Source organism: Cervus canadensis, chromosome 32 (assembly GCF_019320065.1).
Source record: "Cervus canadensis isolate Bull #8, Minnesota chromosome 32, ASM1932006v1, whole genome shotgun sequence".
Classification (NCBI taxonomy): Eukaryota; Metazoa; Chordata; class Mammalia; order Artiodactyla; family Cervidae; genus Cervus; species Cervus canadensis.
Window position 1 is genome coordinate 6,926,781 of NC_057417.1, and position 288,358 is coordinate 7,215,138.

Genomic DNA, 288,358 nt, shown 5'->3' on the forward strand with positions numbered 1-288,358 from the left:
TTTCAAGCACCTCTCTTCAGCCTTCAGGGAAGGAAATGGATCCTGGGAAGAAAGGCTGATGGAAATTGTCCTCACTCAAGGGCAGAAACCTTGCCATATAAATCCCGAGACCGGTTAGTCCTCTAGCTACACACTCTGGGTCCAAGTACATTGGCTGGACCCAGATTTTGCTGGTTGATTTTGATTTCTGGCCTGATTATCCAAGAGGGGGAAGAATGTATCTCACAGGGCTTGGAGAAGTTAGCACGACCAAGCTTTTCCTGGGAAAGGTCTGTTTTCTTGGTGTAGAGACACAAGTGTCTTGACCTGACACAATATCTTCTTCCAACCTGTCCTTCCATCCAGGTGTCAATCAACATGTAGTCTGTACCAGGAAACATGCTTTTAAAATCAAGGGAGGTGGGAATGGGGATTGGGATGGGGAACACATGTAAATCCATGGCTGATTCATGTCAATGTATGGCAAAAACCACTACAATATTGTAAAGTAATTAGCCTCCAACTAATAAAAATAAATGAAAAAAGAAAGCCTTAGAATTGAAGAAAAATAAAATGAAATCAACTGCCTCTGTGTCAGACTATAATCTCTGCAAGGACAGGCTCTCTGTTATTTACACATTGTTTCCCCAGGGTCCATCACCACCCCTGGTATATGGGGATCAGTCAGTTCTCCCCAGCCCCAAGCCACAGTCCTATAGTAATAGCTCAGAAATTCTTAAAAGGATGAAAAAATAAATAAGTAAAAATGTAAAAGGGCTTCCTTGGTGGCCCAGTGGTAAAGAATCCTCCTGCCAATGCAGGGGACGTGGGTTCGACCCTTGATCCAGGAAGATTCCACATTCAGCAGGGCCACTAAGTCCATGCGTCACAACTGCTGAAGCTCACACGCCCTAGAGCTTGGGCTCTGCAACAAGAGAAGCCCCTGCTCGCCATAACTAGAGAAAGCCTGTGTGCAGCAATGAAGTAAGTCTCAGCACAAAACTAAAAATAAATAAAAATTTTAAAAGGATGCATTTAGTTATTCCCGGCTCCCCCTCTCCCATCCCGCCCACCCATTTCCCAATCACTCTCCTCCAAAAGTTTTGCAAGCTACATTCACCAGCATTCTGGCAGTCTCCCTGGTCTGAAAGGCTGTGATTGTCCCATCAGTTGAGTTCTATTAAATAGGGGACCCCAATACATTCAGAAGCACCAACCTCTGCTCCACGCACCATGTCCATTTGACAAGAGTGAAGTGGATTAATTAACGTGGTGGGTCTATCTTCTCCCCAGCTGTCTCGTGTTGCAATGGAGACCAAGAAAAATCCATTAGATTATACTGAGAGATAGCTGAAAGAAAGTTTAGATTAAGTTTATCTCCCGAGGCAATTTTATTAGATAGATTAAGTTTCTGTTCATCTCTCCAAAGACCGTAGTAATAACCAGTGTCATGACTTTCAAATCCTTTGGACTTCAGAGGGTAATCAAACATGGTTGTCTTTTTATCCCCCTCTTTCACTTCTTAGTATTCGACAATCCTGCTTCGTTCATCTGTCAAAGCGATAGTATTAAGGGGATCAATGTTGACAAGTGATAGTACAAATTATGTAATGTTGATGACATTTCACTGTCTCCTTTTGATCTGCAATTCCCACTTTCAATCACTCCTTATTTTAGAAAAAGCACTGAAAGAGCAACACAGCTATGGAAGCTGTGGGCTCAACTCCCAGCGCCCCAGGGGCAAAACAGGGTGAATTTGTAGTGCACGGAATTAGACATGGGGCCTGGGAAGATGGCTTGACTGACAGAAGGGGAAATTGAGGTCATCTTCTTACAACACGCCTTTGGCAGCTGCCACTTGGGACCACGTCATAGCTTTTGGTTGTGCTGTCGTCCCATGAAATATTTGATGTGTCTGGTCTGCAATGGGAAAGGGCTTTCTATTCCCAGGATATGCCCTTTGATTTCTCCTCCACTGGGAATTGATGGAGGATAATTTAAAAGGGAGAACTGAGCTGGTTTTGTTTAAAAGAAAAAAAAAAAAGGAGACTAGGACAGGTCCAGACAGAAGAAGGGCTGTTTTTTTCTGGGGTAGGGGATGGGTATTAAGTTTTGAACTGGGTGATAAAAGATCAAATAAGGAGAAATAGGTTCAATCGCTTCTTGGCCTTTTGGCTAACATCAAGTGTAGTATCTGTTCTTATCAGTTTAATAACTGATACCTCCTCTTTCCAAGACAATCTATTAAATGAAATGATACAAACGAACTTACTTACAAAACAGAAAGAGACCCACAGACTTAGAGAACGAACTTAGAGTTGCCAGGAGGGAAGGATGGGGGAAGGGGTAGTTAGGGAGTTGGGTAATGACAGGTACACACTGCTATATTTAAAATGGATTACAAGCAAGGACCTGCTGTCTAGCACAGGGAACTCTCCTCAATGTTATGTGGCAGTCTGGATGGGAGGCGGGCTTAGGGGGGAATGGATACATGTATATGTGTGGTTGCTTCCCTTCACTGATGACCTGAAGCTATCACAACACTGTTAATTGGCTATACTCCAATATAAAATAAAAGGTTTAAAAAAAGAAGAAATAGGTTCAAAATATAGCAGAAGGGGGCTTCCCTGATGGCTCAGTAAAGAATCTGCCTATAATGCAGGAGACCCAGGTTTGATCCCTGGATTGGGAAGATTCCCTTGGACAAGGGCATGGAAATCCACTCCAGTATTCTTGCCTGGAGAATCCCATGGACAAAGGAGCCTGTGGTGCTAAAGTCCATGGGGTCACAAAGAGTCAGATACAGCCTGGTGACTAGACAACAACAACAAATAGCAGAAGAGACTCTTTTTGGGAAGACAGCATCTTGCATCCTTGTAATGTTTCCATCCACATGGAGAAATCTCTGTTAAAATAATATGTCTGGACTTCCTTCTTTCTCTCTCTCTATTCCCTTAAACACACCTCAAGAAAAAGGGCTCTTGACAAACATGGGCTCCAGTTTAAGACAGACATGCCACTCTCTATTTGTGACCTTAGAAGGTTGTTCAACTTCCATGAATCGTGATATTTCTCATTTGCAAATAAAAACCACAGCATCAGTTTTCCAGGGATGCTGTAGTACTTAGGAGAGTTCAGAAATCTTGAAGAAAACCTCTTTTGGTCAGATTGGGTATGGGTTTTACCTAATTCCCTGACACATGTTGTGTGACTAATACAAGATTTTATGATTCTTTCAGCCAAATGGAGTTTGCCTTCCTTCCAAAAGCCCTAGAGCAATGGACAAATGGGATGATGATGGATAGCCTCAGCATGATTTATTGCCTGATATTTCCAGTTGCTGCTGTTTAGTCGCCCAGTTGTGTCCGACTCTTTGCATCCCCATGTACTGCAGCACACTAGCCCCTCTGTCCCTCACCCTCTCCCGGAGCTTGCCCAAGTTCAAGTCCATCGCATTGGTGATGCCATTCAGCCATCTCATCCTCCAACACCCTGTTTTACAGTTCAGTTCAGTCGCTCAATCATGTCCGACTCTTTGCGACCCTATGGACTGCAGCACACCAGGCCTCCCTGTCCATCACCAACTCCCAGAGCTTACTCAAACTCATGTTCATCAAGTTGGTGATGCCATCCAACCATCTCATCATCTGTCATCCCCTTCTCCTCCCACCTTCAATCTTTCCCAGCATCAGGGTCTTTTCAAAAGAGTCAGTTCTTTGCGTCAGGTGGCCAAAGTATTGGAGTTTCAGCTTCAGCCTCAGTCCTTCCAATGAACACTCAGGACTGATCTCCTTTAGGATGGACTGGTTAGATCTCTTTGCAGTCCAAGGGACTCTCAACAGTCTTCTCCAACACCACAGTTCAAAAGCATCAATTCTTCGGCACTCAGCTTTCTTTACAGTCCAACTCTCATATCCATACATGACTACTGGAAAAACCATAGCTTTGACTAGATGGATCTTTGGCGGTAAAGTAACGTCTCTGCTTTTTAACATGCTGTCTAGGTTGGTCATAGCTTTTCTTCCAAGGAGCAAGCGTCTTTTAATTTCACGGCTGCAGTCACTATCTGCAGTGATTTTGGAGCCCCCCAAAATAAAGTCTCTCATGGTTTCCATTGTTTCCCCATCTATTTGCCATGAAGTGATGGGACTGGATGCCATGATCTTAGTTTTCTGAATGTTGATTTATTTATTCCACAAACCTTTATTGGTCATGTAACTAGGTACTGGGTATTTTCCTAGACAGCAAGGACCTAATGGCAAACAATACATACAAAGTCTTGATTGTCAGCAGTTTGCCAATTAATGATGGAATAGCCCTGGTTCGGTCCCAATGATATTTCATGACTTGTCATGGTATCTGCAACACAGTGGATACCCAAATAGTGTTTCCTGAGGAGATGAGTAGATGCATACGTGCAAACCACTCATCCTTCCAACCACTAACACGAAGTTGCTGAGGAGTTGAGCCCTTATTAGAAAAGTTTTTTAAGACATGAGAAAACCCTATCACCCAAGACCAGCAGTCAAGGCTAGGAAGAAGAAATAGGATTCAAGACCACATTTCACATGAAGTATTCTTTAGAATGTAAAATCAAAACAGAATTTCATTAATCTATTTTCGCCTACAGCCTGGAAAAGCCCTTATGTCAAAAATGCCTGCCTCTAAATTATGCTTTGTCTTCCCATTATAAATTTTATTAACCACTCTTTTATTAGCAATCTTATTACAGTTGATCTGCACATGAATAGAAACAATTTACAAATGATCAGGGTTGGATTAGAGAAACCATAAACTCAATGCAAATTGTTACAAATTATTTACTGGCTTAGCACAAATCTGCATATAGATTGAGGAAGTCAATCAGAGAGGTACCTTCAGGTATTCTTCACAAGATATGATTGGGAAGATACTTGCAGGCCGGTACGCATCGTGCAGAATAGAAATGAAAATAAATAGATTCATTTGTCAAATACATTTAGGTGTGGGTCTCTTCATTTAATCAGAACTTTGGAGCACTGGATATTGGGGAATATCGAAAAAGGTAATAGCGGGTGCTGAATGTGGGCTTACTCTAAGGTCAAGAATCAGATCTAAAGGGATTTTGGAAAAACAAAAATGAACATTGATCCAGCACATCAGAGGCTGACAGAATATTTCTCACGTTGCATCTCATGAATCTTCTAAAAATTCTAGGAAATAAGGAGGACTGTTACTGCTATTTCTCAGCTGAAGGAATTGAGGTTTCATAATGAGGCTAAGTGCCTTCCTGGTGGCTCAGGGGTAAAGAACCTTCCTGCTAATGCAGGAGACATGTGTTTGATCCCTGGAGTCAGGAAGATTCCCTGGAGAAGGAAATGGCAACCGACTTCAGTATTTTTGCCTGGGAAATTGCACGGACAGAGGAGCCTGGGAGGCTACAGTCAAAAGAGTCAGGCATGACGGGTGAATAAACAGCAACAACACTGAGGCTAAGATCACATAGCCATCAGGACTTGAATTTGCAATCTCCACCTTCATGTCATAGGATCCATCGATGGAAGCGTTGCCTATGTCCTTGGAACTGTTTTTACAGGGTTGGGGGCTCTTGGGAATGACTCTGAAGTCCAAACTCTCTGCCAACACCAGAGGACTTGAACTATCTATCTTGTCCCCTTGCTTCTTTATGAGAAGGATGATGTTAGGGGATGGCCTGATTTAGTGCAGAGAACCCAGGATTGAGCATTAGGAGGGGTAAGTCTTCTGTCTAACTTGCTATGTGACCTCAGACTGTTTTTTTACTCATTCTATGACTTGGCTTATTCAGGCAGATAGGATTAGGTTTCTCTAAACTCTTGGAAAATTTACTGAATTTCAACTCAAGACCAAAAAAAAAAAAAATGCTAATATGTGTTCTCTTCAAACCTGTACCAAGCTTCCCTGATGGCTCAGTTAGTAAAGAATCCATCTGGAATGCAGGAGACCCCATTCAATTCCTGGGTCAAAAAGATCTGCTGGAGAAGGGATAGGCTACCCACTCCAGTATTCTTGGGCTTCTCTAGTGACTCAGCAGGTAAAGAATACACCTGCAATGTGGGAGACCTGGGATTGATCCCTGGGTTGAGAAGATCCCCTGGAGAAGAGAAAGGCTACCCACTCCAGTATTCTGGCCTGGAGAATCCCATGGACTGGGTAGTTCATGGGGTGGCAAAAGTCAGACACGGCTGAACAACTTTCACTTTTCAACCCTGTATCGATCCTTAGCAAAGGGGAAATTGGGCAAAGCTGAAATTCCTACCTCTTACTCTCACCTTTTGGTGATGTGTTACTTATTTCCTGTCTCTAATATTTCACAGTTTTCCTTCTTCAATCAAAATCTGCTCTTTGGTTGTTTTTCATTCCTAGTAACTCAACTCTTCTCTCATGGATATCTGGCTTTTCATTGAGATCAGAGTCTTTACCCAGATGGTGGAACTCCTCATGGTGACATTTCAGATCTTTCCTTTCAATGGGAAAAGTTTCTGAGGACCCAGGGAATTCTCAGAGCCCTGCAAATTCAGCTATATATTCTGAATTTATTCTTTTAGGTCCCAAGGCCAGCACTGTGGAGCTGCAGGGGTGAGGATGGAGATGAAGGCAGTGCCATTTCACCTCTTCCATAGAAGACATTTTATTTCCCTTCTTGTTTGCCATTGCTCTATGACAATGATGAGCATAAGAAACGCTAAAGTGGGAGACATTCTCCCCCTTCTATTTCCTGACCAGCTGGGGGACCCATATCACTTCCTATGAAAGATGAGTGTACTCATGGTCACAACAGCCACATTTAAAAAATGCTAATCATGGGCCTGCAGTGAGCTCACAGCTTTATGTGCTTTATTTTATGAAATGTTCACAATAGCTCTATGATCTGGGATTCTATTATCACCCCACTTTACAGACAAGGAAATACAAATGGATGGTTCATTTAATTACCTAGAGCTAGGGACTGAAAGAGATGCGACCCTATCTCAGTTCTGTCTGACACCAAAGTCTACATCCTTAACCAATGAACTACACTAATCTTGAGAGCATGAAAACATGAGAGTAGACCAGATGACCTTTATAGATCTTTCCCGTCTCAAAGATATAATGGACAAGTTCTTGGAGTTAGAGAATTCTTTAGATGGTTTCTGGTCCAACACCCTGTTACAGATGAAGACACTGGGGCAATGAGACAGGGATTTTTTACAAGCACATATAAGGAGGGAATTCCCTGGTGGTCCATCTGTTGAAGACTCTGTGCTTCCACTGCAGGGGGTGTGGGTTTGATCCCTGGTCAGGGAACTAAGATCTGGCATGCCATGTGGTGTGGCCAAAAAGTAAAAGAAAACAAACAAACAAAAAAAACACAGGAGGAAAGGGGCATTGGGAATAACATTGGGAGCAACTGTGTAATGGACAAACAGAGCATCTTGACTCTTCTCTTGCCCAGACCCTCCACACACAGCCTGGCCCAACTCCACTGGGTGCCATTTGCATTGATGGCTGGTGACACACCAACTCTTCTCCAGTTCCCCTGTGCTGTCATTTATGACTAGCACATTTTCTTATCTCCCTATCATTTTATGCCATAACCATTTCAAAGACAAAGGAGAGCTAGCACTCCTCTGTCTTTCCTTTCTTCTTTTTCCTGAAAGAGAAGCTGAGAGCTTTCAGAAACTAGGGTTGCTGGCATCACTGGCTTTGGAGGTTGCTAGCTAATCAATCAGAGCTGCATTGTGGATGCTTGCCATGGAGTTTCTTTTTCCTTTTCATTCTTTGTGGGGTGTGTGTGTGTGTGTGTGTGTGTGTGTGTGTGTGTGTGTGTACTTATGTGCATGTGTATGTGTGAGTGCATGCTAGTTTGGTGCCTTTCCATCAGCAAAGGATTCAGGCACTGGATGTAATTAAATAGCAGCAATAGACTGCATTCAGCCTTGCTTTGTACCCTCGTCTTCTCCCTCCTTCCATTCACAGCTGCCCCTCTAGCTCCCTGCTCTGCATTCATTAAACACCCTGGCTCCTGGAATGTTTCAGAGCCTGCTGACTGGTGCCCCCAAGACCTGGATCCAGAGTCTGGGCCCCATAAGGAATTCTAAGCGAAGGCTGGCAATCTTCTAGGCCGCTCTGAGGTTATTCAGAATGAACGAAGCAAAGTCAATAGGATGTCTGCGGGGACTTTCGGCGGTGCCATCGGTGGTTGAGACTTTACTCCTCTCAGAATAATCAAAGTCCTCAGGAGGTGAATTCGGATAAAACTGGAAGGTAAACTAGTTATAGTGGGGCTATTTGTGCTTTTGTGATTCAGCTTATGTCAGCATTTCCAGGCTAAACTGAGTTCTTTGGGGATTTCAGCGTCTGCTTTAAATATTTTTTCCCCCTCCGCCCTTATTACTATTCTCCTTGGGTTCTGAATCTAGTTCCACTATTGGTTCTGATATTTAGACAAATGGGCTTTATCACCACTCGTGTGTGTGACTCTGCCGCAGATCTGTTGCACACACACACACGGGTGCATGCACACACACACACAAAATGTGTGTGACTACTACAGCTGCTATAGTCACTAAAGACAGTTACAGTTGTAAGTGACAGAAGCCCAAATCAAACTGGCCAAAAAGCAATGTATAGATTTGTGTAAGCGAGAAGTCCAAGGGTGAACGTGGTTCAAATATGTTGTTGGGACTCTCTCTCTGACTCCGTATTTCTCATATCTCCTTGTTTCAGCCTGACATCATTCTTCCCCGAGGAATTACTCCATGGGAGGAAAGATGGCTGCAGCAGCCACTGAATAGGAAGTGCCTTTCCCTTATTATCCCTGACAAAGATAATGATTGGCCTTGCCTGGGATCATGTGCCCAACCCTGAGCCAATCACAGCAGCTGTGGGAGGGATTAAGGATTGACTGGCCTGTGTTACAAACCAGGGGAATATGATTGACAGCATAGGTCATGTGCCCATCCCTGAACCAATAACAGTACTATGGGAAGGATTAAGGGTTGGCCAGCCTGTGTTACACACTCAGGAAGTGTGATTGGCAGTTCTGCCCGGACCGCAGGAGATGGAGAAATTAGGGCTCTGTTACTTCCAGGTGATGTGGCTGGGCAATGATCTTAACTTTCCTTCTTTTTAGTTTTTCCAACTGTGGCAGGGCTGGCCTACCATTCATCTTACAGGTACCATTAAGGATGAAATGAAATAATGATATATATAACAGTCACTTACAGGGAGATTACTAATGGTAGACACTAGACACTTAAGCATTTTATTGTTGGGCTAGTCATCTCTTGAGTGTGCAGCATGGGATGTAAATAAAAAAGGCCTAGTACTTATATATGTGTGTGTATGTGTGTTCCCTGCTAGCTCAGTTGGTGAAGAATCCGCCTGCAACGCAGGAGACCTGGGTTCAATCCCCGGGTTGGGAAGCTCCCCTGGAGGAGGGCATGGCAACCAATTCAAGTATTCTTTGCTGGAGAATCCCCATGGACAGAGGAGCCTGGTGGGCTACAGCCCATGGGGTCGCAAAGAGTAGGACATGACCAAGCAACTAAACACAATGTGCAAAATAAGCAGGTATCCTTAGTAGAGGACTAGTCAGCGTCTGTGGCATGAATATCCTAGGTCAATAGCCAAACGAGTCTTAACCTGGATGGAGTCTCTGAATAGCGTTTTGCATGACCCAGTTTTAGAAGCTTGCTTTCTATATTGTAAAGTCTAAATTCTAACTAAAGGTAGACCAGGGAGCTTTGTGTTTGGCATGTCTTTCTTTGGCCCCTCAGGGTAGCGCAATGGTAAAGAATCTGCTTGCTAACACAGGAGACACAAGAGGCGAGAGTTCAATCCCTGGGTTGGGAAGATCCCATGGAGAAGTGAATGGCTAATCATGTCAGTATTCTTGTCTGGAAAATTCCATGGACAGAAGGCTAGAGTCCCAAGGGATTGGACTGAGTGAATGAGCACACATGCACTGCTTGTGCTGAATTTCTATTTGACAGAAACCTCACCGTAAGATGTGAAAGCTAGAATTAAACCAGTTTGTGTATTTATTATGGGATGTGGCTGAGGTCCTAAAACAGAGCTCCCATCAGGCCAAACTGCTCTCAGGATTCAGTAATCAGGGAAATGTGCACCTCACCCAAGCAGCCACATTTTCATTTCCTGAAAACTTTCTATTTTTGCTTTGGCTGCCAGGAAGCTCAAAGTCCAACAAAAACTCCACTTCTAGCAAGTGCACAGAATTTCTGCTGGACATCTTGTATATAACTCTGTCCTTGACTGTTTCCTGCTTTCCTGCTCCTTCTGTGATATTTACCCCGATTTTAAAAAATTTGCATTTGTCTGTGTTATTGCTCTAAGGGATTCAGATTTTTGTGGGGTTGAGATAGGGCTAACTAAATAAACAAGTGAAATAAATGCAGGTGGGATCTCAGAGCCTTTTTCTGCAAAGATAATGTTGGCTGTGCTAATGCCCTTTCTCCTTCACTGCTAATGTCTTGGCTCTGCTTGGAGCCACTTGTTCAATTACAGCGCCAAGCTCCTGTTTTACAAGGCTTCCTTTGAGCACATCTAATCAGGAACAGCTCCTCACTGCAGTCTTTTTGTTCACTGACTGGAACCTTGAATGCCTTGCTTTGCCTAATAAATAACCCAGGGGCTCAAACTTGGCCTTAGCCTTTATTTAGAGAATAGAACTGGCAAAGCTCAGAAGCACACTCAAAGCCAAGGCCTTTGGAAGGTCAGGGATCTCTGAGGCACTTTGGAAAGACTATACTGCTCCGTTTCCCCCACATTTATTGGACAATTTTTTTTTTCATGGAGCACTCTGTGCTTGCTCCTGTGTTGGCACAGACATCACTGGATAAATCCCCCTCAGTGCACAGATTACTTGGTGACTTGTTATTTCTACTCCTGGGTATGGACTCAAAAGGTAATGCTGGCATGTGCAAGCCTGGGTTAAGTCTAAGAAACCATCTGTGAAGACTTGGTTGCTTTCTTCCTTCTGTTTGTTTGTTTTTACTTTGAACATCAAATGACAGCTATCAAAGGGACCCCAAAGAGAAAGCAATATCCATCAGAAAGAGCCCACAACCTGAAACTGACCCCTTGCTGTCTCCAGACCTGAGGTTGGATCTTAGCTTCCTTGTTACATGCTGTGTGATCTTGGACAAATGACCTGAAATCTCCAAGCTTTAATTTCTGCATCTCTTCCCTTATAGCATGGTGAAAGTAACTGATGTGTACCTTCTTCCGCCCTTGGTGACCCCGTTAACCTCTCTCTGCTCTCTGGAACTCTTGCTTTAGGAAATGCTGTCTGGTGATTCCCTGATGGCTCAAGAGGTAAAGAGTCCTCCTGCAATGCAGGAGATGCGGTTTCTATTCTTGGTTTGGGAAGATCCCCTGGAGGAAGAAATGGCAACCCACTCCAGTATTCTTGCCTGGGAAATTCCATGGACAGAGGAGCCTGGTGGGTTACAGTCAGGGGGGTCACAAAAAGTCAGAAAGGACTGAGTACACTCACATGCACACATACAAGTCTCATGAAAAGGCTTCCCTGATCTTTCTGGCTGGGGCATATCTGCTTCCTACAGGTCCCCACCCTACTGAGTATCCTTCTTCTTGGTACCTGACACAATGGCAGGTGTACATGTGTTTATGCAATTATTCAACACCTCTCTTGACAGCCTGGAGGCCCCACAAAGGCAGGCCTGGGAGTGGCCCCCGCTCACCACTGTGTCCCTCGTGTCTGCCTCTAGGATGGGCACGTGAAGGGCTCAGTGAAGACTGCAGGGACTTCCTTGCTTCAGTTCAGTTCAGTCGCTCAGTTGTGTCTGACTCTTTGCAACCGCATGGACTGCAGCATGCCAGGCCTCCCTGTCCATCACCAACTCCTGGAGTTTACTCAAACTCATGCCCATTGAGTCGGTGATGCCATCCAACCATCTCATCCTCTGTCGTCCCCTTCTCCTCCTGCCTTCAGTCTTTCCCAGCATCAGGATCTTTTCCAGTGAGTCGGTTCTTTGCTTCAGGTGGCCAAAGTATTGGAGTTTCAGCTTCAACATCAGCTTCCCTGGTAGTCCAGTGGTTAATACTCCGCACTTCCACTGCAGGGGGCATGGGTTTGATCCCTGATTGGGGAGCTAAGATTCCACATGCTGCACAGCAGGTCTAAAAACAAAGATTGTGTAGTGAATGAATGAATGAATGAAGATGGTGTGCTGAAGCATCAATCAGGACCTGCAGGAAGAAGAGATGTTGTTTAGTTGCTAAGTCGTGTCCAGCTGTTTGTGACCCCATGGATTGTAGCCCGCCAGACTCCCCTGTCCATGGGATTTTCCAGGCAAGAATGCTGGAGTGCATTGCTGTTCCCTTCTTCAGGGGATCTTTCTGTTCCAGGAATGGAACCCACGTCTCCTGCATTGGCAGGTGGGTTCTTTACCCCTGGGCCACCAGAGAAGCCCTGCAAGAGGGAGAGAAGATGGGGTTAATTAGGGCATCCATGACTGTAAACCAGGCCTGGAACTACATGCCCCAGGCTGACACGTGTGAAATCCAACACAACCCCAGGGGGCAGGGATTGTGTGCATCTCAGATCCCCAGAACCATACTGAACACAAAGGAAAGGACCAATGAAAGGGTTCTGAATCTAAACATTAAACAATTAACCAAACACCTCTCCGTGACACGTATGGAGCTGGAAAGTCACCCCAAAAATATTTCAGCATTGCTAGGAAGGAGATGTGAGTGCTCCCGACAACCCATTTCTTGGAGGTCCCAGGCTAAAAATCAACAGATCCTACCTGGAAATGCTGCCACCCCACTGCCTGCCTAACCCAGGCTCACGTGAGATGCTAGCATTGGTGTGTTCTTCACTGATTATACATGTCTGTGTATTGAGATAATTGGGTTGTATAATATGGCACACAGACTAATCGGAGAATGATTTCTGCTGAATAGAAATTACTTATTTTGATTCCTCAGGGGTTTGTTTTGTCAAAACTCATGTAGTATTTAGCAAAGTAATCATTGTTCAATTGCCGAGCACAGGAAGTGTAAAATTATCCTAATAAGAATGAAAAGAATGAAGGGGAGGAGTGTGGCTGACCTCGTCAACTTGATTAGTGATGGTGTTTCATCATATTCGCAAGGCCTAACCTCAGACGCTGCCTGCAAAGATCACCATGTACCTCTTTATCTCACCGGCCCTAATTAGATATGCAATTTGTCATATGGTTGTTCAACCAGAATAGAAACCAAAAAAAGGAAAAAAAAAGAGAGAGAGAGAGAAGAAGGAGGAGGTTATAACTGAAAATTCTGAAGAAAACTGCTCAACAGCAATTTGATACCCCAACTGGAAGGGGAGTTTTGAAAGCAAGGAGATTGGGTTTTCCAAATATAGATTCATACTGTGTGATCTTGAATTAGTCACTTAACCTCTCTGAACCCAAATTCCTTATCTGTCAGATGGGATCAGTAATACTACACATGTGCATGCTCAGTGTTGGACTCAAGCTCCTCTGTCGGTGGGATTTCCCAGCCAAGAATACGGAGTGGGTAGCCTTTCCCTTCTCCAGGGGATCTTCCCAACCAAAGGATCGAACCCAGGTTTCCTGCATTGCAGGTGTATTCTTTACCATCTGAGCCACCAGGAAACACCATGCTTCATCTCTACATCCTGGGAAATAATGTGACCTCAACAAATGCCCAGAGTAAGCAAAACCAGAGTATTTATTATGATTTCAAAAGTTTCCCAAGGAGGCAACCTGGTTCATTCACAAACCACACCATCCTGAATGATCACTAACATGGTAGTGAATGAAGGTATTTCATTTCTCTGAATTTTACCCTAAGGGCCATGCTAACAAACTCTAGCAGGTTGTCATATGTATTCCTGGCTGCAGGAAAGTCAGCAGGAATTTTCACAGCTCTTCTCTGTCCCTCTGCAGACTTCCTCAGCCTCCGGATGGATTCTCCTGGTGCTTCTCAGCTTCAGCGCTGGGACTCAGGATTTTTTTTTTTTTTTGCCTATCCAGGCCAGCTGTCCCTTGGTGTGTCCAACAGTTCTCTGAGGTCTCATTTTAGAACCCAGAACTTTCCACCTTCGGTTCAGGCAGTGTTTCTTGTCATCTCTTTGCAGTGGAGGTTTTGGCCATCTTTGAAACTCCCAGCATTTCACTAGGTTACATCACCTACTTTTTCCTCCTTACATGGACACTTTGATTATGGTCAGGCTGTGACTGGACCAATATTTCTCCTCCTGAAACTGCGTGCAGGCTTGAGAATGAGATTTGGCGTGACATCCTTCGAACTGAGCCCTGGCCACCTCTCATTACCAGCGTTCAATCCTGAGATGCACAATGCTGTTTCCCACGCAGTTGTGCTTGGTCAACTTGCAGTTATCATTCTCAGTTTTCTTCCTGTGGTGACAGTGTCTAAGACGTGATAAATGTTGGTCAGAAAAAAATCAATCATCCTATTTATTTGTAACAAGGATACCAAGGCACCCTTCTTTTAAGAGATAGAACCAAAGAGCCTAAAGGTTTTCCTCCCTCCCCCAAGCTAATGCTTCTTAAATGTATCAGATGCTGTTCTGAGCTGTTGAATTTTCTCAACAATCCATACTTTCAACACCCATTTTAAAGACGGGAAAACTGAGGCTTTGAGAGGAAAAGTAATTTCCCGAAGCTACGAGTGGTGACCCAGTGGCCTAATGGATAAGGCATCAGTCTCTGGAGCTGGGGATTGTGGGTTCGAGTCCCATCTAGGTCACACCAAGATTAGTTTTGGGCTTCCCAGGTGGCGCTAGTGGTAAAGAATTCACCTTTCAATGCAGGAGGCATAAGAGACGCGGGCTCGATCCCTGGGTCAGGAAGATCCCCTGGAGAAGGGCACAGCAACCCATTCCCAGTATTCTTGCCTGAAGAATCCCATGGACAGAGGAGTCTGGCAGGCTATAGTCCATGGGGTCGCAGAGTTGGACATGACTGAGCAACTTAGCATGCACACACGCACACACACAACCAAGCTATAGATTAGAATTGTCTTCTACTTTATATGCAGTCTCATGGTCCCAGATACTTAAGCTTGCTCTCACCCCATGTCCCCGGTGAGGGTGACTTCAGGTCTGATAATGGGTGTTATTCATCTCTGCATTGTTGTTGATGTTCAGTTAGTCGTGTCCGACTCTGCGACCCCATGGACTGCAGCACTCCAGGCTTCCCTGTCCTTCACCATCTCCCAGAGCTTGCTCAGACTCATGTCCATTGAGTTAGTGATGCCATCCAACCATCTCATCTTCTGTCGTTCCCTTCTTCTCCAGCCTGATTCAAGACAGGCTGACAGAAAGCATTGGACAAGTGTTTGTTGGATGAATAGGTGACTGTGGAGGGACTATGCAGCGATATGGCTGAAGAGGGGCTCCTAGCGGAAGACTTCAGTTATTCACAGGGCTCAGGGCGTCGGAGGAGTCATCTTAACTGCTGGTACAATCCCACTGGAACTGGAATAAGAAAACAAAAGGTGATGGGAGGCAGGATAATTGAAAGATAATCAGAGCCTTTTAGCAAGAATCAAGAACCAGCAAAACTCACTGGTCTCTTTTCTGTGATTCTGTGTATCTGATCAATTTTTCTCTCTCTGCAGGAGGGAAAAAAAAGTTTTTTGCTACTTTCCTGAGTATGACCTCCAGAGTTCTGTCTTAGTTCAAGTTCCAATTCCAAATTCCCAGGAGAGAAAATCCAATTTCTCCAGATTTGTTGAGATCTTCACATTAGATACCTGGGGGATGGGGTGGGGAGGGTGATGTCCAGTACAGATTGTCCGGTAAGAGCCAGAAACCTCGTTCCTGAGTCTGAATGGATCACTTGGGAGAGGGAAGATACACCCGAATATCAAGACTGAAGACTGTGCATCAATTTCAAAGTATATGTGATTTGGGATGGCTGAGTCAGAGAGTAAGGAAATGTTTAGCTCGAGTTAGTCTTTCTTTGCAATAGAAATATGCCAATGCCTCTTGGGAAATGTGGTACCCAAGAGAGGAGGGACTTCAGAACATGCCAAGATTGGCTGAGAAACTGGGAGATTTGGGGACTATCTTTATTTTTTTATTTATGACTATGTTGGATCTTTGTTGCTGTGTGAACTTTTCCCTAGTTGTGGCAAGTGGGGGCTACTCTCTAGTTGCAGTGTGCGGCTTCTCACTGGGGTGGCTTCTCTTGTGAAGCATGGACTCTAGGGTGTGCCGGCTTCAGTGGTTGTGGCTCCCAGGCCCTAGAGCTCAGGCTCAATAGTTGTGGTGCTTGGCATTAGTTGGGGCTTCCCTGGTGGCTCAGATGGTAAAGAATCTGCCTGCAGTGTAGGAGGCCCAGGTTCGAACCCTGGGTCGGGAAGATGCCCTGGAGAAGGGAATGGCTACCCACTCCAGTATTCTGGCCTGGAGAATCCCATGGACAGAGGAGGCTGACAGCAACAGTCCATGGGGCCGCAAAGAGTCAGACACCACTGAGCGACTAACCTGCATGGGCTTAGTTGCTCCCCGGCACGTGGGATCTTCCTGGATCAGGGACTAAACCCACATCTCCTGCATTGGCAGGTGGATTCTTTACCACTGAGCCACCAGGGAAGCCCCAGGGACCATCTTTAAAATTAGTTTCTCACCCCAGGGATACATGGTGATGTGTGAACAGTCTCCAATAGTTATTCTTAGGGAGCGCTCTTGGAGACAAAGCCTTTGATGACAGGGACCATATTCACCACTGTAATCTCAGTGTAACCCCATGCCTGGAGTACAGTAGGTATGCACTTTTGATGAATAGGAATTTATTTGTGAGGCCCGATTGCATTTCAGGCTCTAATACCAGGCATATTTTAACTTAACCCCTTCATCAGAGGGTCTTATGATACCTAGCTAGTATTTTCTTTTCACTCTGTTGATGAGGAATTGGAAGCTCAGAGAAGTCAAGCAACTTGACCAAGCTTAGATGCTGTATATTACAGGGTTTAAATCTGTCTGAATGTGTATCCCAGCCTCTTTCTGAAATGGAGCAGGACCCTCTGGTTCTTCCCACCATGTTCTTTGTCTACCTTTTGTCTGTAGAGAAACTTTAGCCCAAGAGTAAGTTTAATTAGAGAAGTGAGAAAGTGCAGAAGCAAAGGTGAATAGTCAAATAGGACAAAATAATAATAGTTTAGTCATTAAGCAGTCAAGGACTTTTAGTTCCTCCTCTTGGGCTGTAGATAATATTCTGAGCCATATCCTTTGAGCTGTCTTATAGATGCTGTTAAACCCACACCAGGTGGAAGAATTTAACTGCGCGATGACCAGACTGTAGCCATGACATAGACTGCCACAGTTCCAAGAACTGGCCTCAAAGAAATGGGAACCAATCGACCCTGGAACTGAAGATTAACTATACTGAAAATAATCAAGACAATGTTGATCAGACCATTGCAGGGTGAACAATCCAATGCTCGGTGAATTCAGCTTCACAGTGATAGGAAAAGCTGACCCCTTTAAGATGACTATCAGAGCTGACTGTGCTGTTTCTGCTTGTAACCCCCTCCCTCCACCCACACACCCCTGATATTCCCCTTTAAAGGTTCTTGCCCACCGATTGTTGTCCGGGGGATCATCCACCTTTGGACACTGCCCTCTCCCCTCCAATGTAAAGCAGACTTTCCTTTTCACCAACTTTGTCTCTCCAGTATTGGCTTCAGAGCAGTGAGCAATCGAACCCCACTTTCAGTAACATTCTCACTACTCCACAAAGTCTCTCTCATCCAAAACGAGTGTCTTGCAGGGGAAGAAAAAAGAAAGTAATTTATCTTCCATGAGAGTTGCTGGAGGAAGTGAGGGGCCTGCAGGTACTTGAGCACCAAGCATATGGGAGGAGATGCTGATAGAGATCTGGTCTAATTAAGCTCAGCTCTAATCACTGGTGCTTTGGCTCTGGGAGTGAAAAGCCATGCATATCTAAAAACTCAGGGTAAACAGAGTGGATGCCAGGGCTGGCTCGGCTGTCAGCAGGAAGTCTGAAAAGGCAAGTTTAATTCTGATGAAGGTAAAACACCCAGAGGACAGAGAGAGAGAGCTGATCTGCAAATGATCAGTACTGTGTCAGAGGAAGGAAGCATGGTAAGAAAGGATGCCAGAAACTGGATGGGAAGACGATGTGTTCATCGGCAGTGCCTAGATTCCAGGCAAAGCTGGACTGCAGTAGATGTGATGAGAAGTAAAACCATGAGCCTGCATCTTTGGAAGCATCTTCAAGGAGCTGGTGCTGCCATTCAACTCTGGCGTTCCTTTCCCCATTTCATTAAAGCATCCTTTGAAATGCAGGAGACATGGGTTCAGTCCTTGGGTCAAGAAGATCCTAGAGGAGGAAGTGACAACCCACTCCTGTTCTTGCCTGGAAAAGTCCATGGACAGAGGAGCCCGGCAGGCTACAGTCCAGGGGGCCACAAAGAGTCAGACGCGACTGAACACGCACGCGCATGAGACACAAGGCTAGTTCCTAGAGAAGGACTCAATTCCTCAATGGATTTCAGGATGACTCTTAGAAGTTATTATCAAACCTATTCATCATTCAGAGAATCAGCTTTATACAATTATTCTGGTTGACTGAGGAATTATTGATAAACTTAACATGGTGCAGGAATGATTGGGGAAGTACTATTTAATTGGCTTCTTATAAAACTAGTTGTTTGCATAAGTGCTGTGTTTGGTATGCTGGGGACTTAGTTGCTTGAATAAGGCAGAGTATGTGGCTTTTGTGAGTCAGTCACCATGCATGAAAAATCATAACTGTCAGTTTTAGCTCAAAGGAATTTTGCAAAGATTCTATGAAGTAATATATGTCATCACCTGGCCCAATAAATGGTTTGTGATGGTTCTTGAACTTACTGGGCTTCCTTCCAGATGCATTTATTTTATTTTGTACTAACATAATGTTTACTAGATGTTAGACACATTACAGATATTAATTCATCCACTCATACCAAGCCATTGATATTAATCAAGATATTAACCAAGGCTCATACCAACCCTTGGAAATGTAACCAAGAAGGACCCTATGCGGCCTCTCCAGAATAGGACTCCCCCCACTCCATATCCTCCATCTGCCTTTGTCTGTAGAAAAATTTTAGTCAAAGAATAAATTTGATCAGAGAATTGAGAACATGCAGAAAGAAAGGAACACACCCAAGCAAGACAAAATAACAATAGTCTAGTCATTAAGCAAAGTCAAGGACCTATAGTTCCTCCTCAAGGGCTATAGATAATGTCCTGAGCCATGTTCTTTGATCTGTTTTGCAGATACTGAAACCCCCACCATCTGGGAAAAGTTAACTGCATGCTGCCCACCAGCACGTAGACCTCAGACCAGTTGGAACCAGATGGTCAATGATATTGACTTCTGATTACCTCACCACCAGCCAAGGGTGTGCATTGAGCTGATGACACACCCTACAATCTCCTTCTTCACCCCGTCTTTAAAAACCTTTCTCTGAGAGTCTTTGAGGAGTTTTGAACACTAGCTGCCTGGACTCCTTTATTGGCACCTGCAATAAATGCTTCACTTTACTTTACCAGCCTGGTCAATGAAGGAGATACAAGAGATGTGGTTTAGACCCTTGGATCAGGAAGATCCCCTGGAGGAAGAAATGGCAACCCACTCCAGTATTCTTGCCTAGAAAGCCCCTTGGACAGAGGAGCCTGGTCGGCTACAGTCCATGGGGTTGCACAGAGTCAGGCATGACTGAGCACACAGCACATCTTTAGTTCACTATAATCTGGGGTCAGTAGATTGGTTTTCCTCTGCATGGGTGAGAGGAACCAAGTTTGGCTCAGTAACAGAAGTAGGTATGAAATTGCCTTTATTTTACAAATGAGGAAAGTGCAGAGTATATCATCAAGTGGTTTACGCACAGCCAGGTAGCAACAGAGCTGAGATTTGAACCTAAACACTCTGATTCTTGACTTTGTTCTCTTAACAAACCACTCTGCTAAGGCACCTTGATGAGTTAGGCTTCTACGGTGCCCACAGTCCCTTGAAGAGGGCCTTCCACAAAACTGGCAGGAAGCTTTAGGAGGGAAATTCTCAAAGGGAAATTGGGTGAGATATTCTTGGGCTTTAGCTCCATGTGAAAAAGTGAAAGTGTTAGTTGCTCAGTCATATCTGACTCTATGGAACCCCTTGGACTGTGGACCACCAGGCTCCTCTGTCCATGGAATTCCCCAGGCAAGAATACTGGAGTGGGTTGTCCTTCCCCTCTCCAGGGGATCTTCCTGACCTAGGGATTGAACCTAGGTCTTTTGCATTGCAGGCAGACTCTTGGCCATTTGAGTCACTTTTGTAAAGAGTTCTAATTTCTAGGCAACTTCTGATGGTTCAAGGGTGACGTGATGGCCAGAGATGTGGAAATGCTCTATAGACATGGAAATGCTTGAATCCCCTGTATCTTCCCATTTCAATGTGATCCACCAAGTGGCTTTGAGCTACCACTATGTGCCTTTCTACCTCCTGACATTTTCTGGAAAGCCATTCTGCTCACAAGCAAGGCAGGGAGTGAACAGCCAGGAGAGCAGCCCTCCCCCGGTGTCTGGTGGGAGTGGGTGTGCAGATATAAACCAGCTCCCCGACAGTAAGGCGTACGTTTTACACCTTTCTGCAAAGTTTTCCTGGTGGATTAAGCTTCAGTCGCCCACTGTGGAAATTGAGTTGTTAATGTACCTTTTATTGGTTGCTTTCCTTCCCCTGTATTATTTCTCCACTTTCTGTCCAGTGTTCCATGAACTTTCAGTAAAACAGCCTGCACTCAGCTCACTGCCTCAGGGGTCTGCTTCTGGGGGAACCCAAACAAAGGCATGCTCCAATTCTGCCCCGACAGTCAGTCTTGCTCTCTCAAGGATTCCCAAGTAAGGAAAGAATGGTATGTGCAAAAAGCAACAGCTAAATGGGAAAGAAAGCACTGCTCTTCAAATAGCTGGGTAAGCACCTAAAACCACCCCCAGTGCATGGCAGTAAAACGCTAGACAGGGAATGTGGATTAAGCCTGGAGGAAGGTTCATTGAGGTCCCCTGCTTGCCATATCCTGTCTAGATGTGCTGACTACGTGGGTGGAAAACCAGAGGGAGATCTGCTTCAGGATGTAGACCTTTGAGGCCCAACACACACATCCAGCAGGAACGTGGCTCAGGTTCAGGTATAGGGCTTGGAGCGATCAAATTAGCAAGCCATCCTCTCTTAGGGGAGCCATGTGGGGGTGTCAGCAGAGGGTCTGAGATGCAGGAAGAAAGATGAATGCCTCCATCCCCTGGAGCGGCTGAGGACTTGAGGTGGGTCCTCACACATGCCTGGGTTTGTCATCTTCCTTTGTTCTTTAACATTCCACGGTCATTGATTTCCCCAATGAAATGTCGACTTCATTTCCTCTAATGGCAAGTTTTGGCCTTTTCTTGGGTGTGGTCAGGAGGAGTTGAGTAGCATCCTTAGGATTTATGCAGGTGGGTCTCCCTTGTGCACAAGTCAGGTGCCTTGAGCATTTGTGGAATTCTTTCATATTAATGGGTTGGTTCTAAGTTGTGAAGAAGCCACTAAAATAGAAACGATGAAGATTATGACCATAGCGATGAAGACAATTGATACACGGCAAAGGACTTGGTTTTGCTGCCTGCTTGCTCTGTCCCAGGCACGAGGAGAAGGGCTTTGGATGTAGCTATGAATGCTCATAGCAAGTCTATGAAGTTGGTCAGACTGTCTTCATGGTGCAGATGAGGAAGTTGATATTTAAAGAGGCTAAATAGGTTGCTTATTGTCACTAGGTTCATTGTACGTGGCTTCTGGAATGTTTGGGAATACGTCCAGGCTTTCTCTTGATAACATTCTTGATTTAGGTATAGGGGGCTGGTAGAAGAGGTGTATGAAAAGTTGCCTTGTATATGACTTCAGATTTTTCATCACACTCTCCCTTATGAGACAATCTATAAAGAAACATCATTGCTCTGTTAGCTTATCCATCATGAATTCCATGAAGACCAGGGTGATCATTTACATAATAAGGGGAATGTCACTTAATACAATGGATGAATAAATGAAGATGTCATTATTATCTTATTTAGTCCAAATGTGTCTTAAACCCACAACTTCCTGAGGATGCGGAAAACACCTCCATGAAAATGGTTCTAAAGAGCTGATACATAATCGACTATTTTTCAGGGTGAATTGGGTGGGGCTAGGTGAAGGACATGTTTGAGAAAATTTGGTATAATCCTGGGCCAACCTTTGCAAAGGCATCCCAACTTTATCTCTCTTCTTTCTCTGAAAAGACCTGACTCTAATCTTTCCTCCCATTTTTATTGTTAATGTGAACATCAGGGGAGGAAGATCAAGATGCAATCAGACCTCATTTCACTGTGCTCTGCTTTATTGCAATTCACCAGTACCAAGTATCTTAGAAATTTAAATTTTGTGGCAACCCTGCATCGAATGAGTCTATTGGCACTGTTTTTCCCAACAGAGCTTGTTTACTTCATATCTCTGGGTCACATTTTGAAAATTCATACACTATTTCAAACTTTTTCATTATCAGTGTATCTGTTATGGTAATCTATGACCAGTGATCTTTGATGTTACTATTGCAAAAAGATGATAACTCGCAGTCCTAGATGATGGCAGGCATTTTTTAAGCAATCAAGTATTTTAAAATTATAATATGTATTAATACATCCTTATTTTTAGACATAAAGCCTTGGCACAGTTAATGGACTACAGGATAGTGTAAGCATCACTTTTAAATGCTCTGAAAGACCAAAATTTCATGTGACTTGCTTTCTTGCAATATCTTCTTTTCTGGGGTGGTCTGGAACTGAGCCCTCAAAAATCTTCAAGGTCTGCCTGTATTTTCCTTTCAAAAAATAGTTACTGGGAAGCTTCCCTGGTGACTCAGTGGTAAAGAATCCAGCTGTCAATGCAAGAGACAGGTTAGATCCCTGATCTGGGAAGACCCCACGTGTGGCAGAGCAGCTAAGCCGGTACACCACAACTATTGAGCCTGTGCTCTAGAGCCCGGGAGCTGCAACAAGGAGCCCACGTGCCACAAATACTGAAGCCCATGCACCTAAAGCCCACGCTCTGCACCGCAATGAGAAGCCCTAGAGAGTAGCCCCTGCTCACTGCAACTAGAGGAAAGCCTGTAGAGTGATGAAGACCCAGCACAGACAAAAAAAAAAAAAAAAAGTTGCTGGAAAATAAAAATAAGAGGAAAGAACCTGAGTGGTAGCTCTCCAGGTTTGGTGTAACAGAATGCATTTTTGGTGCTTTTAAGGGCAAGGGGAAGTTCTTCATGGCCTTTGCTGCATTGGCACTGCCGTTGTCCTGAGTTCCTATCCCCTTTTTGCAGACTGGAAATGGTGGAATGCGAGGAGGATTAGGGGCCGGCAGCAATTAAAATGAGCAAACCATCTGTGGAGGAACTGGGGCTGGAGCTGAGTCCTCCCATTTATCAACGTCTTCCGCAAGGAGCCCTGGTCTCCTCTGGTCACCCAGACAGCTCCCTGCACCATTTCAGTCCCCACCACAGCGGCTGGTGGAGCCCTGCGTGCTGATTAAAAACCTGGTGAGTAATGGGGACAACACACATCTCTATTGCTTGGGTAGATCTAAGCCAGTTAATAACCTTCTTTAAAGCGAAAGCAAATCAAGTCCTATTTTAAACATTTTATTGACAAGCACAAAAAGGCTGCTGTCGGTGGCCCAGGTAAATTTATCACTTGGTTTTGTTACTTGTTTCTGACTCATGCAACAGACAAGAGCATTTAAATCATCCCAAGCCTCCCATTGTTACAAGACAAGGGGAAATACCAGAGCAGGGAAAATGGGATGAAAAGGAGGGACCTTGGACTTAAGTTCCTTTTATAGGACCAGGACTTTCCTGGGTACCTTCCTTACATGGACTCATCTGATGCTCAGATAGTTTTTCATCATGGTATTATTTTATTCCTGTTTTGCAGTTGAGGACATTGAGGCATCAGGCATGAAATGCCTTGCTCCAAATTGTATGATGGTGGGGGAGCCAGGTTTCAAAGCTTCATCTGGCAGTTGCCTTCACACTCTGTCAGTCAGGGTCCTAAGACAAAATGGGTGACACATAGAAGTTGGGGACATCCTGGGGATGTCCCAGGAGTCTTAGTTAAGGGACTTCTTCTATTTATTTAATTTACTTGGAGGATAATTACTTTACTAATATCGTGATGGCTTCTGCCATACATCAACATGAATCGGCCATAGGTACACACGCTAGGGAACCACAGGGATGGTTCAGTAGCCCAGAGCTAGGAACAGTAAGATGGTTGTTGCTGTTTAGTCACTAAATTGTGTCCCACTCTTTGCAACCCCGTGAAATTCTCCAGGCTCCTGTCTGGAGGCTCCTCTGTCCATGAAATTCTCCAGGTTCCTCTGTCCATGAAATTCTCCAGGCAAGAAGACTGGAGTGGGTTGCATTTCCTACTCCAGGGGATCTTCCCAGCCCAGGGATTGAACCAGCATCTCCTGCATTGGCAGGCAGATTCTTTACCACTGAGCCACCAGGGAAGTCCAGTAGAATGGTTACCACTCCTAAACCTGGAGGGCAAGGGAGGGGAGCAGTTGCTGGAACCCTGGAAAACATCATGGAAAAGAGGCTGTTTTGAGAGGAATAGTGATTTTCAGTCCAAGGACGGAATCAGTCCAGCGTGATTTTCCATGGAGAGACCCAGGGAGGAAGGCCATTGGCTGACCCATCCAGGAGCCTGGGATCCACCTGCAGTGGTCCATTCTGGGCAGCCTCCCAGTGCCCAGGGCAGGGTTCACAAGAGTTCAGAACATCACCCACCACTTCTGCTCCAGCATGCTCTCCAGAATATTTTTTTTCCAGAAGGCAATAGTCATCAAGTTATACCAGCAAAAAATCTCTCTTCTAAAGAAAGCTGATAAATATCAAAGCATTTCTCTTTACATGCAATTGAAATAATCTCAAAGCATGTTTGACATTGATAGATCAATAGATCAATCCTGAAGAAAGTCAACCCTGACTATTCATTGGAAGGACCGATGCTGAAGCTGAAGCTACAATACTTTGGCCACCTGATACGAAGAGCTTATTCACTGGAAAAGACCCTGATGCTGGGAAAGATTGAAGGCAGGAGGAGAAGGGGATGACAGAGGATGAGAATGGTTGGATGGCATCATGGACTTAATGGACATAAGTTTGAGCAAACTCCAGGAGATGGTGAAGGGCTGGGAAGCCTGGTGTGTTGCAGTCCATGGGGTTGCAAGAGTCAGACACAATTTAGCAAATGAACAACAATGAAGCATGTTACTTGGGTTTTGGCCATGACCTAGAACCTATAAAGAGCTCATCTCAAGTAGCGTGTTATATTCATAAAGATACCACCCAGCAGAGGGGAGGAACCTCACAGGCTGACAACTGCAAGGGTGGGTCATTAAAACTTACCTCCTCTATTATTTAATATATCTCCATAATACCCCAAGGCAGGCAAGGGAGAGTTTCTGTAAACTGTTTCTATGTTACAAGATCTTCATAAGAGGAAATAAAAGCCATTCTTCCTCATCAAAGGAAAGTTGTCCTGTAGTATTAGGTCAGCTGTGTTGCTGATCAGATGGTTTTGGAAACTCTCTGCCATTAGTGCAGGGGATTTGGGAAGGAAAAAACCCTCAGAGTCTCTCTGTTCTCCCCTATCCCATTGCCACTCCTCTACCATCCTTTCATATGATATATCTCAGAATAATGGCCAGGCTGTTTGTTTCATGATTAGGAGTCAAGAATTCAAACAGCAGTGACAGTGTTTTGCATCTAAAAATCAGCATTTCAAGGATCTCCTGTGCGCCTGGCCCTGGGATAGGTTTTGTAGATGCAGAAATGAACACGACACTGTCTGTGCATTGACAGAGAGCATGGGTTAATGATGGAGAGACATCTGTCAGTTACAAATGAGCAGGCTAGCGATGAGGTCGACACAGTGACACAGTGCTCTGGAGATGCGGAGGATGGAGGAGTTGCATCCACCCTGCATGATCAGGGAAGTTACGTGGGTCAGGTGATTCTGAGCTCTGGGGGAGGGGGATTCTTGAGGCAGAGATGGAGGAGGAGAGTTGTAGAGACAAGCAGTGGCAGCCGTTGTTTAGTAGCTAAGTCATGTCTGACTCTTTTCGACTCCATGGACTGCAGCACGCCAGGCTTCCCTGTCATTCACTATCTCCCAAAGTTTGCTCAGACTCATGTCCATTGAGTCGGTGATGCCATCCAATCATCTCATCCTCTGTCATCCCCTTCTCCTCCTGCCCTCAATCTTTCCCAGGATCAGGGTCTTTTCCAATGAGTCAGCTCTTCACATCAGTTGGCCAAAGTATTGAAGCTTCAGCTTCAACATCAGTCCTTCCAATGAATATTCAGGATTGATTTCCTTTAAGATTGATTGGTTTGATCTCCTTGCGGTACACACACACCATGCAATGGTAGACACTCATGCTCTGCCTACACTTACATTCTCCCACCCAACTCCATCACAAATGTCACTTTCTTATTCACATGGTCACCTGCCCCCTCATCTACCCCCTGACACACTCATCTCACATTTACCATGGCTCTGTTTGCAAACTCATACAACCCACCACAAACACACATTCGCCATTCACTCACACTACACACTCACTTCTCTCAAAGATTTCTCATCCCGCCTTCGTCTCTCCTCCACATTTCCCTCTCCCTACACACTGACACACCCCTTGCACACAGCCTCACCACCCCCAACACACACCATCACGCCTTTTCCCAGAAGGACCAGTGCACAGAATCTTAACCTCGGTAAAAATTTCACAGTAAAAGAATTGCTCTCCTGGCTCCTGTAAATTCTTTTCTTCTCTCTTCTGGACACTCTTTGTAACTCAGAGGCATTCCGGATGGTCATTTTGGGTATTCTACACATCCTTTATTGGCTATCATGACTGTTCAGTACGGCATATTGGGTAAAAGCACCAGATTCAGCCAGCTGGGATCACCACCCCTTAAAGGCTGCCTCATGTTGGGTCAGTTACCCCTTTCCAAACCCCAGTTTTCTGATCTGTGAAATGGAGACACCAAAACATCTGCCTCTTGACATCAAAGATCAAAATGAGTAGGATAATGGAAAGTCCTGAAGTCAGCTCCAGGTGTGTAATGAATGGTGAGTGAAAGTTAGCCCCTGATATTATTATTATGCTATGTGTATTATATTATGATAATATAGTTATAATAATTACTGAAGTGTAGCTGATTTACAATGTTGTTTTAGTTTCAGGTGTATAGCAGAGAGATTCAACTATATATATATACATATATTCAACTACATACACACATATATGTAGTCCTTTTCTGGAGAAGGCAATGGCAGCCCACTCCAGTACTCTTGCCTGGAAAATCCCATGGATGGAGGAGCCTGGTGGGTTGCCTGGGGTCCATGGGGTCACGAAGAGTCAGACACAACTGAGCGACTTCACTTTCACTTCTCACTTTCATGCATTGGAGAAGGAAATGGCAACCCACTCCAGTGTTCTTGCCTGGTGAATCCCAGGGATGGGGGAGCCTTGTGGGCTGCCGTCTATGGGATCGCACAGAGTCAGACATGACTGCAGCGACTTAGCAGCAGCAGCAGTCCTTTTCAGGTGCTTCTCGATTATAGATCTTTACAAGTTATTGAATCTAGTTCCCTGTGCTGTACAGTAGGTCCTTGTTCTTTATCTGTTTTATATGCAATGCTTAGAACACCTGGCTAGCATGCCTTCCGACCCCAGCCTTTCAGACACCTGCCTGTGCTCGCCTGCATCTTCAGACTCAGCTTCCCGTCCCCTTTTATTTTGCAGCAGGAACATCATTCAGCACACAAGATCAGAGCTTCAAATATCTGGAGGGCCAGGTTTCCTTCTCAGCTCTTACATTGCTCACCAGTGACTTTGGACAAGCTCCCACAGACAATCCCCATCCTTAGTCTTTTATCTGTAGAATGGATTCATCCTAATAAAATACTAAATAATAATAGTGCCTATGTGTTGTCAGGTTGTCTGCAGTGTGAAGTGATGTTCATCTGCAAATGCCATTTTTATCATCATTTCACTTGACCTAGTATAATAGCAGAAATCTTAACCTCATGGTCTTCACCCTGAAAAGGCGGCTGCTCCATGGTCTGCCTTCTGACTGGCCGGCCAGGACTCTGAGGGTTGCCCAGCAAGGCTGCAGGAGAGAATGAGCCAGTCCATTGGCCATGGAGGAGGCTAAGCCCCAAGAGTATAATGGGAATTGTTCAAGACCTGCCAGAAAATTGGTGGATCCAGGTTGCCTCCTGCCTGTTGTAGGGGGTTTCTAGGAGTATCGAACAACTGGGCTGTGATTAAGACAACAAATATAATAATTGCAAATTGCAGCCTCCTTCACCCTCCACCATCGCCCTACCCTTATTTTTTCAACAAACATTTTCTGCATGTCAAGCATTATATATGTTTGCTTGTATCATCTCATTTAAGCATCATAGCTCCCTGGAATAGGAACTGGGATTTTCTGCAATCTGCTTAGAGAGGCTGAGAGCTGGCCCAAGATGACAGGACTGAGAAGTGATTGAGGCAAACCAAGGTCATTTGAGTTCCAAGTCCATCTTACAGGAAAAACTTGAGGTGACTGGGCTTCAAGTTATGGATGGACCTGACTTAATCAAAGGAGAAAGCTCTGTGGGCACCAGCGGCTTTCTTTAATCTTCTTCCCAGGACACTGGCTTTTCTATCAGTGGCTTTGCTCGGAATAATTCTAGCCCAGGTCCCTCTGTGCTGACCTGGCCCACAGTCACTGCATTCTCTCTCCTGTTGTGTGCAGCTTGAGTGATAAACTCTCAAGCCTCCGTATGATTCTCTCTGACACTCTTCCAAAACTGCCCTAAAAACAGTTCTCCTCCTTTGCCTTATTTCTTCCTTTATTTCAACCCCCAAGCCTTCCAATTTTCACACTCTTTTCTTTTTTTACAGGAGGTTGAGGATCTAATGGACTTACCAGGTGACTTGGTGGTAAAGAATCCACCTACTAATGCAGAAAACTCAAGAGATGTGGCTTTGATTGATCCCTGGGTTGGGAAGATCCCCTGGAGGAGGAAATGGCAACCCAGTCTTGTATTCTAGCCTGAAAATGTCATGGACAGAGGAGCCTGGTGGGCTAACTGTCCGTGGGGTTGCAAATAATCGAACGTGAGTGAGCACGCTGTGAACATGAGGATCTAATATTCCTGTTTCCTGGTCTCCCCTGTGATCCTCTGCTTCCTCCTTTTTATCACTTGATTCATTACTTCAACGAACTGGAGCCTTTTCGATCTATGACATACTGTTATAATCAGATTTTGCACTGACCCTCTTTTATTTTTGGGTTTCCCTGGTGGCTCAGACAGTAAAGAATCTGCCTGCAGTGCCAGAGTCCTGGGTTCGATCCCTGGGTTGGGAAGATCCTCTAGAGAAGGGAATGGCTACCCACTCCAGTGTTCTTGCCTGGAGAATTTCTTGGACATAGGAGCCTGGTGGGCTACAGTCCATGGGGTCAAAAAGAGTCAGACATGATTATTTTGTTATTCATCCCTGTATGTAGCATCTCCACCCTCCTCTCCTTCCCCTGATTCATAGGCACTCTGTGTACTAATTGTATGACATCCCATTCTACTGTTCCTATATTTATTTAGATATGTGGGTATCATCGAATTTTGCTTTGGGCAACTGTATTTGAAATTTTGCATTAATGGTATTGTATTTTAGTCCTCTTTTACTGATTGGCTCGGTGTTATAGTTTGGAATCTGTCCTTGTTACCATATATAAACCTACGTCACACTCCTGAATGCTCCATGGTGCTTCACAGTCTCTCGTACCAAATTTATCTAATCCCCCCGTGATGGACATCCAGGTTTCTTCCAATCATGGCTACCATAAGCAAGGCTGGCCTGATTATCTTCCTATGTGTTTCTTTACGGACCTTTGTGAGGATTTCTCCAGATTATGTATACAAGACTTGGTTTGCTGGATCATAGGCATTCTAATTCTTCCAGTTTGAGGAACTGTGAGAATTCATACTGTCATTCCTGATACAGAAAGATTCATCATGTCCTCATATAAAATACCCTTCCTAGGTAGAATTTTTGCTCATCTGAAGGGTATAAAATACCACCTCAGGACTTCCCTGGTGGTCCAGTGGCTAAGACTCCACATTCCCAACGCAGGGGGCTCAGGTTCAAGCCCTGGTTAGGGAACTAGATCCCACATGCCACAACTAAGGATCCTGCATGCTGCAATTAAAACCCAGTGGAGCCAAATAAATAAATAAATATCAAACAATTTAAAAATGGCATCTTATTGTTGCTTTCACTTTTATTCCCCTAAATACCAGAAGTTGGGGCCCTACATCCTATGCTTTCTTGTCAACTTTTTCTCCTTCTGTGATATTGCAAATACGTTCTTCCAGTCTGCCAGCCATCAATGATGCTCTTCATTGAAAATACGCTTTAAATTTGTCATAAAGTGAAAAAAAAATAATATCTCCACCCCAAGTTTGTGCCTTTGGGAACTCACCTAAGAAATCACTCTATAGCCTGAGGTCACAAAACTATTTACATTTTTCTTTTGTTTGAATGGGAAAGACTTACCTTTAATGTAATTGGAGCTTGTTTTTGTGCATGGTGTGTGGCAGAGATTCAGTATTCTCTATAAATAAATTTATGATACATGTAATAATTGCCAAATATGCTAAACACTTATAAAACAATCCATTATTTTCCCCCACAAATTTGTGATTCTACTTCTTCTTCTTTTTTTAAAAATATTTATTTATTTGGCTGCTCCTGGTCTTAGTTGTGCCCCATGGGATCTTCCATCTTTAGTGTGGCATGCAAACTCTCAATTGTGGCATGTGGGATCTAGTTCCTCCACCAGGAATTGAACCCATGGCACAGGGAGCTCAGAGTCCTAACCACTGGACCACCAGGGAAGTCCATCTACCTCATTATATGTCAAATTTCTCTTTCTCTCTCCCTTAACCTCTCTGTCTTATACTATATACCCTATTACATTGGCATATATATATATATATGTGTGTGTGTGTGTGTGTGTGTGTGTATATATGTGTGTGTGTGTGTGTATATATATATACACATATTTTTTTTCCCCTGCCAGTACCATCTTGCTTTTATTACTATGCTTTTGGAAGATATCATAATAACAGGTTGGGTGAGTCATCCTCTCTCCCTCCTTTGTAACTCCCCAAATGTCCTTTGCTATTTTGGAAGTTTCATTCTTACACACAAATTTTAAACCAGCTTGTCAAGTTTCTTACCAAGTCTGGTTGTGAGAATGAATGTTTACCCCATAGGATTGGTTGGGCAACTACATACACTACCATATGTAAATTAGACAGCCAATGGAAATTTGCTCTATGACCCAGGAAAATCAACCTGGGCTCTGTAACAACCTAGAGGGGTGGGGAAAGAGCTGTAGGTGAGAGGGGCATTCAAGAGGGAGAGGGTATATGGACGTGTGAGTGCTAAGTCATTTCCGTTCTATCCAACTCTTTGCAACCCCGTGGACTGTAGCCCGCCAGGCTCCTGGGCATATGTACATCTATGGCTAATTCATGTTGATGCATGGTAGAAATGAAACCAATGTTGTAAAGCAATTATCTTTCAATTAAGAGTGGATAAAAATTTTCATAAGACTTTGCAAGCTGCTAAAATGTCTAGAAAAGTTGGTATTGTGTTGAGACAAGAACAAGGCTTTGGGGTCAGCCAGATATGAGCTGAAGGCCCTTGGAACTTGAATGACTCATCTAACCCATGCGTTTCTCAGTGACTTTATCTATATGACTGAAGTTGATATTAACCAGCTCTGAGGCTTGTGTATGGGGAAGGTAGTGATTACACGGGGCTTTGTAGCCTGGTGCATGTGGGGATGGGGGACTCGGCAGTGGGGGGTGGGATATTATTAGGGAAGGGAGAGGAGGTTTCACACCAAGACTCAGGGCCGCTGTCGATGTGGGACAGGCTGCCGGGTTAATGAGATCATTCATCAACATTATGTTTGGGGCCATGATGGATTTACCCAGCTCCCCTGCCTGAGTCTTCTGGGGAAAAGGACATTAATGGTGACATCTGTGAGCACGGGGATGTGTGTCAGGCTCCTGGAGTGGTGGTGGGGAGAAGACTTGCCTCTCTCCCCCAAACTCTTTCTGCTTCGACATCTTAAAACTCAGCAAGGCCTGGTGGGACCTGCTGGGTTATTGCTGATCTGCCCTAGAATCAGCCAGCCACGGAGGAAGTGTCTGCTGTGAAATGCTCCGACAATGCTAGGAGGCAAAAAGGTAGAGTGAAAAGGGCACCAGGTTTGGAGGCAGTGCAATTAGGTCTGAGCCTCAGTTCTCCCACTTTCTGGCCGGTGGTGTGACTCTGGTCAAGTCATTTTGCCTAGTAATTGTATCCATCGCATAGATGTTGAGAGGGTCATGTGCTATGATGAATGTCAAAGGCACATGCTAAATGGTAAAGTATCACAGAGATGTGAGACACAGCCATCATTTCAAAAACGAATCATGGGCTGCCTTTTAGGTGACCGTTTGCTTGCAGTTTTAACTTCAGCCCTTCCACTAACTGGCGGCTGTTAATACTTACCTGGAAAAAATTCTGGACAATGGACATGAGTTTGAGCGAACTCTGGGAGATTGTGAAGGAACAGCGAAGCCTGGTGTCCATGGGGTTGCAAAGAGTCAGATGCAACTGAGCGACTGAACAAAAACCACTAGCAACTGGCTTGGAAAATATAATTTAACGATGCCCAGAAGTTAGTGTGTGTGTGTGTGTGTGTGTTTACTGGGGAGGGGAGGAGAACTGTAAGATGTGAGGTTCTTAGGGTTAAGAAAAATTATAGCCAGGCCCAAGGGTTTAAAGGAAAATCAAATTAATTTGGACTTTTCATTTGCATTTAAAAGTGCAGCCCGTGATTTTGAATCTAGAATGGCCCTATGACTAATAAGAAAGATGATTAGCAAAAACAGTAATAGCTCAGTATGCTCCAAATACTGAATTGATTAGTGTCCGTTCTTCCATTTACCTATATAACATGAATCCCCATCTTACTGATGAGGAAACTGAGGCTTCCAAGGTTTCAGCGACACGGCAGGTAGGTCACTGTAACCGGGAATCAAACCTGGGTCTATCTGGTTTCAATACCCAGGCTTTTTATAACTTGGAAAGGCCTGACAGTTACCCTAGGAGATTCATATGGGGTTCTTTTCTCGGTCAAGAGCATGGTGCTCCTACCACGTCACTTCTGAAAACAGCAATTTCTGGAGCTGAAACTTCAATTTTTCAGACTGGGAGGCTGACACTTGAGATGAGGCATCGGGCTAGAGCATGTCAACCCCCCCACCCTCCCCAATCACAGTTGTGGAGGTGCTGATTGCAGGGAAGGCAGTGAGTGAGGCAGCCAGCTAGAAAATCAGAAGAGAAAAACGTGGCTTCACTTGGCAGACAATCTGTATTTTCTTCGGTTCACCAGGGCCAGATCCTTTTTCTGGTAACTTCCCACTCAACTTTCACTGGAAGTTGAAATCTTCATTGGAAGTCTCATTGGAAGTTGCCTTCTTAGGGCACCGGGACTTATGATGAAACCGCCCCCACTCCATGCCCTTTCCCAGCCATAGACTTTTTAAAAAAGTTCTATTTAGACTTGAATTTTCTGTCCTTTATTATTTGGCCCCACAGCATATGGGATAATAGTTCCCCAACCAGGGACTGAAATCAGTGTCCCCTGCAGTAAAAGCGTAGAGTCCTAACCACTGGGCCTACCAGGGAATTCCTTCCCCTGTCATAGATATTGACTATAGAATAAAGCAGACTATTTTCACATGATGAAGAATCTATTTCACTATTAGTAAAAATATTTTTGGAACTTTTCAGGTAGTCCAGTGGTTAAGACTTCATGCTTCCACTGCAGGGGGGCGTGGGCTCCATTCCTGGTCTGGGAACTAAGATCCCACATGATGCAGCTAAATAAACAATTATAAAAAAATATTTTCCTCATCATGCCATCTTAAAAATGTGACCTGGGGCAAAAGAAAGAGATTAAAAATAATCCACAGATCTTAACTGCCAGAAGGCATCTTGGTTGAGTATAAAGGCAAGGAAGCAAACAGTCAAATCTGTGCTCTGTTACTTCCCAGCTGATCAATCTCAGCGAAGCTTCTTTATCCTTCCAAAGATTAGTATATTGCTCAACTCTAGGGGGCAACAGAGGATGAGATGGTTGGATGGCATCATTGACTCAATAGACATGAGTGTGAGCAAACTTCGGGAGAGAGTGAAGGACAGGGAAGCCTGGTGTGCTGCAGTCCATGGGGTTACAAAGGGCTGGACATGACGAGCCACTGAAAAACAAAATAACTCTAGGGGGCGCCATTCTCTCTGCTCTCACAAAGAATATCCTGTTCATGGCTCCTACTGCAGTTGGTATAGCACAATTTCTCTGTCTCTGGATATCATCATCTTAGTTTATAAAAAGAGCATGATCCAAGAATACCTTCTTCATAAGGGTTGTTTTTAGAACGAGGTGGGATAATGACCACAGAGAAGTTCACAGTGACTGGCACCAGGGCAAGCTGTTCAACAGGATACATTCTCTTCCCACGTGAATTTTCAGAAATGGGAGGAAATGGAGATAAATAAGTTACAGCTCCATCCAGTGCTTGGGAAATCAAGCATCAAGATAAATGATGATATCAGAGTTTGTGAAACCATATGAAACAGGACATTACAAAGTGATACGTGTCTAAATATTAGATAAATGACATCGTGAATAAGTATTATGACTTCCAAAGAGAGAGGGTGTCTTAGGTGAGGGTCCTGAGAAATGGATTCTAAGATGAGGATTTATCTGCAAATGATTAAAGAAATAGTCCTGGCTGAAGTGCGGGCAGTAGGGTAAGGTGGGGAAGAAGTCAAATAAGGGTATGATTTCAGCCTTGGTGGCTCAAGGGGTAAAGGATCCACCTGCAGTGCAGGAGATGCAAGAGCTGAGGGTTCGATCCCTGGGTTGAGAAGATCCCCTGGAGGAGGAAATGGCAACCTACTCCAGTATTCTGGCCTGGAGAATTTCCATGGACAGAGGAGCCTGGCGGGCTACAGTCCATGGAATTGCGAAGAGTCAGACACAGCTGGAGCATCTAAGCAGCAGCAGCAGCAATCCTGCAGAGAAGCTCTGGAATGTATATTGCATCTCTTGAGTTTGCCTCCAAATGCAACAAGGAGCTTTTCATACTTCTGTCATCATTGGCTGGGGCTGCCCCTACGTGGGCTACATTCCTGGACACTTCTGGGTTTCTCTACAGTTCTCCAAGAAGAGTTACAAGGATCAGTCATTCACATAGGGACTTTGGTGGTGGGTCCAGTGGTTAAGACTCTAGACTTCCACTACAGGGGGCACGGGTTCCATCCCTGGTTGGGGAACTAAGATCCCACATGCCATGGGGAAAAAAAAAATCAAAATAAACCATAAAACCACACAGAAATTGGTGAGAGGATTTATGTTGCAAAACTATATTTCCCCAAATGGTGTATTTCCCATTCCTTAAACTCTTCAAGGATTTTACTACTTCCCTTGGGGCTTCCCTGGAGGCTTAGATCGTAAAGAATCTGCCTGCAATGTGGGAGACCTCAGTATGATCCATGGGTCAGGAAGACCCCCTGGAGAAGGGCATGGCAACCCACTCTAGTCTTCTTGCCTAGAGATTCCCATGGACAGAGGAGTCTAGTGGGCTACAGTCCATGGGGTCACACAGAGTCAGACACGACTGAGCGACTAACAGTTTCACTTTTCAAGAGCTACAGATAGTCGATTGGGTATAGGTGACTGCCGTGATGAATAAACAACAGCAGAAACAACGCTATGTAACTTTCGAGGTTTGGCCACAAGAGGTTATACAGTTCTCTTTTGAAACACTTGCCCACAGAACCCAGATATAGTACTTTAAAGCAGCTCAGGACACTTGAAGACCTATAGAAATGGGAATCAAGAACTCCAGCCCTCTGCTGTGATGAAGTTTCTAGTGACAGCCAGCCCTAGTTTGCCAACCATGAGAGAGATAATTCTTGAAAGTGGATCTCCTGGTTGATCACCCCCACTTGATGCTACATCAAACCAGGAAGATTGCACAATCAGGAGCAAAATAAATGATGGTTCCTGTTTTAAATCACCAAGGTTTGGGAGTGACTTGCTTTTGTAGTAGTAACTGGAACAGACTAAAAGAAAATGATGGAAGGAATCAATCTGAATCCGGGTGAAGCACTTACAGTGTTGTTGAAGCTGTTGGGGTTAGATTTGGATTCTCTTTACTGTGCTGGTGTGCCCCATTTCTTAGATCCTATGAGTGGTGATCATTGCCCTCTTTTGGAGAATTGCCCTGGGCCAGATGGGAGTCACCTCACCTGGAAGGTATCCTTTCCTCTTGGAAGTTCACAGCCAGCAGCTGACTGACACAGTGGTATTAAAAGGCTCGTCCCTTGTCTCAAGGTGGAATCAACTCAGTGGTGCCATTGTGTTGCAGAGTTTCCCATGGGATCACATTGAATCTGGTCTCTTTGCCCTTGTCTATGTTTTTTTTCCCTGCCCTCCTTCTCTTCCCCTTGTGAAGACTCCATTAATAAATCATTTGCATAAAGATCACCCCCCAATGCAGGCTGTGTTCCTAGGGAACTTGACCTAGGACAGACAGTCCCAGGGACACTTACTGCAGGGGTATTATTATAGGATCAACATATAATAAGAAGTGTGAGTATTGTATACAACACAATGCAAGGTGATGACGGAATGATCATTATTGTTGCTGTTGTAATCTGATCAGATGTTTTAGAAAAAATGTTCAGTTCACTTCAGTTGCTCAGTTGTGTCCAACTCTTTGCAATCCCGTGGACTGCAGCACACCAGGCCTCCCTGTCCATCACTAACTCCCGGAGTTTACTCAAACTCATGTCCATTGAGTCGGTGATGCCATCCAACCATCTCATCATCTGTCATCCCATTCTCCTCCTACCTTCAATCTTTCCCAGCATCAGGGTCTTTTCCAATGAATCAGTTCTTCAAATCAGGTGGCTAAAGTATTGGAGTTTCAGCTTCATCATTAGTCCTTCCAATGAACATTCAGGACTGATTTCCTTAGGATGGACTGATTGGATCTTCTTGCAGTCCAAGGGACTCTCAAGAGTCTTCTTCAACACCACAGTTCAAAAGCATCAATTCTTTGGCACTCAGCTTTCTTTATAGTCCAACTCTCACATCCATACATAGCTTTAACTAGATGGACCTTTGTTGGCAAGGTAATGTTTCTGCTTTTTAATATGCTGTCTAGGTTGGTCATAACTTTTCTTCCAAGGAGCAAGTGTCTTTTTATTTCATGGCTGCAGTCACCATCTGCAGTGATTTTGGAGCCCCCCAAAATAAAGTCTGTCACTCTTTCCATTGTTTCCCCATCTATTTGCCATGAAGTGATGGGACCAGATACCATGATCTTAGTTTTCTGAATGTTGAGTTTTAAGCCAATTTTTTTCACTCTCCTCTTTCACTTTCATCCTTGATGAGAATTTAGGATGTCTCTATGACACTGTAAGTGCTTCACCCATATTCAGATTGTTTCTTTCTATCATTTTCTTATAGTCTGTCTGTTCCAGTTACTACTACAAAAAGTAAGTCACTCCTAAACCGTGGTGATTTAAAACAGGAACCATTGTTTATTTTGCTCAATTGTGCAACCCTGGTTTGATGCAGCATCAAGTGGGGTGATTCAACCAGGAGATTCACTTTCAAGAATGATCATTACCATGGTTGGCAAACTAGGGCTGTCTGTCATACTCTTTTAGTTCTTCTTCACTCTCTGCCACAAGGGTGGTGTCATCTGCATATCTGAGGTTATTGGTATTTCTCCCGGCAATCTTGATTCCAGCTTGTGCTTCATCCAGCCCAGGATTTCACATGATGTACTCTGCATATAAGTTAAATAAGCAGGGTGACAATATACAGCCTTGACGTACTCCTTTTCCTATTTGGAACCAGTCTGCTGTTCCATGTCCAGTTCTAACTGTTTCTTCCTGACCTGCATACAGATTTCTCAAGAGGCAGGTCAGGTGGTCTGATATTCCCATCTCTTGAAGAATTTTCCACAGTTAGTAGTGATCCACACAGTCAGCTCCCAGTCTTGATTTTGCTGACTGTGTAGAGCTTCTCCATCTTTGGCTGCAAAGAATGTAATCAATCTGATTTTGGCATTGGCCATCTGGTGATGTCCATGTGTAGAGTTGACACTTGTGTTGCTGGAAGAGGTGTTTGCTATGACCAGTGCGTTCTCTTGGCAGAACTATGTTAGCCTTTGCCCTGCTTCATTCTGTACTCCAAGGCCAAAGTTGCCTGTTACTCCAGGTATTTCTTGACTTCCTACTTTTACATTCCAGTCCCCTATAATGAAAATGGCATCTTTTTTGGGTGTTAGTTCTAGACGATCTTATAGGTCTTCATAGAACCGTTCAACTTCAGCTTTTTCAGAATTACTGGTCAGGGCATAGACTTGGATTACTGCGATATTGAATGGTTTGCCTTGGAAAGGAACAGAGATCATTCTGTTGCATCCAAGTATTGCATTTAGGACTCTTTTGTTGACCATGATGGCTGTTTCATTTCTTCTAAGGGATTCTTGCCTGCAGTAGTAAATATAATGGTCATCTGAGTTAAATTCACCCACTCCAGTCCATTTTAGTTCACTTGATTCCTAAAGTGTTGACATTCACTTTTGCCATCTCCTGTTTGACCACTTCTAATTTGCCTTGATTCATGGACCTAACGTTCCAGGTTTCTATGTGATATTGCTCTTTATAGTATCAGACTTTACTTCCATCACCAGTCCCATCCACAACTGGGTGCTGTTTTTGCTTTGGCTCCATCCCTTCATTCTTTCTGGAGTCATTTCTCCACTGATCTCCAGTAGCATATTGGGCACCTACTGACCTGGAGTGCTCATGTTTCAGTGTCCTAGCTTTTTGCCTTTTCATACTGTTCATGGGGTTCTCAAGGCAAGAATCCTGAAGTGGTTTGCCATTCCCTTCTCCAGTGGACCACATTTTGTCAGAACTTTCCACCATGACCCATCCATCTTGGATGGCCCTGCATGGCATGGCTCATAGTTTCATTGAGTTAGACAAGGCTGTGGTCCATGTGATCAGACTGGTTAGTTTTCTATGATTGTGGTTTTCAGTCTGTCTGCCCTCTGATGGAGAAGGACAAGAGGCTTATGGAAGCTTCCTGATGGGAGAGACTCACTGAGGGGGAAACTGGGTCTTCCAGTTACTGATGGGCCATGCTCAGTAAATCTTTAATTCAATTTTCTGTTGGTGGGTGGGGCTGTGTTTCCTCCCTGTTATTTACCTGGGGCCAAACTATGGTGGAGGTAATGAAGATAATGGGGACCTCCTTCAAAGGGTCCCATGCAGGCACTTCTACACTCAATGCCCCCAACCCTGAAGCAGGCCAACACCGACCCACGCCTCTGCTGGAGACTCCTGGACACTCACAGGCAAGTCTGGGTCAGTCTCTCGTGGGGTCACTGCTCCCTTCTCCTGGGTCCTGGTGCACAAGGTTCTGTTTGTGCCTTCCAAGAGTCTGTTTCCCCAGGCCTGTGTAAGTTCTGGCAGCTCTATGGTGGGTTCACGGTGACCTCCTCCAAGAGGGCTTATGCCATACCCAGGTCTGCTGCACCCAGAGCCCCTGCCCCTGCAGCAGACTACTGCTGGCCCCTACCTCCTCAGCAGACAAACACCATTCTGTATCAGTCTCTTTGGGGTCCCTGGGTCCTGGTGCACACAAGGTTTGTTTGAGCCCTCTGAGCGTCTCTGGAGGGTATGCGGTTTGATTCTAAATGTGATTTCGTCCCTCCTATCATCTTGCTGGGGCTTCTTCTTTGCACTTGGATGTGAGATTTCTCTTTAAAGTCACTCCAGCGCCATGCAGCCACTTCTCCAGTGAGATTACCAGCATATATTTAAAATACCCTGAAGGGGTACAGGATAAAGATGCCTTTATAGCTGAGAAAAGATGGAGATCTTTGTGACATAAGACTGGGCTGTGCAACACCAGATTTAGAGGCTTCTGATTCAACACCATGACTTGTGGACAACACCCACCCCAAGGCTCGTGAACAGCACACACACCATTAATGTGATTTCCAATTCAGCACCACAACATGCAAAAAGCGGATGCCTCAATTAAAGGGTGATTGCTTCTAGTAAGTCTTGGTTGTAAGGTCTTATGCTGGTTTTCACATCTCAAGCCCTTCTCCCTTGACACCATCAGGATATTAGAAAAATCCTGGGGTCTGCCAGGGGATTACTCTGTTTATTAAATTTAGCTTCCCAAACAGAGATGCACTGCACTTTGTATCACCCTGGAGAACTTGAGCATTAAGGCATTCTATTGGCTTGAAACCCAGACATTTCACAAGACAATAAAACAATGTATGTTCTTTTCAATTTTTTTTCCCTGTATACTTTATTTGCTAAGGGAAGTAAAACATAGTGCAATGATACACCATTATGTGAGATAGACGCTCTCTGCTGAAATTAAATCTCACCATTACAGGGTGAATATCCAAATCCACGGAGTTAGCATTTTCACTTTGCGCATGCTAGTGGCTGCGACTTGATGATGGGTTAGGTACTTCGTTCCACTGGTGTTTTGGTAGCCTTTGTTGTAGTCTTGAAATTTGCAAATGAGGTGAGTTTAGAGTGTAGAGCATAATGTTCAGAGAATCACAGGATGCAGAATGGGAGGAAACCTCAGCGATGGTTCAGCTTAGAGATTTCCTTTTTAAAGGTTAGGAGACTGATGAGAAACAAAAATGTTTTGCCCTAAAGTCATAGGGCTAGCAAGTCAATAAGCCAAGTGTTCTGACTCCGACTTCCATGATTTTCCTGCAGGTAATACAGATTTCTGCCACTTCTATCCCTCATGTATAAGCAGCTACATCATGAAGGTTGCTCCAAGTCATTTATTGTCTGGTATCTGTTGCAGTTGGACACACCAGATTTGGTTGTGGGTAGGAGCAAACCGGTTGGCTGTGTAAATTCCAGGGGAGGTGAGGAGTTTGAACACTGTAAGCTTATTTCCCTCAAGTCCTATAATGTGTCCTGTCTACATCACCATTGGTATTCAACACCAGACATGAAAGCTAGGGAGAGTTTGCTGATGATGATATTCCAAGAGTTTGTAATAATACCATTCTAGAATGTTGACTTAGGAATTCCTCATGTTTGCAGGAAAATTCTTCATAAAAAATGTCAAAGAATTTAGGGTTTTCCAAACTTATGATTGGCAGAAGGGAAGGATGGAGGAATGGCTATTTAGGAAGTTTGGGATGGATGTGTACACTCTGCTATATTTAAAATGGATAACCAAGAAGGTCCTACTGTCTAGCACAGGGAACTCTGCTCAATATGTGGCAGTCTGGATGGGAGAGAAGTTTGGGGAGGAGGGATGGATACCTGTGCATGTATGGCTGAGTCCCTTTCAGTCCCTTGGAATTTCAATCCCTTGCTGTGTACCTGAAACTATCACGACATTGTTAATCAGCTATACTCCACTGTAAAAGAAAACAATTTAAAAGGAAAGAATTCAGGGTTTTAAAGAGTCTGCTCATCTTTAAAATGCTGAAGTACAGCCAATGAACTTTGTAGTTCAATAGTTAGTAGTACTCAGGGTGGACTTGTACACTGGTCATAAGGAGATCAAGCCTTCATAGAGTCCCTTAATTTATGTAAGGGGTGGGTCATAGTAACATAGTGATTTAGCCTACAGGATTGGAAGTCTGACAGCTGGTGTTTGAATACATCCCACATACTTGCTCTTGGGTAGGTTATTTAAACTCTTCCAGCCTCAGTTTCCTATATGAATACTGAGGATAATTTTAGTAATGCCCATGTCGTTGTTTAGTCACTAAGTCGTGTCCAACTCTTTTGCAACCCCATGGGCTATAGCCTTCCAGACTCCTCTTTCCATGGGATTTCCCAGGCAAGAATACTGGAATGGGTTCCCATTTCTTTCTCTAGGGGGATCTTCCCCATCCAGGGATCGAACTCACATCTCTCACATCTCCTGCACTGCAGGTGGATTCTTTTCCACTAAGCCACCAGGGAAGCCCAGTGATGGCTATAGAATGTGGTAATTTTGTCAATTAAATAAGATCATTGATGTAAAGCCCTTCAGTACTGTGCCTCACTTTTCAGGAGTATTCTGTAACATGCTCACTTTGTTGATGAGAGAAGGTCATGAGGGCTTAGTAGGAGTCATAAGATGAGTCATGACTGGACCCCAAGGCTCCAGGTCTTTAGACTAATCATCCATCCATTGTGGTACCCTGCCATCTTTCCCACCCCCAGGACACTCTTAGCATTTATCAGCCAGATGAGTTGGGACACTCTGTATCTCATTATGAAGACCTCCTCCTCATCAAGCAGAGGATTTCCCTTCCTCCTACACTCTCTTATCCTTCCTTCCTGTGACAGCCCTGTCTGTTGATGAATCTGTCACCAGGGTGACAGCATTCTGACGATGTATTCACATAATACATTATCAAAGTGCCAGTCCTGATGGCCCTGTGATGTATGAAGCTACCGTTTGTCAACGCCCTGTAGTTCCAACAGAACCATCCATCACAACAGAGTCCTCTTCATGGGGGTACTACACGGAGACACATTCCGAGGAAGATGAGGAACGGAGCAACCAAGTGAATGGACCAGCAGGGAGGCATCCAGAGAGATGGGCAGAATGCATATATTAATCCTGAATTGAAAGGAGTGTGCTGTTGGTTACCTTTGCTGAGCCTAGCGTTCATTCAAATGCATTCGTCCAAGCACATCTAGCCAGGCGCTTTTTGGGATGTTGGGGATCGAGTGATAATACTGATAACAATCCATGTTTCTTGAGTTCTTCTTATGCATCAGACACTGTAGTAAATGCTTTATAGATGTTATTGCATTGGGTGCCCGTTGTAATCCCACTTACAAAATGCCTCCCTTTTCAGAAGAGAAAATAGAGGCATAAAGACAGAAGTAGCTAGATGCGGTGGATCCAGCATTTGAATTAAAATATTGATCCCAGAATATATTCACTTACCCAAGTCTAACAGGAATGGCAGGTCCTCATAAAAGGTAAGTACTTGGTACTAGGTATGCAATACATGTACACTCTAATGCTAACAGCAACCTGTGAAAATAGGTTTTATTAATGCCATGTCGCACATGAGGACATTCAGAGGGATTGCACTGCTTGGAAATGATAGAATTTGATCTTGGGTTGGTCTGACTTCAAATTCACTCCTCTTAGATCTCAAGGCACAGGGGGAGGGCAAGACTGACGAGTCTAGACTCAGCTTCTAGACTGAGCTTCTAACTCAACTGTGTGGCACCAATTTCCACCAATTTCCAGCTGTGTGGCAGTGCCAAAAGTAATGAACTCCTCTGGGCTTTGCTTTTTTCATTGCTAAAATGGGGATGTGCACTAGGATCTACCTTTTAGGATTTGTTAAGGACTGAATGAGACAATGTATGCATTTACATATAAAGATTAGCCCCAGGTCTAGTGTTGGGTAATGTTTTAGACAGTAATTTTATTGGAGAAGGAAACTATAGCTGGGACTGTTGCTAGAAATAAACTCATTAAAATATAGCTAAGGCCCAGATATTGTTTTCTAAATTCCATTATCCATTTCCTTAGGGAAATGCCTGAATCTAGAGATGGGGCAGAGATAACAAAAATTGAACCTGAAGCATCTTGTAGCACCAGAAAGTAAGGAAATGCAAAGAAGAAGAAGAAAGAGAAGATAAAAGGATGAAGGCACGCCAAAGGGATCTAAGAGTCTACCTGACAGAGTATTTAGTTCCTCTGTTTTGTTTGTTCAGCACTAAACCATGTCTGATTCTTTGTGATCCCATGAGCTGCAGCACACCAGGCTTCCCTGTCCTTCACTATCTTCTGGAGTTTGCTCAAACTCATGTCCGTTAAGTTGGTGATGCCTTCTAACCATCATTAAGTTAAAATTATTTAAGCAGCAAAACCAAATAATGATAATATTGGATTTTAACCCAGAAAATAAGATAAACATCCATGAAACCATATTGATACAGATGCTAATGAGCATCCTGTGATTTTGGATGAAGACTGGTCTGACTCAGTGCCAATAGATTCGGTGTTCATGAATCCTGTCACCCTGCTTGTTCTGAAATCCACATTGTTACCTGGAAAGGGATTTTGGATTGAAGAGCAACAGACCTCATTATCCTGTGGACCTGTGGCTTGGCATGGGGCTGGGGCAACAGATGAGGCTGCTGCAATATGAATTCTTGACATCCCTTGTTATTGTTCAGGAGGGGTAAGTTGACCTTATAGGTATAGATAAGAAAGAATCAGGCACACAATAAGCACTTAGTAAAAGTAAGCTGTGGTCGCTCCTGTTATTAACAGAATAACGTCATGCCCAGGAGCAAGGCCTCTGGAGTCAGAATGCCTGGGTTCAGGTCCGGGTTCCATCACTTTGTAGCTTTGTGATCTTGGGCAAACCACCTCACCTCTTATACCTGAAGTTCCTCATCTGGAAAATGGATAATTAATCATGTCATATATCATAGGACGGTTGTAAGAATAAAAAGGATTAAAGTGGTGCCTGGCACACAGTAAGCACTCCAGCAAAGTTAGCATGTCGCTACTACTACTACAATCCCTGTAACCACCCCTGCTAGTATTAATACACCTATTTCTGCTACAAGGACACAACACCATTTCCCTGCAATCACCATTTCCATTGCTGATTGACTGATTGACTCAAATATTTCATTTCAAATCAGGAGAAAGTGGTATAAGGAGAAATAAAACTTTTCATAAATAGAAGAGAGAAAAAAGTTGGGCCATGATTCCGCATCAGAAGAATGAAGCTCTGTTGACCTTTCTCCATCTTGCTTGCATCAAATCCAACTGTGGATTTGATGAGACATCACGGACAGATCGATTTTCCATTGACCAGGTTCTTTTAGCCCTCATTGGCCAAAAAGAGCCTTCTCTTTGCCTGGGAGTCAGAGTGATAGAATAACTTTCAAAATAAATAAATCAGAAATCAGACTGTCTTTTCCACTGATAGAGTCCTGGCAGATAGAACGCTGAGACTTCAGTTGCTTTTTTCCTGAAGATGGTATTAGATTACCTACAAGACAAAGTATGAATATTTTCTCTTCAGTGACTAGGTCCTTGACAATCTTACCATGTGTCTTCCCTTGTATTACGTGAGGCTACTCATGAGATGTAATTTAAGGTGCTTTTTCATGATATGCTTAAGGAACTGTTCCAGTTTCTAAAATTTCACATTCAATAAGTATCCTTTTTGGTCTTAAAGTTATGTCATCTTTAAGAACCTTCTTGAAAATGTGAATAACTCAACAGAAAATTTTTTAATGAGACAGTTAATTTTCAAACTGTACTCAATTCTCGTAACACAGACTGTCCTCACAATGATTCCATCTTCCTCAGATGAGAAAACTGATGCAGTGAGTTGAAGCAGTTTACACTGACGTATTAGCTCTGGCCATACCTTACCTTGCTTGGGTTTCTTCAGCCACAGAGCTTTTCCTCAATCTTCCATGTATTTGGAGGGAGAAACTCCTGGGAAGGGTGAGGTAGAACATAAGGACTTACTGAGATTTTGAGATGAGAAAGAGTATAGCAATGACAATCTGCAGATTTGGATTTTCAATTCAGTCCTTACTCACCCTATGACCTCCATAAGGTCATTTAGCTCTTGGAACTAAAATTCCTCCCTGTAAAATAATGCTGACAATAATCACTGCTTCACGAGATTGCTGGTGATGATTAAATGAGAGAGTAAATGGTTTATTATGTGATGGTGTTGATCCCACTGCTTAATCCATAGGAAAAGTGAAAGTGTTAGTTGCTGAGTCTGTCCAAATCTTTGCAACCCCATGGACTGTAGCCTACCAGGCTCCTCTGTTCATGGAATTAATTCGGGAAAGAGTAAAGGGGTGGGTAACCATTCTGTTCTCCAACGGATCTTTCTGACCCAGTGATCGAACACAGTTCTCTTGCATTGCAAGCAGATGATTTAACATCTGAGCCACCAGGGAAGCCCAACCCATAGGAAGTGATTACTAAATACTGTGTTGGCCAAAAAGTCTGCTCAGGTTTTCCCGTAACATCTTACAGAAAAACCCAAACAAATATTTTAGCCAACCCAATATGCATTTCTCCTTTTTCCACTTTTCACTGCCTGCCTCTCTGAATTCAAAAAGTACAAATTCTGAACTAGATCAATAATGTAGATCAGACTTATGGCATCCCAGAAAGTGACTCCCAGCACCAAGGTGCTTTGTCAGTGGATGAAAAGCATTGTCTCTTTCTACCTAGAGCAAAGACAGAGTTGACACGCTATTGCTAATTTCACCTCTACCTAAAGCTGTGAAATCTGCCTGCCTTTGAACCAGTCTCGGCTGAGAACTCTACCCCGCTTTTAGAGGAGGGCTGGCCTTCAAAGTAAGTTGCAAATGTCATGGGACCACAGCTGGTGAGTTATCTCTCACTCCAGTCTGGATGGAATGATTTATGCTGATCTGTCAGAGGTCACCAAGTTGCTCAAAGCTAAACTGAAAGATTAAGAATTGATCCAGATGTAATAATAACCCAGACTAGACAGTCAGGCTTCCACTGGGTGCCCTTAAGGTACCAGGAAGGCGGCTTCTGCTTGCAGGGGGTGGGGACCCTCTGAAGATGTCCTGGGGTATACACAGAGTCTGAGGCTGGATTATGAATCCTTGTGTGATAAGCTTGTTTCTTTTGAGGCAAAGGAAACTCTGAAGGGACGTGTGTGTGTGTGTGTGTGTGTGTGTGTGTGTGTGTGTGTGTTAGTCCCTCAGCTGTGTCTGACTCAGTTGTGACCTCATGGACTCTGGGCCACTAGGTTCCTCTGTCCATGGGATTCTCCAGGCAAGAATATTGAAGTGGGTAGCCCTTCCTTTCTCCAGGGGATCTTCCCACCCCAGGGATCAAACCCAGGTATCCTGCATTGCAGGCAGATTCTTCACCATCTGAGCCACCAGGAAAGAAGGGACTTGTAGTTGCTTCATTTATTTACCCGAGTTTTTACTGAGAATCCCACCTTGTCTTAGACTCACTATCCCAGGCAGAATTCTGAACATGAAATCTACAGAATCTTGGGGGAGAGTGTTCAGTAACTCCCTCCCCACAAACCTAATGCAAAGAGGGGCATTCCTATTCAGTAACTCTGCTATCTGCTCATCTCCATTCCCAACTTATTTTGGTCTCAGTTCCTTAATTTATAAAGTGATGTTCATAGTGATATCTTCCTCTGGACCTGAATAGGTACTTCTTTAAAGAAGTAAAGCAAAAGGCCAAAAGCCTATGAAAAGATGTTTCAAGTCACTGTTCATTAAGAAAATGCTAATAAGGTGAGGAGGGATAAAGAATATGGAACTAACAGATGCATACTCCCGTATATAAAATAGATAAACAATGAGGATTTACTGTATAACACATGGAACTATGTCCAATATGTCATAATAATCAATAATAGAGTAGAACAAAAAAGAATATATATACATAAAGAGTATAGATATGTATATACTTGTTGTTGCTGTTTTGTTCCTGGGTTGTGACTGATTTACTCTTTGTGACCTTGTGGACTGTAGTCTGCCAGGCTCCTCTGTCCATGGGATTTTCCAGGCAAGAATACTGGAGTGGGTTGCTATGCCCTCCTCCAGGGGATCTTCCTGCCCCAGGGATCGGAATACCACATTGGTAGGTGGATATTTTTACTGTTGAGCCACCGGGAAAGCATATATATATATATACATATATATATATATATATATATGTCAGTTCAGTTCGGTTCAGTCACTCAGTTGTGTCCAACTCTTTTCAGCCCCAAGGATTGCAGCATGGCAGGCTTCCCTGTCCATCACTAACTCCTGGAGCTTGCTCAAACTCATGTCCATTGAGTTGGTGATGCCATCCAACCATCTCATCCTCTGTTGTCCCCTTCTCCTCCTGCCTTTAATCTTTCCCAGCATCAGGGTCTTATAAAACCAAATCACTTTGCTGTATACCTGAAACTAACATAATATTGTAAATCAATTATACTTTAGTTTAAAAAAGAAAATGCAAATCAAAACCACAATAAGCTACTACTTCACACTCACTAGGCTGGCTATAACAACAATAGAAAGTCAGAAAATAACAAGTGTTCATAAGAACATGGAGAAATGTACAATGGTATGCCCACTGTGGAAAAGAGTTTGGTGGTTCCTTAAAAAGTTAAACATGGCATTACCTTATGATCAACAGTCTCACTCCTAGGGAAATGAAAACATATGTCCACATAGAAACCTGTAAATGAATGTTTATTTCATTTTATGGTATATATATATAAAATGGGATACTATTCAGCCACAAAAAAAATGAAATATCTTTGTCAAATGCTACTACATGGATAAACCTTGAAAATATGCTGAGTTAAAAAGTCAGACACAAAATGTTGCATATTGTATGAGCCCTTTTGTATGAAATGTCCAGAATTGTCAAATCCATAGAGACAGAAAGCAGATTCTTGGTTGCCCCTTGGGGGGTGGAGGTGGGGAAATGGGAATGATTATTTGAAGAAGACAGAGTTCTCACCTGGGATGGAGGGGGTAGCTTGTACTACTTTAGTAATCATTTTGCAATTTGTAAATATATGGAATCAGCACTTTCAACTTACACACTGTTATGTATCAATTACATCTCAATAAAGCTGGGAAAAATCAAAGAAAATTAAAAAAAATTTGAAACTACAGAGATGTGATAGTTCTACAGCATTGTGAATGCATTCAATGCCACTGAATTGTACACTCTAGAATGGTTAATGGAATATTATATGCTATCTCAATTAAAAAACAGTAATATGTACCTCTAAAAGTTGTGAAAATTAAATGAACTAATATATATATGTGGATAAATAAATATTAATATTGTTTCACTAAAGAAATATTAATGATTATTGTGATAAGACTTACTTTTTCTAGGAAAAAGTTTCCAAGTGTCTCGCCAGATTCTCAAAGAAATCCCCAAGGCCCCCAGTATTGAAATAGACACATGAAACATTGGCCTAGGATTGTGGATTGATGCAGACATTCTGAAGACAGTTTGGCAGCACTTGGTCAGTTAAAATGGAAATATACATGGCCCACTTCCTGACAAATGCATTTCTGGGCTTGTATCTTGAAGGGATTCTCCACTGGGCTCCTAGAGGTTATGAGTAGAGATATTTCCTGTGATATGCAAGGTGGGGGCAGGAAGCCAAGTGGGTCTGGTCCCTGGGGGAGGGATAAGTAAGCAGGGGGTCGCACACTGTGGAACCCTGTGCGTCTTTAGGATGATGAGCAGGTATTTGGGGAGCAACACAGCACCCAAAAACATAGCACTGGGTACAAAGAAGAAAGGCACAGGATGAAAGGCATAACCTGGACCATATGTGCAATTAAAATGGTGCATAAACCCTAAATATGCAACAGACAGGGCCACAAGGGAAAGGTTACATAGTGGACCCAGGAGCGTGATTGCCAAAAGCGGGGCTGGGGGCTGATAATAAAGGGCATACATGAAGAAAGCCAGAAGGAGACTTGCCTGAACCCATGGTGGCTCTGTGTCATGGACTGCGTGCATGTGTGCATTTTTGCTTAGTTGTGTCCGACTCTTCAGGAGCCCATGGACTGCAGCCCGCTAGGCTCTTCTGTCCATGGGATTTCCCAGGCAAGGGAAATTTCTCCAGGGGATCTTCCCAACCCAGGGATCGAACCCGTATCTCCTGCATTGCAGGCAGATCCTTCACACACACACACACACACACACACACAGAGACTTTTGTTATTGTTTAGTCGCTAAGTCCTCTCTGACTTGTGACCCCATGGACTGCAGTATGTCAGGCTTCCCTGCCCTTCACTGTCACCTGGAGTTTGCTTATATTCATGTCCATTGAGCTGGTAGAGACAGCACAGTGATGCTGTCTAACCATCTCATCCTCTGCCAACCTCTTCTCCTTTTGTCTTCAATCTTTCCCAGCATCAGGAAAGCATCCAGTGAGTCAGCTCTTTGCATCAGGTGGCCAGTGGAAAGTTACTAGGACTGAGTGATGTTTGGAAGGATAATGGCCTTGTTGGACCTGACTGTCAAGGTGATGGGAAAATACTAGCTAACCTTTATCTGTCACTTATAAAGAGTCTGGTACTATTCTTTACATGCATCATCCCATCTAATGATTTCAACAACCCAGTGAGGTAAGTTGGTCCTGTCCTACCCAAGTCAGTGGGATGACCAAAGCAAGGCTATGGAGTGTTTATTCTTTGCCCAGAGCTGGTAGCAGAACCAGCATCAGAACTGGGCTTTTCTGCCCCAACCACTGCCCCAGCCCATTTCCATTGCAATTCTATAAGCCATAGATTGGCATCGTAAGATACCGCCAGCCACTGAAAAGTGTTGTTCCTTGCAATTCTTTGTATTGCAAATGCTTTGTATTACACAGTGAAATGTATCTATTCTAATCCAAGGGGTGGGGGTGCTTCCTTGATGTCTCAGCAGTCAAGAATCCTCCTGCAATGCAGGAGACGCAAGAGATGTGGGTTCAATCCCTGGGTTGGGAAGATCACCTGGAGGAGAAAGTGGCAACCTACTTTAGTATTCTCACCTGGAAAATCCCAGGGACAGAGGAGGGTGGCGGGCTACAGCCCATAGAGTTGCAGAGTCAGACACGACTGAGCACATAATCCAAGAGTGGAGATGATCCTCTTCTTCAGGTTTGCCAGGGTCTGGAATGGATGCTCGAAGCGCTTTTGAGAATTTCTAAGCTGAATCATCAGGCTGGAAAACCTGGGAATGTGCCATTTGGTCCTCTCTGAAATGAGGGCAGAGGAGACTGCTTGGGGGACAATTTAAGAGCTTCCAGAAAAAAAAAAAAAAAAAAAGAACAGTTCCCAGAAGAACGCAGGGACTCTTGCTGTCACAACAGGGCTGCCCGAAAGACCCTGCATTGCTATGGAAACGGCGCATTTCTTTTTTTATGGAGCAGGCACATAAAACTCCCAGGATGTGTCATGAAATAAGTTACTACTGTCCCGAGGCTGCCAAAGATGTACACCCTCATTAGGGGGAACGATGTGACAGTTTGGGGATTATAACGAACAGTTTGCGAGCTCAGAGGCTGAGCTAAGGTTCCCCTGTTGGGATCACACCCTCTTGGTTTGGGGGAGTCAAGGGAGCCCCCTTCCTCAAGGTGTCCACAGACCAGAGAACCATCAGCTTCCGCTCTGGAGCAAGACGGCTAGGTGATGTAATTACGGTACCCGCACAGCTCATTTACATGCAACTGGTGAACGGATTCTGGCGTTTCCGTAAAGACATGCCTGCTGAAATGAAGCGTTTTATCACCTTCTTTTCACCTGGCGCCCTTAATTGGGTAGTTCTGCTCTCTTCAAAGTTTTATTTACCTGGCAATATGCAGATGTTAGTTGGCCAGCTTAGAAACAGGAATTTCAGAGGAGAGGAAGCAGAGAGACCGCACAGGTGTGTTTCCCCCTTCAACCTGGGATGATGTGGTCCTTGACTGTAAGCATCACTGGGAGTCTTTTCTTGCATCTTTCAAAATCTTTTGTGCTTCTCCTCGACTGACAGCATCTCTGATAGTGCTTTGGAGAAAGATGAGCTTGTTTTAAGAAACAGACTGTAGAGGGTGGGAGATGAAAAGGAAGGAGGTGAGACAATAAAACTCAGGGACCTCCTCCTGGATTCTATGGTCAATGCATCCTGAAAAAGCCTGACAGGTTTGTCATGGAGGAGGCGATGACCACCAGTGCTCAACAGCAATGGACACAGAACCAGGAGCACCACAAGGGAAGACTTCCAAAGTTGAAAAGAAATTGCTGTTTTAATTTAAAAAAAAATAACACCCAGACACTCACAGGCTGACCATAGAGCATCTCCTTTGGGGGATTTCTCACTAAGCGGGGGGGGGGGGGGGGGGGGGGGGGGCGGGGCTGTATAGCAAAATGGTTATGAACTTGGGTGCTGGAGTTGAAACACCAGGATTCAGTTCTCTGCCCTGGTCCCTTAGTATTTCTGAGTGTCTTCTGGGTACCAGGCAGCACCCTTGCCTGGATGTTATGATCTAGAGTGAGCTCCTCAACCTCCCTAAGACTTAGTTTACTGATTTGTAAAATGGGAGTAGCAACCATCCCTCTCTCATTGGCTTATTGTGATGGTCAAACGAAAGCATGTATGCCATGTGTTTCTACAATATAAGCAATAAATGGTCAGTTTTGTTATCACTGTGTCGGGTTTGGGAAAGCCGTGGTGACTCCATTATACTCTTGTAATAAAGAACAGTGTCACTTCTTTGTGAACAAAGTTATTTAATAATTTTAGTATAAGATGAACCCCTGAGTTGGTGAATGGTTATATTCCAGCCCCTCCCAACTACGTACGCATTTCTTTCTTTTTTTTTTTTTTTTCATTTTTTTTCCCATTTATTTATATTCTCCATTCTACTCCAGGAGCTGGGGGGTTGATCTCTAGGGATTGTATGAACTGGCTGTCTTGCTCTCTAGCTTCTAACTGGGCTTGCCTGATGGGAGGAAATGGCAGGAGAGAGCTGAGGTTTAGAGGAGAGTAAGCCCAGATAGCTCTAGTGGTTAAGAGCCCAGCTGCCAATGCAGGAGGTGTAAGAGACATAGATTCAATCCTTGGGTTGGGAAGATCCACTGGAGGAGGAAATGACAGCCCCCTTCAGTAGTCTTGACTGGACAATCCCATGGACAGAGGAAACTGGCAACTACAGTCCATGGGTCAAAAGAGTTGGATGAGACTGAGCGACTGAGCAGGCAGGCAAGCTTGGAGTATGTATTCCTCAATTCTCTTCCTGTTGGATATGGTGGGTTGGTCCCGTCCCCTTACTGAAGTCCACAGCTCCTATCAGACAACATTTTCCCTCTCTCCCTCATTTGCTCCTGTGGCTTAAACTTTGTAACATCTCCTTCTGCAACTATCCCCAGGCAACTGGAGCATGCTTTACTGGTTTTCATAAATCCTGCCCCTTCTTTGTTAAAGCTTATCCAGTTGGAGTCTGTGGTGTCTGCTAATACTGGCCCTTGTAGGTGATTGATGCAATGACTATATACCCCGACGTACATACAGATGAGATCCTCAAAGTACAGCTGAAAGCCATCCAGGTAAAGAAACCTGCCCAAAGGCATCCCACAAATCAGTGGAAGATTCCCAAACATGAACCAGAGTCTTCTGAATCTCAGGCTGGGTTTTTACCCAGAATACCAAACTCCCTTCCAATAGAAAGTAACCCCATGAGGCTTGGAAAATTTACAAGGAAAAGAAGAGAACTAAATGCAAAGCCCGCAGACATCTCTTTGATGAGACGTTGAATATACAAAGAGATAATGGCCAGATCATGAGTAAAAATAGAACTTGCATCTGCAACCTGCAGCAAGCAGCCAGTGTGCTTGCTGAGTCCCATCAGTCGTGTTTGACTCTTTGTGATCCTGTGAACTGTAGCCCACCAGGCTCCTCTGCCCACGGGATTCTCCAGGCAAGAATACTGGAGTGGGTTGCCATGCCCTTCTCCAGGGAATCTTCCCAACCCAGGGATCAAACTCGAGTCTCTTAAGTCTCCAGCATTGGCAGTCAGGTTCTTTACCACTAGTGCCACCTGGAAAGCCCCAGCAACCAGCCTAGGAAGCCAAATGATTGTAGAAACTGGCCCCAAATGGCTGATACTTGATCAATAATTGATGGCCTCCCTAATTTTTATTCCACTTCCTATTTAGGACAAACTGGAGAGAGAAAATATTTGCCCATAACCAATCACAGAAGAGGGGCTTCCCTGATGGCTCCGTGGTGAAGAATCTACCTACCAGTGCAGGAGACTGGGGTTGGATCCCTGGGTTGGGAAAATCTCCTGGAGGAGGAAATGGAAACCCGCTTCAGTATTCTTACCTGGAGAACTCCATGGACAGAAGAGTCTGGCAGATTACAGTCCATGGGGTCACAGACAGTCGGACACGACTGAGCCACTGAGCATGCAAGCAGGCAATCACAAGGATGCCTGCTTCTTGTTAGCCTCCCTCCACGTCCCCATGCCAAAAGCCTCCCTGCTGAAAACCTTCTTTTTTTTTTCCCCATTGTAAAGCATCCCCAGTCTCTTGCCTGCCTTGGAGTCTCTGCCAAACATAAATGATGGTGGCCGACTCCTTTGCTATAGCAAGCTCTGGATAAATAGTCTTTGCTTGTTCTCATTTGGATGGTCCTCATTTATTTCTTCATTGGGATTCATCTTTTTAAACAAAACTGACTCCATAGTGTAGAATCAAACCTGCTGGCAGACAAGCTTGAAACATTCAGCAAATTGGTCAACACGGTGGATGAAGCACCAGCTGAGGGTTACCAGCCGCCCTGCTGTGTCTACCAGCAGTGAAAAAGTGAAAAGTGTTAGTTGCTCAGTCATGTCTTGATGCTTTTTGACCCCAGGACTGTAGCCTGCCAGGCTCTTCTGTCCATGGGATTTCCTAGGAATGAATACTTGGGCAGGTTGCTTAATCACTCAGAATTTTACCTTTTTGTATCTGTAGAGTGGGGTATTTTAATACTTATATCATTGGGACTCTGTGAGTATTAAGTGAAAGAATATAAATAATCATAAGAATGACTGTATACAAGAGGTGATTAATAATTTTGGTACCTTCTTCCCTTTCCCCCTTGAGACAGATTGTATAGCATCCTCATTTAATTTTAAAAAATTTAAAAAAACACATGGAAAGCTCCTACTATGTAGTTGAGCCAGATAACACTATAAACTTAAGTTCTAACTTGGTTATGGAAAATGGAGTTAAAACCTCACAGGCTGAAGTTACAACAGGGCTGAAATCGGGCAGGTTCCAATTTGTTTCATCACATTGTGCCAAATTCTGAACTAGACTGCAGGGAGATAAGAGGAAGAAATAAGTCACGATTATGGTCATCAGACACCCGGCTATGAAAGGACAGTGGAAGCCAAGGGAGAGGACACAGGAGGACAAAGTTAAATGGATTCTTGGAACAAGCTAGAATCCAACAACAGGAAAAAATATCCATCCATTCAGGAACCAAATAGAAATGATCTCACATGAAAGTGAGTCTATATAATTTATGAATCTCCTTTTTTATTTTTCCTGGTTAAACAGCAAAAATAGACTAATGCTGAATGTGTTTTAAATCCCAATTGGGCTGAGAGTAAGATGGAAGGTGGAGGCATCAAATAAACTTAATATGAGGTGTTTTCAACCAAGGAAAGGGGCTGGAATATCTCCTGTCTGAAACCACCAATGTTTTCATTTCTAACATGCTGATAAACATTCTCAGAAAAAAATTTTGGTAATGTTTTGCTTGGATTGGAAATACCTCGCCATTAATTTATCTTTATCTTACTTTTGTATGTTTACATAATTTGGATTAGTGTGCACTTTCCAGCTATTACCTGCTTTTCACTCCTCAATGAACAACATTCTCTTACAATTGAAGTTCTATAATTTAATTTCAACTATTTCTCTATTTGAATTGTGGTGCTGGAGAAGACTCTTGAGAGTCCCTTGGACAGCAAGGAGATCAAATAACTTAATCCTAAGGAAAATCAACCCTGATTATTCATTGGAAGGACTGATGTTGAAGCTGAAGCTCCAATACCTTGGCCACCTGAGGCAAAGAGCTGATTCACTGAAAAAGACCCTGATGCTGGGAAAGATTGAAGGCAAAAGGAGAAGAAGGTAGCAGACAATGAGATGGTTAGATAGCATCACCGACTCAATGGACATGAGTTTGAGCAAACTCTGGGAGATCGTGAAGGGCAGAGGAGTCGGGGGTGCTTCAGTCCATGGGGCCATGAAGAGTCAGATATGATTTAGCAACTGAATGACAATATTCCTCTCTTGAGAGGCACTTGGATAATTTCCTATTGGGAGATATGCTAAACAGAAAGGAGTGATTATGTGTGTGCCCGTTTCTTTCTTATTTCATGATAGGCAAACTCTAGGATGACCCCCAACCGTCCTCACTTCCTGGTAACCTGGTAGTCCTGACTTTGTGTAATGCTCTCCCCTTGAGTAACTTGCTTTTAACCAACAGGTTGTATTAATGTGGAGGGAGGTCACTTCTGTTATTAGGTTGCAAGAGATTCTGTCTCCTCTCTTGCTGGAAGACTCTTTCTATTGCTTTTTCAGTTTGCATGCTTTATTGAAGCATGACGTCACTGAAGAGGTCCACCCAGCAAGGAACTATGACCCTCAGTCCAATAGTCCTTGAGGAACAATGATACCCACTGAGTTTAGAAGCAGATCTGTCCACAGTAGAACCTTCAGATGAGACCTCAGTCCTGGCCATGACATTGATTGCAGCTTAATGAGAGACTGTGAATCAAAGTATCCGTTTAAGCCACACCCAGATGCCTGACTCACACTGAGATAGTAAATGTCTATGGTTTCCTATGGTTTAAAGCCTTTTAGTTTAGAACTCACTTGTTACACAGCAGCAGATGACTCATACAAGCAACTAACAATTCAATAGAGAAACTGAGAAATGTAAACAAATATGTCTGCTACATGAGAGGATGTTAGGAGGGCCAATAGAATTTCAGGTAATGGACTGTAGGGATGAAGAGTCACCTTTAGCTAAGAGTGCTGAGAAACCTGCAAAGTCACTCAGTCTCTTATTCAGAAACGATTTGTTAACTGTTTTCTGTGTGCCAAGCCCCGTGCTAATGCTCAGGGTTTGAAGTGGTGAAGATGACAAGGCTCTTTTTCTCTTGATGTTTATATACTCTAGGGAGAGAGACAGAAAATAAAGAGTAAATAAGCAAGATCACCTGTGTACGCATTCCCTTCTCCATGGGATCTTCCCCACCAAGGGATTGAGGCCAGGGCCTCCTGCATTGTAGGCAGATTCCTTATTGTCTGAGCCGCCAGGGAAGCCCCTTTCTTTCAGATGCATGAAAAATACCACCCGTGGAGACACAGGCAGAACAGGGAACGTGATAAAGAGTGATCAGTAGAGCTAAGGTGAGGTCTTTGTTCCTGATGGTCAAGGAGGTGATACATGCTGAAAACCGTCTTGGGAGTTGGGCCCCAAACAGGGGGAGGTTTCCACAACCCAGAGGGGAGGGGGCCCTGCCCTCCCACCTCAGAGTCGGCTGTTGCGCTGTCCGCACTCCGGGCAGTCCGTGACAACAGGAGGTGGATTTAGCCCAGCAAAGGCTGTATATCGGCTCAGGCTTCTGTGGCTCCTAACGCCTGGATGATGGATGCCGCGGTGGAAAGGGGGACCCGCTTTGATGTACGCAACCTGGTTTGATTAATGAGTGGCTCTGCCGGGAGGCTACACTGGGAGTAAATTACTCTTTTCAGAAATGGCTAGATCGGCACTATTGTACTAATTATTTCACAAGCTTGGGGTCATTCCAAATTCCCTGACACACACAAGGGAACAAACACCCAGGCTAACTGAAGCCGACAGAGCTCTAATTAAAGCAGAAATTGTTTGTGACTCCCCTCTACCCCACCCTCCACCCCACCAGCCCTTTTTCCCAGGGGAGGAAGCTGTCAGACACATTTCCTTTCTGCCCCCAGCATGGCCCAGCATGAACCCCCAGAGTTCCAGGAAACAACCCCCAGCACCCCAGCATATATGCTGAGCACTGGCAAAGATCTCGACGGGGGGTTCAGTGTCTTGGTTTCTGATTTCTTCCTCCTAATCATCTGCACAGGTATTGTAATCACTCATTCATTCATTCCTCTGTTTGTTCATTTCATACACATTTATCGAATGCATTTTATGGGCCAGGCATGCTGAGAACTAGCAGGATCCCAACCTTCAAGAGACTACTGCCTGGTGGGAGACACACATCCATCAGATAATCACAGAGATAAATAAAAAATTGCAACTGTGACAAGAACTCTAGTACAAGGACTGTGGCTTTCAGGATGTGTTGCTGCCATTCAGCCACTAAATCATGTCCGACTCTTTGCAACCCCGTGGACTGCAGCACACCAGGCTTCCCTGGCCTTCACTATCTCCCAGAGATTGCTAAAACTCATGTCCATTGACTCGGTGATGCCGTCCAACCATCTCATCCTCTGTTGCCCCCTTCCCCTCCTGCCCTTAATCTTCCCCAGCATCATGGTCTTTTCCAGTGAGCCAGCTCTTTGCATCAGGTGGCCAAAGCATTGGAGCTTCAGCATCAGTCCTTGCAATGGCTATTCAGGGTTGATGTCCTTTAGGAATGAATGGTTTGATCTCCTTGTTGTCCAAGGGACTCTCAAGAGTCTTCTCCAGCACCACACTTTGAAAGCATCAGTTCTTTGGCGTTCAACCTTTTCTATGGTCCAACTCTCACATGACTACTGGGAAAACCCTAGCTTTTTTCCTGTATAGCAAACTCATGTTTGCTGGCAAAGTGATGTCACTGCTTTTAAACATGCTGTTAAGGTTTGTCATAGCATTTCTTACAAGGAGCAAGTATCTTTTAATTTCATGGCTGCAGTCACCAGCAGGATGTGTAAGAGAGGGATTTGACTTGGCTGGGGGCTCAGATCCTTGAAGAAGTGGCTAGAGTTGACAGGGTTTAGTTAATTGAAGGATGTGAGGGGAAATGAGGAGGCATATCCAAGGGGTGGAGACCATACATGCAAAGGTCCTGTGGAAGGAGTAAGGGGCAGAAAAAAGGCAATGTGGCTGCAACACCAGAATGGAAGTGGACTGACTTAGATTCAGGCCTTTGCTATAAGGGTGGCCCATATGGGTCCTTACTATGTCTGCACCTCAGTCTCCTCCCTTGAAAACTGAGGATAAGATTTGTTGTTTTCCATAAACATTGTGGTGGCTTCCCCAACCAATTCTTATAAACACTTCCCTTTATCTTCTTTGGCAGTCTTTTCTCCCACCCATCCCAGCCTTGGTGCTCCTGCTAAACAGTATTATTTGGTTGGCCACCTCATGCGAAGACTTGACTCATTGAAAAAGACCCTGATGCTGGGAGGGATTGGGGGCAGGAGGAGAAGGGGATGACAGAGGATGAGATGGCTGGATGGCATCACCGACTCGATGGACATGAGTTTGAGTAAACTCCAGGAGTTGGTGATGGACAGGGAGCCCTGGCGTGCTGCAATTCATGGGGTTGCAAAGAGTCAGACATGACTGAGTGACTGAACTGAACTGAAGTATTCCATGGACTTCCCAGGAGGCGCTACTGATAAAGAACCTGCCTTGCCAATACAGGAAATGTAAGAGACGTGGGTTTAATCTCTGGGTTGGGAAGATCCTCTGGAGAAGGAAATGGCAATCCACTCCAGTATTCTTTCCTGGAGAATCTCATGGACAGAGGAGCCTGGTGGATTATTGTCCATGGGGTCACAAGGAGTCGAACATGACTCAAGCGACTTAGCAGCAGCTGCCGGGATCCCTCTGGGCTTCCCCGGTGGCTGAGCGGTAAAGAATCTGCCTGTAATGCAGGAGATGCAGGTTCTATTCCTGGGTGTGGAAGATTCCCTGGAGAAAGAAATGGCAACCCATTCCAGTATTCCTGCCTCGGAAATTCCATGGACAGAGGAGCCTGGCAGGCTTCAGTCCATGGGGTTGCAAAAGCACACATACAAGGATTCCTCGCACTCTTCAGAGTCTGTGTCATCCTTGTCAATTTCCAAAAGGCCAGCTTCCTCCTAGCCTACCTCTGCGGCAAAAGGAGGGATAAAGCTTGCTCCTGCATTTAGGCATCTGCTCTGCTCTCTGTCGATGTTCACCAGGTCCTGTTATGTGTGCACACTGTCCTTCAGTGTTTATATCACTTGTTTGGAGGGGGGGCGTTTCCTTTGTAAAATGACTGAAGTTTAAAGCAATCTGTAAACTTCACATAAGTTCATATATTCCTAATGGGGAGAGCTCCCATTTCGTGCATCTTAGTCAGCACTTGTACCTGTGCTGTTTAATTCTCCTGAAGACCTTTCCCAATAGGTATTACTCTATCATTGAATGAATGATCATATAATGTCGAATCAAATGAATGATCACTGTTACATAACTTGCTCAGAGACACTTGTCTAATAAGTATGTATCAGAAGTGAGGCTGGACCTTTTTCAATGACTTCTATTTTTATCCACTGGTTTATGTATTAGTAATATGTTTATTTGTTTTAGGCATAATAACTGCTGGCATAGATTGAATGCTTAGTATAAGCATAGACATTGTGCTTGACACTTGCCATGTATTAGCTTATACCCACCCTATAAGGTAGAAACCATGATTAGCTCCATTTTATAGATGAGAAAACTGAGGCAGGCAGGGGTTCAGTAATTTTTCCAAGATTATACAGCTGGTCAATAGGGAAGACTAGATTTATGGCCAGGCATCAGAGGCCAGAACCATCATCTGTGAGGGACTGTCACCTCCTTGTCAGTTTCAACCCAGGTAAGAAAGCCCCTTTCTTTCGTTTTTTTTTTTAATATTTATTTTTAATTGAAGGATAATTGCTTTACAATACTGTGCTGGTTTCTGCCATATAGCAACATGAATCACCCGTAGGTGTACATATGTCCCCTCCCTCTTGAAACTCCCTCCCACCTCCCACCCCTTCCCACCCTCTAGGTGGTTACAGAGCCCCACTCTTAGTTCCCTGAATCACTCAGAAAATTCCCACTGGGGATCTATCTTACATATGGTAGTGCATCTGTTTCCACGCTACTCTCTCCATTCAGCCCACCCTCTCCTTCCTCCTCCCCTCACTGCCTACACCCATAGGTCTGTTCTCTATGTCCTTTGATGGACCACAAAGCCACCTTCTAAAGGTGGTCAGTGTGGCTGGTTAAGGCAGGCCCAGAAAGGGTAAAACAAGGCAGTGTTCACTCAGATACCTTACTTCAGGAATTGAAGGTTTTTCAGCTCGAGGCTCCTGTGCATGTCTTAAAAGAATGGCCTAAATGAGGAAATCAATAATGCACACAGATGGTCCTGGAGATGTTTACACTATTTAAGAGAACAAATTATTCCAAAGCACCTGGGATTCACTCTTTTCCATACAAAAGGAGAAAAGCCAGGGAATTGCAGGTCATTCTTATCTATTCATTGAAGCCGATTCCCTAAGAGGCAATTATTCTGTGATTCTATTAGTTTGCATTGGTCATTTTCTACCACCTCCATTGATGCCAATTAAGAAAGTTCCACTTTACTGCAATTTCCAGTGCAGATAAAATGTGCAAAGAACAGAATTCATCCGACGGGCATTTACTGAATGACTACTTTATCCCAGGTACCACGCCAGGAGCTGGAGGTAAGGAGAAACAGCCATAAAGGAAGAAATAGCCATGACAAACACTTATAAAACGCTTCCTCTGCACCAAGTTTCTGACTGAGAAGTCATTTAATCTTTACACAGGCCCAGGAGGTAGGTGGGTCTCCCCAGTGGCTTCAGTTTTAAAGAAGATGACTGCGATGAAGGAGCGGCAGGAGACACGGGTTCGATCCTTGGGTTGAGAAGATCCCCGAAGGAGAGCACAGAAACCCACTCCGGTATTCTTGCCTGGAGAATTCTGTGGACAGAGAAGCCTCGGGGTTTACAGTCCATGGGATCACATAGAGTTGGACATGACTGAAGCGACTTAGCACATCCACAGGAGGCGGATTCTATTACTATTGCCTTTTTCTAGAATAGGAAACTCAAGGTCACGCATTTAGGGTATGAAGAGGCAGGATTTGAACCCAGGAAGTCTCAAGACAGCAAATAAAATCCCTTCTCTGGATTTGCCTATCCATGTAGTGGGGGAGACAGACAGGAAACATACCCATGGACCAAAATAGAGCAGGCAAACAAAAAAATACACACACGAGACACAACAACCACAATAACAAACACTGCAGAACTGTATCGTATTGTAAATAAAGAGACGAACCACAATGATGGCAGAGAGTGCTAAAAGGTAGGGCCTTAAAGTGTTCCTGAACGTGTCATGGGCTTCCCTGGTGGCTCAGATGGTAAAGAGTTTGCCTGCTAATGAAGGAGACCTGGGTTCAAACCCTGGGTCGGGAAGATCCCCCTGGAGAAGGGCATGGCAACCCACCCCAGTATTCTTGCCTGGATAATTCTATGGACAGAGGAGCCTGGTGGGCTACACTCCATGGGATTGCAAAGGGTTGGACATGACTGAGTAACTAACGCTACATTACTATGCTTAAAGTGTCATAGAAAGTGGTGCTGAAAGTCCACTCAGATAATTTATGTTGAAATCAAAGGGGTGAGAAAGAGCAAGAGATGGGATGTCAGCGAAGATTTTCACAGGATGGAAAGTTCCAGAAAGAGAGATCCAGGTAGGTAAGGAGTCTGAGGTGGGAATAGGCTTGGAGAGTCCAGGGAATGGAAAGAAAAATATCTCACAGGGGTAGGATTTAGTGACTCGAGGGAAGTAACAGGGTGATGGGGGTGGAGGGTGGGGACGGCGGCACAGATCACATTGTGTAATGAGATAAACTATGTAATTTGCATGTTGCAGTGCTTGGGACTCAATAGACACCCGATCAGTGTTCATTTCTATGATCATTGTGTCCCACTGACTTGGATTTCTTTAATTAGATTATTTAAAGCCATCAGGATTTTTCTTAACAATGCCCCCCTCTGTCCACAGAGTTTACGCTTATAGGATTTAGGAAGAGTTCTCACCCAGAAAATTTGGGTCCCTCCTGGGAGTTGTGACCTCCAGAGCCTGCCAGATATGGTGCTAAGTGTCTGGAAACAACTTAAATGTCCACTGATGGGTGGATGGGTAAAAGAAACGCAGTCGGCAGACAAAATGGAATAGTATCCAGCCTTGAAAAGGAAGTAAATCCTGACATTTGTGACAATGCCGTTGAACTCTGAGGACATTATGTTAGGTGAAATAAGCCAGTCACAGAAGGGCAAATACTGCATGATTCCACTTACATGAGGAATCCAAAAGAGTCAAAATTAGAGAGTCAAGAGAGGAAGGATGGTTGCCAGGGGATGGTGGAGGAGAAAATGGGGAGTGGCGATTTACAAATCAGCAGGCATAGTGCATGCATGCTCAGTCGATCAGTCGTGTCCCACTCTTGGCAACCCTTTGGACTGTAGTCCCCAAGGCTCCTTGGGCCATGGGATTCTCCAGGCAAGAACACTGGGCTGGGTTGCATGCCCTCCTCCAGGGGATCTTCCTGACCCAGGGATCGAATCCGTGTTTCCTGTGTCTCCTGCACTGCAGGTGGATTCTTTATCTGTTGAGCCATCGGGGAAGCCCAATCAATGGGCATAAAGTTTTAATCACACAAGGGGAGTAAGTGCTGAAGATCTGCTTTACAGTATTGTATCCAGAGTCAACAGTCCTGTATTATGCATTTAAAACTGTCTTAAGAGGGTAGATCTCATGTGAAGTGTTCCTTCCATGATAAAACAAAATGAAATATAAAATAAAATAGGGTCTCTGCTGGTGGTCCAGTGGTTAAGACTTCATCTTCCAATGCAGGGCAATGTATGGGTTTGATTCCTGGTTGGGGAGCTGAGATCCCACATGCCTCGTGGCCCTCCTCCCCCCAAATAAATCAAAACATAAAACAGAAGCAACACTGTAACAAACTCAATAAAGATCTTAAAAATGGTCCACATTAAAAAAAATCTTTAAAAAAGTAAATTAAATAAGTGAACGGGCATTTCAAGTCTGCAGCTGAAGGACTAGAGGGCAAGGGCCACAGAGCCTGGCCAAGGACTGCTTCCCGCTCAGACGCCTGTCCTTACGCTGTCCGCTAAGCCTCTCAGCAGAGATGACAAGAAGCTTGTGCCGAGAAAAAACCTAAAGGCTTTATTTTAAGCCCTTCTGTCAGGAAAGGCCCTTGGCACAAATGCAACCGTTCGACTGCGTTCTTGAAGGTCAAACAGCAGCGATGTGATCTGCTGGGTTTGGGGAAACATTTAAAAAAGGAGAAGAAGAAGGGAATAAAAAAAAATCATACCCTTCCCGAGGGATCATTTTTGTTTTTACCGAGAGACCAGGAAAGATGGGAGAAAACTCTGGAGGGAAGGAATTCAAGGAAGATGAAAACCGGCCTCTTCAGCGGCTGTTGAAATTGTTCTTAAATCAAGCAGCGGTTTCAGACAGGGCTGTGTAATTGATTATAAATGTTGGAATTTATTTCAATAAGTCCTGTCATTCCCTAGCAGCTGTTTTACTTTACAGCAAACCAACAAACAGAAGGAGGCGTTGGATGCAGCCTGTCTTCTGTCTTTGCCTTTGATGAGTCTGAATGGTTTTTTTTTGGAGAGGTGCTTCTGGCTGAGGTTGCAAAAAGCGAGGCCCCTGCTTTTCCCCTTTGGCAGAACAAACAGGGAGGAGACAGGGGTGCAGCTTAGCTTCCCTGGCGGCTCAGATGGTAAAGAATCTGCCTGCAGTGCAGGAGACCCAGGTTCGATCCCTGGGTCAGGAAGATCCACTGGAGAAGGGGATGGCAACCCACTCCAGTATTCTTGCCTGGGAAATCCCGTAGACAGAGAAGCCTGGCGGGCTGCAGTCCATGGGGCCACAAAGAGTCAGACACGATGGAGCGACAACACTTTCACTTTCACACTTTGAGCAGCTCGTCTTTTCAGGGGATCAGAGACATCATGATGGGGGCCACTTCTTGTGAATCTTTTTCTAGAGCCAGAAGGAAATGGCTGTGTCCTCACATTAATCAGCCCAGGGAAACCATCCATGGGTTCTGAGAGAAAGTCCATCTTTTATTCTCATAAAAGCAGGGAGAGACAGTGAGGAGGAGTTAAGTCTAGACTCCACTTATGATGTGCCAGCTGAGGATTTTCTCACTCTAAGATGAGAACATCAGAGTGTTCTGCATCCAGAACTGTTGGCAAGATGGAATTCCTTGATCTAGAGCTGAAGGCCCTTAGTGGGGTACCTGGCAAACAGCAGGTGCTCAGTAAATGTCTAGCTGAACCTCGGTTTAAAAGCCACTTCCACCTGTTCTGTCTAAGGCTGATCTCTCCATCCACTAAACCTTTGTGCTGTACGTCTGGCTCGCTCAGCATTTAGTATGGAGCACTGAAGAGGTCTGAGTTCACGTTCTGAGTCTGACACCTGACTTTGGACCAATCAGATCACCTCCCATCTTTCTTTAACTGCAAAATAGAGAAACAGTGAAACAGACCACTCACCTCCCAGGATGGTTGTTACATTTATATGAGCTAATTGATGGGCAGTTGTTTTCCAGTCTTTCAAAGCATATCAGACATAGAGGGGTTTATGGTGGTAGATTAGGTGCTAAGTCATGTCTGACTCTTGCAACCCCAAGGACTGTAGCCTGCTAGTCTCCTCTGTCCATGGGATTTCCCAGGCAAGAAAACTGGAGTGGGTTGCTATTTCCTCTTCCAGGGGATCTTTCCAACCCAAGGATCGAACTGGAGTCTCTTAAGTCTCCCGATTTGATAGGTGGATTCTTCACTGCTGAGCCACCAGGGAACCCAGAGAGGGTTACAGTATCTGCTATTTTCTGCAGCTACATTTTGTCCTCTTTCTTAAAAGTGGGTTTCCCATCCAGTTTGTAAGATTATGCAAGGCAGGCATTACTTCTTTGACCTTCTTTGTGCTCTGGATCCAGTGTATTGATTTAATCCTTTGGTGAGAGTCATTATGGGAAGGTTCTAAAGGGCCCGGGGAATTAGCAGCAGCAGGAAGCTCAGAAGTCAAGCATCTTCTAATGCCTCTTTCTCCATGGAATCCCAGACTTCTGTATTTCCTTGCACATCTCTGCTTTTCCCTCCCCTCCCTATTCTGGCCACACATTCAGTGCTTTGAACAGGTCTGGCCAGCTTGCTGCCTCAGGATCTTGGAACGTGCTGCTCTCTCTTCTGGGATACTCTTCTTCAGGTTTTTGAAGGGATGCTCCTTCTGGTCACTGAGTCTCATGAAAAGTATCCTTTCCAGTCTAATGTCATTCGCCACACTAATCGGTTGGTGCACCATGCGAGTTTATGATCTTATCTACATGAAATGATTTCTTATCCATTATTGTGTACATCTTTTCTTTCTTCTGTTTTCCACCTGAATGTAAGCTCCTTCATGAGATCAGGAACTTCAGTGTTTTCATCACCACATCCTTTATGTCTAGAGCAGTCCCTGGTATATAGTAGGCATAAGAAAATGATTGATTAATTAGTTTCCTTTTCTACATAATCCCATGTTTTCTTCCTCTCAGAAGCCTCCCAGGATTGTTTCAGTACTTGTTGATTTCCCCCTCTCCAAGATTTTCTGCATTTAGAGTTAACTGTGCTACATTATCTGACTCAATTTTCTTTCTAATTCTTTCATATGTGGTGGTCTGAGATGACCTTTGCTTTGAGATGGACATGGAGAAGTTCCTTGGAAAATGTCTGCTTGGCTAAGAAATCTCTTTGCTTGATTTGGGTGGAGAAGAGGAACCAGACAACTCTGAAATCTCTAGAAGACAGAGGGGTCAGGGAGAAAGCAGGTGAGTTTTCCTGCATTCAAGCCTTTAGGCTTCCATTCCTGAGCAAATAATGAGTTACCAGGCATTTTCCAGACCAGTAAAATCTGGAATTTCACTAGAGGTGTACAGAGTCCAAATCCCTTATTCTAAAGATGAGAAAAGAAGAAAAAAAGAAAAACCTGAGGAATATGAAACCTGTGGGAAGCAAACACCAATTACCACATATTCGTATTCCAGGTTATTTTCTCATCCCATTTAATCCTCATAGTGTGTCAACAAGGTTGGTGAGGCTATTCTCACTTCACAGATGGGATAACTGAGGCTCAGAGAAGCTAAGCAACTGGCTAAAAACACAGAGCTAGCAAGAAGCATCACTAAAGTTTGAACCTGGGTCTTTTGTGTGTTTTTTCCTACCACATGTAGGGTTTCCGGGCTTCCCAGGTGGCACTAGTGGTAAAGAACCTGTCTGCCAATGCAGGAGACATAAGATATGTGGGTTTGATTCCTGGGTTGGGAAGATCCCCTGAAGGAGGAAATGGCAAATCACCCGAGTATTCTTGGCTCGAAAATCCCATGGACAGAGGAGCCAGGAGGGCTACAGTCCACAGGGTTGCAAAGAGTCAGACTCGACTAAAGTGACTAAAACACATGTAGGGTTTTGGAATAAATCCCCCACCTTCCCCAGTGGGGCCTCTATCTCTTAAGCCTCTATCTTTAATAATCCACTAGAATTCACAGGTGGTAGAATTAATGTCTTTTTACCTTTTCTAGGTTGCTGAGATTCAGAAGAGGCACCTCTAGGCTCCATAGAGGTCAGTTGTAAAATCTGCTATTATAAAATTAATTAAATTAATATTCTTGTGTGAAGAGGCTGCTGGGAGCAGGGCTCCATGAGGCCCATTGACTTTCACATAGAGGGGAAACTTTTCTGCACTCCGCCCCTTGAGGCTGCATGAAAAATGCATGACAGAAGTTGGCTCTGTGCTTGCAGCAATGGCATCTTCATGCAATTAAACCTTTACAAAATTCAAAAGTCTTCTGCTCTAGCTGCAAGCAGGAAACAATGCAAATAAAGGAGTTTTAAAGTGAGATGGGCAGAGTTTTAACTCAGCCCTACCTGGTCAATATTAGGAAACAGTGACAGACTTTATTTTCTTGGACTCCAAAATCACTGCAGATGGTGACTGCAACCATGAAATTAAAAGATGCTTGCTCCTTGGAAGAAAAGCTTTGGCAAACCTAGACAGAGCATTAAAAAGCAGAGACATCACTTGCCGACCAAGGTCCTTATAGTCAAAGCTTTGGTATTTCCAGTAGTTATGTGACAGTTGGACCATAAAGAAGGCTGAGCACTGAAAAATTGATGCTTTCAAATTGTGGTGCTGGAGAAGACTCTTGAGAGTCCCTTGGACTGCAAGGAGATCCAACCAGTCCATCCTAAATGAAATCAACCCTGAATATACATTGGAAGGACTGATGTTGAAGCTGAATCTCCAATACTTTGGCCACCTGATGCAAAGAGCTGACTCATCGGAAAAGACTCTGATGCTGGGAAAGATTGAAGGCAGGAGGAGAAGGGGATGACAGAGGATGAGATGGTTGGATGACATTACCAACTCAACGGACCTGAGTTTGAGCAAACTCTGGGAGACAGTGAAGGCCAGGGAAGCCTGGCGTGCTGTAGTCCATGGGGTTGCAAAGAGTCAGACACGACTGAGTGACAACAACAACAACAGAAGTGCGGGCAGTAAAATGTCCTGGAGTTGAAATAAAGAACTCCCACTGTAGAAGCCGGGTGACTCCTTTCAAGGAAGAACAATGCTTGAGTGAAAGGATAGATAGTCAAAGTCAATTGGATGAAACACGATGCAGTAGAACCGCTTGGAGAGTTGTTGTTTATGGCATGGAGCTTACAGTACTCTGGTCCATGTGTGTATTGTGAGGATTCACGAGAGAATGTGTATGGAATGCGCAGAGCTGGTTGGTGCATGGTAGATGTTCAAGGCATGATTTTACGCATGATATGTCATGCTTTAATTGCTTGCAACATGCCAGGTACTGTGCTAAACCCAGTTAACCAATTAAATCCTTACATTGACTTCTGGGGTACATATAATCATTATAGAGCATTCAAATGGTGATCTCCAAAGATATATCCACTCAGTTTCCACGAATATGACCTTATTTGGAAAGAGTCTGCAATAGATATAATTAAGGGCTTCCTAGGTGGTGCTAGTAGTAAAAAAACCCACCTACCAATGCAGGAGACATAAGAGATGTGGGTTTCATCCCTGGGTGGGGATAATCCCCAGGAGGAGGGCATGGCAACCCACTCCAGTATTCTTGCCTGGAGAATCCCATGGACAGAGGATTCTGGCCGGCTACAGTCCTGAGGGTCACAAAGAGTCGGACACAAGTGAAGTGACATAGCACACATGCAGATGTCATTCAGTCAAGGATCTCAAGATGAGACCATCCTGGATTCTTTGGGTGGGTCCTAAGCCCTCAAACAGGTGTTCTTATAAGAAAAGATGAAGATACAGACAGAAGACAGACATAGTGGAGCTGGCAAGGCAAAGATGACCATCCAGTGGGAGAGACCTATGTGTCAACATGTCTACAACAATGCGCCAATGTCATTACTGACGCGGGCACAGAAGATCGTGAGGGCAAGGCAGAAGGAAGACCCCAGGTGGGAGCTTCAAGGGAGGGGGCTACCTTTTAAAAATTTTGTGTATTAAATTTGGCTGTGCTGGGTCTTATTTACAACATGCAAACTCTTAGTTGCAGCATATAGGATCTAGTTCCCTGACTAGGGATCAAACCCAGGTCCCCTGCATTAGGAGCCCAGAGTCTTAGCCACTGGACCACCACGGAAGTCCCAGGACTACATGTTTGATATCAACATTATAGCTCTTATCCCAAGACAGTGCAGGTCTCCAGACAGGATAGAAGCTCTCTAAGCTTCTGCTGAATAAACGAAGAATGCATTTTACCTTCTGGGCTCAGAGAAGTCTTCCCCTAAGAGCTAAGTTACGAACTGACTCCTAAAAAATGAAAAAGACAGAAGACAAGAGTGAGCAGGGACTCCGCCCAGGGAACATCCTTTTCAAAGGCTGGGCTGCAAGAGAGAGCACGAAGCATTTGAGGACTTCCCTGTGGCTTGGTTTGTCTCCATGGGATGTCAGCAGGAAGCGATGAAAGATAAAATGGCCTGAAGCCAGATCCCAAAGGGCCTTGTCCACTGTGTCAAAGACCTGGAATGTTAACCTAGAGGCTATGTGCATCACCAGAGGATTTGGCCCTTGCCTGTTCCTCAGACTGTTTGTACCTCGCTCCCATCCCCCACTCCGCTCTTCCTCCTCCATCCTCAGATGGGCTTGTGTGAATGATCACACTTCTTCCAGAACTAGGTACTGTCCATGTGCTTTTCTCTACCTGGAGTTTTCTCCTCCACATATATACTTCTTGCTGTTGTTGTTTTAGCTGCCGTTTCCTTCTCCAGGGGATCTTCCTGACCCAGGGCTTGAACCTGCGTCTCCAGCACTCCAGATGGATTCTTTACTGCTGAGTCACTGGGGAAGCCCTATCCATTTTTAAAAACATTGATTTATTTTTAATCGATGAATGACTGCTTTACAATATGGGTTTGATTTCTGTCATACATCAACATGCATTAACCATAGGTGTACACATGTCCCCTCCCTCTTGAGTCTCCCTCCTGCCTCCCACCCATTCCCACCCCTTTAGGTTATTACAGAACCTGGGTTTGAGTTCCCCAAGCCATAAGCAAATTCCCATTGGCAGGTAGACCCAGCACAGGCAAAAATAAATAAATAAATTTTATAAAAAGAATTGATTCTGTTTCGTTGTCACCATGTCTAATCAGTTTGGGGATGGATGCTCGTTGTACCTACCGCTGTAAATGGGGGATTGAGAGGAGTTATCCGCCCCTTAGGTCTGAATTTTCAGGCAGTGCTCTACCAGTTTATCTGACTCCAGCGGAGCAAATGCCCCTCTTCGCTTATTCCTTTCTTTCCCCTTTCCAAGCTGCCTTTTCTCAAAATGAGAGACTATTACTTGCTGGTGGTAGTTCATCTGAAGTCACTAAGGGTGAAGCTGCTGGGCTCCAGAGCATTTTATTCTAGGAGAACAGGAGGACAAAGGATGAACGCCAGGGAACAGGAGTTCCTGGGATTTAAGTGAGAAGTAACTAGACCCTAAAATTTAGACCTCAGAGCAAAGGCAGGAAATCTGAACTCGGAGGCTGTCACCGCTGACATCAGACTTTCAGTCATATCTTGTTAGGCTTAATCTGACTTCCCCTGCTCACATTGGAGGCGACACGAGCTGACTCAGAAATGTAGGCGCTGCGAGAGCTGCAGATTCGGCGTGGAGTTGAATGCCACATTCACCTTTCACAAGCTTTGCTGCTCCAGAAGCTTATAAAATAATTTTCACCTTTATCTAAAGGCAGAAGGGCTTTTCTTCCCCCCCACCGCCCTCCCCCAGCTAATGTTCTGGCTTTTCCGCCTTTTTATTTTTTTTGACTTCTCTTTCCACCTAATAAAATCCTCAGTGCAGTGCCGGCCTGTGTAATCAGGGCTCTGCAGGCTGCTCTCGGAGCTCGCTTCCCGGGCTGCTCCGCAGAAACTCGGTGGAGGGAGGGATAAAATTTCAGGAAGTAATGATGTTTCCAACACCAGCCGGCTCCCGGAGGTCAGACCCTGATGGAGATCCTCCTGCCCTCCGTATACCCCTGGAAAAGAAATCTGGCTTATTTACCATTTTAGAAAGTTAGACCTTTTCAAAGAGATGCCCCAGGCAAAACATCCTGCCTCTCCCCATCTCTGGGAAACTAATGACTTCTCAGAAAGTTTTGACAGTGAGAGTTGTTCTGACAGCTGGGGGCGGTTGCCGGGAGCCCGGCTGGCACGCGGCCCGCAGAAAGAGCTGGCCTGCGTGCTGTTGGCTCGGGGACGCCTGCTTCTAAAATGCATCGGGTTTGACTTTCTGGGATGGAAATGGGGGTGCAGGAACAACGCCAGGCGTTGGGGAAGTCTCTGGACAAGGGCCATGCTCTGGGAGTCAGATTGTGGATGGGGGCTTAATTTTGAGGTTCCTGAAATACTTGAGTTATTGCAACCATAAGAGCAGTAATGATGAAGTCTGAGATTTAAAAGAAGACAAAACGATGTTACTTGCATGCATGTCTCATCAAATCCCTAGAATGATGACAACAGATAAATGGTTTCATGCTTACTTTTATCTTTGAGGCAAAAAGAGGCTCAGAGAAAATTATGTGAACAGGTTTTGGAGTTTATATCCCATCTGGAAGTCAAACTCAGGTCTTTCTAACTCTAGCTGTGTCATGCTGTGTACCGTCAACTCCTGAGGGTGCTGGGAGGCAGGGGTGGGATTCACTGGATGGGTTGGAGATGGAGATGGAGAACGTGATGCCAAGAAAACCCTGACCCCGTCCTACGGACACAGCCATAACCACCCATATGCTCCTAGAATAAAGAGAACAAGGAACCTGTAATCACAACCCTAAGGATCTACTCCATATCCATTGCGTGTATGTATGTGTATGTTCACGTACCCGAGATATCCTCAGTCAACCTTTGTAGGCTTGAGTCAATGAAAAAGTTTTTTCCATGAACACAGGCTATGACTGTTGACAAAATACACTCAAACCTTCTGATTCTTCTATGAGAAAGTGTGAGTGACTCAGTCGTGTCTGACTCTTTGCAACCCCATGTACTGTAGCCCGCCAGGCTCCTCTGTCCATGGGATTCTCCAGGCAAGAGTACTGGAGTGGGTTGCCATTTCCAACTCCAGGGGATCTTCTAGATCCAGGAATCCAACCCACATCTCTTTGTATTCCCTGCATTGGCAGACAGATTCTTTACTGAGGAGAGGCTAGTTTTCACAAAAATCTGGTGAGTGAGAGAGGGTAGAGATTTACAATAATTCTCATTTTGAAGAAATTGAGTTTGGAGAGCTTATGAGACTCCAGTATGGTGGCTCAATCAGTAAAGAATCTGCCTGGAGTGCGGGAGACCTGGGTTCAGTCCCTGGGTTGGGAAGATCTCTGGGAGGAGGGCATAGCAACGCACCCAGGATTCTTGACTGGAGAATTCCATGGACAGAGGAACCTAGTGGGCTTCAGTCCATGGGGTTGCCAAGAGTCGACATGGCTGAGCAACTAAGCATAGCACATGAGACTCAAGTTAGACCATAATGCTCGTGAGCAGTGAAGCCGCCAACTGCCTAAGATCTGTTTAACAGAAACCAGAAGGTGCTGTTGAACAGACAAACTCCTGGGTCCCCACTAGACCTACTAAATCAGAATATCTGGATTTTGAAATCACTCCTCCAGGAAATCTTAAGGCAACTGGCCCATGGCTAGGTAGTTGAAACCAGTTCATCACACCATGCTTCTCACATCAAGTTCCAAATAAGGATGGTAGAGAGGTGGGGAAGGAGGAGAAAGAAGTGTCAAGAGATGTGACATCCTTCCTTACTAAATATGGTATAACTCTTCACACTCTCAGCTCCACTGGGGAGCCCCCAGTGTCTCATGAGCCCTCATTTCTCTTGGTACCTATTCTGGTACCTGATACCCAAGATATCCTCTACTTTTGTAGACTTGAGTCAATGAAAAAAATTTTTTCCATGAACACAGGTTGCGACTGTTGACAAAATACACTCAAGCCTTCTGATTCTTCCAAGAGAAAGTGTGAGTCACTCAGTTGTGTCTGATTCTTCGCAACCCCATGGACTTTGGCCTGCCAGCCTCCTTGGTCCATGGGATTTCCCAGGCAAGCATACTGGAGAGGGTTGCCATTTCCTGACCCAGAGAAGACCCGGGTCTACTGCTTGGCAGGCAGATTCTTTACCACTGAGCCACGTGGGAAGCCCTATCTCCTCCTCAATGGCACTGCCAATCATAACCACCCCCTCTCAGTGGTGTTTAAGAATACCCATTTCTTCCACTCCACTGACACCTGATACTGCCAAACCTTTAAGTTTTGAGTGCTATGATTTTAAGGGATGGTTGCCGGTTTTACAAAGGCTGCCTTGGGTCAGGACTGTCCACTTGTTTCTAGAGATCTTTCTGGAAATATGTCCAGAACATCTCCCCACCATGGCCTTGTCTGAGGCCATTATCACCTCCACGTGCTTACTGGTACCATCTGAATCAGGGATGAGCTCCCTGCCCGGTGTGACTTGCTGATCTTATTTGACACAAAGGTGGAAGGAAGGCATCCTGATATCCCACGTCCGCAAGAATATATGTGTTGCAGCTTATGCCTGTGTTTGCTGCACCTGGCTGGCCTTGGTAATCACCCGAGAAGCTTGAAAGAAAAACAAATAACCTCCTTCATCTTCCCAGGCACGCATCCAGATAAACAGACTCAAAGTCTCAGAGATGGGGCAAGGATACCTGCACTTCTAACAGCTTCCCATGTGATTCTGATGCAGCTGGTTTGTGAACCACCAGCTGGAGAGCTCCTGCTATCAGTGAAAGTGCTATGTCAGTCAGGAGCTTCCCTGGTGGCTCAGTGGCAAAAATTCTGCCTGCAATGCAGAAGACGCAGGTTCGATCCCTGGGTTGGGAAGAAAGGCAATGGCAACCCACTCCAGTATTCTTGCTTCGAAAAATCCATGGACAGAGGAGCCTAGCGGGCTATAGTCCATGGGGTTGCAACGAGTTGGGCATGCCTGAGTATCTGAGCAAGCACGCTCTGTCAGTTACAGTCTATTATATAAAATGCATGAAGCAGGCATGGTTTGCAGCTAGAATTCCTGAGTTCAACTCCCTGGTCAGCCTCTGCCCAAGTTGCTGACCTTGGGCAGATCCCTCTAAAGTTCCAGTGGTTGTTCCAAATGGTTGTGGGTGATGTCATATGAGAAGCACTGACTTATATCCAGCCATGGTTCAAATCATCAAAACAGAACAAACCACGCAGCTCTCTCTTGTTTTCATGGTATCTCTACTCCAAAATGAGGCACTGGTAAGTTATCCCTCCCATTATCCTGCCATCTGTGAAATCTGAACCAGGATGAAAAAGCACCCAGGTCTCCCAGTAACAGGTGCAGATTCAAATCTGCTGAGTTGAGAGGTGATCAGTGGTGGGAGATGGGAAGGTGCAAAGGGAGGTGTGGACACAGGGTAGGATATGCAGCTTAGGGGTTAATCAAAAAGACTTGGAGTCAAAAGACCAAAGATCTATCAAATTCTCCATCTAGGGACTTGATGCTACAATTTTCCCATCTGTGAGATGGGGTGATGATGATTACATACAGCGAGGTTGTCAAGATTAAAGTAGACAATTCATATAAAACACAGTGTCCAGCCTTTCCAGGTGGCTCAGTGGTAGAAGAATCTGCCTGCCAATGCAGGAGATGAGGGTTTGATCCCTGGGTCGGGAAGATCCCCTGCAGGAGGAAATGGCCACCCACCCCAGTATTCTTGCCTGGAGAATTCCATGGACAGAGTGTGGAGGGCTATAGTCCATGTGGTTGCAAAAAGTCAAACACAACTGAGCGACTAAGTGTGTGCACACACACATCTGGCATTAAACGTGTGATTATTATTATGACCACGGTTGGGTTGAGTTTCGACAATTATGGGGAGAAATCAAAAAGAGAAGGAAACCAACTCATCAGATGGGCTGGCTGAGTTTTGGGGAAAGTGCTAGAAAGACACTTAGATGAAGTTTGGAAACAGGGCCGTATTAGTTTCTTATTGCTGCTGTAGTGAATGACTACAAACTCAGTGGCTTAAACCACGTAAGTTTATCATCTTATAGTTGTGGAGGTCGGAAGTTCAAAATGGCCTTCCTGGACTAAAACAAAGATGTTGACTAGGCTGCATTCCACTTTTCTGCCTTTTCCAGCTCCTAGGGGTTGCCTGCATCCTTTGGCTCATGGTCCCTTCTTCTATCTTCAAAGCCAGGAATGTGATAGACATCACCTCCATGAGCTTTCGTATGTCTCCCTTTTTTCCTTTTTATTCATCTTGATTGTGGTGATATTTTCACCCTACACACCTAAAGTCCAAATGCATCAAAGAGTGTACATTAACTATGTGCAATTTTTGTATACATAATTATACGTAAATAAAGCTCTTCATAAAACAAATTCCAGCGGTGTAGCATCTTCACATCTCTCCCTGATTCTCCTGTCTCCCTCTTTGATTTTTTAAAACATTCTTTATTTATTTATTGGCTGCACTAGGTCTTCATCACCATGCACAGGCTTTCTCTAGTTGCAGTGTGCGGGCTTCTCTTTGCTGTAGCTTCTTGTTGCGGTGGCTTCTCTTGTTGCAAACCACAGGCTCGAGGGTGTGTGGGTTTCAGTAGTTGTGGTTCACTGGCTTAGTTGTTCTGTGACATGTGGAATCTTCCTGGACCAGGGATCAAACCTGTGTCCCCTGCACTGGCAGGCAGATTCTTAACTCCTGGACTACCAGGGAGTCCTTCCTCTTTGATTTATAAGGACCCCTGAGATTACACGAAATCCTTCTGAATAATCCAGGATAATGTCCCCATCTCAAGACCCTTATGGTAAAGGACCTGCCTGTCAATTCAGGAGACGTGAGAGATGTGGGTTTGACCCTTGAGTTGGGAAGATCCCCTGGAGGATGGCATAACAACCCACTCCAGTATTCTTGCCTGGAGAATCCCATGGACATAGGAGCCTGGTGGGCTACAAACCATAAGGTTGTAAAGAGTTAACATGACTGAAGTGACTTAGCACACACACAAGACCCTTTGCCTGGAGAGGATGGGTCCAGGTGGTAATGTGGTGAGTAGGGAGACTTGATTACTGGGAGGTGCAGAGGGGTACCATTTTGTTTTGTTTGTTCTGACCAAAGTACTTCCTTCTCATCTCTTGAGGCTCAGCTAAATTTTTATCTTCACTGGAAAGGTTTTGCCAAACCTTTATTGACTATGCCAAAGCCTTTGAGTGTGTGGATCACAATAAACTGTGGAAAATTCTGAAAGAGATGGGAATATCAGACCACCTGACCTGCCTCTTGAGAAACTTGTATGCAGGTCAGGAAGCAACAGTTAGAACTGGACATGGAACAACAGACTGGTTCCAAATTGGGAAAGGAGTACATCAAGGCTGTATATTGTCACCCTGCTTATTTAATTTATATGCAAAGTACATCATGAGAAATGCTGAGGTGGAGGAAGCATAAGCTAGAATCAAGATTGCTAGGAGAAATACCAATAACCTCAGATATGCAGATGACACCACCCTTATGGCAGAAAGCAAAAAAGAACTAAAGAGCCTCTTGATGAAAGTGAAAGAGGAGAGTGAAAAAGTTGGCTTAAAGCTCAACATTCAGAAAACTAAGATCATGGCATCTGGTCCCATCACTTCATGGCAAATAGATGGGGAAACAGTGGAAACAGTGGCAGACTTTATTTTCTTGGGCTCCAAAATCACTGCAAATGGTGATTGCAGCCATGAAATTAAAAGATGCTTACTCCTTGGAAGGAAAGCTATGACCAACCTAGACAGCATATTAAAAAGCAGAGACATTACTTCACAACAAAGGTCCATCTAGCCAAGGCTATGGTTTTTCCAGTAGTCATGTATGGATGTGAGAGTTGAACTATAAAGAAAGCTGAGCACCGAAGAATTGATGCTTTTGAACTGTGGTGTTGGAGAAGACTCTTGAGAGTCCCTTGGACTGCAAGGAGATCCAACCAGTCCATCCTAAAGGAGATCAGTCCTGGGTGTTCATTGGAAGGACTGATGCTGAAGCTGAAACGCCAATACTTTGGCCACCTGATGTAAAGAGCTGACTCATTTGAAAAGACCCTGATGCTGGGAAAGATTGAGAGCAGGAGGAGCAGGGGATGACAGAGGATGAGATGGTTGGATGGCATCACCAACTCAATGGACATGAGTTTGGGTAAACTCAGAGTTGGTGATGGACAGGGAGGCCTGGTGTGCTGCGGTTCGTGGGGTTGCAAAGAGTCGGACACAACTGAGTGACTGAACTGAACTGAGCCACCCCCAAATAAACAATCTCTGTTCTCCTGGTGTATCCACAACAAGCACACTGCTTCCTTATAAGAGTCCCCATACTATGGCATCCACACTGGCCTGATCTCTTGTTCCCACTGAACTGTCAGGCCTGTGGCACTTAGCTCAATGCCCAGAACATAACAGGAGCTTAATAGATATTTGTCAAATAAAGGAATAAAATAAAAACAAATAAGAAGTTTCATTCAACTTATTTTTATTTATTTTATTTATTCAACTAAGTTTCATGCTTAGTTTTATTCAACTCATATAAATGAATGAATATTCAAATCGTCAAGAAAAATTTTCCTTGCAAGTGCTTTCTCCCTATATATGGGGCTTCCCTGCTGGCTCAGTGGGTAAAGAATCTGCCTGCTAATGCAGGAGATGCAGGTTCGATCCCTTGGTTGGGAAGGTTCCTTGGGGAAGGAAATGGCAACCCATTCCGGTATTCTTGCCTGGAGAATCCCCTGGACAGAAGAGCCTAATGGGTTACAGTCCCTGGGGTTGCAAAAGAGTCAGACACGACTGAAGTGACTTAGCACATGCGTGTAGGCTCCAGAACCAGACGATGTATGTTTAAATCCTCACTTGTCACTTACGAGTTATGTCACTGTGGGCCCCTTGCTTTGTCACTCCGTACTTCCATATCCTTGCCTGCGTCGTGAGGACAATGGCAGCAAAATCGCCATTTGGTTACTGATGAGGCTTCATCAAGCCCAACTGTGTCAGTCACTGAGAACCATGTTCCCCAAATATGATAAAACTCAATGCTTGTTGGCTGTCCCTGCCATCCTCCATTTCTGCTACAAAATAGTGATGTCTGGTAAACGTGAAATGTGTGACGTTTGTGTGTGGTGTTTGCTAATAGAGATAAAAAATAATAGGATAAAAAAAGGTAAGAAGATGACATTGCAAGGTGTGATTCTTCCTTCTTTTTACAGATACTGTGTGTATGTTAGTTGCTTAGTCATGTCAGACTCTTTGTGACCCCATGGACTCTAGCCTGCCAGGCTCCTCTGTCCATGGAATTCTCCAGGCCAGAATACTGGAGTGGGTTGCCATTTCCTCCTCCAGGGGATATTCCCAACCCAGGGATTGAACCCAGGTCTCCTGCATTGCAGACAGATTCTTGACCATCTGAGCCACCAGGGAAGCCCAGACTTAATGAGGTCAAGTGACTCATCTAAGGTGTCAGAAGGGCTTGATGCTGCTCAGCTTTAGAGCTGGAATTCACATCTAGACTTTCAGTCTAGGGGCTTCCCTGGTGGCCCAGATAGCAAAGAGTCTGCCTGCAATGCAGGAGACCTAGATTCGATCCTTGGGTCAGGAAGATCTCCTGGAGAGGGGAATGGCACCCCGCTCCAGTATTCTTGCCTGGAGAATTCCATGGAGAGAGGAGCCTGGCTGGCAACAGTCCATGGGGTTGCAAAGAGTTGGACATGACTGAGCAACTATCTTCTCTTTTATTCTAAAATGGTCCAGCCCAGAAGAGAGTAAGGGGAGGACACTGGGGAGGCTGTCCAGGGCTTGGAGGATGTGACTCTGGGGTCTGTGCATCTTTCTGCCCATCTCCATAGCAACACAAGAGCAGGCGCCAGACACAATCCACTGCACCTCGATGCATGAGCCTCAGGAATCTAGATTCCCAACATCCCATGACCTTGAGGAGTCTGACAAGGCTCTTTCCCAGGGCACTCATCCTTTGCCTTAAGGAAAAACACTTGAAACAAAGTGAGACTCCTTTTCAGAGCCCCAGATGGCTTGATGGGAAAAAAAAAAAAAAAAAGGAAAATTTATGAAAGTCACAAGGAGTCCTTGGAATGTGGCCACGTGGCAGGGCAGAGCATAAATGCTTTTTCTTCTCTTGACAAAGAGAGAGAAGAAAAGCTTGTGGTCTACTCAGGGTAGGACACAGGGGAAGGTGACTGACTAACTCTTCCTCGACTTGGACAGTCAACTGATTCAAGACTCCGTCTCCTAATTTCTGGGGTCTGGAGAAGAGTGTGTTCCCCCTCGACATCCCCCATGGCAGTAGAAACCTCCAGGAATTTATATTTTTCAAGGTCAGAGAGCCAGCCCTGGATACCCGAGGGAAAAGTCTTCAGAAGAGTAAATGAAGATATACTTCAGGAGTATTTTAGTTTAAGAATCTAGAATTTCCCCGAGCTGCCCAGTTCTCCTTCCCTCTTAAGATCACATTGTTTGGGACTTTCCTGGTGGTCTGGTTGTTAAGACTTTGCCTTCAAATGTGTGGGCTGTGGGCTTGATTCCTGGTCGGAGAGCTAAGACCCCTCAGGAAAGGGAAAGTGTTAGTCGCTCAGTAGTGTCTGACCCCATGGACTGTAGTTTGCCAGGCTCCTCTGTCCATGAAAATCTCCAGGGAAGAACACACATGCCTTGCAGCCAAAAACAAAAACGTTAAACAGAAACAATATTGTAACAAATTCAATAAAGACTTTAAAAATGGTCTGCATTAAAAAAAAAAAAAAAAACCTTAAAAAAATTTTAAAAAAAGATAGCATTGTTCAACCATGATTTCTTGAGCTGTCAGAGATTTAAGCAATTTTATTCAGTCACCAAGTGCCTACCAAACTCCTTACCATGGTTTGGTAGCTCCATGCTTGATTTCAATTTTACCTGCATCCCACTTGGCATACAACCCAGAATCAGTCAATTATAGCACCCCATGCCCAGGCCACAGGAAGTGGGTAAAGAAGAGGGCCTCAAACAGAACCAGTAGAATCCCGCCTTGGGCAAGATATACGGACCTTGAAAAATTGTGCCTTTTTTTTCAGCTGGGCTTGATAAACTGGGAGAATATGGATTTGGGGATCTGGGACTGGTCTCCCCTAGGATTTGTACACAGCTCTTCTGAAGAACAAAGTTAAGCAAAGATGAAAGATGGATGAGGGGAAAATGCATTGGGGCTTTGCGTCATCCTTCCAGCCTTCGAGGCTCTGCTTCCTGAAGCTATTTCTTCTAGTTTTGCAGCTCTCCTAGTATTTTTTTCAGGCTAGGTAAACTCGTTTCTCCTTTTCTTGGATGTCTTTTTTAAAAAACATTTTTCACTGGAGGATAATTGCTTTACAATGTTGTACCGGTTTCTGCCACACGACAATGTGAATTGTCCGTAAGTATACATATATCTGGGCTTCCTTGGTGGCTCAGATGGTAAAGAATCTGCCTGCTAATGGAGGAGACCGAGGTTTGGTCCTGGGGTCAGGAAGATCCCCTTGAAGAAGGGCATGGCAACCCACTCCAGTATTTTTGCCTAGAGAATTCCTTGGAGAGAGGAGCCTGGCAGACTACAGTCCATGGAGTCACAGAGTTGGATAGGACTGAACGACTAACACACACACACAGACACACACACACACATGTTCCCTTCCCCTTGAACCTCCCTTACACCTTCCCATCCCACTCCTCTAGGTCATCACAGGGCACCAAGCTGAGCTGCCTCTGTTAAACGGCAACTTCCCACTAGCTAGCTATTTTACAAGTGGTACTGTACGTATTTCAGCATGACTCTCTTAATCCATCTTACCTCTCTTTTCTCCGTTGTGTCCACGAGTCTGCTGTCTGTGTCTACATCTGTATTCTTACCAGGCAAATAGGTTCATCGGTACCATTTTTCAAGACTCCATATATATGTGTTAAAATTATCTGTTTTTCTCTTTCTGACTTACTCCCTTCTTCTATTGGATTAATATAGTTTGAGTTTAGTCTTGGTCCTTTGCAACCAGAATACTCCTGGCCAATAATCGTGAGTAATGAAGCATGGTTTGATTTCGGCTAATCTCTGCATTCTCGTATCTTCTAGTTTTTGCAGTCCCCTGGACGTGCCTCAGCCCTCTTCTTGGTCTGGCAAAGTCTAGTTCAAGCTCCAGTGATCACATTGCCATTATCTCCTCTGAGAAGTCTTCCCTGATCGCCCTGCACGATGGGGTCCCTCCTCTGTTCTTCTACAGCCTGCTATACTCCCCTCTAATGCTTCATTATGATTTCCCGGACTCCTTCGGTTCATCCTACTATAAACTGCAAAACGGTGGCGCTAGTGGTAAAGAACCCACCTGTCAGTGCAGGAGACTTAAGAGACTCAGGTTCAATCCCTGGATCAGGAAGATTCCCTGGGGGAGGAAATGGCACCCCACTCCAGTATTCTTGCCGAGAGAATCCCACGGGCAGAGGAGCCTGGCGGGCTACAGTCTGTGGGGTCCCAGACAGTCGTACATGACTGGGCAACTGAACACAACCTGCAAAATCCTGGAAGATGGGGAGTGACCCTGCTTCAGCGCTGCATCCACAGTACCCAGCATGAAGCGTGATGTTTGATAGGAACACTATGAGCGGAGTTGAGTGAGTGAGGACGGAGCCCCTTTCACCTGCAGGGCAGAGAGAGTGTCAAGGGAAGATGGGAGGGAATGAACTTTGATAGAGCATTTGCTCTGTGTCAGGAATAATAGTAGGTTAGTAGACACTCAGCAATTGATGGATATTTTCATTCACTGTATTCAACATTGCAACATTATGTAGTGATCATCTCCATAAACATTTTTATTATTTTTTAGTATTTATTTCTTTGGCTGCCTCTGGTGTTTGCTGTGTGAAGTGGGCTCTTTCATTGTGGCTCTCGGATTCTCTAGCTGTGACTCTGGGGCTCACTTGGACTCAGCAGATGTGCTTCACGGGCTTAGTTACCCCCAGTGAATGTGGGATCTTAGTGCCCTGATTAGGGATCAAACCTGCATCCTTTGCCTTGCAAGTCAGATTCTTAACCATTGGACTACCAGGGGAGTCCCTCATCTCCATTTTATAGACAAGAGAAGGACATAAAGAAATCAAGTCTCTTCTCTGGGGTATATAGCTGATGGGTAGAAGACCCAGAATTTGAACTCATATCTTTGAGGCTCTACAGTGTCTGTTGGTTTGTTTTGCTTTTTAAAACAAAAAAAACATTATTTAATGGAATGACAGATGAAGAAGACATGGCCTCCATCTTCAAGGAGCTCAAAGTGCGCTAGAAGAAATAAGCATGATAACATAAACCCAGTAGTGTAATATGGGATGGCTTGAGGGACCCAAATGAATGCACCAAGGGATATAGAGACACTGATCAGAGAGGCATTCCATCTCAGTCTTGGGTTTGTTTCATTGGGACATAAATTTAGGTGATTATGAAGAATTGCCTAATGCAAAGGAGGCCCTAAAGCTGGGATGGCTACACAGAACATGTGAAGAGCTCGCTTGCGAGAATAAATGGGACTCACATTTGCTGGGGAGTTTGTAGAAAGAACTGAAGAGCTCTTCTGACCTGAAGATTGATGATCAATTAACTGCGGCTGGTTGGAGGCATTTCTTGGACCAAACATTAGGCATTTAGCATCAGGACAAGGACAGGGATGTGCATGGACCCCCTTGGGGGTCACCCCAGGGAGCTCAGATGATCATGGGTCTGTATCCTGGAGGGTAAGACGGCGCCGCTAGTGAGTAGAGCATGGCCTCGAGCTGGCTTCTGAGGGTGGGCTTGTGGAGGAAGGCGGTGGTCCTCAGGGCAGAGGGCCTTCTAGGGGAGACATGCAAAACTCCGGGGGCTTTGGCAGCCTTTTAATAAGCTCTGTAGCTCTGTGCAAGGAGTGCTTGGTTACTGCTAATGGCATGGTGCTTAAGGTCCTCTAATTCTTCAGGATATAATTTAGCACGTCTGGCTGTCTGTTAGGGGTGTGTGTGTGTAGGTATGTGTGTATTGAGTAGCCTGGTTGGCAGAGAGGGTGGTAAGAGAGCCCCATTTGAGAAGAGCAGAGGGTACCCAGCAACAGAAGACCAAGCCCACCTGCTGGGTAAGAGGCTGCCTTTTGGAAACCCCACAAACTGTGGGGGATGCCTGGCCTGGTGCCATACGCCCTCTGTCTCTTATCCTGTTTCATCTTCCATCATCTTCTGCCATCACCATTACAGGTGAGGAAACTGTCACTTAGCCTAAGACACGCAATCAAGGAGAGTGGTGAGAGAGACGATGGGTGAGATGAGTCAAGAGTTTTTGGGTTGAGGAAGGATTTTGAACTTGCTGTTAAGTGCAGTGGGAAACTGTTGATGAGTCTTGAACAGTGAGGTGACAAAGTATGGCCCTATGTGGTAATGAAATGGAGCAGGGAAAGAGTGGAAGCAGAGACAGCAAAGAGCTATTTAGTATTCCACTTGGAGCAAGAGGGGCTTTGGTTATTTAGCATGCTGTGCTAAGTCATTTTGGTCATGTCCGACTCCCAGTGACCCCATGGACTGTAGCTCACCAGGCTCCCCTGTCCATGGGATTTTCCAGGCAAGAATATTGGAGTGGGTTGCCATTTCCTCCTCCAGGGGAGCTTCCTGACCCAGGGATTGAATCCGCATCTCTTGGGTCTCCTGCATTGGCAGGCAGATTCTTTACCACTATGCCACCAGGGAAGTCCCACAGTGGAATATTATGCAGCCACAAAAAGGAATGAAATTGGGCCATTTGTAGAGCCGTGGATGGACCTAGAGGCCGTCACACAGAGTGAAGCAAGTCAGAAAGAGAAAAAAAAATTACTGTATATTAATGCATGTGTGTGGAACCTGAAAAAATTGGTATAGATAATCTTATTTACAAAGCAGAAATAGAGACACAGAAGTAGAGAATAAATATATGGATACCAAGGGGGTGGGGAGGGGTAGATGGGATGAACTGGAAGGTTGGAATTGCCCTGTGCACTATTGATACGATGTATAAAATAGATAACTAGTGAGAACCTACTCTAAGGCACAGGGAACTCTACTCAATATTCTGGTGACCTAAACGGGAAGGAAATTTAAAAAAGAGGGGATGTATGTGTACATATAGCTGACTCACTTTGCTGTACAACAGAAACTAACAGAGCATTGTAAAGCAACAGACTCCAATAAAAATTTTAAAAATGTACGGACAGGGCAATTCTGGAGGCCCCTACTGGGGAGACACTCAGAGGAGGAAAGAAACAGTGGTTTGACCGGAGTTCTCTCTGAGTTTGGACTCTCTCAGCACCAGCATCTGCTGGTGCCTGCCAGCCTCCTGGGGACAAGGGTGGCTTGGGGTTTCTCGGAAGGGCTGAGAAGGGGGTGCTCAGAGCAGGGTGGTCACAGGAGGTGGGGAGTGGGCTGGCCTGGGAGCAGAGCTGTAGCCAGTCTCCGATCAGACAGCCGCCCTTTACCGCTGGCAACCCCTCTCTCTGGAATTACAGGTAATAAGGTAGAGATGATGTTAATGGTTTATGACACGAACTCATTTTGAGAACTATATGCTTCACCCATCGCTTTTATTTTTCAATTTGGATCTGTTGGGTATTAATGGCTTTGGGGCTGTGTTTTCCATTTTAATCTTGCTTTTTCTCATTTCCGAGTAGGTTCCTTCTTTCAATTTACACAAACATTAAACCTCCATTTCCGGCAGCCCCACACTTTCCCCCACCCACCCCATTCTCTCTGCTGACCTTATGATAAAACTTTTCTTGAACGCGTCAACTTTCCTTACACCAGGCCTGCCTTCCCATCCCCACCAGCCACTATTGCCTTATGCTTTAGCAGCACTTGGCTATCTGTGGTCTCTCATAGACTTTGATGTTACTTTGGGCTTCAAGGAAGAGGTGATCGAAACCAACAGAGGCTTAAAACACACAGGACTTTCATAGCTCACATAGTAAAATGTCCAGAGGTGGACAGTTCTTGGGCTCATGGCTTTGAAGGTGCATGCGTGCTAAGTCACTCAGTCATGTCCGACTCTTTGTGACCCCATGGACTGTAGCCTGCCAGGCTCCTCTGTCCACGGGATTCTCCAGGCAAGAATACTGGCGAGGGTTGCCATTTCCTCCTCCAGGGGATCTTCCTGACCCAGGGCTCGAACCCACGTCTCTTATGACTCCTGCATTGGCAGGTGGGTTCTTTATCACTAGCACCACCTGGGAAGCCCTGATTTGAAGGTGCTATCCTCTGGAGGAGGGCATGGCAACATACTCCAGTATTCTTCCCTGGGGAATCCCACGGACAGAGGCGCCTACCAGGCTATAGTCCATAGGGTCGCACAGAGTTGAACATGACCGAAGCGACTTAGCACGCATGCGTACACACACATGACCTCACTAAGAATACAGGTTTTTTCCATCTCTCTGTTCTATCCTTCTTTGAATCTAGGACTTTCCCCTCCCCAACCTGTCTCCTTACCATTGTAAGAAACTGAACTGCTTTAGGGATCCTGTTCTCCATGGCTCTATCCACAGGAAGGATGGAGATGTTTTTCTATGTCTATTTCTTTTTATGGGCAGAATGTTCCCCGCCTTCCCCCAGGTTCCCCTACTGGTTACCACTGGATTGCATGTCTAAAGCCATCACTGCATGGCATAACCATGGCCTTGATTGTTCCAGATGAATCATAATTCATGTCCTAGGACTGGGACCGTCTTCCCAGAGCACCTTGTTGGCTGATACCTGGACCAGAGCTAAGCAGGAAATGCCTACTGGACCAGCAGAGGCTGCTACACGAGGCAGCTTTTATACACCTCTGAGTCTTCGCTCCTGCTTGTGCTTTTCTGCCGCATCTTCTTCTGTCATCCCCTGACCTCAGATTCAGGTAATACCTGTCTCACTCCCCGCTCAGACTTTAAGATGCCCAGGCACCACATTCTCAGGGTCACCCTGATTCTGTTACTTTACACCCGCAGTTTCACAGTGCCCCAGGCATACGCCAAGCACTGCACTTGCAATGTCATTCTTATGATAATCTGCTTGTCCCACTAGACTGGGAGCGATTTGCAAGTGGATGCGTGCCTGTGTGCTCACTTCTGTCTGGCTCCTTTTGATCCCATGGACTGTAGCCTGCCAGGTTCCTAGGTTGGGTCTCTTTCACTCTGACATCTCAGAACCTGGCATAAAGTAAACACTCAGTAAAATTGATGAAGGGGCCCTAACCTGTTGGCAGAAATATACATTGGGGCAACCACTATGGAGAACAGCATGGAGGTTCCTTAAAAAAGTTAAAAAAAAATAGAGGTATCATATGATTCAGCAATCCCTCTCCTGGGCATATATCTGAAAAAATAAATAAATAAAACTCTAATTTAAGAATAAAAATGCACTCCAGTGTTCATAGCAGTACTATTTACAGTATGCAGGACATGGAAGCAACCTAAATGCCCATCAACAGGTGAATGGATAAAGATGTGGTGTATATATACCATAGAATATGACTCAGCCTTAAAAAAAGAATGAAATAATGCTATTTGCAGCACATGGATGGACCTAGAGATTATCATGTAAGTGAAGTAAGTCAGACAGAAAGACAAACATCATATGGTATCACTTATATGTGGAATTTTAAAAATGATACAAATGAACTTGATCACAAAGCAGAAACAGACTTACTGATATAGAAAGCAAAGCTATGGTTACCAAAGGGGAAAGGAGCAGGGAGGGATAAATTAGGGGTTTGGCATTAGCAGATACGGACGACTAAATGTAAAATAGATCAACAACAAGGACCTACTGTATAGCACAGAGAACTATACTCAATATCTTGTAATAACCTATAATGGAGAAGAATATGAAAAGGAACATATTTCTATTTATAAATATGAATTGTTTTTCTATACACTTGAGACTAATAAACATTATGAATCAACTATACTTCAAAAAAAACTGCTGAAGGGGCAAATGCCCTGAGGAACAGGAAGCTGAGAGATGCCCTCAGCCTGTTCCTGCCTTGATACCTTCTCCTAAAGCATCAGCAGCATAAAGATGCTTGCCGTCCCCCAAACAAGCCATGTTCTTTTGTGTCCCAATGTCTTACAGTTTTTTGCATCTGCCATCTGCCTGCCTTCATCTAGGCCTCCACTCCCACTGCTCAACTATTTTCTTGGCAAATCATTTTTCAAAAAGGTTATGTTTAAAAACATGAACAAGCTTTCTTTCTTTCTTTTCTCTCTTCTTTCTGGAAATCTCTCCTGAATTTGGACACTTTCTTTCATGGTCCCGTTGCACTTGACACACACTTCCATGAACTAAGAAACATTTTTAAAGCCTTTTGGGGCATTAATTTCGTCCTCAGACAAAAGAAATGATAACCTGCTTGACTCTGGTTTTGAGGAGTCAGTGGGTGAATGCATGTATAACACTCAGACGAACATTGAGAACCAATTGAGAAATGGAGCACTGCATGCAGGATTTGGCGGAAGTGGTTGCAGCCTGCACCCCTCTGAACTGCACCTACCTAGTGATCTTTCTTTCTTCCTTAATGCTCTAAGGAAAGTCTACCAATGACTATCATACTTTGTCCATCACTGACTCCCCAGCTCCCAGCTTAAGATGGGGCACAAATATGATGCTCAGTTTGCTAAGGACTGAGTGAGTTAACAAGAAAGTTTTCTTTTGCAGGAAAAGGTACCAGAGACTCCCCATCTTTCTGGGAAGGGTGGGATGTAGGGAGGAAGAGGAGGTAGGGCTGCAGTGGAAAGAATGCAAGTTGGAAAAGAGGAAGTGTTTCAAGACCTGCCAATGCTCTCCCCCAAACCACAAAAACCAATGCCGCCAAATAAGTAAGCATCTTTGTAAAGGCTGGTTCTCTGCACGTTTTGAGGGTTGAGAGTCAGGGGATCTGAGTTCTAATCCTGCTTTTGTTATAGATTCTCTGAAAGGCCTTGGGAGTGCTCCTGAAACAAGGTGTTAGCTTCTCAGTTCATAAAACCCCAGAGGACAGGTTGAGCAAGAGCTCGGGTCCTTAGCAGCTCAGATGTTTTAAAAAGGAAATAAATGGTAGAATGAAAACAAGATATTCTGTGGTTCTAAGGACTTCAAAATCTTCCCTGGGACTCAGAAATGGGAGAGAGCAATCAGTAAAGGTCATAATTTTTTGAATTCATTTTTTATTGCAGTAGAGTTGAACTACAGTGTTGTGTGAATTACTGCTGTGAAGCCAAGTGACTCAGTTATACATACACGCGTGCTAAGTCACTTCAGTCGTGTCTGACTCTTTGTGATCCTATGGGCTATAGCCCACTAGGCACCTCCCGGCAAGAACACTGGAGTGGGTTGCCATGCCCTCCTCCAGGGGATCTTCCCGACCCAGGGACTGAACCTGTGTCTCTTATGTCTCCTGCATTGGCAGGAAGGTTCCCAGCACCACCTGGGAAGCCCTTATACACACACACACACACATAGTCTTTTTCATACTCTATTTCATTATGGTTTATCATAGGATATTGAATATAGTTCCCTGTGCTATATAGTAGGACTTTGTTGTTTCAAAGGTTGTAATTTGTGCCAGAGTTGCTGACCCTGGGGTGGGGTCTGCCTATATCTGAGAGAAGTGGGGAGCAGAGGGCTCTGGATCCAGGCAGGCCTGGCATCTAGCCTTCACCTGTCACCGTGAGTGACACCTGTCACCTTGCACATGAGAGACCAAGGCTCAGAGAATTTAAGTAACTGGCTTAAGGTCACACAGCAAGCACATGGCTGAACTGAGATAACATTGCGTGTGGACCAGTAACTGGGCATATATGTTCTCCCACCTCTATAAGAGTCTGAGAAAAGACTTGAACACCTAGGCTAACATCTTTCAAACACTTAGCTGCAGGGACACGGTGGCCTTTAAAGGCCAGCAGAGAATGCCCAGGCTGAGAACCGGGCTCCAGAACCCTCATCCGAGTGGAGGAAGGGCAGCTCTGCCGTCCCAGGTCACTCTCCACTTGGAGAAGCCTCCACCATACCCGGCTTGCCTGATGGCTGAGTCACAGCTCTCATGATCCCGGCTGGCAAATTGGAGACACCCTTAATTGGATGCTGAAAAAAGTCCTCCTGCCGCACAATGGCTCCAACAGAAGAGTTATAGCTGTTTACTGTAACACAGAGACAGTCCCATTAACAAGAATGATGGGAAGTTGCTGCCCAGCATTACTCTTAGCAAAAGACTTGACAAATATGCTTTGTAAATTAAGGCGCTCCAACAGAGAAAACATATAACACTCCCTCTCCCCGCCCCCACCCTCCCCCTCCCCTTCTGCCGCAGACTTTGCATGTTGAATCTTTATACATTATTCAAGGCTCCGGTATTCTGACGACGTTCATCAATAGCGATGCCTATGGCAGGGAGAAGCCTGTATCCACTGACAAATGTAGACAAAGCAGGCTGCTTAACCCGGCAACAGCGGGTCAGAGAACAAACAGGGAAATTGATGGGGCCCACCATATTTCTGCAGAGACGCGGGAGTAAATGAACCCCATACGTCACGGCTTATCACGGACAGTAGGAGGCGATCATGAAGGGAGGCATGGGCTACTTCAGGGATGCTGATGGATCATTCCCAGACAGCTTTTGTTCCAGGCTGGGGTTTGTTTTGTCTGTCGAGGGTCACAGGCGTCCTCAGGGCGTCCTTACACAGCCGTAGTAAGCATGCCCGTGGCCTGGAGTGGTTTCTACTGATGGAGACTGACGGAGATGCTCAAACTCTGTGGCCGGTGTTTACAGGGATGAGTATACCTCCTGGACCACAGAGGCAGGAGCGTGCAGTGGTTCTGAGTCTGGTCTTTGGCATCAATTAGGGTTTCGCTTTGTCACTTATTAGCTTATGGACACATGGGTAGATCAATCACTGATGCAATGGACTTAGTTTACAACTTAGGCAAACTCCGGGAGATGGTGAGGGACAGGGAAGCCTGGCGTGCTGCAGTCCATGGGGTTTCGAAGAGTCAGACACGACTTGGCGACTCAACAGCAAACAACAGGGTTCCGCTTTGTCATTTATTAGCTTGTGGGCACATTGGCAGACCAAGACTTTGACACTTCATCTGGCAAGTAGGACAATAATTGTACCTGCCTCACCAGAGTAGAGGGGTCCCCCTGTGGCTCAGTGGTAAAGAATCCACCTGCCAATGCAGGAGGTGCGGGTTCGATCTCTGGGTTAGGAAATGGCAGCTCACTCCAGTCTTCTTGCCTGGTGAATCCCATGGACAGAGAAGCCTGGTGGGCTACAGTCCATAGGGTCACAGAGACTCGGACACAACTGAAACGACTGAGCACCCATGCACAGAAGTAGAATCAGGACTGATTTGAATGAGCGTGCAGGGAGCTCTTAGAACGGAGTGGGGCACCCTGTTGTACACAGCGAACGCTAGTTAATAATCTTGTGAGGGAGTGAGTTCCCATCACCGGAGGTTTTAAGCAGAGGATGAGCTGCCTTTCTGGAACAAGCCTGGGAGACAGTGATGGAATGTTTAGGAGGCTGCGTTTGGAGTCCTGTTTCTGCCCATTCACTCTTCATGGGAGCTTGTCAAGTCTCACGAGCTATGAAATTTAGTTCCCTTCTGTCAAATGGAGAAATACAGAGATAATGTCTATAAAGCACAGGGTGGAGGGTTCTCCCCATAGAAGGCTCTTGGAGACTGGTGGTCACTGATATTTTTCCAGTGAGGATGGGGCTTGGGGCAGGGTCATCCAAGTTGTCTTTAGCCCCAGGAGCCTGGGACGTTCTGGAAAAGAATTCGGTTGATTCCCCTGGAGCAGTGGCAGAACTGTCAGAGATGGGTATCTCCTTCTTCCCAAGTCAGAGAAAATGATAATGATAAAATAAAATACAAATACAGTGCACTGAGGACCTATTGTTCATTAAAGTCAGCTAGATATGGAGCCTACCTAGATGTCCATCTACAGATGAATGGATAAAGAAGCTGTGGTACGTATACAGAATGGGATATTGCTCACCCATAAAAAGGAACACGTTTGACTCATTTCTAATGAGATGAATGAACCTTGAACCTGTTATAGACAGAGTGAAGTAAGTCAGAAAGAGAAAAACAAATACTGTATATTAATGCATTTATATAGAATTTAGAAGGATAATAGTGATGAACACATTTGCAGGGCAGCAATGGAAATGCAGGGCCTTCCCTGGTGGCTCAGATGATAAAGAGTCTGCCTGCATTGTGGGAGACCCAGGTTCAATCCCTGGCTTGGGAAGATCCCTTGGAAAAGGGAATGGCTACCTACTCCAGTATTCTTGCCCAGAGAATTCCATGGATGGAAGAATGCAGCCTCTTGGGCTACATTCCACATGGATGCAAAGAGTCGGACATGACTGAGCAACTCACACTTTCATTTTCAGTGGAGATGAAGACATAGAGAACAGACTTGTGGACATGGAGGAGGGGTGGGACACATTGAGAGAGTAGTATTGGAAATGTATACACCACCGTATGCGAGACTGAAGGGAAGTGAAGTCAAAGTTGCTCAGTCGTGTCTGACTCTTTGCAACCACCGACTCTACAGTCCATGGGATTCTCCAGGTCAGAATACTGCAGTGGGTAGCCTTTCCTTTCCCCAGGGGATCTTCCCAACCCAGGGATCGAACCCAGGTCTCCTGCATTGCAGGCGGACTCTTTACCAGCTGAGCTACCAGGGAAGCCCAACAATACCAGAGTGGGTAGCCTATCCCTTCTCCAGCGGGTCTTCCTCACCCAGGGATTGAACTGGGGTCTCCTGCATTGCAGGTGGATTCTTTACCAACTGAGCTAGATAGCCAGTAAAATTTACCGTATGATGCAGGGAGCTCAAATCCGGCGCTCTGTGATAACCTGGATGGGTGGGATGGGGTGGGAGGTGGGAAGAAGGTTCAGAAGAGAGGGGACATACGTGTACCTGTGGCTGAATCAGATGGATATATGGCGGAAGCCAACACAATATTGTAAAGCAATTATCTTTCAATGAAAAATAAGTAAAATTTTAAAAGCTCACATCAACCTTATCAGTTGTTATCACTACCCCCATTTTGCCAACTACACAAACACCAAAAAGCTCTCCAGCAGAAAAAGCAGGGGAGACCTAGTTGAGTTGGTTCTGAGTCCAAAAGGTACCACAGAAGGCCAATGGCCCCCATCCCCAGCTCTGCCGCTATGGAGAGAGATTAAAAGTCTCCATAGAAATGTCTTTTTTTCCCCTTCCATCAGCTAGTTCAGAATGACCCACTTCAATCAAGTTTGGATAACTTCATTCTGTTCCAGCCACTCGCTGAAGTAAAATCTCCCCAAGTCTCTGTGACGAAATTTGTCTTTTTCAGCGAGCTTGCATCTAGAAAGGGCTACAGTGACTGCGAAATGTGTGCTGGTGTCAGAGGCAAGGCCCAGGGGATTAGCATAGCTCTGTTCCTGGTTGGAGCCAGGGCTGGGGTGAGGGTGTGTGTGAAGGGGATGCACACACTCTCCTGGGCTGAGGGGGTGATGGGCTGACAGCCCAGAGAGACCTGTAGATTATGGAAGACTTTCTCTGACTCTGCAGAATGCTGGGGAGTGTGTGTCCAGGGCCACAAAGACCGTCAGGAGGCCCACTGTATTTCATTATTAGTGGTAGGTGAGCCAAATTCCTTAATGCAAATGCGTGATCGCACGTATTTCTTTCAATGTCCACTCGGGGACATCAACATCATTTTCACCGCCCAGGATGCTCCAAACTTCCCAAGATCACATAACCAGCAAGCGGCCAACCCAGGACAAGGACTCCTTCCTCTGTTGTTCTCATACCTTATGCCTGTTTTTCCTCTCTGGGTGGAGCTGTGCTGTCCATTGGAAACAGAATGTGACCCACGAATGAGAGCCATGAAGGCAATGTTTACATTTTGTAGGCATCATGTTAAAAAAAAACCCAGAAAATTCATTTTAGCCATATCTTTTTTTTTTTTTAGTTACTAAGTCTGTTTATTTAAAAAAAAAAGAATTTCTTTTTTTTTGGCCATACCTTGTGGCTTGAAGAAGGGCATGGCAACCGACTCTAGTATTCTTTCCTGGAGAATTCCATGGACAGAGGAGGCTGGTGGGCAACAGTCCATGGGGTTGCAAAGAGTTGGACACAACTGAGAGAATAACACTTTCATTTTTGCGCTGGTGGGATCTTAGTTCCCCGACCTGGGATTGAACACACACTCCCCCTGCAGTGGACACACACAGCCTTAACCACTGGACTACCAGGGAAGTCCCGATCAATTATCTTTTCATCTGGAATAGTTGCCCAGCTTTTCTTTTCTTTTTTTTTTCCCACTTATTTTTATTAGTCGGAGGCTAATTACTTTACAATATTGTAGTGGTTTTTGCCATACATTGACATGAATCAGCCATGGATTTACATGTATTCCGTTGCCCAGCTTTTCTTAGATCTCATATGACCTTAATCTTTTTTATTATTTTTATTGACATATAGCTTATTTACAGCGTGTGTCAATCTCTGCTATACAGCAAAGAGATCAGTTATATGCATACAGACACTCTTTTTTTAAATATTCTTCTCCATTACGATTTATCACGAGATATTGAATATAGTTCCCTGTGCCATACAGTAGGACCATGTCGTTTATCCATCCTATATATAGTAGCTTACATCTGCTAATCCCAAACTCCTCGTCTTTCCCTCCCCAACGATCCCAGATAGTATTGTCTCTATATCTGACCAGTATTAGGAATTATTAATGAGATAGTTTACATTCTTTCCTGCATACGTTGTCTTTGAGATCCAGTGTAGATCCTACACTGATGGCCACCTCCATCTGAACTGGCCATAGGTCAAGTGCTCATGACCACACGTGGCCAGACAGTTCAGGTCTGGAGGTTGACCTCTCCACTCATGTCAGCCCCTCAGAGAGCCTTCCCTGAACCCCCAGCCAGAACGGCACCCCTCACTCCTTCTGTGTCTGCCATCACATCATCCTATTTAATTGCCTACATGGTACGTGTCTGTATTTGCTGGTCTTGCTATTGCTGTATGTTCATTTTTCTTTTTACGATCTGTCTCTCTCAACAGGATGTAAATCCCAAAAGGCATTTACTTCTGTGTGATGGGCAAAGAGAACAGTGCATGGACCCAGGAGGTGCTCAGAAAATAAAACTATGTGTTGAGAGGTGAGTGATGGACAGCTGAATGAAAGGATGTTGAGTCCAAGACTAATCATCAGGGTTATGTCAGGACCCAAAAATTATGGAGTACATCTCTCTTCCCCATGCCCCCCTGATGCCAGCCCCCCACCAGGTAGCATCTCCTCACTCCAGTAATTTATAAATTGGGGGTTCCCTCCCCCAGCCATCTTTCTTCATAGTCCAAGAGTGGCTGGCCTGTTGCCTATTCTAAGTTCTCTCCATGCTGGTACTTCAAGAAAAGAAAGATCCCGGGTCTGTGTGTACCTATTCTTCATTGATGCTAATTTGCCTATTCTTATGTAATTTGTAAGGTGGCAAAGGCCTGACAGACTACTGCAGTCTGCAGAGCCAGGGCTCTTTATCAGCTGCTGTCTGCTGCAGCTGGTGAATAATTCTTGGCTGCCTGTAAACAGCAATCTACCAAATTCATTAAACCTGATGTGCACAGTCATTCACCAGACAGATGAACCAAATTCATTAAACCCGATGTGCACAGTCCACCAGTACAGCCTCCTGGGATGAGGGACCCTACACATTTCACATTCCCAGAGTCACTCTCTGACGCTCAGGCCACAACAAGGGAATGGCAACCCTTGACGGTCAAAGCTTGAATTACAGACCTGTCCTACTGTGAATGCAAGTTGCCCAGAGTGGTGAGACATATACAATGTAGACTTCTCTCTGGGCTTCCTTCTAGCTTAGAAATCTGCGTCAGACATGCCTGTCTCCTTCGTTGGACCCTGAACTCCTTGGGGGATCATCTCTGTAATCACAGCTCCTATCCTTGGGTCTGACACATAGGATGTGTGTGTTGAAAGAATAAACGAACCAAGTGAGCCTTCAAACCATTCATTCATTCAAAGTTCTTTTTTTTTTTTTCATTCAAAGTTCTTAATTGAGCATCTACTATGTGCTGAATTCTAGTCTAGGCATCTAAGAAAAGTTCCCTCCCTGTTCTCTTAGAGCTTATCTGTTCCCAGAGAGCTGAATTAATTTTGTGAACTTTTTTTTTTCTTTTTCCCAAAGGATACCAAAAGGTTATTTTGTTCCTGTTACTGTGATAACCCCCTATAGACATTTAGCCCAGTAGGGAGAACGTGGACTCAGCAGTCTGGCACCCCTGGAGTCAGATCCTTGCTCTGTCATGTACGCTCTGGTTCACTTCTCCATCTGCAAAGGAAGGTAATGATAAGCCTCACATCAAGTGTGGCTGGGGCATGGAAGAAGACAGTGCTTCTAAACGGCACCATGTGGTTCCTAGCCTGGGCTTCACAAGCATGCGAGGCGTGTTTGGACACTGGGTAGGGCCGAGTTTGGTAGGAAATGAGGCTGAAGAGTGAGTTTGGGGCTGGGCCAGAGAAACCACAGACCGACCCAGGTGGGTGATTTCCAAAGGCTGGGGTTTTACTGTGTGGGTCTAGGAAGACAGTGGGAAGGGGCCAGGAAGGTGCCATGGCAGCAGTTGCAGGATTTCTGGTGTTAAGTACTTAACACTTGGATGCCATGAAGATTCAGAAATGCCAAGAATCAGGGCAGCAGACCCTTGTGACCAGCAAGAGTCACTTGAAGAGCCCCTGTCTCCACTGTCCCAGAGAGAGCTGTCCACTGGCTTCTGGTAGGGGAAGGCGGGAGGGTAGGATACCTCCGACCAGAGCTCATCCTTCTTTCCAGAAAAATATAGACTTCCAGAACCCCACGGGACTAGGAGGACTACCCCAGGACAACAAGGACAGCAAAGGTTTCAGAGCCTGTGCTCTGAGGTCAGATTATCCCGGTTGGATTCTTGATTCTGTCACTTATAACTGTGTGACATTGGCAAGTCTGTTCTCCATCAACCTCAGTTTTCCCATATATAAAATGGGGGCAAGATTAATACCCACTGTGTGGTATTTTCGTGAGGTTAAAACGGGATAATTTGTGTAGAGCATTTAGGACAGTGCACAGTACCTAGGAATTCCCCAGTGAATCCCCTTCAGAAGTTCCTTTCCTCCAGTATCTCATCTTCTCTCTTTTGCATTCCCACCTCTCCAGGGTCCTCACTTCATCCTGATGTTCTCAGCTTGGATTCAGGCCAATGAGTCTCATTGCTGGGATCCCCAGAGTTTCTTCAGAGAGATGCAAACGCAAGAAGGATAAATCTTTTAATAATGTTGATAACTTCTTATAGCATAAACAGAGTGAGTGGGCTTCCCTGGTGTGGCAGGCGGTAAAGAATCTGTCTGCAACGCAGGAGACATGGGTTTGATCCCTGAGTCGGGAAGATCTTTTGGAAAACAGAATGGCAATTCATTCTAGTATTCTTGCCTGGAGAATTCCACAGATAGAGGAGCCTGGTGGGCTAGAGTCCATGGGGTCACAAAGAGTCAGACACAATTGTGCAATTCACACACACACACACACACACACACACAGAGCGCATAACCTAAGTGCATGGCTGGCTCATAAGCTCCCCCAGCTCTGCCACCCCCGACTCTGATAGAAGTGGGGGCAGGGTGAAGGAGATAAAAGAAAGATCAGGGAAAAATGGATCCTCTATCTCAAATAAAAAATAAATAATTGCAATTATCTATTTTTATTTTATGCTTATTATTTAGTGTCATCTAGTTGCTAACAGCTTTAGCCAAATTGGAATCACACATGATATCTGTGTTGGTCCTCTTTTATCAAATTATTTTTGAAACATCCCAACAATCATACTTCAGGAAGTAAAAAAATAATGTGTATTTGTGAAAGGTTCTCGTGAAGGAAGTTCAACTGAAAGGAATAAACTCACAATTTTTAAAAAATGTGAGTAGAGGCATTACTTCTGGGTAGAAGTTTTTTAAAAATATTTACTTATTTATTTGGCTGCATCAGGTCATGGCATGTGACCTGACCAGGGATTGAACCTGGGCTGCCTGTATTGGGAACGTGAAGCCTCAGCCAGTGGACCACCTGGCAAGTTCCATACGCTGATTTTTTTTTTTTAATTAAGAGAAAACAGTAAAGGCCCTTTAAAAAAAAAAAAAGTGAGCCTGGGACCTTAAAATAAAATGTGATGATAAACTCTTTGCTGGCAAAGTTGCAATTTCTCTGTTGGATTTTGGATCTGGCTTTTATTATTAAGGCTGGTGCTGAAAGCTGGCATTTTGACAGGAACATGGAGCGTTTGTCACTATCTGGGAAAGAGATAGATGTTGAATGACATTTCGGAAGAAATGTATACATTTTGGGTCTAAGTGCTTTCCCTTACCAGGAAAATTCCACTAGCAAGTAACTGATTGGTTATCTTGAGTTTCCAATTCTCATGGCTATTTAAATGAAAACAGAATTAAAGTTTTTTTTTTTTTCCTTCTTTTTCTTCTCTTTTACCTTTGGGGAAAATAGATTTCTCTATGGGCAGCATCCTTTGCAGATAAGGGCAAGGCTAGAAAAACCCAATGAAGCCTTCTCCATGCCCAGAGGTGAAGCAATTGGGGGACCATGAAATACACCCCTTACGGGGTAGCTGAGATCCACGATCAGGACAGAGATAATTTCTGTCTCCAAGCCCCACTTATTAATGCAAATAACTCAAGTGAGAAACATGGCAACGAGACAGGATGTCAGGAACGTCACCCAGGAGACCTGGGTTTCTCTAGCTATGCTACTTTCCAGCTGTGAGATGCGTGGTGGGTCACTTCCCATACCTGACTTCTTTGCAAAAACAGGTATAATGGGATAGACACCCCCGCCCCCTTCGCTTTGAGAATCAACTGATGAAAAGGTGGGAAAAGTCTAGCATGCTGTGCAAATATATGCAGCTGTGATTACGGTGCTGTCTGTGGCCCTGAAGGGGCAAGAGAAGGCCTGCAATTAGAGGCAGGTACTTCCCTGGTGACACAGATAGTAAGAATCTGCCTGCAATGCAGGAAACCTGGGTTCAATCCCTGGGTCAGGAAGATCCCCTGGAAGAGGACATGGCAACCCGCTCCAGTACTCTTGCCTGGAGAATCCCATGGACAGAGGAGCCTGGTGGGCTACAGTCCGTGGGGTCACGAAGAGTCAGACACGACTGAAATGACTGAGCATGCAGCATGGACAAACAGATGGAGGCCAGCCGGGGGTGCGGGTTGACTGCTCCTACTTTCTGGCGAGTAGAGGGCTGGCTTATGCCTGTTACACCGAATTAAATTTAGGTGTAGTTTCTTTCCTTGGATTTCACTCTCCCAAAAGCTCAGACACTGCCTCCCTCATCTAGACTGCTGAATAGTTATAAAAGATTACTGACCTGCCGTAAATAAGAGGTCAAGGTCTCTGTTCACAACAGCCTAACCGTATGAGCTGTTTTGCATGATGGTCACTCTTGGTCTTCCACACCCGCTTTCTTCCTGCCCTGACTTTCCATTCAGCTATGTCCTCTAGCTCCCAGGGAGACCAATAAAAGTCAAACCCAAAGCTACTGAAACTTGAGGAGGTTGTCCTTACCAAAGCAAGAAGTTCTAGGGAAAAAAAGTCAACTGATGACTCCAACTCTTCCCTAAGGATAGAGATTAGGCTGAGGAATCCCTTCTTTTCAATGCACAGCAGTGCTTTGGATGTTTAGATGTTAATATCAGCTTAATTGAGTATCCACAGCAGAAGTCCCTCAAGGTTTTTTGGTAATCATTTCCAACTTTCTGGGGCTAATGCCTGTGTCAAGTTTATGAAGATCCTGGCAGTGTTGAACTTTCCACGAGCCCTGTAGTCCCTGGAAAACAGTGGTGCTTAAGAGGTGTGCTGCGCTAAGTCGATTCAGTCATGTCTGATTCTTTGTGACCCCATGGGCCACAGCCCACCAGACTCCTCTGTCCATGGGATTCTCCAGGCAAGAATCCTGGAGTGGGTTGCCATGTCCTCTTCCAGGGAATCATCCCAACCCAGGGGTCAAACCCATGTCTTGTGTCTCCTACATTGGCAGGTAGGTTCTTTACCAGGAATGCCACCTGGGAAGCCCAAATATTTATTTATTTGGCTGCTCTGGGTCTTAGTTGAGGCACATAGGATCTTTCTTGTTGCTGGTGTAGCATGCGGGCTTCTCTCTAGTTGTGGTGCGGGCTTAGTTGCCGCACGGCTTGTGGGATCTTACTCCCCAGATCAGGTACTGAACCCCAGTCCTCTGTATTGCAAGGCAGATTCTTAACCACTGGACCACCAGGGAAGTACCCTCACCTTTTAGCTTCCCAGGGAAATGAAAAAGCACAAAGGACCATCTTGCTCTTGTATATCCCAAGATAAGACTCACCTCTACTTCCCCCAATGACTCAAATATGGCAGTTCCCATCTTTTCTCATGATTCCCCGTAAGACTTGTCAATGACTTCCTTGCCTCCCTGCCTCTATAAAACCCGAGACCCCCTTCCTTTTGACGGAGGCATTCTCATTAATGAATGTTCCTCCTATTGCAATAGCCTGACTGAAATCATCTCCTTTATCGTCTGGAGCATTTTGTCTTTGACAACCCAAGTTGAATCATTTTTCCAAACCAGAGGGAAATTCAGGTACCCATCAAGGCCATAAAGGACTAGAAGCAAGAAGGTTATAGGGAATCAGCAGACAAGTCCTTAACAAATGAGCTACAGCTAGGCTGAGGAAGGAACAAAAGGAAAATTTGTATGCAAATGCATCAGCATTCAAACCTTTCCGCTTTAAGGCAAGCATCGCATCCTTGGCAATGAGCAGAGAACGGATGTGAGGTAATAAAAGATGCCCTTGTTGGCAATACATTTTCTCTATTTTATTACAATCCTAAATCCTATAATCCATGTCAACCTTCTAGGGACCCTAGAAACTAACATGAACACAGGCAAAGGCTGGGAGAAGAGAATCAGACTGGGAACTGTGGGATATATCCAAAATTTTTGACTTTGGAAGCCATGTCCTTCAATGCTGGAGTTTCCCAAGATTCTATTCTGAAAGCCAGAAATGTCTGGGGGTTTCACCTTTCACACCAATGGCTCCTGCCAATGACTAGCAGGAAAGTTTGAAGTCTAGTTTCTTCCCCTCAAGGTCTGGGGATGAGTTTTGGTCCAGAGACAGGTATGGTTTCAGGCTGAATTTGGAACTTCTCCCACAACTGCTCCTTGAAGCTTCTTCCCCTTCCCTATTGTAATGTCTCCACTCCCTTACTGGACTGGTTCCTTGAAAAAAAATCATGTGTTCTTGAATCCTTCATTTAGGGTCTGCTTCTGAGTGACCTGATCTAAGACAGTCCAATGACCCACCATATTAAAGAAGATCAAGCAAGTGGATCCTATAGGAAATCAACCCTGAATATTCATTGGAAGGACTGATGCTGAAGCTGAAGCTCCAATACCTTGGCTACCTGAGGTGAAAAGCTGACTCATTAGAAAAGACCTTGATGCTGGGAAAGATCGAAGGCAGGAGGAGAAGGCAGCGACAGAGGATTAGATGGTTTGATGGCATCATTGACTCAATGGACATGAGTTTGAGCAAACTCCGAGAGAGAGTGAAGGACAGGGAGGCCTGGTGGGCTGCAGTGTTCAGGGCTGCAAAAAGTTGGGCACGACTTAGTGTCCAGCACTGAAGGAAGGAAGCAAAGGGAAGGGGAGGGGGGAAGGGGAGGGAGGAAGGGAGGCAAGAAGACAGGATGGGAGGGATAAATGCTTTCTTTGTAGGAAGACATCTGAGGGGCAATAGGAAGAATCCTTGATTTGTCATTAGCAGTCCCACGTCTCAATTCCAGCTCTGCCACTTGGGAGCTGTTTAGCATGTTGCTCTTCTAACCTGTGACTCAGTTTCCTCTCAGGAAAGACTTCACTGACTCAAGGTTGGTGCAGTAGTTAAGGCAATGCTATTGAGTGGACCCAATACATGGCCAGACCGGCTCATTCAAACACACCATATGAGGTCTATAGGTGAACTGTCTTCTTTAGTGTGAAGCTGATCCCTGAATTTTCCCCCTCTGTTCCAAAGAGAAGTGTTTACCTAAATCTTTCTCCTCCCTCAACTATGATCTGTGGGTCTAGGTAGTAGAAACTAAAACAGGAAAATAGTATGGACTTAGTTCAGAACATTTCAAAGCCTCAGGGGCACCCAAATCACCTGGAGTCTTTGTTAAAAATATAGCGTCCCAGATTCCCCCAAGAGATTCTGGTTCTGGGCATGTGAGCTGGCCCCAGAAGCCCAAGCTTTTTATAAGCTCTGCTAGCCCAAGGCTGGTGATCCTTAGTTTTCGAGGCATGGCCCTAAGTTCAGAGACCAGCTGTTCACCATCACAGTCCTCTCTGCCCTCGATGTTCTGAGTTCTGTCTTCCTGTGTGCGCTGCAGTCCCCACCAGTTCTTTCCAACATGGAATGGACACTTACTGTCACTCCACAGACCCCCGCTGCTTTGCCAAGCTCTCCAGTCCACCTGCCTCTTGGTCTGCAGGGCCCCGTTGCGTTGATGCTCTGCTCTGTGCGTCGATGAAGTCATTCTTGGATGTCAAAGAGCCCTTGTCCACTTAGGGCAAAACAAATGAGCTGATGTTTCTGAGAAACCCTGAGATGACACAGATGATCAATCATAACATGCAGTGGGTCCACCTAGCCTTGGAAGGTGACAGGTCCATTAGGTCTGATTAAGACCAAGAATGACAAGAAGCCAAGGCATGGCTTGATAAGGCCCTACCTATGATAAGGTCAGAGTCCAGCCTCTGAATTTGACCTTGAATGCTATCATCACTAGTCGTCACAGGTTTGAGTACCTAGTCACTTACACCGCAACCAAGGTATGAGGTCATTATATTCAGTGCTCACTGCAGCTTGTTCAACAGTGCCGAGTTCCTGAAGTCTCTGAAACACAGCCTCCTAGCCCATCTACATCATTCTGCTGGACATAAAATGGATATGAGGGAGAATGCATTTATGCTTCATAAGACTTTCTTGTTTTCAGGTTATCCATTTTACCTCCCGAGAAGCACAGACATCAAGCCCAGGGATCAGCAGACTTTCTGCAAAGGGCTAAATAGTTTAGGCTTTGTGGACCAGACAGCCCATGTGACACTCAACTTTGCCATCATAACATGAAATTAGCCACAGGCAATGAGGCAAACAGAAGTGGGTGTCACTGTATTGTAATCAAACTTCCAATGGTAGACTGGATTTGGTTCATGGGCCAGAGTTTGTAGACTATTCCATCTTTATTCAACTTCACTCATTCCACAAGTATTTGTTGAGCATCTCCACATGCCAGGCACCATCTCAGGCTCTGGGGTTGTAGCAGTGGGGCAGGACCAATATGGTTTCTTCTCTCCTGGAGTCTATCATTGGATAACGGGGAACAAGTAATCAATAACTAATCATGGGACTTCCCTGGTTGTCCAGTGGTTAAGAATTTGCCTTGCAATGCAGGGGGCTCACGTTTGATTCCTAGTTGGGGGAACTAAGATCCCACATACCTTAGAGTGACCAATCCCAACTAGAGAGTCCATGTGCCCCAACAAAAGATACTGCGTGACGCAATGGAGATCCCACGTGCCACAACTAAGACCCAATGCAGCCAAATAAGGAAAGAAAAAAGAGCAAGCTGGGTTGGGAGTGAGTGACAGGAGATATGGGGCTTAGAAGGGATGGTAAATGTGTGTGTGTGTGGGGTGCGGTGAGGATGTGGAAGAACAAGGGAGGTCCTGAGGCAAAAGGAATTTGGCCCATCAAGAGATTCAGTGCAACTGTTGCCCCGAGAAGGAGGAAGAGAAGTAGGAGATCCAGAGTTTGGAGCTTCTAGCTAAATAGTTTATACCTTCCCCTAGAGGTAATGGGAAGTCTCTGAAGTGTTTTAAAGCTGGAGAATGGCATGAGGAGAATAAGGTTTCAGAGCAATTTATCTGGCCACAGTTTGGAAAACAGACAGGGGACAATCATAAATCCCAGATGAAGGCTCCTGCAGCACTTGATCAAGTTTGGTATAACACAAACTTTCACTTTGCTTCTCCTTTTTGTGCCAACCTCACTCATGAAATCTGGGATTGGAATGTCTATGTCTGAGGTCCCTTCATCGTGGCAAGCCGAGCCCCTCACTGTGAATGCGCATCCCTGGTGATGCTTCTGGTCTTGAGGACCAGTGTTTCTGTTTTCAAGTTTTGGGAAGCACTGTTTCTGTTTTGCATGGGGTTTCAGTAGGGAAGGGTGGGCACTAAGGCTGGAGAGCTGGGCTGGAGTCAGATAGTGCAAGCCTGTTAATTAAGGGGTGTACACTCTTAGAAACCATAACCCTTCCCTCTTGAAACTGGGAGGCGCTGCATTTCAAGGCAACCTGGACCTTCTGAAGTTTTCCTTAAAGCCAATTCAAGTAATGATCATTTCGCTGATGTCTTTTGAAGATGGTATTGCATTGCTGAGCGTCTGCATCTACTAAGGCGTTTAATATCTCTACTTGGAATGCACCGATATGTAGATCATTCAGCAGAACAGACCTTCTCCCTGAAAGGAGAACTAATTGCAGTTTTCAAATGCCATTTTCATTTGCTATTTGGCAGGGATACCATAGACACGGTCTTCCTATTTCTATTAAGCACAAGGGCTGGGACAAAGTCATCCTAGTTTCTTGTTGGCAAGCCTGTATTTCAGACTGTTCGCAGTGTGACTTTTGAGGCTATAGAGAGGTGAAGCCAGCCTTTGAGATGGCCCCAAGGATCACAATTCCTTCTATTCATACAATTGTGGTCTACCTTCTCACACTGTACAGTAAGTCCCCTACATACAAATCTTTAAGTTGTGAACTTTCAAAGATGCAACCATGTGTTCCATCAATAAAGATTTACCGTATAGTAGAGGGAACTATACTCAATAACTTAAAATCAACTATAATGGGGAAAAATTTTAAAGAAAACTCTAATTGGCCTGAGTTATACCCTTTTTGGATTCCAACTCCCTGCAGAAACAAGTCCTCTGATTGGTCAACCTCAGTCACATGACCACTCTCTAGTGGGGCTATGGCAGAGAAGGATGCCAGGATTCACAGCTTCCCAGGGATAATGTGGAGTTCCCAAAGTGCGGTCCCTGAAATAAGAGGCGGGCGCTGTTACCGAAAGGAGGAAGTGATGCTGGGCTGATAAGAACACTGGCTATACACAGAGCCAAGAGATCAAGCGCTTCAACCCTCTTCATTGGACCAAATGAATGAATAAACACCTTTGAGTGTCTATGGAGACTTACCCTTTCAATCACACAGAACTGAGAAACACATTTTTCATTCTGTCTTTCAATTCCTGTATTTTTTAATTTTTGGTTGCACCGTGCGGCAGGGATCTTAGATCCCTGACCAAGGATTAGCCGCTTATTCCCTGCATTGGGAGGTGAAATCTTAGCCACTAGACCACCAGGGAGGTCCCTGTCTTTCAATTCCTAAGCATTCAATTTGCTGAGATGAGGGTGGGGACTAGAATGAACAAGTAGTGCCCTTCCCGGGGCTAATTATTTTGGAAACTTTGCAGATGAGTTCATTGCTGAGATTTAGATTTGTTAAACTTATCTTAGCCCCTGGGGAACTTTCTCCATGATATCCTAGGTTTTTAAATGAGCACAATTCCAGGCGAACCACAGGAGCACACATACTCTGTGTTATGGTGGCCTAACCCCAAGGAGCTAATGCTACTTAATAGTATGGTTTGGAAAAGGTGGAAGATTTCCTTAGGATGGGACTAACCTTTATTTTATGAGCATCATAATAAAGTGATGAAGGAGTCCGTTGTAGAAGGCTGATGGCAAAGCTCAAGGTACTAAATCCTCTTTCACTGGGAGAGCATTCCCCCAGTGAAAATGGCCCCCACCCTCTACCCTAATTTCTGGGAAACATCTCATTTCTATCTGTGAGCTTGCATCTTTTTGCCTGTGTCTTGATTTCCACTTTATCCAGATCACATGGGTACTGGACTTTGCTCTTGAGAGCTTCTCACCTCATTTGGGCTGCTTATTTAAGGTCTCGCATTTGGGGACCTCTCTTAGAGTAAGAGCTCAGGCCTCACCCAAATCTTGCGTGAGAAAGATTCAACAGTTGTGACAAATCAGAGGTCTTCCCATCTTTTGCTTCCACAGGGAGAGGAAAGTGGAACCACAGCCAATTTTCTATGAAATGTAATTTTCCAAAGGGGTGGCTCCATCTTGCAGCTAGACATAGAGGAAATATGCAATGGGAAACGCTGAGGTGTTATGACAGCCAGGGCTGGCCTCTGCCTTGTCGATCATCCAAAGCTCACTGCCCTCCCTCATGTCCTGTTGGGCTCACTCTCCCGACCCCACCTCACTGACCGCACCCCAAAGTCAGAGGAAACAAGCGTGGGTGGGAAAAAATCATACTTGCAATTGACATGGGAAGATGTGCAAGAATAAACTGCTTCCTGCTAACATGTGGCTCCAATGAGCTTAATAGACTTATGAAGACTTTCCCATAGTCCCTGGCACCATGGTCCGCAGCTTTTAAGTTGCCCCCCAACGACCTCCCCTTCCTGATATTGATACCCTTGTGTAATCTCCTCTTCTCAACTGTGGATGTGACCTAGGGACTCACTTCTAGCTAGTAGAACAGGGCAGAAATGATGGTATGTTACTTCTGAGAAGAGGTTCCACGGAGATGGTGGCTTCCATCCTGAGCCCTCGTTAAGGGCTCACGTGTCCACCTGCCAGGCGGTGAGCTGCCCTCAGGAGGCTGTGTGGCTGGGAACTGGGGCTGGGCTCTGGCTGGCAGCCAAGGAAGACGTAATGGCCTCAGTCCACCAGTCCAGGCACTGAGTCCTGACCACAACCCTGTTCGGGAATTTGGAAGCGAATCCTTTCTCAGGCTGAGACTGTGGCTTAGACCAAGACATTGATGTAAGTCCTGTGAGGTTTCTTGGGGCAGAGATGCCGGTTAACCTGTGCTCAGATTTCTGACCCACAGAGCTGAAGAAGACAGATGACTGTTGTTGAAAGCCACTCAATTTTGGGGTGCTTTGTTGTGCAGATACAGGTAATCTTTCTGTAATCTATTATAGATTATAATCTACCATCTTTCACCTATAATCTATTATCTATTAATACCTATCTATCATTTCTCATCTGTTTATCACCTATCATTCTCTCATCTGTCTATCTATCCATGTATCATCTATCTATCTAATATATAGCTATCATTTCTCATCTATTTATTATCTATCTATCTCTTTTCTATCTATTTATCTATCTCCTATCTATCTATAGTCTCTCTTTCTCAATCTATATACTTGTCAGGTAGCTATGGCTTCTCTATTATAGAAACTGAGGCTCAGAGAACTGAGTAACCTGCTCCCTGTCTTCTTGGAGGGCAGGACTCCTATTAGTTGAGACTCTGCTCTTAACCTGAAATTCTATTCTGTGTGCCTTCTATGTGCCCTTGTTGAATCCTCATCTCTTCCCCGAGAGGTGAAGTGAAAGTTGCTTAGTCATGTCCGACTCTTTGCAACCCCATGGACTATACAGTCCATGGAATTCTCCAGGCCAGAATGCTGGAGTGGGCAGCCTTTCCATTCTCCAGGGGATCTTCCCAACCCAGGGATCAAACCCAGGTCTCCCACATTGCAGGCAGCTTCTTTACCAGCTGAGCCACAGAAAAGCCCAAGAATACTGGAGTGGGTTAACCTAACCCTTCTCCAGCGGATCTTCCCAACCCAGGAACTGAACCAGGGTCTCCTGCATTGCAGGTGGATTCTTTACCAGCCGAGCTATCAGGGAAGCCCTCAAAATGTTTGGCCTGCTTTAATTTAAGGTTCCAACTCTCATATAATCCAGTGAATACGTCCCATTCACTAGTTAACAAGCAATAAGGTGAATCTTCCCATCTGGGAATAAAAACTTCATCAACCTTAATCTCTTTTAAAGAGTGGCATTTTATCTCACAAGTTGAGGTAGCTATTTTTTAATCCTCCATTTAGAAATGAGAAACTGGATAAGAGAGGTTCAGCATCCTTTCTAATGCCACATAATTCATCAATAGCGTAGCTGGGATTCATCATCTTTATTTCCTTATTGTGGAGGGGGTAGGGTGCTGTACCAATTTTAATCCTTCTTCCATAAAGAGACAGCCTCTTTAGTCACTTCTTTTTGACCGTTTCCTTCCCTCCTGTTCATGCTGTAAGTCAGAATTGGAAAGCATGAACATCTTTCATTTCAGAAAATGCTAAAAGGAGACATGGTGTCTTAAATCCCAATCCTCATCCTCTCTTCTAATGAAAAATGAAGCTAGCCTTTGGGCACTACCTGTGGAGGAAGCACAAGCTGGAATCAAGATTGCCGGGAGAAATATCAATAACCTCAGATACGCAGATGACACCACCCTTATGGCAGAAAGCGAAGAATAACTAAATAGCCTCTTGAAGAAAGTGAAAGAGGAGAGTGAAAAAGTTGGCTTAAAACTCAACATTCAGAAAACTAAGATCATGGCATCTGGTCCCATCATTTCATGGCAAATAGATGGGGAAACAGTGACAGACTTTATTTTTTGGGGCTCCAAAATCACTGCAGATGGTGACTGCAGCCATGAAATTAAAAGATGCTTACTCCTTGGAAGAAAAGTTATGACCAACCTAGATAGCATATTAAAAAGCAGAGACACTACTTTGCCAACAAAGGTCTATCTAGTCAAAGCTATGGTTTTTCCAGTAGTCATGTATGGATGTGAGAGTTGGACTATAAAGAAAGCTGAGCACCAAAGAATTGATGCTTTTGAACTGTGGTATTGGAGAAGACTCTTGAGAGTCCCTTGGACTGCAAGGAGATCCAACCAGTCCATTCTAAAGGAAATCAGTCCTGAATATTCACCGGAAGGACTGATGCTGAAGCTGAAACTCCAAAACTTTGACCACTTGATGTGAAGAACTGACTCATTGGAAAAGACCTTGATGCTGGGAAAGATTGAAGGCAGGAGGAGAAGGGGACGACAGAGGATGAGATGGTTGGATGGCATTGCTCACTCAATGGACATGAGTTTGAGCAGGCTCCAGGAGTTGGTGATGGGCAGGAAGCCTGGTGTGCTGCAGTCCATGGGGTCGCAAAGAGTTGGACATGACTGAGCAACTGAACTGAACTGAAATGAACTGTGTGCTCAGTACTATGGTTATCCCCAAATTACAGATTAGAAAACTGAGGCTCAGAGGTTAGAATGTTTCATAACTTACAGCTGGTAAGTGACAGATGTGAAAGCAAGCCAGACTTGAGACCTGCCGTGCGATGCAGGCTCCTCCCTCCTCCTTCTTCCCTCTCCTGAGCATCCTGTTCCCAGTGTCCAAAAATGGGTGTTACTCTCAAAAAGGGGACACTGTGAGGACCATCATTATTTACCCCCATCCTCTCTGTATGGATAAAAATTTACTACTTTAGACATCTGTGTTCAGGCAAGGGAGGCAGAGATCATGTATAAAAGTTCCAGTGAAGAATACTCATCCAGTACTGGTGTAACCCCTTATGAAGACTACATTCGGAGAAAAGAAATTCCAGGCTGATGCTTCTCAGACAGAAACAAAATAAGAACTACAATAAATACAAGGTCCCTGCAGGCAAACACAGACCCAATTCCAGTTGACCAGACACAGGTGAACATAACATTCCCTAATGAATTTATTTCCAAATCTTGGCACACATTAGGCCCTAGGTACCTACTGTGTATCCATCACTGGCATGGATGCCAGGGTGGAGAACGGGCAGTGAGTTCCTCCCTCTGGAAGATCAGAGGGTACTGAACATCCACCAGAGGCATGTATCAGCAATTTAACACAACACACTTAAAATTACTTGTAAGTCAAAGCTACAAAGTTAAGCATATGGAGACTAATTTCTCCCCTTAAACCTTCCCACTTCTTTTCTGCATCTATGTAATTGGAATGCTCTCTGTTGCACTAAACGGGAGCCCAGGAGACACTGGGCACACTTACTGTGTAAGTGTTTGTTCTCACCCAGGAACTTGAGTTGGTTTGTGTTTTCCTAGTTTTAGGCTGTCTGTTTTCCCTGAATGGGTCCAGAGCTTGCAGGTGATGACCTACATAAAGAATGTAGTGAATTCCTTGGATAAAGATGTACAGATATTCAGTTCAGTTTCAGTTCAGTTGCTCAGTTGTGTCCAACTCTTTGAGACCCCGTGGACTGCAGTACGCCAGGCTTCTGTTTGCTTCACTATCTCCTGGAGTTTGCTCAAACTCATGTCCATTAACTCAGTGATGCCATCCAACCATCTCATCCTCTGTCATGTCTTTCTCCTCCTGCCTTCAACCTTTCCCAGCATCAGGGTCTTCTCCAATGAGTCAGTTCTTCACATCAGGTGACCAAAGTATTGGAGCTTCAGCTTCAGCATCAGTCCTTCCAATGAATATTCAGGACTGATTTCCTTTAGGATGGACTGGTTGGATCTCCTTGCAGTCCAAGGGACTCTTAAGAGTCTTCTCCAACACCACAGTTCAAAAGCATCAATTCTTCTGCACTCAGCTTTCTTTATGGTCCAACTCTCACATCCATACATGACTACTGGAAAAACCATAGCTTTGACTACAGGGACCTTTGTCAGTAACCTCTCTGCTTTTCAATACGCTGTTTAGGTTGGTCATAGCTTTTGGAATATTTTTCAGCCATAAAAAGGGACAAAATTGGGTCATTTGTGGAGACATGAATGGGCCTAGAGACTGTCATAGAGTGAAGTCAGTCAGAAAGAGAAAACAAATATCATATATTAATGCATATATGTGGAATATAGAAATACGATATGTCATCTTATCTGCAAAGCAGAAATAGAGTTACAGATGTAGAGAACAAACAAAAGACACCAAGACAGGAAGAGAGGTGGGATGAATTGGGAAACTAGGATTGACTACTGATACTATGTTTACTATATACACTACTGATACTATGTATAAAATAGATAGGACTTTCCAGGTGACTCAGTGCTAAAGAATCTGCCTACAGTGCAGGAACCGAAGCAGAAGTGGTTTTGATCCCTGGGTCAGGAAGATCTCCTGCAAGAGGAAATGGCAACCTACTCCAGTCTTCTCACCTAGAGAATCCCAAGGACAGAGGAGCCTGGTGGGCTACAGTCCATGGGGCCACAGGCACAAAGGGCATGCCTGAGAGGCTGAGCATGCACGCGTGAAATGGATAACTAACAAGAACCTGCTGTGTAGCTCAGGGAACTCTACTTGCCGCTCTGTGGTGACTTAAATGGGAAGGAAATCCAAAAAAAGAGGACATATATGTATACACATAACTGGTTCACTTTGCTCTACGGTACAAACTAACACAGCATTGTAAAGCAACTTTACTCCAATAACAATTGATTTTAAAGAAAGGTACAGTGAATTCCTGATAAAAGCGGTGGTGGTCATAGTGCTAAGTCTTCTTAATGGTTCTGTCACATCGATTTCTGGAAAGAGCCTCATTGGTAACAGAGTTTTATAACAAAGAGAGAAATCTCAGGCCTGATAGAGAAGTAGGTGGGTATGGGAATTTCTAAGATATTCCCCCAAGTTTCATCTTGAATGACCAGTTTTGTTTTGAGTGACTCTTTACCAAAGATGCTGTGTAGATCTACTTTCTTGGGAAGAGGCAAGTTTTGAATTGGGCTTGGGGAATACATGTCAGGATTGTATACTTTATACTGGAGTGAACTTTATACTGGAGTGAACCCAAGGTGCTGTGTTTAGAAAGGCAGAATAGGAACACAAGCAAGCCTGATGGGAAGCAAAACTCCTGGGGGAACAAAGGATGCTGACTCAGTCTTGAAGACTGGAAGTTGGTAAGTCATGGCGAGCCGCGAAGGGTGTTTGAGGCAGATGGAGCAATGTGGACAAAAGTCTGGGAGCCTGGTCTTTAGAGAGGCAGTGGGAAGCCACCAGTTGGCTTACGACAGTGGTGGCTCATGATCAAATTTCACGTGGCAGGAACATCACTGTGTCGTTTAGGGGCTGGCTTGGGCAGAGACTGGAGAGGAAGAGCGGAGGAGACCAGAGATGCATCAAGTACAGGTGAGAGATGATATTGGTAAAGGACAAAGATAGTTGGGGTGGGAAGATGGGAGGAACAGAGAGATTTTGCTGGTGAAATGGAAGTTGATTGACATCATGAGGTCTTATTGATTACCGTATTTTTTTTTTTTTTTTTTTTACTGCATCCCATAGAGGTCAACACTTTTGCAGTAAATGGATGAAAGAATGAATGTTAGGGCCATGAACTGCTAGATCTTTAGACTGGAGATGGAGATATCAAGTTATTCCAGTTTAGTAACATAAAGCAGCTAAGATGACTTAAAAACATACCCTCCCACCCCGCAAAAAAAAATCAGTCCTTCCGGGATGCCATGTTTATGGAGTAATTTTCTGGTTTGTAATTTTACTTATTAACTAGCATTCAGTGATGAGGTGTGGAAAGTCTTATTTCTTCCCTTTTTGAATTAATTTTCACTGGAATATAGTTGATTTTCAAAGTTGTGTTAGTTTCTGCGGTCTGGCAAAGTGAATTGGTTACACATATACATACATCCACTCTTTTCTAGATTCTTTTCCTTATGGATCATTACAGAGTATGGAGCAGTGTTTCCTGTGCTATGCAGTTCTTTATTTCTTCTTATATAAGAATGCACTGACATCTGGTTTCCACATGGAACCTTTAAGGATCAGGTCATGGGGCAACTTTGTGTACCTCCACAGGTGAGCTGTTGTGCTTAAGAATATCAGACCTTCTTAAGATGACTAGTCAGGCTGTTTCTCCATAGTAAACTAGCTCTGTTATTTCTACAATATTCCAAGGAACTGACTGTAAGTTTTCGTTTGCAATCCTGAAACTGACTCCGTCAAGGAAGAATCACTGTTGGGAATGTCTTAGAAGAATGAACGTAAGAAACAACAGTGACCCACGTTAAGGGACACAGCCTAGGGAGTCCTCCGTCTGCATCTGTCCCAGTGTTTTCAATTAGGGGCAATTCTGTGCCTCCCCCCCGCCACTGCCCGCTCCCACCAAAAGACCTCTGACAATGTCTGGAGATCTTTTGCTGTTGTCACAACTGGTGAGGGGAGTGCCATCGGCTTCTAGTTGATAGCGGCCAGAGATGCCACTGAAGAGTGTGAAGGACAGCCTCTCTCAGTCTAGAAAGACGGTACTGATGAACCCATCCACAGGGCAGAACAGAGACTCAGACACAGAAATCAGAATTATGGGCACAACAGGGGAAGGGGAGGGCGGGATGGATTCAGAGAGTGTTATTGAAATATGCGCATTATCATGTGTAAACAGATCACTAACGGGAAGTTTCTGTACTACACAGGGAGCTCAGCCTGATGCTCTGTGACAACCTAGAGGGTGGGATGGGGGTGGTGGGAGGAGGTTCAAGAGGAAGGGGACGTGTGTACCTGTGGCTGATTCATGTCGATGTATGGCAGAAACCAACACAACATTGTAAAGCAATTATCTTCCAATTAAAAAGTAAATTTTTTTTTTAAAAAGGACAGCCTCTCTCAAGATGAAATTATCTGGTTTCAAATGTCAATAGTGTCAAAGTTTGAGAAACCCTCGCCGAGATCTACATTTCAGAAAGAGGAAATGGTATACTAGAGAAAAAAAGACCCCAAGACTGGATTTGAGTCCAACTCTGACACTAACTCCCTGTGTGACCTCTTCATAAGTCATTGAATGTCTCTGGACCTCAGGGGTCCTCACTTATCACCTGGGAAGGCTGGAGTTACTTCTAGATCCTCAATTCTCTCCCAATTCTCAAACGTTGTGAATCTGTGACTGCCCTTAGGGTCTCCTCATCATCTGTAAGAAATCTGCTTTCAGTCCAGTCTGTAGATTATTTTGAAGAGAGAACATGTCAGGCACTTCCCTTACAGATGGCTTGACCCTCAAAATTATTTTGAAAAGTTTTCCATCATGCAGAAGGACTTTAAATGCAAGGGCAATAAGTTCTTTCTGTGGAGAAAGTATTGTTTCACATTTTTTCTTCTGAAATTCAATAGCCTGAACTCAACCTCACTACCCAGGAGAAAATGAAGAAAAAAGACTAGAAGCAAGAACAAAAATCTGAAAATCGAGATTTAAAGAGCCAAGGATTCTCCAATCCATGTTTTCATGCAAAATGGGAAATTTAGCATTTATTCTATTAATATTTCCTGCCACTCAGAGTTGCTGTTAAGATTAAATGAGATATTACCCAAATAGTTTCAATAAACATTTGTTGATTGAGAATGAGGTCCCAGATGTGAGTTGTATGTTGACAAACAATTTGGATAGTGCAAAATACCAGGTAAATATAGGAATCATTACTAGCAGCTTATAAAATAATCTTCAAGGTGTGAGGAAATGCCAAATGATGGGCAAATTAGTTTGAGTGCAATTTACAAAGTCCTCCCTTGTCCTCCTGGGTCACTTCACACTGGGATGTATGATCATTAAATATGACCCTCAAAGGCACTATGTCTAGAGGAGGGGAAATTACTCAATTTTAGGACAAGATTTTAAACAAGGGCCAAACTGTTTTATCTGCTTGGATTTGGGTCACTAATTACACCCACTGATCTTCAAGTAATGAATCTAACAACGACCTCATAAATCGTGCAGTGGCAATGAGTTTCCTTTCTGTCCTTTTTCATCATAAAATGAAGCTGATGCCTTTTCCAGTTAGTTATGGCAATTCTATGTCTCTCACAGAGGTGAGACAAAGGGGAGAATCAGGGCTGTGCTCCCAGGGGGACTTGGACTAGAGACTCTGGTGTGCTGGGTCATGTGTTCCTAAACCTCCCTTTCTCCTTCTCTGATTCTTGTTGGAAAAAGTACAATGCTGCATCTGATAATTTCTCAAGTCTTTTCTAACTCCCCAGTTCCGGGATTCAAAGTAAAATTCATTTGTGACATTGAAGACAAGATATTTTTAAGATGGTGATACAATTGAACCACATCTAATTGCTGGTTATAATAAATAGTAAAGCAGGTTTAAATCATAGTCTGGGAGATTTGGGATAGAGAAGAAAGGCTGTGTTCATGGTAATTGTAAGGATAAGCCACTGCATACCTTCCCAAAGATGTGGTGTGGGTTTTGCTAGTTGAGATCTTAAAGGGAAGCTAGATGTTTTTTTCTTATAATATTACATGTTTGGCTAAGTGCATGTTATGGACTGTATGTCTGTGTCCCCTGAAAATTTATATGTGGAAACTCTAACCCTCAATGCATGGTAGTAGGATGTGGGGTCTTTGGGAGGTGATTAGGTAATGAGGGTGGAGCCCACACGAATGGGATTAGTGCCCTTATCAGAAGAGACCCAAGGGTTTGCTTGCTCTCTGCTTTCCATCATGTGAGGTCACAGCAAGGAGACAGCCATCTGCAAACCTTCTAGTGGGTTCCTACAGGTATTGAATCTTCAGGCAGCTCGTGAGAAACAATTTCTGTTAAGTCAGCCAGTCTGTGGCATATTTTTGTTAGAACAGCCCTGAACTAACCAAGTGCATTCTTTCTAGAAGGAAGAAAACTAATCACAGAAAAGAATGTGGAAACTTTTCAATGATGTAGCCCAGCCCAAGGACCACTCAACCAGTTCATGATATCAGATGAGCTGCATTTGAGAACCAGACATTGGTGGATCCCTGCTTGCTTGTATATTTTTCCAAGAACTTGATGCTATGGCTTCAATATCTGTTCCTGGCTTCCATCTTCTCCAGAGTTGTCCCTCTTGAAATCCAGATCTTACCCTTCTACTATGTATGAAATCTAGTTCTTTTCACATCTTGAATCCTTAGAATAACTGGACCAGCCTTGGTTTCCTAAAACCCACCACTGCTCCTGACATTAGGTTGAAAAGAACATATATACAGCTCGGAACTGTCCTGGAATTAAGGATGTTTTGTACCACCAGTTTTTTTTTTCTCTTATTATAAACTGTTACTGTATAGAAGTTTTCAATTTGGTCTTTTGAAGATTTCTACCCCTATCTGGGAATTCCTCTTCAATTTCATAACAGAAATCAATGGAAAAATGGATTCATCTACAGATCTTCTCCTGGGAACCCTTCTACTCTGAAAAGCAGGATCTACACAATTCTAAAGTTGGGCATTTGTAGTAAGTAAAAATATCTAAAATTATTACACTAGGTTATAAACCTGACTGATCAAAAGACAAGCAGGAAAGTGAACTGCCCAATACACTACAACATGTTTATTGATGGAAAATATGCATTTGGTTAAATAGGATAAATGGAGAGAAAGAACAAAACTGCCGGTAGAAGCTACCTCTTAAAATTCTTTCACCAATCCTGTTCATTTTTTTTTCTCTTTCCTTCCTACCCGTTTCCTGACCTTCTCTTCCCATCTCTTCTCAAGTTTATTCTGATTCTGTTGTGAGAAACTAATTGGAGTTGGGAGTAGGAAACAGGAAGATGAGTTGAGAGCCCATCAAAGACATTCAGGTGAGGGAAGATGCCTGCCTAGACTGGGGAGGTAGATGTGAAGGAGGAGGGGAAAGTAGGAGGCGAAGATGTGTTGAAGTCCAGCTGCTGCTACCCACCCTGGGGGCTGCTCTCACGGCCATGTGCAGAGGGCCTGGGAGAAGTCTCTGGGCAGCCACCCACCCACCCTCCTGGGCAGTACAGTATGAGGGACCGTCTGTAGTCCAGGGCTTCCCTGGTGGCTCAGATAGTAAGAATCTGCCTGTGATGCAGGAGACCTGGGTTTGATTCCTGGGTTGGAAAGATCCCCTGGAGAAGGGAATGGTACCCGACTCCAGTATTCTTGCCTGGGAAATCCCACGGACAGAGGAGCCTGGTGGACTACAGTCCATGGGGTCACAAAGAGTCAGATATGAATGAGCGACTAACAATTTATGGAACATACACACACAAATTGTCCCAGAGAAAAACCCAATTAAAACCTTTTAATGACTTCTCAAAGGGTTTTCTATAACCCCTAAGACAATGAATTGAAAACTCAAAATTTGTTAGCTCTTCCAACAATTCCCTAAGGGCATTTTGATTCATTGCATATGGATATTAACATCAATGTTTTAGACACTGGAACTACCTAGATGAAAAATGACACAATACATGCCCTATAGGATGATAATCCAATAACATGAACAAATGTGTAAATGACTGATTGACACTGCAACTTAATACTTGCACAAAAATTTATATAAAGTAATGAGGTAGCTGAGTGGAAATAGAGATAAAGTCTGCCAATGGTATAGCCCTGGGGGAATCAAGGAGGGCTTTACAGAGGAGGTGATATCTGAGTGGGTGTCTGAGGTTGAATGGAAGTTTTTATGTTAATCAAGGCTGCTGCAAGGTATGTTTTTTATTTTAAAGATTTCTCCTTTGACCTTGATATTTATTTAGGGGTTTTCCTCAATAAAACAAAAATTGCACAAGTGTGCAAATGGTTGTCCGAAGATGTTCTTTGCACTGTTGTTTATAATGAGAAATTAGAAACAACCTAAAATGCTCATGAATGGGACTGAGAACTGTATGTATGATATGTATGTAAATCAAGTATCTACATTAAAATGATACAGTTCTATACTTACCACAATAGAAAAATCACTGATAAATTTTTAACTGACACACATGCAAAGAAATAACAAAAACCAAGCTAGCCGAAGAGTATGCGTGGCACAAGACCATTTATATAATGTCCTAGGCATTTCTTTGATATCTTATGCTATTGAGAGAGACTGACTCTTTCTGGGCAGGTGTTTGGATTTTCCAAGGAGATTTCTCTGGTGGTTCAGATGGTAAAGAATCTGCCTGCCATGCAGGAGACCTGGGTTCAAACCCTGGGTTGGGAAGATCCCCTGGAGAAGAGAATGGCTACCTATGCCAGTATTCTTGTCTGGGAAATTCCATGGACAGAGGAGCCTAGTGGGGTACAAGTCCATGGGGTCACAAAGAGTCAGACACGACTGAGCAACACATACCTCCTGAATTCCTAAAGATAGAGGGCAGATACCCAGCACAGGTTCAGAAATTTAAGACAAAAGGGTGTAAATAACTTGCAAAAATGGTATAATCTGAAAGCAATTAAGTGGTTTTGTTCTCAGGGCCTGGAGCTGCCCCAATTTGAGCCTGAGTAAATACTGCCTCGGTTGACTCGGCACTTAATCGCAGATGAAGTCCTTCAAAGTGGAAAATTTCACTGTGATTTATTTTTTTTCCAGATGTAAATACATAACAATAACGCAGTTATAAAACTGGCATTGTATTAAACCATAAATTATATTTGACACATAATAATGTTGAATTACTATGGAAGTCCATCAACCTGCAGGGGTATTGCCAACACACGGACCGTTACTACTTGCATCAGTGTTACTGTTTGCTCTGCAATAAATAAAGTTCTGGGGATCTTTGCTGTTGGGGTCAAAATGGAATAAACTCCAGTGAGGAAGAGAGATGTGTCAGAGTCAGGTTGGGCCCCAGAGCCCCAGATCGCAGGGATTCATTCCTTTGCTTACTCATTCAGTCCTTCTTTAATGAAGACCAGACAGTGCAACGCTAGGCTCTGAGGGTGGAGAAGACAGACCTGGCTGGCCTCTGTCCTCCAGCAGAGAACACAGGGATTTGAAAATAGACTGCATGGTTCATTAATTAATTCTGATAAATTCATGTCGCTATTCCTTGGAGATTTGGTCTCCTCTCACCGGCAATATCACTGCCAGTGGTTAAGTGAAGTTAGGGACCAGTGGAGATGGAGAGGGAGAAATTAACCAGAGTGGAGGCAACTAGAATTCAAGAACAGGGATGTTGTTCACACAGCTGCAGTTCAGATCAAAGAATCTGAACTGGCCAACAGATCAGGGTTTATTAAGAGATGCTTCCAGACCAAGAACCTTAAACCAATTCTTGACATCAGGGGAGCCCGTGAGTCCACACCTGCTTTCTTGGTTGGTTGGTTTGAATCGCTGATTCCTTATTGTCAATGCCAATGCCTTGCTTAGGGAGCTTTCAATAAATAGTTATTAAAATAATGAATGAAACAATGTGAGAGCATGGTGTGTGGAGTATTGTTAATATTACGATGACGGTCACAGTGGGACTTAGCCTGTGTGGCTGGAATGCCTGGATTAATCATCCGGGGTCTGTTTATGTACGTATCTCAGGAGGCTTCGTGGGAAAAGGGTGCAGGGAGCTCTGGCGCCAACATCCAGCTTTCCTAAAAGGCTAATTAACTGCACTCTTATAAAGGGGCCAGAGACCACCAAACTCCAGCAGATGAACATCAACTGTGGGGCGGGAACACAGTGACACAGGTCTGGTATCCTTTGGGTCAGTGGACTGTGTATTCATTGGCGGGACTGAGGCTGAAGCTGAAGCTCCAATACTTTGGCCACCTGATGCAAAGAGCCAGCTCACTGGAAAAGACCCTGATGCTGGGAAAGACTGAGGGCAGGAGAACGGGGTGACAGAGGATGAGATAGTTGGATGGCATCACTGACTCAATGGACATGAGTTTGAGCAAACTCCAGGAGATAGTGAAGGACAGAGGAGCATGGTGTGCTGCAGTCCATGGGGTGGCAAACAGCTGGACATGACTGAACAACGAAGTGGTCAGTGGAGAGGCAGAGGAAATATTTCTCAGAGTTTTTGCTTTCTGAGAAAACCACTTCCTGTATCTTCTGAGAAAGAAAAGTACAGTGTAGAAGGACCAGGGTAGGCTGCCCTTCTGAGTAGAATTAAAATAGTAATAATTTGAAAGGAAACTCTTCTCTGTGGCCATTTCTTCAGAAGCAGAGCACCGAGACAGCAGCTAAGGACTGTGGAGAAGTATTCCAAGGCCCCTGGGTGGGTTTGGAGCCCAGTGACGGGAACAGAGATCAGGGCTGTATATCAGACGCTGGGGAGACACAGATGGATAAGGCATGAGTGGCCCCTGCCCTCCAGCTGATGGCGGTCCCACATGGTCGGGCAGTTCTCAGCGTTGGGGAATGAGATGGGGGTCTCTAGTTCAATATGGCAGTGTGCCCCGGGGAGGGATGTTTAGGGAAACTTCCAGAAGGAGGTGATGACTGTGAATTAAGGGATAAGCAGATGCCAGCTGAAGAGGGGGGTAAGCACACTTCAGGCAGGGAGGTTACACTTATAAAATAGGGGGAGGGGGTGAGAACCAGTATGGCTCATGGGAGGAATTCTAAACACTTGGTGCTGCTGAGAATAAAATGATAGAGAGAGGAGGAGGTGACGCTGGAAAGAGAACAGGCTGATTTTATTCCGTCTGCAGGTCCTTTGGGCCTTGCACTTGTCTAGGAACTGGAGATCTCACGGAGCTTAGACACCAAAGGGAGTTAGTTGACTGCCATGCTTAGGAGTTTGTAGTTTCTCATGGGGCAATAGGGAGCCACGGATGGTTTAAGAGCGAGAGCAGTGACATCATATTTGCAGTTCAGACTCATTTCTGTGGCTGCAGTATGAAAATGGGGACTCAAGGGGTGAGATGGAGGTGGGAGGCATAGTCACAAGAAACCAGCAAGAGAGATGAGGAGGGTTTGAGCTAGAAGGAAGATCTCCCCACAGTCCTGATTCCCCAAGGTGGTTCTGGGCCTGGGAAACAGGGCTGCTCGGGTGGCTGTGAGTGGAAGGATGAAGACCTGTCCTTCAGTTCTGTAGAAGCAACAATTAGGTGCCAAGGAGAAGGGAAAGCATTTATTTGCCCCGTCTCCTTGGCAGTGCTTTTGTGCTGCAAAAATTGTGAAGTCCATAAGTGGGAGGTGTGATTTATTTCACCTGGTGCTCCCCAAACCCGGGGTGGCTGGGGCGGCAATGCAGACTGCAAGCTGGCTAGGGGAGATGAGAAAACCAACCCCAATTTGGGAGGCTGGTCCTTCCTAATTGAACTGTTGAGGGAAATTTGATAAATGACCCAGCCAAAGCATCGAAATTAATGAATCAGGCTTGAGGCTGAAAGACTGTTTCCAGAAGGACAATGCGTGCATGCAAGCATCACTTCAGTTGTGTCCGACTTTTTCGTGATACTGTGGACTGTAGCCCGCCAGGCGCCTCTGCCCATGGGATTCTCCAGGCAAGAATACTGGAGTGGGTTGCCATGCCCTCCTCCAGGGGATCTCCCCGACCCAGGGACTGAACCAGCGTATCTTACGTCTCCTGCTTTGGCGGGCAGGCTGTTTAACCACTAGGGCCACTTGGGAAACTTGAGGAGGACAATGACGGGGCTCAAATCCTGTTGATGCTGGAAGGTGGGTGGAGAGGGAGAAGGAAACTCAGACTCTCTCCGTTTTCCAGGTGGGCTGGAGGCACAGCAATCCTGGTTAACGTGTCACCATTTGGTTCTTTTAAAAAGCAGAGAAAGGTGTCTTCTGTGAGCTGGAAGAAAGCAACTAGCTGCTACCTAAGGCTGAAGGTTAAAGACATCCTTTTCAGACTTAGTGATGGGTGAATGGATTCCTATAGAGGAGACGAGAGCCTTCCAGGTGGCTCAAATCAAACACCAGAGGGGAAAGGAGGGGCAGGGCACTTCGCTCTGCGGGATGATCTCTTTTTCTTCTAAGGGTTCACACCCCCCGATCTCTGTCTTTTCTCCTCCCCAGCCTTCTGGGGTCTGAGTCGGCGTACCCCTTCCCACTGAGTCAAAGCATGTGCAAGGAAAAAAAAAATCAAATCCAACTTGGCATATGACCTTTCAAGGCACTCGGGGACCAATTCCGACTTCACGTACTCAGCATCTGTCTTTTTGCGGAGTAGGATAGAATGAGGACTCTGGGAAAAGGAAACGGATCTTAATCCTTATAAGGCTGGCATTATTGCCCCCACCGAGGAAACTGAGGCTGTAATATTGTGATTTATAATAAGAAATATGTATACGGTCTTCTTCCCACATCTGGCACAGAGTTCCTAAGACCCCTGGAATTTCCTCCTGATTGAGAGCTTTAAAGATGACTCTTGTTATATTAATAAGGTGACTTCGAGGGACCTCACCCAAGATGGGGAAAGTGAGCGGCAGAGGATGAGATGGTTAGACAGCATCACCATCTCAGTGGACACAAGTCTGAACCAACTCTGGGAGATGGTGAAAGATAGGGAAGCCTGGTATGCTGCAGTCCATGGGGTCGCAAGGAGTTGGACATGACTTCGGATGGGAGCTGGTTGCCAGGAGAACTAGCCACATGGTTGGAACTTTCAATCCTCTGCCCACACACAGCCCCACCTCTGGGCTGGAGGTTGAATCAGTTGCCAATGGCCAATAACTTAATCAATCATGCCTATGTAATGAACCTTCCATTAAAAACTCAAAAGGATAGTGTTTGGAGATTTTCTGAGCTGGAGAACACATGGAGATGGGAAGAGAGGGCATGGAAACGCTATACCTTTTCCCCACCCCTTGCTCTAGAGGTTCTTCCATCTGGCTGTCCAGAATTACATCTTTTTGTAATAAATTGACAATCTAGTCAGTAAAATGTTTCTCTGAGTGCTGAGGCGCTCAAGCAAATTAATCAAACCCAAGGAGAGGGTCATTGGAATCTCAGATCTACAGCTAGGTGGTCAGAGGTACAGGTGATAATCTGGACTTCAGATTGGCATCTGAGGGTCTGGGGTAGGGGAATGATGGGGGCAGTCTTGTAGGACTGAGCCCTTAACCTGTGGGATCTGATTCTGTCTCCATTTAGACAGCTTCAGAGTGGAGCTGAGTTGGAGGACACCCAGCTGGTGTCAGAGAACCTCTTGGGGGTATGGGGAAATCCCCCCAATGCCCCGCCCATTCCCCACCATTCACTGTAGTTGGTTCCAGAACCTTAGCTGGTGATTAGAAGTGGAATCAGAGTCAGAACCTCAGAGGCTAAGAGAGGTTAGTTAACTTACTTCATGTGCCTTTGAGGCACTGACAAGATCAAGGCATGGGCTTCCCTGGTGGTTCAGTGGTTCAGAACTCACCTGCCAATGCAGGGGACATGGGTTCGATCCCTGGTCCAGGAAGATTCCACACGTTGAGGGGCAATGAAGCCCATCCGCCACAACTACTGAGCCTGCCCACCTAGAGCCTGTGCTCCGCAACAAGGGAAGCCACCGAAATGAGTTCCCACGCCACAACTAGAGAGTAGCCCCGCTGCTTGCCACAAGTAGCAAACACCTGTGTGCAGCAGTGAAGACCCAGTGTGGCCAAAAGATAAAAAAATAAATAAAAAACAGGGCATGGTAACTTCAGTCACATTAGTATTGACTTTGGATTTTGGAAGGCAAAGGGGTTCTTTTGTATGCCTCTTACGATCCACCCTAGAGAGCTAATTGCCTCTTTCACAAACAGGAATAGTATCTTTGACCATCACTTTTTGGCAACGTGTCAAGACCCCCAGGGCAAAGCAAACTCTTAAAGGAGTTTCCTTTCTTTCTTTTTTTTATAACTTAAATCTATGAGCTCTATATTTACTCAGAAAACTCCCCTGATGACTCGTCTTTGGAGCAGAAGGGACCTGCAAGTGGGATGACCTGCCCTTCCAGCAAGGGAAGACTTTCTCTTCGTGCCAAGAAAAGAAGGGGAAGAGAGAGTGGGGAGGGAGAGATGGGTTTGCTTATTACCAGAAGCACAGGTGATGACTCACAGAACACCCCTGGGCACCCCCACATCTTCCCTAGCTCCCCCCAGTAGCTCGCCCAGGACGCTGGAAGCATGCCGCCAGAGAAGTGGCTGTGCTTTGCGCAGGATGGATGCGGAATAGGACAGGTGGCAGGTTTGCATAGAAGCAGAGAGAATCTGCTTGAGCAAGTTTTCTCTGGAACTCCAAGAATCAAGGGGAGAACTGTGGGTGATCAAAGCTCGTGGTCCTGGGGATCCATCCACACTGAAGCAAGTCCCTGGGAAAAAGGGCAGGGAGACACAGCCCATGTTTGGGTTACATCAGTGATTAAATTCATGATTAGTCTGAAGCATGGCAGGCAGGTAAATTATAAGGGATCAGACCCAGACTAGGAGTGGAGATCAGAAAAGTCTTTAGCTGAAATGCAATGAAGAAGTAGAAGCAGGGCAGGGCTCAGGAGAGGTGATCAAAGCATTGGACGCACATGCAGACCGCGGTGGGGTCAGGGTAGGAAGAGAAAGGTCCATTCTGAGAACTCTGAACATAAACACAGAGGTGTACAGCTTGCCTTTCCGCCTATACGCATCTTCTCCCATTCTACAAATCAGGTTGGACGGAAGGACAGACACAACTGTGTTCAAGCTGGTGGAGACCCTCTGTCATCTGTTAGCTCCTCTGTGCTTAAGGAGAACAGGCAGGCGTTCAGTGTAATTGCATACTCTAAAGCCAGAGTAACTGTGTGTGTGTGTGTGTGTGAGAGAGAGAGAGAGAGAGAGAGACAGAGAGAGAGAGAGAGAGAGAGAGGGAGAGAGGTAACAAATCTATGAATATATATTCATGGCTTATACGTTCAGATTTCTCTGCAGCATTGGAAAGGGGACAAATAAAGCAGATGAACGGTATTCATATTGTCATTTTTAAGAACTAGTGAATATCTTGGGTCAGAAGTTTCCGGTTTTTTGTTTTCTTGCTTGGGTAGGCATTTTCGATTCTCAGATGGGCATTGGGATAAAATGACGATTTGTTGGTTGCAACCATATAACTGCTCACAAAGCATTACCTTGTAAGATGCTTTCTACCTCCCTGAGAGGTAGATAATTCTTTAATGCATGCATTCATTTACTTACTTGTTCAACAAGGATCCTTCAAGCTCCTACTGTCTGCCAGTCATGTTTTTTTTTAGTTCTGAGATAAGTGCACATCTAATAGAAAAGCTTCTTGTCATTGTGGAGCTAGAAATCTAGGGTGGGGGGAGGAGGGAAGGTAGATGCTTGAAACATAAACAGATGAATAAAGGAAATGGATGATGTGAGATGATAGCTAGTGGGTGGATAAGTGGGTGATTGGGGGTGGGAAGCGGTGAAACCAAGGAGGTGACATTTGAACTGATATTTGAAAGGCAAGGAGGACTTGCTTGGCCCTGGGAAGCTAGGAAGAGCTGGATTGTCCCAGTAAGAGTGATCCAGAGAGAGACAATGTCAGTGGGAATCTCAGAGAAGTTGAGTGGTTCTCCCAGAGTCACGCAGCTAAAGGATAGGTTTGCTGAAGATTCTACACAGAGTGTTTAAGTCAAGGGCTATTTTCCTGTTATCTTCTCAATGATCTCTGGCCCAGTATTCATATTGCAGGATTCCAGGATGCTATAATATTTATTCCATTTATTCCATTTTTTATTATTTAAACTTCAGCGGTTGTCATTTTGGGTAGTGATGAGGCTGATAGATAGAACATGTAATGTTTCTTTAATGGTACAAGCCATGGAAACTCATAAAGAGAAGGAGACCATAGCTTTTCCCCAGAGGGGCTAATGGTCTTTTAAGACCCTCAGTGTTCCCTGCAGGGGATTCTGGCAGCTTGCATAGGCATTTTCAATTCTCAAATGGGCATTGGGATAAAATGACGATCTGTTGGTTACAACTGTATAACAGCTCACAGAGCATTATCTTATAAGATGCTCTCTACCTCCTTGAGATGTAGATCATTCTTTAATGCATGCATTCATTTACTTTCCCTTTTGTCCATTCTCAGACCGTTTACTTTTATTCTTCTTTCTATCTCCTCTCACCCGACTTTTCTGGAAGGGCTGGATACTTGTCTGTAGCAAGTTGCTAATGCAATAAATCTCTGGAATGTTCCTGAGGTTTCTGGGAGAATGGGTGATGCAAAGGCAAATTTCTCATAGCACTTTAAATCATAGGATAGCAAACTTTCTGTAAGTTCAGTTTAGTTCAGTTCAGCCGCTCAGTCGTGTCTGACTCTTAGCGACCCCATGAACTGCAGCATGCCAGGCCTCCCTGTTCATCACCAACTCCAGAGTCTGCCCAAACCCATGTCCATCGAGTCGGTGATGTCATCCAACCATCTCATCCTCTGTCAGCCCCTTCTCCTCCTGCCCTCAATCTTTCCCAGCATCAGGGTCTTTTCAAATGAGTCAGCTCTTCACATCAGGTGTCCAAAGTATTGGAGTTTCAGCTTCAACATCAGTCCTTCCAATGAATATTCAGGGTTGATTTCCTTAAGGATTGATTGGTTTGATCTCCTTGCTGTCCAAGGGACTCTCAAGAGTCTTCTCCAGCACCACAGTTCCAAAGCTTCAATTCTTTGGCGCTCAGCCTTCTTTATGGCCCAACTCTCACATCTGTACATGACTACTGAAAAAAACATAGCTTTGACTAGAAGGACCTTTGTTGACAAAGTGATGTCTCTGCTTTTTAATATGCTGTCTAATTTTGTCATAGCTTTCCAGGGAGCAAGCATCTTTTAATTTCATGGTTGCAGTTACCATCTATAGTGATTTCTGCAGTCCAAGAAAATAAAATCTGTCACTACCATTTTTCTTCCTTCTATTTGCCATGAAGTGATGAGATCAGATGCCATGATCTTAGTTTTTTGAATGTTGAGTTTCAAGCCAACTTATTCATTCTCCTCTCTTATCCCGATCAGGAGGCTCTTTAGTTCATCTTCACTTTCTGCCATTAGAGTGGTATCATCTGGATATCTGAGGTTGTTATTTCTCCTGGAAATCTTGATTCTAGCTTGTGAGTCACCCATCATGGGATTTTACATGATATACTCTGCATAGAAATTGTTGACCTTTGCCCTTAGGAATATAAAAACTCCATGGGACAGGGAATGATGGAGGAAGATAGAGAGTTCTAAAATATGAGCTAATGGTTTGATAAACTGTGATAAACCAGAATGTTTGAATTAGGAATTAGGAGATTAGCTTCCACCGTTTGGCATTAACTTACTAGGTGGCCTTAAATAGGTCTTTTAACACCTTTGCATCCAGTTATCTCCCCTGGCAACTTGGGCATTGGATTAGCTAAATTCTAAAGTCCATTTCTGGCTACCATATCTTTAGCCCATTCCAAATTGAGGGCAGCAGACCTCAGAGAGTCATCGGGGTAACTGGACCGTTTCCCAGAAATTATCTGCCTGATATCATGCATTGCAATCTCAGTATCAGTTTAATTCCAGCAAGATATGTCACATGGGTATCTGCATGCAGTTGTTGCTGTGATTAGCAAAATGCAAAGTCATTTAAACATTTGCAGAATTCATAGCTTTTTTTTTTTTTTTCTGCCACAATGCATTTTCTCAATCAAGAGACACTAAAAATGCAATTTCAGCTTCATGTGGGTCTGCTCAATTTTCAGTGTTCTCATATCCAAGGTTGGAAATGCTGCACTTGAAGTCAGGCAACCCTGGATTGGATATCTGGTGCTGTCCTTCACATGCTCTGTGGCCTGTGGTCAAGGTGTTCACCCCTTTTAACCCTCTATTTTTTATTAGTAATATAGGGTAATGGCTAAGTAGTTCCTAGTTTTATTTTTGGAATTAAATGAGGGAATATAGACAAGGCAATTAACATAGTGCCTGACACACAGGAAGCACATATTAATGTTAGCTATTATATTTGAAATGATGATTATTAATAGTTATTACTATAGTACAGAAATAGGAGCAGGAATGGTAATAAAACTGAAGTATCAAGAGCTATTGAAGGTAATGAGAGTAGCAGGATGTCACAGGTGAATATTCTGGACAATTGGTGACTTAATTGAGATACCACTGATCCACTGCAGTTTTCCTAAAGACCCATTTTCTCTTAAGCACCCAAACTCAGACCTCTAGGGTCATGAGATTTCTTTGAAAGTCCTTACCCATCATTCTGAAATTTGTGGTTTGGAAAAGGACCATTCGATATCATTCCACTTGTGCTTTAACAGAAGAAAAGAGTAAGTATAGTCGGTGTCAAGCAAAAATGAATATATTACTTTATAGTCTAACACGGGACAAGTGGGAGACCCCAAAGACTGCCTCTTGACTTCCTGAGCATACAAAGGAAATACATCACGAATGATGGTGACAAATAAACCACAGAGGGCATCCATCCTGCCTGTGAGTGGTTAGGGTGAGGGGACTGGCTCGGAGCCTCTCACTTAGAGTCTGGAAGAAGATATATTCAAGCCTTGGAAGATTTCCTTCATGAGTTTTTTCTTCCTCCATGAGTTTTTGTGTCTGTCAAGCATGAAGGCCATAGGATTTTGTTATATATTTTAAAATAAAATGTCTATTTAAATGGGGTTTGGAGTGGGCAGCTGCATTTAGGTGTTAGAACACTGGAGTGCCTGGTGTTCATTGTGTGTCTGTGTTAAGCACTTCATTTTACATCATTTTATATAATCCTTGCAACAAGCCTTCAAGCTGTTTCCATATCTCACCATTCAGATAGGGAATTTATCAGGAGGCAACTGGGCCACACAATGTCACTGAGCCCAGATTTGACTGATACCCAAAGCTGTCCACCTCCCCAGCATTCTCGAGTTTCTTAACATTGATTTGAAGACCATTAGTGCCCAATTCCCTGGACTTCCAGAAAATTAAGATCGTGGCATCTGGTCCCATCACTTCATGGCAAATAGATGGGGAAACAGTGGAAACAGTGTCACACTTTATTTTTTGGGGCTCCAAAATCACTGCAGATGGTGATTGCAGCCATGAAATTAAGAGATGCTTACTCCTTGGAAGGAAAGTTATGACCAACCTAGATAGCATATTTAAAAGCAGAGACATTACTTTGCCAACAAAGGTCCGTCTAGTCAAGGCTATGGTTTTTCCAGTGGTCATGTATGGATGTGAGAGTTGGATGGTGAGGAAAGCTGAGTGCTGAAGAATTGATGCTTTTGAACTGTGGTGTTGGAGAAGACTCTTGAGAGTCCCTTGAACTGCAAGGAGATCCAACCAGTCCATCCTAAAGGAGATCAGTCCTGGGTGTTCATTGGAAGGACTGATGCTGAAGCTGAAACTCCAATACTTTGGCCACCTCATGTGAAAAGTTGACTCATTGGAAAAGACTCTGATGCTGGGAGGGATTGGGGGCAGGAGGAGAAGGGGACGGCAGAGGATGAGATGGCTGGATGGCATCACTGACTCGATGGGCATGGGTTTGAGTAAACTCCGGGAGTGTGATGGACAGGGAGACCTGGTGTGCTGCGATTCATGGGGTCGCAGAGTCAGACACGACTGAGTGACTGAACTGAACTGAACTGAACTGTGCCCAATTCCCTCGACTTCTGGTAAAAATGAAGATTATTGCAGCCCACCTCATATTTATTGATTAAGAATTTCTACCAGGAATCTGCATCAATAGTGAACTCCCCAGGGGAGTCTTGTATGCAGAAATGTTTGAGAGTTACTGCACTACAATTTCTTATCTGTTAAGATATCTTTCACCTAGTATTCTTACCCTGTGTTTAGGCATATGGGAACCTGCAGAGTTCCTTAGGTTTTCCGTTACTGTTACTCCTCCTCCAGACAAGGAAATGGAAGACAGCACAGTTTTTCTTTTTCTCTACCCTGGTGGATAAGTAATCATATGACGTTAGTGACTTTATTACACAGTGGTCTCAAAAATTTTCTAAATTTTGATAGTATATGGTTCTATGTCTCCTTTAAATCACTGAAAATAGTACACTTGAAAGTAACTTCAAAATAACAGAGAGGTCTTTAGGATTATCACAAAGTAAAACTGATAAATCATAAATTTTGGGGTTTTTTAAGTTAAGATAATTCACTTAAAATGCTATGCTTGTAATTGAAGTAAGTTGTCTCTAGGAGTCAGTGATGTCCTCTTTACATAAAATTTGATAATCAGATAACGAAGTTTTTCCACTGATAAGTTAGACTGAGAAGCATAAATTGAAATAACAGAATAATAAATTGCAGTAATAGAATTGCAAATGGTTAGAGGTTGATGGGGCCAATGAATCAAATATGAGAGCTGATGGAAATCTATGAACAACAAATGATTAGTCAGCAGCATACCATTTTATGAGTCTTAAATAAAACTGAACGATGTTGACTAATCCAACAAAAAAGTTGACCAAAAGGTGGGACCCCCCAACTAAAAGGGGCTTCAAAATTTTTTCAAGAATTCTCCATTTAGTCTGCCTCCCTTTTCATCTTTCTCTTTCTGAGTGGTCTTATCTGTATGCCTTAGTTTTCTCTATGCTTTCCTCTGTCTCAGTATCTGTTTTGGGCTGAACTGTGTCTTCCTTTCCTGAATTCATATGCTGAAGTTTCAAGCCCTTGTACTTCACAATGTGGCTGTATTTGAAGGTAGAGTCCTTATCGGTAATTAAGTTAGCAAGAGGTCCTTAGGGTGGGTTTTAATCTTAGATAAGAGATGTCTTTATAAGTAGAGAAAATTCAGACATCAGTAGGTTCAGAGGGAAGGCAATGTGCAGACACTGGGAGAAGATGTACATCCAGTACCAAGGAGAGAGGGTGAAACCAGCCCTGTCGACACCTTGATCCTGGGCTTCCTGCCTCCAGGACTGAGGAAATGCATTTCTGGGGTTTAAGCTGCCCAGTGTGTGGGACTTAGTCACAGCAGCTGGAGCAAAATAACAGCGCTCCTCTGTACTGTCCTTCTCCCTGGCTCTCTGCGGCTCTTGCTTTCTCGCCGTGCCTCTCGGAGTCTCCCTGGGTTATAGTCTCTGACTCTGTATTTCAGCTTTTCTCTTTCTGTTTCTCTCTCATCTGTTTATTGCATGTTCTCTTTCTTTCTCTATTTCTCCCCCTGTCTTTTTCCCTCTCCTGTTTCTCTGCTATACCATTCTCTCTCTTCCTAGGGTTATCCGTGGTACTTCATGTGAAATGTTTAGAACTGCACCTGTCTTACAGAGACTACTTGAAAAAGCTGCTGCCCTCTCTCCCTCTCTCTTTTCTTTTCTTCTTCACTATTTCCTTTCCATTCCTTTTTCATTCACTCCCTAACTGGACACAGAGTAAAACTGGAATTTATTTTTCAGGATTTCTTGTCTTTACCGAATAAAGTTTTCCAGCCCCCCATTCTAATTTTAAATCAACTCACCCAACTGTTTTACATTTCTCAAGGGGGAGAGAAAGGGAGACTGAATTGTCTTTTGTAAGTGACCTCGGTTTGACTTTGTTTGTTTATCCCTTTCGAGTAAACATCTTTAAATCAGTTGATCTCACATTTTACTGGACATCGATTCACCCAGAGGGCTGGCCAAATATGCACATTTTTGCTCTCTCACCCCAATTTTGAATCAGTGCACTTTGAATCTTTTATATAATTTTAAAGATCTCTGGGTGGTTCTGATGCAGGAATTTCTTTCAGCATGCTCTGAGAATCATGGTGTTAGAAAATAAAAAAGGACAGCCCCTCTGAGCCCTGCCTAACCTTCATTCATTCTAAATAAAGAATAAAATAAAGTTGAATTTCATTTCAAGAAGAGGTTTGAAAATATTCCTTAAGAGGATCAAGCTGTGGACTTTTTTTCCTTCTTCATTTTTTTTCTTTCTGATGCAAGGAGCCCATAACCTTTAATCTGGGGAGCAGAAAGCTGACATTCACTTCCAAACAATTTAGGTAGGTGGAAAGGAAGAGTGGGACTTGAAAAATTAACAGTCATAGACTTACTTCTTTGGCACCTGTTTTGATTATTAAATTAAGAAAGTTCTGGCAGCTACAACTGGGTCTGCCAGATGTTGAAGAGCCCATTTCAGGGAGGATGGAAAGGGATGTCAGAAGATGTGAGACTCATTCATTTAAAAAATAAGCTGTCCGGATCAACTTCTGTTTAGGCTGTCAGAACTGATCGCCAGCGTAATGAAACATCAAGAACAAAAGGGGGGAGGAGACACTGATAAAGCCCCAATACATTGTGAAGTATAAAAATCTGCTGATTTTTAAATCAACACCCCCATGTGTCAGCTTATTGGTTTGTGGAAACCACCGACACGTTGAAAGTAGTCCCCCCCCCCCCCCCCCCCCCCCCCCCCCCCACAATGTTTGGTGCATTTTCTTCTACTGCTTTTATGGAGGCTGTAAAAGAAAATGTTGTCGAGGGACTGATCTTTTAGTCTTGGGATGACGGGAGGACCATGGCATCTGAGAGATCTTTGGAAGATAGATGGGGATGGGAGAAAAGGCAAGCCCTCTGTCAGAGGTGGCATCACTCAGCATCACTCTGGAAGAAGCAGGCATCATCGTCTGTGAATTCTGAGTATCTGTTACACACACACACACACAGAGAAATGTACACTCTTGGAGTTGTTCATGCACACAGATGGACACACATACACAGAATGTACGTGTACATACACACAGCTATACATGGATGCACACAAATTCTTCCACTATAGATGGCAAACAAAATCACATGTTTTTGCACAACCACATTCATGGGCAAAACCATATACTACATAGATCAAACACCTTTTGGGGCCCCTGGTCCAGCCTGCTGCTGAGATGAAAGTCTGGAAGCCAAACAGAGCTGATGGGCACATCTTCTTCCAGAATGCTGGGGAGTTACTCCATGAAAAATTCCTCTGGGGATTTCCCTGGTGGTCCAGCGGTAAAGACTCTGTACTTGCACTGCAGGGGGCACGGGTTCAATGCCTGGTTGGGGAACAAGATCCTGCATGCCACGTGATGAGGCCGAAAAATTTAAAAATTAAAAATTGCTCTGCTATCACAGAGTTCCATTCATTCCTTGGACTCACCTTTCAGGATCCATCTATCAGTCACGTCCCACACAGGTGGATTCACATCCCTAGCATATGTGTTTTTTGGATCACGGGACCTGTCTGGGGCGCTTGACAATTACCTAGCAAGGCTGAACTGGATGAAACTGCCCAATACCGTCTATACTGCACCCTGACGGTTCTGGAGCTGTGTGTCCATGGAGGCTAAGTGGATGGTTTGTCTGAGATTATGCAAGACTTCAGAATAAGTACAACACATTTTCCTAAAGCATGAGCAACTCTAGGTGGAATCAAACAATTCAAAACATCATTTTATCACTTGCCAACCAGTTTAATTAACTGTTTGTATTAGTTTAATCAACAATTTGTATTATAAAATTTACATGCATTTTTCAAGGGAAGAGAGTAGTGATCTGAAAATCAAATGGGCTTGGTGTATTTTTCAATGGAGAGGGTCTTGGACTATCATTTAAATTTTATGCTATGAGTTTTTCTACTTCTTCCAGAAAGAATTTTTCTCATTTATAACTTTAGAGCCCATGCTTTTTATCTAGTTTTCGAGTTTGTTTATTTATAGTTGTCACTTATAGGACTGCACTGGTGGCTCAGTGGTAAAGAATCCGCCTGCAATGCAGGAGACCCAGGTTCGATCTCTAGGTCAGGAAGGTCCCCTGGAGAAGGAAATGACAACCCACTCCAGTATTCTTGCCTGGAGAATCCTGTGGACAGAGGAGCCTGGTGGGTTAAGTCTGTGGGGTCACAAAGAGTCGGACCTGACTTTATAACTGAGTACATACATGTTTACTTATATAAAGACTTTATTGATTTAGAGTAGTTTTAGGTTTACAACAAAACTGAGAGGAAGGTATTGAGGTTTTCCATATTCCCCCTGCCTCTGCACAATCAATAAAATGCATATATATTTACTCTTCAGTAATTTCTGGTCAATGTATACACCTATGTAACCACCATCCCATCAAGATAAATAATATTTCTGTCACTCAATAAAGTTCCCTTTTGAGTCTTTGCGGTCTTTCCACCCCTATTCCCCCCTAAACTACTAATCTGATTTCCATCAGCATAGTTTACTTTGCCTGTTCTGGATTTCATATAGTAAAACTGTAGCATCTGTATTTTTTCAATCAAGATGTTTTTGATCTTCCTATATGTTGTTTTACATATGTATATATATAGTTTAATTTCAAAGATATATAGCCCATAATATGTTTTCCTTTCGCTGATGGATGGGCACTTTGGTTTATGTTCAATTTTTTGACTATTATGAATAAAGCTGCTAGGAAAAATAACAGTACAAGTCATTTTCAAAGATATATGTGTTCGTTTTTCTTGGATAAATACCCAGGACTATGGTTGTTGAGTCCTATTTATGTTTAGCTTTGTAAAAAAAAATACCAAGTAGTTTTACAAAGTGAAACTACTAATGTTGCACCCTAACCGGTAATGAATGAGCAATCTATAAAGAAACCTCACCGTTGCCAACACTTAGTACAGTCAGTCATTCCAGTACAGTAAGTTCACTGCAACAAGTGAGAACACGTTGGTAAGTCGAATTTGTTCCTAAGTCCAACAAAGTTAGCCGAGGTACCCAACTAGCGCAGTTGGCTATATAGTCCTGTACCTAATGGGCTTCCCTTGTAACTCAGCTGGTAAAGAATCTGCCTTTAATGCGGGAGACCTGGGTTCGATCCCTGACTCGGGAAGACCCCCTGGAGAAAGAAATGGCAACTCACTCCAATATTCTTGCCTGGAGAATTCTATGGACACAGGAGTGTGACAGGCTGCAGTCCTATACTTAATGGGTTTATAATGTTTTTCTCAGGAATAATACATAAAATACAAGCACAATAAATAAGGAAAACATTTTAAATCTTATAGTACAGTCCCTGGAAAAGTGAAGTAGCCCAATACAACAGCTGCCATCGAGTGAACAGGCAAGATGAATTCCTGTCTGGAGGAGGGAAAGGAGCTGCGAGATGGTAGAGCTGAAGGACCACCGGCAATAGGAGACGGAGGGCGGGCTGCAGTTTCCCTCACGCCTGACGTTGATGGAATGCACATTTATGTCTTTGAAAGTTTAAGACTTGATGGTTCACAGGTAGGTGACTTGCTGTGTAATGAATATGTAATGATCTCTCATTGCAATACTAATCTGCATTTGCCTGATGACTGGAATGTTGAACTTTTCATGTAATCATGTATCTTGCTTTGGTCCATTGAAGTCTTTTGTCTGTTTAAAAAAGCCATGTTGTCTTTTTATTATGAGGTTATGGTTCTTTATATATTATGGATGCAAGGCCTTTTTTGGATGTAGCTATTGCAAATATTTTTTCAAAGTTGTTGGCTTGCTTTTTATATGTATATATATATATATGTACATATATATATTTATATATATTAAAGTGTCCTTTGATGAGAAGTTTGTAATCTGAAGCCCAACTAACAATCTTTTTCTCTTATGATTTGTGGTGCTTTTGGGGCCGGGGGGTCTGTGCTGCATGACTTGAAGGATCTCAGCTCCCAGAGCAGGGATTGAACTTGGGCCACAGCAGTGAAAGCCTGGAATCCTAGCCACTAGGTCACCAGGGATCGCCCTGAATAGTGCTTTACATGTTGTCTCCAACAAGTCTTTATCCTTAGGTTCTCAAACTATCTCAAGATATTTTCCTTTGTTTTCTTCTAGAAGTTGCAGAGTTTTCACTTATATGCTTGGATTTGTGGTTCATTTCAAATTAATTTTTATGTATGAAGTAAAAGAGGAGTTGAGGTTCAGTTTTTGATATTAGATAATTCTAATTTGATAATAATTTGATAATAGAATTTCTATTTTGATATTTCTAATTTGATAATATAATTTTAAAATATTTTCCAAATTTTTCTTGACAGTCTGTGAAACATAACTTCCTGCCTCCTGCATGCTTGCTCAGTCACTCAGTTGAATCTGACTTTTCATGACCCCATGGACTGTATACCACCAGGCTTCTCTGTCCAGGAATTCTCCAGGCAAGAAAACTGGAGTGGGTTGCTAGGCTCTCCTCCAGGGGATCTTCCTGACCCAGGGATTGAACCCCCATCGTCTCTGTCTCCTGCATCGCAGGCAGATTCTTTACCTACTGAGTCACCCGGTAATCCCCAACTTCTTGCATATTGACCTTGAAATCTGTGGGTTTGGAGGGTTTACTTATTATCTCTTTTTGTTTTGTTTATTCCTTATTATCTTGTAAATAATTATATCTGTGGAAAAAAATCACTTTTATTCTATCCTTTCCAACCTTTATGATTTTTATTTCTTCCATGTATTATTGCATTGGCGAGGACCTCTTATATGTTGAAACAGGCAGAAAGATTCAGTATTTCACTATTAAGAATGATGTTAATACCCAGGATTGTGTGTGTGTGGTTGTTGTCTGTTGTTTTTACAGATACCTTTTATCAGACAGAAAAATTCTCTTCTAGTCCCAGTTTCAGAGAAGGCAATGGCACCCCACTCCAGTACTCTTGCCTGGAAAATCCCATGGATGGAGGAGCCTGGTGGGCTGCAGTCCATGGGGTCGCTAAGAGTCAGACACGACTGCGCGACTTCACTTTCACTTTTCACTATCATGTATTGGAGAAGGAAATGGCAACCCACTCCAGTGTTCTTGCCTGGAGAATCCCAGGGACGGGGAAGCCTAGTGGGCTGCCGTCTATGGGGTCGCGCAGAGTCGGACACGACTGAAGTGACTTAGCAGCAGCAGCAGCCGTCCCAGTTTACTGATAATTTTTATCATAAAATGGATGATGGATTTTGTTAAATGCTTTTCTACATCTGTTGGGAGGTTCATATAATTTTTGTCTATAATTCTGCTAATATGATGTTACACTAATTGTTTTTCACATGTTAAATCAACCTTGTATTCCTAGGATAAACTTCACCTGATCAAGACATGTTATACTTTTTAAATTATTGCTGGATTTATGTTTATAATATTTCATTGAGAATTTCTACCTTTATGTTCATGAGGGATACTGGTGGGTAATTTTTTCCTCTTTTGGTAATGTCTTTCTGGAATTTTAGTATTGAAATTATATTGACCTCGTAAAAGAAGGCAAGAATTGCTCCATCCTTGTCTACATTCTGAAAAAAAAGCTTTTGTATAATTGTACTGGTATTGTTTCTACCTTAAATATTTGCTGTAATTCACCTGTGAAGTCATTTGGGCCTAGAGTTTTGTTTGTGGGAAAAGTGAAAGTATTAGTCATTTAGTCATGTCTGACTCTTTGTGACCCCGTGGACTGTAGCCCAGGCTCCTCTCTCCATGGGATTGTCCAGTCAAGAATACTGGAGTGGGTTGCTCTTCCCTTCTCCAGGGGATCTTTCCAACCCAGGGATGGAATCTGGGTCTCTTGCATTGCAGGCAGATTCTTTACTGGCTGAGCCACCAGGGAAGGAAGGTTGTTTATATTGCAAATCCAATTTCTGTGATAGATAAAGTACTATTCAAGTTTTAAAATTTCTTCTTAAATTGGTTTTGGCTATTTGGAGCTTTCAAGAAATGTATTTCTATCATCTAAAATGCTGAACTTACATGCATAAAAATATTTATAACATTTCCTGATCATGCTTTTAATATCTGCAGGATTGTACTCATATCTTCTATTTCACTCCTGATATTGATTTTTTTTCTCTATTCTTGATCAGTATTGCTAGGAGCTTCCCTGGTGACTCAGGGGACTCCCCTGGTGGCCCAGTGGTAAAGGATCTGCCTGCAATGCAGGAGACCCAGGTTCAAACCCTGCGTCAGGAAGATCCCCTGGAGGAGGAAATGGAAACCCACTCCAGTATTCTTGCCTGGAGTAGCCCATGGACAGAGGAGCCTGGTGGGCTTCATACAGTCCATAGGGTCGCCAAGAGTTGGACACGACTGAATAGACTTAGCATGCATCCACATAAATTAACTATACTTCAGTAAAATTAAAAACAAAAACAAACAGTTCTCTGAAAAACTTAATCAAGAGGGAATTAGGCAAGTTCCACCCAATCTACCCTGTTGGAGGCTTGTTTTTCACTTGAGAAAGAGCAGAGACTGTAGAACAACCTCACAGCTGTTTATGTCTTCCAGTAACTTTTTCTAACCTTTTCCCCATCTGCTTTTGCAGTAGGAAAAATCATTTTCTCCATGTGATGGGTCTTCAACACCCCCTTCCCTACCTCCTAGATACTGTACTCCAAGATACTATCCTAAATTACAGTGATTCATTATTCCTATTAAAACAAACAGTATCCTCAAATTACCCGGCAAACCAAACAATTGTGAACAGTAAATCCAAACAGTAAAACACGGGCACACATTGGGTAAATGTTATTTTCCCCGAACAAGAAAAGCTTTCGGCAAAGTGTTTAACTTGAATACAACAAAAGGCAATTTAATTTAGTAATACAGCTGGGTGAAAAATGGGGACCTCGGGTTTAATAAGAAGGGGAGAAAGACACGCATATATCATCCAAAAGGATAATTATGAGAAACTATTTTGTATGATCCAGCTAAATCAAAGCTTCTAATGCTTTTTTACTCCCGTCAAAATAGGGAGATTTAAGGCCTTAAAAATGGGAATTTTGCAGACTTCACTGCCAAGAAAAAAATGATTTGTCTCTTGATAAATTACTATTGGGCTTTATACTCGGGAAAAAATACACTTACATTGAAATAAATGCCAAGGAATGGCTAGAGAATTTATATTATTCGTTCATATCTGTCAGTGGATTGGTGGGGAGACAGCAGTCCCATTTAAAACGTCTCTCGGCTGGCTGACAGGATGCCACAGAGGCAAGATGAAAAACTCCGGTGATGGGGGGCAGGCGCAGACCCCCAGGAGGCTGTGTAGACCTGCCACGGTACTGTTTGACTTCTTTTTCTCCCCGGAGCCCAAACATCCTATCCTCTCTGGATTTGAAACTTCAAGAAGAAACCCCAATTATGGACACACGTCTTTTTACAGATTCTGAACATTTCTGTGGTGCTTGTACATGTTCTAAACAAAACAAATCTGTCTTCCAATACAGAAGAGGAAACAGGAAAAAGAGAGAAAAACTTTGGCAACTGCAAAGCCGCAATAAGTCAATGACAAGGGTCTGGTGAGGACCGTGTACAACTGGCTCTTCTTCGTCTCCATCAAAGCCTTGATGAGAGCACATTGGTCATTGACCTAGGGACGCAGACCCCAACTTCACTTCTTTCACAACCTGTGCAAACCTTTGGCAAAACAGATCATGATTTGGGGCCTCAGTTTTCCCATCTGTAAAATGGCTGGTTTGGATAAGCGATTTTTCTTTGTAAGTGTTTCTGCGAAATGCATCATTTGAGATACATGATATCCCTGGTGGCTCAGATAGTAAAGAATCTGCCTGCAATGAAGGAGACCCATGTTTGATCCCTGGGTCACGACGATCCCCTCAAAAAGGGAATGGCAACCTATTCCCGTATTTTTGCCTGGGAAATTTCATGGACAGAGGAACCTGGTGGGCTACTGTCCATGGGGTCGCAATGAGTTGGACACAACTGGGCAACTAACATTTCCACTTTTATACAAAATTGCATTCTGTAACACAGACTAAAGCAGAATGGCTCCAGCCAAAGCAGAGAGCTTCTTCTTACATTTCCCCACCTTCTGAAAATGAAAGTGAAAGTCGCTCAGTCATGCGCAACTCTTTGTGACCCCATGGACTGCATAGTCCATGGAATTCTCCAGGCCAGAATACCGGAGTGGGTAGCCTTTCCCTTCTTCAGGGGATCTTCCCAACCCAGAGATCGAACCCAGGTCTCCTGCATTGCAGGTGGATTCTTCACCAGCTGAGCCACAAGGGAAGCCCTAATTCTATAGAACTCTAGGGTTTCAGGAATACACTTTGAGAATTACTAACCTGAATATTTTCTAAGGATCCATCTGCTATGAATACACCTTGGTTCTGGGGCTGGTCTGCTCCTGAAACAATCAATATAAGCTGTGAAATGGTCGGATAGCTCTGATGGCCTTCCTTTCCTCCACGGTGATGATGTGCCTGTTGTCGGGGGGTAGGGGCAGACAGGCGTCTTCTCCACAAAGCCAGGCTCCCAAGGTTTCATTGCCACTGTTCACCAGGGGTAATTCTCCTGCTCCATGGATAAGGCAAAAACATACAGTAGAGTCTTGTGGGAGCTGTTAAAAATTCACATGAGAATTATCATCCAAATATTTACCGTCAGAAATTTGAAAGCTTTCATGCTTGCTAAAGGCCAATGGGTTAGTGTTTATCAGTTCCATACTCCAGTAAATTCTGGAGCATTTGTTTTTCAAACAAAACAATGCAAAGACATTGTTGTTGTTGTTCAGTTGCTCAGTAGTATCCGACTCTGCGACCCCATGGACCACAGCACTCCAGGTTTCCCTGTCCTTCAGTATATCTTGGAGTTTGCTCAGACTCATGTCCATTGAGTCAGTGATGCCATCCAACCACCTCATCCTCTGTCGCCCGGTTCTCCTGCCCTCAATCTTTCCCAGCATAAGGGTCTTTTCCAATGAGTCAGCTCTTCGTATCAGGTGACCAAAGTATTGGAGCTTCAGCTACAGCATCAGTCCTTCCAATGAATATTCAGGACTGATTTCCTTTAGGATTGACTGGTTTGATCTCCTTGCATTCCAAGGGACTCTTAAGAGTCTTCTCCAGCATCACATTTCCAAAGCATCAATTCTTCGGCACTCAGCCTTCCTCATGGCCCAACTCTCACATCTGTACATGACTACTGGAAAAACCGTAACTCTGACTAGATGGACCTTTGTTGGCAAAGTGATGTCTCTGCTTTTAAATATGCCAAGTTAGTTATAGCAAGCACACTGGAGTCTTCCAAAAGCTGGACGATAACTCATTTGCTATAAAAATAAATAAATGAAAGAATGGAATACATGCTTTGGGTAAAGAAGGTTCTGACTACTTCTTTTTCCTTTTTTGGACTTTCTTGGTGCTAAAAAAAAAAAAAAGTGCATCTTTATTTTAAGTTGCAAATCTTTCTAAAATGTCTGGATTGATTTTCTGTCTGAGTAACACCAATTTAAAGTGTTTTCTTCCTAAATCTTTTTTTGTAGTTTACAGAGTACTACACATTTCACAAAGCACTTTTTAGTTTATAAGTATAGTTTACAGTAGACTTTATAATTTATATGGTGTATCTTTCTAAGGTACTTTACAGTTTACAAAGTCTTTTATGGTTTACACATTCCTTTGTATAAGCCACTTTATCATTTTCAAAGTATTTGGCATCTTATAAAGCCCTATTATAATTACAAAGCGCTTTGTAGCTTACCAAATGCCTTGCAATTTGTAAAATGATTACAAGCCCATAACCATGTTTAGTTTTAGCAGATGTGAGTGACATAATCACATCTTTCTTTGATGATTACAGGGATCATGCTGGGCATAAGAGTCATAATTATGAACTTGTCTTTACTGAACACAGACCCAGTGTCCCATAGATGCTCATTATTGCCAGATTAATTAAGAATATCATTGCTCTAAACTGATATAACTGATGAAGGCCAACAAGTTTGGTCTTGATCAGTGGTTCTCCATGGGGGCGATTTTACCCGCCAGAGGACCTTTGGCAATATATGGAGACACATGTGGTTGTCACAACTAGGGGAAGGGATCTTACTGGCGCCTAGTGGGTTGAGGCCAAGGACATTGTTAAATATTCCACAGTGTGCCTCACAATATCCCGTAATGTCAAAAACTCCAAGGTTCAGAATCGTCAGTCTGGATAAAGGTCAGACCATCGGACAATGTGATACTACTTATCTCTTGCATTAGAAGGATGCTCTGTGGAACATCCCTGGCAGTCCAGCGGCTAGGACTCTGAACTTGCACTGCAGGGGGCTCGGGTTCGATCTCTGGTTGGGTAACTAATATCCCAGAAGCTCTTGACGCAGTCAAAAAAAGAAAAAGATACCTTGAGTTGCAAGCAACAGGAAATAGCCTCAAGCTGGCTTAAATATTGCATCCATGTATTATCTCCCCTAACTGGAAATCAAGAAGAAGGTGTGGCTACCAGGCTGGGTGATTAAGATGCTGACCTGATTCTCTCCTTTTCTACACTTTTTTTTTTCAGCCTCAGCTCATGTTAAGGCTGATTCCTGGCTGTCATCAGTAATTGGGGCAAATGATCATGTTCAGAGGAAAGAAAGCCGCCTTTTCTTTCCCAGAACCCCAGAAAAACTATTTGTGGGTGAATAAACACTCAAGTCCTACTCTGACTTCCTTAACTGAAGACCATACACAAACTAGCATGGACATAGCCTTTTTATGCTTTCTCCACCTCTGTCATTCCTTGGTCATTAACTTTTGGCAGATGACTAGGGCTTTTGCAAGAACAAAAACATAATAAAATCACTTGTTCCCACTGGAAACGGTTCCCGTGGAACATCTGAGTAGATTTACTCACAGAAATTCACACTGTTTCCCAGCCTGGAATTCTGAACCATAAATCCTTCCCCCATGCATTACACACGCACACATACACGTACACTCCCTCTTGCAAATTAAAAGCCATATATATCTTGCCAAAGCATTTTTGACATGCAGCTTCAGCATTCAGAGCCTCAGGCAAGCTTTGAGTCTACCATGTGACTTATAACTGGCCAGGGAGGGTGCAAAGCCCAGAATTCAATGACTAGTCAACAGGATTTGAGACATTCTGGGCAAAGCTCCCTCTCCCTTGTCTAAATAATCTTATCAGCAGGAGGAACCTTATCTAGGGACATATGCTGACACCAAGCATTCTACATTAAAGGTGAAAAAAGAGTTGTATTGCAGCATCTTCATGATCAAGCAGATACTCCCATTTTCCTATTTAACTGTTCTCACACTTGCCTTGGGGATACTGCTAAGCTCCAAAGGTTAGCCTTTAGGTCATCTCTGTGAAGTGGAGTGGGGCTATTGGATACTCATCTACAAAAGTCTTCAGGGTATGTGTCTGCTCAGTCATGTCTGACTCCTCATGATCCCATGGACTGTAGCCCATCAGGCTCCTCTGTCCATGGGATTCTCCAGGCAACAATGCTGGAGTGGGTTGCCAATTCCTCCTCCAGGAGATCTCCTTGACCCAGGGATCGAACCCAGGTCTCCTGCTTGGCAGGCGGATTCTTTACCACTGAGCCACCTGGGAAGCCCATAAATGCCTTCAAAGGCTACCAATTACACATAGGACAAATTCAGAACTCTGAGCCTGACTCTCACAGCCTGCCCCTCAAACACTGAACCCAGCATTTTCTTACTGTCAGGCGAGAGTATGCGCCTCAGTTCTTTGTCTCGTCACAACGAAGATCTGGAGTGACGGACATTAAAGCCCCCTCAGTGGGTCACAGCTCTCGGGTCTTGGACAGACCGTGTTATAGCTCTTAGAGAAATCAGTGTTACAGCTCAATTTTATTTAGAAGATAGCAGGAAAATCCATCTTCAAGGCATGAGGGCACGTCAATCCAAAGACGTGAAGAGAAGAGCACCCCATCATGCGGGGGCGGGGGGTGGGTGGGGGGGGAGAGAGAAAGAACATATGCACGCGTGGCAGAGAGAGAGAGAGAGAGCCCTCTGGCTCCTCTTTTTATGTCTTTTTTCTTCCCCCTGGGCCTGCCCTATGCAAATTGGGCTTGGCCAGGAGCGCTGTTCTACCCGAAGTCCTCACTCTGGTCCTTGGACCTTCCTTTGACCTTCTTCTGTTCTATTTTCGCGGGCTTTTTGCTTCCTTGTCTTTTAGCCACTGCCATTTTGGACTCCTTTTCCCTATTCTAACTACCTAACATTACCAACTACTATTTCCCTACAAGTATCATCTACTCCATTTTGAGTGATCTCTAAGTTACATTTCAAACAAGTTTTCTGTGCTTCTGAATTACAGAACCAGGAAGATAGCAGGCATTAAAAAGCAAAATGCCATATGATCCAGCAATCTCACTTCTGGACATGTATTTGGAGGAAACCATAATTTGAAAAGATACATGTACCCCAATATTCAGTGCATCACTATTTACAGTAGCCAAGACATGGAATAAAAGCCCATCAACAGATGGATAAAGAAGATGTGATCTATATACACAATGGAATACTACTCTGCCATAAAAAAGAATGAAATAGTGCCATTTGCAGCAATATGGATGGATCTAGAGATTATCATACTAAGTGAAGTGAAGTCAGAAAGAAAGACAGATATCATATGATATCAATTATATGTAGAATCTAAAATATGATACAAATGAACTTAGTTGCAGAACAGAAAAGACTCACAGACAGAGGAAACAAACTTATGGTTACGAAGGGGAAAGAAGGTTGGGAAGGGATAAATTAGAAGTTTGGGATGAACAAACTACTCTATATAAAACAGATAAAGAACAAGGTCCTATTGTATAGCACAGGGAGCTATATTCAGTGCCCTGTAATAAACCATAATGGAAAAGAATCTAAAAAAGAATATATATATATATTTTAGAAACTAGCACAACATTGTAAATCAAGTATACTTAATTATAAAAAAGTAACTGACTTGGGTGTACATTTTGACTCCCTCACATATAGGCCACACATTCCTAGAAAAATTACATATTTAGTGAGATTCAATTTTATTCATGCAGAAAATGATGATAGTATCACCTTGTGGTATAGACATGAGTGTTAAATAAGATAATTATTCAAGAGAATGGTTATCCACTCCCACTCCTGGGCTTCCCTGATGGCTCAGAAGATAAAGAATCTGCAATGTGGGAGACCTGGGTCCGATCCCTGGGTTTCAAAGATCCTCTGGAGAAGGGGATGGCTACCAACTCCAGAATTCTTGCCTGGAGAATTCCGAGTACAGAGGAGTCTGGTGGGCTCCAGTCCATGGGGTTGCAAAGAGTCGGACAGGAACTGAGGGACTAACACTTTCACTTTTATTTTCAACAAGATAAGATCAGTGCCTGTCAGGAAGAAAGGGTTTAATAAAGTTATTATTTTTCCTTTACTTTCTTACCTGCCTGTATTGACTTCCCTTGTTCAGTTCAGTTCAGTCGCTCAGTTGTGTCCGACTCTTTGCGACCCCATGCACTGCAGCAAAGGCCTCCCTGTCCATCAACAACTCCCGGAGCCTACTCAAACTCATGTCCACTGAGTGGGCGATGCCATCCAACCATCTCATCCTCTGTCAACCCATTCTCCTCCCACCTTCAATCTTTCCCAGCATCAGGGTCTTTTCCAGTGAGTCAGTTCTTCCCATCAGGTGGCCAAAGTATTGGAGCTTCAGCTTCAGCATCAGTCCTTCCAATGAATATTCATGACTGATTTCCTTTAGGAGGGACTGGTTGGATCTCCTTGCAGTCCAAGGGACTCTCAAGAGTCTTTCCCAACACCACAGTTCAAAAGCATCAATTTTTCTGTGCTCAGCTTTTTTATGGTCCAACTCTCACATCCATACATGGCTACTGGAAAAACCATAGCTTTAACTAGACGGACCTTTGTTGGCACAGTAATGTCTCTGCTTTTCAAGATGCTGTCTAGGTTGGTCATAGCTTTTCTTCCAAGGAGCAAGCATCTTTTAATTTCATCACTGCAGTCACCATCTGCAATGATTTTGGAGCCCCCCAAAATAAAGTCTCTCACAGTTTCCATTGTTTCCCCATCTATTTTTCATGAAGTGATGGGACTGGGTGCCATGATCTTAGTTTTCTGAATGTTGAGTTTTAAGCCAACTTTTTCACTCTCCTCTTTCACTTTCATCAAGAGGCTCTTTAGTTCTTCTTCGCTTTCTGCCATAAGGGCATGTTTCTATTTCTGCTTTGACGTTTCTATTTCTGCTTTATTTTGAAGGAAGTTGCGCTTTAACTTCTCCTGTCAATCCTTCAGTGTCTGCAACATACACCGTTCTATATCTTCCTGGCTCATTGTATTTTTCCTTTAGCACTTGTCACAGTTTTAATTTATACTAATTTGTGGAAATAACTCGCTGCTAGTATTTATTCCCCTCAGTAGAGTTGTTGCTGTTGTTCAGTTGCAAAGTTGTGTCTGACTCTTTGCGACCCCGTGGACTGCAGCATGCCAGGCTTTCCTGCCGGTAGAGAAAGGTTGCTAAGAGCAGAGAGCATCTGTCTGGCTCATGTATATTGCACGTCTATGTTCCTCATGCCTAGACAGTTTCTAACACGTAATAAGTGCTCAATAAATATTGAATGAATGAATGAATGAAAGGATAGTTAAGACGAATTGAGCACTAGGGAGGGTGCTAAATTCTTTATTTTTATTTTATTTTTTGGCCACACCCTGAAACAAGTGGGATCTTAGCTTCCTGACCAGGGATCACACCTGCACCCCATGCAGTTGAAGCGCAGAGTCTTAACCACTGGACCACCAGGGAAATCCCCAAGGGTGCTAAGTTCTTTATATATGTAATTGTGTAATAGGTTTATGACTATTATTCCTATTTCCTGACAAAGGAATGGGGGTGTAGTGGGATAAAGCATCATGAGGAAAGCACACCTCTGGAAAGAAAGAGTCAGGGTTTGGGATTTTGTCATTTGACTCCAAGCCCAAGCTCCTCACCATTATAACTTTTCTGCAAGGATGGCAGGAAATGGGCCCAGGGCTTGGATGACTCAGGTATTGTATAATACTGCTTTACATCAGAGTGAGCTGCCCAAACAGGATACAGAAAAATATGATTCCCTTTGATTCTTTTCAACAGCTTTTTCAGCCATGATGTCCTTTGATCTTCACATTAGACTTTGCTCTGTTGATGAAAAAATGGGGCTCAGGGGGAATAAGCGATTTGCTCAAGGTCACTCATCCAGTCACTGATGCGGAAACACAGAGCTGGAGACGCCTAGAACAATCAGTGGAGTAATCAGACCAGGTCACCGCAGCCAGCAGACTTCGCCTCCCTCCTCCTGAAGTTCTGGAGGGAGCCGGATACTGGGCCCCTTAGAGAGAGCCAAGGAGGAGCCTGGTGCTGTGGGGAAAGTCATGGACCCAGAGTCAGGGGACTGGATTCTGGAGGAAGCCACGTTACCAGATCTGAGCTGCTGGACCCTATTTGGGAAATTCTGCATTTCAATCTGAACAGGAGAAGTTTAGGTTCGATGTTTTCTAAAAACTTCAGAGGAATGTATTCATTCAGCAGATATTTAATGAGTGCCTTCTAAGACCAGGGGCTTCCCTGGTGGCTCAGACAGTGAAGAATCCGCCTGCAAAGAAGAAGACATGGGTTCAATTCCTGGGTTTCAAAGATCCCCTGGAGAAGGGAATGGCTACCCACTATGCAGTACGCTTGCCTGGAGAATTCCATGGAGCAGAGAAGCCTGGCAGGCTACAGTCCATGGGGACGAAGAGTCGGACACTATTGAACGACTAATACGCACTCAGTCACTCTACTAAGACCATGTCTGTCTTCCTCTATATTCCATGTTTCTAGTACAGATTCTGATACATGGCAAGTGCTAGACAATTATCAGTGAATGAGTGATTGTGAATGAAGATGACAAAATAAAGCAGCCTTTAACACCTAGTACATCCCTGCCCTTTGGGTGGGAGAGGTGAGTAAGCCAACTGCTAATGGTTTTGCACTCTGCTGAGTACTTTAAGAAATATATTTTATTTATTTGACTGTGTTGGGTCTCAGTTACAATTGCAGCACGCAGGATCTTGGCTGCAGCACACAAACTCTCTCGTTGTGGGGCACAGGCTTAGCTGAACCCTGGCATGTGGGATCTTATTCCCCCAACCAGGGATGGAACCTGAGTCCAGTGCATTGTGAGGCAGATTCTCAACCACTGGACCGGGGAAGTCCCTCAGTTCAGTTCAGTCATGAACTGAACTCTTTGCAACCCCATGGACTGCAGCACGCCAGGCTTCCCTGTCCACCACCAACTCCCAGAGCTTGCTCAAACTCACGTCCATTGGGTCAGTGATGCCATCCAACCATCTCATCCTCTGTCATCCCCTTCTCCTCCTGCCTTCAATCTTTCCCAGCAACAGGGTCTTTTACAGTGAGTCAGTTCTTCACGTCAGGTGGCCGAAGTATTGGAGCTTCAGCTTCAGCTTCAGCACCGGTCCTTCCAATGAATATTCATGACTGATTTCCTTTAGGAGGGACTGGTTGGATCTCCTTGCAGTCCAAGGGACTCTCAAGAGTCTTCTCCAACACCATTGTTCAAAAGCATCAATTTTTCAGTGCTCAGCTTTCTTTATGGTCCAACTCTCACATCCATACATAACTCCTGGAAAAACCATAGCTTTGACTAGAGGGACCTTTGTCACAAAAGTAATGTCTCTGCTTTTTAATATGCTGTAGGGAAATCCCTACAGAGTAATTGAAGTAAATTCAGAGTAGTTTGGTTGCTCTGAGGTGGTCCAATTAATCGTGTGGGGGATGGACAGGAATTTAGGGAGGAATTTAGGAATTTCTTGAAGGAGGTGATCTCTAAGGATGTTTTACCATATAGGATGCCCCCAGTAGCTCAGTAGTAAAGAACTGGCCTGCAATGGAGGAGCTGTAGGAGATATGGGGTTGATCTTTGGGTCAGGAAGATGCCCTGGAGAAGAAAATGGCAACCCACTTTTTTCAAGTATTCTTGCCTGGAGAATCCCATGGACAGAGGAGCCTGGCTACAGTCCTTGGGGTCATAGAGACTCAGATATGACTGAGCCACTGAGCATGCACGCACTTTACCATATGTACTTGGCCAAAAACGGAGAAGTGTAGAGGAAATCGGAAAGGCTGGTTGACCATCCCAGACAGAAGGGAAAGTACACGGAACTCACTGTGGTTCAATTGGCCTGGGGTTTAAAGTTCAGGTGGGGCAGAGAGGAGAGGAGTCTGGAGAAATAACTAGAGGAAGATGAAGGTAAACTGCCTTAATTAATGGGTCGAAACTGATCAGGACTTTGAGGGGCCCTCCTGGGCACCAAAGCCTTTCTGGGCCCCCCATTTCCTGTTTGCGTGATATAGACTTCGGCCTCCTAGACCTCCCTCAGTCCCAGAGGGCATATTCAAACAGTTGCTAATCAGGGAAGGAAACTGGAGTGCAGCCATTAAAGCAGAATCCTGGTTCCTCCTCAAGAAATTCGCATAACAATATCTTGGAATTCTGCGGGAGCTCCGGGGGCAAGATGGAGAACCAGAAAATCTGGGGTGTAATTCAATCTGAGTCCAAAGGCCCAAGGATGGGAGCACCAGTGTCTGAGGGCAGGAGAGATGGATGTCTCAACAAACAAAGTAAATTTGCCTTTCCCCTGTCTTTTTGTTCTATTCAGATCCTCAACGTGTAACCCTGCAGGACCCGATGAGTCCTTCCTGGGGACGGGCCTTCCCCTACATCCTAGCTCTAGCTCCTCTCTGAAGTACTTGGATAATAGTATTTAGTGCCAATTTCCTGAATGGTTTTGCAGATGTGAAAATCCCCCACCACAGAGAAGATGTTAACTACTTGATTAACCTGAGTACACAGCCCCAGGGCCTCCTGGAGACTAAGGACTGATAAATTACCCCCTGTGACACCCCCCTGTGGTATCACCATCAGCCAATCAGAGAACTGTGGACTAGGTAATCACAGACCCTGTGAGCCCTTCTTCCCCTCCCTCACCTGGCTTTTAAAACCCTTTGAGGACCTTGGGGCTTTTTAGGGCATGAGCCACCTGTCTTCTTGCATATCCCTGCAGTAAACCTTTCTCTGCTGCAAACTCTGATGTTTCATTTTGTTTGGCCTCACTGTGGGTTGGGCACACGAACTTGCATTAACAGATGGATTGGCTGAACTCCATCTGCATTTGTGAGTCGTGCGTGTGTGTGTGTGTGTGTGTGTGTGCGCGCGCGCGCGTGTGTTAGTCACTCAGTCGATTCTTTATGACTCCTGGAGTGTATCCTGCCAGGCTTCTCTGTCCATGAAATTCTCCAGGCAAGAATACTGGAGTGGGTTGTCATGCCCTCCTCCAAGGAGTCTCCCCTATCCAGGGATCACCACCAGTGAAGCCCAATGAGTCCAGTGATTAAATCTGAATTTCTTCTGAAAACACCTTCACAGACACACCCAGAAATAATGCTGGGCCAGTTCTCTGGGGCATCTTCTAACCTGTTAAGTTAACACAGAAAATTAACCATCATGTTTTGTAAAGTGAATCCCATTGTAAGATTGGGATGAGGCTCTGGGAGGGGTGGGGGGAGTGGCCCCACAGAGGAAAAAAAAAAAAGAATCCCTTAGACTTTCTTCGCTTCAGATTAGCCCCTTGGACAAGCACTTGAGTCTCCCCCCTGGAGCATCCCTCATTGTTATCGTAAATGACATACACATAGCAACGGGGAAGTCGAGAGAAACTTCTCGGTGGCTGACACATTTCACAGGGAGAAATGGATTTTAAAACTGTTTTCAACTAACAAATTGACAGTCTTAGCCTTCTCTCACCCAGGACGCACTCCCTGGAGGGCGGCGCGGGGAGGAGGTGGATGAGGACTGATAAGATCTAATCCACTGCTTACAGAAATTGAGAGAGAGTTTTTCTAATCACCCACCAGAGAGTTCCCCCTCCCGACCCAATTTCCTCCTAAATCACACACCAGAGGTCAGAGGAAGGGGTGCTAAGCTGCCCGCCACGGGGCGGGTTGGAAAGGCCCCATTCCATTCCATCAGAGCAGTGTCAGGGTTTATAAATTGTCGTGTCTATCTTCACCAAAAGGGAGAAAGTCTACCATCTCACCCCAAAAATGTATGTTTTCAACTTAGATTTATCATCTTTAATATTCTTAAAGAGTGGGAGAGAGACAGAGAAATGTGAGGGGGGGTGGCAGGGGAAAAGGTGGGGGGGTACAACCAATAAGGACCACTGACAGGTATAAAATAAGAGCAGTCATTCCCACTGCAAAGCAAAGGGCTGGAGGGTGGGGGTGGGAAGGCAGGGAGCTTATAAGGGTCCTGAATGTGCCTTTTGGGTCTTTTGTGCCTGAATGTGTGGGTTCAGATTCAGGCTGTGCCACTGTGTGAATTTAGGTGTGTTATTTCAGCTCTCCGAAATGCCCATCTTGGAAAAGGGGATGATGATAAGATGGACAGGCTGTTGTAGAGTTTTCTGAGACCTATATGAGTTAACGGGCTTCTCAGGTGGCGCTAGGGGTAAAGAGCCAGCCTGACAGCCTAGGAGACACAAGAGATGGGGGTCTGGTCCCTGGGTCGGGAAGATCCCCTGGAGGAGGGCACAGCAACCCACTCCAGGGTTCTTGCCTGGAGAATCCTATGGACAGAGGAGCCTGGCAAGCTACAGTTCATGGGGTGGCAGAGTTGGGCATGACTGAAGTGACTTAGCACGCACCTGTGGGTTAATATCATCAAGTGAGTAGAGCTCTGCTTGGCACATAGCAGGCACTTATTCAGGACTGGCTTGGGTGTACAAACCCGCTGAGTGAACTTCGGTGAACTGAGCATTGTCACAACGAAATAGGATTGAGGGGCTTCCATGGACAGAATTCAAGGGCAGGAAGTGCCACCAAGTTTTACTGAGAACTACGGATTCCCGGAACCGAAAAGCTACACTGGAACCAAGCTGGTTTGGGCACTCTCTCTCTCATCATCATCTCTTTCATATCTGTTTCATCTGCTTTATTCTCCTTTCCTAGAAAATAGGCTATGCCCCTCTCTACTACATTAAATGACCCATCATGATGGTCTGAAAATGGCCCCCACCACCAAGGTACAAGGTCAAGCTTCCCGGTCCAGATTTCTGGGAACAATAATCTGATGGGCTCGGCTGAAATCAGTTTTCCATCCCTGACCTCATCTCTAATCCCAGAGCAAGTATGGAGGTTTGAGGGCTATGGTTAAAAGACAAAGTTATACTCAGAGCTTGGGTAGTGACTCTTAACACCCAATTCATCCTGCTGGAAATAGAACAGTGTGGTAGTTAGGGTCACAGGCTCCAAAGGTAGACTCTTTGGGTCCAAGTCCCAGCCCTACCACGTCCTAAATGCAGGTCTTTGGGAAGATAACTTAATTTCTCTGTGCATCAGTTTCCTCATGCTTAGAAGGCATGTGATAAAGAATTCCTATCCCACTGGTTCTTCTTCTGGTTAAATGGGTCATAGGTGGCACATAATAAGTATGCAGCAATAGTAAGCACTTTATTATTACTTTTATTTTTCTAGTTATATGTAAACCATATTGATAGGGACAGAATGAAGGGACAAAATAGATGATTAAATAGTTAATCCCACTAGGGGATTGTAAATTAAAAAAAAAAAAAATGGGAGATCCCTGTAAGTTAGGCTTCCCTGGTGGCTCAGTTCGTAAAGATTACTTGAGAAAGCTTAACCCAGAACCAAAGCAGGCTTGCATAGCAACAGAACCATGCAACAGAAGCAAGGTACATGCCCCCCAAAACAATAAAACAATGATGGCATGAGACCCACATCCTGCTCAGTGAGCTCAGTAAGTTAGTGATCCCTAGCACATGCTCTCTGCACACAAGAACAACAGTAATTTGTGGACCCAGCTTGACCAAGAAGGGGCAAGAAAGCGCCCCTGCTCAACCAGGAGGAGCTGATGATAAAAACATGATGGCTACTCAGGGAAGACCAAGAAGGTCTTCTCCTCCTCTCCAGTTTTCTTTGGAGGATAAAACTTTAGCCCAGTAAGTTCTCAGGGGGTGACGTTTCTTGCCCACCTGTCTGGAAGCCTCACAAGTGTCCTGTTCTTATAAATCACTTCCCATCTACCACTTTGCTCTCACTGAGTTCTTCTCTACACTGCGACATAAAGGGGTATGGAACGGGGACTCTTCGGAGCTTCCCCTGAAATGACGCCAGTCAGTTTCAGTATGGCTGGGAAAGGTGACTCTGTAGATCTCGTTTAGACTCTTACTGCAAAGAAGCTCCACATCACTTCAGAAGCTATCTTGTTCATCTTCCCGGGCAGGTTGCTTTCTGTGTGAAATCTGAGTGTCCTGCAGCTATGCACCCAGAGCGCTTCTCCCTTCTGGGGGCACACGTGGAGCCAGGAAACCTCCCCAAGCCGTCCTAACCACACGTAGCCTCATGCCACCACCGCCCCCTTCCCCAGTCCCCCTTCTTCTCCTGCTGTGGTGTCGGTGGTGGGGGGTGATGGAGAATCAGGAGAGAGGCAGAGCCCATTAGGCAGAACTGCAGGCAGAGAAGGTTTGCCAATTATATTTTGTTTCTTTCTGCTTTCCCCGTGACTTTCAGGATATACAGATTCTTTCTGGCACTCCCCCTGGTTCTGTGCCTATAAAATAAGTTTAATGGTTGAATTTTCTTTAAGATAATCAGAGGCGGTATAATTTATGCATATGAAGAGTATTGTAGCCAGATGTAATTTTGCTCGAAGTTGTGGCGTTACAGTTAGAAATGGCTCTGCTGGCTGTGTTTTGTAGAATTTGCAATTTATTTAACAGTTGACTGAGCAGTGACCTCAGATAAAATAACCATAATCAAAGAGTAGCTTTTTTAAAAAGAGATATAAAAACAAAGGTGGGAGAGGGTTTTGGAGAAAGACTTGGCTCCGGTGCCGATGGGGAAGGCGAGCAGGTGGCAAGAATTCTGAGGCAGGTGGATGCTGTTTAGTGAGTGCAAATGGCAGAAGGATCTTTGGGGGAGGAGGGGTCGGTGCTGGCAGCTTTGGTTTACAAATTCCTCCTGGACTCCAGGGTTTTCAGTTTGGAGGTTCATTTGTCTTTGATTGAAAAGCAACAGATTATTTAGGCATTGCTTGTGGAAGCTGGGATGTTTCTCATCTTTGGACTCCCAGGATTGTACAGGGGAGATCTGGGGGTGCAGGACTATAGATCTGAACGGGGACCTGGCGGGGTTCATAAAGGGGCAACCCCAACCTTTGCAAAAAGTTGACACTTTCATATTTGGCATCATTCCACAGGGAGAGAAAAAGACTTCCTCTTTAGATACTTGTCTTGGTGGCTCAGATGGTAAAGAATCTGCCTGGAATGTGGGAGACCCGAGTTTGATCCCTGGGTCGGGACGATCCCCTGGAGAAAGGACTGGCTACCCACTCCAGTATTCTTGCCTGGAGAATCTCATGGATCAAGCAGCCTGGGGGGCTACAGTCAATGGGGTCACAAAGAGTCAGATACGACTGAGTGACTAACAATTTCACTTTCTCTAGATACCAAGCCTGCTTCTGCCTACCTCACCCCCAGCACCCCCTGCACACACCACATACACACACACACACACTGCCCTCACCTCCAAGCTTTCTAAAAATGGAAGAATGCTTGGGTGGTGTCCAGCACAGATGGTAGATCTCATTCCACTAGGGCATCATGATATTTGTGTTCGTGCACCCACGCTGCTTTCTTTTTCACCTGCATCCTGCCAGGGGCTGGTCCCTTGAAATAGATTGTCCATCTTCCTTCCTCCTTCCTTCCTTTCTTTCTTCTTCTTTCTTTCCTTCCTTCTTTCTTTCTCTCTTTCTCTCTTTGTTTCTTTCTTTCTTCCGTACCACACGGCATGTGAGATTTTAGTTCCCTGACCAGGGATGAGACCCATGCCCCGCCCCCGCCTCCCGCCCATTGGAAGTACCACATCTCAACTGCTGGACCACAAAGGAATTCCCAGATTGTTCATCCTTCTATGCTTCCTTCTTCCTGAATCCAGTGGCCAGGGAGAGCTGAGGACCTACTCGTGCTTAGAGACATTTTTAAAACCCCAGCCCAGTCCTCACCAGTGAAATCTGTGCAGCTGGGTTTAAGTGTTGATAAAGCTGAGTCGGTTCTCTGTTCCTCTGTGTTCAGTAGGAGCTTTGTGGGAATGGTAGGGAGAGGTAAGGGTACTCACTAAAGAAAAAGGTTTTGTCTCTGGCTCTGTAACTATGAAAATACCCACTTCTCAACCTTCTGCCTTCGTGTATTCCAAATCTCACTCTTAATCTAACCACGTCACTTCTTTACTTGGATCCTGCGGAAGCTTCCTCCGGCCCTTAGGATCAGGTTTAAAATATTTTATTCTGGCCTTTGAGATCTTTTGTGATCTGGTTCTGGTTTATAACTCGTGTTTATTCCCTGTGAACCCTGTACCAACATCCCCACCCCCAATATCCTACTCCATTTCAGCGATCACAAAGTTCTTGGTCTTTTGTTTGGGCATAAAATATCTCAACATTTTCCACCTAGATAATCTCTAATCACTGCTCAAAGCTCAATTCAACTACCCCCAGCTCTGGAATAGTGTTTCCTTCTCCTGAAGGTTCAGTGGCATTTCTTCCTCTGTGATTCCATTACCCCCATGTCTTCTTTCATGACAGGCATGTCCATATCAACAGCAGCATTGCTCTATTACTTGCATATGGTCCTAACCCAGGAGGTTGCCTTGCACATAGAAGATGCTCTATATGTTTGTTAAGTGAAGGCATAAAGAAATGTTCTCTGAGGATGGTAATGAATGTATAGAAGGAGGCAAGAAAGGTGTGGATGTTGGGAAGGAAAAGAAGTAAAATCTCACTCCAGGAATGGAAATACTTTTAGGTTGAAGAAGATCAAAAATAAGTATGCTGGCTGGTCAAAATTGCATGTGTCTTTAGGCATAGTATAGATTGCCTATCACAATGCTAAGGACCTGTATCATCTCATTGAATCCCTGTAGTGATGCTGCAGTATGGTATCTGTCATTTTCCTTTAACTGAACTGATGAGGAAACAGAGGCTTAGAAAGGTTACATAATGACTATGTGGCTAAGTTTCAAGCCTCTAGGTTCTGAAGTTTATACTTTGTTTTCCTTATATATATATTTAAAAATCTGGAATATTTTACATATTCAGAAAAGTACAGAGAATAAGGGAATGGCAACCCACTCCTTGCCTTGAGAATCCCAAGGACAGAGGAGCCTGGTGGGCTACAGTCCATGGGGTTGCTAAGAGTTGAACATGACTGAGGGACTTCCACTTTACTTACAGAGAATAAGACCATAAATACTCATACACCCACCAAGCAGACTTTGACAACTATTGACTAATTTTTATTAGTTGTGCTGCTGCAAGATTTTAGTTCCTCAACCCCGGGATCAGACCTGTGTTCCCTGCAGTGTAAGTGCGGAGTCTGAACCACTGGACCTCCGGGGAAGTCTTCTGACATATTTTTTAAAAAGTTAGTTTTACATTCCATTTCTTTTGTGGCTTTGTAACTTGGTTTTTCTTTTAATATATTACGAGCACATTTTAAAATAAAATTTACTTTATAGATAACTTTCTTTTTCAAGTTAGAAGAGTTTAGGTAAAGTTGAAATCTCCTTTGACCACCACTTCTAATCCTGGTCCTCTCCCCTCTGCCTTGAGATAACTACTGTTTGGGGTCTTTTTTGAGGTACCTTTATACGCACGTACATGTACTTGTCCTGGAAGAGGAAATGGCAACTCACTCCAGCATTCTTGCCTGGAGAATCCCATGGACAGAGGAGCCTGGTGGGCTACAGTCCTTGGGGTCACAGAGAGTCAGACACGACTGAAGTGCACCTGAGCACACACGCACGCACCACTCTGATGGGCGGTATTTTTGTTTTAATCTGCATGTTTCTGCTTACCTCGCAGGATGAGCTCTTCCCACAAATTTACTGGCCACTCAGAATTCCTCCTCTGTGAATTGCTTCTTCTCACATTGGGCTGTTCATCTTTTCTTATTGATCGGTTGGGCTTCTTTATATTCTGGGAACACATCTACTCTTGGTCTTCTGTCTTGTGAATATCTTCCCCAGCTGTGGCTGCTCTTTTAACTTTGCTTCTGGTATTTTATTTTATTTTTTTTTGTCATACAAAATATTTTAAAGATTTTCTTTGGGCTCATAGGCCTTTAATCCACTCAGTATATAACTCTTTATATGGTGGGACTTAGGGATCTAATTTTGTCTTCTGCAGTGTTTTTATTATATGTTATTGATTCCAAGATGTACTCTCTGCCCCCACACTTTGCCGTCTCTCAGATGGAGGTGCATATTATTATCAGTGTAATGTCATAGCAGTTTTTTGCTCTCTTCATGGTATGTGAAATAGTATGTGTCTTACTATCAGCGGTAACTTAGATTCACTAAAAGGTGGAAATAGTCTAGGTTTATCCTAATTCTTCATACCCAAGTAAGATGAACCTTCTGTTTCTCTTATTCAGGCACTTATTGGTCTGATAATATTTCATAGGAATATTACAGTCACTTGGCAAATTCTGAGAACACAGAGTTTTGTTTTGCTTTTAAATTGGAGTTACATTGACTATAGTTTCTTTGGGGGTGATCATCATGGTGAAGACACACCGTCAGGACCCGAGGCTGATGTCCCAGTTTAGGGAGTTGGATCAAGTGACAAGGTGGGAGGCTACAGATTCAGCATTCTGTCCTCTACTCTCCTTCCCCGCAGTTGCAATTCTTATTATGATGGCACATCCCACTTGCTGGAATAAGCCACCTCCTGGAGCAGTGAGACCCCGGCCTGCTGATGTGCTGGGGCTCCAGCTAATTGGCCACTTGATGGAGACACGATTCTTCAGGCGGGTGGAAATGAACTCTTGGCTCTTCTGAGTGTAAAATGCCATGAACGTCAGGCAGCACAGTGTGATCTGGAATGCTGAAACGTTAGGCGGAGGTGAGATGCTGCTGATTGTAATTTTGCTTGGGGCCAGCCCTGAGCCAGGAGGAACAGGAGGAAATGTGCCCACCTGTCCATTCACTTGCTGTGGCTCCTGGGGAGGCCAGGGAATGTCCTGGTTTCCTCTTAGCCTTGGCTTTCTTTTCTTTCCATCTCTTCTTCTCACCCCAAGTATCAGAAAATGTTTCAAGCGGAAGCTGGAAAGCAATAGCCTGCAGGTCAACTCCATAAGCCTCTTGATTTTGCAAATGAAATTTTATTAGCACACAGCCCCACCCACTCACTTACATACTGTCCAGGAATTTTGCAAATGAAAAGTTATTGAGTAGTTTGAACAGAGGTCAAGTGACCTGTAACATCTAAAGTATTCACTATCTGACCTTTTATGGGGAAAAAACAAAAAAAGGTGTGAAATCCTTGTTTGAAGCAAGAGACAGCTGAGCCAAAACCTATTTGTTTCCTGGATTCCGAAACTTAGATTGCCTCTAGGATTTGATTCTGTTCCTGGTATAGATTTTCCTTTTCTTTGGAAAAGGTTAGCTGGCCCCTGATAGCTCCGAATGGAAATATGAAAACATGGGTGAAATGGACCCCAGCAAAATGCAATCACTTTCTTCCAGTTTAAGGTGGTCCTTGGAAATGAAGCAGTGAATACAGAGAATCAGGAGACAGAATTTCAGGGAAACTTCCCAGCAGAGTTAATTTTCCCTTCCCCAACCTCAGTGGGGAGAGGACACCAGCGGAGGGTTATTACAGCCCTTTCTCAGAAACTCCTTTAGGCCAACTAAGTGATCCCATGAAAGGCGGCTCGTCAAATTGTTTGTGACCAAATTATTGGTTTTTGACAAGAACTCTCTCGGATCTGAAATTTCTGACTGCCTTTCTCTGCTGCTCTTCCTACCTCCATCCACTTCATTTCCATCTCTTCACACTATGCTTTTATCTATCATCCGGCCCCTGCTCCTGAATGTGAAGTATTTGAGAGCCAAAGCTTATGAACTGTGAATGTTTCCTTCCATTGTGAATAGCCACAGCCCAGATGGATGTCCTCAACATACCACAGGTGGACCACTAGCACTTGACATGGGTCTGTTTTACAGGACACGGCAATAGACTTAAAAAATAATTCATTATTAAAAAATTCAATCAATGACAGAAATAAAAATTTAGACTAACAGAAATTTGCAAAATCATTCTAGTACAGCAAACCCAGATATCTTGAGTAGTTCTGCTTGGGTAAAATCCACAACTCAATAAAAATAACAATAGTTGTGGTAGGCTGAATAATGCCTTCACCTCAAATATATTCCTTACTGTGGAACCTGTAAATATATTAGCTTATGTGGCAAAAGGGACTTTGCAGCTGTGATTAAGGTCAGGATCTTGAGATGGAGAGATGCTTCTGGACTACCCAGGTGGACCCACCCTATCACAAACGTTCTTATGAGAAGGAGGCAGGAGGGTCAGAGTTCAAGGGAAGGAATTGTGATCGTGGAACCAGAGAGGAGGGACTGAGAGAGAGAGAAGGAGAGAGAGAGATTGTGAGGTTGATGCTATTACTAATAGCTTTGACTGTGAAGATGGAAGGGGCTAGGAGCCAAGGAATGCAGGCAGCCTCTGTGAACTAGAAAAGACAAAGAAATGGACTTCCCTCTAGAGTCTCTAGAAGGAAAACAGCCCTGCTTGCATCTTGATTTCAGCTAAGTGAACCTCATTGCAGGCTTCTGACCTCCAGAGCTGTCAGATGATAGGTTCATGCAGCTTTCAGCCAAGACATTTGTGGTTACTTGTCACAGCAGCTACAAAAAACTAATACAACAGATAACAAGCATTTCCTAACTTCCTGGCATTGTGTTCAGGGTGGCATCTGATTTAGATTCACAACTGCCTGACAAGTGAGGAATTATGCTTTCTGCTTTTGGATGAGGAGGTCGAGATGCCAACAGAGAAGTTACAGAGCTATGCTTCAACCCAGGTCTGTCTCCCTGCGAAGTTTATACTTTCCCTAAGCTAAGAAGTACAGGTTTTATTTTCTTGGGTTCCAAAATCTCTGTGGACAGTGACTGCAGCCACGAAATTAAAAGACGCTAGCTCCTTGGAAGGAAAACTGTGACAAACCTAGCTAGTGTATTAAAAAGCAGAGACATCACTTTGCTGACAAAGGTCCGTCTAGTCAAAGCTATGGTTTTTCTAATAGTCATGTACGGATGTGAGAGTTTGACCATAAAGAAGGCTGAGTGGTGAAGAACTGATGCTTTTGAATTGTGCTGCAGAAGACTCTTGAGAGTCCCTTGGACTGCAGGGAGATCAAACCAGTCAATCCTAAAGGAAAGCAACTCTGAATATTCTTTGGAAGGATTGATGCTGAGGCTGAAGCTCCAATACTTTGGCCACCTGATGTGAAGAGCCAGCTCACTGGAAAAGACCATTATGCTGGGAAAGATTGAGGGCAGGAGGAGAAGTGGGTGACAGAGGATGAGATGGTTGGATAGCATCACTTACTCAATGAACATGAATTTGAGCAAACTCCGGGAGATAGTGAAGGACAGGGGAGCCTGGTGTGCTGCAGTCCGTGGGGTCACAAAGTCAGACACGACTTTAGAGACTGAACAACAACAAGGGACTACCCGGGATATCTCATTCCTGAGTGGTTTGCTCAGGACCTGATATTTACCAGGGGGTGGTCCCTCAGATATATCTTTTGCTATTGACTCTCAGCATGGTGGGAAGATTGCAGGAGTGGTTGATGGATAATCAGGTATTGGCCTTGGTTGGGTGACCTTTCCCCGTTTGTCTTTCTCTTGGCTCCAGTCTCTCTATCTACCTGGGTAGAGGGTGCAAATAATGTGCCATTTATTCACTCATTCATCTGTACGAGATTTCAGCATGATATTTCCAGTTCATCCAGATCTGTGGACACAAACAGGGGACTGAGTCGCTACCTCCATCCCTTCCTTGGGGTTTGAACATTGAACGTAGGCTTTTCCACCGGAGGAAAGTGGCTTTAAAATTCCAGCCACAAAGTGTTCAATTTAGAGGCAGAGAGTGAATAGGAACCTTCACAAATAAACCCGTGACTGAGAAAACTTGGTATCTCACAGAAATATATTTATCTTGTTAGTGTTCCTGGAGAATATTTGCATAGCAGGAAAAAGAGCTTTTAACTTGTTTCCTTATCTCGCCTTCTTACTGTAGAGAATATTTTCCCCCTGAAGGTGTATCTCGCTATTGAATCTGGCGTTTAAAGGAAATGTCATCAGGACCTGTGATGAAAATTGAATTTTTTTCCCAATGCCTAAGGATGACTTTCTTTAACTAACTTAGCCGACTCCCAGCCTGAAATGGAGGCAGACATCCTGGTCTGTTTTGAATCTGCCATTCTCTTCCTGTTTCAACTTCTTTTATGCCTCTTGCCTTTACCCTCTCCTCCTCTGCTGTCTGTATGCTTCCCCCATCCTGCCTTTCTTCGGTGTTCATCTCTCTCCTTGAATGGAAAAGTCCCTAATCTTTTTCCTCTTGTGCCTGCTTTGGTGCGGGAGTTTCAACATCTGGGAAATTGGCAGGTCTTTTTCTCTTATTGACAGCATGATTGTGTGTTCCATCCCAATTCCTGGATTTCCCTGAACTTTTCTGGGGAGAATGGCACCTGCCTTCTGCAAGGTGAGAGTAGGGGTGGGGGGAGGTAGAAATGGAAGGGCTGGCATTTTTTTTAACCCTTAAGCAACCTAAACTTGCACTGAAAGTTCTTAGTATGATGTTTCAAGAGACGTTCCCAATTGTGATCTGGGGAGATGTCAGCTTATCCAAGGAATAAATGTTAGAGGACCTCAGATACACATAAAGTCCAAATATAGGGGCCTGACATCTCTCCATTCTCAGAGGTGGAGCTTCAGATGGACCTGGCTCCATGTAGCTTCTCATCATCTAGGGAAAGGAGATGAGGAAGACAGGCAGAGGGATGGGTTATGTCATCAGATGTATGTATGTATGTGCTCAGTCATGTCCGATTCTTGAGACTCCATGAACTGTAACCCACCAGGTTCTCTATCTGTGGAATTCTCCAGGCCACAATACTGGAGCGGGTTGCCATTTCCTACTCTTGGGGATCTTCCTGACCCAGAGATTGAACCTGTGTCTCTGGTGTCTCCTACATTAGCGGGTGGATTCTTTACCACTGTGCCACCTGGGAAGCCCATATGTTATCAGATGCTTTGCCCTAAAGGAGAAAATGAAAAGTCTTTTCTGCAATATAAGTATTTGATCAAGCAAAAGGCTTCGCACACAGATTTATATACCTGCTTGTTGAAATAACTTGAATGTAAAATTAGAGACTGTGAGTTGGCAAAGAGGACCTTATATATGGACCCTGGAAGCACTGCACAGTCCATAAAATAGGGAAACGGGAAAAGTTTACCCTCTGGGCTGAACACACACCTAGGAAGTATGACATCTGCTCAGATTTCTGCTGAAAAAGAATCTCCTTTGAATAGAGTGACCACATAATTTATTGTCAAGTCAGGACACTCAGCATGGAGGTAAAATTTCTACAGTGGGGAGGTATAAATCTTAATTGTTCATCTTGATAAATTTCTGCATATGTATTCACCCAATTAACCGCCAGCCAGATGAGTACAGAAAACCTGCTCATCACCGCCCAAGGAAGCTCCATCATGACCATTTCCAGGCACCAGCTACCTTCCCTAGCCCCCTAAGAGTCATTGCTTTTCTGATTTCTGTCACTATAACTTCATTTTGCCTGCTCATGTGTGCTAAGTTGCTTCAGTTGTGTCCAATGCTTTGTGACCCTATGGACTCTAGCCCACCAGGCTCCTCTGTCCATGAGGTTCCCCAGGCAAGAACACTGGAGTGGATTGCCATGCCCTCCTCCAGGAGATCTTCCTGACCCAGGGATTGAACCCACATTGGCAGGTGGGTTCTTTACCACTAGCATGACCTTGCCTGCTCATGACCTCCTCCTAAACCAGAGGTCCCCATTCTCCGGGATCTAATGCCTAATGATCTGAAGTGGAGCTGATGTGATAATAATAGAAATAAAGTGCACAATAACTGTAATGAACTTGACTCATCCTGAAACCAGCCCCCAACCCCGGTCCGTGGGAAAATTGTCTTCCATGAAACCTGTCCCTGTTGCCAAAAAGGCTGGGGACCACTGATCTATATGAAATCATGTGGAATGGACTGTTTTACTTCTACTCAACAATAGCAAAGAATGAATGACTTGTCACAAGGATGGATCATACAAACAGTGTGTTGAGTGAAATAAACTGAACTCTGAGAGTGAAAGGCTAACAATTGCCATGCATGGGGACAGCAGACATAAAAGCAGCCCTTCTGGGGAATCAGGATGAAGGCTGACCTGATCATTAGAAGACTGAAACCCTAAACCTCTACTAGGTAGAGTTCAGGTTTTGTGTTTGTGCTGGGCTTATTCGTGTCTGACTCTCTGCGACACCATGGGCTGTAGCCCACCAGGCTCCTCTGTCCATGGGATTCTCCAGGCAAGAATACTGGAGTGGATTGCCATGCCCTCATCCAGGAGATCTTCCTGACCAGGGATCGAACCCTTGTCTCTTGTGCCTACTGCATTGGCAGGCAGATTCTTTACCACTAGCGCCACCTGGGAAATCCAGAGCTCAGGTCAAGAGCCTGGGAAACACGTCTCATGAAATAAACCTTTGTCTTCCCAGCAACAACTTGAGTTCCATTCTCACTGTGGGTTGCCTGCCTTTTTAGTGATTCTGCCTTCTCTTTGGAGAGGCACCTCTCTGGTCAGGGAGCGGTAATGATGAAAGCGGGAGTAAATACAGATGAGACCTCCTCACGTCTTTGAAACATCTCCCCCCTAGTCTCAGGCAGCCCACTCCTCACATTCAAGCGCCTTCTTCTCTTCTCAACGCCTACAGAATTAATCCAGGGCGAGCCGTGTTACCCGCCCCTGTGTACCCTTTCAAAAGCCACTGTTTCTCACCTGCTTCCACGCCCCTAGCAGAATTCAGGAATCATTAGTGTTTGATGATCTTGTGTTTCAAGACTTCAATCTCTTGTACTTTGAAATTGAAATTCCGGAGCCTGCAAGGGACCCTACGCTGACAGCTGACTTATTGAACGCTTGCCAGCTCCCACGGCTCAGAAAGTCAATTTCTCCACTTTGCCTCTTTGCAGAGCACAGGAGTGTGGCGTTGGGAAACTCAAAACCAAGCTGTGTCTGTGAAACCGAGCACTGTGTCCATTTCCCCTGCCTGCTCCTGGTGTCAGGGGAGAAGATGACATTAACTTGCATGCTAATTAACAAATATCAGGATGGTGAAATGCCGACTCTGCTTCTGAGAGTGGCACCAGGGGTATCATTGTCCTTCCTGAAAATCCATTTTCAAATCCCTGCTCTGCAGAATAACTCATCCTGCTCTCAGGACGGGCGAGTTCCCATCCCTCCTATAGGATGTGTGTTTGTTGCCTTTGTATTGCTTTGTCTGGGTTTTTAAGGTGTTCGTGAGTACTTAAATCAGAGGTAAGTATTAAATAAAATAATGTACCTGCTTAGCAGGGCCCCTGACATAGAGTCACATTGGAATAAATGTTAGCAGTTGCTCTTAGGACACGTGGAAAACCAAGATTCTTTTAAATCTGCCCAGAGTGTAGTGATCACCTCTGTTCCTAGCCTGTATTGTTCATGAGCATACTTACTTGAATTTGTACTTCCATCTGTTGGAAATAAGCTCACAGACACAGAAAACAGACTTATGGTTGCCATAGAGAAGTGGGGGGAGAGGGATAAATTAGAGATTTGGGATTAAGACCTGTATAAAACAGATAAACGACAATGACCTATTGTTCGGCCCAGGGAACTACACGCAATATCTTACTGATATGTGAGAGTGAAAGTGAACTTCATTCAGTTGTGTCTGACTCTTTGCGATGCCATGGAGTCCAAGGAATCTCCAGGCCAGAATACTGGAGTGGGTAGCCTTTCCTTTCTCTAGGGGATCTTCCCAACCCAGGGATCGAACCCAGGTCTCCCCCATTGCAGACGGATTCTTTACCAGCTGACCCACCAGGGAAGCCCCAATATTTTATAATAACCCATAACAGAATGTGAAGGTCACTCAGTAGTATCTGGCTCTTTGCAACCCCATAGACTATACAGCCTGTGGAATTCTCCAGGCCAGAATACTAGAATGCATAGCTTTTCCCTTCTCCAGGGGGTCTTCCCAACCCAGGGATCGACCCAGGTCTCCCACATTGCAGGTGGATTCTTTATCAGCTGAGCCACCAGGAAAGCCCAAGAGTACTGGAGTGGGTAGCCATTCCCTTCTCCAGCAGATCTTCCCGACCCAGGAATTGAACCAGGGTCTCCTGCATTACAGGCGGATTCTTTACCAGCAGAGCTACTGGGCAAGCCCTATAATGGAAAAGGATTTGAAAAAGAATACATATATATTTATGTATATATATATGTATAATATATATATGCTTTCCTTTTCCATATATATATGTGTGTGTGTGCTTTCCATATATATATATATTTATGCTTTCCATATACATACACTTTCCATATATATATGCTTTCCAAGTAGCACAGTGGAAAAAGAATTCGCCTGCCAATGCAGGAGGCTCAAGAGATATGGGTTTGATCCCTGGGTTGGGAAGATTCCCTGGAGAAGGAAATGGCAACCCACTCCAGTATTCTTGCCTGGAAAATTCCATGGACAGAGGAGCCTGGAGGGCTTTAGTCCATAGGGTCACAAAAGTTGGTCACAATTTAGTGCACACACACACACACACACAACTGAATCACTTTGTTGTACACTTGAAACATTGTATTCAATAAATCAACTATACTTCAATTTTTTTTTTTAAAAAAAGGCCTTTCAGTTCCTCCTATCTGGCTAACTTTTACTTTTCCCACGAGATTCCTGAAGCAGGAAGATTCAGGTAGGGGGAATCAATTGTCCTCCTTTCTGGATGATTCTAGATGCACTGCTTCTGTATCTGTCTCCTATTTCTGTTTATGGATCTGTCTCCACCGTGAGAGTTCTTTATGGGCTGGTAATTCTGGCATCACTGGGAGAGGTGTCAGCCTTCTGTCCATAAATTAATTGCTGCTGTGACTCACGGAGGGACCACTAGAGTTGCCTTTGTGTGAAGCAGCAGAGTCATAAATCCATTCTCAGGGTCTGAGTCATCTTTTCTGCCACTTTTGATTTGGGGCTCATATTTGGAGCCCACATTTGTTTTCTCTGTCTTTCCCTTACTGCAGTACTTCTCTTGATTGACAGTCACATGCATCTCTTCTTGTACATCAGTTTCATCGAATGCCTCCTTCTTGGACTTCAAAGGAAAATTCATGTTGACCTAACATCTTGCCAGTTCAGTCATTTCAGTCACTCAGTCATTTCCAACTCTTTGTGACCCCATGGACTGCAGCACGCCAGGCCTCCCTGTCCATCACCAACTCTGGGACTTTACTCAAACTCATGTCCACAGAGTGACCATCTGCAGTGATTTTGGAGACCCCCCCCCAAATAAAGTCTCTCACTGTTTCCAATGTTTCCCCATCTATTTGCCATGAAGTGATGGGACCGTATGCCAGGATCTTTGTTTTCTGAATGTTGAGTTTTAAGCCAACTTTTTCACTCTCCTCTTTTACTTTCAACAAGAGGCTCTTTAGTTCTTCACTTTCTGCTATAAGTGTGATATCATCTGCATATCTGAGGTTATTGATATTTCTCCTGGCAATCTTGATTCCAGCTTGTGCTTCATCCAGCCTGGCATTTCAGATGATGTACTCTGCATGTAAGTTAAATAAATAGGGTGACAAAATACAGTCTTGACTTACTCCTTTTCCAATTTGGAACCAGTCTGTTTGTTGTTCCATGTCCAGTTCTAACTGTTGCTTCTTGACTTGCATACAGATTTCTCAGGAGGCAGGTCAGGTGGTCTGGTATTTCCAACTTTTTCAGAATTTTCCACAGTTTGATCTGATCCACACAGTCAAAGGCTTTGGCATAGTCAACAAAGCAGAAGTAGGTGTTTTTCTGGAACTCTCTTGCTTTTTCTATGATCCAGTGGATGTTGGCAATTTGATCTCTGGTTCCTCTGCCTTTTCTAAATCCAGCTTGAACATCTGGAAGTTCACAGTTCACATACTATTGAAGCCTGGCTTGGAGAATTTTGAGCATTACTTTGCTAGTGTGTGAGATGAGTGCAATTGTGTGGTAGTTTGAGCATTCTTTGGCATTGCTTTTCTTTGGGATTGGAATGAAAACTGACCTTTTCCAGTCCTGTGGCCACTGCTGAGTTTTCCAAATTTGCTGGCATATTGAGTGCAGCACTTTCACAGCATCATCTTTCAGGATTTGAAATAGCTCAACTGGAATTCCATCACCTCCACTAGCTTTGTTCGTAGTGATGCTTCCTAAGGCCCACTTGACTTCACATTCCAGGATGTCTGGCTCTAGTGATCCCACCATCATGATTATCTGGGTCATGAAGATCTTTTTTGTACAGTTCTTCTGTGTATTCTTGCCACATCTTCTTAATATCTTCTGCTTCTATTAGGTCCATACAATTTCAGTCCTTTATTGAGCCCATCTTTGCATGAAATGTTCCCTTGGTATGTCTAATTTTCTTGAGGAGATCTCTAGTCTTTCCCCATTCTATTGTTTTCCTCTATTTCTTTGCATTGATCACTGAGGAAGGCTTTCTTATCTCTCCTTGCTATTCTTCGGAACTCTGCATTCAAATGGGTATATCTTTCCTTTTCTCCTTTGCCTTTGGCTTCTCTTCTTTTCTCAGCTAATTTGAAAGGCCTCCTCAGACAACCATTTTGCCTTTTTGCATTTCTTTTTCTTGAGGATGGTCTTGATCACCGTCTCCTGTACAATGTCATGAACCTCCATCCATAATTCTTCAGGCACTCTGTCTATCAGACCTAATCCCTTGAATCTATTTGTCACTTCCACTGTATAATTGTAAGGGATATTTTTTAGGTCATACCTGGATGGTCTAGTGGTTTTCCCTACTTTCTTGAATTTAAGTCTGAATTTGGCAATAAGAAGTTCATGGTCTGAGCCACAGTCAGCTCCCTGTATTGTTTTTGCTGACTGTATAGAGCTTCTCCATCTTGACTGCAAAAAATATAATCAATCTGATTTTGGTGTTGACCATCTGGTGATGCCCACATGTAGAGTCTTCTCTTGTGTTGTTGGAAGAGTGTGCTTCTATGACCAATGCACACTCTTGGCAAAACTGTTAGCCCTGCTTCATTTTGTACTCCCAGGCCAAATTTGCCTGTTACTCCTGGTATCTCTTGACTTCCCACTTTTGCATTCCAGCCTCCTATAATGAAAAGAACATCTTTTTGGGTGTTAGTTCTAGAAGGTCTTGTAGGTCTTCATAGAACCATTCAATTTCAGCTTCTTCAGCATTACTGCTCAGGGCATAGACTTGGATTACTGTGATATTGAGTGGTTTGCCTTGGAAATGAACAGAGATCATTCTGCCATTTTTGAGACTGCTCAAAAATTGCTCTTTTTCCTACTTAAAAAAATTATAATACTATTTTTTAAAATTTCAGGTGATCCATGTTATTGATCCCCCACCTCCTCATTTTCTCTTGTTTTACAACACATTATCGCTTCTTGCTTACATATTGGAGATGATTTTAGACTTCTTCTTCTTCATCTTATTTTTTTTAAAATAATAATTGTCTTCTGCTCCCTGAAGTCTTTCTTTCTTTCTCTTTTTAATTTCTATGTCTCATTTTTTTAGCTCTCAGTCTTCATTCTAAAGACTTCCCTCCAATGTCTGGTGGTCCTTGATGGACAGTTCATCTATTTAGGAAGGCACTTAAAAATCTCTGTGCACATAATGGTGGCTGTTATCATGTATGTTTCACTTTAAAATAATTATTCAATGCTGATCCTTTTTATCAAAGGATCCAAAATGTTAGTTCCAGAGATTTGGAATTTGCTCCCCAAGGGATCTTCCAGAAATAAAGCTTCTTATTCCTTATGGGGGCTTTCCCAGTGGCTCAGATGGTAAAGAATCTGCATACAATGCAGGAGACCCAAGTTTGATCCTTGAGTCAGGAAGATCCCCTGGAGAATGGCATGGCCACCCACGTCAGTATTTTTGTCCGGAGAATTCCATGGACAGAGGAGCCTGGTGGGCTACAGTCCATGGAGTGGCAAAGAGTCAGACATGACTGAGCAACAAACACACACACTTCCTTCAGGGAAGATAAGTGCCTAGTTGCTGATATTCTGGGGGTACTGAACCTTAGCCCTTAACTTTGCCCAATGTCCCTGAATCTGTAGGCTCTCTGTTAAAGTTTCATCCGAAAACAAGCCTTCAATGCTCTTGTAGTGGCCATGAGGGTTTATGAAGCAAAGAGTCTATTTTCTATAAAATACATCTCCTTTTAGCATGGATACTTACTTTTCCCATCCTAGATAGCTGATTCTTCCCAGTGGGAAACACTCAGGGGTTTTGTAGGAGGAATTAGCTGCTGACATATCATTCTTGCTGTTGCTATTTAGTTGCTAAGTCACATCCAACTCTTTGTGACCCCATGGATGGCAGCAGGCCAGGCTTCCCTGCCCTTTACCATCTCCCTGAGTTTGCTCAAATCCATGTCTATTGAGTCGGTGATGCTACCTAACCATCTCATCCTCTGCCACCCTCTTCTCCTTTGGCTTCAATCTTTCCCAGCCTCAGGGTCTTTTCCAATGAGCCGGCTCTTCACATCAGGTGGCCAAAGTATTGGAGTTTCAGCTTCAACATCCTTATCACTCTTCAAACACTTAGGTTGTAACTTCTTCCATTTTTATTTCCCATCTTCTATTGTCTTCCACCTTGTATTTTTTGTCCATTTTGTTAATATCTTGACATCTTTCACTGTCCTTTTATCACTTTTTTTTTTTTTTACTGGAAAAAAGGGGTCTGTATGGTTATTTTCCACAAATAAATTTGAAGTATTCATCTTTCATCTTAGGAGAACTCTATTGGATGTCCCCAAATGAAACATGAGTCAGCATTTGCAGTGCCAGTCTTAGGTTAATGTGCTGTCTTGTCTGGGTGCTGGATCACTTTTATGGTGACACAAAATCTTTTTCCATAAAGTCCTTTCTCCCAAAGGAGAACATAACCCAGAAGATCAAGTATAGGAGAAAGCAACTGACTTAGACTGACTTATTGGTCTTTTCTTTCCTTCAAGAGCATGATAAATGCTTGTCAGGTGGATGAATGAATCATTGAATAAACGTCTTCCTGTTTGAAATGGTAGATAAAGAATATGAAGAAATAAGAACGTTGCTTGGCAAAAATGATATTGAGAGTTGACCTGTAAAAAATAATGGAAATCTTGGTTCCTCAGTTCAATAATAGCACATATTTCCTGGATAATCTGATAAATTCCAGGGCTGTGCTGGGTGATTCAGTTGTCAAAGCATAAGATAAACAAGCTGATAATTTCAATATAGTTTGGTTTCTAATGCATGAGTATATAAACAGGTATTTGCCTTTTGTAAGTGTGTAATAATGCATATGTGATTAAAATATGTAGATATATGTTCCTATAAAGTTAACAATGAAAAGTCCACTTAAATAAGACCCACTACCATTATGTTAAGAGAAAAATAAGAAATGAATGTGGAAGGTTTAAAGTGAAAAGTAAAGAATCCCTTCAGTCCCTTTCTAGAGTCCCTCTTAGTCAAATGGGCTTCCCAGGTAACTCAGTGGTAAAGAATCTGCCTGCCAGTGCAGGAGATACAGGTTTGATCACTGGGTTGGGAAGATCCCCTGGAGGAGGAAATGGCAACCCACTCCAGTACTTTTGTTTGGAGAATCCCATTGAGAGAGGAGCCTGGCGGGCTACAGCCCATGGGGTAGCTAAAGAGTCAGACATGACTGAGCAACTGAGCACAAACATACATGCACATAATCTTAGTAAAATAGTTATTGTCAATAGAACTGTGCAGAGGCACACATATCTTCTTATACATGAGAAAGATCTGGACACAGAGATTTGAATCTCCTTTCCACTCAGCAAATCATAGCAATCTCATTCTTTTTTAATAGCTGCATATGACTTCACTCTATGTATGTGGCCTCTTTTAATCAGTCTACATTAGACAGGTGCCTTCCAAAATTCAACTGTTAAAAAGTCATTGTAAGGACTTGTCAGATGTTCCAGTGGCCAAGACTCCATGTTCCCAATGCAGGGGGCCAGGATTCAGTCCTGGCCCCTGTGGTCAGGGAACTAGATCCCACATGTCAAAACTAAGAGTCCTCATGCCACAACTAAAGGTTCTATGTTCAGTTCAGTTCAGTCACTCAGTCGTGTCTGACTCTTTGTGACCCCATGAACTGCAGCACGCCAGGCTTCCCTGTCCATCACCAACTCCCAGAGCTTACTCAAACTCACGTCTATTGAGTCGGTGATGCCATCCAACCATCTCGTCCTGTGTCATCCCCTTCTCCTCCCACCTTCAATCTTTCCCAGCATCAGGGTCTTTTTAAATGAGTCCGTTCTTCACATCAGGTGGCTAAAGTATTGGAGTTTCAGCTTCAGCATCAGTCCTTCCAATGAATATTCAGGATTGATTTCCTTTAGGACGGACTGGTTGGATCTCCTTGCAGTCCAAGGGATTCTCAAGAGTTTTCTCCAACACCACAGTTCAAAAGCATCAATTCTTTGACTTCCAGCTTTCTTTATAGTCCAAATCTCACATCAATACATGACTACTGGAAAAACCATAGCTTTGACTAGACAGAACTTTGTTGGCAAAGTAATGTCTCTGCTTTTTAATTTTTATTTTATTTTATTTTATTTTTTTTTATTAGTTAGAGGCTAATTACTTCATAACATTTCAGTGGGTTTTGTCATACATTGATATGAATCAGCCATAGATTTACACGTATTCCCCATCCCGATCCCCCCTCCCACCTCTCTCTCCACCCGATTCCTCTGGGTCTTCCCAGTGCACCAGGCCCAAGCACTTGTCTCATGCATCCCACCTGGGCTGGTGATCTGTTTTACCATAGATAGTATACATGCTGTTCTTTTGAAATATCCCACCCTCACATCCTCCCACAGAGTTCAAAAGTCTGTTCTGTATTTCTGTGTCTCTTTTTCTGTTTTGCATATAGGGTTATCGTTACCATCTTTCTAAATTCCATATATATGTGTTAGTATGCTGTAATGTTCTTTATCTTTCTGGCTTACTTCACTCTGTATAAGGGGCTCCAGTTTCATCCATCTCATTAGGACTGGTTCAAATGAATTCTTTTTAACGTCTGAGTAATATTCCATGGTGTATATGTACCACAGCTTCCTTATCCATTAATCTGCTGATGGGCATCTAGGTTGCTTCCATGTCCTGGCTATTATAAACAGTGCTGCGATGAACATTGTCTCTGCTTTTTAATATGCTGTCTAGGTTGGTCATAGCTTTTCTTCCAAGGAGTAAGCATCTTTTAATTTCATGGCTACAGCCACCATCTGCAGTGATTTTGGAGACCCCCCAAAATAAAGTTTCTCACTGTTTCCATTGTTTTCCTCATCTATTTGCCATGAAGTGATGGGACAAGATGCCATGATCTTTGTTTTCTGAATGTTGAGCTTTAAGCCAACTTTTTCACTCTCTTCTTTCACTTTCATCAAGAGGCTCTTTGGTTTTTCTTCGCTTTCTGCCATAAGGGTAGTGTCACCTGCATATCTGAGGTTATTGCTATTTCTCCTGGCAATCTTGATTCCAGCTTGTGCTTTATCCAGCCCAGTGTTTCTCATGATGTACTCTGCATGTAAGTTAAATAAGCAGGGTGACAAAATACAGCCTTGATGTACATCTTTCATGATTTGGAACCAGTCTGTGGGTCCATGTTCAGTTCTAACTGTTGCTTCTTGACTTGCATACAGATTTCTCAGGAGGCAGGTCAGATCGACTGGTATTCCCATCTCTTTCAGCTTTTCCACAGTTTGTTCTGATCCACACAGTCAAAGGCTTTGGCACAGTCAATAAAGCAGAAGTAGGTGTTTTTCTGGAACTTTCTTGCTTTTTCTATGATCCAACCGATGTTGGCAATTTGATCTCTGGTTCCTCTGACTTTTCTAAATCCAGCTTGAACATCTGGAAGTTCATGGTTCACATACTGTTGAAGCCTGGCTCAGAGAGTTTTGAGCATTACTTTACTAACGTGTGAGATGAGTGCAATTGTGAGGTAGTTTGAGCATTCTTTGGCATTGCCTTTCTTAGGGATTGGAATGAAAACTGACCTTTTCCAGTCCTGTGGCCACTGCTGAGTTTTCCAAATTTGCTGGCGTATTGAGTGCAGCACTTTCACAACATCATCTTTTAGGATCTGAAATAGCTCAACTGGAATTCCATCACCTCCACTAGCTTTGTTCGTAGTGATGCTTCCTAAGGCCCACTTGACTTCACACTCCAGGATGTCTGGCTCTAGGTAAGTGATCACACCATCGTGATTATCTGGGTCATGAAGATCTTTTTTTGTATAGTTCTTCTGCATATTCTTGCCATGTCTTCTTAATATCTTCTGCTTCTGTTAGGTCCATACCGTTTCTGTCCTTTATTGTGCCCATCTTTGCAGAAAATGTTCCCTTTGGTATCTCTAGTTTTCTTGAAGAGATCTTTAGTCTTTCCCATTCTATCATTTTCCTCTATTTCTTTACATTGATTGCTGAGGAAGGCCTTCTTATCTCTCCCTGCTATTCCATGTACTGCAACTAAAAAAAGATTCTGCACACTGCAACAAAGATAGAAGATCCCACATGCCACCACTAAGACCCAGCACAGCCAGAAAAAACAGTCACTGCATTGAGTATGCTTGTTCTTATATGTTGCACTGGGGGGAAAGTCAAGAAGGGTTGAGAAAATGACTCCAATAATCACTTCAGTCTGGGTTGAGATTTGGTTCCCAGACAGTGTGTGTCCACCTTTACCTTGCTCCTGATGGCATCTGAGCAGATGGCAGGAGTGAAAAAGCTGCAAGGAGCCTAGCTTTCAGAGAAGTCTGAATGCCCAGGATGGAAATCCACTCACTTCCAAAGAAACTTTTCCACCTCAACTGCCAGATTTTCCTCCTGTTTGTAGACCACAACGCCTCCTTTCAATTAATAAAATGGGTCATTATCACTCCGCCCTTTCTGCCTCCTGAGAAGGAATCTGTTCAGGTCCACAGTCCTCTTTTAGTTGAGTGAGGACGAACGGCTCTTTCTACCTCCAGGTGAAGCAGAATGCATGAAATCCTCTTTTTTAATGTTGTTCCCACAACATTTATTCCTACCTGCTTGAGAGGCCAAGGATATCTAAGGACATTGTCCACCCACAGCAGAAGGACATAGGAGTGTGGTGTATTGACAGTGAGTGGGCTGAAAGTCTACCCTGTATCAGCCAGGGTGAGACTTCAGAGTGGAAATTTCCAAAGTGCCCCTCGGATGAGAGCCCACGGTGATGGCTATGGAACCAGGGCTGAGGGGTGAGGCAAAGCTAGAAAGAGGCCAGGGAATAATGAAAATGGAAGCCGAGCAGTTTGGGGAGCAAGTGGGGGATGCAGAGTACCCGTGGCCATCTCTCTGTACAGTCAGGGCTGTCTGGTCGGCCTCAGAAGGCTGGGGAAGCTCAGTGTATTCCTCCTCACACATCACCAGGGCTGCGTGTCAACGTGTTTGTCTGTAGGACCGATCTGTGAGATCCCCAAGGCCAGGGGCTGTATTTTATGCTGTGTCTTAGCATTCAGCGGGAGGGTCTGGCTCAGGCATAGGAACCGAAGTTGCACTGTGTTCAAGGGAAAGCGGTGTGTTTCATACCCAGTGTTCTTCATGGCAGCATCAGCGCTTTTCTCCAGATCTGAATCAGAATCTCAGGGATGAGTCCTGAGAATCAGCTGGCTGGACAAGATGAAGGTTGAGTTTTAGAGTCATCCAGCCCTCTACTGCTCAGTGGTCCCAGCAGGCATCACTTTTTGTATACCTCCTTCTCATCCTCCCAGCGTCCTGTGAATGGTGAATTTGACTGTCACGGCCTGCTCCTCCTTGTTAAGGGGATTCAGGAAGATTTGGTAACATTTTCTCATGGGAAACCAGAAGAGGTGTGTATATATGTATATGTATATTCTTTCCCAACCATCCAGGCTCTGGACAGGCTGCCGCCTGAGTGTGCTTGGGTATATGCCTCCCCCCAAAGTCACATTCTTTCTGAGATATTTACAATGGCAGAGATAATGGGTTATTGATGAACCAATCAGTTGGGATGGCCCCTGGTGAATTAACTGGTGGCCACTGACCTGCCGGGGATAAAGAACTATTGCTGAATTCAGCAGAAGCCGGGAAAGGTCTAAATCATGCCCATCACCGCCTGCAAAGCTGGTAATCTCTGTTAAAGTTGGTACAACAGCCAATTCCTCATACAGGGGAAGCAACTTATTTAATTTATAGTTAATTGAAGGCTTGGGGCTTTGGAGGCAGAGGGGTGAGGGTTTTCCTCCTGGGCTCCTCTTCTCCATCTCAGCTATGTAACCAACTGTAACTGATTCAACCCACCGCAGCTGCAGCTTCCTGGGCTATGAAGTGATAATCTTGTTACCTTTGCAGCACTGCCATAAATAGTACATGAAATGATGAATGGAGAGCATTTCACAGTTTGCAAAGCACTTTCACACTCACCATCTCATTTAATTCTCACAATAATCCTCTGAAGTGGGTGTTGTTAGCTCATTTTTATACACAAACATCACCAACTTTTGGGGCTTCCCAGGTGGCACTAGTGGTAAAGAACCTGCCTGCCAATGCAGGAGACTGCAGAAACATGGGTTCGATCCCTGGGTTGGGAAGATCTCCTGGAGAAGGGAATGGCAACCCATTCCAGTATTCTTGCCTGGAGAACCCCATGGACAGAGGAACCTGGTGGGCTATGGTCCATAGGGTTGCAAAGAGTCAGACACGACTGGAGCAAGTTAGGACACATACACACACATCACAAGGTTTAGAGGGTGTGAGTGTCTTGTTCAAGAATCAATCTCTCCCCACTGCCATGACACACACATTTTATAGCGAGAAAACCAATATTCAAGAGGGCACATGGTTTGCCCAAAGACATGTGACCAATAAAAGGTCAGCTTAGTAGCTTCCTAGAATTCTTAGAATACAATCTAAGCTATACATATTGGCCCTCAGGACCTAATTGAACCAGTTTTTATCCATCTGTTTCTCTATTTGTGGAAGTTCAAAAAAGTGGCTCCAATTCTCCATCCTACCTTCTATTCAGGCCCTTGACTGTGTAATTTTGTAACGCCTTTGCTCTCTGACTTTTCTGGCCAACAAAATGATGGGATGACAGTGCTGAGACCAGGCTTCACTGAGCGTTGCATGCCTCCATGCATACCTGCGCCTTTGCCATTTGCCATGATAACCTGTCTGGGCTGGGATGCTGGAGGATGACAGACACATAGAGCAGAATTTAAGCTGATGCCAAGCTCCGCTGGCACACGATTAGTAGACACACTGTTGCATCTACTGAAGTCTGCATCTGTTTGTTACTCAGCATTATTGTGCCAAAGATAGCTGATACACTAACCTCACCTTGGGGTGCTCTCTCCCTCCCTCACTGCGTCATAGTCACACTGGCTTTTCTTTGTCCCTTAGATACACCCATCCTGCTCCCAGTCCCTGTGCAGATGTGCTGCTTGGCCGGCAATACTCCCTCCTCTTCATCTCTCATCCTTCAGTGATGAGCCTGACTGTTGCTTCCATAGAGAGAACTCACCTGATTGTTCTGTCTGAATTAGGTCATTGTCCATATTCTGTTATGCTACCCTTCTCCATCAGAGCCTTTGTTACAATTCTCTGGTTGCTATAGCTCTGGTGGTTCAGACAGTAAAGAAACTGCCTGCAATACAGGAGGTCCAGGTTCCATCCCTGGGTCGGGAAGATCCCCTGGAGAAGGAAATGGCAACTCACTCCAGTATTCTTGCCTGGAGAATCCCATGAACAGAGAAGCCTAGCAGGCTATAATCCATGGGGTTGCAAAGAGTCGGACATGACTGAGCGACTAACACTTTAATCATGTATTACTTTTTTTAGCTTCATGAGGTCTGCAATGACAGAACTGGTGGCCAGATGTTTTATTCATGTCTCTGTTCTTAGCATTTTACACAGTGCCCAGTACAGAGCATGCTCTCAGCACATAATTGGTGAATAAATGGATACGAGAATGAATGAATTGGCAGAGCCAGGATTTCAAGCCTTCACTCTTTCCTCTCTTCTTCCAATGCCACAATCATGGCATTATTGGAGGGTTATCTTTTTTTGGAGAACCCTATCTAAAACACACACTTCCCTGATAATGTTTAGCCTGTTTAGCTAGCATCTTCTTATCGGTTGACACACAAGCGGTCAACTTACCACTTCATGGGATTAGCTAGCAGTTGGCTAAGACATGGGAAAACAACTCAGGGGGGATCATAGTATGAGGGGATGAAATCTACAGGAGGAAAGAAAGGGAAACAGGGCCAGTGGGAGGAACATTTCTTGGATTCAGCCATGGTGGCCAATTTTGGCTTTTGTTGCAGCAACTGGCTGCCATGGTGAGGTCTCCAGATTTATTCTGGAGAGACATCTGGATGGCGGAGTGATTCCCATCTTCTTGCAGACCTGCATTTCCTCCTGGGCTACTCGTCACTACTCTCCAGGACCCAGAGCTTGACATACTTGGGATCTTGCTGCCCCAGATGCTTGGCTAGAGTCTCTACTCTGGGCTGATACCCAGGAGGACCAAAGCCTTGGGAACTCAACTGTTTTGAATTAATTGCTCTACAAAGGGATGGAGACCAGGAAGGTGGATGCCCTCTGTGGTGAAGTCAGAATCTAGAGCAAACCGCCTCTTAACACTTAGAGCCCTGGGATGGGGTGGGGGGGAGGGGGGAGGAAGTCAGACACACTGCGCGCTAAAGTCAAAGGGAAAATCCAACCTTTCTGAGGCAGGATGGGGGAACGCTTGAAAAAAAACAATTAACACAAGCAGATGACCTGGTGGTTCCTGAATTTATGTGGCTTTCAGGGGCCTGAAAGACGCAGAGAAAGAGAATAATATAAACCACAGGATAGATTCTACTCATTGCTCAGGCTTTGCAGGTCATTGTCTCAAATGAGCAGAAAGTTCCAGCGGAGAATGTCTGATTGAGTTGTCATATATGTGTATAGCTATGTGTTAGTCACTTCAGTTGTGTCTGACTCTTTTGGTGACCCCATGGACTGTAGCCCACCAGGCTCCTCTGTCCATGGGATCCTCCATGGGATTCTGGAGTGGGTAGCTGTGTCCTTTTCCAGGGGATCTTCCTGGCCCAGGAATCGAACCTGGGTCTCCTGCATTGCAGCCAGATTCTTTACCATCTAAACCATCAGGGAAGCCTTATATACCTAAAAGCAGTTTTCCATAACACATTAACAAGAATTCCAGGGAGGAAATAAAGAAGTGATAGAAGCATTGCATACTTTGTCCTTCTCCTGAAGAGTCACAGGTACATTTGCATATTATAGGCCCTGAAAACTCCAGCGAAGAAAAGCAAAACATTAAAAAATTTTCATCTCTATCTAAATTTATTTTGCTAAGGAAACAACTTCCTCTCTCTCTCCCTCCCTTCCTTCCATCCTTCCTTCTTATCTTGTTCAATTGCCAGCTATCATTATTCTGCAAGGCATAATTTGTGAAATACTGACTTTGGGACATTTTTTCCAATATATTCCATTTTGTGTTTGTGATTAAATAATACAAACACAAAGAAGCAGAAGGATTATTCATTGAGCCCCTCTTGCATCAGTCATGGTGCTAAGCACTTTTTTATACCTGGGTTCATTTTATTCTCAAGCCCATAGTGAAGTAGGGAATATTATCAGTTTTTCAGATGAGGAAACTGAAGATCATAGTGGCTGAGTTTCTTGTCCAGGGTCATGCCAACAAGAAAAGGAACTGGCTAGGTTCAAACCCAGACACAGCTCATGGGATCCAAGACAGGGAAGCCTGGCATGCTGCAGTCCATGGAGTCGCAAAGGGTCAGATATAACTTAGCGGCTGGACAACAACAAACCCAGATAACCTACTATTGGCTTACCTTAGCCACCAGGCTTAGTCTGTAAGGGTGATCTGTGATTACTAAGTGCACTGATTCAAGTTCGAATCTCATCTGGAAACAGCCTCATAGACACACCAGGAACTGATGCTTTATCTGGGCTCCCAGGAACCCTGTCAAGTTGACACACAAAATTAACCATCACTGCAGAGAAAGGATTATTCCCAGCTCCTCAAACACCTGGATCCTGAGAATTGATCAGCGATGCCTGCGAAAGAGATTTCCCGATGATCACATAGTAACAGGTGGCCAGATGGGAATGAGGACCCAGGTCTTTTTGCTACAGCCCTTAGTTTTTAAACATGAGGATGAGAAAACCCTGGGTAGGGTGGGGAGCGAAGGGATGGACACACCATCCTGGCTGTCCTTTCCTGCAGTTCAGACGGTCTTCAGAGCTCTGGCCACAGTCATGATGGGTTACCCAGAGAGTAGCTAATGACATAATCATGGACTCTCCACAGTCAATTATCGCAATTACTGGAAGCCACTCTCTTGTCATATTTCATTTAGCACAAAAAAGCACTAGAGAGGCAAGTGGCATCGAGGGTCCTGGGCCCATTGTCGCTGCCCTCACTAGAACAGGCATCTAAAAAGGGAAATGCCAACCCCAATAAACTGTTCCTGCAGAAGCCATTAGGCTGGGTGACATGTTCACTTAGGGTGACGTATATTGATCATGTAAAACACGCACACTGTATAATATGATTAAACAAACTCGGCCAGTTTCAGAGAGAGCCAGCTGAATAGAGCATGTTCCCGATCCTGCAGCAAGAGCCTCATGGCCCTGACTGGATCCGTTACTCATTCATTCATTCATCCATTCAACAGGTGTTTCTTAAGTATCTGTTATGCGAAGGAGAAAATGATGAGTTTGGATTATCTCTGGAATGGCCAGTTATTAACAGTCAACACACAGTTGACACATGAGTCTGCAGTAAAGGGAAAATCTGCCCATTTGGGGTTCTCCTGTGGTCATCTCAGGGGACTCACCTCTATTTCAAACCCAGACTAAGCTATTGAAATCCAGTGGTACCTAGGACAGTGAAATGATGGGGCTCAAGCCCCATATTATATAGTCTACAGTCTCCGAGGAAAGTGGAAAAGGTAAGGGTCTGACAAGTCATTAGGTTCATCCACCTGACTCCTGGTAGAGATTTTCTTAGAGTGAAGGTAGTCAAGAATCTGTAGGATTTGATGATTTGTAATCACATATTTAGGGCTTCACTGACGGCTCAGTGGGAAAGAATCTGCCTGCAATGCAGGTGACTCCATCACCTGTGGACTGGATCCCTGGGTCAAGAAGATCCACCAGAGGAGGACATGGCAACCCATTCCAGTACTCTTGCCGGGAAAATCCCATGAACAGAAGAGCCTGATAGGCTACAGTCTGTGGGGTTGCAAAGAGTCAGAATCGACTGAGCACAACAGCAACATGGAGCCGTCACCACCTAGGCACGGTTCATTCCATCATGGTGATAGGCGGTTCAGCATCCAGCCCATCTCCTCTCCCAGGAGCTCTGGGGTGCCTTGAGGTGGGACAGAAAGCTCCAACCTGGTAATCACAGGGGTGGTTGTCCAGGCAACCAACCCCCATCCTCAGGTGAGGTCCAAAAGCCGCCTCATTCACATAATAAAAGACACTTTGGTAGCTCTCCTCTTTTAAGAAATTCCAAGGGCTGTAGGAGCTCTGTGCGAGAAAAGGGGACAAAGACACAAACGTTGCTTTTTTAGGCATTTTTTATTGGAGTAGAGTTGCTTTACAATGTTGTTAGTTTCTATGTAGAGCAGAGTACACCAACTATACATACACATATACTGCCTCTTTTTTGGATTTTCTTCCCATTTAAGTCACCAAAGAGCATTAGGTTCCTTAAAAAATTAAAAACAAAACAACTGTTCCACTTCTGGGCAATGTACCAGGACAGAATCATAATTACGAAAGATGCATGCACCCCCATGTTCATTGCTGCTCTATTGACAACAGCCAGGACATGGAAGTGACCTAAGTGTCCATCAACAGAGGAACAGATAAAGAAGATGTGGCGCATATATACGATGGGACTTTACTCAGCCATAAAAAGGAATTTAAATTGCACCGTTTGCAGAGACTTTGATGGACCTAGAGACTGTCATCCCGAGTGAAATAAGTCAGAAAGAGAAGACACATATATTTCTGATTATGGATCGCAATTAGGGATCTTGACCTGTCAGATGTAAAAGATGAAAAAACTGCACAATGCAGGCAAGAACACACGAAGTTTAGGCTACTGGCTTACCGACTTTGTATCTCACTTTCTAATCTGGGAGCGAGGCTAATAAGAAGACTACCCTCCTGGGTTGCTCTGAGGATTAAATGAAGCATTAGGGCAAAGCTCTTTTCACAGAGGCTGGATGATAGTAGTTGCTCAATAAATGGCAGCTTTTATGTACATTTTAAATAATGGAGCCCCACATCCACCCCCTCCCCAACAAATATTATGGATTGTCATTTCAAATATTCTACTCACTAGTATTTTCCTGTAACATTAGGTTTGTACTGTGAGATCCATGAGAGCTGGGCAGGGGAGGGGGTGACTTCACCATCATCCTTATAATAATTCTAACAAAAACAATAGTCATTACAATGATCCCAACCATAGCAAGTGGGTATTGAGCACTTACTTTGTGGCAGAGAATACTCAGATGTGGGCTGTGCTTGCATTATCTCATTGAATCCTTTCAGCAACCCAGTAGGATTGGCAGTGTTTGGTCCATTTTCAGGTGTGGAAAGGAGGACAAGGAGAGAGAGAGAGACGTCTACATTATTTAGATGGTGCTATTTATCGTAGTATTCCCAGGATCTTTAACAATCGTTACCTAAATGGAGATCCTTGAAGGTCAGTGAGTTAATGATGGAATGAAGACATGGGGAAATGGGTGGATGAAGATAAAAAGAAATAAGCCACAGGGGTCAAAACCCTGGCAGATGTGTCCTCACTCACTCTGGACATACTTGATTAACCCCCAGGGACCTGGGCATCTCTAGAGCATTCTTTGGGTTTTTATCCCCCTGCAAGAGCTGAACCAGGAAGTCATCGCACCATCTTTTTTTTTCTTTGTGGCTCTAATTACCTGCTCATTGCCATGCAAGGACTTCTCCAGCCCTGTTCCTGAGAGGGAGTGGAAATTTTGTGAGAATCGTACCCATTAAAGCCTTTTATGATCACCATTATGTAATAAAGAGCATCTGGAGTCTGAGGAATTATTGCAAGCTTTTATTTTGTTTTAAGTATAACTATCTCCTCATCCCCTTCTTCCCTTGGATGGTTGCATTAATAGAGCTTCACTCGCTGTCTCTCAGTGCAGAGCCTCTGGTGGACTGCAGCCACGCCCCCTTCCTCTTGCTCAACAGAAGCCCAGTTTGTGCTGGTACCTACCCTCCTGCCATGGTCACGTGATTCCAGAGGCCCTCACTCTCAGTCTTAGCTAAATCCGACTGGTCCAAGGGCATCTCTATCTCTCTATAAGTGTTAGGTTTAGGGGCAACCAGGTGGCATGCTTCTAACTGATTGGATGCTGGGAAGAATGCGGAAGGTCCTTGGGGGTACATCTTCCTCTCTCTGGGGCTTTCCAGATGGTGCTAGTAGTAAAGAGTCCACCTACTAATGCAGGAAAATGCAGGATGAAATGGCAACTCACTCCAGTATTCTTGTCTGGAAAATCCCATGGACCGAGGAACCTGGTGGGCTACAGTCCATGGGGTCACAGAGGGTTGGACACATCTGAGCACATATGCATTCATTCATTCCTCTCTCCCAAGAGAGAATCACAGGAAGAAAAGATCCCCTTCTTCTCCTGGACATCAACCTATCAGGATGTGATGCCCTGAGCTAGTCAGCCATCCTCCCACCAGGCTGTGCTGAAGCTAACACTCAGGATGGTAGAACAGAGGTGTGAAGTGACCTGGGTCTCTGGTGACATCTCTGGGCTGTGGATCCATGACCGTGTGTTACCTGTGGTCTTCACAGAAGATGACATATTCCTCTCTTGTTTAAGTCAGTTTCATGGGAGTTCCTAATTTTGCAGCTGAAAGCATGTTAATTATTATTAAAAGGCCTCAAGAACCCAGAAATCCCAGAGAGGACCAGCTTTCTGAGATAAACTTATTTTCCAGATGGAGAGAACAGAGGTGACCTTCTTCAGATATGTTGGAGGAGGGCATGGCAACCCACTCCAGCGTTCTTGCCTAGAGAACCCCATGGACAGAGGAGCCTGATGGGCTACAGTCTATGGGGTCACAAAGAGTCCGACACAACTGAAGTGACTTAGCATGCTTTGAGTATGTAGGTTCTCAGCAAAGTGTCCAAAGTTCTTTTATCTTGAAGAGTTTTGAATCCTAGATGCTCTGGCTGAAAAGGGACTTCAGAGATGATTTAGTAGAGTACTTCCTGAACTCAAACGCTTTGGGAGCATGACATCAGTATCACCTGGAGGGATTTTTTTAAAAAATCATCACCTACACAGTGCTCTAGCGCTTCCCTGGTGGTTCAGTGGGTCAAGAATCTGCTTGCACTGCAAGAGCCACAGCAGACGCAGGTTCGATCTCTGGGTCAGGAAGATCCCCAGGAGGGCATGGCTACCTACTCCAGTGTTCTTGTCTGGAGAATCCCATGGACAGAGGAGCCTGGCGGGCTGCAGTCCATGGGGTCGCAAAGAGTCAGATGTGACTGAATTGACTTAGCATGCACACAGGCATACAGGGCTCTAGAGATACTAATTTCAGAGCTTTGGGGTGCACGCTGGGTGTTTGTATTTTTAAAAAGCTCCCTAGGTGATTCTGATGATAACCCAAGAATCATTGACCTCAGTCTGTGTTTTTCATCTCCCCCTCCACCCAGCCATAGAAACTTTTTCTTTTCTAAACAAAACAATCAAACAAATCCCCAAATCCAAGCCATTTTTCCATAGAGGCCCAGCTATTTTATTTTTTTTCCCTTGGTTAAAGGGGCCAAAGATTTCTGGAGTGGGAAAGAGCAAAGTCTGAGGAATGGGGCATGATTAATATCTCCAGCTATGTGAAAGAGAATTGTGTTGAAATAGAGAGAAAGGGTTTCCAATATTCTCATGGGGGTATGGTTTGGGAACAAATAAACTTTCTGGGGAGAAGACGTCTCCTCTTTCTTCTTTTCTTTCTTTCTCTCCTTCTATGCCTTGTTCAGTAGAACAGTAGAAGGAAGAATTTTTTTAAGGGTTAGCACAGATCTATTTACATAAAATGGAGTGGTCAGTATAGGTAGGAAGCCCCCAACTTCTTGGTTTCAATCTTAGAGAAGAACCAAGTATCTGCCACGCTTGACAGAGATAGGAAAGTCTAGATACAATGTAAACAGCTCAGAGACAGGACAGGTCTAAGTCTCTTTCTTGAAACAAACAAACAAAAATAAGCAAACAATTCAATATAAATACCAGTATTATCAGCCCAGACAATAATCTTTTTGACAACTTTTTTGAAATATTAGGACTTTGTTTAGAGTTCCCATCTCTTCTTTCATGCCTGAAAATCTGGTACTGTATGTGAAAGTGACTAAAAATAAAAGCCAAAAAGCCCTGTGATTTTCTCTTTAATTTTTTAGTTGATGTCTGCATTAGCGTGTTTGTGATGAGGAGGAAGCCCCAAATGAATGTGGTCCAGGGAAGTAAGGAAAAGTGCTCAGTGAATGTTTGCTTTTATTGATTTTATTCATCGATGGAGTCCAAGTCCCTTGGCTAGGGGGCAGGCCTTTCCCCAGCCACGGTGTTCTACTCATCCTCCAGTCTTCATCTTGAATTTACTGGCTGCTAACTCAACTTGGGAACACCTTTCTCAGGAGGAGTGAGACGTAACTTAAAAGGTCAAAGTATAACAGGATGGCATTTTGGAGAAAGCCTGCAGTACCGACTGGTGCCAGAGAGGGGCAGCATACAGCCACCAGCACCGAGGGTCCGGCAACTGTTGCCCAGAACTCTGCGAAGTCGCTTCAGTCGTGGACTCTGCCAGTCTATGGACTGTGGCCCACCAGGCTCCTCTGTCCGTGGGAATCTCCAGGCAACAATACTGGAGTGGGTTGTCATGCCCACCTTCAGGGGATCTTCCCTTCCCAGGGATTCAATCCTCATCTCTTAAGTCTCCTGTGTTGGCAGATGGGTTCTTTACCCCTAGTGCTCCCTGGCCAGGAGGCTAGAGCCTCAAGAAAATTAGTTAAGAAGTCCCAGGTAAAATGGAAGCTAAGATGAAAACAGCAGAAGAGTTGGGACAGAAGCAAACACCGCAAGAGATGAAGCGGCAATGTTTGTGGGTTTTGCCTCCTCCCTCCTCACACGGAAATCACATGCTCCATCACTTGGACTTTGCGCAGTCTGATATTCGTTCTACAAATCATGCATGCATTCATTCATTCACTGGCAGGGATAGAATAGCGGCCTTTTAGGGGCTTTGAATCTGACCAGGGACTGGGCTCGCAGGAGATGCACCACAGGTCAACCTGGTTTGAGGTCAGAGCCTTTCACTGGAAGGCGTGCCTGCTTGGGAGCAGGTGAGGGGGACAGCCCGCTGGTCGTGCTGTGGGGTGATGGGGACGGTGGCTTCTTTCTGATGGAACCACCTTCTCTGGTCCATCAGAAGTAGGTCCAGGGTCATTGTAGGATTACACACTTCCAGTTGGGCCAGTTAAGCACAGCTCAACACCGGGGTCCCTCCCATTCACCCCAGAGTCTTTATATTAACAGGTTCATGTAGTTAATACAGCAGTTTCCAGGAGATGGCAGTAGAGAGCATTTAAGGATGGGGCGCCATTTTGTCATTTCCCCTGGGTCCTGCCAAGACTCGGTGTGAGATTTTAGAGGAAGCAGCTGAACATTGTCAGGAAACAGTGTCTGCCCTGATGGACAGCAGTGAGCGTCCTCACGGGAGTCAGGGTCCTCGCCATCAGTACAACTGGACCTGCTAGGAAGCAGTGAGGATCCTCACAGGACATTTGAGCTGACGAAAGGAAAACCTGACATGTAGACATTTTCATCCTGTTTCTTAACCATATGCCATCAATGGATTCAGCAGAGAAAAGTTTAACACTGACATGTAAATCACTACGCAAGTATAGCATCATGTGCAGATGAGGGGCAAGGCAGTTTTATTTACTGTTAAAATTTGTCACTGAATTTCATCATCTTCAAAGTGAGTTTTCCTTTCCTTCTTTGTCTATGGTTGGGTCAATAAAAAGTGGTAGACATTGCTTGATTTTTCTTGTGGTGGGGGCGGCGCTGGGCTGGGTCTTTGTGTGTGGTTCAGGAGCTTGCCTCTAATTGCTTTATGTGTGGGCCTTGTTGCCCTGTGACACATGGAATCTTAGTACCCCTAACCCACATCCCCTGTATTGGAAGGTGGAGACTTTATTTTTTTTTTTTTAATGGTTTTATTTATTTATTGCTTGTCCTGGGTCTTTTCTCCAGTTGTGGCGTGCTGGCTTTTCATGGCAGTGGCGTCTCTTGGTCCAGAGCGCGGGCTCTAGGGCACAGACTCAATAGTTGTTGTGTGTAGGCTTAGCTGGTCTGCAACAAGTGGGATCTTCCCAGATCAGGGATGGAACCCATTTCTCCTGCATTGTCAGATGAATCCTTTACCACTGAGCCACCAGGGAAGCCTTGGAAGATGATCTTAACCACTGGACCAACAGGGAAGTCCTGAAACTACTTGACATACATTTTGAATCGAAGGGAGAATAGAAATCTTCCAAAATAGATCAAATGGCTAATTATTTGGGAGGGGCGTTATTTTTAAAGAAAGAGAAATAAGCTGTGATTATTACTATTGTTATTTTAGAGAGAAAAAAGTTTCCAGGTTAATTGCTTCTGCCTAATGAATCATTTCCACAACACCCTTGTGTCTCTGAAATAAAGGTTGTCAAAAAGTTCTAATAAGCTGATGGATTTCTGTGTTGTCAATAAACTCAGACTGCCAAAGGCAGCATTAGCTCAATGAAGTATGATTCAAATCAGCTTGATCTTGAAATATATGGGCCCATCATGAGGCCTCTGTCTGCCTCCCTCGCTCACAATTATATAAGCAGACGTGCCATAATTCTTTCTGGAAGTAGGATGCTTGCATTGATGAATCACTGTAACCGGTTGTCTTCTTGCGGTGGACTTCTGTTGTCTCTATTTGCCTATGTTAGATTTTGGTGCTTTTCATCAGAAATGTTTCCACTGTTCTTTCATTCTCTTGTTGTTGTTTAGTTGCTCAGTCACGTCTGACTCTGTGACCCCATGGACTGTCGCCCACCAAGCTCCTCTGTCCATGGAATTTCCCAGGCAAGAATACTAGAGTGGGTTGCTGCTTCCTTCTCCAGGGGATCTTCTCTACCTAGGGATTGAAACTGCATGCTTTTCTGCCCCATGAAGTTGGAGGTGGCCATGGGATTTGCTTTGGAAAAAAAAGATAAAGTGGAAATATAAGTGTGACTCCCAATAAGCCAATGTAAAATTCATCACATTCATTTTTTCCCCTAGCTCCACATTCTCCTTCACTTGGAGTGAAGATGAGATGCTGTAAAATAGCCCCCTCCTCTCAATCACAGCGGACAGGTGTGATGAGGAATAAACAGGTGTTGTTTTAAGATACTGAGGTTTGGGGATGATTTGTTACAGCAGCATAACACATCCTATCTGACTGATACATTTTCTTTCCCTTACATCCCTTCTAGAGAGCCAAGCACTGCCTTGATTCCTTTCTGTCTGGTTGGGGGAACAGAGGTGGGCTGACTACCTCTCCTCCATTTCACAAGTGATTACTTGGCCCCATCCTGGCCAGACAAATCAGTCTTTCCTCCTGTCCTCAATAACTGGCTCAAAAGTAAGCAAAATGATTCAAGCCAGAGACTTGTGAATCAACCCCTAGACAGGAAGATCTCTCTTTACACAGGGTGATTCTTTACGCAGGTAGAGCATAAGGTTCTGGGGATCATTTTTATGGCCACTTTGGAAGATTCTCTCTGAGAATGAAGCCATTCCCAAAGAATTGAGGACTCAAACATGAAAAGGTAGATTCATGGTGATATTATCTAAGCACTCACATTCAGAACACAAGTCTTGTTTTCTGGTGATGCTAACCAGTGTGGGGGAAAAATTGTTTTTTTGCTAAACTTTTTTCACTTGTAGTAGAAAAATCTTTAATATTCTTCCTAAACACATAGGATGAAGCTCCTCAGGTTTTCAACCATATTCATCTATAGAATAAAGTTGAAATCTCTCAGCATGGCCTTCAGTGTCTTTCAGGCTTTAAACTCAACATCCATTTCCAACTTGCCATCTGGGTCACGTCCTTTACCATTTCCCCTCCTCTGTCCCCCAGGGTTACCCGGGATCGCACGCTGACCTTTCTCCAAGGACAGCTTGGACTTTCCCACGGTCTTGGGCTATGGTGGCTCATGATAGGGTCTGCTCCCCGTCCCTATTTGAATGTCAGCCCCGTTAAACAAGGAGGAGGCAGTATTTCATTGCATTTTAATTTTCTTCATCGTGTTAAACACCAATGCTTGCCCTATAGTAGGTGCTAAGTAAACAGCTGCAGAACTGTACCAAACTCTGCATTTCAAGAAGTCTGTTCATTACATGCTGAGCATGCTTAGACCCCTGGTACATAGACGGCAGCACAGACTCAGAGGACATGAATTTGAGCAAACTCTGGGAGACAGTGCAGGACAGGGGAGACTGGGGCGCTGCAGTCCACGGGGTCGCAAAAAGTCAAACGTGACTTAGTGACTGAACAACAACCACAATGATATACACAAACCCTGTGTGTGGTCGTGTATGACAAAGCCCTGTTTGATCCGTTTTTATTCACTCAGATGTCATATTTCAGGGCTCCAGTGGAAACCCAACTTTTTGTTTAGGCTAGATTTAAATAGGCATCTCCTCTCTAGAAGTCAAGAAGCTCTTGATTAATTAAAATTAGCAGCTTTTTGAAGAAAAAAAAATATGTATGCAGTTAAAAATGTACATTTCACACACACAGCAGTCCTGGATGGATTCTTTGGTTAACTGTTTTATAGATAGGAAATAAAATCCAGAGGCATTAAGTCACCTGATGGGTTATGTCACACAGCAGGGCTCAGATTAGCACCTGGACCATCTGATGCCGGAACCTTTGCTATCCCTTCTTTGTGTGGAATTAATGGTCATCCCTCGTGGCCCTTCTAAAAGAGAGATGTGCTGTGCTTAGTCGCTCCCTCATGTCCAACCCTTTGCGACCCCACGGACTGTAGCCTGCCAAGCTTCTCTGTCTGTGGGGATTCTTCAGGCAAGAATACTGGAGTGGGTTTCCATGCCCTCTTCCAGGGGATCTTCCCAAGCCAGGGATTGAACCCAGGTTTCCTGCATTGAAAGGCAGATTCTTTACTGCTTGAGCCACGAGGAAAGCCCAAAAGAGAGATATTGGTTCTTTAAGAAAGAGTTGTTCTGAAATCGTCTTGATCCCTCACAGTGAAAACTGGAGCTTGACACTCCCTAGAGAAGAGGACTGGCTTCCCAGCTGGTACTGGTGGTAAAGAACCCTCCTGCCAATCCAGGAGACGTAAGGGGTGTAGGTTAGATCGCTGGGTTGGGAAGATCCCCTGGAGAAGGGAACTGCAACCCACTCCAGTATGCTTGCCTGGAGAATCCCATGGACAGAGGAGCCTGGTGGGCTACAGTCCTTGGGGTCACAGAGAGTCAGACACGACTGAGTGAATAAGCAGAGAGGGCAGTGTAGCCCATGGAGGAGGGCCTGGGCTGGGAGAGCATCCCCAAATCATGACTTTGCCCTTTTCTAGCTCTGTGAACTCTGATAGCCACCAAAGTGTCCCCAGTCCTACTTCAGTCCCTTGCAAAATGGAGATAAGAGCCACCACGTGGTGTTGTGAGGATTAAGAGTGAAAACAGATGAAATATTCCCAGTATAGGACCTGGCATGAAGGAACGCTTTGCAAACAGAGACCATAAATAGTAAGGCATGGCTCTCTAACTTTAGTAATGCATCTGTCTCATGAGGGCTCAGAGGCTGGGTCTTGTCTATATCCAGATCCATGGTGCTTGGTAGAAGGCAAATGCTGCCATCTTTGAGAAAGTCTATTTGCCTCCTATGCTTCCTTTTCTGGATTTTTAAGTGGGGCGAGGGCTTCCCTGGTGGTTCAGGGATAAAAGAACCCACCTGCCAAGCAGGAGATGTGATTTCCATCCTTGGGTTGGGAAGATCCCCTGGAGAAGGAGAAATGGTTATCCACTCCAGTGTTCTTGCCTGGGAAATCCCATGAACAGAGGAGCCTGGCGGGCTACAGTCCACGGGGCCGCAAGAGAGTTGGAAACGACTTGGCGACTAAACAACACAACAACAAAAGCTGGACAATTGTGTCTACCGTGTGGGGTTGTTAGGATGAAACAAAGTCCTATGTAAAAAGTCATAAGCATAGGGACAAGCACCCAGAGAAATTGTTAAACCGCTCAGTCGTGTCCAGCTCTTTCATGACCTCATGGACTATAGCCCTCCAGGCTCCTCTGTCCATGGGCTTTTCCAGGCAAAAACACTGGAGTGGGTTGCCATTTCCTCCTCCAGGGGATCTTTCCCACCCAGGGATCATATCTGCAGCTCAATATCTCCTGCTGGATTGAGGTGACCATGAATACAGAGTCTATTACAGAAGAGTGCCCCCAGGGCTTTCTAAACGTCCTGGTGCTCACCACCCCTTCCTGGGTCCTCCTCCATCTAGGAGCCATCAAGGAGGCAGATTTCGAGGATGCTCTCGGAGCCTTGCCTCCACCATTGGGAGGACACAGCTGTGCCAGAGATGCAGGCAGAAGCAGACTCGGGAGAGGGGTCCTGGGAGGGACGCAGGGCAGAGGAGGCCCTTCTTATTAAACGTCGGCTCCCATTCTGCAAAGCGATGATGAGATGTACAATTTCCTTGGTCCCTCACCAAAGGCAACATCCAGGTCGTCGCTGTCTGCCGCACAGGCGCCGAAGCTCTGGTCATAAAGAGGACGTTTTATGAGGACATATGCTCCACGCCCAGCAGCACTGCCAGGCCTGAACGCTATTCCTCGTCGGCATCGTGATTATATCTCCATCGGGTCCAGGGGAGCCTCGTAGGCCTGCAAGCCTGCAATTTGGAAATGGATTTCACAGCTGCAAACTCGAAGATGACCCAATTTGTCTTTTCCATTTCTGCCTCATCTCCTATATACCTCTGGAAATCTGCATCCGAGGCTCAGTGATGGGCTGCATCAAATATGCAACAGGACGCAGTGTTCAGACTGGAGAGCTGCAAAATTGAAGGACAGTTGTTCCAGTGATCTCGGGGTTTAGGTGGTGGGGGAGGGGGCAGCCGCGAGCCAGGGCCTCAGAGGGCAGCTGTAGATTTCTGCTCCCCCAGACACAAAGGCCTTCTTTTTCTAAAAGGCTTGTCCCAAAGGCAGGGGATGAGGGGATATATATGCCTCCCCCCCTTATCTTTTCCCAGGAACCCGGGGCTAAACCCATCCTCCCGGGAAGATCCCAGATGGCGAACGGAACTGAAGTTTGCCCATAAATTCTCCCCAGGGAATTGGTGGTTGGTGCTAGCAGGCCTAATGAAATTTTTTATTGTGGTTATTACATACAATTTGTACAGTATATCATGCACGGAAATTTTTTTTCTATTCCTATAAATCTGGAATTGCCAGCGTAAATGCCCAAGCTTACGAACTGCTACAGAACACAATTACCTCTCGATACAAACTCTCTTTAGGACATAAAAATTGTTGCTACTGAGAAGGCTGAATTGCACCGGCAATTTTGTAAATATTTGAGTGATATATTTCCTTTTGGATAAGTTTTCATAGCCTGGGAAAGCTGTCTTGCTTCTTAATGCTTTTGTTGTTGTGTGTGTGTGTGTGTGTGTGCACGCACACATGCGCGCGCGAGTGTGTTTGTGTGTGTCTTCCTAGATATCACTTGTGGCCTGATTGTTGTCTTCAATCACACTTAGGAAAACAGATGATCGGGCAAATGTCATTTATAAAAGGCTCAGAAAGACAAGGCCTTCTGTTGGCATTAAGAGGACTGTCTTTCTAGCAAGTTTCTCAAAGACAGGAGAGGAAAGGAAAAACCCTAAACAAAAGTCAGGCACATCGTTGACTTTCTCCCCCTGGTATGGTCAGGTTTTCAAGTGAGAAGTTGCAGACGAGGTTTGCATTCTTAAGGAGGGCTGAAACACAGCCCCTGCCTCTTTATGCTTCGATCAATGAGGGCGAATCCGTCCTGGAGAAACAGGGTTGATTTTCAGGCCGGCAAAACACACCAGACACATGGAGTTTCTGCACATTTTCTAGTTAGGCTTTATTACCAAGTATGATTGTGAAGGATGTTATACCCTCGTATCGATTTGCTACAAGTTCTAATATTGGAGATAAGGAGAGTTTTTCCATCAGCTTCCAGCAAACAGAGAACGGGGACTGTTAAAACTCCTCATAACAGCTTCCAAAGGAAGACAACAGTGATGGATTGTAGACTGCCCTGGAAGTGAGGAACCACGCTCACTGAACAAACAGAAAGTGTTCAAACACAAGCCATACTAATGGAAAGAGGAAGAAAATATGCCTTCTTTTTCTCTCTCCCTCCCTCCCTTCTCTTTTTTTCCTCTCTCCTTTTCTTTCTTTTTCCTTTGCCCCATCATATCACATTCAACCCTTATAACGACCTATGAATTGCCAATATTCTACATTTTACCAACAAGGCAAATTTCTCAGTTTCTTGCTGGTGTTGTACGGCGTGTGAAGGGCGTCTGGGGTGGGAACCCAGGTCAAATCAAGGTCTCATGCACAGCCACAAGATGCAGTCATTTGCTCGTTTCTCCCAATTTTCTTTTTCCGTGTTCATCCCAAGAATTTGACACTCACAGGATTATTGAACACAACCTGGCACTGATTATGTTCCTTGAGTTGATCTAACACCATGAAATGAATATTTGAGAAACAAAAAGAGGTCTCATGCACTTTTCCTGTGCCATTATCCTGAGAGTTTATGCCTGCATCTTCTACGTGGGAGTCTCAAAAGAGAATTTTATTCAAGGCACAATAAAGGAAAAGGGAGAGCTGTGACTCACTAAATGTGACTGTGTGCATGCACACTCAGTCACGTCCGACTCTTTGCAACCCCATGGACCGTAGCCTGCCAGGCTCCTCTGTCCAAGGGATTCTCCAGGCAAGGGTACTGAAGTGGGTTGCCATTTCCTACTCCAGGGGATCTTCCCTACCCAGGTACCGAACCTGCATGTCTTGTGTTTCCTGCATCGGCAGGTGGATTCTTTACCACTGCACCATGTGGGAAGCCCATATCAGTGAGAGGCATTAATCAAATAAGTTTATTAGTACTAGGTATTAGTATTAGGATAAGGAGGAAATATAAAATAGATGCTAGTTGTCCAATAATGATAAGTGTAGGACAATACATGAAAATAAGAGTTGTAAGGAAAAAGAAACATGTACCAAATGTGAGCATAACAAAGAAATCTGGTCTAGTCCAGGTAAAATTTTATTACAAATTGGAAACATTAAAAAGATAACATTTTCCTGAGGTAGTAGTATTATAGAAAACAGTATTTTAAAATGTACTTTTCATTCAATTGTTCTAGTTTGATCAAGTTTTTTGGAGATAATCATTGACTTATAGACATCTCCGTGCACAAAGATTTTCATTATTGTGTTGTTTATAATAGTAGAAATTTGGGAACAATATTCATCACTGGGAGAATACTTAAGATTTGGCATAAGCACACAGTGAGACTCCAGGAGGTATTTAGAAATCAGAATTTTGAAGACTTTAAATGACACAAAATGTCATGCTAATATAATGCGAAGTGTAAAATGCAGGGTACAGAAGTACACACATATCACATATATTATGTCTTCAATTTCATAAAACATAGGAAGGAAGTACAACAGCATAGGAGCAATGTGAGTCATATCTTTGTTCTCCTTAATCTGTGCTTTCCCAGATATTTGCAGTGAACTTGTATGAGCACATTATAAGGAAAATGATTGATTTTTTTTTAACAGAGGAGAGCTTCAATTCTTGAGTAGTGATTGAGTGAGTGGGCTCCAGGCATATCTGTGTAAATGTGAAAAATGAAGTGTTCCCCTCTGGTTGAGGGTAGTTAGTTTGGGCTTTGGGAGAGGATGGACCATTTTCTCTTTTGTATCTGACTCACTGGTGTCCCTAACATATACCTATTTTGTGAGCTTCTCCCCTGAGAATGGGATGGAATTGAACTTGGCAGCTAACCCTGGTGGCATGACCTACTTAATGAATTTAATTAACAATCCATAACACTACTCGCCAGGCACTGTTCTTAGTGTCCTACAAATGATAACTTACTTACCTGTCATAAAAATCCTACACGCTGGTAAAACAGTACAATCACAGTGGAAAACAGCTTGGTGGTTCTTCAGAAAGCTACCCGTAAAATTACCTAGCGCTGGTATGCTCAATCACGTCTGACTCTTTCCAACCCCATGGGCTGTAACCCACCAGGCTCCTCTGTCCATCCAATTTTCTAGGCAAGAATACTGCAGTAGGTTGCCATTTCCTACTCCAGGGGATCTCCCCAACCCAGGGATCAAACCTGCATCTCTTGCATTGGCATGTGAATTCTTTATCACTGCACTACCTGGGAAGGTCCAAATTACCCTATGACTCAGCAATTCTGCACCTTGGTATAGCCGATCCTCTTGTGAATGGATTCTGTGTTTGCAAAGTCACCTATTGGCTAAGGTTTATTTGTAATCCTCACATCACACTTGCGGCAGGGTAGGGGTTATTGACACAGACATGAAAAAAAAATTGAGTTGCCAGGCTGGTCTTTTCTCAGCTGAGGTCAAACAAGGTGATGCTCTGGTTTCTTGTTTTCATACTCCTACAGAGGTGACCAAGGATGGAGAGAGTGGGAGATGGTGCCAGGTAGAACAAGCAACTCCATCTCTGAGGCCAGCTGGGTGAGTTTAGTGGGGGTGGCATCAGACAAATCATTAGACTTCTCTGAACCTCATTTTGTCCTTTCGTAAAATAAAGAACACAGAATCTACCAAGAAAGGTTGCTTTTAGGATTTAAGATTATCATCTGTGTGATATATATCTAAGTATTTCCCTGAGGTGCTCCTCAGGGAAATACTTAGAATTTGCTAATTCAGTGTTTGATGTGGCTTTATGGAATATAACTACAGCAAATAATGAGAATTGATTGTATATCCCCCAAAAGAATGGGAAAGAAGTCTTCAAGGCTTTATTTAGAGCAGCCAAGACATGGAGGCAATCTAAGTGTCCACTGATGGATGAAGAGAATGTAGTGTATAGATGCAGTGCAATATCATCCAGCCATTAAAAAAGCATGCTCGGCGGAAACCAACAAAATTCTGTAAAGCAATTATCCTTCAATTAAAAAACAAATGAATTAAAAAAACATGAAATCCCATCATTTTTGACAACATAAATGGACCTACAGGGTATTATGATAAATAAGTAAGATGGAGAAAGACACGCTGCATGATTTCATTCATATGTGGAATCTAAAACAGAACAAAACAACAAAAAAACCCAAGGAGCAAACAAAACAAAAATATACTCATAGATACAGAGAATGGATTAATGGTTACCAGAGGGGAATGGAGTTGAGGGATGGGCAAAATGGGTAAGTGGGGGACACTCATATAGTGATGAATGGAAACCACACTTATGGTAACAAACACTTGTTAGAGTATCCAGATGCTGAACTATAATGCAGTACACCCGAAACTAATATAATAAAAATAGTTAATTATAATGTGAAAGTTGCTCAATCATGTCCGACTCTTTGCGACCCCATGGACTATACAGTTCATGGAATTCTCCAGGCCAGAATACCGGAGTGGGTAGCCTTTCCCTTCTCCAGGGGATCTTCCCAACTCAGGGATCAAACCCAGGTCTCCTGCATTGTAGGCAGATTCTTTACCAGCTGAGCCACAAGGGAAGCCCAAGAATACTGGAGTGGGGAGCCTATCCCTTCTCCAGCGGATCTTCCCAACTCAGGAATCGAACTGCGGTCTCCTACACTGCAGGCAGATTCTTTACCAACTAAGCTATGAGGGAAGCCCATAATTATAATAGAGCAATATTATTTATAATAGCAATAGCTAAAACTTGCAAAAACTCCAATATCCATAGTGTATGGATGGATAAATAAATGTGGTCTATTCATATAATGAAATATTACTCAGCTATAAAAAGGAATGAAGTACTGAGACATGCTACAGTGTATCAACAAAAGGGCCACATATTGTATGATTCTATCTATATGGAGTATTTGTTGGAGTTGAAAGTGTTAGTCGTTCAGTCGTGTCCAACTCTTTGCGATCCCGTGGACTGTAACCTGCCAGGTTCCTCTGTCCATGGATTTCCCAGGCAAGAATACTGGAGTGGGTTGCCATTTCCTTCTCCAGGGAATCTTCCCACCCCAGGAATTGAACCCAGGTCCCCTGCATTGCAAGCAGATTCTGCACCCTCTGAGTCATTTAAAAAGCCCTTTGGACTTCCAGTAGGGAATGTGGAGTGGTATGTGGAGTGGTAAATCCCCTGGTGTGCTGCAGTCCATGGGGTTGCAAAGAGTTGGACACAACCGAGCGACTGAATTGAGCTGAAACCCACAGAGGAAGAAAGCGGATTAGTGGTTTGCAGGGGCTGGGGCTGGGGGAAATGGGGAACGGTTTTTGAATAGATACAGAATTTCCTTTGGGGATGATTAAACAGTTTTGTAACTGGATAGAGGGGATGGTCCCACCCCATCCTGAACGTCCTCAATACCACTTAATTGTACTTTTACAGATGGTTAAGTACATGTTGTATGAATTTCACCTTATTGAAAAAATGAACACCTATGAGATAGAAATTGTTATTATGCTGATTTTATAGGGAAAGAAGTCAAATCATTGGCTTAAGGAATCCAGTTGTCAAAGGAGGAGCTGGGCTCTAAACCCGATGGAGATACACTTGAGCAACAAGTCACGCTTGAGCCTTTGTGGATCTGGGCACATAGTAGATTCTTCACAGATGTTGGCTCCATTCCCTTCTGCTTCCTTTGCAAGCAGGAATTGTATGTGGCTCCGTTGGACTTCCATGCTGCCATTTGCAGAGGGAAATAAAAGCAGGGCTTTTAAAATAGTTTTTATTTTATATTGGAGTACAGTTGCTTTACCATGCTGTGTTAGTTTCAGGGTCCATCAAAACGATTCAGCTGTACGTATACACACGTCTACTCTTTTTCAGATTCTTCCCTCGTTTAGGTTATTACAGAATATTGAATAGCATTCCTGTGCTATACAGTAAGTCCTTGTTGGTTATCATAGTGTGTATATGTTAATCCCTAATTCTGAATTTGGGGTCGCAAAGAGTCAGACACAACTGAACAGCTAAACTGAACTGAACCGAATTCCGAATTTATCCCTCCCTGCTCCCTTTCCCCTTTGATAACCAAAAGTTTGTTTTCTAAGTCTGTGAATCTGTTTCTGTTTTGTAAATAAGTTCTAAACAAATGTCTTTGCTCATTCTTTCCATCTTCTGTGGAGGCGGACTCTTAAAATGAGCTAGAAATTGAACATGCAGAACAAAATGTGGCAATGAGCTGAAGAACACACCCATGCACCAAAAAAGAAAAAAAAAAAAGGTCCAGACCTACACTCTTCTAAATGATATAAGAGAAAAATAATGGGGCAGAAGAGAGAAGCCCATTGCATTCCCTCGAGTCCCTAAGATTTATCACCTGCACACGCAGGATGCTACAGAAAGGAGATCTGGGGACCAGGGCAATAACTCACAAGGCAGCCACGCAGCCTGCAACTTGCTGATAGCAGCTGCAACGTGTACACCCACCCCGCTCTCCATCAGCTGGGACTGTCCATGTGGGCTGGTCCTCATTACTAACATGCACCCCTCCCAGTCCCCTTCACTGCAGACTCACTGTTGGTCTGCAACAGGAGTTCAGCACTTTGGGAACTGGGTAAAAATAAGTGTTTCAGCTGCAGATCTGATGGTCAGAAAAATGCATCCTCGCTCACAACAGCGATTTGAGCAGGGGAGACAAAGCAAAGTTTACAAAACGAGCCCAAACTGGGAAACTTCTGTTTGGGAAAATATTTCACTCTCCTCTGGGAAAGAAAAAAGGCTCCCATAACAGAGAGGTTTGGGGGGGGAGTATCCCCTTAGGATTTAGGCACTGTATTTGCAAGCATTTTTTGAGGCATTTAGACGAGTATCTAAAAATGACTCTTCAACAAAGGTGCCCATAGTATGAATGGATTATGGAGAATCAAACTTATATAAAGTAATATTTTGGTTTTTAGTGGTAGAAAGACATTGGTATCATTTCACTGTAAACATCATTGTATTAGCATCAGCAAAATAATGTTTTCATTGTAAACTGAACTGAATTCCTCTAAAGCCGTGGATGATGAAATGTATTCTGCCCTCTTTTCTTCCTTTCCCCCCAAACGTCCTTATAAAATTAGAATTTTTTTCTGCACCTCTATTGCTTGTGCATCAGCAAATGTGTTAGTTCAATTTCTGATCTGTTTCTTGACTTGTCTTAACAATAATGTACTCTGCCTTCATTCACATGTTCATTCATTAACTCAGAACTTTGTTGTTGTTCAGTCACTAAGTCGTGTCTGACTCTTTGTGACCCCATGGACTGCAGCACGCCAGGCTCCTCTGTCCTCCACTATCTCCCAGAGTTTGCTCAAATTCATGTCCATTGAGTTGGCGATGCTATTTAACCATCTCATCCTCTGCTGCCCTATTCTCCTTTTTGCCTTCAATCTTTCTGAGCATCTGGTCCTTTTCCAATGAGTCAGTTCTTCACTGCAGGTGGCCAAAGTTTTGGAGCTTGAGCTTCAGCATCGGTCCTTCCAATGAATATTCAGGGTTGATTTCCTTTAGGATTGACTGGCTTGATCTCCTTGCTGTCTAAGGGACTCTCAAGAGTCTTCTCTAGCACCACAAGTTGGAAGCATCAATTCTTGAATGCTCAGCCTCTTTAATGGGTTAACTGTCATACATGACGACTGGAAAAACTCAGAACTTACTATGTATTAACTAGGCTATTGGAGTTCCTGATTTAATGAGAGAGATGGAAACTCATTGAGAACAAGTTTGGATATAGGCTGAGCTCCTTTACCTGGATTTTGTTATTTTTCTCTAGCAAGTTTTGCCGCCTGGTCACAGAGACGGTCACAGTTTGGAGTGGGTTGTGGGGAGATCCTAGATTCTCAGCTTGTTAGCCACAGTGGTTATTCTACGCAATGGTAGAGTGTCTGGCCTTTTTTAGGAAGAATACAAATTATCTTTACCAAGGATGTCTGTTGGAAAGGCTCTTTGCCTTTACCTGAAGCCCTTTTGAAGATTTGAAACAACTTCTAAAAGAGAATAAAGCCCCTTCTAACGGTCTGGTGGAATCACTCAATAATTACTTTTTAAACTTAATTAATTAATTTTAATTTTTTTATTTGGCTGTGCCGGATCTTAGCTGTGGCATGCAAGATCTTTAGTTGTAGCATGTGGGAACTCTTTCCCTGAGTAGGGATCGAACCCAGGCCCTCTGCATTGGGAGCAGGGAGTCTTAGCTACTGGACCACCAGGGAAACGCCAACAATAACTTTTGTGGTGTGACTTGAGAAACGCAGTCAGTTCCCCAAATATCATTCATGAGGACCTATGCCTGAAATCATCCCCCCTACCACCACCAAAATTGATTTCTTTGGGATATATATACATATATATATATATATATATATATATATATATATATATATATATATATATATATACATTTTTTGGTCTTTGTTTTTGAGATTCTCCATGCAAGGGAAAATGAAGATGTGAAAAATATTCATTCTAGCCTTTTCACGTTGCTATTGGTTAGTGCTGGGAGCCAGGTAAACCGGAGGAGAGCTTTTGGTGTGGGCTCAGCCAGGCAGGATCTGAATTCCGGTCCCAGAATTCAAGTGTGGTAGGAGTGTGATTCCAGGTAGGTTCCTTAACTGCTGAAATCAGGAGTGACCTATGGTGCCTGCTTCCTAGAGTTGTCCTGTGGATCGAAGGAGCTAATGGACTCATGGACTTAGAGCCTGGAAGAGCGATGTGAGGGTCCCTCCTTGGCTGGACATCTCAGCCTTGTCCCTAGGACCATCTTGGGCAAACAAACCTTTCTGTATTTCAGTTCAGTGATGTGCGGGAACCAGCTTGCAATGGCTTGGGAGGGCTGATTGTTAAATATTCAGGAATTTTGCTAGCATGTTGTTAAATTATTGGTAACTAATATTGGCCACAGTGGGGAGATTTGCAACACGGAAATCAGCAGACACTGCACGGCTGGGCTCCTCCCCCTCCCCCACCTCGCTGATCACTGGTTTACTTGAACTCCCTGCTCACTTCCTTCATAAGTCTCTGGAAATGATTACAATAAGAATTTGTGGAAAGGGCTCAGCACAGTGCCTGGAATTGAAGAAGCTCCTCGTTAAAGGTTATTTACTAGTACTGCTATGACTACTCCAATTATCAGCAATAATTAAGTAATAATAGTGGTATTCTAGTGCATGGGACATAGTAGGTACTTGAAAAATCTTAATCTCTTCCTTATCTGTTCTTACCAGAGTTTCTACAAAGGGACTAGAAAGTGAATCTATGCAAATGTCAAGATTTCAAGGGGACATTGTCTTTGAGGGTCACTTTGGACCCTTCAGCAAAGTGAAAACGTCTTTCCTTCTTGATGAGCAGAGTTCAAAGTAGACAGATAAACACAGGGCCTATGAATAGACACCAACTATGGTTTCCCCTTGCTCCCTCCATCCCACTACATTTTCCTCTCTGGCTGCCACGGCAGCTGAGTGACTGGGGGTCTCCTCGCACCACCATGAAGCTGTCAACACCCATGGTGGGCGCTGCAAAGTATAAAGGACAGTTTATCCACACAGCAGTGGCAGCATCATTGTTTGTGAGATGATAACTGCTTCAGGTAGCAGCAAGTTCCAACATTAGCACAACAAAAGCTTTGAGCTGAACCATCTGTTGCCACGTGGACAATCTGGTGGGCTTGCCAAAGCCATTTATCCGTGTCGAGTGCATATCCACACTGGCCAGTCCTCATGCTGAGCAGAAAGGAAATTTAAAGAAAGGCCCATCATTTATCATTGTAGACAGCTGTGCTGGAGTGTGGGCAGAGAACACTTTTTTTTTTGTTCCTTGAGAAAAACAAAGACCCTGAAGATGGTAATGTTCACTCAGCTCCAAGCGTTTTGCTAGCTACAGTCCCTCCAGCTCACTCCTTTCTTCTTGCTTTTCCAGGTTGCAGATGGGGAGTTGTAATCACGGATGTTTGTTGTGTGTGTGCATGCTGAGTTGATTAGTCGTGTCTAACTCTTTGCAACCCCATGGACTGTAACTTGCCAGGCTCCTTTCTCCATGGGGATTCTCCAGGCCAGAATACTGGAGTGGGTTGCTATGCCCTCCTCCAGGGGATCTTCCCAACCCAGGTATTGAACTTGTGTCTCCTGCATTGCAGGTAGATTCTTCACCATCTGAGCTACTGGGGAAGCCCATGGATGGTTGTCCCCTACTCCTAATTCCATGACGTGAGGGCACCTGGAATTCTTTGGTTTTCAGCTGGGTTGGCACATTTGTTTGTGTCTCAGAACAGAACCTCTCTGCCATGCTCAGCAAAAGGCCATTGATTTTGGAGCTCCCAGCCCTCAATGAGGGTGCAGGCTTGGTCTGCTGTGTGTGAGGAAAACAGGGCATGGGAAGGGTCTCCCCACCTCAGCTCTCCCCCTGGGATCAGTTCTGCCTTGTTTGTGCCTCTGAGGCCACACTGTGACTTTCATAGGTTCTCTCTCCTCCTAGAAAATGTTTAACAGTGTATTTTGGGACTGTGTTGGTATCCAGAGAAAGACACGGATAGTAAATATTCAGACATTTCCTTTAACCAAAAAGTTCTTTCTTTTCTTCTTTTTTTAAAAATAAATTAACACATGTTCATGGACCCTGAAAATCATCATGGGCCCTTGGGACTGTGTCTGCAGTGTCTAATGAACAAGTTGATCTCACGTGTGTGTTTGAAATAAAATACCAGGGATGAAGGTGCCCGACATCATTGTTAGTGTCAATGGAAAAAAATGCACAATGTGAGAACTGTGAGTAAAGTTGCATTTGGGGCAAAATGAGGACTATAGTCTGGGAGATGGCATTTCAGAAATGACTTCTGGGCTATAGTCCTCATTTTGCCCCAAATACAACTTAACTCACAACTCTCATGTGTGTATCTTTTTTTCAGCTGACATTCAGTTGAGTTGACTTGAGTTGACTTGAGTTCAGTCACTCAGTCGTGTCTGACTCTTTGCGACCCCATGAATCACAGCACGCCAGGCCTCCCTGTCCGTCACCAACTCCCGGAGTTTACTCAAACTCATGTCCATTGAGTCGGTGATGTCATCCAGGCATCTCATCCTTTGTCATCCCCTTCTCCCCCGCCCACAATCCCTGCCAACATCAGGGTCTTTTCCGATGAGTCAGCTCTTCGCATGAGGTGGCCAAAGTATTGGAGTTTCAGCTCCAACATCAGTCCTTCCAATGAACACCCAGGACTGATCTCCTTTAGGATGGACTGGTTGGATCTCCTTGGACTCTCAAGAGTCTTCTCCAACACCACAGTTCAAAAGCATCAATTCTTAGGTACTCAGCTTTCTTCACAGTCCAACTCTCACATCCATACATGACCACTGGAAAACCATAGCCTTAACTAGATGGAACTTTGTTGGCAAAGTAATGTCTCTGCTTTTTAATATGCTATCTAGGTTGGTCATAACTTTCCTTTCAAGGAGTAAGTGTCTTTTAATTTCATGGCTGCAGTCACCATCTGCAGTGATTTTGGAGCCCCCCAAAATAAAGTCAGCCACTGTTTCCACTGTTTCCCCATTATTTCCCATGAAGTGATGGGACCAGATGCCATGATCTTAGTTTTATGAATGTTGAGCTTTAAGCCAACTTTTTCACTCTACTCCTTCACTTTCATCAAGAGGCTTTTTAGTTCCTCTTCACTTTCTGCCATAAGGGTGGTGTCCTGTGCATATCTGAGGTTATTGATATTTCTGCCGGCAATCTTGATTCCAGTTTGTGCTTCTTCCAGCCCAGCATTTCTCATGATGTACTCTGCATATAAGTTAAATAAGCAGGGTAACAATATACAGCCTTGACGTACTCCTTTTCCTATTTGGAACCAGTCTGTTTGTTGTTCCATGTCTAGTTCTAACTGTTGCTTCCTGACCTGCATACAGGTTTCTCAAGAGGCAGGTCAGGTGGTCTGGTATTCCCATCTCTTTCAGAATTTTCCACAGTTTATTGTGATCCACACAATCAAAGGCTTGAGCATAGTCAATAAAGCAGAAATAGATGTTTTTCTGGAACTCTCTTGCTTTTTTAATGATCCAGCGGATGTTGGCAATTGATCTCTGGCTCCTCTGCCTTTTCTAAAACCAGCTTGAACATCTGGAAGTTCATGGTTCACGTATTGCTGAAGCCTGGCTTGGAGAATTTTGAGCATTACTTTATTAGCGTGTGAGATGAGTGCAATTGTGTGGTAGTTTGAGGATTCTTTGGCATTGCCTTTCTTTGTGATTGGAATGAAAACTGACATTTTCCAGTCCTGTGGCCACTGCTGAGTTTTCCAAATTTGCTGGCGTATTGAGTGCAGCACTTTCACAGCATGATCTTTCAGGATTTGAAATAGCTCAACTGGAATTCCATCACCTCTACTAGCTTTGTTTGTAGTGATGCTTTCTAAGGCCCACTTGACTTCACATTCCAGGATGTCTGGCTCTAGGTAGGTGATCACACCATCATGATTATCTGGGTTGTGAAGATCTTTTTGTATAGTTCTTCTGTGTCTTCTTGCCACTTCTTCTTAATATCTTCTGCTTCTGTTAGGTCCATACCATTTCTGTCCTTTATTGAGCCCATCTTTGCATGAAATATTCCCTTGGTATCTCTAATTTTCTTGAAGAGATCTTTAGTCTTTCCCATTCTGTTGTTTTCCTCTATTTCTTTGCATTGATTGCTGAGGAAGGCTTTCTTATCTCTCCTTGCTATTCTTTGGAACTCTGCATTCAAATGGGAATATCTTTCCTTTTCTCCTTTGCTTTTCTCTTCTCTTCTTTTCACAGCTATTTGTAAGGCCTCCTCAGACAGTCATTTTGCTTTTTTTCATTTCTTTTCCACGGGGATGGTCTTGATCCCTGTCTCCTGTACAATGTCACGAACCGTCCATAGTTCATCAGGCACTCTGTCTATCAGATCTAATCCCTCAAATCTATTTCTCTCTTCCACTGTATAGTCATAAGGGGTTTGATTTAGGCCATACCTGAATGGTCTAGTGGTTTTCCCCAGTTTCTTCAATTTAAGTCTGAATTTGGCAATAAGGGGCTCATGATCTGAGCCACAGTAAGCTCCTGGTCTTGTTTTTGCTGACTGTATACAATGTCAGTTGACATTAACAATAGCTTAACAAAGGAGCTAAACTCATAGCTTAAGAACTGGAATTTCTGAGTTCAAATTCTGTTTGCCTCTGTTCTTACAAATTAAATGAGTTTGGACAAGCTACTTAATTTTTTCATACATATTTATTTTTCACATGCATGCATGTGTGCTAAGTCACTTCAGTCATGTCCGACTCTTTGCGACCCCATGGACTATAGCCCGCCAGGCTCCTCTGTCCATGGAATTCTCCAGGCAAGCATACTGGAGTGGGTTGCCATGCCCTCCTCCAGGGGATCTTCCCAACCCAGGGACCAAACTCACGTCTCTTATGTCTCCTGCATTGGCAAGTGGGTTCTTTACCACTAGCACCACCTGGGAAGCCCATATTTTTCATATACACAAACATAAATAAGGAAACAGGACATAAGTAAATAAATAAATATAAAATACTAGTACACAACCACTACCTCAAAGTGTGGCTGTAAATGTTATATGAACTTACTCATTTAAAACTCTCAAGGCAGTTGCACAAAATAGAGCAAGTCTTTGTTCACTGTCAGCTCATCATCTGCTCATGTTGCTAACCATCTTATTTATAAGTCAGTGGACACATTGGGAACAGTAGAAACACTGGCTAAGAGCAGAGTTTCTTGAGTCAGAAGGTCTTTATAAGTAAGAAATAGGAGCCTGGTGTGCTACAGTCTGAGTTTCCCTGGTGGCTCAGAGGTCAAAGAATCCACTTGCCAGTGAAGGAGAAGTAGGAGATGAGGGTTTGATCCCTGAGTTGGGACCATTCCCTGGAGAAGGAAAAGGCAAACTCCTCTACTATTTTTTCCTGGAAAATTTCATGGACAGAGGAGCCTGGTGGGCTATAGTCCATGGGGTTGTAAAGAGTCAGACATGACTTAGCAACTGAACAACAAGAAAACACCACCACTGCTCTGAGGTACCAAGTCAAGCATTCCTCTCAGCAGCAATTTTTTTTTTTTTTTTTACCAAATCCCGTTTAAATGACCAGCCTTGCACATATACAAAATTGGATAGGTGGTTAATGACGCATGAGCACATTTTATAGGAATCCACTTGACCTGCAAGGGATCAACTCTATGATTTGATGAAAGACTTAACCTTTCTGAGTCTGGTTCTGACCCCGTGTTCATAGATAAATCTCCCAAGCTGATAGATTCTGACATTGAAGAGTCTGGCCCAAGGAAAGGTAATATTCCATTGCCCATTTTCCTAATAGAGATGAAATAGACCCAGGCATGCTATTCATTAGCTGCATCCCCTTGGACAATTCTCATATGCTGTCATGGCCTCAGCCCGTGCTAAGTCGCTTCAGTCATGTCCAACTCTTTGCAACCCTGTGGACTATAGCCGGCCAAGCTTCTCTGTCCATGGGATTCCCCCAGCAAGAATACTGGAGTGTGTTGCCATGACCTCTTCAAGGGGATCTTCCCGACCCAGGGATTGAACCTGCGTCTCTTTTGTCTCCTGCATTGACTGTGAGTTCTTTACCATAAGCGCCACCTGGGAAGCTCCCTTCTCTACTGGTAAAACAGTCAGGCTAGAGAAGCAGACTTGGAACTCTTCTTCTCAGATTGCAGGGATTTCTTGAAGTAATTCCAGTAGCTGCTGGGGAAGTTGAGTAGGCAAGACTCTGCCACCCTCTCTGTTTTCCAGAAAGTGCCATTGTCATCCCTATAGCTTCTTGGATTTCCACATAAGGGTTTTATGTCTGAAAAACGAAGGTGTATAAAACACTGGACTAGATGACATCTTTATCCAGCACTTTATCGTATTTGGAAGCAGTGGGCCAAATCCAAGATAAAATTAAATAGGAATACACAGAGGATTCCACATGAATCCCCTGAAGAATGGCATCCACCACTACCCTGGTAGACTAACGCATGTGTGCATGCGCAGTTGCTAAGTTGTTTTTGACTCTTTGTGACCCCACCAACTATAGCCCACTAGGCTCCTCTGTCCATGGGATTTCCAAGGCAAGAATACTCAAGTAGGTTGCCATGACCTCTTCCAGGGGATCTGCCTGACCTAGGGATAGAACCCATGTCTCCTGCTTCTCCTGCAGTGGCAGGCAGATTCTTTACCACTGAGCCAAATGGGAAGCCCTAAACTAATGCAAGCCAGGACTAAATTAACAGAAAGGACATATTCCAAACACAAAAGATGGATTTCCCCTTCTACGTCTTGCTGGTCATTTCACACTCTCTGTATTTTAATTTTTTAGGGGTATTCGTGTCATTGCAATGATATTTCACGGCTTCATGATTAGATCCCAAGTTTATCATATCCTTCCCAAACATTTCTTTCCAAAGTTCCCTGTGAAGTTACAAGCCAGTGGAAATATATCAAAATTAGAATCATCAGAAGTGTTTATTTACAAGGTTAAGGGAGGTTCAAAGAGATTCCTATGTATTATTATATCTCATTAAAAATTTCATAGCCATGCTGTGAAATATATTCAGTTAGATGCCATTTTTCTCCCAGAGGAGGAAATTAAGACAAAGAAATGTTGAATAATTGGTTTAATATCATGCGGCAAGGTAGAGCAAATGAAAATCCAACACAATATCGTCACAAGCTAAGTCAGAGCAAGGAACCTCTATGAAGGGGTTGTAGGAGGAATGTCTAGGAGCTTCTGGATTCAGGTTGAAGCCTGGGCAAGTTCTCTATCACCTCCTTCAAACATGATATGAATCAAAGGATCTTTCCACAGCTGACCAGTCACATGGTTTAGGAATTTAGAGCAATGACCTTGAAGTTGATACAAGACAAGAGCACCATTCTGAATGGCCCTGTGAAATCTCTTACTTTACATAAATATAATGGAAACAAAGCAAATGAGAGACTGATTCCTGGGTGCAACTCCAAAATGCCCTTGCCCAAATGGCAACACACTCCAATATTCTTGCCTGGAGGCTGGCAGGCTATGGTCCCCGGGGTCGCAAAAGAGCTGGACATGACTTAGAGACTAAACAATGGTAGACACAGCCAAGCAGGAGCTGCATCCTGAACCATCCAGTCATTCTTCCCTGTTCTTCTAGACAAAGAGAAACCAGCCAACAGGGGCGGAAGCTTCCTGGACTGCTGTTTGCTGCAGTGAGTCCTCAAGGCTGGACCCTAAGTGGGCTGTTGCAAACTCAAGTGTGTAGAACCAGAGGAGGAGAAGTCAGAATTCAGTCATCCTCATTTACTGGAAAAGCTGTGATTGGATATTGGAAAGAGAAGCAAGTCTGGCTGAATGTGGGTCAGAGGTAGAACTCTGGCCAATCAAGACAGAGAAGCAGACTTTCGTTTCCGGTCATCAGGACAGTTCAGCAATGGATGGGCTGCCGTGGGAGATGGGCAGCCTGTGTCATGGAAGATGTTCTGCGATGGTGTGACGGCTGGTTAAGATCGTGTCGATCAGCTCCACTCAGTGTGGTCTGAGGACCAGATCCAACCGATGCATTGCCACTGGTCTATGTGTTAGACGCTCAGCTGTGTCTGACTCTTTGCAACCTCATAGACTGTAGCCCACCAGGCTCCTCAGTTCAAGGAATTATCCAAGCAAGAATATTGGAGTGGGTTGCCATTTCCTTCTCCAGGGGATATTCCTGACTCAGGGATGGAACCTATGTCTCCCGCATTGCAGGAAGATTTTTTTTAACATCTGAGCCACCAGGGTTGGCAGCTAAGGAAATATGAAAATTGAGGAAAAGCATTTAGAATATTTATAGGAATATGATGTAATAATTTTTATAGCTGTTGAATCTAATAATTAAAATAAATTTGAGGGCTTCTATATTGCACATTTTATTTTTCTTGTAACTTATTTTTTAAAATTAAAGCATTGATCTCTGGGTGCATAAAAATGTTAAAAAAGCAAGTGCTTTTCCATAGATAGTTTGAAAAGCATCAGTGTAGAGGTTTTTCTGGTTTGGGGTACAGTTTGGGCTGTACAGTCATTAAAGTCGGCGGCTGAGTCATACTCATTCTAACAAATGACACGTATAAATTCCCTAGCACAGTTCCAAGCCCATAATACGTACTCAACACAGTCTTTCTTATCCTAGACCCATAATAGGTACTCAACACAGTCTTTCTTATCCTAGATTCATAATTATTACAGCACATACATTGGGAGGCCACTCATTTGTGCAAAGAAGTAAAAAAAAAAAATTATTTATGTAGGCGGAACTCTGGAATGTCATTGCAACTACGAAGTCTTTGCCTCTGTGACTTTTGATGCGTGCCTGCAAACACACACACACACACACACACACACACACACGCATCCTTACACTTTCTTTGCACTGCGAGCCTCAAAAAACTAAGCCCTCCTTTCTTTTTCCGCCATGGGTTTTGCTTTTCATTTGTACAGCATGCGTTAAGTGAGATGACAGCAAGCAGTCATCACTTATAGATATCCCCGGTTTTCTTTCTTCTTTTTAAACTTCTCTATTTGAACTTAAATGCTGTAAGCAAACATTGGTGTTTGAGCTCTGGCACTGTCTCACGGATAACCTGTTTTTGCAACCCCAGTTCCTGAGGACACAACGGGACCGCGAATAGCCTTCTCACTGGCCACTAGGTGGCGCACTCAAACTCTCAGCTTTGAGCATGAGCCACACAAAAGAGGATGGAAGAGGAGGGAAGTATCGACGGAGAAAGTTGGGAGGGAATTACCCTGAGCACACTCGACCAAGGACTTGGTCATTTCCTTCGTGGGGAGGCTGGTAAAGGACGCTTGAGTTAACCCCCAGTGTAAATGATTTCTGCTTTCCATTCCACACTGTGGGTTACGGTATGTTTAGCCAAACCTGTTGTTTTTCCCTTTTGGTCCCCCATAACATACTAAATTGAAGCATCCCCCTGGACATTCTTACCCATCTGCGTATCTCCTGTCAGGAGATTAGCCACGACTCGGGTGACCACAGTGGGGAGTCAGGGGTCAGGCTACCTTGTAGAGGTCTGCTTTAATGAACAAGGACAGTTTTCGATGAGAGATTGCATACGTGGCCAGTGGCTCAGATGCAGCTAAAATCAAAACGCATGTGTGTGTGCGGCGTTCGGACAGATGAGACCCCAACCTGCCACTCTCTGCAGAATGACGCCTTTTAAGTTCGCAGGCAGCCGTTCCCCCCCATAAAGCTGGAAGGCAGCAGTGAGCCAGCCCATCCGTTCTTGGCAGGTTTGAGGAGTCCAGATGTCCATCATGAAATGGGTTATTTAATGTATCTCTGGGCTGTTTGCAAAATGGGAACGCTTTTGTTTTTGCAAGCACCAAGTGGGCAAATGCCAAATGCCCCTGCCATCCACATCCCCGTGTACACCAGTACCAAACACACATAAAGGACCCTTTCTATTCAACCCAGTGCAAATCAAACATTGTGCATTTCAAATCCTATCTACTTAATTCTATTCCCTACACAGAAGCAGCTCCAAGCCTTCACCCTGCCAAACTCTGGTGACAGAGGTATCTCTGGGGACCTCTTCCCTCTGGGGCGACTATCAAACTGATCTATCTATACAGTGCTTGGATGGGGCATGATGCTGACCCAGACTCACCTTGATCATCACTCAACAAAGCCCACTCACCCAAAAGGAACTGGAAAAATAACCTGAGTTGAGATAAGATAATTCTGGAGCAAATTCATTTTGGACAGAAACCAAAGCACAGGCAGTGTCAGGCTGCCAACATCAAACACATGACTTAATCCCACCCCCTAACTCTGTGGCTTCTAACCTTGCATGGGTGTATGTGAACATGTGTGTGTGCAAGACTTAACATCTTAGATAGCATGTCTATAGACACTGATTCACTTTCCAGGGAGGAAAATGTATATATGTACATGTACTTCATGTAAACATTTTAGGAGGTGCATGGACCTTCTGGAAGTCTATGGATTACGAATGTGCTCCATATTTTCTACATATGACAAGATTTCATTGAAAAGGCTACTAAAATTAAAGCCACCTCAATGCTCATTTTCTGTTCTCACAATATAGTGGACTAGATTTCATTAATCACACTTCTGCAGTTTACAGTAATTATTGTTAACCACCCTCCTCTAAAGATCCTGGTGGAATAGACAAATACATTGAGTGTTAAACAGTCCAACTGAAACAGGAGGATTATTTTGATCCAATGTGATGAGTCAGAATGTAGCCAATCTGTGGCATCTTGGGGGCACAAAGAAACTTGGCCCCTTAGGAGATTGTTGCTCAAGGAAAGACTCTTTAGGACATGTTGGTTCAATGTGCCTAGTAATCTAACCATCTTCAAGCCAGCCCCTCCCAAGGGTTGGACATCTAAGGACAGTGGGATCAACCAGCTTGTCCCAGATCACACTGTCTTCTGGTCTGCACGTAACGTGACCCATATAAAGACTAGCTTCTCACCTCAGTTGCACCTGGCTCACCTTTGCTGACCACTGTTGCTGGCCATTACTCTCTCTGAGTCCTGCAGAAAGTTCTTTCTGTGTAATTAGGTAATAATTACAGTTGCAGTATTTGAGAACTATGTTCTGTGTCTAAGCTGGTTTGTAGGATACTCCTGCTTTCCCAATTTCCTCTCATGTGGGTTCACTGAGGCATCCCCTCCCCCCGCTGTTTACCCTCCGGACACTTGGTGTCGGTCTTACTCTGGCGCCCAGCCAATTTTGGACGGGGCTAAAAATTTATACGAGCCGTGTTTCTACCATCTTGCAAAGGCTTTGGCGCTCTCTCTCTTTTTGCTCCCAGGCTAACTTCAATGAAAAAGTAGTAGTTCAAACATCACCTCTTCCAGGAAGCCTTTCTTGACTTACTTTGGCTGGGTTAGATGGGTTTCCTCTGCACGATTATCTCCCTCTTGCATCTATTGTAGCATGCAAAAGTGCGTGCTAAGTTGCTTCTGTCGTGTCTGATGTGACCCCATGAACTGTAGCCCACCAGGCTCCTCTGTCCATGGGATTCTCTAGGCAAGAATACTGGAGTGGGTTGCTGTGCCCTCCTCCAGGGGATCTTCACAACCCAGCGATTGAAGTCAGGTCTCTTACATCGGCAGGCAGGTTCTTTACCACTAGCACCAACTGGGAAGTCCATCTGCAGCACAGTGTTATGGAATCATGCTATGCTTGTCCATCTGTATGTCTATGCTTATCCCTCGACTAAACTGTGGGTTTGGTGGGGACAAAGACCATACCTTATTTTCTCTGAAACCCTAGCACACAGCACAATGCCTGTCACATAGCAGCTACCCTGAAGTGATGATGGAATTCACAGGTGAAGGCTTCTCATGGAGTCCTAACATCACGATGTCAATCATGCCTGCTTTCCTCATCACATGACCTTCCTTCTGGGCCACACCCTCTCTGAGCCTGACTTCCCTGGGCAGACCTCTTTCTCCCAGGTCATTTCCATATCTGAGTTATTCCCCAAGTCCCTTGTTGTTCAGTCGCTATGTCATGTCTGACTCTTTGTGACCCAATAGACTGCAGCACGCCAGGCTTTCCCGTCCTTCACCATCTCCCAGAATGTGCTCAAACTGATGTCCATTGAGTCGGTGATGCCATCCAACCATCCAAAGTCTCTCACTTGGCCCAAATAGGCAGGCTTCCTCCTAATTCCATCATCTCCCTTTCTCTATCCACTAGTTCAGTACCTGGGATCCTAATTTATCACATTGTCAGTGACACCTGCTGCTCTTTTAACTCCAAGAGACTGATTCTTATGTGTTTCACAAACTGACACCCTCTTGAGCCATGCATCTTTGTTTCTGTAACTCATTCCTGAGAATATATGGATTTATCTCACCAACTGGGAAGTTTCTCTTTCTTTACTTCAATGACGTCTATTTCTGGGGAGTCTGTTGAGGAAGAATTCCATTTGTTGCAGGGGACATGCGGGGTTCACGAACACCTAACTCTGAAGCATTCTGCAAACCAGTTTAGACATGGAACATTGATTCTCAAACATCAGAGTGAACAAGAATCACCTGGAAATACTCAGCAAGACCAGATTCCTACAGGCCCCCTCAGAGATTCAAATTCAATGCTTCTTAGGTGGGGTTCAGGAATCTGTATGCTTGACATGTGTTCATCGCTCAGTCCTCTCTGACTCTTTGCAACCCCAGGGACTGTAGTCCACCAGACTCCTCTGTCCATGGGATTCTCCAGGCAATAATACTGGAGTGGATTGTCATTTCCTTCTCTAGGGGGTCTTCCCAACACATGGATCAAACCCAGGTCTCCTGCATCGCAGGCAAATTTTTCACTGTCTGAGCCCCTAGGGAAGCCCCATATGCTTGATAAAGACCCCCAAATAATTCTGATGATGGTATTGTGTAACACCCAAGTTCAAAATAGTGATAGTATAGAATAGTGATATGCTTTCTATCTGGGTGAAGACAGGCCACAGCACTAGTGCCCAGAGTAGCTCCATCTAAGTGGACTGGAGAATGGTCCACCTTGGAAATGTACATTTCACGTGGGAGACAGCACGACATATTGGCGTGAACATGGGTTTCAGAGATGGACAGATTCTCATTGCTGAGACTCCTGGCTGGACGACATACTGATACACTGGCTACCTGGTTGGCAAATACCACTTAATCCTTTTCAGCATCAACAAGGATGCATCCTGATGTGCAAACTAGGGTTTCCTTATTAGGGGTTTGGAAAGACCTAGAGATACTGTTGGAGAAGGCAATGGCACCCCACTCCAGTACTCTTGCCTGGAAAATCCCATGGACGGAGGAGCCTGGTAGGCTGCCGTCCATGGGGTCGCTAAGAGTCGGACACGACTGAGCGACTTCACTTTCCCTTTTCACTTTCATGCATTGGAGAAGGAAATGGCAACCCACTCCAGTGTTCTTGCCTGGAGAATCCCAGGGACGGGGGAGCCTGGTGGGCTTCCATCTATGGGGTTGCACAGAGTCGGACAAGACTGAAGCGACTTAGCAGCAGCAGCAGCAGAGATACTGTTACTGAGTAGCTTCCAGGGTGCCTAGTATGTGGCAGGCACTCAATAGTGGCAACTTTGTTTTCATATTGTTATGATTAATATCCCTTTCAATTCCAAAGACCAGATCCTCATCAAAAATAAATCTGGGGCTTCCCTGGTGGCTTGGTGGTAAAGAATCCGCCTGCCAATGCAGGAGACACAGGTTCGATCCCTGATCCGAGAAGTTCCCACATGCCACAGAGCAGCTAAGCCTGTGCACTGCAACTGTTGAAGCTGTGCTCCAGAGCGCGGGAGCCACAACCGCTGAGCCCATGTGCTGTGGCTGCCAATGTCTGTGAGTCCTAGAGCCCGTGCTCCGCAACAAGAGAAGCCACTGCAATGAGAAGCCCCAGCATCGCAACTAGAGAGCAGCCTCCACTATCTGCAATTAGAGATAAGCTCGCGCAGCAGTGAAGACCCAGCTCAACCAAAATGAAATAAATAATTTAAAAAACCCTCAATAACCCATTAAAAAAACAACGAATCTGAACAAAAAGGGTCTTCCAGGGGGCCGTTTCCCAGGTCCACTTCCTGCTTCTCTCTCCCAGTTTCAGTGGGAAGACTGGTCTCAGATGACAAGTTCCCTCATTTTATTTTAAATACCACAGGAAGGCAGGTTTTGACAGCTCTCGTCTGCTCGAAGGTGATACTGGGAGATGGGATGAGGAGGAGGGCAAAGGGGGCTCTCTCTGGCTGCGTGGAGGTGTGCAAAGTGGTTGATTAGCCAGATATTTTTAAAGTTTCATAGGTGTGAGGCAGACTCCGCTAATGAGAGTTTTAGGGGATTTCTTAAATCTAAAGTGAAGGGTGCCAAGAGTGGAACATGACCTTGGGGCTCTCCTGCACATGTTAACTAATATTACAAAGAACTCTCAGAAAACCCTCTGAAGTCAGCTTCTGGGGGAGGAGCGGGGGGTAGCAGGTGAGGCTCTGGGGACCAGCACTGGAGAGTTAATGATGGCTGCTATAAATAGATTCGTTCTGAAGGCTGGGGGGGGGGGGTAGAATCTCGCCCGTGCTCCACCAAGAGCAGGGAAGAGAGGACTTTGGAGCCAGAAATCGGGTCAAGGGTCCCCACGAGGATGTTTCATTTGGAGGCAGAAGTTAAAGACAGCGTGGCACAGGGCCACCAGAGTGCAGGGCTGGATGGGAGCTCCCTGTCCTCCAGCCCTCCAGCTTCCCTGGGTTCACCCCACTGCTGGCTCTTTCGAGGATTCAAAGTGAAGATCCGGTGGGACCTCCGCTCACCCAGAGTGAGTGAGTTTGATGGGGACACTGAGGCTTCCTGATGTCGACTGAAAAAATACACTGAGCCTACAAGTCGAGAATTATGTTTATTCAGTGGGATTTTTTTGGGACTTCAAGCCCAGGAGACAGCATCTCAAGTGACCCTGAAAGAATTGCTCTGAGGAGGTGGTGGAGGCGGGGAGAGGTGTCAGGTAATATAGAAGTTTGCAGCAAGGAGCAAGTAGTCTGAACATCAGAAGATTATTGTTAATTAAGGAAAACCAGATATCTCAAGGAACTGAGCGCTTTTAATGTAAGGGAAGATGCAAGTGTCTCGGCTCACTTCAGTCATTCCTTTCATATGCATCTCAGCTATCCCGGGTCAGCATCCGGCTTCTTGACATTCATACCCTTAGTTCCTCACTCACAGCTCACCAGAGGGAGTGGTTGATGGCTGGCAGGTAGCCCAGCATTGTTCTTCCTGGGCTCAGAAATTGGCATTTGGAGGGCAGGAATCGAGGATATGACATCCTTGTTTATTGATATGGCAGGAAATACTGTATTCCACACCAAGCACTTGTGAAGTGCCAAGCCCTGGACGTCGGGTTCCATATGAACTGGTTCCGTCCTTCCATTGACAGCAAGGAGAAGGCATTGCTGGCGGTGGTGATGGTACAATGGTTGCCTTGGAGAGGCCGAGAATGTTCCAAATTCACACAAATACTCAGTGGTAGAGAGACTTTAGATTCAGGCCTTCATATACTTGTTAGAACGCAGGCTGTGAATGGTGAGATGTAGGTAGGCTGTGATTATGGTCCTTCAGGAAACAAACAAACAGGATGCCATGGCCTCCAAACCGAAGAAAAGACAAAGCTGGGATTCCACCAGGGATCTGAGTCTTGCGTATGGGGTGAGGAGAAACACAGATAAAAATGGTTACCCTGTGCATTGCAAATGGGGAGTCAGGGAGCTGGTGATGTACTGGGGGAGGTGCAGGAAGGAGCGATTACTATATAGTTGGTTATAGCAGTGGAATCTTTTGATATTCTTCTAGGCAAGGAGTTGCCCCCGAGCAAAGCAAGTGAATGATAGCGCTTAAAGTCTAGCAGAAAATTCTGTGGCCACCTGGGCAGGCACAAAGATGAATGGACTGGATGATGATGGGATCCAGGAAGTGGGTATTAATGACCAGTGTTGTTGTTGAGTTGCTCAGTTGTGTCCGACTCTTTGTGACCCCATGGACTGCAGCACGCCAGGCCTCCCTGTCCTTCACCATCTCCCTGAGTTAGCTCCAACTCATGTCCATCAAGCCGGTGATGCCATCCAACCATCTCATCCTCTGTCGTCCCCTTCTCCTCCTGCCCCCAATCTTTCTCAGCACCAGGGTCTTTTCCTATGAGTCGGCTCTTTGCATCAGGTGGCCAAAGTATTGGAGCTTCAGCTTCAGCATCAGTCCTCCCGATGAATATTCAGGATTGATTTCCTTTAGGAATGACTGGTTGGATCTCCTTGCAGTCCAAGGAACTCTCAAGAGTCTGGGGCTAAACAGGTGCTGAGTTGACTCAATACCAAGTATTTTTCCAGGCTGACCAGATGCTGACTCTGAGGGTTCTTAGAGCTTTCTGGACCCTGTCTTCATCCCCAAAGTGTCCCCCCAGCCCTCAGGGCAGTGCCTGACCCACCACATCGCTCAGCTTTCATCTCCGCTCCTGCCTGACCAGGAGCATCATTCACGCATGCGCAGAGGGAGCTGGGATGGCGAGCCTCCAAATGAACTCATCCTGTACTTGAGTTCTTGGTGGATGCGTGCAAGACCATCAGCTTCTTGGCGGAGTTTCTTCATTGGCAGAATTTGTAAAAATTCCTTTCTTGCGCACTTGGTGGGTGGGTGGGGTGGTGCTGTATAGAAAAGACATAACTGTGCTCCTTACACTGCAACCATCTGGGACTCAGCCCAACGTTGGGGGGTTGCAACCTTGAAAAGTCTTTGAAGTCTCATACTTAATTTTTTAAAAAATCATACAATTCTGTATTCTGCTCCCTAACACATTCATTTGTCTTAATAAAAAAAAAAAAATCATGTTGTTTTCCCCCTTAATTGATATACTGGATACTCCAGGAAAACATCTGCCCCCACCCCAGCCCATATGTATCATATGCCCCTTGGTACATGCATGCCCCAGTTTTAAAAACCCCTTTGAAAAGAATAAAGCAGAAATAAAAGAAAACTATAAAGCACTGAACAAGTGCGGGGCATCCTTAGAGTTCTGAGTTATTAATAAATAATTGCTTTGAATAATTAATGCCAATCAAGCCCGCATAAGTGGCCCAAATCCTTTAGGAGTAAGAGGCAGCCTCAGCCGCAGTGAATGAAAACACCATCTCCATTCCCGACTCTGCCTTGCCTGCCGAGTACTGTTTTTCTCCAGTGCTACTGGCTTTCAGATTTGGGTTCATTTTCCAGCACACCTGATGGGGATGGTGACAGAAATGAAACACACACAGGACAGCAGCCAGAGTCCAACAACCACCAGCCCAACTGCACTTACCACTAACGGGGAGCTCAGTGTTTTTCAAGCCTGACCTCATTCTTCTTGCCAAAAGTTCCATGGTGGGTATCAGATGCCATTAGCAGAAGGGAGGTTAGTTGTTCTTCTGGGGTGCACAGTGAAGTAGAGGTGAGAGCCAGGCAGGTCTAAAGCGGAGATCTGCAAACTGAAAACTACACCCTGTGGGCCAAATCTGGCCCATTGTCTGTTTTTGTAAATAAAGTTTTATTGGAACACAGCCGTGCCCATTCACTTACCTATTGCCCATGGCAACTTTCAGGCCATAACAGCCATATTGATTTGTTGCGATAGAGATTATATGGTGCACCAAGTATAAAATATATACTATCTGATCCCTTACAGGAAAAGCTGGCAGACCCCCATCCAGAACCCTCACTATTCATCATCATCCTGAATTTTTAAAAATTGAAATATGGTTGATTTACAGTGTTAGTTTCAGGTGTATAGCAGAGTGATTCAGTTATCAATATATATATACACACTCATATATTCTTTCTCAGATTCTTTTCCCTTAAAGATTATTATAAAAAATAGAGTACAGTTCCCTGTGCCGTACAGTAGGTCCTTGTTTATCTATCTTATTTTTTAAATTTTCAAATTATGAAAATATGATAATGCATTTATAGGAGACGTGGAAAATACAGGACAAAGTTACATATAGTTCCACTATATATTACAATTATTTTTCTAAGTAGATAAATTAAGATTTTTAGTTGGAGTTTTAATACTAAACTCAAAAATTAATAGAGTGAAAATATAGAAAAGTATTAAGAGAAGGATATAGTAGACCTGAAAATCACCATGAACCAATTCAACATAATTAAGATTTATACAATTTTCACACAACATTAGGATACAAATTCTATTCTATTCAAGTTCCCATGGACTTATTTTATATGTACTATGGTAGTGTATATCTGTGAATCCCAGACTCCTAATTTATCCTTCCCCCAACCTTTCCCTTTTGGTAACGGTAAGTTTGCTTTCTATGTCTGTGAGCCTATTTCTGTTTTGTAAATAATTTCATCTGTATCAATTTTTTTTTTAAGTTTCTAGAAGCCACCAAAGTAACATGCCCTCTGTTAAATCAATCTCTAGAAAAAGCGAGGCTTCACTGGTAGCTCAGCTGGTAAAGAATCTGCTTGCAGTTCGGGAGACGTGGGTTCAATCCCTGGGTTGGGAAGATTCCCTGGAGAAGGGAAAGGCTACCCACTCCAGTATTCTGGCCTGGAGAATTCCATGGACTGTATAGTCCATGGGGTTGCAAAGAGTCAGACATGATTGAGCGACTTTCAGGAAAGGGGAATCTTTTGATGGTGATTGGCTTACAAGAATACTAACTTAGTGATGGTAGATCCCAAATATGTATTTGCTGCACAAATTCTGTACACAGGGGGCAATTTATATTTAAAGAATCATTGTCATTAATGAAAGATGTGGGCTTCCCTGATGCACTTTCACAAGGGGTTAATTTCCTAGTCAAAGGAAGGGGGAAAAGCTATATTACTCAATACTCCACCTTCACCCCCTGCATGGAGAGAGTATAACAGAACATACTGGAACCACACACACTGCCTCAGCCACCACTGACCACATGGGCAACCTGATGCTTCAAGAACAGATTTTAGTTCTCTCATGCTCCATGACCAATTATTGAGAACCACGCTAAGTGCTATGGGCTTCCCTTGTGGCTCAGCAGTAAGGAACCCAACTGCCAGTGCAGGAGATGCGGGTTCAATCCCTGGGTGGGGAAGATCCCCTGGAGAAGGAGATGGCAACCCACTTCAGTATTCTTGCCTGGAGAACCCCATGGACAGAGGAATCTGGAGTGTTGCAGTCCATGGGGTCGCAAAGGGTTGGATACAACTTAGCGACTCAAGAAGACCAACACTAAGCATTATTCCCAGCTTCAGACAGGGGTGGTTAGAGCTGCCCAGAGGACAGAGGGCTGCCCTCACTGAAGCTTATGTTAAGGGGAGGTCCACAGTGGATCAAGAAGATGAAGGAACTTACTAAGCATCGTGGTTTGCATTCTGTGACTCATTCATTCATTCATCAAATATTTACTGCCCATCTACTATGTGCCAACCACTATTACACATGTTGGCTGGAGATCCAGCAAACAGAACAAGACAGAAAAAAAGCCCCTGCTTCCTTGATGTGTACGTTCTCCTTGGGGAGACAGATGATAAAGATGGACATGTATGAAGAAGAAAAAAGACATCTAGAAATAATTGCTGCTAATAAACAGGGCACGGGATGGAAAATGAATGGAAGAAGATCCAGTTACAGGGAGGTGTGTGTGCGCGCACTCAGAGCAGACGTTAAGAACAAGAGGGAGGGAATAATTTTGTCTCTTCAAGGTATGTCCGGGGGAACTAGTGGGGATGAGTCTGGGAGACAGTCGAGGGAGGAGGTGACGTTCTGGAGGAAGTCAGGGCTTTTGGAGGTCATGCTAAGGAACTTTTTAAAAATACATTTTCCCTACCTAGTCTCGTGTTTGCATGAGCAACATAGATAAGAAATACATAAAATCCTTCAAATAGCAGCTGTGGGGCTTGCTTGAGCACATTATTTGTTATTATGTTATTTGAATTGTAGGATGCAGAGAGCATGAATACTGCTGTTTGCACAGCCTTATTTGCCTGGTATACTGTGGTCCTGGTTAATGCAGGCGTCTATGCAATCTTCCTGTGTTCTATGGCTTCCCCAGAGAAGCACCATCGTGGATTCAATAAAGCTAGCAATAAAGCCCATATTAATAATGTATGCAGAGCTATATATGTCTATTTATAAGGTGCAGAATTGCAGTCCAAATGCTTCCCTTCACTCCGCTCAGATGAATGTAAGTGGCCCCAACTATGTTAGATGAGGTTTCTCTCTCAACCCGACACCCCTTTTTGCCACACTGCATATTAAGAGCTGAGCTAAGTGGTATGCCAGCCCCGGGACCACTGCATACACATTACCCTTTGGATCTGGGACGATTATTTATGCAGGAAATAGGAGATAAAGCATGCCTAGAAACATGCTATGATTCACCGCTGAAAAGAGGAATACGTAACTGGGAAACCGTATGAATAAAGAGATGAATAAGCTTGCTTGGAAAGCATGCTTTATAAGAGAAGAGCTTAGGGAGGCAGGAGAATGCAGGGAAAATGCACCTGATGTGTGATGAGCACCTACTATGTGTCAGAGAACATGCTAGGATATAAGTGCGTGCATGTGTGTGTCTGTGCATGTGTGTGTGTGTCTGTGTTTGCACTATAGATTGAATGTTTATGTCTCCTCGAAATTTATACGTTGAAATGTAATCTCCAACATGATGGACATTGGAGATGGAGCCTTTGGGATGTATTGGCTCAGCCATGAAGTTCATTCGGGTGTTATAGTAGCGAAATAAACTTTTTGGCCAACCTAGCAACCAGATCGTGAGGGTGGAGCCCTCAAGAATGAGATTAGTGAGGGTATAAAAGAGAGTTTCTCGTGCTTTCCACCATGTGTGGACACAGGAAGAGGAGACGGCTCCCTATGAACCAGGAAGTGAGTTTCCACTAGACACTAAATCTGCTAGTGTCTTATCTTGGACTTTCCAGCCTTCAGAAATGTGAAAAATAAACTTCCATTGTTTATAAGCTACCCTGTCTACTATATTCTTTTATAGCACCCCAAATGGACTAAGACAATATACATATAAATTTTTTTTCACATGATAACAGAAACACTCAGGCCGTTGACTTAAAGGGGGCAATTATCATCTATGAAAATCTATTCTGTGCTAGAGTTCTACATGAAAGTAAAAAAGTGAAAGTCTCTCAGTCGTGTCCGACTCTTTGGGACCCCATGGACTGTAGCCTGCCATGCTCCTCTGTCCATGGAATTCTCCAGGCAAGAATACTGGAGTGGGTAGCCATTCCCTTCTGCAGGGGACCTTTGACCCAGGGGTGGAACCTGGGTCTCCTGCATTGCAGGCAGATTCTTTATTGTCTGAGCCGTCAGGGAAGCCCACTGTTCCATGTCACTAACTCCTCAACCCCAGACCATGCTGTGGCTAATGTCAGGATACTTAAGTACTGCTGGTGTAACAAGTGGCCCCATGGTGTCCCTGGCTTCTAATAACAGAGACTCATCTCTCAACTAGGCTACATGCTCCCTATGGGTCACCTGTCTCTCCGCCCCATGACAGTTTCACTCTGGGATCCAGACAGCTGGAGGAAGGCTGGTCATGGTGGCTGCGGGAAGGCTACCTGCTGGGCCACGCAGGGACTGTGGAAGGTGACTACCTGGAACTGACAAGCCTCTGTGCATATCTAATTGGTCAAGGCAAGTCACGTGACCAAGCCCAAGCTGAACAGGGCAAGCATGTGTGATCTTCAAAACAGCCTCCTCACAGATACCTCTGCCTCCGGTCAGAATGATAACCTTGCCAAAGTGCAAGTCTAGCCCTGCCTCTTATACTCAAACCCTTCATTCTGTCTCCCCTTCAATGATCCCATTCAGAAGCAATTTATGAAACACCTACTAAGTAGGTTGTAGGCTCTGGGTAGTCACTCTCACTACCATCATGGGGCTCATAGTCTGGACGGGGAGACCAAAGTTAGCCAATAACACAGAAATGTGTTCTATGGCAGTTGTGATAAATTATACAAAAGAGAGATATATGGTGCTATGGGATAAAGTCCAGACTCACAAAGATGCATCATGATGGGTTGTTATTTTTGCTCTGGGCTTTTCTCTCTTCATCACGAATCTTAAAATTATGTAAAGAGAAATTTCGTTGCAGTCCAGTGGTTGAGACTCTGTCTTCCAGTGCAGGGGGCATGGGTTAGATCCCTGGTCAGGGAATTAAGATCCTACATGCCTCACCGTGCAACCAAAGAAATAAATAAACAAATAGAAAACTTTCAAAAAAAGATTCTGGCAAGCAGGAAGTGTGCCTTCTTCAAAACTTCATATTTTGAGATGTCTCTAGAGCCTGGTACATAATAGGAGCCCATGATTCCTTGTTGGTTGATTGAGTGAGTAAACTATGTGTTTTATTTTGTGAATTATACTTGCTTGTGTTTCTAAACCTGGGGTGAAGTGGGTGAGCTATCAAGCAAGGTGGATGAAAAGAAAGGTAAATAATTTTCAACCCACGGGCACTGGTGGACACCTCAGTCTGGGTCTCCACAATAGGGCTCACTAGTTATAAGACTTTGAATAAATTATACTGATACTCTGTGATCCTTAACACTTACCCCTTGAGGGTAGAAATTGAGTAAAAAGCATGTAAAACATTTGCCATGATGCCTGAGCAGTGAGAATCACACAGTGAGTGCTAGACCACATGAGCATTAGTATTATTTATGAAGGCTTCTCTGTGACTCAGAAAAATGGTAAGGAATCCTCCTGCAGTGCAGGAGACCTGGGTTCGATTCTCAGGTTGGGAAGATCTCCTGGAGAAGGGGATGGGAACCCACTCCAGTTTTCTTGCCGTGGGAGAATCCCATGGACAGAGGAGCCTGGAGGGTTACGGTATTACTTATGAGGATATATGATGCTCTAAGCACTTGAGAGGGACTTAGCAGTCATCATCCAATGCCAGTTTCACAGATCAGCCCATTGAACAGATGCACACACTGAGGCCCAGGGGTTAAAATAACTTTTGTTAAAGCTCACAGGGAGTAAACCATAATGTCAGGAAAATCACAAGTTTTTCCACGAGATTTTTTAAGGACAAGGGGAAAATGACAAAATAACTCACCGCTGGGGATTTATTTAAACATTGGTCTTTGGCAGTTTTTGTCTTTTTCCCAGCAGTCAGTATAGACCCCAGGGATTTAGTGTAACCTGTTAGCTTGCAGAAACCATGTTCTATCCCTACACAAGATCTCCCAAAGAGAATTACTCTTAATATATTTTACCTTTAGGGTTTTTCATTGTGAAAGCAATTCCTTTTTTTTTTAAGAATGTCTGTGAATATTTAATACACAGAAAATGCAGCAGACTTTCACTAAGGACATAAATTGATTTAGAAAAAATACCTGACACATAGCAAGTACTAAAAATGGGGCAATTATTATTAAGCAAATATAGTATAGGTAATTAGTGAAGAAAAGGAAATAAAAGGTATCGAGATTGGGAAGGAAGATGTAAAATTATCTCTATTTTCAGGTGACACAATCTTATCTAGACAAAATATGAAGAAATCCACAGATACACACACACACACTTATTAGAGCTAATGAATGAATTCAGCAGGTTCACAGGATACAATCTCTTTCTATAAAATCAGTTATATTTCCATATGCTAACAATCTGAGAACAAAATTTAAAAACAAATGATTTTGTTAACAATAGCACCAAAAAGAATAAAATACTTAGGAATAAAGGAACAAAAGAAGTGGGAAGCTTGTACACTCCAAACTACAAATACTTGTGAAAAGAAATTAAAGATGAAAAAGAAAGAGAAAGACATTTGTGTTCATGGATTGGAAGACTTAATCAAAATTCCAGGTGCCCTTTTCTGCAGAAATTGGCAAGCGGATCCTAAATTAATATGGAAATGCAAGTGACCCAGAGGAATCAAAACCATCTGGAAAAAAGAACAAAGTTGGCGGACTTTCATTTCCTGTTGGAAATAATCCAACTATCTATCAACAGACAAATGGATAAACAAAATGTAGTCTATCCATGCAATAGAATATTATTCAGTCATAAAAAGGAATGGAATATTGATACTAGCTATAACATGGATGAACCTTGAAAACATTTTAAATAAAAAAGCCAGACACAAAAGTCCACATATTTTATGATTCCTTTTGACATGTCCAGAAAGTAGATTGCTGCCAGGGGCTGAAATTTCCAGGTGGTGCTAACGGTAAAGAACCTACCTGCCAGTACAAGAGACATAAGAGGGTTTGATCCCTGAGTCGGGAAGATCCCCTGGAGAAGGGCATGGTAACCAACTCCAGCGTTCTTGCCTGGAGAATCCCATAGACAGAGGAGCCTGGTGGGCTGTAGTCCATGGGGTCGCAGAGTCAGACATGGCTGAAGTGACTGAGCATGCACACACGGGCTGGAGAAAGTGAGGAACAGTGAGTGACTGCTAATTGGTATGGAGTTTTTTTTCTGTTGGGGGGATTGGATTGAAAACATTCTGGAATTAGAGAGTGGTGATGATTGTACAACCTCTTGACTATGCTGAAAGCCTCTGAATCATACACTTTAAAAGGGTATATCTTGTGGTATATGAATTATATCTCATTAAAAAAGAAAGTTTAGTGTAGGGTGAGCAAACTGAATGTCCAGCAATGGATGAATGGATAAAAAAGATGTAGTACATACACACAACAGAATATTCAGTTCAGTTCAGTCGCTCAGGCGTGCCAGGCTTCCCTGTCCATCACCAACTCCCAGAGCTTGCTCAAACTCATGTCTGTCAAGTTGGTGATGCCACCCGAACATCTCATCCTCTGCCGTCCCTTTCTCCAACAAAATGGAATATTACACAGCCATAAAAAAGAATGAAATAATGCTATTGGCAGCAACACAGATGGACCTAGAGATTATCATATTAAGTGATGTAAGCCAGACAAAGACAGATACCGTATGATGTCATTCACATGTAGAATCTGAAATATGACAGAAATGAATTTATTTATGAAACAGAAGCAGGCTCACAGACAGGGAAAGCAAATTTATGGTTATCAAAAGGGAGACGGTGTGGAAGAAGGATACATTAGCAGATACAAATCACTACTATAAAAAGTAGACAAACAAGAATATCCTACGATATAGCACAGGGAACTATATTCAGCATCCTGTATAAAACCATAATGGAAAGAATCTGAAAAAGAACATGCATCTATGTATAACTGAATCACTATGCTGTATATCAGAGACTAGCACAACATTGTAAATCAATTATGCTTCAATAAAAAGTGTATCGTGTAGGATGACCCATACTTGTCGGGAGCCAACTGCCTCTCTGTCTAGATCTCAGCTCTGATGGTGTCACATAACCTATTTTTTAAGTGTATCCCTGTCCTGATCTGAATAAGGAATAACAGGGTCTCTAAGTTGTGGGGTATATGTGATGTGCCAAGGACAGTCCCTGGAATGCAAGGAAGAGCTCAGTAAATTGCTATCCCTGGCCTGGGACCCTGTTGACAATAATCAGTAAACAAGGTTGACAATAACCAATAAACATAAAATGATCGTGCAGCATTGTCAAGGGCTGTGATGGCAAGAAAGAGCAGGAATTTGGGGGGCAGTTGTACAGACTCTCACCCAGCTGGGAAATCTTCCTGAAGGAGTCACTACCTTGCGTAAGCTTAAAGAACAAGAAGGAATTGAGCAGGCAAAGTAGATTTTAGCAATTTCAGATAGAGCAGCCGTTCAAGGCTCAGATTTTAGAGAATGAGTGTAGTGCCTTCTGAGAAGAGAGAATGGGAGAGGAGGCAGGCTGGGATACAGGGGTAGGGAGGCAAGGGGAGACCAAAGCAGGAGCATCATCATGAAATATACATATTTTTTAAAACTTCAGTTTTATCTTGGGGACAATAGGGTGCCATTGAAGGATTTTTAAGTAAGGAATGAGAGAACTACACTTGTGTTTTATAAAGATCCCCATGGCCAAGGGGTAAAAGTTATTTTAGGAATAGGCAAAAAAAAAAAAATAAAAAGGTAGAAAGATTGGTGGGAAACTAGCTTGCCTTTGCAGTATGTCAGGATGCAGAGAGAGTAAGTAGATAGAAACTAATAAACCAACCTGGCTTGGGCAAGGAGTGAGGATGAGGCAGGGAGCTGATAAAGGTGGGTTTTGTGTCCCCGGTCTGGCTGGGAGAGGAAGGTGGTAACTTCCACCCAGACAGGGAGACCAGGAGGAGGAGCATGGGAGGAGGCTGTATTGTGGTCATTAGTGTCTGGCTTTTCAGACTGTAACCCGTCAGGCTCCTCTGTCTATGGGATTCTCCAGGCAAGAATGCTGGAGTGGGTTGCCATTTCTTCCTGCAGGGGATCTTCCCGACCCAGGGATCGAACCCGCATCTCCTGCATTGGCAGGCAGATTCTTTACCTCCAAGCCAGCAGGAAAACCCACAGGAGCAGGAAACAAAATGATTTTGAGTTTGGGCAGGTTAGATTCAGGAGTGTGTATGGATCTCCAGGTGCTGGGGCCAGTTCTGCAAGGTCCTTCATGGTCAATAGCCATATGCTTAAATTCAGGCCTTCTTCATGTCTAAAAAGCTAGCATCTCCTGAGTGTTCATCCTCGAAGTTGCTATCACTCACAGACACCTTCGTGTGGGCTTGGTCAAGCCAGCTGGTTCTCTGAACTCAGATTTTATTACCAGTAAATTTGGATATGTGGTTATCCTCCCTTATGTTGTTCAGAGCCATGATATGAAGTCCGTGTTGTAAACTGCTGCATACACAGAAGGTACTACCATTACAACATATAAAATGCAAACATCGTAACATATAATGATGTATATGTTATGTAACATTATAACATAGGATAATGTAAATGTTAATTCTATGAAAAATGAAGAGTTTGGAACCAGTCATCTTAAAGACTATAAATACCTGGATCAAGCATAATGACTTTAATTAATACCTCATCTGTTTGACACTTCACTAACACACTGCTTCCACATCTATTATCTGAGCAGATACTCTCCTGTGTAGACAAGGCTGAGCCCCTCATCTGATACATGAGGAAATAAAAGATGTGGAGCACTTAAACATATTTCCCAAGGTCGCGAAGTATCAGAGATGATCTGACCCCTAATTCATGATGCTGCCCTCCACACCACACACGCGGATGTGCTCAGCCACTTCAGACGTGTCCGGTTCTTTGCGACTCTGTGGATTGTAGCCTGCCAGGCTCCTCTCACCTGGGATTCTCCAGGCACGATTACTGGAGTGGGTTGCCATGCCCTCCTCCAGGAGATCTTCCCAACCCAGGGACTGAACCGGCGTCTCCTGAATCTCCTGCATTGCAGGCAGGTTCTTTACTCCTGAGTCACCAGGGAAGCCCCATCCACACCATCCATTCTGTGAAAAAGCCCCTTGAATGTCTTGTCCTCTAGATTTCAGATAACAGGCATTATGTTTACAAGAATTGCAGAGACTGCTGTTACCCGTCTAACATCTATTCTCCCTTTTGCTTCTTAGTGGCAAACTGTGATTATAATTGGGTGAGTCCAAGTGCTCGGCTGCCATAAACTATATATCCAGCCTTCCTCATGGCAAGATGTGACTATACGACCAGGTTTTCTTCAGTTATGCACAAGTGGAAATGTACGAGATTGTGAGAAAGCTTTTTAGGAGGAGCCAACTCCATTGGGAAGTGGATTCTTTCTGACTTTCCCTCTTCCTGCTGTCTGGAAGTGGGTGGTGATGGCTGGAGTTCCAGCAGTTATCCTGGACCATGAAGTGACCCTGGAGATGAAAGCCTGAATTCCTAAGCCACCCTACCAGTCCTGAACTGCCTACCTCTAAACTTTGTGTTCAGCTTTAGTAAGGTGTAATTGACATGAGTAAATTTTATATTTCTAAGGTAGATAACTTAATGTTTCAACGTACTTATATGTTGTGAAATAATCACCACAATCTAATTACTGTGTCTATCATCTTATGAAGTTACCACTTTCCTTCTTTCTCTTATTTTTTTGTGGTAAGAACTTTTAAGATACACCCTTTCAGCAAATTTCATGCATACAAATCTGCATTATTAACTATAGTCACATTGCTGTACGCTATTCTCCAGAATGTATCCACCTTATAACTGACACTTTGTGCTTATTGATCAATATCTCCTCATTTTTCCCCAGCCCCAATCCTTCGTAATCACAACTTCACTCTCTGCTTGTATGAGCTAAATTTTAACATGTCGGAGAAAAAAGACTATCACCTTTAAAGCCCCATCCAGAGGGGGAAGGGATAATTAGGGAGTTCAGGATGGATATGTACATACTGCTGTGTGTAAAAATGTATAACCAACAAGGACTTGCTGCAGGTAACTCTGCTCAATGTTATTTGGCAGCCTGGATGGGAGGGGAGTTTAGGAGAGAACGGATCCACGTATGTGTATGGCTGAACCCCTTCCCTGTTGACCTGAAACTATAGCAACATTGTTAATCAGCTATCCTCCAGTATAAAGTAAAAAGCTAAAAAAATAAAACCAATCCTCTTGGCTTTTCTGCTTAATGCACCCAATGACTGATGCAAGAAAATATCAACATATCTTTAACACCAGGTCCACAGCCAAGACTCCCCAGCTCGCAGGAAAGGCAGAGGTGGGGTTCCTTCCCACTGGTCACTGACATTCAGATCCCAATGTGAAGTCAGTTTGCATTAGAATTAATTTCACAGGACGGTGGCATTGGAAGGTTACAGCTCAGTCTGTGGCCTTCCCTTCTAATGTCCTCTGACCACGGAATCACTGTGTGTGTTTCCTCTGTTGCCAAGAGTGGCATCTTTTACTTACCCTGTCCTTCTCAGGCCAGCCAGGTCGACCGCATCTAAACACATTTCATTATCATCAAGGCAAATGGGTAGCTGGAACCGCCTAGCCGGGCAAGTCAATGGGAGCAAGCTGACATGGCTCTGGAATGAACTGGGGGCCTAGCGAGCAGTCTGGGTAAGTTTGGGGACGGCTGAGGCTGCTCCGCGGCGTCGATTTCCAGAGATGGTTGAATGTCAGCGTCGGTGGATTCTACATTGGCAGCGTCCTACCCTCGGCTTCAACTCCACACCCGCTGACATTTTCCCTTCTTTCAAATTGGCAGCAGGAGCCAGGGAAAACCTAAATTTAACCTCCGGAGAATATACCACATGACATTTGTGGGCCTTGCATGTTCGGTTTAAGACTTTGAAAGCTAATTTAGCCATTCGATGCCTCCGTAAGTGATGGGGGCTGGTACACCTGAACTTCTGTCATTGTTAGCCACTGTGGCTTCACTCTGTCTCTGGAGACTTCATCCCTTAATAACTGCTACCTTAAACCCCAGAGGATAGTGCTAATGAGTATTTGAAAATGCCAGGTTCTTGGCACCATGCGCTGATTAAAAAAAAAAAAAAAAAAGAAACACGAAATAACACCCATCAGGGTAATGGTCACTCAGTGAGGGGTGGAGGGTGGTGTATTATGCATGACTTGCCTCGTCATTTCCATCTCTGCCTTGAATCCCCAAATCCTAAGTATAAGCAATTAAGCGGCTCCTGGACCAAATCTTAATTAATTTGAGGTTCTGTGACTAAGGCCCTGAAATAAAATGCCATAGAAGCAATACACATTAAAAAAAATCGCTAAGCCATGACGGGACCATAATACAAGGATTAGCTTTGGGGAGATCAATGATACTTGCTTGGTGACAAATCTCTCTTCTTAGTCCGGGTTTCCCAGCATGGAATGTCACGCTGCTCAAGTTTGGAATCCCCCTATGAGTCCCCAGAATCTACCATAAAATATCTGAGGCTAAACAAGCCTGTTAAGACAGCAATTCCTCTGGGTGGGGTGGGGGGAGGGAACGGGCTTTCTCATTTGCCTTTGTCTTTTCAACATCTAGCACTTAGCAGGTATTCCACAAGTTCTGGCTAACCTGAATGCAATTAATCAACTCCTTGTAGTCTTTTTTAAAAAGTATTTAAGAGTGACTTATTTGCTATTGATTCTTTTTTGGTTCTTCTTTTTTAATTTGATTCTTATTTTATATTGGAGTAAGTTGATTTACAAAGTTGCATTAGTTTCAGGGGGTCAGCAAAGTGGTTCAGTTATATGCACACATATATCCAGTCTTTTTCAGAGTCTTTTCCCATATAGGTTATTACAGAGTATTGAGTAGAGGTCCCTGTGTCGTCCAGTAGGGCCTTGATGACTGTCTATTTAGATAGGAGTGAGTGAGTGAAAGTGTTGGTTGTTCAGTCGTGACTGACTCTTTGAGACCCCATGGACTGTAGCCTACCAGGCTCCTCTGTCCATGGGACTCTCCAGACAAGAACACTGGAGTGGGTAGCCATCCCCTTCTCCAGGGGGTCTTCGCAATCCAGGGATCGAACCCACGTCTCTTGCTTTGGCAGGTAAATTCTTCACCTGAATCTGAGCCACCGGGGAAGCCCCATTTTATAAATAGTAGTGTGTATACATTGCTTCCCAACTTCTAACTCTTGACATTAGCATCAATGTTCCATATTGTCTGGGAAATCTTGACAAAGGTGTGCTTATTATATGCTGTCCAATCCAGTTGGTGCATGAAGCTCGAAAACTTGTTGGTTTGGAGGTGGCTGCAATGAGAAAATGCTACCTTTTGGAACTGTTAGAAACTCTGTTTGATTTGATCTTCATACAGTGCTCTGAAAAAATCATATTGACATTATTCTCTCCTCCATAGCATTTAAAATCCTTAACGTGGCCAAGTAAATCTTGAGTACAAATAGTAGGATTGCTGTCTGGCAGGCATACAACCACTGCCTACTCTTGGGCTGTGAACACTATAAAACGTGTCCATCCAAGGACGCTTTTGCTGGGCTTATTGACTTTCGTTTTTCAAAACTGCCTAGTTAACGTCAACATTTGCCAGTGTCAGAAAGTAACCAGAATAAACGCACAGGGCAGGTGCATCCGGTTCCCTCACCTCTTGCAGAGCGAAGCTTGAGGCTTTATCCATTCTGTTAGTGAAGAACAGTCCCTCTTTCCTCTGTGTTCTTTTGTGTTTGTTATAAGCATGGTTGTTTTAGGGGATAGCAGAAAACCTTGGAAACCTTACCAAGGCTCCCCCCTTTTTTTTTTCTAGACATAAATCTCCCCAGTTAAAAAAAAAAAAAAGAGCACTTTCAGGAAAAGTCGGAAGGAGGAGGAGGAGAAGAAAGAAGAGGAGAAGCAGGAGAAGGAGCAAACCTCCCGATATAAGAGCAGATACAAAGGCAACAGAAAAGTCAGTATTGTTTATCTCCAGTATATGGAGCACCAAAGTGTTAGTCACTCAATCGTGTCCAACTCTTTGAAACCCCATGGACTGTAGCCTGCCAGTCTCCTCTGACAAAGGAATCCTCTAGGCAAGAATACTGGAGTGGGTTACACTTCCCTCCTCCAGGGGATCATCCCAACCCAGGGATTGATCCCACGCCTCTGGTGTCTCCTGGATTGGGAGGCGGGTTCTTTACTACTAGGGTTACCTGGGAAGCCCGTCCTTGCATACTTTAAGCTGATGTGATGTTATATGTCAATTATATCTCAAGGCAGCTGGAAAGGAAAGAAAGAACATCCTTTCTCCAGGGAAATGGCTGCTCAAGGAGAAGGAGACTTTGACTTTGGCATTTCAAAGAGTTCTATTCAATAAAGGAAATGAGCTAGGGTTTTCCAGAAGCTGCAGCTGGGGTGCCATCAAGGTCACAGCGAGGAAATGCAGAGGAGCAGCCCTGGTGCCCAACTCCTGCTTTGAGGAAATCCACTCCCAGAACTGCTCGGCCACTTAGTGTGAATTTGAGCTGATGGGTGTAATGTACAGTTGTAAGCAGGTTTCCAAGCGGCAGCTACTAAGCCGTGGCCGCCTCAACTACTGAAATTTCTTTAATCTCCTTCTCATCAGCATGCCTTTGTCCTGGAGGCGTGAGAGTTCTCAGAACCTGCAGCCACAATTAACAAATAAATCTTCTGAGGGAACAATATTGTGCCTCTGAAAGTTTCAAATATGGTAGACTGCTTCCTTTTTCCTGCACTTTATTGGCAACAACCCCAGTTGGCAGAGCGTTCTTCTGACTTCCATCCATCAACAATCCAAGAGAATTAATAATGTATTTATATCACATGCCAGTAGTGGCATAAAATTATTTATAAATGTTTAATAAATATTCTGTAATGCTTTCAGAACACATGTTATAAATGATAAATAAATAACAATGGATTCCTGATGAAATATTTATCCCCGGCATGGTTATTGTTATGTTATAACAGCTTGGGAAGCCATTACTAACAAAAGGAATGGAGTTATCAGAGTTATAGATATATGGGGCACGCCATTCATAATGAAATGTGCAACACTTAAAATGAAGTAAAGACCCCAGAAACAGTTGCTGACAAATTGTAACTGTTGGAGTCACCTGTCATACTTAGCAGACATAAAAGACTGGCAACTGTTTAATAATCTGTGTCTCACAAAAAACTGGATCCTGGTGTCTTGTAAGATATTGTGGACTCTTTATGGATTCTTATTTCCGTGAATGGTAGTATGATTTGTGGAGTCCTCCCCAAATTCAGGTTTAGTAGGGCATGGAGTAAAAGTTCAACATATGGCCTTGCATTTGACTCAAAAAGGGTTATTTCCTGGGTGGGGAAACAAGGTAGAAAGAACAGCCAGGAGCAAACATCTCAGAGAAATTTCCACGTTTTGAGCACTTAATTTTTGAACATAACCGGAAACATTTTTTCATCCTTTGTTTTTTTAACTGAAGTATTATTTACATATAGTAAAATTCATCCATTGTTTATAGTTCCGCAGGTTATGAAGGCTTTCCAGGTGGCACTAGTGGTAAAGAATCCACCTGCAATGCAGGAGACACAAGTGTGACCCCTGGGTCAGGAAGATCCCCTGGGGGAGGGCATGGCAACCCACTCCAGTATTATTACCCAGAAAATTCCATAGACAGAGGAGCCTGACGGGCTACTCCATGGGGTCACAAAGAGGCAGACACACACCCCATGTGTCCATGGGGTCACAAAGAGTCGGTCACAACAGAGTGAATGAGCACACATGCATATAGGTTACGAAGAATGCACGGAGGCATGTAATCACAACCATATTCAAGTAAACCCCTGACAACTTTTCCCATGCCCCTTGTGGTCAACCCCTTCCCCATACCATTCCTGGAAACCAACCATCTATTCTCCATTCTTACAGATTTGCCTTTTGAAGACTATCATTATAAACAGGCTCATAATTTTATAACCTTTAGAGCCTGGCTCCTTTCAGAGTAATGCAGTTGAAATTTATCCACTGTTGTATGTATCAGTACTTCATCACTTTTTATTGCTGAATAGTATTCCATTGTATGGAGATACCATAGTTTGTTTATTCATTCACCAATTGAAGCACATTTGAGTTCTTTGTCAGTTTTTGGTAATTGTGAATAAATCTATTAACATTTGGTTACAGATTTTTCTGTGAATTTACATGTTCATTTTTATAAGCTAGATACCTAGGAGTTGGGGTGCTGGGCTGTATAAAATAATACATAATTTCTTGTATAAGATAAATATTATGTAATTCTACTTTTATGAGATACATAGACAGTCAAATTCATGGAGATAGGAAGTAGAATAGCTGTTCCAGGGGCAGAGGAAAGGAGGAATGGGATGCTACTGTTAAACACAGTTTCATTTGGGAAGACGAAAACCTTCTGGAGATGGATGGTGGGGATGGTTGCAAAACGATGTGAAGGGTCCAGCATTCCTGAACTGTACGCTTAAATGGTAAATGATGGTCAATTTTATGTTCTGTGTATTTTACTACAATTTTTTAAATCCTCTACAATGAGAAAGACTAGCATGTAAGGTTTAAAAGTGATTCACAGGGCTTCCCTTGTGGCTCAGGGGTAAAGAATCTGCCTGCCAATGCAGGAGACACGGGTTCGATCCCTGGTCTGGGAAGATCCCACATGCCATGGAGCAACAAAGCCCGTGAGCCATATATTGAGCCTGTGCTCTCGAACCTGGGAGCCACAACTATTGAGCCCACGGGCTGCAACCATTGAAGCCTGCATGCCCTATGGCCTGCGCTCTGCATCAAGGGAAGTCACTGCAATGAGAGGTCTGTGTGCTGCAACTAGGGAAGAGCCCCTGCTTGCTACTGCTAGAGAAGAGACCGTGCAGTAATGAAGACCCCGCACAGCCAAAAATATGACAAATAAATGGAATAATAATAAAAAAGTGATTCACCGAGGGTGCCATGAAAAAGAAACAAAAACATAAAGCCTGAGGATGTTTGATGAAAAAAAATCTCTAAAGATCAGAGAAGCAGAGTGTAAGTAGAAGGTTTCCCGTGGGGCTCACAATACTTGCAAACAACTTTTCACCTTCATATGATTTTCCAAAGGAAAAAAATACCCATCCTGAAAAATGCCCAGAGTTAATATCTTCCCCCTATGATTTCAACCACTGGCCACTTTCTGAGGCCCAATACTCACCAGCTTTTATAATTAAATGGGGACAGGTTGAAAAGATGGCACATTAATTAAGGATGAATTACCCTGGACCGCTGCAGAGTTCCTCCCTTAAGAGTTACATTAATAGTAAAAAATCAGCTCCTCATTATGACGGATGAAAAGGAGAACTGAGAATGAGATCCTTATTTTCTGCTAGATATTATTGCCAAGCCGATTTAACATCTCGGATCTTAAGCTCTTCTTGAGTTCATCGAAGCTTCACGACTGTTAAAATACTCAGGATTCAATGGGTACACCTAAAATAAAATGGAAACTCATCTGCATAACAAAGCCCGGAAGAAAGCAGGCCCTGCATCAGCCATTGCCAGATCTCGGCTTTTTCAACAAGTTCTGAGTCTTTCAGAATGAACACAACACCCTGAGCTGCATCATTTGAAGGTAAATGCGCGCTTTGGGCCACCAGGATAAAGGGATGTACATAAGGTTCATCCATTCTAGTAGTAAGTGAGTATGTGTCTATGGTGGGGGAGCGACTGGGAAGGAGTGAATGAGCTGGTTTTTTAAGGCTGTAGAGAAGAGGAGATAAACTCATGTACTTGCCCTGGGGCTTCCCAGGTGGCTCAGTGGTAAAGAATTCACCTGCCAATGCAGGAGATGCAGGTTTGATCCCTGATTTGGGAAGATCCCCTGGAGAAGGAAATGGCAACCCACTCCAGTATTCTTGCTGGGAAATCCCATGGACAGAGGAGCCTAGCATGCAACAGTCCGTGGGGTCGCAAAGAGTTGGACACGACTTAGCGACTCAGCAACAACAACAACAACAAATATTCACCATAGCGTTAGTTCGCTGTCCCACTCATGTCCCTTTAAACCTAAAAAGATGTTTTCATCACACTTCTTTCAGCCCAGGCAATCAAATTTCAAATATTGTCTGACATCTAAGGTAGAGCTTAAAATTTCAATACTCTTAAGAGTCAGGGAGATCCTGTAAATTGGAGGCGTAAATCAGGTCTGAATGATAAGTCTGATACATACTAAGCATTCTGTAAATTAAATATTTTTTTTAAGAATTTTGATTTGGATAGCTCAATTACGATAAAGAGGACTGTTTTGCAAATCTCTTACTTTGTGTTCAATCTGGACTGACCTCATTAATATTCACATCTACTTTAAAAAAGAAATGAGTTATAGTGAAAGCACATAGGCACATAGAATAAGAGAGAAAAGAAGATGATGAACTGGTGATTGGACTGAGTAATGCATCTAGCTCCAAGCTTCCTGAGAGCCAGGAGAAAGTTGGGAAGTGATGCATGAAAACTTCCCCTGTCTGATTGGTAATTGCTCTCATCAGATGTTTAGAAACATGAAACCTTTTAATTGAAGTTTCAATATTAAAATGGAACCAACACCCTGATGCTGGGAAAGACTGAAGGCAAAAGGAAAAGGGTGTGGCAGAGGATGAGATGGTTGGATAGCACCACTGACACATGGTCATGAATTTCAGCCAACTCTGGGAGATAGTGAAGGACAGAGGAGCCTGACGTACTACAGTCCATGGGGTCACAAAGAGTCAGACACAACTTAGCAACTGAACAACAACAAAAATGTGTTCTGGAAAAGAGTGTCATGCAGAAGGAATCAAGAGATCCTGAAGAGCTTACATCCTGGGTTTGTGATGATGACATTCATGTTGAAATGTACTTGATAGACATGCTCATATTTCATTCATTCGGCAAATACTTCTTGGGTGCCTGCTATGTGCTAGGGACTGTTCTAGATAATTCAGATTAATGAGTCAAGTAAATAAAGATTTTTGTATTCTTATTCTAGCAGAAGAGAGAAAATATGCAAACCATGTAATAAATGAGCACATTATTATATGAAAAGTGATAAATGCTATAGAAAAAAAAAAGCGAAGCAGGGTGCAGGGGATCAGGCATAAGATGGAAACAGTAATAACTGCTCTGATTTTATCACAAGACTGCTCTGAGAATCAAATGAAATTATGTAGGTGAAAAAGTTTCATAAATTAAAAAAATATATATTTATTTGGCTACGTGGGGTCTTAGTTACGACACTCAGTGTTTTTTATTTTCATTGCCCCTTCAAGGGTCTTTGCTGTGGCATGTGGGATCTTTGCTTTTCATTGTGGCATTTGGGCTCTTTAGTTGCAGCATGCAGACTCTCAGGTGTGTCATGCGGGATCGAGTTCCCTGACCATGGAGCAAACTTGGGCCCCCTGCATTGGGAGTGAGGTGTCTTAGCCACTGGACCACCAAGGAAGTCCCAAGTTTCATAGGTTATGTTGTAAAAGTTCATAGATATAATCATTGCAAAGTTGTTTTCAAAAGTTTCATACACACACTCACACATACATACGTAGACACACAAAAATGTCTAGCTGTTAGAATACACCAAAGGACACATCTACCCTGCTCTTTCTCCTAGTAAATAATCATCTGTTACCTTTGGGGAATATCCTTGGTCGTTCAATTCAGTTCAGTTCAGTTGTTCAGTCCTGTCTGACTCTTTGTGACCCCATGAATCACAGCATGCCAGGCCTCCCTGTCCACCACCGACTCCCAGAGATTACTCAAACTCATGTCCATCGAGTCGGTGATGCCATCCAGCCATCTCATCCTCTGTCATCCCCTTCTCCTCCTGCCCCCAATCCCTCCCAGCATCAGGGTCTTTTCCAATGAGTCAGCTCTTTGCATGAGGTGGCCAAAGTACTGGAGTTTCAGCTTCAATATCAGTCCTTCCAATGAATACCCAGGACTGATCTCCTCTAGGATGGACTGGTTGGATCTTCTTGCAGTCCAAGGGACTCTCAAGAGACTTCTCCAACACCACAGTTCAAAAGCATCAATTCTTTGGCACTCAGCTTTCTTCACAGTCCAACTATATGTCGTTAGCCAACAGCAATTAGGGGATGACATTTTGGAAGATGAAAAGGAGGCAACATATGACCTCAAGCCTCTCCAGTTCCCCATCCACTGGCAACACTGCTAGGACCACAATGGCCAGTAAATGAATCACCGCCTCTCTGTGGTCCTCTAGTTGCTAGTTTCTCCTTCCTTCACCTGCTGAGGGTTGGAGGGGAAAGAGCAACCCCATTCCTTTCTGCTATCAAAGCATGCACATGATGGCTAAACACTCAATCTGGCTAAACGAGTACTCATCACAACTGAAACCAACAAGCAAAAGGCAAGTTACAGTTGTCTCTTGGTATCCACGGAGGAATCGGTTCCAGAACCTCTACGTGGATACCAAGATCCACAGATTCTCAAGCCTCTTAAATGAAATGACACAATATTTGCATATAAGCTATGCACCGTCCTCTCAAATACTTATCTATTTTTTAGGCTGTGATGGGTCTTCATTGATGCACTGGTTTTTTTCACTTGTGGCAAGTGGGAGCTATGTGCAGGCTTCCCATTATATGGTGGTGTCTCTCGTTACAGAACACAGACTCTAGGCATGCAGGCTTCAGTAGTTGCAGCATGTGGATTCAGAAGTTGGGGTGCAGGGGCTTGGTTACTCCCTGGCATGTGGAATCTCTCCAGACCAGGGATTGAACCCATGTCCCCTGCATTGGCAGGTGAATTCTTAACCACTGGACCACCAGGGAAGTCCCTCCCAAATACTTTAAATCATCTCTAAATACAAAGAATATGCTATTTAAATGGTTGCCAGTGTGTGGCAACTTCAAGCTGTGCTTTTTGAAACTTTCTGGAGTTTTTTTTCTGAACATTTTCTACCCATGGTTGGTGGAACCCACTGAGGCAGAACCCATGGGTGTGGGGAGTGGGTCCGCTGTCCAGGATTAACGGTCAACAGAATTAACAACACAACCAAATACATTGAGTCAAGTTTCTTTTGAATCCCTTGTTTCTTTAGGGAGCTAACTCCCTTATTCCACCAAGTTCTTGGTTGACAAGATGGTGGAGCCCATAGGATTTCCTGATGGGCTGGATATGGGGTCCTTGAATAAGAAAGAAGTGATGGGTGTTTGTGAGGTTTTTGTTCTGGGCTGTTACAAGGATCAGGCTGCCTTCAGCTGAGATGGGGAGGGCTGTGGATAGAGAAGGATTTGTGGGAAGGATCTAGAATTTAGTCTTGGCTATGTTGAGTCTGCATTATCAATTAGACCTATGGGTAGAGAGGTGGAGACGGGAGGCATAGCTATGAGTCTTTACCACTAGCCTCCTCTGGGAAGCAATGAGTCCTTTTCTACTTTTCTGTTATTAAAAAAAGCCTTGCAGTTCTGTGCCTATTATTTTACAGTGTAAAGTGATGAGGAATTAGGAAACTTCTAGATAGCAGGTGACAAATTGCAATCTGATGGGCCAACATGAACCTATAAAAATGTTATCAAGATGATATTAAACAAACTATTCCTTACTTAGCATCCAGGCAGGAAATTGGAGCCATTCTTGCTGGGATATCTCACACTTTGCTATTTTTCATTTAGATAATGCTATTTAAAATTTAACAGGATTACTAGCAATTTGTCTGTCAAAATGAGGAACCTGATCACTCGTCTCAGAACACCCTCCTACTAGTTTTCAGTGAAAGGTATTCGACGCTTTTTGAAATTTCTGGAGTATTTTTTGGCAAAGATTTTTTGTTTTATCTAATTTCTTAAAAAACCAAACAACAACAGTTTCACATTTTTCTATGTGGCAGTTGGACGTGAGGGACAGTTAGTCCTCACGTGAGGAGGGTCTGCTTACCTCCTATGGCATGAAGTATGTCAGTGCGGTTTGTTGTTCTGTCCCAAAGCTCAGAGGAGTGCATGTCACATAGCAGGGACCCAAGTCACATTTGTTGAATGAATGCTCTATTTGTCTGGGAAGATCCCCTGACTACCCACTCCAGCATTCTTGCCTGGAGAATTCCATGGATAGAGGAGGCTGGTAGGCTACAGTCAGCCCATGGAGTCGCCATGACACGATGAAGGGACTAACACTGTCACTTTCACCTTATTTGTCTATTTTGAACTTGCACTTGGGATGATATCCAGCACAGAATAGGTGTAAAATTAATAACTCTTGCATCAGGCTACTCAGGGTATATGTAGATAAGAAACTTCTGCACAGAATCACGTGAAAACAATTCACCAAATACCTTTTTTTCTCATAGATAATATGGAGGCAGAGATGATTCTCTTTTCTAAGGCTAGGTTTTTCTTCTTTTTTTTCCCTGCAGAAAGGAGAACACCCGTTCTTATCTAAAAGTACCCCTAGAGTTAGTAAAATTTGGGGTGGTGTCTGGTAAGTGGAAGGAAGATAATTGTACAAATGGTCACAAAGTTGTAATAAAAACCAAAAATAACTCTCAAAAAGCTTATACCATATGAAAATAATAAAATAAAAACCAACTGGGTTTGACACTTAGAATAAGTTTACAAAGCCCAAGAAGAAAGGAAGAGGGGAGGGGAGGGAGCTAAGATGGTGGAGAAATAGGATGGGGAGACCACTTTCTCCCCCACAAATTCATCAAAAGAACATTTGAACATTGAGAAAGCTCCACAAAACAACTTCTGAACGCTGGCAGAGGACATCAGGCACCCAGAAAAGCAGGCCATTGTCTTCAAAAGGCGGTAGGACAAAATATGAAAGATAAAAAGAGAGACAAAAGGGTTAGGGACAGAGATCCATCCTGGGAAGGGAGTCTTAATAGAGGAAGTTTCCAAACACCAGGAAATCCTCTCAACGGCGGGTCCAGGGGAAATTTTCGAATCCCAGAGGGCAACCTAACTGGGAGGAAAAATAAATAAATAAAACACACAGATTACATGCCTAAAGGCAACTCCCAGCAGAAAAGTACCCCAGACGCTCGCATCCACCACCAGCAAGTGGGGGCTGAACAGAGAGGAGTGGGTGGCATTGCTTAGGGTAAGGACCGGCCCGAGTGCCCTGAGGGCAATCGGAGGGAGCCATCACAAGATAGCAACTTAAACTGTGGGATGTCAAGAGAGAGAGAGAGACAGAATTAACCTGTGAAAAGCCCTAACCTAAGGCACAGCCGGCCCATTCACAGAACAAAGGACTGAGCAATACCAGAGAAGAGCTCACCGGCTTCAGACTGGCCCATGCCCGCTGGAGGCGGGCACCAGCCAGAGCCGAAAAGGGGCATACTCGGCCCTAGAGACAGCATCCCCTACCAAACTGCAAACAAGCTTCCAGTTTCTAACCAAAGACTTCCTGAGATTCTGGATGGTTGACATTTGCCGGAAGGGTCTCAGCCAGAGATCAGCTCCCCAGAAGAGACACAAGGTGCACCGGACCGGCGCGCCGGGAAACCAAGGTGGGGGCAGGGAGGGGAGAAGTCGCTCTGCTCCAGGGGAGAGTGCGCTCGTCAAGCTCCTGGCTGCCTGAGCTGCTCCAACTGGGGAAGGCACAAAACGCAGGCCCAACAGAGTCTGCACCTTTTGTAGACTACCCAAGAACCTGAACCTGAGCGGCTTAGGCCTGGGAAGTGCACACAACTCAGGGCCCGCTCCCTGTAGAGCAGCCTGGAGCCTGAGCAGTGTAGACAGGGGAAGCACACATGCCGTGAGCGGGGGCACACGCCAGCGATATTTGTCTGCAGCGCCCCTCCCTCCCCACAGCACGACTGAACTCGCGAACCTAAACAAGAGACCACCTCCGCCCACTTGTGTCAGGGCGGAAATTAGACACTGAAGAGACCTGCAAACAGAAGCCAAATAAACAAAGGGAACCGCTTCAGAAGTGACAGGTGCAACAGATTAAAATCCCTGTAGTTAACACTGACTACACTGGAAGGGGCCTACAGATATTGAGAAGTATAAGCTGGAACAAGGAACTATCTGAAATGGAACTAAACCAACACTGCCCGCAACAGCTCCAGAGAAATTCCTAGATATATTTCTACTATTGTTATTTTTTTAATTAAAACTTTTTTCTTCTTTTTTTAAGTCCTCTATTACTCCTTTAATTTTCATTTTAATAACCCACTATTATCTTGCAAAAAAAATGGACCCTATTTTTAAAGTGAACTTCATATATATTTCTTATACTTTTTGTTTTTTGTTACTATTGTGTTCTTAAGAGTCTAACCTCTACTTTAGATTTTTAATCTTTGTTTTTTAGTATTTGATATCAATTTTGTACATTTAAGAATCCAATCTTCAGTACCCATTTTTACTCAGGAGTGTGATTACTGGCTTGATTACTCTCTCCCCCTTTTGACTCTCCTTTTTCTCCCCCAGGTCACCTCTATTTCCTCCCTCCCCCTTCTCTTCTCAACCCAATTCTGTGAATCTCTGTGGGTGTTCTGGGCTGTGGAGAACACTTAGGGAACAGAGTACTGCCTAGATCTGTCTCTCTCCTCTTGATTCCCCCCTTTTCTCCTCCTACTCACTTTTATCTCCTTCCTCCCTCTCCTCTTCTTCATGTAACTCTGTGAACCTCTCTGGGTGTCCCTCACTGTGGAGAATCTTTTCACCATTAACCTAGAAGTTTTATTATCAGTGCTGTATGGATGGAGAAGTCTTGAGGCTCCTGGAAGAATAAGACTGAAAGCCAGAGGCAGGAGGCTTAAGCCCAAAACCTGAGAATACCAGAGAACTCCTGATTCCAGGGAACATTAATTAATAAGAGATCATCCAAAAGCCTCCATACCTACACTGAAACCAACCACCACCCAAGAGTCAATAAGTTCCAGAGCAAGATATACCATGCAAATTCTCCAGCAATGCAGGAACATAGCCCTGAGTGTCAATATACAGGCTGCCCAAAGTCACACCAAACCCATAGACATCTCAAAACTCACTATTGGACACTCCATTGTACTCCAGAGAGAAGAAATCCAGCTCCACCCACCAAAACACTGACGCTAGCTTCCCTAACCAGGAAACCTTGACAAGCCATTCATCCAACCCCACCCCCTGGGAGGAACCTCAACAATAAAGAGGAACCACAAACTACCAGAATACAGAAAGGCCACCCTAAACACAGCAAGCTAAATAAGATGAAAAGGCATAGAAATACTCAGCAGGTAAAGGAACATGAAAAATGCCCACCAAACCAAACAAAAGAGGAAGAGATAGGGGACCTACCTGAAAAAGAATTTAGAATAATGATAATAAAAATGATCCAAAATCTTGAAAACAAAATGGAGTTACAGATAAATAGCCTGGAGACAAGGATTGAGAAGATGCAAGAAATGCTTAACAAGGACCTAGAGGAAATAAAAAAGAGTCAATTAATAATGAATAATGCAATAAATGAGATCAAAAACACTCTGGAGGGAACCAAAAGTAGAATAACAGAGGCAGAAGATAGGATAAAAGATGTAGAAGATAGAATGGTGGAAATAAATGAAGCAGAAAGGAAAAAAGAAAAAAGAATCAAAAGAATGAGGACAACCTCAGGGACCTCTGGGACAATGTGAAATGCCCCAACATTCAAATCATAGGAGTCCCAGAAGAGGAAGACAAAAGGAAAGGCCATGAGAAAATACTCAAGGAGATAATAGTTGAAAACTTCCCTAAAATGTGGAAGAAAATAGTCACACAAGTCCAAGAAACCCAGAGAGTCCCAAACAGGATAAACCCAAGGTGAAACACCCCAAGACACATATTAATCAAATTAACAAAGATCAAACACAAAGAACAAATATTAAAAGCAGCAAGGGAGAAACAACAAATAACACACAAGGGGATTCCCACAAGGATAACAGCTGATCTTTCAATAGAAACTCTTCAGGCCAGAAGGGAATGGCAGGATATACTTAAAGTAATGAAAGAGAATAACCTACACCCAGATTACTGTACCCAGCAAGGATCTCATTCAGATATGAAGAATTCAAAAGCTTTACAGACAAGCAAAAGCTGAGAGAATTCAGCACCACTAAACCAGCTCTTCAATAAATGCTAAAGGATCTTCTCTAGACAGGAAACACAGAAAGGTTGTATAAATGCGAACCTAAAACAACAAAGTAAATGGCAACGGGACCATACCTATCAATAATTATCTTAAGTGTAAATTGGTTGAATGCCCCAACCAAAAGACAAAGACTGGCCGAATGGATACAAAAGCAAGACCCCTATATATGCTGCCTACAAGAGACCCACCTCAAAATAAGGGACACATAGAGACTGAAAGTGAAGGGCTGGAAAATATATTTCACACAAACAGAGAACAAAAGAAAGCAGGAGTCACAATACTCATATCAGATAAAATAGACTTTGAAATAAAGGATGTGAAAAGAGACAAAGAAGGACACTATATAATGATCAAAGGATCAATCCAAGAAGAAGATATAACAATTATAAATATATATATGCACCCAACATAGGAGCACTGCATTATGTAAGGCAAACGCTAACGAGTATGAAAGAGGACATTAATAGTAACACAATAATAGTGGGAGACTTTAATACCCCACTCACAACTATGGATAGATCAACTAAACAGAAAATTAACAAGGAAACACAAACTTTAAATGACACAATGGACCAGCTAGACCTAATTGATATCTATAGGACATTTCACCCCCAAACAATCAATTTCACCTTTTTCTCAAGTGCACACGGAGCCTTCTCCAGAATAGATCACATCCTGGGCCATAAATCTAGCCTTGGTAAATTCAAAAAAACTGAAATCATTCCAGTCATCTTTTCTGACCACAATGCAGGATTAGACCCCAATACAGGAAAAAAATCCATTAAAAATTCCAACATATGGAGGCTAAATAACACTCTTCTGAATAACCAATAAATCATAGAAGAAATCAAAAAAGAAATCAAAATATGCATAGAAAAGAATGAAAATGAAAACACAACAACCCAAAACCTATGGGACACTGTAAAAGCAGTGCTAAGGGGAAGGTTCATAGCAATGCAGGCTTACCTCAAGAAACAAGAAAAAAGTCAAATAAATAACCTAACTCTATACCTAAAGCTACTAGAGAAGGAAGAAATGAAGAACTGCAGGGTTAGCAGAAGGAAAGAAATATTAAAAATTAGGGCAGAAATAAATGCAAAAGAAACAAAAGAGACCATAGCAAAAATCAACAAAGCTAAAAGCTGGTTTTTTGAAAGGATAAATAAAATTGACAAACTGTTAGCCAGACTCAACAAGAAGCAAAGGGAGAAGAATCAAATCAACAAAATCAGAAATGAAAATGGACAGATCTCAACAGACAACATAGAAATTCAAAGGATCATAAGAGACTACTACCAGCAGCTATATGCCAATAAAATGGACAACTTGGAAGAAATGGACAAATTCTTAGAAAAGTATAACTTTCCAAAACTGAACCAGGAAGAAATAGAAGATCTTAACAGACCCATCACAAGCACAGAAATCTAAACTGGAATCAGAAATCTTCCAGCAAACAAAAGCCCAGGACCAGATGGCTTCACAGCTGAATTCTAGAAGGGCTAAAACCTATCTTACTCAAACTCTTCCAGAAAATTGCAGAAGAAGGTAAACTTCTAAACCACTCTATGAGGCCACCATCACCCTAATACCAAAACCAGACAAAGATGCCACAAAAAAAGACAACTACAGGCCAATAACACTGATGAACATAGATGCAAAAATCCTTAACAAAATTCTAGCAAACAGAATCCAACAACATATTAAAAAGATCATACATCATGGCCAAGTGGGCTTTATCCCAGGAATGCAAGGATTCTTTAATATCCACAAATCAATCAATGTAATACACCACATTAACAAATTGAAAGATAAAAACCATATGATTATCTCAATAGATGCAGAAAAAGCCTTTGACAAAATTCAACATCCATTTATGATAAAAACTCTCCAGAAAGCAGGAATAGAAGGAACATACCTCAACATAATAAAAGCTATATGTGACAAACCCACAGCAAACATTATCCTCAATGGTGAAAAACTGAAAGCATTTCCCCTAAAGTCAGCAACAAGGCAAGGGTGCCCATTCTCACCACTACTATTCAACATAGTTTTGGAAGTTTTGGCCACAGCAATCAGAGCAGAAAATGAAATAAAAGGAATCCAGATAGGAAAAGAAGAAGTAAAACTCTCACTGTTTGCAGATGACATGATCCTCTACATAGAAAGCCCTAAAGACTCTACCAGAAAATTACTAGAGCTAATCAATGAATATAGTAAAGTTGCAGGATATAAAACTAACACACAGAAATCCCTTGCATTCCTATACACTAACAATGAGAAAACAGGAAGAGAAATTAAGGAAATGATACCATTTACCATTGCAATGAAAAGAATAAAATACTTAGGAATATATCTATCTAAAGAAACAAAAGACCTATATATAGAAAATTATGAAACACTGATGAAAGAAATCAAAGAGGACACAAATAGATGGAGAAATATACCGTGTTCATGGATTGGAAGAATGAATATTGTGAAAATGAGTATACTACCCAAAGCAATCTATAGATTCAACACAATCCCTCTCAAGCTACCAATGGTATTCTTCACAGAACTAGAACAAATAATTTCACAATTTGTATGGAAATACAAAAAACCTCGAATAGCCAAAATAATCTTGAGAAAGAAGAATGGAACTGGAGCAATCAACCTGCCTGACTTCAGGCTCTACTACAAAGCCACAGTCATCAAGACAGTATGGTACTGGCACAAAGACAGAAATATAAATCAATGGAACAAAATAGAAAGCCCAGAGGTAAATCCACGTACCTATGGACACCTTATCTTTGACAAAGGAGGCAAGAATATACAATGGAAAAAAGACAGCCTCTTTAACAAGTGGTGCTGGGAAAACTGGTCAATCACTTGTAAAAGAATGAAACTGGAACACTTTCTAACACCATACACAAAAATAAACTCAAAATGGGTTAAAGACCTAAATGTAACACCAGAAACTATAAAACTCCTAGAGGAGAACATAGGCAAAACACTCTGACATAAATCACAGCAAGATCCTCTATGACCCACCTCCCAGAATATTGGAAATAAAAGCAAAAATAAACAAATGGGACCTAATTAAACTTAAAAGCTTTTGCACAACAAAGGAAACTATAAGCAAGGCGAAAAGACAGCCTTCAGAATGGGAGAAAATAATAGCAAATGAAGCAACAGACAAAGAATTAATCTAAAAAATATACAAGCAACTCCTGCAGCTCAATTCCAGAAAAATAAATGACCCAATCAAAAAATGGGCCAAAGAACTAAACAGACATTTCTCCAAAGAAGACATACAGATGGCTAACAAACACGTGAAAAGATGCTCAACATCACTCATTATCAGAGAAATGCAAATCAAAACCACAATGAGGTACCATTTCACACGAGTCAGAATGGCTGCTATAGGAAAGTCTACAAGCAATAAATGCTGGAGAGGGTGTGGAGAAAAGGGAACCCTCTTACACTGTTGGTGGGAATGCAAACTAGTACAGCCGCTATGGAGAACAGTGTGGAGATTTCTTAAAAAACTGGAAATAGAACTGCCATATGACCCAGCCATCCCACTCCTGGCCATACACACCAAGGAAACCAGAACTGAAAGAGACACGTGTACCCCAATGTTCATCACAGCACTGTTTATAACAGCCAGGACATGGAAGCAACCTAGATATTCATCAGCAGACGAATGGATAAGAAAGCTGTGGTACATATACCCAATGGAATATTACTCAGCTGTTAGAAAGAATTCATTTGAATCAGTTCTAATGAGGTGGATGAAACTGGAGCCTATTATACAGAGTGAAGTAAGCCAGAAAGAAAAACACCAATATAGTATACTAACACATATATATGGAATTTAGAAAGATGGTAACGATAACCCTATATGCAAAACAGAAAAAGAGACACAGAAGTACAGAACAGACTTTTGGACTCTGTGGAAGAAGGTGGCGGGGGGGGGGGATGATCTGAGAGAATAGCATTGAAACATGTATATTATCAATTGTGAAACAGATCGCCAGTTCAGGTTTAATGAATGACACAAGTGCTCAGGGCTGGTGTACTAGGATGACCCAGAGGGATGGGATGGGGAGGGAAGTGGGAGGGGGGTTCAGGATGGGGAACACATGTAAATCCATGGCTTATTCATACCAATGTATGGCAAAAACCACTACAATATTGTAAAGTAATTAGCCTCCAACTAATATAAATAAATGAAAAAATAAATAAATTTTAAAAAAGAAAATAAAAAGAAAAAAAAAAGAGAAGTCAGGTAATATTAATGCACTACCACATGTAAAATAGACAGCCAGTGGAAAGTTGCTATATAACACAGGGAGCTCAACCTGGTGCTCTGTAACAACCTAGAGGGGTGGGATAGGGTTGGGGGTGGAAGGGAGGTTCAAGAGGGAGAGGACTTATGAATACCTATGGCTGACTCATGCTGTTGTACAGCAGAAACCAACAAAACATTGTAAAGCAATTATCCCATTAAAATTTTTTAAAAAGAAAAAAAAAAAAAAGAAAGTTGTTAAGAGAATAAATCCCAAGTGTTCTCATCACACAAAAAAAAGGAAGAGGGGATGAAGAAATTATTTATTTTATTCAAAGAAGTTACTGAGCACGTGTTGTATGGGGTGGTCTTTGGTTGGTGTTGGAGCTACAGTGGGGACAAGTCTGGGTACCTGACCTCCTGAGACATGAGGCAAGGCAGACTATAAAGAAGTTAACACATTGGGTGTTAGATGTGCTCAGTCATTCAGTCATGCCTGACTCTTTGTGACCCCATGGACTGTAGCCCACCAGGCTCCTCTGTCTATGGGATCATCCCAGCAAGAATACTGGAGTGGGTTGCCATTTTCTTCTCCAGGGGATCTTCCTGACACAGGGACCAAACCTGTGTCTCCTGCATTGGCAGGTGGATTCTTTACCAGTGAGCCACCTGGGAAGTCCCTCTCCCTCTCCCTCTCCCTCCCCCTCCCCCTCCCTCTCCCTCTCTCTCTCTATATATATATATATATTTCAGTTCAGTTCAGTTGCTCAGTCATGTCCTACTCTTTAGAACCACATGGACTGTGGCACGCCAGGCTTCCCTGTCCATCTCCAACTCCCAGAGCTTGCTCAAACTCATGTTCATCAAGTTGGTGATGCCATCCAACCATTTCATCCTCTGTTGTCCCCTTCTCCTCCTCCCTTCACTTCAGGTGGCCAAAGTATTGGAGCTTCAGCTTTACCATCAGCCCTTCCAATGCATGTTCAGCACTAATTTCCTTTAGGATTGACTGGTTTGATCTCCTTGCAGTCCAAGGGACTCTTCTCCAGCACCACAGCTCAAAAGCATCAATTATTCAGTGCTCAGCTTTCCTTATGGTCCAACTCTCACATCCATACTTGACTACTGGAAAAACCATGGCTTTGACTATATGGATCTTTGTGGGATACATTATATTTAAGATCTCTGTCGAACTTCCAAAAAATATATCAGTGTATTCATAGGGGATGAAAGGCAAAGTGTATAGCAGCATTTTTAAAGGCACAAATGATAAGTTAAAGATGGGAGAAGGGAAAACAGCTATTTTTAAGCACCTAGAACGTATAAAGAATCCAGCAAGGCTTTTCCCAAAATAAGTTATTCCATGTAAAACTCACAACAACTTGGATTATTTACCACTCACTCATTGAGTGCCTGCTATGCCCAGTCTCCCCACTTAGATAAGTGAGACATAGCTGATGCCTTAAAGGACCCCAGTGCAGGATTTGTTGTGGCCATTTGACGGGAGGGGTGAGTCAGTCAAGGAAAAGTGAAGTGACTTGCTTAATTGTCATATAGCTGGGAGATGCCATAATTGGATAGCACAGTCATAAATAGGTGACTTTGAAGCAACTCCTTTTTAAAAAATTATTTATTTTTAATTGGAGAAAAATTACTTTACAATATTGTGTTGGTTTCTGCCATACATCAACATGAATCAGTCATAGGTACACATATGTCCCCTCCCTCTGGAGCGTCCCTCCTATCTCCCACCCCATCCACTCCTCCAGTTTGTCCCAGAGCACTGGGTTTGAGCTCCCTGCGTCATGTAGCAAATTCCCACCTGCTATCTATTTTATATACGGTTGCTCCTCTGTCCATGGGATTCTCCAGGCAAGAATACTGGAGTGGGTTCCTTCTCCAGCTACATCTCCATTGCTGCCCTGCAAATGGGCTCACCAGCATCATCTTTCTAGATTCCATACATATGCATTAATATACAAAATTTTTTCTCTTTCTGATTTACTTCACTCTGTAGAATAGCCTCTAGGTCCATCCACCTCATTAGAACTGACTCAAATGCATTCCTTTTTATGAGAGCCACTCCTTTTTAATCTTCTATCTTGTGTCTATCAACCCTCCTCTCCAGCTCCGAGAGGGGAATGCTGCCAACGTTACAGAAAAATGAGAAAGACAACCAACCCACACGCTCCCGCGTCTGCTTGCGATTTTTAATGTTTCTGAACAAACACTGATCATATTACAAATCAGTCTTGGCAATTATTTAAAGCAGGACTTCTAAAGAACTCGTATTCAGTCACACTTTATGTTATCTTCTCGATATAGCTCTGTTTCTACTGAAGAGCTGGAATTCCAAGTCCTCATCTTTTCCGAATGCCTTTGTCATACGTGAGCAGTGTGCTAAGAAGCCAGACCACACAGGCGTCCCAGGAAAGATCCAGATGTCCAGGGGCAGGCGATGAACAGCTGGCTTTCTCATTTCTCCTCCCTCCCCGGATGACAGCCCAGAAATCCTGAGGTTTCTGCAGAGCAGGTACCAGGGTGCATAATTTCCTCGTGGAAAAGGTTAGAGTGATTTTGGAGAATGCAAACCAGAGAAGCTGGCCTTTAGAAATGAGGGCTTCTAGGTAATTTAACCTCTTAAAGTGAATGTTAATATTTACATTATCTTGTTAACATCTTTGTGCTTTCTTTTCCTCTTATCTAGCCAAAGGTTCAATTGTTTTAAATGGTTGTTCCTTTGAGGGGAAATTGGTCTATGATGGCATCTCAGAGAGAAAGGGTACAGTTTCTGTAATCTTTCTATCTGAATTTGAATCCCACCATAGCTATTTGTTTTGCTGGATAATCTTGGGAATTGGAGATACTCTGGGCCATCAGCTTCCCAGCTGTAAAGTGGGAACATGTTCCCTGGAAGGATTAAACTGGGATCATTTACTGAAACTATCTACTGCCTAGTTCATTGAGTACCCACTGGTACCCACCAGTGTGGAACTATTATAGTTATTTTTGTGGTTAGTACAGTTCATTAAAGATGACCTAGATGGGTGGGATGGGATGGGAGGGAGATCCAAAAGGGAGGGGGTATATGTGTACCTATAGCTGATTCATTTCACTGTACAGGAGAAACTGGCACAGAGTCATAAAGCAACTACACCTCAATAATTTTTAAAATAATCATCACATACAGAAGTAAAGCCACTCTTTTGTTCACTCTCTTTTAAAGGAGTTCCAATATTGTCAGTGTTGTTCAGTTGCCAAGACATGCCTGACTCTTTGCAACTCTCTGGGACTACCCATGAGATACTCCATCGACTAGCAGTTACGACTTTTCCCCAGCACTCTGGCATCCTCAAGAGAGGCCATCATGACATGGCTATGAACTCAGACACCAGACCTGGGGGCTTCCCAGGTGGCAGAATGATTAAGAACCTGCCTGCCAATGCAGGAGACTTAAGAGACTTGGGTTTGATCCCTCGGTCAGGAAGATCCCTGGAGGAGGGCATGGCAACCCACTCCAGTACTCTTGCCTGGAGAATCCCATGGACAGAGGAGCCTGGTGGGCTCCAGTCCATGGGGTCACAAAGAGTCGGACATGACTGAAACCACTTAGCACTCACACACGCACCAGATCTGGCCTGAGTCCAGATCTCGGCAATGCCACATGCTGGCTTTAGGACATTGAGAAGAGCTGTTCACCTCTCCGTGTCTCTGTTCTCCCTCCTCTCAATAGTCGTAATGACGGCACTATCTCATGGGGTTCTCATGTGCTTTAAGTTAGTTAATTTGTGATGGTGCCCAGTATATGCCTGGCAAGCACGCATGTGCATCACAGTTATTTTTATTTCATTAGAATGTGATTTTATCCAAGGCATTATTGTAATGGGGAAAAACAAATCTGACTCCATATTGGCTCTGTTTCTTTTACTCTACCTTTGCATTCTATTGCTTTGTCTATAAGTTAATCACTAAAGGGATGTTACCTATAGCTTAAAGTATACATAAGGGCCCATCTATGGGGATCCTGACTCTCAGACCTAAAATTAAGCTAAAATACCTTTGTTTAAGCTCCCAGGAAACATCTTGACCAGGCACACCTGTAAATGGCTACAGGAAGAAAGAAATGAACACACCCCCTTCTAAGTCTGGTCTGAACTGGAAAATATTTGCAAATACTTATTGCCGTTTTGGGGCTTCCCTGGTAGCTCAGCTGGTAAATAATCCACCTGCAATGCAGGAGACCCTGGTTCAATCCCTGCATTGGGAAAATCCCCTGATCCCCTGGAGGAGGGCATGGCAACCCACTCCAGTATTCTTGTCTGGAGAATCCCATGGACACAGGAGCCTGGTGGTCTACAGCCCATGGGGTCACGAAGAGTCAGACATGACTAAGTGACTAAGCACAGCAGAACATTGCCGTTTTAGGCTTCCCAGGTGGTTAAAAAAAATCCCACCTGTCAAGGCAGGAGATCCCCTGGAGAAGGAAATGGCAACCCACTCCAGTATTCCTGTCTGGGAAATCCCATGGATAGAGGAGCCTGGCGGGCTACAGTCCATGGGGTCTCAAGAGAATCGGACATGACGTAGGGACTAAGCAACTACAGCAACAAAATTGCCTTTTTACTTTATCTCCTCCCCCTTGCCTCTTTGCTCCATGAAAGAAACTAGCATCCAAATCCTGGCAAGGTGTTTCTTTGGGACACTGGTCTTCCATCTTCTTGGTCTGCTGGCTTTCTGGGTGAAGTTGCTATTCTTTGCAACACCTTTGTCTCTTGATTGATTGGCCTCTTGTGCCGCAAGCAGTATAAGCTTGGACTCAGTAACACAACTATGAGTAACAATGCATGTGATATTATTCTCATTTGAAAGGTGGAGAAACGGAGGCATAAAGCAATTTGTAGGCACGGCCAACATCACAGAGTTAATGTGCAAGCTCAATCTCTTAGACATGTCTGACTTTGCATGACCCCATAGACTGTTGCCCGCCAGGCTCCTCTGTCCGTGGGATGTCCCAGGCAAGAATACTGGACTGGGTTGCCATTTCCTCCTCCAGTGGATCTTCCCAACCCAGGGATTCCACCTATGTCTCTTGCATATCCTGCACTGGCAGGCGGGTTCTTTACCGCTTGGCCACCTGGGAGGTGGCAATCAATGTGCAGTCAGCCAGCACCAGCCCAGCATTCTTTTGGGCTTCCAAAGCAGTCTCGGCAGCTTGAGCTCCTGCTAGGATTTCTTTCCCAGGGAGCTTTTCTGCACCGACTCCTCCACCCCATCACTGGGAAATGATGCTGTGAGCCATGCATCTTCTCAGACACACTCTGCTCTTGAAGAAACACTCCTGATGACTGTGACTGTGTTCCTCATGATTGCAATGTGTCATGACATTTCCAAGATGTAAGTTTCTTCAGCGAAGGCATTAGCACCAGGCGAGTGAAGCAGCTCATTTTTCAAACTTGGGGACTGTCGTTGGCCCCGCTCTATGCCACTGAAGCCTGAAAGCGCTGCTTAGTGAGCGACATCAGATGACCTAAGTTCACCCCCATGGGTACATGCGGCTGCCCTGCCCCCAGAAGAGCTGTGGCTATGAATGTGCAAATGTGCAAGCACAAGCATCCACGCTCAGGCACACACATGCCTTACACATGCGTCCCCTTCTATTTCAGGCTATCCCATATTCCCAATTCCTATCCTCTGCCCTAAAGCATGTGGCACTCCTCCTGCCCCCCACTGTCCACCACTCACCACTTCAGGGATGTATTACATCCTTCAACCGGGTTTTCAGTTGTAAGCAAAAAGAAAAACCAAACCTGCTGTATACTAATTTAAGTAGTGATGGAATTTACTGGAAGACTCTCAGCATACAGAATCACCAGCCTCAGGAAACTGGAGCAAAGGAAGGCAATACGGTTGGGACCAGGGGTTAATTCATCTGCAGCAGCGGTCCAGGATGGGGAACTTGGTGCTGGGTGGGTACCATTCTCACGTTGAAGATGGATGTTACCATGTGCCCCTTTGATGCACCTGATTGGCTGAATCTCAGTTACCTTGGGTGCACCTGATTGGTTGAACCTCAGTTAATCCTGAGTGGATGTATTTGATTGGTTAAACCCCAGTCATGTGCCCCTAATATAGCTGTAAGAGAGGCTGAGAAAGTGGGTAATGGCTGTGTTCATTTCCTACAGCTGTTATAACAAAGTACCACAACTGAGTGGTTTAGAAAACAGAAATTTATTGTCTCAGTGTTGGAAGCTAGAAGTCTGAGATTAGGCTGCCAGCATGGTCAGGTTCTGATGAAGTCTTCTGGGTTACAGACCGGTGACTTCTTGCTGAATCTTCACATGGCAAAGAGGCAGAGAGAGGAAGCAAACTCATGACTCCCTCTCTCTCTCTCTCTCTTTTTTTTTTTTTAGGGAAGGAAAGTCATGACTTTTTTTTTTTTCCAAAGATTTTTTAATGTGGACCATTTTTACAGTCTTTATTGAATTTGTTACAATATTGCTTCTTTTTATGTTTTCGTTTTATGGCCACAAGGCATGTGGGATCTTAGCTGCCTGATCAGGGGTCAAACCTGCACCCCCTGTGTTGGAAGGCGAGGTATTAACCACTGGACCACCAGGGAAGTCCCTCTCTTCATGACTCTTAAATTGGCACTAATCCTATTTGTGAGGGCTCCAACCTCATGACTTCATCTAGTCTAAACTACCTCCCAAAGACCCCACCTCCTAATACTGTCAGCTAGGGAGTAGGGTGTCAACATATACATTTCAGGGGAACACTAGCATTCATTCCATAACACCACCGTTCACAGGTAAAACACTGACAGAGGGCCATAGGAAAATATCTATTTTAGCTAATTCATTTGACCCATCAGGAATGCTTAGCTTCTCTGATTCTGCTGTCCTGTAGCACCTCCTACTAGCTGCAGGCTCAGGAGTAGTGTACAAGGGCAGCTACCTCTTTCTGTATTACTGCTTATCTCCTGAAGCCCAGGGGAAACCTTCTTTGGTGCTTACTTCTCAGCTGTGCCCTCATTTAAATGTGATTGGCAGGCTCTGCTTCTGATCACCCAGGCTGGGATGAAGACATCGTTTTGCTTCTGCACGAAGAGTTTAGCAGATAAACCCAACACCTACGTAGACATCCCCCACCGCTCATCTCTTGAAAATCTTTCTCATGTCCATGGGCTAAGACCGCAGTATGTCCTGTATCCTTTTAGAAACCTAAAGAGTTTGTGGATCACTGGAAAAGGGCTGCACATGAACTGCAAGCTCTGGTTCCAGATTTGATGGGGAAGGAGGAAAAAAAAAAGAAGTGCTGTGTGAACGAGGAAGAATTTCCAGCATAGGCTGATGAAGAGCAGGATGGGGAAAGAAAAACTAAGGGGACCCATTTGTGGTTCACAGGGGTCTCCATCTGGGGCGATCTTATGTTTAACATTAATAATTGTTAAATGATATTAAATGATATATCAATCAGATTAATAAAGCTTACAATATTTAGAGCATTTCGCTTGCTAGAATCACTGGCATCTGTGCCTATTAAAAATGACAGATGATTGGATATTCTAAAGTTTGGTGGGATCTGCTAGCTAACAAGGTAGAATTAAAATTTACATCTTGTTCTGGCATAATGAAGATAATTAAAAAGAGTGATAAAACCCTTTGATTAACCCTCATCTCCTCTTGCATAGCATTTTATTATGCAAATGAAACCTCCAACACTGTAAACTTAATACCAGTTAAGAATATGAATCTGTTCTCAGTTTCAAAGTATGGAGATATATGCATATGTATAAAATATTTGATGGAGGTTGGAGATGGGGCCCATTTTTGCAATAAAGTGGAACTCAGGAGTGCATGTGGCAGGGGGCAAAATTACGTCTCCATTTGCTCCCATCTCGAGTTCTGCCCTGCTGGGCCACCCATGCTATTTTCTCAATAGCATCTGTTTTGTTGTTTAATTACCTGTTCTGCTGTGTTTTTGAAGATGCCCAGATCCCTGCCAAACCAGAGTGGCTATGTCATCCCATGAAGGATTGGTTTACAGCCTTTCTTTTGATTTCCTGAATTAAAAGACCCATGACAGTGAATTTAGAAAGCAGAAAATTCTACCATATGATCCTGCAATCCCACTGCTGGGCATATATCTGGAGAAAGCCTTAATTCAGAAAGATACATGCACTCCAATATTCACTGTAGCACTACATACAATAGCCAAGACATGAAAGCAATATAAATGTCCATCAACAGATGAATGGATAAAGAATATATGTATGTTTTATTTATATATATATATATTTAAGCCATTAAAAAGAGGGAGACAGGGACTTATATTTGATATCCTGTGATAAACCATAATGGAAAAAATATGTAAAAGAATATACATATGTGTATGTGTATATATATATATATATATAATTTTACTGTACAGTAGAAATTAACATAGCATTGTAAATCAAATATACTTCAATAAAATTTAAAAAATAATAAAATATTGCCACTTGCAGCAACATGGACTGATCTAGAGATTATCATACTAAGTGAATTAAGGCAAACAGAGAAAGACAAATACCATATGATATTGCTTATATGTGGAATCTAAAATATGACACAAATGAACTTATTTACAAAACAGAAAGAGACTCACAGAAATAGAAAACAAACTTATGTTCACCAAAGGGGAAAGGTTGGTGGAGAGGGATAAATTAGGGGTTTGGGATTAGAATATCTGACTCTTTGCAACCTCATGGACTATAGCCCGCCAGCCTCCTCTGTCCATGGGATTTTCCAGGCGAGAATACTGAAGTGGGTCACCATTTCCTACTCCAGGAAATCTTCCTGACCCAGGATTAAATCCCCACCTCCTGCATTGGCAGGTGGATTCTTTACCACTTTGTCATCTGGGAAGCCATTAACATATACACACTAATATTCTCTGCTAGCGCAGTGGTAAAGAATATGCCTGCCAATGCAGGAGACATGGGTTTGGTCCCTGAGTCAGCAAGAGCCCCTGTAGTAGGAAATAGCAATCCACTCCAGTATTCTTGCCTGGAAAATCACGTGGAACACAGGAGCCTGGTGAGTTACAGCCCATGGGGTCGCAAAAGAGTCAGACATGACTTAGCGACTAAGCAAGAACAATATATATAAAATAGATAATCAGTAAGGACTACTACTACTGTATAGCACAGAGACCTCTACTCAATACTCTGTAATAACCTATAATGGAAAAGAATCTGAAAGGAATGGATATATGTATAGGTACAACTGAATTGTTTTGTGTACACACAAAACTAACACCGTGAATCAACTATACTCCAGTATAAAATATAAATTCAATTTTAAAAAGTGAGAAATCCCTTGTCTGGCGATATCTGAGGTTAGCGAAAAGAGAGATTAGGAAGCCCTGGGGAGAAGACTGTTTTCTTTAAGGAGCTACTGTTTCACCGTGTAATTTCTCACCTCCCAAGGAAGCATTTCTCCCCCTCCAGTGCTGTTAAAGGGAAGCCTGGGCTTGCAGAAACCCTCCAAGAGAGGCTAAACTGGTTTAAGAAATTCTCCCTTAGTTAAGTCAGTCAATTAGGAGGAAAATAAGAATTTTTTTTTCCCGTTTGCCAGACTTCTCTGTACCCTTTTGCACATTTTGTTCACCATTCTGCATCTTCATTCTGGAAAGTAAAAGAGTCTTTATTTTCACATGATGAGAAGTCGCCAACATTAGCAGGAGGAAACTGAGTTAACTTCTAGGAGCCATCCTTCAAAGATCGTTGACATCCAGAGACACCTCCAGAGATGACTTGGTTGGCAGTGTGGACGCCTGGGATAGGGCGTGCAGCCTTCTGGACTTGGGAGAGGAGGAAGCTGAGAAGCTAAAGGGAAGAAACTAGACACGCAGGAAGGAATGCTGAGGCAGGAAGGGAGCCAATGGAGAGAAGCTTTAAAGGAAGCCGTAGAAGCGAAGCCCACTTGAAAAGGTAGCAGAGAGAGCTGGGCCGTGAGCCCCGGAGGACAGACAGCTAGCAGAAGCTGGAAGAGGCAAAGATGAAACTCTCCAGGGGAGAGGGTGGCCCTGCAGACACCCTGATTTTGATGTCTAGCCTCCAGAATTAGAGAGAATACATTTCTGTAGTTTGAAGTCACCCAGGCGGTGGTCATTTATCATAGCAGCCACAGGAAACTGACATGGCCTCTGGAGTTAGGAAATAGGAAATGGATGCAGAGGGGACCAGGGTGAAGGGGAGGGATGCTCACGTCTCCCAGAGAATCTTCCAGAGCTCAGGTGCATTCCTGAGCTTGTGCAATGGACCTTGGGCCTTTCTGATGGTGGTCATGTTGCCAGCGTGTTCCCTTCCTGAAACTGGGAATAACAATAGGGGATGACAGAAGATGAGAAGGTTGGATGGCATCACTGACTCAATGGACATGAGTTTGAGCATACTCTGAGAAATGGCGAAGGACAGGGAAGCCTGGCGTGTTGCAGTCCATGGGGTCACAAAAAGTCGAACTCAACTGAGCAACTGAACAACAACAGTACCTACCTCACAAGGTTGCTGAGTGGATTAAATGAGTGTAAAGGTCTCAAAATATTTGGCACAAAAGCTGCACTTTTTCAGTATTGGCTTTTGTTTTCTGCTATTCTTGCTGCTGTTATTTCTTATTTTTGTTGTCCTTATTTGCCAGAATTTACATGCCTTGATTATCACAGGGCCGATTTGAATAATTTCATTTGCGAATGTATTTATGGAAAAAAAAAAGACTAGAAGTCCATTCACTAAAATACTATAAACAGTTATTACTGGCTGATAAGTTTATCATAGAATTTTATTTGCTTCTGTAGGCTTCTATTTTCTAAAATTTCAGCAATGAACACATATGACTTTGCTAATAAGAACTTTCCTCTTTGGTTTTTATGAGTGCTCTGAACTCTTTTTTTTTGTCAAGAAATTTCTGATGTTTTATTTCAAATCAACAAAACACAAAAATAGTTACTTGCTCAGGTCTGTTCCCCACATTTTTGAACTCTTTACCAAAGTTAAGAAACCCCAATCCAGGCAACTGCAATGTCAGTGAGTTGACAGAGAACATGATACATGCTATTTTTAAAGAAGCCCTCAGATTTGTAAGAATTTGAAATTAACCACTGGAGAAAGAAGATGGCATGGCAGGGTGCAGAGAACAGATGTGGAAACCAGTTTTAAAGGTTTGCCAGTGGATCTGAATAAGATTCTGAGCTCCTCAACTATCCTATCTCCCCCATTTGTGCTTGAAATCCTGCCCTTGCAGATTGGGTCCTCTGGTTCAGTGCTTTCTTCTCCAGGGAGATTATGTCTGGGAAGATAAAACTATATGCTCATGATAGGGTTTATGAACCAGGAGACGACTGATGTTTGGGGCTGGGCAATTCTTTGTGCTGGGGGCTACCCCTTGGCATTGCAGGGTGTTGAGCAGCCCCCCTGGGCTCTACCCACTTGATGTCAATAGCACCTGTTCTCTCAGTATTACAACTCAGGGTGTCTCTAGACATGGCTACGTATCCCTGGGTGAGCAGAGTGGTGGCAAAATCACCCCCTCCTCCAGCTGAGAACTGTTCCCCATACCAGCATCTAAGGTTGCTTCCTTCGAATTTTGTTCATTTGTTTTTATTGGAGGACGATTGCTTTGCGACGTTGTGGTGGTCTCTGCTGTACACCAAGGTGGATCCGTCACAATTACATGTATATACATATATATATCCCCCCCGGGTGGCTCAGAGGGTAAAGCATCTGCCTGCAATGTGGGAGGCCTGGGTTCGATTCCTGGGTTGGGAAGATCCCCTGGAGAAGGCAATGGCAACCCACTCCAGTACCCTTGCCTGGAAAATCCCATGGGCGGAGAAGCCTGGTAGGCTACATCCCATGGGGTCACAAAGAGTTGGACACGATTGAGCGACTCCACTTTCACTTTCCCTCTTGAGTGCCCTTCTCCACCTATCCCACCCCTCTAGGTCATCACAGAGCACCAGGCTGAGTTTCCTGTGTTATGTAGCAGCTCCCCACTACGTGTCTGTCTTACACATGACAGTGTATATATGTTAAGGCTACTTTCTCAGTTTGTCCTAGGCTCATCCTGTGGATTCTGCTTAGGGAAAACCTGGGCTCAGACTCAGTTGCTACAGAGTATTTTAAAAATATTTTTAAATGTAATTATTGTGTTGGGTCTCAGACGTGTCAAGCGAGATTTTTTTTGCTTTGGTGTTCGGACTCTCCGGGCTTCCCAGGTGGCCCAGTGGATAAAGAATCCACCTGCGATTCAGGAAATGCAGGAGACATGGGTTCGATTCTTGGGTCAGAAAGATCCCCTGGAGGAAGACATGGCAACCCACTTCAGTATTCTTGCCTGGAGAATCCCATGGACAGAGGAGCCTGACAGGCTACAGTCCATACTGTCAAACGGAGTTGGACACAACTGAAGCAGCTAGACATGCATGCATGCACGGACTCTCTAGCTGGGGTGCCTGGGCTCAGCAGTTGGGGAACATGAGTTCAGAAGCTCTGAAGCATGTGGGATCCTCGTTCCCTGACCAGGGATCGAGCCCACGTCCCTGGCACTGCAAGGAGGATTCTTAACCACTGGATCACCAGGGAAGTCCCCTGAGTATTTTCTCTAAGAGAGACATCAGTTAGATGAAATCCTGTGTGTTGTGGATTCAGAATGCCCAGGTTGCTTCACAAGTCTTATCACTCATGAGCCATGAGGCCTTGAACAAGATGTTCAACTCCTCCAGTGTACAGTTTCTTCACTGTAAAATAGGGTTAATGACATCAACATTTACAAACTTTTCTGTGACTGAGAGATAATATCTAGGCCACATTGCACCATGCCTGGCACACATCAGTTCAGTTCAGTTCAGTTCAGTCGCTCAGTCGTGTCCAACGCTTTGCGACCCCATGAATTGCAGCACGCCAGGCCTGTCTGTCCGTCACCAGCTCCCGGAGTTTACTCAAACTCATGTCCATCGAGTTGGTGATGCCATCCAGCCATCTTTTCCTCTGTCGTCCCCTTCTCCTCCTGCCCCCAATCCCTCCCAGCATCAGGGTCTTTCCCAATGAGTCAACTCTTTGCATCAGGTGGCCAAAGTATTGGAGTTTCAGCTTCAGCATCAGTCCTTCCAATGAACACCCAGGACTGATCTCCTTTACAATGGACTGGTTGGATCTCCTTGCAGTCCAAGGGACTCTCAAGAGTCTTCTCCAACACCACAGTTGAAAAGCATCAATTCTTCGGCACTCAGCTTTCCTCACAGTCCAGGTCTCACATCCCTACGTGACCACTGGAAAAACCAGAGCCTTGTCAGGGCTTCATAAATACCCAGTCCCTTCCCTGCCAATTGGTTGGTGTGTTTCAAAAAGAAAGAAATTAATTAATAATGCTATAGAATTGACCCTTCTTATAAAAAACTCATCAGCCATATTATATACACATTCAGACCCAGGTTTCCAAATCTATGGTGCCCCCTCCCTACAACTTGCAGTAAAAATAAAATATGGAAACTAAGCTGATGCAAAATGATGATTTATGTTCTTTTCGTAGAGTAGGAGGGTCTAAACAGAAAGCCCTTATCACCGAGTCTCAGCTGCAGAAGGAATCCTTTAATCAGGACCATCCTCCTGGAAGAATAATAGAGATTTAGGGCCAGACTCAAGTTACTGAGCAAGGAGAAAAATACTGCCAGGGGCTACTCTGCTTCTTCTTGTTGGCTGCCAGTGGCTGTAAGCTGCTTCCACTGTCTTTTTTTGAAGTCTGGAGATATATGAGTACAGCCTAATTAAGTAGTTGTGGGCTGAGAGAGAATTTATTTTGTCAAACCCACAGCAGAGAAGAAAATGTGTCAATAGTGGTGATGAAGAAAGCTCACCTCTTTAGTACCCACGGTCCCTCTGGCCATCCTGGGTTTTCCTTGTGGTGACACCCACTTAGCATCTATAGGAGGGATGCTCAAAATGTCCGAGGGCATCTGTGCTCCCGGTTCCCCTTTCCCTGTGGCAATGAGAACTTAGGTCTAAAGTCAGAGTGAATTGGGTTTCAATCTGGGATCAGTTGGTTATAAGCTTGGCAACCTTGAGAAAGGGACAACTTCCTTGAGCCTCAGTTTTCCCAGCTGAACAGTGGGCAGTATTGAGCTTAGCTAAATTAATTAAGTCAACACTTATGAAACATTTGCTATGTGCAAGGCACGGATTCAGGTGCTAGGATGAAAAACAAAACAAGGCAAAACAAAACAAACAATTATCACAGAGCTCATATTCAGTGATGTAGAGGTAATGCTGAATAGATGAGTCACATACACACACATCCAAAGGCCTTATTGGTAATATTTGCCAATTTCTGTAGTCTAAACAGTCACATTATGGTTGACTTCAAGCTACTAAGAACATTGCTGAACAAACAATTAGAAAGTGATGACAACACAAAAAGACACAGGTTCAATCCCTGGGTCAAGAAGATCCTATGGAGGAGGGCATGGCAACCCTCTTCACTAGTCTTGCTTGGAGAATCCCCATGGACAGATGAGCCTGGTGGGCTACAGTCCATAGGGTAGCAAAGAATTGGACACAACTGAAGCGCACACCCAACCACACATTACTAAGAGGCACCATGAGAAGATTATATTAGGAGCCAGTATACCTTGGGTGTTGCATATGACTTATTATAGAAAGAGTGGGATTTTTGAGTTCCAACTTTTCATCAATCAAACCATCAGAATAAACTGTTATAACAAAGGAATTTAGTAAAGTTGCATAATATGAAAACAATACATACAAATCAGTCAAATTTCATTACGCCAACAATGAAGCACCAGAAGGAAAAATTAAGAGAGCAATTCCATCCACAAGGGCATCAAAAAGAACAAAACACCCAAGTACAAATCTCACCAAAGATGTGAACGACGGGCACAAAGAAAACTGTGTAAGTCACTGAACAAAGAAACTTTAGTCACAAATCAATAGAAAAATATTCCATGGTCATGCACTGGAAGAATTGCATTTAAATGTTCATCTGAACAAAGCAGTGTACACATTCAATTCAATCCCTAAGAAAATTCAAATAGCATTTTTTGCAGAGACAGAAAAATCTATCTCATCATTTCTTGGGAACAACAAAGCAGCCAGAGTAGCCAAGTGGTCACAAGAAAGAAGAACACAGCTGGGGGCATCTGGATCCCTGATTTCAAACTACACCACAAAGCTACAGCAACCAAAAAGGTGTGGTATTGGCACAAAAATCAGCATATGGACCCAAGGAACAGAGTAAAGAGCAACAAAGCCACAGGTGTGCGGTCAGTTAAATTACAACAAAGCTGTCAAGGACACACACTTCCGGGAAGGACAGTCTCCTTTAATAAATGGTGCCAGGGAAACGAGACACTATACACTAAACGACGGTACTGGATGCTGCCTATACCACACACAAAACTAACTAACACCCACAATGGTCCGCATCAAGCCCTTCCTCTGCTGGCTTCTCTGAAAACGGACCCGCTCTGCAATAATCTGCACACAGGAAACTGCTCACTTTTTCCTTACCTTTTACTCCTGCGTAGATGCCTCCCACTAGGTCCTGAAGACACTGAGCTCCTGCCTGCATGGATGCTGTGCACCTTTGTCCAGAAGCTCCAGGCTGTCCTGAGGAAACTGACCTGTCAATGTTGACATGTCCTGGCATTGTCCAGAAGCCAAAGCCCTGACAGATCCTGAGGAGGTCAAGCTCCTGACCACTGCATGAGGAGCCAAGTTCAAGTGCAGAACCAAGTCCTCCAGCTGAACATTGCAGGAGCTGCAAAAATCAGAGGTAGGCTTGGCGACCCCTGTTGGCCACTTGGGAAGTGCAAGCCCCAGGTCAGGTTCAGTTGAGTTCAGTTCAGTGGAGGCCATGCTCCCAACTGGCAGGCATGCTGAATCTACTCAGCTAATTCAGACTGAAATGGAGCCCCAGATCCAAGGCAAGCCACAAACTGAGGATGGCCTGTAGCATCTTCAATATTTAGACATGGGCTTTCCCTGATGGCTAAGCTGGTAAAAAAAAACAAACCTGCCTGCCAATTCAGGAGACCTGGGTTCAATCCCTGGGTTGGGAAGTTCCCCTGGAGAAGGGAAAGGCTACCCACTCCAGTATTCTGACCTCGAGAATTCCATGGACTGAATAGTCCATGGGCTCACAAAGAGTCATACACGACTGAGCAACTTTCACTTTTGAAGAACCAGATCCAGCTCACACAAAAACGTGATCCTAATCACCCTTGGAGGAGTCCATGTGTACTTCAGAGGCACCGAGATTATGTCACGAGTTCCTCTGTCTCTGGCTTGAGGGATGACCTTTTCCTCCAGGTGGCGCCTTCCCAAGCAGGTCCTGAAGAACCAGGCTCTCATCAGCATGGACAGAGCCCCTTGTGGTCCTGAAGCCAAAACGCTGGCAAGTCCTAAGGAGACTGAGGTCCTGTCAGCAGGGATGCTGACCTGCTGTGTCCCAGAGCAGAGCCCTGGCGGTACCTGTGTCTGCTGCTGCTGTTCAGACACTCAGCTGTGTCTGACTCTTTGCAACCCCATGGACTGTAGCCCCCAGGATCCTCTGCCCATGGGATTTCTCAGGCAAGAATGCTGCAGTGGCAACAGTGCCTGGCGAGACAGAAGTCCTTTCTGGAACCTGTTTTCAAACAAACAAAAAAGACAAAAGTTGCAACACCTTGTCACTGGGTTTTGAGTACTTCTCTCACATTTTTATGCATCTGTTTTTATTTGTATATATTTTAGCCAAATATTTGTTTTCCTTCCTCTCTGAATCCCTTGTCATAAAACATAAAGACATATTAACTTTATACCACAGTGTCTGAGAATTGTTAATTATTTATGAGAGCATTAAAGTTTCAGCATGTCAAGGAGAAGAGTGAACATTACCTAAGGACTTTGCATCCGCTTCTGGAGAAAGGGTTAGTGAGTTTCCAGTTTTCTGCAGGATAGCTGTATTTCATGAGGGGGGAGTATGAAGTATGATTTTGCTATTGATCTTTTTTGGAGGTGAAGGGTGGGTTCAGGAGATGTGTCTGGCTATTAAATTTGTGAAAGGTCTTAAGAGCAAAGACTGAGGTTTCTAAAAGAGAAGCCTCTGCTTCCAGATTTCAACATAGAAATGCTGCCTGAGTTCCAACTTTCAGACTCCAGCTCTCAAGTGAATCCCCAACCTTGCCTGTAGATTTCCAGCTGGTCCCCATCATGGTGCGTGCATGCTAAGTCACTTCAGTTGTGTCTGACTCTTTATGATCCTATAGACTGTTGCCCCCAAGGCTCCTCTGTCCATGGGGCTCCCCAGGCAAGAATACTGGAGTGGGTTGCTATGCCCTCCGCCAGGGGATCTTCCCCACTCAGAGATCGAACCTGTGTCTCTGTGTCTCCTGAACTGGCAGGCAGGTTCTTTACCTCTAGTGCCACCTGGGAATCCCCCCACCCCTGCCATCATGGTGAGTCAATTCCTTAAAACAAACTCTCTCTCATTAGTTCTATTTGGTTTTGTTCCCCTGAAGAACTAATACAGATTTGGTATTTCCTGACACCATGCAATGGAGTCAGTGATCAGATTAAGAGAACATAGGTAAGGAATGCGGGCCTGGGGGATTCTGAAGTTGATGCCCTCTGAATGTTCTCATGCATCATGTGTGACTGGATCTGTGTGAAATTGTGTGCATGCTGTGTCTCAACCCAAGGGCCCCTTGGAGCTCAGTACTTCGGCCTCCACCCGAGGACTCCTAATCTAGATGGGTTTCAGTGGGGCCACTTGGTTTGATACTATGCTTCTAAGCAGGAAGTAGGGACCTGGCATGAAATGGAGCAGAGTGTCCACCCATTCCTCCCACCCCTCCCCACCCTGCTGTCACCTAACCTTGACCTCAACGGATGCTGTCGTAAAGGGTGTGTTCATACCGCACAGACACAGGGAGCAGCAAAGGGGCTTGTGGGCAGAGGAGGCGGATGAGAGATGCTGGATGGGGACCAAGAAAGGAGGGAGGAAAGAGAGCTCAGTGAGATGGGAGAGCAGGGAAGGAGGGGCCCTGAGTCTGTCCTTCCATGTGATCTGACTTACCTGATCATCCACTCCAGCATCTGCAAAGCAGTTTTTTACCATTTCAGGTTTCTATGATGAGCAAATGGTCTCAGATACATTAGCTGGTTTGTGCATGGCTATAAGTGGTGCAGTAGTAAAGAATTCACCTGCCCATGCAGGAGATGCAAAAGATGCGGGTTCGATCCCTGGGTCAGGAAGATCCCCTGAAGAAGGAAATGGCAACCCACTCCAGTATTCTTATCTGGAGAACCCCATGTGTTGGTCCTTTAATGGACCGGAACCTGGTGGTCCGGAGAGTAAGAGAGAGAAAGAGGCTGATATCCCTTGGTTTACGCGGAAAGCAAATAGAGCCCTGTTCTTAGGGCTCGCGCTGCTGCACGTAGGCACCAGGCGCCCTCTCGAGTGGGTGAAGGCACAGGGCGCCTTCTCAAGAGGGTCTTAGAAGCCCGGGCAAGAAAGTGAGCTCAGCGGGCCTCCGCGCTCCAAGGAATTAGCGAGAGAGAGAGAGAGAGAGAGAGAGGGAGAAGGAATAGAAACAATAGAAAGAAAGAAGGAGTAGAAAGAATAGAAAGAAAGACAGATAGACAGACACGGGGACCAAAGCTCTGATGGAGCAAAGGTGTTTTAATCAACATGGCATGGGCATATATACTGTCTTACCAGGTGGTTATTCTCAGCAAAGATAAAGATAAAAATTCCAGACTTACAAAACATAAGACGATCCCTATCAAAGAGAGAGTTGCAAACAATCACCTTTTGCCATATGGCTCATAAAAAGGAAGAGGGTACTTATCACCGTGATGAGAAATGCCTGGATTCCTCAGCCCTGGGAAAGGCGTGCCTCTCCTCTTAATTCCTGAATATTCAGGAATTAATAAGGGCCAGAGGGTTCCTGACAGATCCAAAACAGCACACAGGAAGCCTCTCGTTAAATGCTTCCTGACACCCATGGACATCAGAGCCTGGTGGGCTACAGTCCAGGGGGTCGCAGCAAGTGGGGCATGCATACACCCTAAAGTCAGGATGTACAGAAACAAGATTTGAACTTGTTTTGAACTCAAACAAGATGTGAACTCTCTAACTCCAGAATCCTTTCTTCTCAGGGGAGAGGGATGGTGACAGGAAGATGAGATATTACAAAAAGAAAGCTCTTTCTATGCCCTTTTGGACACTGGGGTTATTCTTCCAGGCAACATAGGTAAGTGTCCTAAGATAGCAAAGGAAGAAAAGAGGTGACAACTCCCCCCAGGCCTCTGCTGGGTAAGGACCTGTGTCAGGGTCTGAGGATACAGTGGAGAGAAAAGCAGAGCCTGACCTTGACCCCTGCCTCCAATTACACGTATGTTATACTGTTTCACAGTGACCCATACTCCCCTGGTGGCTCAGAGGGTAAAGCGTCTGCCTACAAAGCGGGAGACCCGGGTTCGATCCCTGGGTGGGGAAGATCCTCTGGAGAAGGAAATGGCAACCCACTCCAGTCCTCTTGCCTGGAAAATCCCATGGATGGAGGAGCCTGGCGGGCTACAGTCCATGGAGTTGCAAAGAGTCGGACACAACTGAGTGACTTCACTTCACTTCATAGATCTCTGCTGGGTTTTTTTGTTTGTTTGTTTGTTCATGAGTCAGTATAGATAATTTTATTGAATTTGATTTTTCCATGATATATTTTCACTATGACTAGCCTACAAATAAGCCCATTTGCTGTCTTCTTCCTCAAACATATTTTTTAGTTCTGATATCATTTGTTTCTTTGGTCATGTTTTCTCTCTCTGTTGAAATGCTTACTATTTCCTATGTATTGTCCAATTTTTTCACTAGACGCTTCAGCAGGTGGAGAATACTTAAACTACTTTTATGCTAATTTTCACATTTGGGTCATCTGTGAGTTCACTGACCATTTCCTCCCTCCCCCTAGTTTCTGGGTCACACTGTCTTTTTAAAAAATATCTTGTAATTATGTCTAAAAGATATGGCATATAAAAGAAGAGTAGATGTGGATTAAATTCTGTCTAACCCTGGATGAAGGTTTGCCCCTTCCTCTCACCCAGAAGACTGGGGGGATGGTTATCCTCTTTCATCTCATCCCCATATTATGGGGTCAGTGTTGAGTTTTAGCTTTAGGTCACCGTGGTTGTAAATGTTTTACTGGTGAGATGAAGATTCTCCCTTCAGCAGGGCTTGGGATCCGAGTCCCAGCAAGACTTCCTGGATCTCTCTTTGCTTCTCGAGCAAGGCTCCAGCCTCTGTGGACCCGTGGGGAGCATTCTCTCCTCCACTGCCCCCCTGCCTGCTTTCAAGTTTCTGAAGCCATCCTCATGTCCTCCAGCCTTCAGTGAGCCACACCATAGACCCATGGGACGCTCAGGTAGTAGTAGCAGGTGGGCACACCCAGGTGAGTGTGAGTCCTCCCAGCCTGCCCCCAGCCTCCTGTGAGCAGCTCTGCAGCTCAGACATCAATGGAAATGCTGGAGAGACAAGTCTCCAACAGTGAATCAAGAAGCAGTTGCTAAAATAGGGGAGAAACAGATGCTAAAAAGCCAGTGATTCCTCACTGCATCATGATGGTACCCCCACGCATGTTAAAAAAAGTAACTTGGACTAATCTGGCTCAAGCTGTCTCCAGCTTCTTCTTTAGCTTTTCTTTAGTTTCCATCTTACTTTCCAATCGTGCTGAATCACATGCAATTCCCAAGACTTGTTTTTGTTTTTTTTTTTCCCCCCAAAAGAAGCACTTCTAACATTTCTCTGCCATCACCTCATGGATGCCTGTTTATCCTTCAAAATTCCACTCCAAGCGGACCTCCTCAAGCACGCTGTCTCTCGGTCTGATACAGAAGGCCAGCCTGTTTTATTCCTCTGTGCTCACCTTTCCCAGAGCCTTTACTTTGATTACTGGACAAACCCACCTCCTACCATAGACTTTGTGTTACACATGGGGCTTCCCACGTGGTGTAAAGAACCTGCCTGCCAATGCAGGAGATAGAAGAGATGTGGGTTCAATCCCTGGGTTGGGAAGATCCCTTGGAGGAGGACATGGCAACCCACTCCAGTGGAGAATTCCATGGACAGAGGAGCCTGGTGGGGTACAGTCCATGGGGTCGCAAGGAGCCGGACACAACTGAAGCGACTTAGCATGCACACTTGCATGGTAGGGGAGCAGGAAGCCATGCCCCATTTCAACTAGTATCCTTAGAATCTAACAGAGCACCAGAAATGTGTCAAGGACTGTTGACAAAAAAAAAGCACTGAGGTTCTTCTCTTTAACAGCCTCACCTGAGTACCTGCTTCTTTCCCAGTGATCATGATCACATTTATCATCTCTCAAGTGGACCCTACCTCTCTCAGGGTCTATGCTACCATTACTGAGTACTTCCTAGTACTGAGTACCAGGTACTGAGTACTTCCTGGCTGCAAGAACTTTCCAACAATTATTGCATGCCATCCCCACCAGCCCTATGATTTCAGTGCCACCAACATCTCTTCATTCACAGATAAGGAGGCTGAAGATGTTCCAGTGTCTTGTGAGAAAGCTAAGATTCCATCCGCACATCTATGCTAAGCTCAATCCCAGATCCCACACTTCCACGAACAGACCCCAGTCTTCGCTGTCTGCCCCCCTCTCTCCCCTCCTCTTCTGTCTCCTCCTTCCCTTTCTGCCTCTGACTCTAAACTCAATGATCGGTTGATCAGCGGAGCTCATCCGTCTGGCAGTCGACAGGCAGCGCCTCGCAGCTCTAGTTTTTCCTATTCTGCTTCTGTATCATTCAGCAACTCCTGTTTTCCCTCTGAGGTCACCCTTAAAGGTCTATGTGTCATGCTTCTCATTTCTGCCTTGTCGAGGAAATCTCGCCAGTTCATCTATCAAAGTAATCATCACAAGCCTGATGTAAGAGTATGGTTCCTCTCACATTTTTCATTACTAGATAATTTATTAATATCCTTCCCGAGGAGCACTAGATTTATCTTGATAAAACTGCTATCAGCGGCGACACAAGCAATGCTACTGGGATGCACCAGGAAGAGCCGTACGTTCACCTCCTTCACCCCCTAATGCCTCGGGAAGCCCAACCCGGGGCCAGCCCAGGGGGGCCGCCAAGACCCAAAACATTTTATCATTTTGATAAAGTTGACCCGGGGCAGCCTCGGAGGGATTGCTACCTATCTCCCCTTTCTTTTCTGCTTGTGGCAAACACAGAATGGTCTCTGTATCGGAAAGGCAGGTAGCAAGGGGTGGATAAATTACCTTCAGAAACTTCACTATTTATCTCGTTTTCATTCGAGCATCCGCGGTGAACAACTTCACCTCTCAGCTCAAGTGGACTTTCTCGGAGGGTCTGTGTCTGTAGTGGGGGGTGGACCTCTGCCTTATTGCTGTGGCAGCTGCGGGGCGTGGGTTCTTTAGGTTCAGAAGCTAAAGCAGCCCCTGCTGCCCCCTCTGCCTGCTCCCTTCCAGTCCTGCTCCCTCCAGGAAGAGAGAAGAGCCGGCAGAGACAGCCCCTCTGGCTTACCCTGCTGATCATTCACAAAGTGAAAATGCAGGAAGCCTCCTGCACGAGGCAGCTGCCTTCAAAGGCTTCTGGAGGACATGGATGCAGGGGTGTATTCTAGAAGGGGAGCAGCGTCTGTGTTGTCCTGTATTTGCCGCAACTCAGAGCATCTCTTTTGTAACTGGGTTGCATGGTTCATTTCTCTCCACATCACCCCTCTCCAAAAAGCAAATACATTAAAACATGCATACGTGCTCCAAGAGGAAAATGGGGGTGCTTCGGGGTGTGAAAATAGGTAACACATGTGCATTATTGGTGGAAGAGCCAGCTGGTTTTGCCAACTTGGAAGAAGTGGTTGCTCCCCATGACTCACAAACCTTGTATCTAATAATTAATCTGTGTGTTTGTGTGAAGGGCTTCCCAGGTGGTGCTAGTGGTAAAGAACCCACCTGCCAATGGAGCAGACATAAAAGACCTGGGTTCAATCCCTGGGTCAGGAAGATCTCCTGAAGGAAGGCATGTCAATCTACTCCAATATCCTTGCCTGGAGAATCCCACCTAGACAGAGGAGCCTGGTGGGCTACAGTCCCTAGCATCACAAAAAGTCAGACACAACTGAAGTGACTTAGCACACACATGTGTGAAAATTGGTCAGTTGTGTCCAGCTCTTCACGATCCCATGGATTGAAGTCCACTGGATTCCTCTGTCTCTGGGGATTCTCCAGGCAAGAACACTGGAATCGGTTGCCATGCCCTCCTCCAGGGGATCTTCCTGACCCAGGGATAGAACCCAGGTCTCCTGCATTGCAGGCAGATTCTTTACCATCTGAGCCACCAGGGAAGCCCAATAATTTACCTACATGTGCACAAAGAATGATTTTTGAAGTGCATTTTACATCATCGTTTATGAGAGCAAAATATCTGTCATCAGAGAAGTAGAGGATGGGATGGACGAGATGCCAGTACATCCAAATGGGGGGGGGCGGTATTGCCAGGTTGGGCAAAGGAAGCGACAGATACAGATGATCTGATACAAAAGCAAGATCTATTCTATGAGAAAAAGCAAAGTCAAAGTCGCTTTTGTAGAGTTCTCTTTCTGTCCACACAATAATTGTTGTTTGAAGGATACACAGGAAATTAGCCACAGTGATTTCCTATGAGAGGGAGACCCGGTTGTCTGATGAGGGGTGTGTTGGTTTATTTGCTAAGTCAGGTCCAACTTCTATGCAACCTCATGGACTATAGCCCTGCAGGCTCCTCTGTCCATGGAATTTTCCTAGGCAAGAATATTGGAGTGTGTTGCCATTCCCTTCTCCAGGGGATCTTCCTGACCCAGGGGTCAAACTCGGGTCTCCTGCTTTACAGGCAGATTCTTTACCTGAGCCACCTGGGAAGTGAGGAAGATATATTTATGATTAGGCATTCTGGCATCCTGTGTACAATTGTCCCTGATAATGTGTTACATTTTCAACTAAAAGTTGAAGCTCATCATGTGACACTCACATGTGTCTCTATGAGCATGTCTGCGTCTCCTGATTAATGCTTTGTCATCTTTCTCTAAAGGAGCTTGGGCCACCATCTGGTTCTGCCCCCTTTTCCCTCCATAGATAATAAAGTCTGTTGTGCAAGGGGCCGGAGCTGACAGTCCTTGCCCCAACAAACTGCTCACCAACTGGCAAAGCCAATTTTCTCACCAATTCTCCCCTTTCGAAGGAAGAAGGAGTCTGTTGTGATTTTCCAGACGCAGAAATTGAGTCCATGGGAGAAGTGACTGGTTCAAGGTCATGCATCTCGTAGGGGCTGGAACGGAGGGTCAAACCCAGATTGACTGCATCCATCAAACTTGCGCTCTCCCCTTCGCCGTGTTCACACACACAGAAATCACTTCTCCCGCCTCTTCCTGGGGTGATGCCTGAGAGCTCCTGTCGGTTTTGCGTCGCCCCCTCCCGCCACCTGCTGTTGATCTGGGGGCTTCCCAGCACCGCTGTGTAGCTGGCGAGGCCGCGTCTATGAGCCCGGGGCTCCAGGTGTCTGCTGGGGAAAAGCTGCCTCTTCCGATTGCTAATTTCCATGCCAGGGATGGCTGTGGGCTCCTGGACAGATGGCCAATGGCTCCAGAGCTCTCAGAGTGCACATATGTCTGCAGTGACAGGGAGTTTCAGCTGTGACCAGGACTGGGACTGCCATCCAAATGCGAGGCCATTCGTCACCGTGGTCGACTCCATAAAATCAGCAGTGAGGGGGCAGGCGGGGGCGGCCGTCTCAGCTCTGTGGCTTGGCCATCCTTGGAGGACCCAGTGCACACCTGGCTTGTATGGATTCCAAACCCATGGGGAATTGTTTTCCTTGACTTAACAGCCACATCCAGTGACCTCGTGATGGCTTTAAATACAAGCCAGAACTCCTACTATCATTACTGCTCTAACAACTAAACTTGACGAAGAATGGATCTCTCCCAGCTTGCTGTCTTTTTTTTCCCCAAATTTATTTATTTTAATTGGATGATGGTTATTTTACAATACTGTGATGGTTTTTTTTTTGCCATCCATCAATGTGAATTGGCCATAGGCATACATGTGTCCCCTCCATTCCAAATTTTTATTTTATTTTTTGATGTGGGTGATTTTTAAAAAAATGTCTTTATGGAATTTGCTACAATATTGCTTCTGCTTTATGTTTGGTTGGTTTTTTTTTTTTTTTTTGGACAGGAGGTATGTGGGATCTTAGTTCCCTGACCAGGGATCAAACTCACATCCCCTGCATTGAAAGGCAGAGTCTTAACCACTGGACTGTCAGGGAAGTCCCCCACTTGCTCTGTTAACCAAAGAGCATTTGGGAAGAAAGGAAGCCCTTATGCTGGTGCAACTGTTGCTTTCACTGATTGTTCTCCTTTCTTTCTTTGGGATTTCACTTCATCTTCTAATCCTGGCTTCTCCAGGAACTGGAGGAAAAGTCCAGCAGAGTGATGGAAGATGCAATGTATTCAAGCTCTGGCTCCCCTGTTTCTTAGCCAGATGGCCTAGGGGATGCTGCTGCTCACGCCCGAGTCTCAACCTGCTTTCCGAACCTTGTGAGGATTAAAGTGGGTGTCACAAGGCAGGTGACACCATGGGGTCTCTTACAGAGCAGGTGACCCTGCCTGCGTATTACTCTCTTCCGCAGTCACCCCTGTGGCCAGAAGCGGAGGTTTTCATATCATCTATAGCAGTGGTTCAAAACCAGGGGTGATGTTGCCTGCCACCTGCCCTGCCCCCGGAACAGTGTTTGGGGACATTTTCAGTTATGGTGAGTAAGGTGGAGGGCCAGTCCTGTTAGTGGGTTGAAAAAAGAAGAGGAACCTTAAAGATATAAGGATCCAGGGACTTTTCTGGTGGTCCAGTGGTTAAGAAGCCACCTGCCAATGCAGGGGACATGGGTTCAACCCCTGGTCAGGGAAGATCCCACATGATGGTGTGTGGTGCCACATTTTTTGGCCATATTTGGGAATTTGCTTCCGTTCTCGGGCTGTTCTATGCCAGCGCAATCTTGCTGAATGCCACCCACCCCTTGTCCTGCTTCCGTGAATGACTCCTTTGGTTGCCTGCAACCACACCTCATAGACCCAATTCTCTAGCAACTCTGACACTCCTGGCTGGAAATAGTGGGTTTACAGCCAAGCATTCTTACCCGCACAGGTTCCAGGGTAATCTCTAGGAGGAAGAAGATTTATACGGATAATCTTCCCTCCAGTGTCACCTCTAGAATAACACAAGTGCTGGAAAAAGCCTTTAAATCTACACTTCTATCAATCTATTTTTAAGGCACAGTGTCTTTAAACCGTAGTGATTCACAGAATATTCAGGGGGAGTTTTAACGGATGGTGAAGGATTTAGGAGCTAGACCTTGGAATTATGCATCTACTACTTAGACCTTAAAAGATGGAGAATGTGAAGGTCATATATGTGTGTGCCTTTGAAACAGGAATAGGAGCCCAACAGGGAGAGTTAGGGGCATACACTCCAAACTTGAAGATAGAGAGTTTTTCTGTTTAGTCACTCAGTCATGTCCGATTCTCTGCAACCTCAGGGACTGCAGCCTGCCAGGCTCCTCTGTCCATGGAATTCTCCCGGCAAGAATACTGGAGTGGGTAAATCCCTCGTCCAGGGGATCTTCCGGACCCAGGGATCAAACTCACATCTCCTCCATTGCAGGTGGATTCTTAAATAACTAAGCCAGTCAACGTTTCATGTCCACAATGATGCTATGCCCTCAGGAGACACTGGATGTCAGAGAATATAAACTCTCAACCCAGGTGCCTGAGGAGGTAGAGCCGTGAGTCAGGAAGTCAATAACTCAACTCTTTTCTCAAGGTTATTTAGCAGATGGAAAAGTCTCCATAAAACTCCAATGGTCCCCTCTGGAACCCTCTGACCCAGCTGATTCTGACAATGAGTCTTAAGTTCCAGTGGGGGCCATAAAAGAGACCAATAATGATGACAGAAGAGGCTCAACAAGGTTAGCCAAAGATTGAACCCCACCGGGGAGGCAGAATTCTTCCGCGCATGTTGGCCAGTGGGCCTTAACTGTCCATTGTAGGGGTGAGAGAATGGTGGGGAGGGCCAGAAGGACTTAGGAAACTCCCAGGTTGACAGTTAAGTTTCTAACTAAACTCCTCCACTGCCTCCCTTGGTAATCAGAGAATCTCGTTGGGGACTAGAACTGGACTGAGTCTTAGCCAGCTCCATTGGGAGGTACCAAAGGGAGATGGGCTCAGCTTGTGCTCGGTTCTTTCCCCCAGGGGTACAGGCTGATCCCAGTGGGCAGACGTGAGACCAGAGATGGCCACACAAGAGGCTGCAGGCCCTGGCTTCAAAAACAGAGAGGACCTGGTAGACCAAAAAAGTTTTTACTGTCAGACTCATTGACGTTGAAGTCCAACCTTGATTCTCTGATGCCATATTTGCATCTGTTCATTTCTGACAAACCTGGGCAGCAATACACCCTTTAGAGGGTCTTTGGGCTTCCCAGAAGGTGCTAGTGGTAACGAATCTGCCTGCCAGCGCAGGAGATGCAACAGAGAAAGGTTTGATCCCTGGGTCGTGAGGATCCCCTAGAGTAGGAAATGGCACCCCACTCTAGTATGCTGGCCTAGAAAATTCCATGGGCAGGGGAACCTGGCAGGCTACAGTCCATGGGGTTGCAAAGAGTCGGATATGACTGAGTGACTGATCACACACACACAGCTCTGCTAGAAAAGATTTAAGACAGTGTGCGTGAAACTGTGTGTGTTGGGGTGTCAAGATTGTTTGTCCTCTGTGACCCCACTTCCATGCAGTCTGGGAGCCAGAATTTGGAACAGAAAGTCTTAGTTTCCATCTTGCAAGGGAGAAGAAACAGGTTTATCTCACTTGTTGGAGCTCCCCAGAGCAGCGAGAACAAAGAACAGACTCACATCTCAATAGATTATCTCAGGACAGGGAAAAAGTGTTACAAGCCATCAGGCTTTCTGGTGAAGGGAGGTTTCCCTCTGAATGCTGACGGGTGAGTCTGCCTGGTGTGGACGGGGAGAAAGGTCATTCTGTTCAGAAAGGACGAGATATACAAACACACACAGACAGGCTCAAAACTGCTCTTTGTGGTTGAAGCAGAGAATGTATAATAGGAGAGGAGACTGGTGAAGAAACATGATGCCCAGTGGGAACAGGTGGAAGAAAGGGGCTGGGAAAGAGGCTCAGGAAACCATCGTGAATATCTACCACACTCTTCTGAGGAGTTTAAAGGGGGCCCTGCGCGTGCCAAGGCACTTCAGTCCGACTCTCTGCAGTCTCCTGGACGGCAGCCCGCCAGGCTCCTTTGTCCCCGGGATTCTCTGGGCAAGAACTCTGGAGTGGGTTGCCATGCCCTTCTCCAAGCCCCAAGGTGTGGCCCCCCAATTTTTTTTTTCAGATAAACAGGCTTGGTAAAGGGAAGCAAGAATACTGGAGTGGGTTGCCCTTTTCTCCTCCTGGGGACTCTTCCGACTCAGGGATCAAACCCACGTGTCTTATGTCTCCCATATTGGCAGGACCGTTCTTACCACTAGCACCACTGGGAAGCCCAAAGGACCCCTGAGAACATTTATTTGATTATGCCAGAATCAAGGGACTTCCTTGCCAGCTCAGCTTGTTAGGACTTTGCCTCCCAGTGCAAGGGGGTACGAGTTCCATCCCTGGTTGGAGGGTTAAGACCCCACATGCCTTGAGTCCAAAAAACCAAAAGCATAAAAGTGAAGCAATACTGTAACAAATTCAATAAAGAATTTTTAAAAATGGTACATACCAAAAACCAACTTTTAAAAAATAATAATTATGCCAGGGTCAGAGATAAGGACTCCTTTTAAACATAAACCTAAAACAGACGCATTGCCTCAGGACAGGGTCCCCTCAGGCACTCAGAGAAGAAAGGGGTGAAAATCCTGGAACAAGTATTTTTGGCTAAGGGTAAACCAAACTGAATGGCTCAAGTTCTTACAGTCCTGTTTAAAAGGCACAATTCACCATGAGTTCAAAGCATTTTCACATTCAAGATGACAGCTCAACAGTGCATTCTCAGAGATATTAACAAGAGGAGTTATGGGGGACACAGGGAAGGAGTTAAAATTTGAAGGAAAAAAGGATTGAGGATTATATGGACTTGAACTATGGAAAAGGTTGAGATGCATTCAAGAAAGCAATAAAGACTAGTGAACCAGAAACTCCCTGCTCACTTATGATAAAATATCTAGTTAATACCAAATAAAAGATTCAAATAGACTTGTTATGGTTCTTTAGAAAGGCTCTCTAAAATAATGCTGATATCCCCCTGTCTTTTCAAAGCACTTTCACAAATAAAATGTTGCCTTTAGGAAGGAAGATTGGTTATGGGGAGTAAGCAGCTTAGTTTGAAGGGAAAAGATAGGAGAGAAACATAATTTCTGTACTTAGAATTGTTCTGAGACACTGTTTCAGGAACCCTTCCTTTAATATAAGGGCATGCTCAGTTCTTTGCAACCCCATGGACTATAGCCTGCCAGGCTCCTCTGTCCATGGAATTTTCCAGGCAAGAACATTGGAGTGAGTTGCCATTTCCTCCTCCATTTAATATAGATATGTATGGGGTTTTGATCATAAACACACATCTTGAACACAAAAATACAGGCCATTTTAGTGAAAGAGATGAGAAATCAAACTGACAATTTCAGAAAAGAGTGAATTTGTTGTTGTTCAGTTGCTAGGTCATGTTTGACTCTTTGTGACCCCATGCACTGCAGCCTGCCAGATTCCTCTGTCCATGGAATTTTCCAGGCTAGAATACTGGGTTGCCATTTCCTTCTCCAGGGCATCTTCCCAACCCAGGGATCGAACCCAAGTCTCTTGTGTCTTCTGCATTAGCAGGTAAATTCTTACTGTGCCACCTGGGAAGCTCCACGTGGTTGAAGAGAGCAAATAATATTTTGCTTGGCAATACAAAAAGTACGCAATGAAATGATATGTGTACCTCCCATCTGAATTATTCTTTACTTTTTATACTTAACAGAGAGAGAAGGAAGAGAGAAAAATAGCATTGACACACTGCAAGCTTTTTATTATTATTATTTTTAATGGCGAATCTTGCTAGAACCATAATGAAGCTCGGGAAGAAATAAAAACTTATGATCAGAACAAGCATTATAGACGTTTATGTAAAACTGGAAGTGAATAGTATTTTCCCATCTGTTACTAATTCATACGCAGATTCTCTCTGGTATTGTGACTGAAGTACATTTTTATAATTCATTTCTTGGCTGCCACTGTCGGGGAGTTCTCGTCTTTGTTAATTTCACAACATCAGCTGTTCATGAGGAAGTTACCATTATGACTCTGAGTCAACACGTTATCAATTCCAAGAGGAGAGGATGGAGCCAGATAAAGTGGTGACTTGGAGGTTTTAAAATAGAGCTGCATTTCTGAACACTCAATGCTCCAGGAAACTATTAAGGGGAGTGGGAAACGGTTCAAGGGCTGGGTTTGAGGATCTTACATGCACGATTACAGAACACCAGGACACCCCGGGATCCTACAACCCTGTTTATGCTTATGCCTTCAACGATGCCAGAACCCATTAACTACTCATTAGCAAAGGTGAGCATCTGATGGAAAGGGGGCAATCAGCTGCCTGGGTGACAGAGAGAGAAAGAAACTTGGGGGGAGAACCAGGCTTAGACAATCCCACCACCCTTTACATGCTAGTCTAGAAAAACCTCATCACTATAAGCAAAGGAAAACCGCTGTTCCTTAATAATAGCAATTATATGCAAACATTTTCTTGATCCAAAACCTTTCAGCACAGAATATCATTTTGAGCAATCAACTCTTTGGCTGACATTTGTGAGATACACAAAATCATACTCAATCTGATCAAGCTGTATTGTGTTTTAGCCCAATTCATGGAGCATTTTTTTTTTTAAGCAAGGTAAAGTTCCTTTTCATTTATCACCGATTCAGTAAACATGAACTTGGGCAAACTCTGGGAGATGATGACGGACAGGGAAGCCTGGCATGCTGCAGTCCATGGGGTCACCAAGAGTCGGACACAACTTGGCAACTGAACAATAATATCACTAGGTTAATTTTTGTCTTCCCTTATAAGTTGTATAAGTGATAGTATTATTACTACAAAAACAATATTTATTTGGCTATTTCATATGCAAGCATAGTCTGAAACAACCAGATATAAAAGGAAATAGATATATTTCCCAGAATAGGAATCTTGTATCATTAATATTAGACTAGCTGAGTTTGTTTCTTCAAAGCTTTCTATCTTCTTTTTGCTCATATTATAGAACCTGAGACAGTTTAGCAAGTATAAAAAATTTGTACAATACTTTAGAAAAACATCATTTCAAAACAAATCAAGTTTAAAATGTGTATATTGTCTGACACAGTAAGTTCAAATGCTGGAATTCTTCCTAAGAAAATAATGTTTATTTGAAGGAAATGTTTTATACTCAAAGTTATTAATCATAATATTATTTTAGTAACTTCAAAACCATCTCAATGAATCACCATTTTTTCTGTGTGCAAGAATGTGAAATATCCATTCTTTGGGGCAAACTGCTCTTTATTTTAAAGCTTATTCTTTAGGAATATTATGTAATAATATGGGAAGAAATCTCAGAGAATTATTTTTATGATGAATTAGGCAAACACCCCCTAAAACTGATCAATGGTCATCACAGTGCTCTCTACAATTATTTAAAAGGGGAGTGAGAAGAAAAGAAGCAGACGAATGAATAAGCCAAAAAAGTTCTTTTTCTATTACAATTTTTAGATTCAATCCTATCCTCTCTGAGTCCAAACTTTTAAAGCTCTTCAAAGAAGATAATAATGAAAATGTTAAGAGTAACAACAAAAGTTTTCTTGGAGTTGGCTGTAAAATAAACCTATAATGAAGGCAATGTTCTCATTTAGCCAATTGAAAGCTGTGTGTGCTCAGTCGTGTCTGACTCTTTGCAAGCCCATGGACTGTAGTCCACCAGGCTCGTTTGTCCATGGAATTTTCCAGGCAAGAATACTGGAGTGGGTTGCCATGCCCTTCTCCAGGGGAGCTTCCAGACTTAGGGACTGAACCCATGTCTCTTGGGTCTCCTGCATTGGCAGGTGGATTCTTTACCACTGAGCCACCTGGGAAGCATTGAAAGCTAGAAATATTCAGTCACTTCTCTGAGTTCACAGAGCTACAAAGGGGTAGACAGCATTTGAATGAAGGTTGGTTTGACTTCATATCTGTGTTATTGTACAAATGATTGCATGTGGTTTTTAAGGTCAAAGCCGGAGAAAGGGAGTTTGTTACTGCTGTTAGTCACTCAGTCCTGTCTGACTCTTTGCGACCCCGGGGACTGTAGCCCTCCAGATTCCTCTCTGTCCATGGAATTTCCCAGTCAAGAATACTGGAGTGGTTGCCATTTCCTCCTCTAGGGGGATTGGACCAGCATCCCCTGCATCGGCAGGCGAATTCCTTACCACTGAGCCACCATTGCTTCCCAGAGAAGGGGAGAATGGGAGAATTAAAAAATATTAAGAGAGGTAATCAATAGATATGAAGATTGAAAAAAGAAAATGATAATAGGGATTAAGGACATAATAAGCTCTGAGGTAATCAAATGCTCTTTGGGGAAGGGAAAAATTGATGAAAAATTTTAATCAGACTTTCTATATTCACATTTTTCATTAGTCCTTGCAGCATTATCGCCAATGACAACAATGGCAACAAAAACATAGAAATAGTTTAAAATGCCCATCCATAGGGGAATCATGAACTAAATGATCTTCCATCAATATGATAGGATATTTTGCAGATATTAAAAGTTGTAATTATGAAAACAGGGTGGAAATATGGCAAATGTTTTTAATCAACTATGAAATGAACAAAGCAGAACACAAAATGACCTGGGTGATTAATGCCATTTTGCAAACATAGGGGTCTATGGTCTTAGACTGGGGTAAGATATATAATCAATAGATAGGAAAATAATAATTGTGTTTTGGGTAATATTTCTATATTGAAGTGTAATTGGCCTATTATTTCTTTCTATAGTAGACATAAATGTACACATGCACTTTAGGTATCATGAGTTTCATATCTTTGCTCATTTTAATATATAGAGCTCAAGAGGTGGGGGCTTCCCAGGTGGCTCAGTGGTAAGGAACCTGCCTGCCAATGCAGGAGATGCAGGAGATGAGGGTTCAGTCCCTGGGAGAAGGAATATCCCCTGGAGAAGGAAATGGCAACACATTCCAGTATTCTTGCCTGAAAAATCCCATGGACAGAGGAGCCTGGTGGGCTACAGTCCGTGGGGTCACAAAAAGTCAGACATGACTGAGCAACTAACATTTTCAGTTTTCACTTTCAAAGGGCTAAATACTTCCAGAAATGGGAAGGAAAGTTAATTTATTAATTGAGCTGTTCATCCATCTATCCACTCACTTTTCCATCCCTTCATCCTTGCATCTATCCATCCACTCATTCATCTATCCATCTGTTCAGTCAGACAGTCAGCTAATAAACCATATTTTTGCAGGAATTAAAAAGTCTTCAGAGTGTTTAGAACACATAGGATGGGGGAGTATTAACAGAGTCTCAAGTGTTAAGGAGATGCTTTGTCTACATGTTTAGACTGAGCGTGATGGGAAACCACTGAAGAATTTTGAGCGTCCCAGGAATAAGATGAGATTTACCTTTCAGAAGCAAGTGGCTAGTAATTAGCATACTGTCACAAAAGAGTTGCAGACTTTGATTTCTGGAGAGACAGATAGAAAAGGGGAGTGTCTGAGCTGTCTGACAAACTCTGGAGAGAGACATTATAGCAGGCTAAAGCCTGCTGACACTGGGGCATCAGAACTTCCAATTATTCCAGGAAACCACGCCTTTCTTCTTTAATCATAGATATCCACTATCTATAATCAGGCATTTAATCTAGCAGGTTCTGCTGAGGTGAGCCTCTATTTTCTATAGTCAACCTCGTTGTTATTCAGTCACTAAGTCGTGCCTGACCCTTTGAGACCCCATGGACTGCAGCACTTCAGGCCCCCCTCCACCCCCCCGTCCTGCACCATCTCCCAGAACTTGCTCAAATTCATGTCCACTGAGTCAATGATGCCATCCAACCATCTCACCCTCTACCACCCTCTTATCCTCCTGCCCTCAAGCTTTCCCAGCATCAGGATCTTTTCCAGTGAGTCAGCTCTTCACATCAGGTGGCCAAAGTATTGGAGCTTCAGCTTTAGCATCAGTCCTTCCAATGAATATTCAGGGTTGATTTCCATTAGGATTGACTGGTTTGATCCCCTTGCAGTCCAAGGGACTCTCAAGAGTCTTCTCCAGCACCACAGTTCGAAAGCATCAATTCTTCAGCTCAACCTTGTTTATGGCCCAGCTCTCACATCCATACATGACTACTGGAAAAACCATAGGTTTGACTAGACAGATTTTTGCTGGCAAAGAGATGCCTTTGCTTTTTAATATGCTGTCTAGGTTTGTCATCTTATCTACTATATTAGATTCACATCCAACTTATCACTAGGGGTAATATGACAGCATATAAGAACTGGAAAAATGCTAAGATGTAATCAAGTCCCAATCTTTCCCCTTTATCGACAGCATCATACCCCTCCAACATATATCCGGTTAAGAAATAAGTTGGAAGAAAGGCCAATTGACTGAATTTGAAGGTGGAATCAAACTTTACAGACTTCTTTCAGACTTTGGAGGACAATGTAGAAGATTCACCCTGCCCAAGTCTCTTTCCTCTCCAATCACCAAACTCTCTCTAGCAGTAACCCAAAAATATGACAGCCAAATATCATCTATGTTAGATTACTTTTTCAAGAGTAGATGATTTATAGTTGATTAGGTAATTAAATCAAATACAAGTGGATGAAAATAAATCTATTTTTATCATCCCTGTAAATTAAAAGTTCCGCATCATAAAAAATCATGACCATCTTGAAAATGACTAGTCAAGTACCTTTTAGAGGCAAGCAGGATTTATTGTCAATTAACGTATTGAACTGTAGAGTCAGCATAACCCTGTGCTAGAGACTTTTAAAATTATTGGCTTCCGCTTCTGAGCTGCTTCCTATCATGGTAATGAAATGTATGTAGCTATTCTCATATTGAACAATTCTGTAGGTTGCGTTTATATCTCACTATAACAACATTTCATTTTATTATTATCTCCAACCCCCTGTAATGAATACAGATACATTCCTTTTCTCCATCATGAGTTTATCAATTTTCATTGATTTGCCTATAATGAATACAGTCAGGAAAAGAAAGGCAGACAGATCATATCCATTAAAGTGTCTTTGGCTTCAAAAGTTTGTCTGTGGTACTGTTTAATTAAAAAAGAAAAAGAAAGTCATCAGGAAACTAATTAAAAAGAGACATTTACTTTCAGGCCTGCTTATAAACATGAAGTCAATGATTATTACATAAAGGGGCTTGGGAGCTATCCCACTTAGAGAAATTGGGCATTTATATCCGGCCCACTTGAAGAATAAAATGATTAATGCTTATCAAATATTTAATGCATATGGATAATCCCATTTTACTAGTTATAATGTTCTACATTTTACTAGGTAATAAAGTCCAAGTGGAACTGTAAAAGTTAAGGTGCATTCATGACAAGTTCAATTTTTATAAACAGACGCATTTGGCAGTTGATATACATACTGACTTTTGGGCAAAGTCCTATAAACCCACACTAGCTGGGCGACATTGAGAAATCTGTGTGTATTTCTAGCTGCACCAATCTTCCTCTGAACAGTTTTCTGAGTTCATTTCCAGAAAAATGATTTCCTGTTCTAAAGAATGTTTTCTGTAATACTGAATGGGGAGCTCAGTGAAGCAACTGGCTTTCCCAAAACCTTATTGGCTCATGGACGCTGAACCTAAATATTGGATTTCAAGGCAAACACTTGTTCCAATTCCATGGAAGGCACTGAGCATCATCTTGAAAGAGTGAGAATATACACCCCACTTTCTTGAAGCAGAGGGTTTGAAGCAAAAGCTTCAAGATTCGTCCAGACATGTTCCTCTCTAATCACCTTCCATCTTGCCTAAGAGAAGGACTACTTGAAGTCAAAGAAGGATCAAAACTTACCCTGTCTTTTGGGGTGTGCCAAGTAAGCAGTCAAAGCAGGTCCAAGCGTATTAGAGATGAGTCTGTGCTCTTTTCAAAACTATTGAATCTAATTCTAACCATTATCATCAGAATCCAACCACCTTGTCTTCAGTGACATCACTGCCTCTCTTTGGGCTCAGCATTTGTATGTAGTGCTGTCATTTGGTATAAAATCCAGCAATTCAGTAACATCTTAGAATTCTGAAGGAGGAAAATTTTCAAAACAGCTAAACACTCCTTGCTGCCTCACTATTTGGAGTTGACAAGAAGACACTGTTGAGAATAATACCTGAGGCTTCTTCTGATTTTTCCCTGAGAAAGATGCTCATGTTGAATCTAGTTCTGATGTCAAATCTAGTTCCGATGTCCAAGCTTTTTTCATAGGGTAGAGAGTTTCCCTTTCAGAAAGCTACTGATTCCTTTAAGTTCCCCTATTTAGAGTATAAGATGCAGAAGATGTGCCTCATTTAGGGACAACCATGATATTTGTCACCCAGACAGAGGCATCGAGATGCTAGGCAAAATCTGTGACTATCTTCAACAAAAAGACTCATCTATTCACCATCTTACTCCTCCCCTTGTCTTCTGCCTTTTGTCCATAGTAAGTACCTAGCAAACACTGTGGAAAGAATGAGCTTTTATTTTCATTTGCTAGAAGTTGATAGCCAAAGTGTGGTCCATGCAGATCAGTACCAGTATTACCTGGGAGCTTGTTAGAAATACCAAATATCACACCAAATGTGTGGAATCAGAATCTGCATTTTAGCAAGATCTCCAGGAAATTCATTTGCACACTAGAATCTGAGAAGCCCTGAGGTGTTAACAGTGGCCCAGTGGTAAAGAATCTGCATGCAATTCAGGAGACCCAGGTTCAATCCCTGGGTCAGGAAGCTCCCGTGGAGGAGGGCATGGCAACGCACTCCAGTATTCTTGCTTGGAGAATCCCATAGACAGAGGAGCCTGGTGGGCTATGGTCCAGTGGATCACAAAGAGTCAGACATGACTGAAGCGACTAAGCATCACACAAGCACCACTTAGGAGCTGTATTTGGCTGTTAGGAGCAGAGATTCATTTGCAATGGTTGAACACACAATAATTTTTTTAATTAAAATAAGATTATTCTCCAAGTAGTTAGTTCAAGATTTTTATGGTGACTCTACTGCGTCTACTTGGACATAGAGTACTTTTTATGCATCTATTTTTCTAGTTTTCACACTAATTTCTATCTACAAAGTCACCTCATAATCTAAGATGGCTGCTGGAGCTCCAGTCATTGCATCCATATCACAAGAAGCCAAAAGGAGACAAGGTGGTGATGATAGAAAAAGGAGTTATCTCCATTCTGAGGTAGTTCTTAGTAGAAACTTTTTTCAAAATCCCACAAAACAGTTCTACATCTATCTCATTGGCAGAACTATAAATGAAGCTGAAAAAGTAATCTTTGAACTTGATACAACAGTGCTCTGAATAAAATCACATTCAGCCACAAAATGAGAAAAGGAGAATGGATACAAAGTAGGCAGCTAACAATACATGTCAGTCTTCTCAAATCAGTGTGGACCCTCTTACTTTTGGCCTACTTGAGTGTGGTCAAACTGTATCATCATCTTTGCCATCTTGAATGGGAAGTAAGTTTACAGAAGTGAGTTTCCTCCATAATAAATGAAGGGGGATTTGAATGACAGTGTGGGAGCGCACAAGGAGTGGCCCTTGGCTTGGCCTCGTTGGGCGGGGCTAGGAAGCACTTCCTGCAGGAGAGTGTGTCTGAGACAGATCTCAAAGGAGGGAGCCCCGAGGGGATGGATTTCTGGCCCAGAGGCGACAAAGTAGGTAAAGTCAATGAAACTAAGTTTCAGAGAAACTTTCTTAAATGCTCCCCTTCAGAGACTTACCCTAGAGCAGAGTTGGCAAACTTTTTATGTAAAAGGGCCAGATCATGGCAAATAGATGGGGAAACAATGGAAACAGTGACAGACTATTTTTTGGGGGCTCCAAAATCACTGTAGATGGTGACTGAAGCCATGAAATTAAAAGAATCTTGATCCTTGGGGAAAAAGTTATGACCAACCTAGACAGCATATTAAAAAGCAGAGACATTACTTTTCCAACAAAGGTCCGTCTAGTCAAAGTCATGGTTTTTCCAGTAGTCGTGTATGGATGTGAGAGTTGGATCATAAAGAAAGCTGAGCACTGAAGATCTGATGCTTTTGACCTGTGGTGTTGGAAAAGACTCTTGAGAGTCCCTTGAACAGCAAGGCGATCCAACCAGTCCATCCTAAACCATTCCAATCCTGAATATTCATTGGAAGGACTGATGCTGAAAGTCCAGTATTTTGGCCACCTGATGCGAAGAACTGACTCATTTGAAAAGACCCTGATGCTGGGAAAGATTGAAGGTAGGACGAGAAGGGGACGACAGAGGATGAGATGGTTGGATGGCATCACCGACTCAATGGACATGAGTTTGAGTAGGCTCTGGGAGTCGGTGATGGATAGGGAAGCCTGGCGTGTGTGCTGTAGTCCATGGGGTCTCAAAGAGTCGGACACGATTGAGCAACTGAACTGAACTGAGGAGATATTTTAGACTCTGTAATCATACCTTCTCTATCACTAGCACTCAACTCTATCTCTGTGTAGCAAGAAAGCAGCCATAGGCAATAGAGGCAAAGAAACAGGCATGACTGTGTCTCAATAAAATTTTATTTACAAAAACAGCAGTCAGCCTCAGGCATCAGTTTACTAACCTCTGCCCTTGGAGAAAGGTTGACTTATCTTTCCATTTTCCTTGTAGAAAATGATATCCCCAAATCTGGGGTATGTGAGGAAGTGATCTGTAAGTTTGAACTTAAAAAAGTAGGAGAATCATATGACAGACATATATCAGAAAGAAAATGATAGCAATAGTGTTGGTTTTCTGACTTCTAAGAAAAAACTTTCTGAGGTCTTTCAGCAATTTAAAATTGTAATTTGTGCAAAACAGAAAAAGAAACATAGATGTACAGAACAGACTTTTGCCATCTTTTTGTTATTCAAAATAAGTATTCATACTTATATCTAATTTTTTAAATTGATTTTTAAATATTGAAGTATAGTTGATTTACAATGTTATGTTACTCTCAGGTACAGAGCAAAATGATTTAATTATACATATATTTGTATTTATTCTTTTTCAGATTCGTTTCCCTTATAAATACCTAAATTTTTTATTAGCCATTTTTTTCTTTTCTTTAAAAAGGGCCTCCAAAACTGTATAAGCTTTCAGTCCTATGAAAAACCAGATCCACTCCTGCCCAGAGGCATGAGAGAAGAGCACATTGGGCAAATTGCAAGTAATTTGGTATTGCTCATGCGAAATAGTGAAGTGATTAAAATCACAGTCAGACGGCCTGGGTTGAAATCTGAATCTTACTACTTATTAGCTATTGAGGAAGTTATTTCCCCTCTCTCTCTCTCTTTTTTTTTTCATGTGTAGAATGGAGATAAAAACACTCCCAGCCTTGGAGGGTTGTTGGGAGGATGGGATGGGGTAGTTCATGCCAAGGATAAGTACAATATGCAATATCTCATAAGGATGCATTAATGCTAGTGGTGGGCATGAGGATGTGAGAGATGTGGCTGACGGGGAGGGATGTGGCTGGCATGGAGGGGGCAAATAGGACCGGATGGATGTGAAGGGTTGTGTTGACATCCGCAGGAATTTGGAATCTATCCTGGAGACAATGGGGAATATGGGTGTTTCTGTCCAAGACGGGCCTGATCAGATTTTCATGAGCTCCAGAAGCTGTAAATCACTGGCTCTAAGAAAGGAGACAAAGCGGGCTCAGCTCAGCGAATACCTGCAACGTCAGCGAAGTTGGAGGTTTAGTTTTCAAAATCCCTCCAGGGGAAGTCTTCTGTTGAGTTATATCACCCGGCATGAGGAGCCCCCAGCAGGAGGAAATGAAATGCCTCACTGCTGGTCTGGAAGTGTCCTTAAGGAAGCTTGTAATTAAAGCTATCTATCCACTTTGCCGGGCACTGGAAGGTAGATGTGGAGATTTGAATCAAAGAGCCCTGTCGGGGCCAAGTTCTGGGTGCTTCTCCGTGCTCCAGGTAGGCCTGTCCATCCCAGCAGTGACAGGGTAAGAGACTCCAATCACCTACTGGCTGGCTCTGCATTCTAATTTAAAAGCTCGATTACAGATGAGCCTGTTTTCAGGGCAGGAATAGATGCAGAGAACAGACGTGCAAACACAGTGGGGGCAGGGTGGGAGGCAGCGGATGCTGAAGGACCGGCACGTATACACTGCGTGTGTATTCAGTGGCCTCAGTCGTGTCCAACTCTTTGCAACCGTATGGACTGCAGCCCACCAGGCTCCTCTGTCCCTGTGATTCTACAGGTAAGAATACTGGAATGGGTTGCCCTGCCCTCCTCCAAGGCATCTTCCTGACCCGGGGATCGAACCCACGTCTCCTGCTTTGCAGGTGGGGTCTTTGCCGCTGAGTCACCGGGGAAGCCCCCATGTGTACACGGCCGTGTAAAGCAGACACGTAGTGGGAACCTGCTCTATAGCACAGGAAGCTCAGCACAGTGCTCTGTGATGACCCAGACGGGTGGGATGCGGGGGGAAGGGACACCCAAGAAGGAGGGGATGTATGTATCCTTATGGCCCATTCGTGCTGTTGTTCAGCAGAAACTAACAGAACATTGTAAACCAATTATACTCCGATTAGAAAAACAAAACACGCAGCTTGTGCGTAAACAGCATCAGGCAGAGTTAACAGAAAACATGCAAACACACAGGTGGTTTTAGGCATGAACGTTACTTGACCATGGGGACCTCGTCCAGACCAGACAAGCAATATTCTTCAATGCTACAGGTGCTTTGGATGTTCTCCTTTCCAGCTTGTAACACAACTGTAATAATAATAATAAATCTCTTCAGATAATACTTTGTTGAATATCAGGCCATCACCCTAAGCGATTAGCTCTCTGATGACAAAATATTTCTATTCCGTTCACTTCTCTGTCCTCAGTACTTGGTATGGTGAAGGCACACAATAGACTTGATGTTATTTGTAATATAAATAACTCAATAATTTAGGCAGGACCCTCTTGGCAGGTATGGGGAGTCAGGTGGGAGAGGCTTTTTACTCATTGAGATGCCCCATTAACCTGGATTAACCTGGTTCATGATTCACTCTTCTCTCACTCATTTTCATTTTCAATTCTTCAAACAGCTTTATTGAGAGATAACTCATGTATCAAGCAATTCACCCATTCAAAATGTACGATTCAAGGACTTTTAGTATATTTACAGAGTGGTCCATCACCACCATCAATTTTTTTAGAACGCTTTTATTTCCTCAAAAAAAAATTCCATACTTTCATCCTCCCCAGCCCCAGAAACCCATTAATTTACTTTTGATATTAAGGATTTTCCTCTTCTGAACATTTCATGTAAATAAAATCACATAATAGGTGGTCCCTTGTG

At 44.0% G+C, this 288,358-nt stretch overlaps 1 pseudogene; it reads left to right on the plus strand.

The window, feature by feature from the left end:
* The first annotated feature begins 2,134 nt into the window (after window positions 1–2,134).
* Window positions 2,135–2,251, plus strand: LOC122433672 (annotated as a pseudogene).
* The last annotated feature ends 286,107 nt before the right edge of the window (window positions 2,252–288,358 follow it).